We start from the raw sequence: 288,358 nt of genomic DNA on the forward strand, positions 1-288,358 counted from the left end.
AAAAACCTTGCACTTTACTCATTTTTTTCTTCAACACAACGTATGAGCGGCAGTGTATCTCTCTGTCCAGGGGCTCATTTGGAGGTTCTTATTAGGTTACTTACAGTGTGGAAACAGGCCCTTCGGCCCAACAAGTCCACACTGACCTTCCGAAGAGCAACCCACCCAGACCCATTTCCCTCTGACTAATGCACCTAACACTACGGGCAATTTATCATATACATATCTACACAGCAGACACGGGGAGAATGTGCAAACTCCATCCAGTTGTTTGCCTGAGGCGGGAATTGAACCCGGATCGCTGAAGCTGTGAGGTAGCAGTGCTAACCACTGTGCCACCGTGTCGTTCTCTTCATTTCGAATGATGATCGAGGGAATGCCAGATAGGTTTGTGTCGTTCAAGGAGTGTTCCTGCGTTTTCAACTTGTTAGCACAATGAAAATTCCAACATTAATCAATTCCAATCAGAAAATTCCAATTCTGATTACCGCGATACACAATTCCTAGTTCAAAAATACAGCTCCGAAAATGGGCAAATTAATACAGTCGGCAGAAGTGGCTGGAAATCTGAGTCTAGATCAGAGTGGTGCTGGAAAAGCACAGCAGGTCAGGCAGCATCCGAGGAGCAGGAGACTCAACGTTTCGGGCAAAAGCCCTTCATCAAGCTCCTCGGGTGCTGCCTGACTTGGTGTGTTTTTCCAGCACCACTCTCATCTTAAATGTAATGCGGTGCTGAGTCCCAAGAATGAGATGCCATTTGTTTAGCCGAGAACAAAAAAAACAGACACTTTCACAGAAGTGTTATCTTGAACAAAATTTAATCACGACATGATGAAAACAGGAAATGCTGGAACACAGCAGGGTCGCTAGTATCTATGGAGATGGACAGAGTTAGGTCTTTGTTGATCTGTTGCACCGTTAGTCTGTGGGAGCTGGTGGAGGAGACTGGTGTGATCACCAGGAACATATTTTCAAGAAGTGTTGTTTGCTGGAGGAACTTGGGCTGAGAGCTGATGAGTTAGGGACACGTCAGGCTGGAGGAGAGGCAACTGAACTGTGTTTCAGGAGACAATCACACCCCTTGGATTGATTCGTGTAAACCACATTTGGTCGCTGGTCAGGGACAGGAAGGTGTGACTGAGGCACAGAATTTAGCTATGGAGAGCCAGAGTCCTTGTCCAATAGACAGAAGGTTCTTGCTCTTAGTGTGGACTAGGACATCACAGCACCTTGGAGAACAGTGCAGTTCTATCAAGAGTGGGGGGGGGGGGGGGGAGGGTTGGGGAGAGAAATGTGGTAGGATAGGGGACAGTATAGTTAGGCTAACAGATATTGTTTCTGTAGCAAAGTTGGAAAATTCCAAAGGTTGTGTTGCCCACCTAGTGCCAAGGTCAGGGACATTTTTTTTTACAGATTAGACTTACAGTGTGGAAACAGGCCCTTCGGCCCAACAAGTCCACACCGACCCGCCGAAGCGCAACCCACCCATACCCCTACATTTACCCCTTACCTAACACTACGGGCAATTTAGCTTGGCCAATCCACCTGACCCGCACATCTTTGGACTGTGGGAGGAAACCGGGGAGAATGTGCAAACTCCACACAGTCAGTCGCCTGAGTCGGGAATTGAACCCAGGTCTACAGGCGCTGTGAGGCAGCAGTGCTAACCACTGTGCCACCGTGCCGCCCACGGGCTGGAGTGAAACCTGCAGTGGGAGGGGAAGGATATCATTGACATGGTCCATGTAGGTACCAATGACACAGGCAGGACTAGGAAAGAGATTCTGCTGAGGGATTACAAGCAGCTTGACGTTCAACTAAAAAAGTAGAACCACAAAGGCTTTAATCTCAAGATTATTCCCCGAGTCATGTGCAGATTAGTATAGAGTAAATAGCAAAAGAGAGGTAAATGCATGCCACCAAAATTGGTGTGGGTGAAATGGGTTCCCATTCATGGGGCACTGAACTCTTCCCATTCAAAGAGAAAGCTGTTCAACTGGGACGGGCTTCATTTGAGTCAAAACGTGTGGCGCTGGAAAAGCTCAGCTGGTCAGGCAGCATTGGAGGAGCAGGAGAGTCGACATTTCGATCATAAGCCCTTCATCAGGAAATGTCCCAAAACATTGACTCTCCTGCTCCTCCCATGCTGCCTGACTGACCGTGCTTTTCCAGCGCCACATGTTTTGACTCTGATCTCCAGCATCTGCAGTCCTAACTTTCTCTGGGCTTCACTTGAACCAGGCTGGAAACCAGAGTCTTGGCAAATTGTATAATTGTATTACTTTGAACTAAGTAGTGGAGAGGGGAGGGCTCAATTGAAGCAAGGTATTTTAAAAATCAAAAAGAAACGAGAGCAGGGATGCAGAGTAGTGAAAAGGTGAATGATAATTGAAGTATGACAGGGAAGGGCTTAAAAAATATGTGCAAACAAGTGCAGCAGAAATTAAAACTAGAAAAACTAATAATAAAATGTTGAAGGTTTAAGGCTTTTTGCCTGATTGTGCACAGTATTTGTAAAATGGATAAAGGAGTTGACAACACAGGGAGAAATATATGATAAGCTATTATGGAGATGTGGTTACACAGTGACCATGGCTGGCAACTCTATATTCAATGTTCTGAAAGAATACACGGCAAGGAAAAGATTCTGGGCCAGCTTTGTTAGTAAAGGAAGGTTTAGATTAGATTACTTACTGTGTGGAAACAGGCTCTTCGGCCCAATAAGTCCACACCGACCCACCGAAGCGCAACCCACCCATACCCCTAACCTAACACTGCAGGCAATTTAACATGGCCAATTCACCTAACCTGTATATTTTTGGACTGTGGGAGGAAACCAGAGCACCCGGAGGAAACCCACGCAGACACAGGGAGAACAGGCAAACTCCACATAGTCAATCGCCAGAGGCGGGAATTGAACCCAGGTCTCTGGTGCTGTGAGGCAACAGTGCTAACCACTGTGCTACCGTGCCGCCCACAAAGGTGTCAGTGTGATGGAGAGAAGTGACATACGTGCAACAGATTGTGATATAGAATACGTTTAGCTGGAATAGCAAGTTAGCATGCAGGTGCAGCAGGTCATTAAGAAAGTAGATGGAAATTTGGTCTTTCTTGCTTGTGGGTTGGAGTTTAAATAGGGAAGTATTGTTAAAATTCTGTAGGGTGTTGGCGAGGTTGCACCTGGAGTACACTGCGATATTCTGTCTAAGCTTCACAGCTGCTCCGAGGAGCTACGTACACCATTCAGCGTGCTGACATTGTTCCCAGCATCGACTTCAGCTTTCAGTTGTTGCTGCTACTTGAGATCTAAGCAGGAGAAAACAAAATTCGAGGGAGTGCAGAAATTGAGTAAAGTTTTGATTCCTGTATTTAAGAGAGTGTATCACCAGGCTGAATGGCTTGTCCTATCAAGAATGGCTAAACAGATTAGACTTCTATTCATTAGAGTTTAAAAGAATGAGGAGCGATAGGTGTTGAGAAATGGGCAGTCTCAAACGAGGGTACATTGTTACAAACTAAGTGAACGCTCCTTTAAAACTGGTGGAAAGGAATTTCTCTTCTGAGAGCAGTGAATGACTGGAATTCTCTATTCCAGTAAATTGTGGAGGTTAGGTCACTGAACGTATTTAGAGAGGAGGTGGATATATTTTTAAAATATTGGAGAGTTAAGGGCTATGATGAGCTGGCATGAGAAAGAAGTTGAGGCCTGGGGCAGATCAACCGTGATCTTATTGAATGGCTTGAGGGACTGAATGGTCTAATTCTATTTTTATGTCTTAGGTGCCAATGTTGTTTCATAAGAACGGAGCTATTAGGACAGGCAACCAAAAACATGGACAAAGAGGTAGATATAGTGGAGCATTAGAAAGAAAGAAAAGAGCTAAACAGGCAGCGAAGCAATGAGCTTTTGGGAGAATATTTCAGAACTTTTGACCTCTGTAATTGAAGGCAAGGCTGCCAATGGCAGAGCAATCAAAATTAGTTCCAAGATTTGGAAAATGCAGAGATTTAAGATAGTCATTGAGCTGATCAATCAGGCAATGGAGATAATGAAGAGCAAGACCATGGAGGGACTTTAAAACAAAGATGACGTTTTAATATTGAGACTTTACTAAACCAAGAGTCAACAAGTTCAAGATGAAAAGTGAATGGAACTTGCTGCATGTTAGGAGAGAGGCAGCAGAGTTTTGTATGAGCTCAAGTTCATGGAGGTTGGCTAATGGGAGTACGACTAAGTGAGCATTGAACTGGATGTCAAGAATTAATAAAGCCATGGATGAGATTGTAACAGCAAATGAACTGAAGCAGTGTTGCAGCTTGGCAATCTTATGGATGTGGACATAGCTGGTTTTGGTGATGGGACTGGCTATGTGATTAAAAGCTCATCACAATGTCGACCAGGAGAACAGATTGTGAGCAGTCTAGTCCCTCTTCAGATGACAGTGTAAGGAATGGGGTCTCATTAGCTAGAGAAACAAATTAATGGCATAGACTGAATACAGTGATTTCAGTCTTCTCAGTATTCTCTTGGAGAAAATTTCTGCGCATCTAATACTAATGAATAAACAAACAGCATGATAAATTGGAGATATTGTGGGAGTGGAGAGCAGACACGATAAAGTAGAGCTGTGTGCAATATATTTCAAATGTTGCCAAAGACGTAGAAGGTAAATGAGAGATGGATGATGATTGGGGATGTGGATGATCGGAGGACTGATTAGAGGGAATCCTTGGGAGATTCTACGGGTAACTGTGTGGGACTTGGCAGGTGGTGCTTTGTCTACAAATGGATAGGTAAGAATCAAACCAGGCAAGAGTGGCTGGCTGACATAGGAGAGGCATTGGAATAGGATTGTGATAAACAGTCTCAACACCTTTATACCTTAGAATCACTTGCTGTCTTAAATAATAAAATAAAGCAGTTCCCTATTACTTGGATGTTTTAAAGTGTTATCTTTTTAAAGTTGTAATATAGCATTTTCATCACAAAAGTTGTCTTCATCAGTTTTCTCACCACTTAATACTCGTGTCCTCGCTTTCAATAAAAATAGGGAAACATTTGAGACGCAATCTTTCTTGTAAAATGGCTGTTTAATGTTGTGATATTGATATGCCCCTCCCCTACATTATGTGCCAAAACACCACTCGGGCTTAAATTCCTTTTCCTATATCTTTTCCATTGCATTTTATTCATAGTCTTTTTGTACTAAAATTAATAAAAGAAACAACATGATGTTACAAATATATTTTTGGTCCAGTTCTGTGTTTTAAATGGACTGCAGCATGAGTTACAGTTATTGGCAAATACAAAAGCAAGATATTTTACAACAGAAATAGTAGCTGGTCAATACTTGACACAATGCATAAAATACAGATGAACATAAACAATGGTAACAACGCATATTTATGTAGTGCATTTAAAAATCCCAAAGCTGTTCACAAAAGCGTAACCAGATAAACATTGATACTAAGCCAAAGAAATAAACCAGTGACCAAAAGTTTGACCAAAGAGTTAGGTTGCATGGATACTCTCAAAGAAAGGTAAGACACTGAAATATTTAGATCAGGAATTCCAGAGTCCTTTTCATTAAAATAAAAGAACATGGATAAGAAAAATGCAATGGAAAAAAAATTGTCAGCTAGAACAGTGGTGTAGTAAAGGGAGTTGGAAATGCACAAATGTTGGTCTTACACTAATTATGGATTTACACTACAGTGTTAGTGTTTGTGCAAAGCATGAAACACTTTGTAGTATACTAAAGAAGCTTCAGTGCATGTAAAGCCTTACAAAATAGCTTAACTGAGCTTGTTATTTCTACTTGGAACTGGTTTGATGTTGTTTACAAATATATATATAGATGAGTTCCAGGCAACTGCAATGAGCATATTTTTAGAGTCTTTGGTTAGACCACTACTTTCTTTTAAACTAAATCTGAGCTTTCATGATAATTCCAGTCAGCTTATGGTATGTTAATTTGAACCATTGTTCCTCTACCGACTCTGAAAAATTATCCAGTTAGCAATTCCCCAGTCCTATGATTGTTGCCCTGCAGTACTGCAAATTTTCCACCTCAAGTATTTATTCAATTCCCTTTTGAAAGCTACTTTTGAATCTGCGTCTGTCACCCTTTCAAGCAGATCATAACAACTTGCGGTGTTGATAAAAAAAACTCCACCTTTGCCTCTTTTGCCAATTTTACCAATGAGCTCAGGTTATCAACCCTTACACTACAGAAACAGGTTCTTCTCACTTCTCAAAAAGCTTAATAATTTTGAACATCTTAAATTGTCACTTAATAGTGTCTGCTCGAAGCGAGCAACTCCAGCATTTCCAGTCTTTCCATTTAATTGAAGTGCCACATCTAGGGATTTACCATTCCTGCAAAATCTCCTCAGCACTCTCTTTATAAGGCATCCTGCCTCGTGTATGGTGCCCAGAGCTGGACACAAGATTCCTGCTGGGATTGATCCAGTCATTTTCAAGGCTCAGTATATAATATCCTTGCTTTTGTATTCTCTGCAGCTTGTTGCAGCCAAGAATCCTGTATACTTTTTTAAACAACCATCTCAACTTGTTTTTCAAAGATTTTCCACAAAGATTTTATCACAAGAGGCAGGATTTTGTGGTAAAATGAATCAAGCACATAAGGCCGCTCTGAAATCTCAGGACTTTTATAAAAATGTATTTATCTTGGGATAAGATTGAAGGGAAAGTGATGCGGCCGTCCTCTGCTATATGGTGTTGTCTGAGCAGAGCTAGCTATCTCGATGCTGGAAGATGAGTGGCAGAGAAGGGGGGATTTCCTTGGTCGTGTAGCCTACTATCTCATTCCTGCTCTTCTTATTCCACTTCTCCTCAAGTCCTATTCGCTTGGCCACATTTCCCACCCATTCCTTTGTGTGTTGCTCATTTTTGTGGTGCCTCCTGTGAAACATTCTAGAATAATTTTTTCCATCGTAAAGGTGCAATAGAAATTTAAGTTGTTGTTATCCTCCAGTTTAAACCAGAAGGCATTGTTTTATGCAGTCTGCTGGTTTATTTGAATGAAATGGTTCTGCGTTATAAAAGATTCTTTGAAGATAATCAAAAAGGCAGAGTTCATGAAATTTTCCACAATGTTTAAAATCTTCTACCCTGAATATCATGTAGACACTTTGAATTAAAGTTGAAAACCTTAACTGCTACATTGTCAACAATCAATAAGAGTCGAAAAGTGTGGTGCTGGAAAAGCACATCAGGTCAGGCAGCATCAGGAATGATGAAGGGCTTGTGCCCAAAACGTCGATTCTCCTGCTTCTCGGATACTGCCTGACCTGCAATGCGTTTCCAGCGCTACACTTTTCGACTCTGATCTCCAGTATCTACTGTCCTCACTTTCTAACAGTCGATGAGAGCCTTGTGAGTAGTTATTAGAAATCACACAGGAAGTGCCCACGTTTGTTCACTGTTCAGTGCCAAGCTAGTTTCTGTTGAGTCTGCATTAGGGTGCTATACCAGCATAAATCTGATTGCAAAACTCAATAGTACAGAAGGACCCTGCTTGTCTCGGGCACATGGATCACATAAAGTTACTATGCAGCAACACCAAGTGAAAAAGAAGATACTTGGGAAACTTTCGTTTTCAACAAGGGGAATGGAATATAAACATCAGGAAGTTTTACTGTATCTGTATGTGGCCTCAGTTAGACCATACCTCTGGTATGTGTACAGTTTTGATGATCTTATTTGAAAAGCAAAATGTTTTGGAAGGAGGTTAGAGAATGTTCACTCAATTAAACCACTCACTAATATGATTTGGAATATATTGCCATTCCTTCCTTGTTGCTGGATCAAAATCCCAGGCAATGTGGGTCTAGCTACTCTATGTGGGCTGCAGTGGTTCAAGAAGGTAACTTACCATCACCTTCTCAAGGCTAACTATGGATGGCAATTAATACTGGCCCAGCCAGCGATGCCCCCATTCTCTGAGTGAATTTTTTAAACTTACTCCTGAGATGATAAAAGGTGAAACAGGATAGCTCAATACCCAAGGAGTGGCCTGGAATCCTTCCTGTGCTAGTGAGCAGAGTTTGGAAAAATAAGTCAAGAATGTTTCCTGTCAAGTGAAAATTATCTTACACAGTGATGTGGTAAGCATAAACCTTCTTGTGGTGTGGTGGATGTCCCTAGTTCAAGTTCAGATGCGTGCCATAACATACTCGAACAAAAGATTCTGCACAATGGGGAAAGACTCTTTAAACCTTTAAAGTATATGAAGGTTTCATGGTGTTAAATCACATCTGTAGGATCAGAAACAAACACTTTTGATTTGTGTAGTCTTTGCCTGCATTCCTTTATCTATGTAAATCATCTCCCAGTTTATTTCACCTAAACACATCAGCATATCTTTCTATTTCTTTCTCCATCATGATTGTGTTCACCAGCTGAAATGCAATGGCTGAAATGCTGGTGGAAGTGGATGCAACAATAACATTCAAAGTAGAAATGGATAAATACTCGAAGGGAAAACTGGGAAATTCAGTAGCTCTACGAAAGATCGGGCAGACCACAATAGGCTGAATGGCCTTCTTTCATACTATATCATTTAACTAGGGTAAGGGGGTGTACCATTCTCTTAATACATGCAAGGATAACAGTAGTATTTTTAAAGTCTACTCTGTATCACGTTTTTAGATGTTTTAACAGGATTTTTGCAACGACCTACAATTTAATAGTCAGTTGATTTTGGTGTATACTTGCAGAAAACAATAGCAGCTCATTCCTTTGGTACTAAATCTCCTGATTTATAGAGTTTGTCTTTTGATTTGAGACAATGGGGTTGGTGTGTCTGACGCATGTACCCTCAGGTCTTTATGTTCCTATGCCTCATTAAACTGATACTATTTCTACAATGTCTCTTACCATTCTTCCTCCCCCCCAAAAAAGCTTCACAATTTGGTTTTACACTGCATTCGCAATGTTAAATTATATTGCAACAGTTTCCATCAGAGAAACGCAGAGTCAGTGGCATCACCACTAATTTACAATAATGTCTTGCATGGCTTTAAACACCTTCACAAGGACACTGAGATTATTTGATGATGCACCGTTGCATTCATGTTGGCTTTACAATATCCAATTCGGTTGTTAATGCCAAATTAACTGTATTATTGTGTAGTCAGCTTTGAGGTTGAGGCACTTTCCACATTTGAAGTTGCATATCCCTCATCATGTTGTAAAATACTCATAAAAACCACAGTTTAATTAGATTAGATTAGATTAGATTACTTACAGTGTGGATAGTTTTGTTACTCACGGTTCCAGTCAGTTTTGTTTTAAATTCATTCACGGGATGTGGTTATTGCTGGCTGGACCAGCTTTTGTTGCCCTGAGGAGAGGGGGGCAGCACGGTGGCTCAGTGGTTAGCACTGCTGCCTCACAGCACTCGGGACCCGGGTTCAATTCCAGCCTTGGGTGACTGTCTATGTGGAGTTTGCACATTCTCCCTGTATCTGTGTGGGTTTCCTCTGGGTGCTCCAGTTTCCTCCCACAGTCCAAAGATGTGCAGGTCAGGTGAATTGGCCATGTAAATTGCCCATAGTGTTACGTGCATTAGGCAGGGGTAAATACAGGGTAGGGGAATGGATCTGGGTGGGTTATTGTTTGGAGGGTGGGTGTGGACTTTTTGGGTCAAAGGGCCTGTTTCCATACTGTAATTAAAATCACACTGATGTTGGTCTGGGTCTGGAGTCACATGGGTCAGGTTGGTTTCTCTCCCTAAAGGACATTAATGAACTAGATTGGTTGCTCCTGACAATCAGCAACAATTTCACGGTCATCATTCGACTCTAACTTCCAGATTTTTATTGAATTCAGATTTCACTGTCTGTCATGGTGAGATTCAAACCCAAGTTTCTGGAACATTACCTGGGTATCTGAATTAATACACCAGCGATAATACCACTAGGCCATCATCACCCCACTAAGGCAAGAAAATACTTCAGTTTCAACAAATAATTACTTCGTAGTCGAGGGAGCGAATAGCGAAATCGGAGTGTATTAGAATAAATCAAGAAACCCATAGTTTTCTGTATTGTATGGGCAATAGTAAATAATTTTACAAATGTTAAGAAGGGTTTACAGCACTGAAAAGATTAGCTGAATGTTGAAAATTCTTGTATTCTACAGTTGTAATATAAGCAGTGTTTCTAACATATTTTGCCTTTCTTATTAGAATTCCTGTACCTTATTCCTGCTCTTATAAACCTGCACATGTCAGGAATGTCCCCCGGATGAATGGCTCCCATTTCACCTCCGAGTTGAGCAAAACCTGCACCCCGAAAGAAGATATCATGTTCATGAAGACCCACAAGACTGCTAGTAGCACTATTCTCAACATCCTCTTCCGCTTTGGGCAGAAACACCGCCTGAAATTTGCTTTTCCCAATGGCAGGAATGATTTTTATTACCCATCATACTTTGATAGGAGCCAGGTGAAGGATTACAGGCCAGGCATGTGTTTCAATATTGTCTGTAATCATATGCGATTTAACTTCGAAGAGGTCCACAAGCTACTCCCTGAAGACACTATTTATTTCACCATTCTCAGGAACCCTGCACATTTATTTGAGTCGTCTTTTCATTACTTTGGTAGCGTGATCCCATTTACCTGGAAAATAAGCGGAGAGGACAAACTAGCTGAATTCCTCAGGGAACCCAACCGATATTATGATCCAAGTGGTTTTAACTCCCATTACTTGAAAAATTTGCTATTTTTTGACTTTGGCTATGATAATAACTTGGATATCAATGACCCCAAAGTAAAGAAGCATATTAAAACTATTGATGAAAGATTCCATCTGGTGATGCTCCTCGAACATTTTGATGAATCACTTATTCTTTTGAAGGATGTGATGTGCTGGGACCTGGACGATATTTTATATTTCAAATTAAATGTACGAAAAGACTCCACTGTATCAAGAATGACTGGAGACTTATATGAGAAGGCAACAAACTGGAACAAAATTGATTCCATGTTGTACCAATACTTCAATGCTACTTTCTGGAAAAAAGTGGAAACATATGGGTTTGAACGCATGGAGCGTGATGTGGAAGAATTGCGCAGGCGCAATGATAACATGCAGTCAATCTGCATTGATGGTGGCCGCCCGGTGGATGCAAATGCCATTCAGGAGGCATCATTAAAGCCATGGCAACCACTTGGTGAACGCTCAATCATGGGCTACAACCTGAAAAAGAACATTAGCAGAAAGCACAAGAAGCTCTGCAGGAAAATGCTCACCCCTGAGCTACAATATCTGAGTGAATTGGGAGTTAACCTGTGGATAACAAAATTATGGTCCTATATCAGGGATTTGTTAAAATGGTAGTTGGCCAGCTTTGAAATGTGATGGGTTTCATATTCACAACCCTGTCATTATGGCAGCTACGGGCAATAGCAGAACTTAATTATTGCCACAGACTACTCGACCTTTGGCACTGCGTTGGTGCCATTCTCGATTGCCTGTTGTTACATGGCAATCATTCACATATGTAATATAGAGTTATCCTGGGGTATAGTTCAATGTTTTGCTTTGTTCTTCAAATTCCTGTTCATAAAATTGTCATTAACTTGGAACTATATGCCCTACAACACCATGTTCTTCAAAAAAATCTAATCCCAACTTCCAACTGCAATTATGATTTTTTTTGAAGGATCACATATGAAACAACTGTGAATTACAAGTAGGATCAGAGGAGTCAGGACCGTGACCAAGTGCTGAGGGATCTCTGATCAATGCCATCATGTGGCTTTGTGAACTATTCCTGAAAGGCAGCAATTGATTGCCTACTTGATGCTTGTCAAATAATATATGACCTACATTATGAATTTGTTATGCAGTATATTTACAAGGAAAGTCCTACTCACACTTAGAATGCAGAATGTACTTTTAAAATAAACCCCTCGTCTTAACTTGAAGAAAATCACACTTGCTTTTCAATATACTATTTCAAACACAACCATGTTTTTAAATAGTTTCTGTGCATGACCATACCAATGGCAATTCTGTCATTTCCAGGGTAGGAATCCTGTGCAATATTACAACAGTAAGATCATTTTTAGTCACTATGAAGTTCTCACAATTTGACTGAACAAAATGCAAGCTGATGAATGTATAGTCCTTTAAATAAAATTTGTTTTTAAATATATATCCCATTCAATTGTAAAACTCTAAGTAATAATACGTTATGCTGAATGTTATTTTTATGCAATTTGGTTTGATGGGAACATTCAGAATTGGCTGCATCTCATTATAATACAAAATGGTTGCTTCTTAACTTACATGCTGCACTGAGAGCAAGATGTACTTAAATTTTATGTAATCAAATCTTTCAAATTTTCTAAGTGTTTGGTAATGGATAAGTTGGCTTAATATTTGTCCTATGAGCCTGTTGACGGTAACACTCATTAATGTACGGCAGGAGGGACCTTATTACTAATTGTTTCCAGCCTGCTCATATACAAACATTTAGCAAAAAGGCAGAATTTACTTTAATTTTTGCTTTATCCTTATGATAAGTTATCAGTCTGAAAAACAACAACAACCTCCATTTCCGTATTGTGTCTTTAACCAGTAAGACATCCTAAGCACCACTCTTCATAGGAGCATACTCAGATGAAATTTTAGGCATATTAGCACAGGCCAGCTTTATGTAAAAGTGAATTTTCTAGCCAGCAGGAAAGAAATCAACAGGCATGATTAGAAATGAGTTAAGCACATTTTTACGGCAGCACATTGAGAGAGATCTTTGTGGCATATCTGGTACAGAATAAGATGCGTGATGACATAAAGAAAAGAGTAATTTAGCTATACATTTATTGAACAGGTTTAAATCATTAATCAAGTAATTTGAGCTCTCTGAGTGCTGTGAACATATATAGGCAGTTATTCCAACTATACTGAATTGCTTTCCATTTCTGTATTGACCACTCAGTTATTTGTCTTTTATTCAAAGACAAAGTTAGTACTTATTTGTATATAACAATTGTGGTGAAAATGAGAACACTGTTGAAATTAATATCATTAGTGATGTGACAGTTGATTTAAAGTCATTAAAAGCTTTCACACAATCAATGGACCTGATGAAAGCTTGACCTCAACCCGTATCTAATTATTCATTGTCATAAGCAGACCGCCCGAAAATGTCTCAAGTTCAGTTGTGGCTCCTGGACTGTGGATTGATTTAAGTGGATAATGGAGAGAATATTAAATTCATTTACTTGTCTTTTGGGCTGCCACTTGTGTGTCTCTGATCAGATTTTGTTACTCCCATTATATCAACAGATTTCCCTAATCTTGACGTAAGCAATCTTGCTCTTTTAATAGTGCAGTATTTAAACATTAAGACAAGTGGAACATAACAAGAAAAAGTAGAATTATGTAGATTTGGAGGCAAATCGTCAACATTTCCATATGATTGGGGAGCCAATATGGACTTTTTTATTTTGATACTGAAAATCATAAGTTGCATTTATCATTTTCATAAATAATATAGTACATTATCTTTGTAAAAATATAAATATATGGTGCTAATCAATGAAAACTACTATCTGTTCAAAAGTTAGATTATGTAAATATGTTCTACACTGGAATCTCATTTAATTAATACACGGAGAAGACGATATACTGTTGTAGTTGATGGCTGCAATGCAGTCTTAAAATGTAATGGCTGTACTGTACAGAGGTGATCCATAATTAAATATGTGTGACAAGGAAAAAAAATCCCTTCATATGATCACAGTGGATCACAAAAGCACTAAGTGCCTTTCTACAAATATATTACACACACATAATATACATACATGTTATATACAGCTACAATTGAATCACAAAATATTATAGTCATTTAAGGAGTTCAATGTGCTCTACGTGTATCACTACATTGCAGCTTTTGATACTAAAAATCATTTTCACAAAGACCTAACATTCAAGATTATGCTTTGTCCCACCTGATTTGTTTTGACAGAAGATACTGCAATTGAGAAACTTTTTTGACAGGATCCTTTAAGCAGTTAAAAATGCAGACACACAGTAGAACTGACTTGCAAGAAGCTAAGGATTGCATGTGATTGAGGGCCAAGAACAGTTGACAGTTGTATTGTGTTTGGATGGCTTATTTGTGTCAGTGATTCAATTTTTACTCACCTTTGCCTGATGTGGTGTTCAGTTCATCGAAATAGTAAATGTGTCCACTGTTTTTTTTTAAAATGTGTTACTACATAATTGAATATTTTAACATCAAATTTCACATTCTATTCTTTTGCTTTAAAATATTTCACTTAACATTGCAGTAGGATAACAAACTGCAAGCAAGTTTGCATTTGCAACTGTTTGGAGAATTTGAATTGGTGACTCACTCACTTTGCCAAGCAGATCTGAAATGTAGCTAATCTGCAGATCCCTACCAATGTCATAAAGAGAAAGGAAAAGAGGGGGTGGAGTTTTTGTCATGGCCTTAGCTAGCTTTTAAGTGTCCAACACTGCCACATATAAACCTTGACAAAGCTCTATTCAACACCCTGCAAACTTATTGCATCAATGGGCTTTTCAAACAACACATAATCAATTTAGTGATTTTTACAACAACAACAGAAATTGCTGGAAAAGCTCATAAGGTCTGACAGCATCTGTGGAGAGAAATCAGAGCTAATGTGCTATTCTTTAAGAACAGCTAGTATGCATTTCAAAAAAATTATTGATGCCTTCAAATGAATTTTTTGACTCATCATATTGTTTATTATCACAAATATTTAAATAGGGTTGAAATATCACAATAAAAACTGAAAGAAATGCAAATGCTGTAAGTCAGAAATAAGAACAGAAATTGCTGGAAAAGCTCAGCAAGTCTGGCAGCATCTATGGAGAGAAATCAGAGTTAATGTTTCAGGTTGAATGACCCTTCCTCAGACCTTTAACTAAAATGTTAACTCTGATTTCTCTCCACAGATGCTTCCAGACCTGCTGAGCTTTTCCAGCAATTTCTGTACTTATCTCTGATTTACAGCATCTGCATTTCTTTCAGTTTTTATTGTGATATTTACAACCCTATTTAAATATTTGTGATAATAAACAATATGATGCGTCAAAATTCATTTGAAGGCATTGATAATTTTTTGAAATGCATACTAGCTGTTCTTAAAGAATAGCACATTTTGTAATTTTACTTTTGTGCACTGACTGTATCTATGGTTTAACTTTAATGTAAATACTAAAAGGATCTTGATTCTGTGAATGCAATTATGATTAAAATGCGGAGCACTGTACATCTGCTACAACACAGAACTGTAGTATAATTGCACTATAGGCAATATTTGTTTGATTTGCAAAAAGGAACAATGCCTGAAGTCTGCTCACCCAAGCAAACTGGAACTAATTTCTAGGGTAGTGAACGTCTATTGTTGTGATTATTTTTTAAAAATGCAAGACAAAAATAAAGACTGTACTGGAAGGATACAGTCACAACAAAGCATAATTTACTGTTCTATATTGTATTTTCAAGATTTCTTAAACCCCAACAAGTTGGTCAGTACAGAAGCATTTCCCTTAGTTCTAACTACAAAAAGGTATGACTTGTACACCACATTTTACAAAAAATAGGGAAGGTCCTGTATTGTGAATGTGATGATGGAATGATAAGTGGACAATACTGATTTCATTTGACTTAAACATTTCATGAATGTAAATATCATTTCACACATGTGACAGTACAACCCACTATTTACCGAATTTGTTATGAGACATTAATTCTAATATCAAGCAACGATCTAACATATTGTTTCATAAAAGATTATTATAACTACACATTAGATGTGAACAATTGATTGTGCCACATTTCGTTTGCTTTAAGATTTTAATTTAAATTTAAATTTTGAAGTCTTGTTTACTAATGAACAAAGAAACAGCTTTTTGCTTGTATCCCTCCAGTGCCCAGCACTTCTAAGAACTGCTGTATGATTTCATGACATAGCATGTAAACAGTATTAATGTTTGTGAGCTGCTACTGTTTAAGCACTTTTTGTTTGCATGTTGATAACAGTCTAACTTATTCAATAAAAACAATATTTTCAACTCCAAGAGCTTTGTTAATTCTTTTATGGCGGTATACAATGTATGTTTCTGTTAAGTAATTCTACAGAATATCTTAATTCCTGGTAAAGGAACATTGTCCATTTTTCTGATCCCAATTCAATTACTATTCAAAGATTCACTAGTAAGTTTACTGGATATTGCAAAACACCACGTAATGATAGAAAGATCTCAGTATGAAACCCCAAGTAATTCACATCAAGATAGCAAAGACAATTTAATTAAGAAGTCAAACGTTGAAATATCAAGGATTGGAAGGTCAACCACAAAGCAATGATTTATGGTGCCATTGACTGGTTTTCACTGCACAATAGCAACATAGCTTTAAATCAAAAACAGACTGGTCTAAAGTGACTTCTGGAGGAGGTGGTAAGAGAGTGTCACACAAAAACACACAGCAGCTCATTTTGCATCTGAAAAATATGCAACTGGCAATCAAAAATTTAATGCATTTCATCCAATTGTATTGTGAGAGAGAGTGAAAGTCCAGCTTCAAGTCTCACCTGCTGTTGGAGGTGTGTCATAATATGCAAACAGGTCAATTAAAATTACTAAATATAATCAGATCTTAGCTCTTAATGCATCTGCAAAACATTTCAGGGCTCTTGCAGTGTAGTGGTAGTGTCCCTACCTTTGGGTCATTCCAGCTGAATTCAGATACCATCCACTCAAGAACACATTTGGACAGGTCAATTAAAAATATTTATCAGATATTAAGAGAGATCAAGCCAGGGGCGACTCCAAATTATTCCTGGTTGGAACCATCAGTGCAGCTACTTAAGTCATAACAGATTGAGACTTCTAAAAAATTCTGAAATGCTTCAGTTCATGCAGTTTAAGAATAGTATTCTTAAAATAATTTAGCTGCAAAAAGAAATGGCAATGTCAGGTCAAATCATTAGAGATTCCTTTGAGAAAAGCACATGACAGTCCTTACGTCCCTACATGCTAATTTCAGACAACAGGCCGTTTCTGTGTTGTAAACACTATACAGCTGCTCATTGCTCCAAGTTTGTCAGTAATTTTCTGCTTGTATTTTTAAGTGCTAATGTCGTGCATTGAAAACAGTGAAAGCAGCTGCTTGGAGTTGGGCAGGTTAGTGTAATGATTTAAAATGTTATTTAGCTATTCAGTATAGATAGGGTTCATTACCTACAGTCTCAAAGGTTGCAGTGCTATTGCAGGGTTAGTAGGATGACACCCTCAAACCCATCAGCTACCCTATCTCAAGATTTAAGGCAAATTACAGCAAACTCACAACACAGTTATTTATGTTCTGCAAGACAACAACACAACCTTATCTTGATTTGAAATATCTAAATTACTTTGGATATTTTAGATATAAAAGTGAATTTAGATTTAGCAAAATAAAAAGTTGCATTTAATTGCTTATTACTAAAATTGAAGAGTCTTGTAAAGTTTATTGTGGAAATAACATACTGTTTATTTATGTATTTTATACAAAAGAAACACAAAGTACAATATTTCCATAGCGGTTAAATTGAGTACAATCTGTTACATTTATCAATTCGGGGTAATCCTTGACTAAAAGTGAAGGATGCACCCTTGATGTTCCAGTTATTGAAATGGCAGGTGAGCCCAAAACGGAGAAACTATGAAATGCAAAAATCCATTTAGTGTTGCTTATCTGGAATTCAAAACTGGAATTTTTATTGTAGAATTTCTTGTGAGAATGCTACTGAGGCCATGAATTGGTGCTGTTGGCCATCAGACCATCAGAAATAGGAAGCTGTTCACCTCCTCAAGCCTATTCCACTTATCCATTGGATCATTGTTGATCCAACACTCCTCATGACCACATCCCTGTCCTTTCTCCATAAACTTTGATTCCCAGACTGATCAAGCATCAATTTATCTCAGCCTTAAATATATACAATGACTGTGCACTCAAAACTCTCTGTGGCAAGGAACTCCAAAGACTCTCAATCCTCTGAGAGAAGAAATTCTTCCTCACCGGTCTTAAACCAGCACTCCTTTACTCTGAAACTATGCTCTCTAGTCTTAGACTCTCCTCTGAAGGGAAACACCTTCTCAGCATTAACACTCTGGATTTGAATGAAGTCACCTCTCATTATCTATACTGTACATTAGTGAGTAGAGTTGCCAAACTGTTTCGCCTTTGCTCTTAAGGCAATTCCCCCCATACCAGGTGAATGTAGTGAACTATCTCCAATGAAATGATATTCTTCCTTAAATAAGGAAACCAAAACTGCTCACCATACTGCAGTCCTCAATATTGACTCCGGTCCCCATGAAGTCTCGTGACTTCAAGTTAAACATGAGCAAGGAAACCTCCTGCTGATGATCGTGTACTGTTCTCCCTCAGCTGATGAATTGGTACTCCTCCATAATCAACAGCACTTCAAGAAAGCACTGAGGATGGTAAGGGCACAAAATGTACTCTGGGTGGGGGATTTCAAAGTCCATCACCAAGAGTGCCTCAGCAGCAATGCCACTGATTGAGCTGAGCGAGTCCTAAAGGACGTAGCTGCTCGACTGGATCTGCAGCAGGTGCTGGGGAAACCAACAAAAGGGGAAAACATCTTTGACCTCATCCTTACCAATCTGTCAGCTGCAGATGCATCTTTTCATGACGGTATGGGTAAGAGGAACCATCGCAGTCCTTGTGGAGACAAAGTCCTCCCCATCACACTGAGAATACCTTCCATCATGTTGTGTGGCACTACAACCATGTTAACAGACTTTGATTTAACATCTCAGGTCTGGGCATCCATGACGTGCTGTGGGCCATCAACAGCAGCAGAATCTGTAACCTCGTGGCCTGGCACATTCCCCACTCAACCATTACCATCAAGCCAGGGGGTCAACCCTGGTTCAATGGAGAATGCAGAAGGGCATTGCCAGGAACAGCATCAAGCTTACCTGAAGATGAGGTGTCAACCTGGTGAAGCCACTGAACAGGACTACTTCCGTTCCAAACGCTTAACAGCAAGTGATAGACAGAACTAAGCAAACCCACAACCAATGAATCAGAGTTGGTTCTACAATCCTGCCATATCAAGTCACGAATGATGGTGGATGATTAGACAACTCACTGAATGCGGAGTTTCCACAAATATCCCCATCCTCAATGATGGAAGAGCCCAGTACATCAGTGCAACAGGGAAGGCTGTAGCTTTTGCAGCAATCTTCAACCAGGAAGTGCTGAATGGATGATCCATTTCATCCTCCTCCAGTGTCCCCAGCATTACAGATACCAGTCATCAGCCAATTTGATTCACGCCGTGTGATATCAAGACACAGTTGGAGATACTGGATACAACAAGGGCTATGGACCCTGGAAACATTCCGGCAATAGTACCAAAGACTTTGCTCCAGAGCTTCCCCCCTCATCACCCTTCCCCTCCCAACCCCCACTAGCCAAGCTGTCCCAGTACAGTTACAACACCTGGCATCTACCCAACAATGTTGCAAATTATCTTCCGCCTGGGAACCCTCCAACCACAAGGTATGAATTCAGATTTCTCCAGTTTCCTCATTTCCCCTCCCCCCCACCTTGTCTCAGTCGGTTCCCTCAACTCAGCACCGCCCTCCTAAACTGCAATCTTCTTCCTGACCTCTCCGCCCCCACCCCACTCCGGCCTATCACCCTCACCTTTACCTCCTTCCACCTATCCCACCTCCATCGCCCCTCTCCCAAGTCCCTCCTCCCTACCTTTTATCTTAGCCTGCTTGGCTACTCTCTCTCATTCCTGATGAAGGGCTTCTGCTCGAAACGTCGAATTCTCTATTCCTGAGATGCTGCCTGGCCTGCTGTGCTTTGACCAGCAACACCTTTTCAGCTGTGATCTCCAGCATCTGCAGACCTCATTTTTTACTCGAATTATCCAGGTATGTTCAGTACATAAAAAACCAAATACACCCCTTTCAGTCCACTCTTGATCATCAGTAAAGTGATGGAAAGTGTCATCAACAGTGCTACCAAGCTTCACGTATTCAACAACAACCTGCTTAGTGACACCCAGTTTGAGTTCTGCCAGGGCTACTCAGCTCCTGACTTCATTACAGCCTTGGTTCAAACATGGCCAAAAGAGCTGAATTCCAGAGATAGGGTGAGAGTGACAGCCCTTGACACTAAGTGTGCCATTAAGGAGCTGCATTGGAATCAATGGGTATCACGTGGTTAGAGTCATACCTGACACATAGGAAGGTTGTTGCAGTTGTTGGAGATCAGTCATTTCAGCTCCTCAGAGCAGTGTCCTAGGCCCAATCATCTTCAGCTGCTTCAGCAATGACCCTCCCTCTATCATAAGGTCAGAAGTGGGGTTGTTCACCGATGATTGCACAATGTTCAGCACCATTTGCAGACTCCTCAGGTCCAGAAGCAGTGCATGCTCAAATGCAACAAGATCTGGACAAAATGAAGGCTGGAGCTGATAAGTGGCAAGTAACATTTGCACCACACAAATGCCAGGCAATGACTATCATCAATAAGAGACAAGCTAACTACCACCCCTTGTTACCATCACTGAATCCCCTACTATCAACATCCTGCAGGTTATCATTAGCCAGAAATCAACCGCACTCACCACATAAAGACAGTGGCTACAAGAGCAGGTCAGAGGCAAGTAATACTGCGGCAAGTAGGTTAGGTGAATTGGTCATGCTAAATTGCCCATAGTCAGGGGTGGATATAGGAATGGGTCTGGTGGGTTACTCTTGGGAGGGTCGGTATGGACCTGTTGGGCCGAAGGGCTTGTTTCCATACTATAGGTAATCTAAAAAAAATCTAAAAAGTAACTCACCTCCAGACTCCCCAAAGCCTGTCCACCATCTACAAGGCATGAGACAGGATTGTGATGGAATACTCCCACTTGCCACAACAACATTCATGAAGCTTGACACCATCCAGGACATCACAGCCTGCTTGATTGGCACTACATTCATAAATATCCACTTCCAATGCTCAGGGGCAGCAGTGTATACTCTCGACAATTTGCTGAAATTCACCAGAGATCCTGAGACAGTACCTTCCGAACCCAGAACTACTTTCATCTAGGACAAGGACATCAGATATATGAGAACACCACCACCTTCAAATTCCCCTCCAAGGCACTCACCATCCTGACTTGGAAATATATTGCCGTTTCTTCATTGTCATTAGGTCAACCTCCTGAAATTCTCTCCCTATGGGTCAACCCACAGCAGGTGGACTGCAGTTGTTCAAGACGACAGCTCACCACCTCCTTGAGTGTTTGTTGGGGCTGCACTCATCCAATTTCTCAAGGCCAAGTGGGGATGAGCAATAATAATGCTGGCCAGCCAGCAACACCCACATCACCAGTGCAGTTGCGGTAAGATTTCCTGACTCTTATATTCTAACCCGCTTGAAATGAGGGGCAACATTCCATTAGCCTTCCTGAATACCTGCTGCTCCTGTGTGCCAGCTTTCAGTGTTTCATGCAACAGTCCCTTTGTATTGCAGCTTTCTGCAATTTTTCACCATTTAAATAATACTGTTTTTTTTTGTTCTGTCTTCTAAAATGAACTTCACAATTTCCCGCATTACAATTCATTTGCCAATTTTCTGCCCATTTAGTTAAACAACCAATATCACTTTGCAAACTGTTTGTGTCCCTCTTGCAAGTTGCCCAGTTTTATGTCATACACACATCTCTAGTCTCTTTCTCAGTCTTACTATGATGTAGAGGTACTGGTGTTGGACTGGTGGACCCAGGTCCATCATATGACACTAGGTTATAGTCCAACAGATTTATGTGAAATCACAAGCTTTCTAAATGCTGCTTCTTCATCAGGTGAAGTGACGAAAGAGCAGCGCTCTGAAAGCTTGTGATTTCAACAAACCTGTTGGACTATAACATGGTGTTGTATCACTTTTGACTCAGTCTTACTAGTTAACTGCTTGAGACATTTTGTGCACAGTTCACAGTTTATGAAAAGTAAGGTAAGACAGATATGGATTAAATTTGCATTAAGTAGGTAACCAGCTTACATTGACACAATTGCTGCCTGATGGCATTTTAAAGATTTGTAATTTTGTTCAGGTGACCTTTGTGCAGTAGGATTTTTTTATCTATTGGTAGACATGAAGCCTTCAATCTGTGAACAACACTGCTTGTGGGCACTCCATTAGATACACACAAATATACAGTCATTTAATATATTGTAGGTTTTCTTAGGGCATTTTATAATTCAAGCCTATTTTTGAGATTGGCATCTGTGAAGTGCATTATAAAATGGGAACTCTGGAACATTGCTAACATCTTCTATACACGTATACACAGAGGCACAGATTAATGACGTTAAAAAACAGCAATTCAAAACATTTCAGTAACTCGTTATCAAAAAGAAATAAAATCATATTGGTTTTGTAGATACCGCCTCTTGTAGTTATTTCTGCTTCAATTAAAATATATTTAATTCAGTGTGTATCACATCAACATATTCTAATGGTGTAAGTGCTGAAATGATGATGTTTAGACTTCTCCAACATGTTATGGACTTGGCCAGACCTTAATTTTGCAACTTGTTTCAGTAAACGTACAGTGAAAATTACCTGGATTATGTTAGCAAGGTTGACTACCAGGTTTAAAACAGACAAAAAAAATTATTCACAAAATTATACAATGAAACACAAAGAACAGAATAAAGAACCCCCACAGAACTCAGTCTATCCAAACTAGACTCAAGTATGCTGTTCCGAATATACACAACAGTCCAATAAGCAAATTCCCTTTAAAAACCAGTAGAAAACCAGTATTACCATACTTACAGGTTGGAGCTAGAAGGAGAGAGAGAGTTTCCACACAGCTCACTGTTGAACTCCTAACCAGTTCTGGACTGAACTAAACTGCTCAGCTGGAGAGCTGACCACGTCCCTTTCTTTATATAGGTCACTTCTAAAATATGACCACTTTGGTCTGAAGTCTCATCTGTTTGCACATAAACAAGAAAGCCCCACAATACCCTTTAATCTCTGTACCAAACCAGCCTGGTTTATTGCCCCTCTGAAAAAAAATCAAGGACAGAGTCTCCTTGAGCCAAGGAACGGCTTTTTTTAAAAAAAGGAACTAGCTTTGTGACAAACACCTTCCCAATTAACCAGTGAATTAACTTAGTGAATGCAAGTTGTCATAGAGGCTTACAGAATGGAAATAAGCCCTTTGGCCCAACTTGTCCATGTCATCCAGTTTTCACAATTAAACTATTTCCATTTGCCTATGTTTGGTCCATATACCTCCATACTCACCCCATCCATTTACCTTAAAAAATGTTTCTTAAATGACAAAACTGTACTTGCCTCCACCACTACCTCTGGCAGCCTATTCCAGACATTCACCAGCCAACTGTGTGAAAAAACTGCCCCTCTGGACCCTCTCACCTTAAACTTATTTTTAGTTTTAGACTCCTTACTATGGGGAAAAATCTGCTGGCTATTTGCCTTACCTACACCTCTCATGACTTTATAGACCTCTGTAAGGTCACCCCTCAGTCCCCTATGCTCCAGGGAAAAAGGTCCCAGCCTATCCAACCTCTCCTTATAACTTATTCTTTCCAATCCGGGTAGCATCCTAGCAAATCTTTTCTGCACTCTTTATAGCTTAATAATCTCATTTCAATACTAGTTTTGCCAGAAAAGCTTTCCCTAAGTTCACACTGGTTAGAGCTAAACTCTTCAGTAGTTAATGTGGGAAATGGAAAAGCTTTTCCAAGGCTACCATCTGAATTTGGAGTTATGGCACAGTTTTGGAACTCTGTTCTTGATAAAGAACAAAGAAAATTTACAGCCCAGGAACAGGCCCTTCGGCCCTTCAAGCCTGAGCTGATTCAAATGTACTGTCTAAACCTGTCGGTCAATTTCTAAGCATTTCTAACCTTCTGCTCCCCACCTACTCATGCATCTGTCCAGATGCATCTTAAATGAATCTATCATGCCACCTCTGCTGGCAATGCATTCCAAATGCCCACCACCCTCTGTGTGAAGTACTTGCCGTGTGTATCCCCCTTAAACTTTCCACCTCTCACCTTGAAAGCATGACCTCTGGTTATTGAATTCTTCACCCTGGGAAAAAGCTTGTTTCAATCCACCCTGTCTAAACCCTTCATGATTTTGTAAACCTCAATCAGGTCCCCCTCAATTTCCTTTTTTTCTAGTGAAAATAAACCTAACCTACTCAACCTCTTTTCATAGCTAGCACCTCGCATACCAGGCAACTTCCTCGTAAACCTTCTCTGCACTCTCTCCAAAGCGTCCACATCCTTTTGGTAATGTGACTAGAACTGTACACAATATTCTAAATGCGGCCGAACCAATGTCTTGTACAACTTTAACATGACTTGCCAGCTCTTATACTCAATACCCTGTCCGATGAAGGCAAGCATACTATATGCCTTCTTGACCACTCTACCCACCTGTGCAGCAACCTTTAGAGTACAATGGACCTGCACTCCCAGATCTCTCTGCCCATCAACTTTTCCCAAGGGTATTCCATTCATTGTATAATTCACTCTAGAATTAGACTTCCTAAATGCATCACCTCACATTTGTCTGGATTGAAAACCATCGCCACTTTTCTGCCCAACTCTCCAGTCTATTTATATTCTCCTGTATTCTCTGTCAGTCCCTTATGCTTTCTGCTACTCCATCAATCTTTGTGTCATCTGCAAACTTGCTGATGATACCAACAGTGCCATCTTCTAGATCATTTATGTATATTACAAACAACAGTAGTCCCAACACTAACCCCTGTGGAACATCACTGGTCACCTTTCTCCATTTCGAGAAATTCCCTTCAACTACAACTCTCTGTCTCCTGTTGTTCAACCAGTTCTTTATCCACTTAGCTAGAACACCCTGCACACCATGTGACTTCACTTTCTCCATTAGTCTACAATGGGAAATCTTACCAAACACTTTACAAAAGGTCAAGTATTTGACATCAACAGCCCTTCCTTCATCTAACAACTTGGTCACTTCCTTGAAGAACTCTATTAAGTTGGTAAGGCACGATCTCTCCCACACAAAACCATGTTGACTATCACTGAGGAGCTCATTCTTTTCTGAATATAAATAGATCCTATCTCTTAGTACCCTCTCCAGCAACTTCCCCACCACCAACGTCAGGCTCACTGGTCTGTAGTTACCCAGAATATCCCTACTACCCTTGTTGTACAAGGCGACAACATAAACTATCTTCCAGTCCTCCAGCACCTCACCTGTATTAAAGGATGCCACAAAGACATCTGTCAAGATATAAAATGACATTGAAAATGCTGACAAAATGTTCCATCTCCCAGCACAACAATTCTTCAACCTGAGGACTTCAATGATTCAAAGAAGATAAAGTAAACTTACAGGTTGCCAGATCTTTAGAGATTCCTTTGGGAACATTCATGCCCCCAGCTCTGTCATCTGTGCCCCGTGAGGCTGCTTATATTCTAAATTCAGACTCCTTGTGCTGAAGCACGTGTGTCTGGTAAAGACACAAGAGTTCACTTCTGTTTTCATCAGCTCATGTCTATTAAGTCCTAATAGCCAAAGGAGAGGAAAAATGAACAGAATCAGTCTCCTGTGGCTGATCACAGGTTCCGGAACAACATTTGATAGTCCCGCAACAGAATCAGATGGTCATGTTTGAACAGCAAACTGTAAACAATCCTAAAGGTGCAGTCAAATGCAAATGCAGTAAATGTCGAAAATGGAAATGTAGCCCAATGTGTTTGCGCTGGCAATTTGTACAAGTTAGTTAATTCATCCCACTCCACTCCAAAATCACAGTACCAATGCCAACCCTTTGAAATCCTATTAATCTGACAACCAGCCTCTTTTTCTGTAGGCCTGCTAATCTTTTTTTCAATGTATAACCACTTCCCTTTTAGACGTTATTATGGAATTTGTACCATCCCTTCTGGAGTTTAGAAGAACGAGAGGAGACCTAATTGAGAGAAAGTGCAGATGCTGGGGATCAGATCTAATTGAGGCATATACAGTGCTAGAGGGGATTGTCAAGGTCAATATAGAAAGGATGTTTCCTCATGTGGAAAAATCTAGAACGAGAGATCATAGTTACAGGATAAGAGGTAACAGATTTCACATAGAGATGATGAGGAATTACTTCCCTCAAATGGTTGTGAGTCTGTCGAATCCATTGTCCCAAAGTGCAGCGGATGCTGGGACATTGAGTAAATTTAAGGAAGTGATAGATTTTTAATTAATCATGGGTTGAAAGATTATGGAGAGTGGGCAAGAAAGTGGAGTTGAGTTTGAGGTGAGTCAAATGGTAGAGCATGCTCAAAGGACTGAATTGGCTGCTCCTGCTTCTAGTTCTTATGTTCTTTCATGATGTGGAGGTGCCAGTGTTGTACTGGGGTGGACAAGGTCAGAAGTCATATGACACCTGGCTATAGTCCAACAGATTTATTTGAAACCACAAGGTTTTGGAATGTTGCTGTTTAATCAGGTGAAGTCTGATTACATTCTTTCAGAAAGTGTGTTCTGGATAATAACATGAGAAACAAAATATGTTGCATCATAGAATAATCGATCAGGATCTGAAAATATGTACACGACACAGCTAGAGTAGGAAGGAAAACTCACATTTACAAGAAGTGAATGAGAAGTAGTCACAATCAGGTCAGGCAGCCATTACAGCTTGATTCTAAAATCTTCATGAGTCTTAAAATGCAACTACTTCCACACATCTTTGGCTTCTTCATAAACAGTAGAAAGTTAGTAACTCTGGATTTACAGATATTCATTTCTAGAATTTCATTACTGGTTGTATGTTAGATGTTACAGTGTATAATGGACAAAAAGCAAAAATCTATGTCATGAATCAATTGGGTTGCCTTTTTCATTGCATGCTTTAAACTCTCAAAGTTTCCATTCAACTACAAACTCTCATAACTGGAAACTGAATCTACATTTATATTACTTTGTTATTTGTCATACCATAAACTTTAATCGTGGCAATCTTAGCAAGTTTATTTTGGGGTTACTACACAGCTGCTCTCTGTGTGATACTGCTGCTGGAGCCAGTTTTGCCTAGTGCCTGACAAAGTGTCATATAAAAGCAGTTTGAGGCTGGAGTTATACATTTTCTATCTCTCTCTGGATACCAGGACCTGAAAATGCAAAGGTAAGCACGGACATCTGTGTTAATTGTGTGACTATGTTTAACAAGCTACTGCAGTGGTTTATCATTGCCTACTGCAGATGGTTGAACTGACAGTCTCCCATATTATGACACTGGATTAGAGTGGTGCTGGAAAAGCACAGCAGGTCAGGCAGCATCAGAGGAGCAGGAAAAATCGACATTTTGGGCAAAAGCCCTTCATCAGGAATAAAGGCAGGGAGCCTGCAAAGTGGAGAGATAAATGAGAGGGGGGTGGGGGTGGGGAGAAAGTAGCATAGAGTACAGTAAGTGAATGGGAGTGGGGATGGAGGTAATAAGTCAGAGAGGAGGGTAGAGTGGGTCGGTGGAAAGGAAGATATTCTGACACTGCCTACCTCTGGGGTAGGTTGGAATGATTCACAAGTTGATACTCAACCTGTTTGATCATGTTATGAATCCATCAAATCCCAGAGAGGGATTTGAACTCACAGCCTCTGCCTTGGAGGCAGAGGTGTTACTCAGCATGCCACATGACTTCCTGAGGGTACTGTAATCCTCAGGATGAAAACAATCTGGTGACTTTCTATAAAGAATCTCACACAGCAGCATCTTAATTATCTTGGTAATACTCCACCCTGTCTTACAGATTCTATTCAGATATAGAATCATGTAAGTCATAGAAGTCTACTGAACAGAAAAAAAAAGCCCTTCGACCCAACAAATCTGAACTTTCAAAACATACAACATTCCAGGTAGATATTTTCTTAATCAACCTGGTGAGAAATGTTATTCAATACCACTGCAGTAGTTGGGACTTGAACCCAAGCTTGCTGTTCCAGAGGTAGGAACACTACCATTACATGGCAAAAGTGAGGATTCCTGCTGACAGGCTTTTGCCTGAAATGTCGACCCTCCTGGCCCTCGGATGCTGCCTGACCTGCTGTGCTTTTCCAGCACCACACTCTTGACACTACCATGACATCCCGAGAGCTCTCTGTTCATTGGGGTCTCCTATATCACCAAAAGACATGTAATGACAAATGTCCACCCCTCAACTCAGGGACAATTAATGAAAAACCAAGTGGCCCAGTTAAACCAAACTGCATGCATGAACTAAATACAGATGTTGTTCTCAGTATCTGGTGCCCAGCAGTGAGTGCCCTTTGAGCACCAAGTGGGCACCAAATGCTCTTATTACCAGGTTCCCAGGCATACAGGATTCCATCTATTATGGCTGGGCACATTTCTGTAAATCTCACGTTGAACAGTCAGATGTTATTAATATAGAGAATGCTGGAGAAACGCAGAGTCTGTGGATAGAGAGAAGCAGAGGTAATGTTTCAAGTCCAATAGGACTCTTTTACATAACACTACTTTCTAGAATCAGTTTTGCTTCTTTCCTCTCAGGGTGTAATTTTAAAAAGAACGAAGGTGGCTCATCCCGTGTGTCTGTTTCCCGCTGAATCTGGACCAGCTGTTAATTGGACTGACTGTGATCTCGGGAATGTCAATGAGCTGCACGCAGTGGATCATTAAGCTTCTTATATATATGCTCTGGTCACCCCTGTGTAGTTAATAGCCTCAGCTTCTCCAAAACAAACATGTTTTCTCTCTGGGCTTTAGGGTTGTTCCTGGTGGCTACTGCGATGGGCCAGCAACAGCCAGGTCCTTTATGTTTCTGACTTGCAGCATCTATAGTTTGATATTCCTCTGTGTTTGTAATCCTGAAGTGGTGTTTCTCGTTGCTTCAGGTCTCACTTTTTCTCTGTGCATTTCAGATCTTCAACGTGGGATCGCTCACTTCTGCGGCAACTCGACCCTGACTGTGCATGTGTCGATGGATTTCTTCAGTCACTTGGATGCCACCGCTTTCCGTTTGGGGAGTTGTCCTCCTAGTGCCCGCTCTCTAGGGGAGCTCAGCTTCCAGTATGGGCTACAGGACTGTCGAGCTGGCAGACTGGTGGGTGACACTGTCCTGCCCCTCAACTGTTTGGTTATGTGCTGATTCAGCCCTGATTTGTCTTCTCTCTCTCTTAGGTGACTGACAAGGAGGTAGTTTACTGGAACTACTTGAAGTACGTGTCCAGTCCAGCCCCAGGAAAGCAGGAGTCACAGCCCAACACACGCCTGGAATGTCGTTATCCAGTGTAAGGATCTAACCCAGCCTGGAATTCTCCCTCGGCACAACGTTAAACCCGAATCCCATCACCTTCCCCTCCGATCCTCTTCCTCGATCGCAATGTTGAAGCTGTGAAGTGTTGTCTGTCGTTTTGACTCGCGTTATCCATAAACTTTCTAAATTCTGGATTGAGAACTAGTCCGACAATATTCAGACAAGACACTCAGATACTCTTCAGTGACTTTGTTGAAATTGCTGATTCTCCGTTAGTTGAGAGCTAGAGTCATGATGACGTTTTCCTGTGACCCTCTTTCCAGTTTGAAAGGAAGGTTGGGCCAAAGAGTGGAGTTCTTAAATATAAGGTCAATGGTGGGCCATACTGCTTTGAGAAACTGGCCAACTCGGGCCATTAGCATTGTCAGTGTAAACGTCAAAGGCTATTACAGAATAAGGAGCTGTCTCTTAGAAAGAAGCCTAAAAGAGGACTCCTCCTCTGACTTGAGGAAAGCATTGAACTGTATAAGATGTGGCAGGTCTAAGTGACCAAACCTGATTTCACTATCAAAGTGTAGTGAGCATTCACTTTTTTTAAACTATTTAAAGGCTGTTCACCTAGAGAATCTATAGTACATGGGAGAAAATGAACAAATTTTACCTGTGTCCTCATTAGTGGACGCAAACACTTTTTTTCTGACTCATCTGCATCAGGAGATGAAAGGCAGATGACAGGATGACTTTCACTCCAAGAATAGTGGACTGACCAGTGTTAGTCTAATTGACCATACTTGCAAATGATCTAATTACACTAGTGTTAATTTTTCAAAGCTCCCCAGATTTGGGCAACTTTTTTCAAATCAGCAAGTAGTGAATAAAGTAGTTCCAAGAGGGAAGGTGACAACCAGAGGTTGGCCAGTTTGTGGGGAAGTTGTCATAACATTGCAGTCTACTAGACCAATGTAGTATGGGGGTCTCATGTAAATGGTAGGTGTGGGGAAGCTTTCTTCCATAAAAAGGAAACTGTTTCACCAACTTCATTCCTTTTTTTCAGAATGATATCCTCTGCAAAGAACCTCAGGACACGTTAAAGTTACTGATGAAATTTCACATCAGATGCTATTGTGAAAGGTGTATGGTGACAGACTAACTCATCACATTGGAACATGGGACTGGGATATCATAGTAATTACAAACATGGCTCTGGGATGGACAGGACTGGTAGCTTAATGTTCCAGGATACAAATCCTATAGGAAGGGAGGTAACAGAGGGAGTGCCCTTCTTGACAATGGATAGCATTCCTGGAAATTAAATCCAGGGAAGTTATTTGGATGGAACTGAAATAAAAGAATGATCACCTTATTGAGATTCTATTATAGATTCCCCCTAATAGTCAGGGGGAAATTGAGAAACTTGTACAGTGATCTCTCCTAACTAAGAATAGTAGGGGACTTTAACTTTTCAAGTATAGACTGGGACTGCCATAGTGTTTAGATGGAGAGGAATTTATGTACAAGATTTTTTGATTCTGTATGTGGGACTCTCTTATAGAGAAGATGCAAAACTTTTCCTACACTTGAGGAAATAAGGCAGGTGACTGAGGTGTCAGCGGGGGAGCACTTTGGGACCAGTGCCCACTTTTCTCTTAAAAATGGGGATGGAAAAGATGCCAAACCTCATTCTAAATTGGCGGAAGGCTCATTTTGATGGTATTGGCAAGAACTTTCAAAAGCTGATTGGGTGCATATTTTAGGTAAAGGATAGCTGGAAAATGAGAAACCTTCAGAAGTGAGGAGTCCAGAGACAGTGCCTTTCTCTTGGGTTGAAAGAGGCTGGTAGGTGTAGAAATACTCCATTTCTTTAGTCAGGAGATTTCCTTAAAGGGAAATTTATCTCAGTATAGACAAGAGCAATCAAATGATACTTTAAAGGTTTTAGGAATATTCTTAAGAGGGAAATCCGAGCAGAGGTGAAATAACTTTGGCAAATAGGGTTAAGGAGAATCCAAAGGATTTTGACAAATCCATTTGAGGACAAAAGGGGTAACTAAGGGAGAATAGAACCCCCTCAAAGATCAGTAAGGTTGCCTTGTGTGAAACTGCAGAAGAGGAGGGAGATAATTGAGTATTTTGCATCCATCTTTACAACGGAAAATGAATAAATCTCCATATTAGAGGAGGAAGTGCTACATGTCTCCATGCAGAAGTGGATAAATGGCCAGGACCTGATCAGGTGTACCTGAACTCTGGGAAGCTAGGGAAGTAATTGGGGCCCTTTGCTGAGATACCTGTATCTTTGATAGTCACAGGTGAGCTGCTGGAAAACTGGAGTTTGGCCAATGTGGTGCCACTGTTTAAGAAAGCAAGGACCAGCCAGAACTATAGACCAGTGAGCCTGACAGTGGTAGGCAATTTGTTGGAGGAATCATTAAGGGCAGAATGTACATGTATTTGGAAAGGCAAGGACTGATTAGGGATAGTCAACATCACTTTTTGCATGTGGGAAATCATCTCAAACACCCTTCATTAAGGGTAGAGTGGCAGCCACGATCTGACTTCAGTCAGGCATTTGACAAGGTTCTCCATGGGAGACTGGTTAGATCTCATGGAATAGGGAGAACTAGCCATTTGGATACAACTGGTTCAAAGGTAGAAGACAGAAGATGCTGGTGAAGGGTTGTTTTCAGACTGGGGGCCTGTGACCAGTGGAGTGCCACAAGGATCGGTGCTGGGTCCTCTATTTTGTCATTACATAAATGACTTGTGAACCCAGGAGGTATAGTAAGCTTGTAGATGACTCAAATTGGTGTAGTAGACAGTGAAGAATGTTACCTCCGATTACAACAGGACCTTGATCAATCGGCCATGGGCTGAGTAGCAGATGAAGTTTAATTTGGATAAACATGTGCTACATTTTGGGAAAGCAAATCTTACTAAGACTGGACACAATGGTAAGGCCCTTGGGAGTGTTGCTGAACAAAGACCTTGAGTGCAGGTTCATTGTTCCTTAAGTGGAGTCATAAGTAGGATAGTGAAGGAGACATCTGGTATACTTCATAGGTCAGTATTGAGGATAAGACACTGGTTATTCCACTCTTGGAATAGTGTGCAAACCTGCTTTTCATATTGAAGGGTGTTGTGAAACATGAAAGGGTTCAGAAAAGACTTTCAAGCATGTTGCCAGGGTTGGAAGATTTGAGCTATAGGGAGGCTGAACAAGCTGGGGCTGTTTTCCCTAGAGTCAGTCTGAGGGGTTACCTTGTAGAGGTTTATAAAATCAGGAGCATGGATAGGATTAAATCTTTTTACCTGGGGTCAGCAGTCCAAAATTAGAGGGCCTAGGTTTAGGGTGAGAGGAAAGAGGAGACTGAGGGGCAACCTCTGATCAGGGTGATCCATTTATGGAATAAACTGAGGCTATTACAATTGCAACATCTAAAAGGTATATGAATAGGAAGGGTTGATGGGCAGGGTGTTGGCAAGTGGGACTAAATTAGGTTGGGATGTTTGGTTGGTGTCCCCAAGTTGGACTGAAGGATGTGTACTGTACATCTGTCTCCATAACACCAATATGGATAGGCTGTCCAGCAAATACACAAGAATAGTCTCTGGTGAAAAGTGACAGGTGAGGTTTGAGTTAGGGCTTTGACTTCTCTCCAACTGATGCTTGCCTTGAAGGGAGTAAAGGCAGATTGTGAAGCTTGCAGAACAAAATTAGTATCTTGAAGATGAAACCATAAAAGCAGACTTGTGCTACCTGGCACAGTCACTTGAATATGGCTGTTTCTTAATGCCATTCTCCTGCCTGCTTCCTGTAACTCCTATTTAGAACTAATCATCTTTAAGATCCAATGATTTGGACCCATAGCTGCCTATGGCAATGGGTTTAATGATCTGCCCCTATTGGCTAAAGATCATCCTTGTCCAAGACAGTAGATAAAATAGGGTCAGTGGGCAAATATGGAATAACAATGCAGGAGGATGTAGATGTTTAAGTTCCTATGTAAATTAGGAAGGAGTGAGGATTGGAGATCAGAGCTGAATGTTTTGCTGGAAAAGCACAGCAGGTCAGGCAGCATCCAAGGAGCAGGACAATTGACGTTTCAGGCACGAGCATGTCCTGAAGAAGGGCTCATGCCTGAAATGTTGATTCTCCTTGGATGCTGCCTGACCTGCACTTTTCCAGCAACACAATTTCTCATGTAAATTAGGAAGGCTGATAGAATGCTGCCTCAATACCAGAAGATGATGCCTTTGTTAACAAAGGTATTGCTGAGACCACTCTAAAACAGCACTGTTAGTCGACAAAATTTGGTTGAGATTTCAGACTTTGATGAAATGAATGCTTTGTCTTAAGGATTGCTTGGAGCTGGATTTGTTTGCACTGGATTCTAGACTGAGGGGTGTTTTGATTTTTCTAGTACTTAAGATCTTGAATGTTCTTGGTGGGTGGCCATGAAGAGGATACGCTTGAACTCTAGAGCTAAACTCTTTTTTTGAAAAGTGTCCTTTAGGACATGGAACTCTGATTTCAGCTATAGAAATGGGATTATTCTCCAGGTAGAGAAATTCTACCCTTTACTGAAGGTAGATTGGGATCTAGAATTCAACTCAAGATGAGTTTGAATATAGTGAATGGTAGGACATGCTTTATGTAAAGAGGCTTGCTTCCTCTGCAGCAGAGGCCTGCAATTCTACTAGTTAATGCTCTTCTTTCTTCTCTAGGGAAGAAGCACCTGTACCTTTAACAACATTTCCATTAACTGGTTTTCTGAGTGGAGACGGTAGACTGGTCTCTACCATGAAAATCATGACTGGTAAGATTTTACATGTAGTGAACAACAGTACAACACTTGCAGCACTATCATGTAGTCTTTCCAGTGAGACATCAATTTTCATCAGACTGTCCTCCATTAAATGGCAAATTGATCTATCATAGTTCACTGGCTAGCCTTTTGACTTATAACTACACTACCTTAAGGTATTGTTCAAATGAACTTAATCAGTTTTTAATCATGGTAAATGATTGCTTAGTTCTCCACATGGAATGGCTGACATTTTATCAATGCCATAACTGGATGATGCTTTAACTACCTAAAAGTGGTGTCTCCCAGAGCAGGGATGGAGTAAAACTTGCCATCCATCTATATATTTAAGCAGTAAACTGCTCCACAATTACTAATGAGATTATCATGTACCAATAGCTGCATGAGCTGTCTTGTGCTACCAGTGCAAATTGTCCAACTAATGTTTGCGAACAGTTATTAACCTTGTACATAATACTCATTATTTTCTTTATACATGTTGACAATATAATTTGATTTGATGTAAATGTTTATCCTATCCTTTAAGGATTTCAAATTAATCTTAGTCACTTGTCCTGCAAATCTTTATTTATAATCATACACTTCTATGCTATAACAAATCCAAGATTTGGAGATCCTCCAGCACCTAAATCTTCCACTAAATTGGCCCCCACAACCTGCCACCTTACTGTTTGATCTACTCAAGAGCACCATGCTGACAAGCTCCTTGATTCATTGAGCTGATGTTGGAAATCAAATCAAATCAAAGGCTTGTCTGCAATGTAACTCAACTTCAAAGTCTTGCAGGTAGAACATTAATGAGATCTAATGAGCACAGTCACTAGTGGTTCCATTGTAAACTTTAATGCTTTGTTTGAACTAGTTGCCTGAACTTCAATTATAGCCCAGAGGAAGCAGTTTGGTTTGTCAGCTCTTTACTAGGCAATCCAGCTGGTGGTCTGTTTTCCCTGTAACCATACAAGGATCCCCTTTTAGAATTCAATGTTTAAGTGCAATTAGTTGTCACTGCACTCGCATGTGCATTCCAAATCTGTTATATGCTAATCATGCACTCATCTAATTTACTCCTCACTATTTTAAATGGGTGTCTTCCAGTTTCCATTCCTCCAAGAGAAACTAAGTTCTCACGTCAATGTCCAGCTCCATTGAGCACACCCACCTTGAATTTCTCAAGGGAAAGCAACCCAATGCCAAAACAAGGCCACTAGAGGAACAACACCTAATATTCCACTTAGATCTTACTGCCCAATGGCCTTAGTATAGAATTCACTAGTTTAAATCTGCCCCACCTTTCCATGTCCAGCTTTCCCTCTTCTTCCTATCTCCTTGTCTAGACCTAACCATATCTTTCTGGCTCTGTTCCACTGACCAATCACAACTTACCTGCATCCACCTTTCACCATCCCAAGCCCCCCCCAGTCCTGATGGAGGGCCCTGACCAACTAAACTTTCCTGCTTCTGTTGCCTGACCTACAGTGCCTTTCCAGCTTCACTTTTTTGACTCTACCAATGGTCTATACATTGGTTCAAGGTATAAAATTCCATTCTAATATAGGCAATATCACTTAACTGTCCTACTAAACCTAGTTTTCTTCTGACTACAAAGTCAGTCTCTGAATGTAAGACATGTTGAAATAACTTCAACATCTGGTTCACCATCAGATGTACAGCATAAAACTAGACCCTCTAGTCTAACTCATCCATACTGAGATCCAAAAAACTTATCCCATTTGTCAGCACTTAACATCCCCTCCACCCTTCCAGATGCCTTTTAAACATTTGTAATTGTACTAGTCTCCACTTCCTCTAGAGCAGCTCATGCAACACCCATACATGAAGTTGTCCCCTCTTCAGGCTTCCCACATTCTGGAGTATGTGGCCATCATCTACCCAGCCACATGTTCAGACACTAACTGTCATTAGTGTTCTGGCTAACTTCCAATTCAGATTCCAGGTTAGACACTGCCAAATTCCCTTCTGGGAAAGTAGGTACTAGCTTTTCCCTTCAACTTACCATTGCCTTGGTTGGCTACAACACTTTCCTTACACCAGGGAAAGGGATCCTTTCAATTGATTGGATATTTGCTTTGGGATTCAAGCAGAACTTTGTTTACTAAAATATTGCAGAGGATGGTATAACTCAGTCACAGGAAGACAACTAGTGTGCAGTTATTTTGACTTTCTTCCCATGTTATGCTGTCCATCTATTGTAGATACCAAAGACCGAGTTGCTTAACCTAAAAAAATTTTTAGGTAGTTAAAACATAGCAAAACAGCAATGTTTTGAGGTTACAGACCTTAAGTTTTGTTTTTGGTTGTAACTCATCCTCTAGTCCAATTATTGAAGTCTCTGCTCCAATATTCAAGTATCAATATTCAACTAATCATTGATTTAATTGCCTTATTTGGGGAGAAACTTTCAATTTGAAACTTTGCTCTTTAACAGTGGCACAGCAAGTCATACTGTTTTAAAATATTTAAAATCCAAAACCTAGTAACAGACTAGACATCTTCACCTATAGTGGGGAATATAGGCAAATCCTGAGCCCCACCAAAAAGTGGAACTAAACATTCCTATACTCGTGCAATGGAAAATCCTCCCTTTTTCTTTTGGAGTTCATTTCCCAGTCTCATCAATGGGGTCTCCACTGACACTTTGCAAACATTAACAGTAAGATTTTATATTAATGCTGTTGGCTTTGAATGTTTCACTTTTGGCTGCACTGCTTGGGTCTGGCAAAATACTTCAGTGCAAACCCTGTTGCTACACCCTTCAGACAAAGATTCTTTCCACTGGTTTATCAAAGTGAGTAATCCTCCTCTGATCTTCCCAACAGATCTTTTTTAAAAAATTACCTTGTAAATTGAAGTACACTTTCCTTTAACTTAAGAACTAAGTCCATAAAATCTCTACCACAGGCATGATCAAACTCTCCACTCAAGTGTAGACCTTGTGCTGTTTTACTTTGCATCTATTTTCAGCACTTAGCCACACTTGAGGCTATACCAGTAATTAATAATACTACATTGTTCTCTTACTCTACCTGTTGTAAAGGCCAGGATGTTGGCATTTTAACTGTTTGTCTATCTTCAATTGTCCAATCCTAGTTTCTTCACTCCTGCACAGTGAAAATTGTGCCCTTGCATTATATTACCTTCCTACCAAAATCAAACACTCTATTGCTTAGCAACCTGGATATTAATTGGCATGAACATCCTCATAGTTCAAATATTTACAAACATTTTTGGTGAATTGAAATTAACTTATTTAAAATTCAATTTCCTAAATTAGGAAGAGCAGAGGTCCTAACACTAATCCCAGGGAAGTTACTGAATCCTCCTGAGACATATACATCACTCCATACTTCAGCAAATTCCTATCAATGTATCTTATTCTATATGCTAGCTAAAGTCTATACTTCAGGAAGCAACTTGTACAAATCATGTACATTAATAGCATTACCTGTCTATATTAGCTTACACTAAACTTGGTGAAATGCAACTTCCCTTTACTAATGTATTCACCTTTTTCTGTTGCAGATGATTGGAGTGCTGAGAGGCCAGATACTCTATTCTTCCTGGGAGCTTCTATTAACTTGGAAGCATCTGTCATGGCCACATATCATCAAGGCCTCCATCTCTATGTAGATGAATGTGTAGCTACTCCAACAAACTCTCTCGCTGAATCTCCAGTGAATTACACCATCATAAACAACTATGGGTACGAGACAAAGGCTAATGGTGATTTTTAGAAAAATTAACTTGTGTAGGTTAAAGTTTGTTTCCTTTTTTTAGATGTCTTGTTGATGGAAAAACTGGGAATTCCAAGTTCTTGCCCAGAATCAAAGAGTCACACCTTCGGTTTGTTGTGCAGGCATTTAAATTCTCCAATCTGGAGGGTACTGATGTAAGTCTGGGAATAAGTGAATTGTGGTTTTAATACTTTCATCTTAAACCCAACATGTACTTAACTTAATCAAGTGGTGAACAATTAATTGTATGGTCATGTGTCCCTTGTTCAAAACCAAAATGGTTTAACTGGACATTGATCATCTCCACATCAAATGAAATCAAGTGATCTCCACCAACTGATCCTTAACCAGTCATTTTATTTCCAATGTGACCACTTAGGTCAAGTGGATAGACTTGTTTAAAGTTCTCATTGTAGTTTTAGTTGCATTTTTAATTAAACCCATTCCCTTCCAGTGTAATTATTTGGAAACCTCATGGGTAATTTTAGCTTTTTAAAAGCTACCTTGAGTCATTCAAAGCATTGAATAATAAAATCCACTGACCATAGGCTGAAGTTGTAGTATCAGTTCTAGTTGTGGGAATGTTGTAAATAACACTTTCAACAACTCTCTTTTTACAGATCTATATACACTGTAAAGTTACAGTAAGGGACCCAACTTGGAATGTACATCAGTTGCACAAAGCATGTTCATTTGATCAGCAAACTAAAAGGTGGGTAGCAGAAGTTACTTGACTTCATGATTTGTTTGAAGATTTAAATGAACAAGTTTGATCATACTCTAGTAGAAAGATGGATCAAAAATGAAACTAGTTTCTAATCTCTTTACACTTCATGCTTTCCCCAACTCTAACCATCAGCACTCCCCACCCCACACATCCATACCATTCTACTTTAACATCAACTGTATCTTTTAGGGAGGCACAGTGGCAGTGGTTAGCACTGCTGCCTCACAGCACCAGGGACCTGGGTTCAATTCCCACCTCAGGCGACTGACTGGAGTTTGCACATTCTCCCCGTGTCTGCGTGGGTTTCCTCCAGGTGCTCCGGTTTCCTCCCACAGTCCAAAGATGTGCGGGTCAGGTGAATTGGCCATGCTAAATTGCCCATAGTGTTAGGTAAGGGGTATATGTTGGGGTATGGGTGGGTTGCGCTTCGGCAGGTCGGTGTGGACTTGTTGGGCCGAAGGGCCTGTTTCCACACTAAGTAATCTAATCTTAAATAGAAAGTTCTTAATACTGAAAGATGAAATTGGATCACCTGGTGAATTTGAATCCTAGCAGAGTGCTGAGCTTTTCATTCCTCTGAAAATACATGACTGCATCATGGGGTGCAATTCCATACTCATCATTTCAATGTACTGAATGATTTTTAGACCCATGAAGTGATGAGATGTTTTAATCTGTTCTTTAGATGGCAGCTTTTGGATGCCCCATTGCAAAGTTTCCAGTGTGACTGTTGCAACACAATCTGCCAAATGCGTCACAAAAGAGGTAAAGATTTTAAGTCTGATCTGGATAGATGCATAATATATTACAACTTGGTGTTTATTTTAATTTTTTTTTCAGAATTAAAAGCTGGTGTTGTCAGCTTGATTAAAGTTGGTCCAGTGAAAGTACACTAGTTGAGATCCAGAACTTCAGGTAAGATTTAATGGTAAATTTATCTCTACTTATAGGCTTTTTAACCATTCTCATTGTTTAATGAGACTTAGGCTGGATGTAAGGATCAAGACCAACACTGTACAAATGACAACCAATGTAATTAATTTGCATAACAAGTTTTAGCTTTAGCAGCATCTAAAGAGAAATCAGTTGCCCATTTTTGGGTCCAAACCCTGTAATCTTGCCTTTTCTATCTTGTGAAAACTACTAAAATATCGATCTAATCCTCCAATGTGTATTACATCTCTTTGTTTAGATGGACTACTAAATTCCTACCTAAACAATCTTTTACAGATGAAAGTTGTACTTCTGTCTACCCTACTATCAGCTTCTTGGGAGTCCTGTTTCTAAGTCTGTACAAATAAAGATTCAGCATACACATTCTCTGGAGAAGAGATTACTGAAGCCAATGGATGAGATTCCAAAATAAAACTACATTTTGCAAACTTGTGCATGGTTTCAAATATTGACTGTTTTATTTATGTAATAAAGCCCTAGACTACAGTAAATTTATTCAAAAATGCCATAATCACAGGCAAAGGATGATTTTTAAAAGCACTTATTAAAAATGACAGCCCTGTGAAGCACTGGTGACAACCTAAGTCTTCAGTTACGAGTGGAGCACGCAAAGTGCTGTTGTAGTAACAGCAAGTTTGAATCTATCATCTTGGTAGGGAAGGAAAAATCCAGGTGAACCATCAAGTCAAGGCTGACTTTTGCCTAGCCATTTTCCTAAGGGCATATCCTCATAGGCTGAGGGTTGACCTAAAACTAGGTAAGAAACCCTATTTTGCAAAGGGACAAGATGACTGGAGGTCAACTAAAGGGCATAGATTGTAGGTGCCTTAGGTAGGATTTAGATGAGACCATACAATGCCCACCTTGACAAATATCCATCTCTTAGGAATTTGCAAGCTTCTGTCTCTAATAGTGTGACCTGCAAGGCTACAAACCAGAATCTCTGGTCAGTCAGCAACTACAGAAGATGGTCCAATGGCCTCTTGGGAGTTCCATAACTCCCTGGTTCTCAATCAAAAATATAATTGCAGCTTCAATTGTTGCTAGCTTGAAGTAGAGTATGAAATCAACCATCTATTCATATACAGTTACTAGATTGAAAAGATTCAGTGAAGTAGTTAGGAGCTAGGAATTTTAAGTACATAATTTGGCAACTTTTTTAAACCAGTACTTTTACCCAACAACTCTCTCCCCAACTTGGACTACAGCTTTAAGATCTCCCATACTGAATCATGGCACTACTAAAAGCTTACCCCAAAGCATCTAAGTCAGAATTCGTTTTATTTGGGCAATAATAAATCCCTCCTAAATCAATATGAAGATCCATGTGCTTAATCCTTATTATAACTCTCACTTACTGCAATCCCATTAGTAACACATTCTAGTTAATGCAGTCTATTCTGCTAACATGGGATATGTTGGCAACCTTTTCTAACCTTTTGCTACCACTACCAGACTCTAGTTCCTGTATTTTCTGTTCTTACTTCAAATTCTTAATTATAGATTGTACTAATTGGCATCCACCCAACACTGGTTACCCTATGACCCTCATTGTCAGAGGGTTGTGGAGGTAAATCACTCTAAGACAGGTTTTTGGCTGGAGGATCAAATTTATCAAAACTAGTGCCTATAGTTTTTGTTTCCAAATATAGAGCATTATTTTTCAGGTTTGTCTCAATGCAGTATTTTTGTGCAGGTTTATTAACTCCACTAATTGGACCAATTCACTGAAATCACCCTTCAACAGTTTTAGGATCCCCCTTACCCAGGTTTAAAGCTCAACTCAGCTCCATGCGTTTGCCTTAGATGTGACCTATTAACATTAACTTTAACACAGAATCTGTCTAGTCATAGGCAGCAAAAACAATGCATTTTTAAAGACTGATTTAACTTAACTGGTAGATCTGCAGCTATTTCCATTCCTGCTGCCTCCACCATAACTATTTAATCAAAATAGCAGTCTACAGCTGGCTTCCTCCTTGAGTGAGTTCCAGGAATACCAGGGCAAGGAATCCACCATTTGGGAATATTTTGTAATTAATAATGGTAGTAATGTCCTGATCTGACATCGTACAGAATCTTTTGAAGACTAATTGTTTACAAAATGCAGTCAAGAGGTGCAACTACCGAGATGATCCTGAGTGTTTGTTTGAGTTAGTCTCCTAATTGAGAAAGATCTCAAGTGACTAAAGAAGGATCTGAACTGGGATCACTAGATATTTTTCAGTTCCCAACTTCTCTATCACCATCTGTCTCTCTACCCCAATTTTTAAATATTAAAAAACCTATTGCAGCTATGTTGTGAAATTTCAAATGGTTTGACTTTTGGTCATCTGATGGGAAGTCTGTGCATGTACATCAATCAGTCAGGGCGACAATGGCCAAGTGCTGTTGTTGCTAGACTGGTCCAGCCAGTGAGACCAAGGTTCATCACAGCACATGGTGGAATGTGAATTCAGAATCTGGAATTAAGTGTCATGAATATTAAACCGCTGACAAGTTTCAGAAAAACCCATCTGCTCCACTAATGTTATAGGAAAGGAAATTATTGGCCTACCCAAAGCAAAGTTAGCTCCAATGCCATCTGGAAAATTGGATGGGGAATAAGTACTGGCCCAGCCAGTAAAGCAGAGATCCTGTGATTTTCAAATGGGAACCTCTAAAACCAGCTTCAACCAACTGTCTGTCTCATGCTTGAGTGGAGGTCCTGGAGATCTGCTTTCTTTCTTGGAACTTGAAGTATTAGTTTCTTCTAAATTGGCAAATGTATTTTTCCTGGGCTTGTAATGACAGATATCATAACTTGTGATGATAGTGGTCTTTCCTGGACTTTATTGATTCCTAACACAAGGAGTCCTATTACTGACACCCCCTGCTGGCCATGCTGGAACTGACAACAAAAACTGTCAATCACCATCTGTGGAGGCAAAGGTGCATACCTGCCAAAAGAGGTCAGTGTACATTAATTGAAAATCATACCAGTTTATAATTACTTCTCAATATAACAAAAAGTACAAGCACTTAGGTTTGTCTCCTGGGCAAGTGTTCCTAAAATAACCAGTGACTGGTAGCGGAGAAAACCTGTTCCCAAAGCAAAATAGTGCAAATCAATGCTGGAAAGATTCAGTAGGTCATGTGACATCTGAGACCAAGTCAAGTTGTTTCAGGCTCATGACTTTCATCACAACTTCATTTCTCCTGTCTCCACAGATGCTGCTTAATATTTCTGGCACTTTTGATTTTTAACTGAAATCTCTCCTTTTAAATTCTGCCCCCGCCTCCCATTTCAAACCTCCCCTGCAATTGTAGAGGTTCACTAGAAAAAGTAAGATTTGGAATGTACAATGTTGACTTCCTGGAACTAGTTGTATTCCTACCAGACATGTGTCTCTATATTATGTTAACACTAACTGAATATTGTAGTTGTTCTCTTATTTTACTTGCAAAATTAGAAACAATCTCATCCTCAGGCAATGTGCAGAATAGAATGCATTTTCCTGATGGTGTCCATCCAGCCTTTCAGAGGGTGAAACACAGGGAGCCAAATTAAAATGTTCCATTGTTTTTATTTTACATTATGTATCCAGTTGGTGTTTTACCATTTGTCAAGCTACCTAACTTGTTTTGTTTAACCATAGTTGTTAATCAAAAATTGTTGTTTTCTTAAAGCTTGTTCTACTAAAAATAGATACACTTACATACTCCAATGTGAATTCCATCACTGAATTTTTTTACTGTTGTTAATGATTTATTGCAACTTTAGTTCTGTTACATGATTTGTGCTTTAGTGTAGCTGCAAAATTGACATGTAACACTTGACCCAAGTCTTTACTGAAACATCAGCTTTGTCATGAACTAAAGTTTCTCTGGGAATCTGTCAAAGTCTGCAAATTGAAGTATATTTCCTTGGGCCTGGCTATGTTCCTTCTAACTTTCAACCTAAGTTGAACAGTTTCAGATTAAGTGCCACCTAAACAGGATAAAGAATTTAGTTTTACAAAAGGCCTTGCTAAGGATAGAAGCAAGGATGCTTCCTTATCACAAGCAGGGAGACCTTTTTGGGTAAGAACAATGCTTTATGTATGTGCTACATAAGTAAACTGCATCTGATTGAGATCCAAGATGGCGGCAGTCTGAGTGGTCTGCTGTGCTGGACTCTGTGCCATACCCACAGGCAAGGTAGATCTTTACACCACCATCTCTTTCTCTTCCCCCCCCCCAACCCTCACCAACCACCCCACCCCCCAGGAGAAAAAAGTGCAATTTAAACGTGCTGACCATCTGGAGCTGCTGAAACTGCCAGTGACAGCTTTAATGCCAAAATGAAAACTAACAAAGGAATGGGGCCTAAAGGAGTACAGCAGGCAGGACACTCCCCTACTGCATCAGGGGTGCCTGCAGCCAGTGCTCAAACTCCTAGTGCGGCCCCTTTGGATCTAATGGGTCAGCAGCATTTACTCTTTGAGTTTGCCAAACTCTGAGAGAAGATTGAAGCAACAGTAGAACCACTATCTGCCATGCTGAAAAAGCATCAGCAGGAAATCCAACTGGATCAAGCAATGGAGGAGAGCACTGCGGCATCAGAGACCGTGGCGAGGGTCGCAGGAGGAAGGATCCGAACGCTGGAAGACCAGGTTTAGGTCCTTCAGGATCAAGTCGATGATCTGGAAAATAAAAAATAGGAGAAAAAGCTAACGGCTCGAGGGTCTTCCAGAACGCGAGGAAGGCAAGGACCTCGTCCGCTTTCTGGAGAAGTGGCTCCCGAAGTTCCTGGGCCTGGAGTTGGAGTCAGGCCTGATGCCTGTGGAGCGGGCCCACTGGCTTGCCACGCGCAGGTCCGGGTCAGAGCCATGCCCCTGCGCGGTTCTAGTGCAGCTCCTGTAATACAAAGAAAAGCAGTTAGTGATTGAAACAGCAAAAAAGACTGGGAAGAAATTCACAGGCTTTAATGTACAAAGGCTCAAAGATAATTTTTTTTAGGACTTCTCAGGAGACCTAATTAAGAGGGGAAGGGCATTTGATGAAGTCAAGAAAGAATTAAGGCACCTGAACATTCAATATTCCTTGAGGTACACAGCCATGTTGCATTTCACCCAGGGGGCGAATGGTATATAACTTTGACTCTGACTCTGCAGAAAAGGCACACTTTGAATTCCTTAAATTAATGGGAGGGGAGGGGGCATCGTTGCAGACAATGGTATGGGTTTTTTATTGCCCCTTTTCTCTTCTCTCTCTTGCCCCTTTTTTCTTGTGATTATTGGCTTTACATGTTCACCTTGATGTAAAACCGGTGTTAGTTTATAAATTACTGTATTGGGGTGACTATATCTGTGGTTAAAATGAGTGGAGGTTGTGGGGGGTGATGGGCATCCATTCATGCTCAGAATGTAAAAAACAGGTTTTCCTCATTTGTGAATTGCCTGGGGCTAGGGAATTGCCTCAGCTAGAGGGAGTTAAGATGGTAGCAAGGATAAGGAGAAATGCCCCCAATGGGGAAGGGGGAAGATCTCTGGTTATTTGGCAGTTATTTGGGTGTTTACTTCAGTTATATGTTGTAATTTTTTTTAGTTGTAGTTTTTATAGGAGATGTTTTTAGACTTCATAGAGTTAATGTCTTCGTCGCCCATCACACCTCTGATAAGCTTCCCCTTGGGAAACCACAGGCTGCCCTAGATGACCATGGCTAGTGATTTGTTCAGATGGTGCACCTGGAATAAAAAAGGGAGCCATTCCCCTATTAAAGAAAGGTTGAAGGAGCAGTGCTCTGAAAGCTAGTGCTTCCAATTAAACCAGTTGGACTATAACCTGGTGTTGTGTGATTTTTAACTAAAAGAAAGGAGTGTTGTCCAGCCTTGGGAAGGAAAGCGTGGACATGCCCTACTGCAAGAGACACATCTAAAACTGCAGCAAAGAGGTTATGACTGGGTATACTTCACCTCCTACAGCTCTAAGAGTAGAGGAGTGCCTATACTGGTAGGAAGGAACCTCCCTTTCCAAGTAACAGAGCAAATTAAGGATGAATGTGGACGGTTTATCATTCTTAAAGCTCTAATATATGGAGAAGAGCATGGTGTCTTAAATGTATATTGTCCCCCGGCATACCCTTTTAAATTTGTAATTGATGCAGTTGCTAAATTAATGAATCATGGGGTGTGCTGCACGATTATAGGAAAGGGTTTTAATTGCCTAATAGATCCAGAGAGTGACAGGGTGCCAGGAGGCCTGGCAGGTATGCTTGTGCAGTCTAACCAGTTGGTGGACATGCGTAAGGAGTTGGGACTAATGGATGTGTGGAGGCATCTCTATCCTAATGGAAGAGACTTTACTTTCTACTCCAACCCACACAAGTGCCATACGCGAATTGACATGTTTTTTATGCCAACTGATGGTTTGGACAGAACATTGGCGTGAAAAATTGAGAATATATCTGTCTCAGATCATGCGCCAGTGTATTTAGATGTAAAAATCAAGGGTAGTGGAATGGATGCACAGCACTGGCACATGGACCCATTTCTGTTAAGGGAGAGAAAATTTGTTGAGTACATCTGAAGAGAGTTCAGGGTACCAACTCAGGTATGGCCAGTAATCCGGCAATGCTTTATGAGCCCACTGAGGCATATTTACCTGACCATTTTGTATCTGTGACTAGAAGGAGGCAGAGGGAGGAGCAACAGCGGAGGCTGGAGGCCGGCTGCAGATGGCTGAGGAAGTTATTATAACAGGCCCTATTTGGTCAAGTTACTGCGGGTCACAGCCCTCCGAGTGGATGTCGACTCATTACACAGATCTGGCAAAAAAAAGGTCTCCTTTGCTAAACAAGGACTGTTCGAATTTGGAGATAAGCCAGGAAGATATCTGGCATATGTGGCTAGGAGGAAAAAAGCTTTCCAATCTATTTTGTCTGTTACAGAGAAGGCTGGCACGGTTACCCATGAGTTGAAGAAGATCAATGTTAGAGTTAGGGGATACTTCACAGAGCTATATCGGTGAGATAAAGGCGCCTTGGTGCAGCAAGAATGCAGTCCTTTTTTGAGAATCTAGACCTTCCCAGTGTACAGAGAAACCTCAATTATCCAAATGCAATGTGTGGGCACTGTATCGTTCAGATAATTGATTATTCGGTTAATCGATTCAATACCTCGCCCCTGAGGCTCAGAGTTTTCTGTTAAGTCTGCTCCCCGTTCAGCAGACAAGGCATCAATACATCACGCGTGAGCCCCCACCCTCAACTCCGTCCAACCATGCCCGCCCAAATCCATCCAACAGCTGCCCCAACCCAAGCCCCAACCCCATCCAACAACGCCAACAGAGCGCGCCCAACCCCATCCAATGCTGTCCCCACCCATCCCCAATCCCAATCCTGCCTGCCCCCAACCCCATCCAACATTGACCCCGCCCACCCTGAACCCCCGTCTGCCCCACCCGCTGTCCGATCCCCATCCGCGCAGCTGCACCGCCCCCCCCCCCACCAAAGCTCTGGCCCTGTCAGCACTCCCTCCACCTCCGGGGCGAACACCAACAGTAAGCCAGAATGAACACAAACAGTAAGACTGCTGCTGCCTTTGTGGGGTAATTCTCCAAATAGGACACGCGCACGCACACACGTGCACACACAACTTTTTAATAGGTTTCACCTTTGTCCTGTACAGGGCAATGTTTGAGAGAATATCTGGGGAAGGAGGTTTACGGTTCACCCCTATGTAGAACTCCAGGGACAGTGTGGGGTGAGGGAGGTGGGGGGGGGACAGGAGATTAGTCATCTGGAGATGGTGCCTGGGCTCCCATCGATGTCCAGGACTGTTCTCGGCAGCATTCCAGTGAGCTGAGATTGTGTCTTTTGTGTACAATGATTAAAAACAATCAGTGTTAGAGTAGATTATTTAGTGTGGAAACAGGCCCTTCAGCCCAATAAGTCCACACCGACCCACCAAAGCACAACCCACCCATACCCCTACATTTACCCCTTACCTAACACTAGGGGCAATTTAGTATGGCCAATTCACCTGACCCGCACATCTTTGGAGTGTGGGAGGAAACCGGAGCACCCGGAGGAAACCCACGCAGACACTGGAAGAACGTGCAAACTCCAAACAGTCAGTTGCCTGAGGCGGGAATTGAACCCAGGTCTCTGGTGCTGTGAGGCAGCAGTGCTAGCCACCGTGCCACCCAAAAATACATCTTTGATGTAATGTTTCTATCAGGACCTCGAGATCTCCTTCGGATAATCCGATACACTGTAAACACGGAACAGGCGCCCCTATTGAATGCACCTATTGAATGTACAGGAAGTGCAGAAAGCAATAAGGCATCTCCAGGATGGCAAGTCATGGAGCCAGATTTTCAAGTGATTTCTATAAGGAATTCATAAATGTGTTGGTGGAGCCACTTCTGGGGATGTACAAATATTCTTATACACAGGATTGTCTGCCACCCACTCTTAGGGAGGCGAATATCTCCCTCATTTTAAAGAAGGGGAAAGACCCAGAAGAACGTGCTTCATACAGACCCATTTCATAGAACATAGAAAAATACAGCGCAGTACAGGCCAAATCCTACCTAACCTACACTAGCCCAATAACTTCCATATGCCTATCCAATGCCTGCTTAAATTACCATAAAGAGGGAGAGTTCACCACTGCTACTGGCAGGGCATTCCATGAACTCACAACCCGCTGCGTAAAGAATCTACCCCTAACATCTGTCCTATACCTACCACCCCTTAATTTAAAGCTGTGTCCCCTAGTAACAGCTGACTCCATTAGCTTAAAGGTTCTCAGTGTCTACCCTATCTAAACCCCTAATCATCTTGTACACCTCTATCAAATCTCCCCTAAACCTTCTTTTCTCCAATGAGAACAGGCCCAAGTGCCTCAGCCTTTCCTCATACGTTGAATGTAGATTTTAAAATTCTATCCAAGATGCTGGCTCTCATGTTGGAAAAGGTATTGCCCTATATTACAAAAGGAGATCAGATGGGTTTTGTTAAGAGCCATAGCTCCTCCAACAATATCAGGAGGGTACTGAACATAGTGCAGGTATGCCAGCAAAAATTGATCCATGGTTTGGTGGTCTCCCTGGATGCAGAAAAGGCGTTTGATCGGATAGAATGGCTGTATCTGTTTAGGGTCCTAGACTGCTTTGGTCGGGGTGGGGGGAATCCTTTGCCAGATGGGTGGCAGTATTATGTAATTATCCTGAGGTGGCAGTCATTACAAATAGTGCGAAGTCAGATAACTTTACTATTGGGAGATGTAGTAGACAGGGGTGTCCTCTCTCACCGCTGTTAATCACCTTGGCAACTGAGCCATTATCTGAGGCAACAGGAGGAATGGGGGAGCATAAGATCACCCTATATATTGGCGATGTCCTTTTGTTCTTGGCCAATCCGGAGAAGTCTGTCCCTTGATTGATTCAAACAATTAATTTATTTGGTGGCTTCTCGGGCTATAGATGAACTTTACAAAATCAGAAGCCACGCTGGTGGAGGGGAATTAGTGGAGCTGCCTAACCTGAAGGATGGAATGCCATTCCTGTTTAGATGGTCGTCAAAAGGATTTTTTTGTATTTGGGAACTTTTATTACCTCTTCCTTCCACCAGCTGTATAAAGCTAACTATGTACAACTATTCGAGAGGATAAAACGGGATTTGCAGAGGTGGGAGGGGTTACCATTATCATGGTTGGGCTGAATAACCCTGATTAAGGTGAATGTTCTTCCTCTCCTGTTGTTATTCAGACCAGTTCTGTGGAGACTCAATGGTTGGCTAAGCCTTTATTGGGTGCCACAGGCGCCCTCTAATTAAATTCACTAAATTGCAGCTTTTGCAGGGTGAGGGAGGGGGGGATCTTCCGAAATACCAAATAAGCGCCCTGTTAGCGTAAGTTGGTGACTGGGTATGGGGGAGTTCTGAGTCAATTTGGCTTGATGTTGAAGCCTCGCAGTCGCAATGTCCTCTAATTAGTTTATTATTTATGGATAAGATGAAATCTGTGACCGAGCTGTGTAGGAATCCAATCATTTTAAATATGGTGGAAGCCTGTAGGATAATGAGGCAAGATGAGGGCAATTGGTTAAAGACCTCACCGTTTACCCCGTTGGTGGGAACCCAAGGATTTAAACCTGTGGGGCAATGGACTCCGGCTTTAAGTTATGGGAGAATAAGCGAGTCTCATGCCTGGGAGATTTGTTCTAGGGGGAGGTCTTGATGTTATTTTGTCAGTTAAGCCAGAAATATGGATTGTCTAATAGGGACCTTTTCTGGTAATCTCAGCTAAGGAATTATATACAGAGGAAGACCACACTCCTGGCTCAGTGTTACAAGTCAGACTTGGAGAAAAGAGTACTCCAGTGCATGAGTGCTCTTTCACTCAGTACTTTGTATCATTTACAGAAAGGTTGTGCCTTGGGGGACGTAGAAGGACTCCATAGGACGTGCAATCAAGAGCTTGGTGAAGGTATTTCATCGGAGGTACGGGAAGATATATGGGGATATGTAAGGAAAATTTCAGTATGTAGCAGAGCACAGGCCATGCAATTGAAGAGCTTTCACAGGGTTCATATGGCACCAAAGAGTCTAGCTAAGTTCAAGAGAGGAGCGTCACCAGGATGTCCCAAGTGTAAAGTTAATAGAGGCACTCTCACACACTGCTATTGGTCATGTTTAAGATCCAGAGTGCTATAGTAAGGGAGCCAAAGGACGTCCTGAGGATTGAACGGAACATGGATCCGATATTTCTTCTTCTGGGGTTGTCAAATTTGTCCTCTTGGGGGAACATGGGAAGAGACTATGTAACATTCTTACCTACTGTGTAAAAAAGAACATTCTAGTGAATTGGACATCAGAAAATCACCAGGTCTTGTGGGGTAGTGTAGGCTGGTTGTAGAGCATCTCTCCCAAAACTACCTCATAAATATGATGCACCACAAAACGGAACAGTTTTACAAGACGTGGCAGCCCTTTTTAAATTAGATTGATGCAGACTTATCAGCAATATTAATTAGGGCCATGGTATAGCTGTGGGAATCAGAATGGGTGTCTGTGGGGCCCTGGGAGGGGGAGATTGGGGAAGAAAGAATACTATAGCTGGTGCTCCCAAGGATGGCAGCCTCAGTGGAGGTGTGATGAGTGAAATAGAATAAAGTAGTGAGATATAATTTAATTTAATTTACTCAAATTTAGTTTAATTTATTTGTTTATAACTTACTTTAAGTAGATATGTTTGTTCTGGTAAAATAGTAGGTTGTTCATTACTAATAGTATCGCGATATGACTTTGTTGTACTGCCTCTACTTTTCTGTTTTTTGGCGTTATTTTTTTTTGTATATAGATATCTTGTAAAAGAGTTTAAAAAGATCTTAAATAAATATTTTTATTAAAAAACTGCATTTGATTAACATTGTAAATTGGCTACATTAAAATTAAGAGTGATTGGAGGTGATTTTTTGGATCATTTCAGAATTCAACTTTTTAAAACCGGTTTTCCTTTTCATACACTTAAATAAATGTACTCAAGTCACCCCCTGGTGGTTGATCAAGTTGTACCACAACTTTGGGGTATTTAACAATAAATAACATATGAACATCAAACAAAATAATCTTGTCCATGTAGAGTATACTAAGTTAGATCATTAAGATTGGTTGAAGAGGCTTTTTTGAGCTGTGCCTTAACTAGGAAGATGGAAATTCCAGAAGTTGTACTGAGGTAATTGATGACTCAATTAAAATTTTGTAGACTGGGGCCAGAGGAAATCTTAGAGCTTGTGTTTGTGATGCCCTTTGAAAACAAAGGTTTGCAGGGTTTGGATGACTCTCTCAATTTGAGGGCAGAACTTTAGAGACCAACCAGGAGTGAGTTTGGTCTAATCAACACACCGAGAAATAAAGGTTTCAACAAGTGAGCTATTGTGAAGGGAAAGTTGCATGATGCAATAGTGGTGGAAATAGATTTGTCTGATGACAGATGATGGAGAAATTTGATCTATGGATCAAATGACACCAATCTGATGAACAAACTGACTTAATAACTGATGGACAATGCAGGTGAGAGGCATTCCATGTGGTTGGGATTTGCATTTCAAGAAAAAGCAACAAATCTCTTGTACTATCTGAGACTAATCCCATAGCAGATCAGAAACATGGTTCACATGTGTCTGTTTTATTTTCCAATCAACCTGTTCAGATTTTTAAACTCTGCCAGTGCAGCTTGAACCCAGGCCTAGATATATGGATACTACCACTGTCACCATATTGTCACTGTTTGCAGAAACATCATTGTTTTTGACCTAAACAAGCAGCATATGTCTGTCACCAAGTCCCCTTGCTTTGACAATTTCACAAGAGTATTCATTGTCGTTTAGGCTTAAAAACTGATTAGTGTAGTTGTGAATTCCAGGGTTAGTACTGGGTGAGGATGTCCCAAAACAGGCTATTCAGTCCTCCATGTCTATCACTCCCCTGCAAGATCATCTCATAGTTCCCACTCCACCTATCCTCATAGTCCTGCAAATTCCAATTTTTCCATTTGAAAGCCATGATTGGATTTGTCTGCATTTGGCGATGCATTCCAAATCCCAAACTACTCCCTATGTGCAAAATTTTCCATTGGTGCAGTGGCTAGCGCTGCTGCCTCACAGCACCAAGGTCCCAGGTTTGATTCCAGCCTCGGATGACTATCTGTGTGAAGTTTGCACATTCTCCCCGTGACTGTGTGGGTTTCCTCCGGGTGCTCTGGTTTCCTCCCACCATCCAAAGATGTGCAGGTTATGGAAAAATAAAGAACATGAAAGCATGGGAAGGGTTAAAGCATAAAGACCACTGGCAATCTGTGTTCTGTGGAAGGCAGAATGAGATAACCATAGTGGAACATTCTTACACAAGGTTAGGGCTGAAAGGTCATTATGGTGAGATGAGGTAACACAAGTAACAAAGCAAGTTTCTCTGTTAAGTGTTATTATGACAGGATTGGGTCGATAAATATTGGGGGCATGACATTAAAATATCTAATTAGTAGTTAGTAGAGTCAGCTTGACACAGGAGACTATTGTAACAGATGGAATAGCTAAATATCTATCATGACAGGTTAGTCTGGAATTGAAGATCACTGTAGCAGGGTTAGCAAAGAAATCTAACCATGACATTAGAATAACATTAAGTAGAATGTACACTAAAGAGATAATGGGAACTAACATCACTGGTTTATTGTGTAGCTGGAGTGAGGTACTTTGATTAATATAGTTGGACATGCTGCTAAGCTAACAGAAACATGATAAAAAAAAATAAAAATCCACAGACCCTGAGGTTCATGAGCATTTGAGAATCTGCTTTCTCAGTGTCATGGTTTTTTGTTTTGCTAAATAAAATATCTACTTCTTGAAGAACTCACTGCGTCTCCTGGTGGTTCTCTATATTTTCTCCACAACAAATTTAGCGCTGCAAGCAGGGTCATGCGAAGACCCACCTGGACAGAGGGCGGCGGTAACAGGGCGCTTCTTGGTCCACCGGGGGCACTCCCGAGACTGACAGAATAAGGGTACCCGACAAAAAACAAGGTGAGCATTTTGCTGTGAATTCGGACAATATTCTGTTGGCTTCAAATGGTCCTTGGGGACTCAGAGGTGCAGGAACCTCCAAGAGGATCTCTCCGACCCAAGATCCAAAGGTGAGGGGTAAATTGCTGCTGAAAGAGACGTGGAGAATTGGTCAAGAAAACTGCGCAGTGGAGTAAGGGGTGAGTGAGAATAGAAAGTAGCAATTGTTGAGTAAAAAATCCATGTGATGTATATAAGACTCAATAAATAGAGCAGAAACATAAGACCCTATAGATAGGGCAGAAATATAAGACCCTATAGATAGATAGGGCAGAATAAATATGGGGAAATTGTTTTACTGAAGCGCTAATAGACCTGTTTAGAAAGCCGGCAGATTGATAGTGGATAATTAAAATTAAAATAGAAGATGAATAATCATAGTATTATAGCATTACTAGACTGTTAAATGTTTTAGATAAGGCCTGTGGGATAATCAGATTTTTGGAAATGAACAAAGGGTCTGTTTAAGTAAGGCTCTGGCTGAGAAAGATTGATTTACGGCCAAGTTTGTTTGTGTGTGTGTGTGTGTGTGTGTGTGTGTGTGTGTGTGTGTGTGTGTGTGTGTGTGTGTTTATAGTTTAACCATTGTGATCTGATTTGTATGCATAATTGTTTGTTGGTGGTTAAGTGTTTGTGTTTTGTTTCCCTGGAGCTCGAGATCCAGGGTATTTTGATTTTATTTTGCACTGTAAGAATTTAAGATAGTTTTTTTTTTGAGAGAGAAATTTCTCAAGAAACCGTTAGTGATTGATGCATTTTAAAGGTACAGTGTTAGATTGGTTTAGGTTGAATGAATGAGAATAGGTTGTTTGTATTAACTAGCTGCCATTGAGGACATTTAGATATTGATAGATTGGTAAGGGACAATTGCAAGTTATAAAGTTAGCAATTGCTTATTCTATTGAACAAGGTACTACCGGACTTGAATGGTATGAGGAAGTGATTTATGAGAGCAGAGATAATACATTAATTGGATTGAAATATATCATAAGATGGATAAAGGGACTGCAGTTGAGCTACTGAGTAAGAAATTTCCAGTGGCAAGAAATGATATTGTAAACATTTCTGAGAAATGGGAAAAAAGAACTAAGGATTTATTGACTAAATGACCAAAGGAAGGTACCTTTGATACACATATGTGCAATGAGATGGAAGGGTTAATTAAGAACTATAAGCTGAAAGATAAATCTAAAAATAGAAACCAAAAAAGGGATCAGGAGATGGAAATACTGAAACCTTTCAGGAAAGTGGGTGAGGAACTGAAAGTAGCTTGTCAGGCACCTGTGGTGACCAAGGAAGCTGCAAAAGAACAAGTTGAGCAGTTACGGGAAACAGGAAAGCAGGAATCAGCTCCCCCACCTCCCCATACCCAGATGTGGAGGAGTTGAATAGACCTCCTCCCAACTCGAATGAAGAGGCATTGAAGCAGTGTCCAGTAATAAAGGGAACAGTAGAAATAGAGGGACAGTTAGAATGGGATGGAAATGTGGAAGACAAAAATGAACTGAGGGAAAGAAGAGAAAGAGAGAAAAGGGACAGGCAGGGACAAATGGAAGCTATACAACGAGAGCAAAAAAAGCTGAAACATGAGATTAGTGTGCTTTTAGCAAACAAAAAGCAATTGAGGAATATTCATTGCGATACAAAAGAAGAGCTGAAGAGAAAAGCAGTGAAAGTGACGCAGAGCAAGCAGAAAGTGATGATGAGAGACAAGGAAAGAAAAAGGCCCCAGTATTTAAAGAATGGGAGGAATTAGAAATAGCATCGGACTCAGAGCCTGAGGGGGATTTATTGAGAAGTGGTGTCAGTAAAGGGAAAAAGGGCCAACAGGAAAGGATGCTCCTGCTGCTTATAAAAGAGGGGAGAAACCCACAATACGTTCCTTGGGGAATTCAGGATCTGGAAGGGCTGTAGAAAGCGCTGCCCAGTTTATATGAGGGAGCGGGAAAGTGGATCTGGGCTTTTGAAGATGAAACCACAGGACAATTGCTGGCTAGAGGAGACTTGAAGGCACTGTTGGTGAGGTTGGTAGGGCTCCCAAAGTTAAGGAAATAATGGTCCGAGCCCATTTGAAAAATGTGGCAGACAATCCAATGATTGATCTGTTTTGATCGAGTGAGACAGTGTATGGCAGGCCTTAAGAGACTGTTATCCACCCAAAATGGACTCCCAGGCTCTGTGAGGGCATCCACTGGGAGAAAGTGAAAACACGGCTGCTTATTTGGAAAAACAGTTAAAGAAATAGAGGCTGGAAACAGAACAAGACATAGAGATTAATCAGTTGCTGACCACAATGTTCTGAAATTCTATCATTGAGGCAATGCCCTCCCAAGTCAGGTCAAGACTAGAGGGGGTTGGGGGGGTCTGACATCATCAATTAGCCACCAGGAATTTAGAGATCATGTAGCTCATGCAGTTGAAAGGTTTCAAAAAGACAAAGAGAAACTGTCTGAACTGCAGGAGGAGATGCAAAGGAAGCTGGCGAAGTGCAGCTCAAAGAGCTTAAAAAGAAAGAAAAAGAGAAGGCTAAAAAGGTCTTACCAGTAAGAACCGGCACAGTAATCAACACTGACGTGAACCAAGTGCCGGCGCTAGGGGGGCCCTATCAGGTAGCCAGAAGGGGGGCCGGAAAGTTCCAGGCCAGCAATGGAGGTTTTTTGAGAAGCTTTCCCGCAGGTGACATATCCAGGGCAGGGCAGATTTAAACAACAGCCTCAACAGAACTGGGGTGCCCAAGGACAGGGACATAGGAATGGGGGACTAAGGTACATGATAAATAATTAGACTCAAGGGGGACAGAAATTATATGCTGGGGATGCCATAAACCAGGCCACATTAGGAGGAATTGCCCTTATTGGACGGGCCCTCTCTGCCCTACAGCGAGCCTGGATGGCAGGAATCCCCAGTGGCCACTTCCCAGATGCCTACATGCCCAGCGGGACCTGTTAACCCATATAGGATGTGCTAGCGATGCCCTGAGAACCTGGGTGGGAAGGGGCACTACCCTTTAGTAACATCAGAGGCTGATCAAGAACCAGTAATACAAGTTAACATAGAAGGGCAGCAGACACTGGTGGTGATAGATACTGGAGCTATGTACACTTGTGTACAGCCGCAGTATGCCTCTCACCTTCCCATGTCAAGTAAATTTATTAAAACTGTAGGGTTCTCAGGGAAATCACAGCTGATCCAATTTACAGCTCCAGTAAGATTAGAAATGGAAGGTAGGGAGATAGTTCTTCGAGTAAAAAATGAGGTCTGCAGATGCTGGAGATCACAGCTGCAAATGTGTTGCTGGTCAAAGCACAGCAGGTTAGGCAGCATCTCAGGAATAGAGAATTCGACGTTTCGAGCATAAGCCCTTCATCAGGAATAAGAGCTGATTATTCCTGATGAAGGGCTTATGCTCGAAACGTCGAATTCTCTATTCCTGAGATGCTGCCTAACCTGCTGTGCTTTGACCAGCAACACATTTGCAGCAGGGAGATAGTTCTGCCAACATTAGTGTCTAAAGAGACGCCAACTAACTTGTTAGGTAGGGATGCTTTACTACAGTTAGAGGTAAGATTGGAGTGCAGACAGCAGGGCTTGGTCATAGAAAAGGCCAATACACAATCAGTGATGCAAGAAGTTAAAGATGTTAATGTTTATTAGATAGGGGATATAGTAAGAGATATTCAAGACATTTGGGGAATGTGGGAAGCAGAAGTGTTGACGATGTTGACTAAAGCAAGACCACCTAAGTCTGAGCTGCACTGTGCAGTGATATTTGATGAGTCTCAGGATGAGGTGTTAGAGAGGCAGTGGCAGCAGGAAGTCACTGTTCTACAACATTTGAGAAGTGAAGCAATAGTGTTAGGGGAGCAGGGAGTGATCCTGCAAACAGAGAGAAATGCGTTCCTGGAAAAGTGGTATAGAGTACCAGGCACCGCACCACATGTAACGTTACTGGTAAATAAGGGATATCAATCTAAAGACTTAGGACCTATGGCCAGGCATGTAGAAACAGTTAGGGAATGGCATATGCTCACAACAGGGCTTTGGGAATCCAGGGATGGCAGCTACATGAAAATCCTAGCAAGCTGTACCTTGACAGGGAATCCGCAGGAAGTCAAGGTAACACTCCAGCGGAGCGTGCCAGTGGCAGTGGAGGAAGATGATCAATATGGTAATGAGTGATTGGAGGCACTACCAGTCATTTTGTGGTCACAGCCTGATACAGATGTGGGGAGAGTGAAATCAGCTAGCCCAGTGGAAATAAGGTTGAAACCAGGAGCTGGGACAGTAATAACATTTCTGATGAATGAAGTTATCCCAAGGTTTGGTATACCATCGGAGATCAGTTCAGACAGTAGGTCTGCCTTCATTCAGAAAGTAGGTAAGTTGGTGCTGCTGTCTTTGAGAATCTTGGGTGCGTGTATCATCCCCAGTCACGGGATATGGTGGAAAGGATTAATGGGACATTGAAAGCCAAATTAAACAAGATCTGCGCAAGCACCAATCTTAATTGGGTTGATGCACTGCTGCTGTCGCTAATGAGTTATTGCATGCAGACTAATCACGTGACCAATCTAACATCACATGAGATTCTCACAGGTAGACCTATGCCAGTGCCCAGTTGGAGAGGCCCATACAAAGGGCCTAGCTTGGAGCGGTTAAGCTTAGAACTTCAGCAATACATGCAGCAGCTAACTATGATACATGAGACTATCCACCTGCAGGAAACACAAAGGGAACCAACACCTGTTAATGAGGAAGGACCTATTAAAACCCGGGGATTGGGTGTATGCGTGGGTTTTTTTTGAAGACGCTGGAATGAGCCAAGGGACCTTTCATAGTGATGAAGGCATCACCTACTGCCATCCAAGTGGAAGGATGACACATATGGTACCACCTTAATCATTGTACTAAAGCTCTCCCACCAGCACAAACTAACTCTAACACTGAGGTAAATGGAGCTGAGGCCGAGAAACTTGGAGACAGGCAGGGCACACAGGAGGCTAGTACCCCTCAGCAGAGTTCTGAACAAGGTACAGGTAAAGTTCTTGGAGATACTAATCATTCTAGATATGGTTGTGATGGAGATGGGGAGCATAGTTCTCCTGGTAGCGGGGATAGGGAAGACATGGGGGATGCCGATGATACACCCTCTCTGATGCCAGGCCTGCATACTCAGACTTGGAGACTATTAATTTGGCAGACCTGGATTGGTAATGTCAGGGTCATTCTGGCTGGGAGGCAAAGACGTATTAGAAGTGGAGACCTTGCTGCCCTAACATGGCTACGCACCCGTGACAATCACTGGTATCAATGGGCAAATTTATACGGCCGTAATGAAGGCTAGATAGGACTGTTTCTTGTGTTCTAAGGCAACCCCCTCATACTACGTTGTCCCTATGCTCTATAACTCGAACACCTGTACTCGTTGGCATTTGCAGCACTCTAAGCGACCTCTTAATCCGGATGATTCATCAATTTAACACAATCCCATTACCCCTCTTGGTGCCTCCTACTTCAGGCCTCTGTGTTCTATCAGCAGGATGATGTGGGCAGGCAGCAACTCCAACGGTAGTGTGTCCACCAGTAAGACTAATTACACGTTCGCCGTGGTTACTTTCAAGGTACGGGAAGGGTTGAGTTTTGAAAGCTTTAAGCGAAATGGCTCCACACCAGTCGGCCATTTTAAGGGTCTTTGCGGGAATATGATTGAACTCGAGGTGAACACCACATTTGGGGCTGTTTTAAATTCTCAACGCGTCCCACTGGCAGATACTTGGTGGCTGTGTGGCAAGAAAGGAGGGTTGCTCCCGTGCTGCCCACTGATTGAAGTGACAGCTGTGCCCATGTAATGCTCCTACATGAGGTAGTTATATCACCACACGTGCAGCTTGGTGCTACGTCACAGTCAGCTTTGCGCCGAACTAAGCGACGGTATGTCCCTGATCTGACAATTCGATTGATAGCATAGGACAGTCAAGAGGTATTCCTAAAGAGTTTAAGGCCCGCAATGAGATTGCTGTGGGATGGGAAGCTCTCATCCCAGTTAGCAAGAATGCTGAATGGATTAATTACATTTATTACAACCAGCAGAGATTTATCAATTATACTGACAATGCCCTTGTGGCCTTGGGAGAACAATTGGATGCTACTACCAAAATGACATGGCAAAACAGACAGGCCTTAGATTGGATACTGGCAGAAAAAGGCAGGGTTTGTGTGAGGTTTGAGGAACATTGCTGTGCCTTTATACCTAACAACACTAGCCTTGGGGGATCTTTTACTAAAGCATGGAAAAACTAAAAAATCTAAAACAGGAGCTAAAAGACAATGTGGGGTTTGGTCATCAGGTTTTTGATTGGCTGAATAATATATTAGGATCTTAGGGAGCATGGTTTGTCAAAATTGGTCTTATTGTAGGTGTGGTTTTGCTTGTTGTTGCCTTCATTTTGTCATTGTGTTTTACCTTTTAGTCTTTTTTAGTTCACGTCACTACACGGTAATTTGTGGTCATTTCAGCTACCCCAGGAATTACTTACTCCTCTAATGGAACCCCACCGCTGTATTATTATGATCTGACAACTGCCACGGTGCAAGGGATATATCCACATGGAGACGTTGATGATACTTCTGAAGAATGTGCGGGTCTTAGATTGTGAGGGATGTTGGGTCTTTTTTCCTGTTCTGGTTATTGGAGGACAGGTTTTTGGCCCAAGGGACCCCAAGAATGGAGGAAGAACCCTTCAAGTCTCAGACTCTGAAAGTTATTTAGTCCGCATTGGGACCTATATTGTTCGTATTGGGCACAAGAGAGGCTGAGCTTTTGTCTTCTTTCTCTGGGTGAGACAAGTAGGTCTCAAAGGGGGTATATAGAAAATAAAGAACACGAAAGCATGGGAAGGGTTAAAGCATAAAGACCACTGGCAATCTGTGTTCTGTGGAAGGCAGAATGAGATAACCATAGTGGAACATTCTTACATCAATTAGCAGAGTAAGGTTAGGGCTGAAAGGTCACCATGGCGAGATGAGATAAAACAAGTAATAAAGCAAGTTTCTCTGTTAAGTGTTATTATGACAGGATTGGGACAATAAGTATTTGGGACATGACATTAAAATATCTAATTAATAGTTAGTAGAGTCAGCTTGAGACAGGAGACTATTGTAATAGATGGAATAGCTAAATATCTATCATGATAGGTTAGTCTGCAATGGAAGATCACTGTAGCAGAAGTAATAATAAATATCTAATCATGACATTAGGAAAATATTAAGTTGGGTCTGGAACGAAAGACCATTGTAGCAGAGTTAGCAATAAATATCTAACTGTGACATTAGAACAACATTAAATAGAATGTACAACTAAAGAGATAATGGGAATTAACATCACTGGACATTGAGGTTTGGGGGCATTCAAGAATCTGCTTTCTCAGTGTCACGGTTTTTTGTTTGCAAATAGAAGACCTCCTGGTGGTTCTCTATATTTTCTCCACAACACAGTCTCTGTCCTTCCTTTCTGAAATGTGGTGTCCAGAATTTTATTAGAGGTACAAATGTAGTTAAAGTAAAACTGCAATAGTACTTAAATCACTTTCAAAATAAACATTGTTCTCTCCTGCTGTTGCTTGCTGTTTGTCAGGTTTAAAAATTATTTTTTACATCTAGAAGGCTCTTCCATTTGGATCTTCATGTCTGTGCTGGCATGAAGTGAGCATCATTATCTACAGCTAATCTCCGTTTTGTTCCCCTCTCCCACCCACCTAGACTACCTTGCATGTTTTCTATCCAAATACTTGACCAATTTTTCCTTTTAAATGAATGTCTCAGTGGAGACTGTTACCTCCATTGACGAAAGTGGCATACTGGCTATGGGGTATTTGCAACATCAAAGAAAATTGACGTATTTTTCCTGTCTGTTTGATTTCCAGGAAGAGGTTTGTCTGTCAGTTGTAGCCAAGATTGAACAGGCATAACTTGGCCATTGCTGCAAGTCTCCTCTTGGGCTGATTTTTTTCTCTCTCCCTCATGTACGGTTCCAGTAGACTAAGTTTAGAATTCTGTGTAGCCTTTCAAAGGTGCAACCCAGTCAAGGAGTGACTTTCAACTATACAGCACAGTTGAGTTGCTTATCAATCATTTTGCTCTGAGACAAATTCTTTCGTATTGGTCACACTTTATTTTTTAAATGTAGAATTGACATTGTTGCCCAGTCATTTTGAGACCATTCAGTTATTGCTGCTCCAGGTTTTAGCTCTACTTTTTGTTGGGTCTCTGTTATCTGATGCCAACAAGGCTGAAGTTGACCCATGCTAAGTTGTTGGGTTTACTTTGATTCGCTGCCATGCTTTTGCTGATGGTGGTCTCAGAAATGAAGCCAACAATTCCAGGACATTAACCTTAAAACGATTGAACACTTTGAGAGAGGAACAGGAATTGCTTCGAAGGTTAATGAATCTGTGGATTTCTTCACCGCAGAGGGCTGTTGAGGCTCTATTTTTAAATACATTCTTAAGGCTGTGATAGATTACTTTATAAGGGAATTTGATTATGGGGGAAAGGTAGGAAAGTGGAGTTGAGTCACCTCATTACATCTACCTTGCCATTCAATGGGCTGAATGGCCTATATCTTGTAGTCCCATAAGTTAATATTCATTTTTCTCAACACTACTATGTACTTCAAGATACCTAAAGCATTGAAACATCAATCTGTGTCCAAATTCACAAATGTACATCTGCTTGATCATAAGACAGGGTATTCCAGTTCCTCTTTTACTGAAATGCTCATCACTTCCCCTCACTTCTACTACCCCACCCACCCAACACTGTAGTTAGTAACTTCAGTGCTAACGCCTGCAGCTATTACAAGGTATAAGTATTGAAAACATCAGCATAATGTGAACTCTTGCATGTGCTATGTCCACTGCAGCTTGTTTGCAACCATCTTCTGACAGGTCAAGTTGACTAATCTTTCAGTTGCCTTCCGATATCTTGAGGTTTTAAACTCTGATCAAATGACCAAAGTTTTGACTTTAAGCAGTGACATCCAGGAAATTGAAACTTTTTCTCTGCTCTTGGATTTTCAACTTTTTAAATCGTCTTAAAGTCTGTAAATAGAAGTGTCACCATCCACATTTCAAAAGCCTTTATTTTCTTCGACAGAGATGTACTTATTGTCTAGACTTAACAGGTACAGGAGAGTGGGTAAACTTTTTTGCTTGTAACTCATTCTTTATCTTCTCAAAATTAATTTTGGCGTTCTCTCTATTCTAATTTCTGCAACACATTTATTTTCAATTCCCATTTGTCTTGAATAGACATAATTCAAACACTTCTATTAGATTATTTACATTATATTACTAGATTCGGCCCAACAAGTCCACACTGACCTGCCGAAGCGCAACCCACCCAGGCCCATTCCCCTACGCTTATATTAGATATAGTGTGACACTTCTAGCTTCTAGTGTGACACTATCCAGTTTTTTAAATAGATATTTTTATTGAAAATGTAACATTTTTACAAGTTTGCAAAATAAAAAAAACCCAAGTATAATCATTGATATACAATTAAATCTTAAATAAATAATAATCAAAATTTAACAAAAGAAAAATACAGAGATAAAAAAAACAAAACTCAACTAACTACTAATCTAACCTACAACCAACCAGAGAGTATAATTAAGTCTCTTACATTATTCAACTAAGAGAAAGAAAAAACTGACGGATAACACAGAAATTGGATAGTGAGATACATGCTCGGAATGTATTAACATCAAATGTAACAAAACCCATATTCGTGTGGGATTCCTCTCCCAAAGGGCCCCGGACCAGCCAGGTTCACCATCTCAATTAAATAAAAGCCCTTGTTAGGATGACCGAAATATCTGTATTTACATAATTCAAGAAGGGCTGCCATATTTTATGGAATAATTCGGTCTTTCGGTGCACCATATTTGTAAGGAAGTCAAGGGGAATACATTCCATAATTAATCTGTGCCAATTTGAAAGTCCGGGGGGGGGGGGGGCCTCCGCCACCCAGTTCACCAAAATATTTTTCTTTGCACAGAAAGAGAGAATAGAAAATAATCTCTTCCCGTACATATCCAGGGAGGGTAAGTTCGAAAGGCCCAAAAGGAGAGATACAGGGTCCACTCTAATTTCCGTTCCTAAGATTTCTGTCAGAGCACTTGCTACTTTAGTCTAATATCTAAGGATCTTATGACAGGTCCATAGGCAATGTACAAGAGTGCCCACCTCTATTTTACATTTGGGACACATTGGAGATACTCCTGTCTTAAATTTTGCCAATCGATCCGGTGTTATACGGGACCTATAAAGTATCTTCAGCTGGATAGCCTGAGTTCTGTCGCAGATGGTGATTCGTTTGGTGTTTTCCCAAATGTCATTCCATGTTTCTATAGAGATTTCTAGTCCCAAATCTTGATCCCATGTTTTAAGCAGATTGGCCATATCTCCCGATACTTTAATATGTAATAAATGATAAATAGTACTGATGGAAGATACCCCCATTGGCCATAGCACTCTACATTCTCTATCTGATTTATAAAGACTATCTAATAACGTAGTCTTCTTCTGTATGTAATCTTGAATTTGGAAGTATCGAAAAAGGTCTTCATTAGGTAATCCGAATTTCTGACGCAGCTGTTCAAAAGACATCAGGACCCCTTCTTTAAACAGATCCCCTAAACATGAGATACCCCTGGATCTCCAGAGTTTGAAAGTGGCATCTGTAAACCCCAGTTGAAATCCCCATGCTCCCACTAACGGTGCATAGGGGGATGTTTTATGTGAGTTGCCCTCATTTTGCCGCATTATATTCCAAGCTTTAATTGTGTTTAGTATTATAGGGTTTTTACAGTGGTCGTAATGATTTTCCTCTTGTCTGAAAATAAAAGGTTAATAAGTGGGCATTTTACTTGAGAAGCCTCGATGTCCAGCCAGATTGACTGCGGGTCAGACAAGACCCAATCAGCTATGTCACTTAATAGGGAACTTAACTAATATTTTCTGAAATCTGGAAAATCCAGTCCTCCCTTGCCTGTGGAGGCTGTAGCTTCTTCAGCTTAATGAGGGGCCGTCTATGATTCCAAATAAAGGAACCCAACCAGCCATATAATTTATGTAGTGCCAGCCTCGGCAGCATCACCGGAAGCATTCTCATAGGGTATAGGAGACGGGGCAGGACATTCATTTTAATTAGTGCTATTCTACCCAGCCAGGAAATTGGAAGGTCTCCCCATCGCTGGAGGTCCTGCCTTATCCTTTCCAGTATATGCACAAAGTTAGCCTTGTATAACTGACCAGATACTGGGGCAATAAAAATGCCTTAGTATAAAAAAACCCTCCAGAAACCACTGAAAGGGAAAGTGGGATCCGTCCAATAAGTGGGATATACTAGCAAGACCATCCATTGGCATAGCCTCCGATTTTGAGAGATTAATTTTGTAACCTGAAAATACACTAAATGTATTAATAACTTGGATTAAGCGAGGCACGGACATCAAAGGATTACTGAGAGATAGAAGAACAACATCTGCATAAAGAGTAATTTTATGTTTATCTATACCAATCCTCGGGGTCGTTATATTAGGGTCAGCCCGTATAGCTTCTGCTAGTGGCTCAATTATTAGTGTAAATAGCAATGGCGAGAGAGGACATCCCTGACAGCAGCCCCTACCCACACTGAAGCTATCCGAGCCTAATCTATTGGTAATCACAACTGCTTTGGGATCACTATACAATGTTGAGACCCATTTGGTAAACACCTTTCCAATGCCAAACCTTTTCAATGTGTAAAACAAATATGACCATTCAACCCTGTCGAATGCCTTTTCCGCGTCTAATGAGACTATAACTCCTGGTATCTTTCCCTGATGGCAGGCTTGAATCACATTCAAAACCCTTCTAACATTATTGGATGATCTACGGCTCTTAAAAAACCCCGTCTGATCCTTCTTTATGATATGTGGCAATACCCTTTCTAGCCTCAATGCTAATGTTTTAGAGAGGATTTTAAAATCTACATTTAGCAAGGATATTGGTCTGTATGATGCACAATCTTCTGGGTCATTTCCTTTTTTAAGGATAAGAGAGATATTTGCCTCTTTCAGCGAAGGCGGGAGACAGCCCTGACAGTATGAATAGTTATACATATCCATAAGTGGACCAGCCAATATTCCTGTAAATTCTTTATCGGGCCAGGTGCCTTACTGCTCTGAAGTTGTCTGATTGCATCAAGTATTTCTTGGATTGTTAGGGGAACATTCAAGACTGATACCTATACCTGAGTTAGGTCCTGAAAGGTCAAGTTTTTAAAAAATGATTGCATCCTCCTAGTCCTGTCTTCACAATCCTGCGATTTATATAAATCAGAATAAAATTTTCTAAAGGTTACGTTAATCCTTTTATGATCATGAGTCAGAATACCCGTACTTTCCATGATAGACGTGATAGTTTGAGGGGCCTTCTTTTTCTTTGCAAGAAATGCTAAGTATCTACCAGATTTATCGCCAAATTCATATAACCTTTGTTTTGCAATAATATTTCCGTCTTAGCCATTTGGGTAAGCATGGTGTTTAGAGCTGTCCTAAGGGCCGTAATCCTTTGCAATTTGATAACAGAAAGTTTGTCAGCAAATGCTGTTTCAGCTGCTTTTAAGCGATCTTCGAGCTGACGCTGTTGTTCTCCCTTATTTGGAGATGCCAGTGTTGGACTGGGGTGTACAAAGTTAAAAATCACACAACACCAGGTTATAGTCCAACAGGTTTAATTGGAAGCACACTAGCTTTCAGAGCGATGCTCCTTCATCAGGTGGTAGTCACCTGATGAAGGAGCATCGTTCCGAAAGCTAGTGTGCTTCCAATTAAACCTGTTGGACTGTAACCTGGTGTTGTGTGATTTTTAATTTTTTCTGGGTCGCTGAGTAAGAGATGATCAAACCTCGCGTGTAAGCTTTGATGGTCTCCCACATCATTGATGGGTTGCTAGCCATACCTGAATTAATTTCTAAAAAAGTTTTAAATTCTTGAGAAATGTACTTTACAAATTTACTATCTTTCATCGGGAAGGGGTCCATACGCCAATGCCGGGGGGATGTCTCATTGTTCCTTGCCTTGATTTCCATATATACAGCAAGGTGATCAGAAATTGTTATACTGCCTATTTTACAGGATGATATGGAATTTTAAAAAATCAAGAGGGCAAAAACATATCAATTCTAGTTTGGCATTTATGTGGACTGGAGTAAAAAGAAAAATCTCTGCCCTGTGGATGAAAGCATCTCCATACATCTACTACTCCCAATTCTTTGTTCAGATCCATCAATTGTCTAGATCTGGGAGATACTCCTGCAGTACTCTTGGGAATCCTATCTATTTCTGGGTCCATAATACAATTAAAGTCTCCCCCTATAATTGTATGATGAGCACCAAGAGCCATCAATTTTGAGAAGGCTTCCGTAATAAATTTAAAAGGATGTGCCAGGGGGCAATACAAATTTAAAATCCCATATTCCTCTCCATTTATAAGGACCTTAATCAGAATATATCATCCAGATTCGTCTTTTATCTGATTTAGGATATTGAAAGGGAAATTCTTCCGAATAAGAATAACAACTCCCTTGCTTTTTGAGCTAAAAGAAGGAAAAAAAGGCCTGATCAAATCCACCCTGTCATAATTTCAAGTGTTCTTTATCCAATAAGTGTATCTCATGTAGGAGAGCTATATCAACCCTTTCTTTCTTGAGGTTTGATAATATTTTCTTCCTTTTGACTGGTGATTTACTCCCCTTGACATTCCAGGTGCACCACTTAACCAACTGATCAACCATGATCGTCCAGGCAAATCCGAGACCCTTCGGGAGGGGGAACCCTATCCAGAACATCCTGAGCATAGAGCATATAAAATTCACAAAAATAAAGGCTCTCTAATACACTTACAACACTATAATAAAAAACTATTTCTAAATTAAAAAAAACATATTTAAATGGAGATTTTCCCCCTTGTTCCCAGGTGGTATCACTTCCTTTCCAAAAGTCGATCGTATCCTCTTCCAACCAGTGCCCCACCCTTGACCCAGTCACTCCTCAATAGGATGAAGAAAATTCAAATATACTACAGAGCTAGAGTTAACAGTGAGCACCCTACCCCCACACCCCCCCCCCCCACACCAGCACCTGGATATATTTGGTAATGTTAATACCATGTATAAACATATATAACTATAAAATTACAACCTCAACAACTAATAATTAAATATATTAATACAAAATAACAAAGGAAAACAACCCGCTCCTAGAGACAGAGATAAAATAGGATAAGGTAACCATCTCCCCCCACCTACATTAACTAGACCCCCCAGCCTATATATATATATATATATATATATAGAATTAAAAAAGGGGGAGAAAATTGTTAAGTAGAGGACAAATAAATAAATCTATCCCCACCCCCCAAGATAATATTAAACAGTAAGGTAAAAAAAAGGATTAATACATTAAAAAAAAGGGGGGGAATGTAAACCAGAGTGGGGGGAAAGCAAACCAACATCAATTATCTCTTACAATTTATCTAAGAGAGTTCAAAACTTCCTCGGCCTTTTCCGGCAATCCGAAGTTATACACAGACCCTTCATGGATAAAGTGTAATGTCGCTGGGTAGCGCAAGGGGTACTGAATATTTAAGTCCCTTAAACACTTCTTTGTCTCATCAAACGCCTTCGTCTTTCGGACCAGAGCTGGGGAAAAGTCCTGGAATAACATGATCTTGGATCCTTTATAGATCATGGCTTGGGGATCTTTTCTATGATTTCTGGAGGCTTCTAAGAGTATCTGCCTCTCTCTATAACTCTGCAGCCGGAACAGAACCAGGCGGGGGCGCTGGTTTGAGCTGGGCCCGCGTATTGCAACCCGTTAGGCCCATTCCACCCTTACCTGGCCTGATCCAGCCTCTAGATTTAAAAACTGTGGAAGCCACTGTTCAAGGAACACTGTAAGCTGGCCTTCCTCTTCCCGTTCGGGAAGGCCCAGCAAACGAATATTTTTTCGAAGACCTCGATTCTCAAGGTTGTCAATGTGATTCTCTAAGGTCCGGACTTGCTGTTCGAGAGTCCGGACCCGATCCACGGCCGATTGTGCTATAGTTTTGGAGGTCGCGGCCTTTAGCTCCGCCCCGGCGCTCGATTTCCTGGATGTCTCGGCCGTGCTTTTGCAGCGCCGCCAAGAGTGAGTCCCATCGGCTTCGGGATTCTTCAATAAAAGCGTCAATCTTCGCTTCGAGTTTGGAGATTATTTCCACGAGGCTCACCACCGTAGGTAAGTCCCCCGGGGCGGCTGCGGACGCCTCTGCTGCAGCTGGAGAGGGTGGGGGAGGGGTTCCTGCTTGCTGAGAGCTGTGGGCTCCCTTCCTTTAGTCATTTTTACTGGTGATTAAATTGTTTAAATTCAATACTAAACAACTAATTACATTAAGTAAAAACTATTTTAAATGATTTGGTGAGTATGGTGGAGGCGGGTGACCCACTTTGCCCAAGTCTTGGGAGGAGCACTGTAGACTCAGACTCGCTGGGTCGCCGCCATCTTGGATCCCCCATCCAGTTTTTTTTAATGTATCCCTGGTTTTTGTTCACATGCAAACTATATGCTAAACCTCGAGATTTCACTGGACCTATGATATTTTACAGGTACTCTGCCTGTACACAAATGTGAGCACAACTGAACACGTGCAACAGTGTTTCCAAGCACGGTTCAAAGTGTACTGCAATGCAGCAGACTGGGTCCAAGTGAAGTGACTGTCTTTGATGCTCCATGGCTAACACAAACCACAGTAGCTTCAATGGATCAACATTAAGTCAGCGATGGTTCATCATTGATACATGTGGTTGGACTTATTCCAAGCTAATTATGGAATAAATTGGCTTCCTCCATAATGAAATCATTCCACTTCCTTTCTCTTGCTTTCTCCCTCCGTACCCACACAAATTTCAACGTTCACTCTTTGTCCTTCCTGCCAAATATCATTGGTCAGATAAAGAAATAGTTGGATCCCTGTTCAGTTGGTTTGCCAACATTATTCTAGAGCAAATTACTGAATATGCTACAGTGACAGTATGGTGAGTGTTTAATGCTTTTATTGCCAATTTTCTTTTGTCTCTGGTGCTTCAAATTACAAAGATGACTTTAGCCCATAAAGACTGATGGTACTTCATTTTCTTAGTCCTGATACTTTTTATTGTTGTTTTTAAAATAACTACTTCATTATTTTAAAATATGAAGCAGTCATTCACCCAACACCTCAAGTTCGATTTTATCACATTAGCCACTCATGATTCTTGCTCAGGTAAGATCTCAAGGGCACTTTTTACATTGCACCTCAACCAAGTGAGCATTATTCACTCAAGTCTAGGCTGTGAGGATCTTGCAAGTCCAATGACTTTTAGCTTGATACATCCCTGGGACACCCACTTCAATTATACAAGATTGGGTGCAAGATTCAGTGCTGTCATACAACATTATATTATATCCGAACGTCTTAGCTTTGCACAAGTGAGTTAATTCTATTTTAGTCTACACGTAGACAGTAGTGAATTTGTGCAGCTGAGATCTTCTAGTTATTTCAAGTTGACACCTCATTTAATGTCCTGGCACCTATTTCACAAAAATTCAGTGTTGCTCATATGATAGAGTAACTCACTAATAGAGTTCTCACTCATGATCCAAAGAATTGATTTTGGAAATCAGATGGAGTAACAAGGCTAGAAAGTAACAACGCAAGACCAAAGTCTAGAACTGTACAAGAAATACAAGAGGTAGTTTCTGTCCTGTATCCTGCTTGATTCTGACTGGCATTTCTTAGGGAATATTGCCACGAAACTGATGTAAATTGGGCAGATTTGTTGTTGTGTCCATTTTAGTTGAACTTTGAGAGAATTATCGGATTTATCTCTCGGACTCTCATATGCCCTTAAGTGACTAGAAGCTTAAAGTGACTGGAGTAGGATCTTTTAAAATTTATTTTTTTAATTTTCTAATTCCACTAAGATATTTCATTTCTTTGACACTATTGCCAGTGAGTCCCAAGGCAATAGGTGCAGCTTTATGACATATGAAAAAACACTATTATCTCAATACTACTCATTGACCAACTCAAGTGATAATACTGTTTTGAGAACTGTCTTTTTCATTTAGAATATTATGCAAATCCTTGTGTAATAGATATAATATAGTTTGGTATACTGTATCTCAATTAAATACTACTGATACTGAAACCACTTCACTAATAATCAGAGACCTACAGCACAAACCAACTCTTTGGTCCGACCAGTCCATTCTGAACATAATCCCAAACTAAACTAGTCCCACCTGCCTGAATAGGCTGGGCTAGTTTCCCTGGAGTGTTGGAAGAAGAGGGCTGACCTTACAGAGGTTTATAAAATTATGAGTGGCATGTATATGATAAGTAGACAAGTTCTTTTCCTAGGGTGGGCAAGTCCAAAACTAGAGGACATTGGTTTAAGGGGAGAGAAAGATTTAAAAGGGACGTGAGGGGCAAATTTTTCACGCAGAGGGTGTTCCGTGTATGGAATGAGCTCCCTGAGGAAGTAATGGAGGCTGGTACAATTACAACATTTAAAAGGTATCTGGATGGGTATATGAATAGGAAGGGTTTAGAGGTCTACAGGCAAATGGGAGTAGATTATTTTAGGATATCTGGTTGGCACGGTCGAGTTGTATTGAAGGGTCTGTTTCCATGCTGTACATCTCTATGACCTATCTCTTCTGGCATTCATGTACTTATCGAAGTGTCTTTTAAATGTTAGATCTATGCCTGCATCCACCACTTCCTCAGGAAGGTAATTTCAGATGTGAACCATCCTTGATGTAAAAAAGTGCCCCTCATCTTAAAAATATGTTCCCTGGTTTTGAAACCCCTCATCCTAGAGAAAAGATACCTACCAGTAACCCTATCTTTACACCTCATGATTTTATAAACTTCTATTATAGCTTCACCCCAATGGACTATTTTGTGCTCAACTGTTTTATAGGAGGCATGATATGGGTCTTACTTGTGCTGTGGCACAGATTGAGATCTAGTTTCTCTGAGAGAAAGGTTGATTATTACAGAGTAGACCTATCCAATTCTTATCTCCAGGCAACACCAGTGTTATGTTTCATTGGATTTTGGAGCTGCTGTGAAGGTAAAGGAGACAGAGGAGCACTTTCCTCAAGTTGTGTTTCTATACCCACAAAGCACAGGCAGTGTGTTCTAACCAATGAGTGCTTTACAATGTAGTTTTAAAATAGTGAAATATGATGGATATTTTTTCCATAAACTAAGTGTACAATTCAAGGTGGGTAACCATCCTTGGGTCACTTGACATCTCTACTCATTTAATTCAATGTAATAGTGATATTCAAAATCATTCTCTAACCACTCAATTCTTGAAGGATTCAGTGATTGTGTGTGTATAAAGATGTTTTCAATTTTCCTGCACAAAATCAATATTGTACAGCAATGTAATTACAAAGACAAAACAAGCATCTACTTTCCAGCATCTAAAGCCCATTGTCTTAAAAGTGGAGACTAGTTTTCCAGAGTTGGAGTACAGAGTTCATTGCTTTGCAATGTAATTTAAAGCTTTACAATGTACACAAATATTAAACTGGCTACAGTTCCAATTGCCTTTGGTTACGGTTTGTGTTTTTCTTCTGATTCATATAACTTTCTTAATGTAGAATCCAAAAGAAAGTCCACAGACCTGCAAAGCATAATGGGAATGGGTTAATGAACTGGCAAATGGCTTATGGAAGGAATCACATCAGCTCAACATTTAAAAACATTATCAGGCATGTTACTTTACCAGACATGCTTCCTTTATTCCTAACCCTTGCATGGTTCCATCTGTCATTCCAGCAAGTCACTGCTGCCTCTAGAAAGACTTACATCTATCTCCCTGCTGCTAATTTTCAACTTGCTTTCACCTAGCAAGAAAGCCTCATCATTGCATTTTAACCTGGAGCCAATCACATTCCATGATCAGATTTCATTTCACAAATTCATATGGCACATTTTGGTTATAAACAGCCACCTCTGAACTTTACAGAATAGGATCATAGAAAATAGGTGCAGGAGTGGGCCATTCAGTGCCTCGAGCCTGCACCACCAATCAATACGATCATGACTGATCATGTAAGGGCCACATCCAGCTCCATCTCAAATATGTCTAATGAACTAGCCCCAACAGGATTACAGGAGAAGGTGAGTTTCAAGAGGATAGCAAAGCTGGTTGGTACTAACTGCCCCACTGCCTAATTTCTACCAAGAGGTAGGATTAAAATTAACCTTGTGTATACAAAGTAGTTAAACAGTCAAATGATTTATGACAAGACCATGAGTGGCTTCCAAGAGGACTTGGGATTGAAACTCAACCTGTAAGCTGAGGCCCTATGGCTTAAGTCTTACTGGATCCAAAACAGAAAGAATCCGCTCATGACTTAGTAAACCTACCACTGTAGTACAAGTCTAGTTCTCAGCATTTGTACAGTGCAGCTACGGTGAGGAGGAGATCAGGGGGTCTCTGCTGTCTATATCCTGCTGCAAGGTTTGCCAAAATAGAAACGGCAAAGTGCAAGTGCTAAGATAACATTCAAGCTCAGTTCAATGGCAAGGGTAGCGGTTTCTAATATTAAACCGATTCCCTACCGGGTTTGGAAAACCAAGTCATCAATCCATTGATAAGGAGAGCTCCATTCATACTTAAAATTTCAATGCTCATCTAAATACAACTCTGTAATTACAACTGAACATTTATGAGAAATAGCAGTTTTGTGGAAACTTGTCTTTCTAAAATATGCAAAATTTATGAAATTTGACCACAAATCCTCTATCAAACAGTGTGTGTTTACCAACACTATCAATGTGAAGGCAATACCACTTGTGGCATTTGGTCTTTAAGAAACCATTTGTCAGACTCATAACAGAAACTTACAACTTTGTTCATTAACATGAACTACTGCATGTCCTCAGTGTTACTGAAAAATGGTCTCATTAACGCAAGGTTTGTGAAGGTTTGTAGCTCAGGTTGAGGTTTAGGGTGTAGGTTTGTTCGCTGAGCTGTAGGTTTGATATCCAGACTTTTCTTTACCTGGCTAGGTAACATCATCAGTGGCGACCTCCGAGTGAAGTGAAGCTGTTGTCTCCTGCTTTCTATTTATTTCCTTTTTTAGTACCTGTTTTCTTAAACATTCATGCAGGAAGTACAGTTGCTCGTGGGTGGAACTCTCTCGGAGAAAGCAGGAGACAACAGCTTTGCTTCACTTGGAGGTTACCACTGATGATGTTACCTAGCCAGGTAATGAAACGTCTGGATATCAAACCTACAGCTCAGTGAGCAAACCTACACCCCGGTCTCATTAACATCATTAACTAATTTCACTGGGATGACTGTTCAAATGAATCTACAACTTTGGGCTAAAGACAAAGCAAAATTTAACCATTTGGTGAACAGTGTAATTAGTTTTGTCCAATGTTAGAGATTCAATAAGCATTGTTAAAAAGTCTCCTCCTTTGAATGTGAGTTTTGCAAACCAAAAGCTACACACGGGAGCAAAATTACTTAGATGAGCCTTAAGCACCTTGCTTTCTGGATCATCACAATACTTCTCCAGTTTGACACCTCAAGCAGCTAATGCTTTGGTTTATGAGCAATTAATCCATGAACCACCAGTGTTTTTAAACCAGTTAGAAAGTCTGAAACACTTAACTGTTACCATCCAAGACAAAGGCTTACCGGTCAATGGGAGTTATAATGACTGGGATGGCAGACAGGCCAATAGCAGTTGTCGTCCACTTTCTCACAGGCAGTGGCCACCTTGTAGTTTTCCGAAGTAAGAAAAGGGAAGCTGCACACAATCGATTGATGGTGAATCCTGGAATTATAACTGAGGCCAATGCTTGCCAGATGAACGTATCCACCACAGCGACACCGACAGTCATTGTTTTTCCAGGTTTGTCTCCATGAGCCTAAGTGGGGGTGGTAGACTTATTGAAAAGAAACTTAAAATCTTAAATTTGCAGTTTTAAATTTTAAAAAAGTCTTACGTGCAGAACACACTCATATCTGATAATCTTAGAGGATTGGGAAGAGTGAGATTCAAAGGTACACCATACTTTGGTATATTGCAGAAGTTTAGAGTCACTCTTTGGTGTTGGAGTTTATCATCATCACTTACACTTATTACGTTTGTGCCTGTTTACGTCTTACCTATCTGTTTCTTTCCCTTGCCTCCACTCGTTCTCCCCTAGATAATGTACTCTACTCCTGCTATCACAGTGCAGTTTTCTTGTTGAGATGTGTATTAAATTACAGGCTGCTCAATGTGAGTGTACTGCTTATGGGTTGACTGTGGCCCAGATTACAATCCTCAGTCGAAGATAGCACAGCTGACTTAAGGAAACAGAGCTAAAGCTCTGTGACTCAATATAAAAACAAGTTATCATCAGGCTTGTCTCTGAACAACACATTGTACTGACGCCTATTATTGTACTTACTCTTCTTGCAGGGAGCAGCATTGCAAATGTACAGCATTAGTGATAACTCTGATACGGTGGTCATGAGGTTAACTTTTATGGAAGGGAACTTTCTATACACGGAGCATTCTTTAAATTAAATTCTCCTCGGCAGTTTTAAATATTCTTCACACATACTATCAAAATCTAAATGCATCCTAGGAATGTTGTTTTATGGGGACATCTTAACTATAATAAATACAGTTTGTGTTGTATCATGTTATTATGCATAAAACTGGGTTGAAGTGTGGGTTTGGTCAAGCTGGAGTGATAGGTAGTGGACATTGTGTAGGTGCAATAAATTTTAACTAAACTATAAATCAGCAAGAAAAACTACACTGGGATAGCAGTACATTATAGGGGAGAGCTAGTGTAGGGAAAGGAAAAAATAGGTATGTAATACACAGGCACAAAAAAAAAGGCAAAAGTAATAAATGATAACCTCCAACAGTAGAGCCTGACTCTAAACCTCTGCAGTACAAAGTTTTAGCCACTAAACTGACTTCTGGAATTGCAAGTTGAAAATAGAGTTGTCACTTATAGAATCATAGAATTCCCTACAGTGTGATAGCAGGTCATTTGGCTCATTGAGTTCACAATGACCCTCTGAAGAGCTTCCCACCCCCATTGCCAACAGTCTACCCTACATCTGTAACCCTCATTTCCTCATAGCTAACCCCCCTAGACTGCACATCCCTGGACACGATGGGCAACTTAGCGTGACCAATTCATCTGACTTGCAGATCTTTGGACTGTGGGAGGAAATTGGAGCACCTCCAAGCAGAATCCATAATCACCTTTTACTATTGTTCCAAAAAACATGTATTAAATGGATTTTATAAAAAGAAAATACACTTGTTAAGATCTCTAATAAGTCATTGATTGTTTTTCAAACTATTCAAATGCTAAGTCTAAAAAAAGTCTTATCCATTCATAAAACAGACTCCAGGATTTCACTATGAACAGTTTCTACAAAATAGTAAAATTAAATGATGGTTAACCTATCCTTTTTATACATATAATGGCAAGTATCTTGAACCATTTGGATTCTCCAAACTTTCCTTTCTCTAAGTGCAATCATTCAAGTACATGTATGGGGCAAGGATGGTAGAGGCAGGAATCATCAAGACATTTTAGATGAGCACTTGAAACATATAAGGCTTGGGTCAGGTGTGAGAAAATGCGATTCGAATAGATGACCAGCATGCATATCATGGGCTGAAGGGCCTTTTTCCATGCTGTTAAAATCTCTTTAGTTCTGGCCAAATAAAACAGAATAGTTTTCAGTAGAAGTATTTTGGTGGGAGAGAAACTGGAATGGAAAGACTATGATCTGAATTGTGATTCATCAGCAACTGTGGAGCCACATGCTGCATTATCAAGAATTAGCAGAGATGGGATAGGATAAACAGCTTCCTGTCCCATGACCATTCTCTGGTTCCATGAATCTCACCAGAAAGAAAAACTATTCAGGAATGATGAGGTCGATCATCCAACAGATGTTCTAATTTATGTGTAAATGCCTTTAACAGGGTCACCCACTGCAAAAGTCAGATCTAACCAGCTTCCTGGTCATTCTTTTCTCAGCATTGCAGCTTATATTGTATCAGAAGTGAAGTTTTAGCAAAGTTTACTTAATAAGTAGCATCTGATATACAACCTGACCTTCAACCAAATAAGAACGTGGAACAGTAGCCCCACACACACAGACGCACATTAGGAGCCTCACGTTTTGTCTCATTCTTAGATGGCCAAATAGTCCTCTAGCAGCAAGTATTGAAAGCTCTTCCAAACTATCCTAATTTAAGGTGTAACATTGATAGATGTATAGTGAGCAGAGCAAAATTACTTAATATGTTAAAATTTGTACTTACAACGGCTGCTTTCTTCCCCTTGTCAACTGCATCAGCTGTAACATATGCAGTTGATATGCCATAAGTAGCCCAGACCAGTCCTACAGGAACTAGTGCCCGGAAAGCTTCACCAACTTCATTAGCATATCCTGAACCACCAAAGAATTGAAATATCAGACAAGTTACTAAAAAAAAAGTAGTATGTTCAAAAAATTCAGTCTGCTCTCCTTTACACTTGCAGGTCTTTCACAAGGCCCCCCCTCTGCACAGCTAGTCCATCTGGCCTCCTGATCACTCTGGACCTGAGGTGATATAGTGACTAAAATAAAACAAACCATCGTGGATGCCTGAGATTTGAATCAAAAACAGAAATTGCTGGCAAAAGTCAACAGATGAAGAGAAACCAGGCTTGAAAACATTAACTCTGCTTTCTTTCCATAGATGCTGTCAGACCTGCTGAGTTTCTTCAGCTATTTCTGTTTTTGTTTGTGATAAGATCACTGTCATGGAGGATGTGCTGTCGAAGGATTTGGAAAGGTTCTAATTGCATGGGTTGACATGATCTTCAACGAAACGCTGATATCAATTGCGTTTTTCAACATTTTATTAAATTTAATATGCACATTATTGGTAGCATTATCAACTCACCAACATTTTATTGAAATAAGCTTTATTTCCTCCCATTGCAAAGGGATATTCTGGGGATGAAATAACAGCGATTTCAGCTGCATCCGTTTCATTTCTTTCATATTGTAGAATGCATTTCTTGAGCAAATATTGAAAAAAAGTTACACATTACGCTTTCAGTTACTTTAAAAAGTACTTTTGCATGCAATGTAGGCCCTTCATACAGGTCATTCAAGACCAGTATGCACGCCCTCGGAACCACAGATACTACCATTGTCTACAGAAGCCTATAGACCTCAGCTATTTCTCCCAGATAATGCAACCAGCCAGTACACATGGAAAAGCTACTGGTGGCATACAGCCGTACTCATTATTAGTTTCATAATGCAAACCATTGATGCTCAAGAAGAAAGTATATATTTACATAAAAGATTTGAAAGTTCTTTACAGTTGGATTTACTACTAACCCTAAGCCGCGGATATTCATTTTCTGAAGAAAAAACATCAGAAACTAGATTCTTGTTCAACATTAAAAAAATTAAAACGCTGCAACAAGTCAGGAAACTCTACAACATTGCTAAACAAATGATAAAAACTATGATTTTACATTCTGCAATTGACTCTGCTTTTTCTGATTGGAATCGAGGTTGCCCAGTGTCAGGATTACAACTCCTTTTCATGTTATCTATACTAACAGTGACTTGATTTGGGTATATAGATTTATACAGCATGGAAACAGGCCTTTTGGTCCAACTTGTCCACACTGACCAGTCATCCCAATATGACCTAGTCCCATTGCCAGCATTTGGCTCATATCCCTCTAAACCCTTCTCTGTGTAATACAACAAAGTTTGCAGATGATAAAAAAAACTTGACAATATAAAAGTATTGTGCATAATAGTAGCACACTTGAAACGACTTAAGGTAAAATTGACAACCTGGGCAGATAATAGATGGAATTTAATGTGGATAATTGTGTAATGATGAATTTCAAGAGAAATAACACAGAGAGCTGATATAATCCAAATTATACCATTCTGATTGAGATACAAAAGAAGCAGGACCTGAGGGAGCATATTCACAAATCTTTGAAGGTGACAGAGCAAGATGATAAGGCAGTCAGGAAAGCTTGTGAGATATTTGCTTTGTAAACAGAGGCACTGAACACAAAATCAAGAAAGCCATGTTAAACCTATACAAGTCTCTGGTTAGACTTCAACTGGGCTACTGTGAACAATTGTGGATACTACACTTGCGAATGAATGCTAAAATCTTGGACAGAATAATACCAAGCATAATACTAGGGATATGGGAGATCAGTTAAAGATTTGGTAAAGGGATCAGAGAAACTGAGATTGTTCTTACAGCACAGGTGTACTGTTAAGTATCTGGGGGTGCTAGATTTAAAATAATTGACAAAAGCCTCGAGTTTTATTGAGATCCAGAGTGCATTACCTGAAAGAGTGATGAAATCAGAGGTCATTGGAACTTTCAAAAGGCACTCAGACATGTATTTTAAAATTAATTTTCAGTGTTCCTGGGGGAAAAAAAACTTCAGTGTGGGACTAAGTTATACAGCTCGTTCAAGCAGTAATGAATAATTTCCTGACATCGATCTCAACTTGTCTTTCCTATGTGTCCCCTTGAAATATTCATGCAAATTGCTTAAGTGATTTTCTAGTGCTGGTTTTCTCCAATACATAATATCATCGTGGAGTATGTTATAAATATCTTTTAAGTCAACCTGTTCAACCGGTTAATGACACACCTTCTAGCCCAGAGTTAAGGACACTAATATTACACCACAGAGCCCATATACACTCTGTTCTATATACACTTTATCATCTCTTGGACATCTTTCAAACTCAGGCCTATGCTTTTAGGAATACCCACACGATGCTTATGTATGCATACACCCAGTACATACACATCTCCCTTGTATCTGGGTGATCACAGCTAGAAACAGTATTCATGATGTTGTCTGACAAGACTGTGGCTTCCTCTTGAGAACCTGATAGTATGGTTCAGCATTCTATTGATTTTGTTGATTACAGCTCCCCATTGGTTGGCCATGTTGAAAATCGATTTTTACCAGCTTGACTTTCAACTTTAATACAGTATATCCATTCCAATGTAATGCATCGGTTATATATGCTTCCTCTTTTCCTGCAGTACCTGATGTTGATTTGGATGAAGTTTTTAAGCTGCCACTTTCCAGCTGTTCACTTATTTTGTTCAACTCCTTTGGTTTTTTTTTGTGTCTTTCTGATTTCATTATCCTTCCTAGTTTTCTATGATTACTTGCACATATAACTAGTTTGCATTGGTTAGTCCTCCTAACAATTTCTGGGACATCCAGTTTGGTATCATCCCTAGTCAAACAAAATTTTTCCAACAAGTGGCAGCTGATTACTACCCACTGAACAATTTACAATCCATTTCTGAGAATTTACCTTTGAGCTTGACCAATAGCCTTGCTTGCAAATAGTTAATTTCACAAGGAAATTTCACCTTAGCCGTTATCTTTCGTTTTAAAGACCTTTGTTTTACAGCTTCTATACATCCAGGAGTTTTAATACATTGTAAGAGGTCTGCATATGCAACAATTTTTAACGTTTTATCTAAAGATCAGCACAATAAAACAACGTACATTTAAATGCACTTGTCAGATGATAAACCAGTCCAAGATGCTTTACAAGAGCATTATATAACAATATGAAATACAAGCCAAATCAGGAACATAGGAAAGTTATTGGCCATTCTGTCCATCAAACCTCCCCCACCAATCAGTATAATTATGGCTCATCGAACACTTTAGTGCCTTTTCCTGCCCCGAAACCCTAGTATGCCACTAATAATCAGAAATTTATAAATCTGTAACTTAAATATTCTCAAAGAATGAGCTTCTGCTGATCTCTGTGATAGGGATTTCCAAATGTTAACAACCCTCTGAATACAAAAAAATTCCTCTCAGCTCAGGTCTTACTTGCATCTACCCTGTCCACCTCTTTAAGTAGTTTGAAGGAAATAACTTCTATTCTTTAAGGTTCTAGAGAATACAGGTCCAGCTTGCCCAATCTCTCTTTCCAGACATTCCTGCCATCCTGCAACAAGTCTGATGAATCTTCATTACACTGTCTTTGGCAATATGTCCAGTTGGTGTGGATAAGTTGGACCACAAGGTCTGTTCCTGTGCCGTATGAATCTATAACTCGATCTTTCCTGAGATAAGGAGACTAAAGCTGCACACAGTATTCTTGATGTGGTCTAATCAAGATCCTATGTGATCAAAGTAAATCCTCATTATCCCTGTACTCAGATCTTCTTGCAAGGAAGACTAACATCCTATTTGCCTTCTTAATAGCTTGCTGCACCTTCCTTTAGTGACTTAAAGGAAAGAAGGGGAGGTGAAAAGTTTAGAAGGAAAATTCCACAGCTCAAACTAGGAACCAAAGAGACAACCATACTAGAGGAGCGATAACAATCAGATATATGCTCATGGGGTTGGTGTGAAGTTGTAGAAGTTCCAAAAATGCCATCAGTTGATGTGTGAATATAGGAGAAAGTGAGGACTGCAGATGCTGGAGATCAGAGCTGAAAATGTGTTGCTGGAAAAGCACAGCAGGTCAGGCAGCATCCAAGGAGCAGGAGAATCGACGTTTTGGGCATGAATTCCTGAAGAAGGGCTCATGCCCGAAACGTCGATTCTCCTGCTCCTTGGATGCTGCCTGGCCTGCTGCGATGTGTGAATATAGTCAGAATTCTGACTCAGTGGTTAATGTATGTCATAATGAAATGATGTAAAATTGCTTGGAATTGCAGTATGACTTCACTTCACTGTAGACCTTTGCATTCAATCCATTCCCTGCATTTTCAGCGATAATGCTAGACTGAAGCCACTTTGCACCAATGTTATACCCAAGGTGTGAATCTGCTGCAAACTGAAACAGAAATTACTACAGAAACGCAGCATCCTTGAAGAGTAATCAGCATTAACATTGAGCCTGGTGATCCTTCTTCAGAACAAATAAATAAGTATGAATCTGTTGTGACATTTTGTTTTGATTCTTAACTTTTAAAGGTATCTAAACTCTCTCAATCAGGGCCTAAACTCTCACTCTTGGGAGATGGGAATATATTGAACAACAAAGAACTGTCCTGCCCACCACAATCGTGTTTGCTAAATAAGGGATTGTCCAGATTTCCTTCTATTTGAGAACACTGTTAAAAGCTGTGAAAAAAAAGTTTTGGTTATGCAGACGAGTACACATAGATCTGGTGGGGAACGCCCCAGCGGTAAGGAGCTAGTGAATCTGACTCCCTCTACATATACTTCACACCAGCATGAATGATAACGGGGGGGAAGAGAGCTCTGTTAGGCTGTTTCAAAATACAGTGATTTAGAGGAGCCGGTGTTGGTATGGGATGTACAAAGTTAAAAAATCAGACTACAACAGGTTGTAGTCCAACTGGTTTATTTGGAAGCACTAGCTTTCGAGGCGCTGCTCTTCTATAAAGTGGTTTCTTAGCCTATCATTTTACGGTTGTTACTCTTGTAATCACATGCTCTAGCCATGTTTGTCTAATGGACCCCTGATTTTCGGCTGAGACGTGAGTGTCTAGCTCTAGTAACCTTCAGTTCCGCCTGATGGGTGGGGGTTCATATTGCCGTGCATTGGATAGTTTCAAAGAACTCGAAACTAGTATTGGAGCAGTTTGTAAAATGACTTCTCTCTGAGTCAGCAAGTATGTCAGAGTGAAATGTGAGCAGCCGCCCTGACAGAGCGAGGCGTGGAATTTACACTAACTTTGTTCAAGGTTATTTATTGTCCCATGTTGAGAACTAAAACCACTCGGAGCGTGGATTATACTTGCAATTTTCAAAACGCGTGGATTTGCTGCATGTTTTAGTCGCGGATGTCGAGATAAAATCCCGGAACTGGAATGGGACCGGGCTGAAAGCACAGCCTGGAGTTTCTCTCCTTCCGTCCCCCCGAAACACTTAAGGGGCAACTTCCTGACTGATTCTTACCCAGAAAACGGACCCAAGTATCCCGATAGATGTCGACCTTGTCCTGCTCCCCAGCCTTGCTCATTGCGCTCCCGATCCTGATGTTAGCTGCGCCGCAGCTGTTGATACATTCACCAAAAATGTAACCAATCCCGTGTCACTGTCAGTCTTCCAGACTAAGCTGCAAACATCCGCCTCTGACACAAACAGCAGAGGTGGGGAGATGCTCCAGAAAGATGCTGAATCTGCCTTGACAACACTGTTTGTTAAAAGGGTTAATTTTAAACATGCTTCCTTCCCTCCAGTCTCCAGACCCACCCTTTTCTGTGAAGATGGATAGGAATTGACCAACCACACGTCAGCTTTCAGAAACAGATCCTCCCATTTATCCTGCAGTATTAAAGTGCGCCATAACTAAGGCTGTAAATACTTATAACATTCCAACGCATATTTAATAACTTTCAAAAGCACGCATTCTGTTAGCCCTCGGCAATTGCAAAGTAACTGCCATAATTGCGCCTGAGGGCAATCTACACAGCATCCTGTACTACAGTAAACACCCTCCTGGATGACCTTCATCTCAGCCACGTTCTTCGATCATGCAGTACTTACAAATTATTTGGAAAAGTAACATGTCAAGGGATAGTCTGATGGTGGATCTAGCGAGATATTTCTAATTGCTTCAAATGGCTTAATTAGTCTCTTACCCACGTTTTCATTTTCCTCTTGAAGCCTGCCATGATATTAATCTTCGCTGGTAGCGGGTTAGATTGGAGACTTGTCCCTTGGCTACTACAACTACAGTACTCTCAGCTCGCTACTGCCTGGACCAGTACTTATTGCCCATCCTTAAAGCTCTTCAGAAGGTGATGGTGAGCTGCCTTCTTGAATCAATCCAGATGGCATAGGGACAGTGCTGTTAGGAATTTCCGGATTTTGATCAGAAAATCAGCAGTCGTAGAGATGTACAGTACAGAAACAGACCCTTCAGTCCAACTTGTCCATGCTGACCAGATATCCTAACCCAACCTAGTCCCACCCAGACCAATCCCTCCAAGTTCATATACCCTCCAGATGTCTTTTAAATGTTGCAATTGTACTAGCCTCCACCACTTCCTCTGGCAGTCCATTCCACATATTCATTGTCCTCTGCATGAGAACGTTGCCCCATTGGTCTCTTTTATATTTTTCCCCTCTCCCCCTAAACCTATGCCATCTAGTTCTGGACCCCCCCCCCACCCCAGGGAAAAGAACTTGTCTATTTACCCTATCCACACCCCTTATGATTTTATAATCCTCTATAAGGTTCACCCTCTGCCTCCGATGCTCCAGGGAAACCAGCTCCAGCCTATTCAACCTCTCCCTGTAGGTCAAATCCTCCAATCCTGGCAACATCCTTATAAATCTTTTCTGAACCCTTTCAACTTTCACAACATCTTTCCAATAGGAAGGAGCCCAGAATTGCACATCATATTCCAACAGTAGCCTAACCAATATCCTGTACAGCTGCAACATGACCTCCCAACTCCAGTACTCAGTACTCTGACCAACAAAGGAAAGCATACCAAATGCCTTCTTCACTAACCTATCTACCTGCGACTCCACTTTCAAGGAGCTATGAACTCCAAGGTCTCTTTGTTCAGCAACACTCCCTAGGACTTTATCATTAAGTGTATAAGTCCTGCTAAGATTTGCTTTCCCAAAATGCAGCACCTCGCATTTATCTAAAATAAACTCCATCTGCCATTCCTCAGCCTATTGGCCCATCTGATCAAAATACCATTGTAATCCGAAGTAACCTTCTTCACTTCTACACCTCCAACTTTGGTGTCATCTGCAAACTTATTAACAATACCTCTTATGCTCACATCCAAATCATTTATGTAAATGACGAAAATTAGTGGACCCTGCACCGATCCTTGTGGCACTTCACTGGTCACGGGCCCCCCCAGTCTGACAAACAACCCTTCACCACCATCCTCTGTCTTCTACTTTAGAGCTAGTTCTGAATCCAAATGGCAAGTTCTCCCTGTATTCTGTGAGATCTAACCTTGCTAATCAGTCTCCCCTGGGGAATCTTGTCGAACGCCTTACTGAAGTCCATATAGATCACACCTACCGCTCTGCCCTCATCAATCCTCTTTGTTACTTCTTCCAAAAAACTCAATCAAGTTTGTGAGACATGATTTCCCATGCACAAAGCCATGTTGACTATCCAAATACATGTACATCCTGTCCCTCAGGATTCTCTCTAACAACTTGCCCACCACCGACAGCAGGCTCACTGGTCTATAGTAGCCTGGCTTGTCCTTACCTATCTTTCTTAAACAATGGCACATTAGCCAACCTCCAGTCTTCTGGCACCTCACCTGTGACTATCAATGATACAAATATCTCAGTAAGCAGTCCTGAAGAGAATGCATTTTCATCCCTTTTCTTTTTTGGAGAGAAGCACATGGCTTCCTGTGGTGACACTGAATGAATAGGAAATATATCATGTGAAAGCGTGTGCCCTAATTTTCCTACTTTTCCTGTCCACAATTGTCGCTAAGATATCCCTAGACACTGCTAGTCTAGCTGACACTTATGCAAACATTAATTTTAAATAATTATGTGGGTCTCAAAACAACGTATAATCTGGGTAGTGATTTCAGTTACAATGTACCCGTGTGAACGAAACATTACCAAACACTCTGAGAACACCAGCTTAGCATGAAATACATCATTTTATTGTTCCCCACAAAATACACAATTGTTTTTAACAAATCCAAATGCAAAATTATTTGAGAAGAAAAGGAACATTCAGTGCTTTTTTACTGACATAAGTTTTTATAGATCAGTACTGACTTTTGTGATTGTATGACCCCTCGCAAGGAGCTAGGGAGTTCACAGGGAGTGTCAAAGAAGGATCAATATTTTAGTTTTGACTCTCAAACCTGTGTTCTTTGTGAGGTTGGCTCCCCACTGGTGGTTGGCAGATCACAATCACCAATTAAATGGATATTTAAGAAGTTAAATGTAGTATCCACCATGTTTTTTAATCACTTACAGAAAAATGGACACTGTAAAACTGTTGTATAATTTTCTGTGGCAATCGGAGAGTTAATCCCATTTCCAGTATGTTGCACAGTGTCTTAAATAAAATTGCCTCAAAAGGGTTTTAATAATTTATTCACTTTACCATAATATTTTGGCTTTGTTTTAGGTTGAAGAGTTGCTGCTGATTTGCAGCTTGATCGATTCTAGAAACAAATACTTTTTTGTTCTTTCTGTCCTGATACACAGCAACTCTACTGATTTCTGAAAATATAACTAAAGTTCTGAGGAGTCTGGTGATCACTACCTCCACTAATTTTAGCAGTTATGCAAAGCACTGTGTCAATTCAACAACTGTTTGCAACTTCTGAATTACATAATGCAGTTGAAAGCATTTGGTACTGATTCTCCATAGCTTCAGAGTCTTTTAATCACAACTCTTCCAGTATGAGGAAATGGATCAACCAAATTACTTTCAGCTCTAATCAGAATCTCCCAAAAAAAAACTTCAAAATATCCAATAGCCAAAGTGCAGGAAGGACCATCAAGGCTATTCGCTTTAAGTTTGTAGGAGGTTGTGGGTGGAAGATCTCAGATTTAAGTAATTGAGCAAAAAGAAGAAACTAATCAAGTTCAATCTATGCTGATCATTCTAAAATGCAAAAATGTTTAAAGTATTCTGGAAAAAAAGTTTCACATATTTTGAATACAACCAATTAAAAGTAGGACAGAACAAAAACAGAGGATTTGATTAGCTGAACTGAGAAAAGCCAGAAACAAACCTAACATAGGAAATAATTTATTTATATTTTGACTAAAACCTATTTAGAAGCATTACAAAAACATTTAATCATTTCCTATTTAATACGGAAGGCTTAGATTACAAAAATAATCTTGAAAGGATTAAATTTCATCTCAAGAGACAGGAGCCAGTAGTTGAATAGCATTTCCTATTTCTACATTCTCATTTTGGTAATCAGATATAAACTGGATGTACGATTTACTCTGAACAATTGCACAGTATTTTTCTGTAAACAGCAGTGCAGACATCACAGATGTAAAAGCTTTCTGCGGCTGTCACACTGTAAAATTCACATTCAAACAGAAATCAGCAGCTCAGAAATTCTATAATTATATAAATTATAGAAATTCTATAATTCTAAACATTATAAAATCATATCCTGTTATCTTCAATTTTATCTTTGCAAATGACAAGAAAGTTTTCTTTTATCCAAAATGAGACCTGCAAAAATACTTAAGAAGACATCTTCATTCCTTCAAGCAACATGATGGCTAAAGTATGATTAACATTAACAGTTACCAATAATATTATCCAGTGCATATTATAAATAACATATGTAAAGATCTGGATACAATGCTTGAGTACAAACTCAGATTTCTGGATCTTTAATAAACCACTCTTGCTATGTGTGATTTTACAGGTACAAATGTTACATCACTTCTCATGATTAGTTAATGTTTATCAATTACTGATCAATCAACAAAGTAGAGCTGGAAGAGATTGACGTTTGCTCTAAACCAAAGTTAAAAATCACACAACACCAACATTTTGCTCAAAAAACTGCATGAATCCATGTAAGATTCTGTAAATCCCTTTTTTGGATTAGAATCAGTCTGAACATTGGGGCACAGACAGCCTCACACAGGACACCTCACAACTTCAATGGATTATCCTTGCCAGCATGGCCCCTGTTGTTAAAGTGTAAAGTTGAGAACGTAACTTTAAGAAAGTTCTGGAATTTACATATGAAAGAACTGAAACCAACATGCCCAATTTAAAAGATGAGAAATTTAAAAAACAATCCAGGTCTTTTCCAATATATAATTTCAGTTACATCACACTGTAAACTTTTGCTATAAATTCTGTGTCCTACTATCTTATACTCCACAACCACCTGAAGAAGGAGCAGCGCTCCGAAAGCTAGTGCTTCCAAATAAACCTGTTAGTGTTGTGTGATTTTTAACTTTTTACACCCCAGTCCAACACCAGCACCTCCAAATCATCTCTAAACCAAAAGTGATTTAAAACCTCTCTTCTCTAGATAAATACATATTCAATTATAAGTTAAATAATGTAAGTCGAGATATACAAACATCACAGAGATTTATTATAATCTGCAGCAAGTTTTGCAAAGAAACTGTAAAATTAATGGCACCTAAAATAGCAATTGTACTGGAATTAAAACATTAGTGAATAATGGAACCCTGCCATGGTGTGTGTTCAATGATTTCCAACTGTATTCATGCAATGTGGTGACTGAACTAACCTATGCTAAGGTTACAGCACTGCTTTTCCAATAGTATCTTCATTAATTTAAACTTGGTTCTATAAATTGAAAATTGTGCAGAAGCAAACTTTTGTTTCAAGTTAAAATATAACTATCAATAAAATACTGATAAAAACAATAAAAAAATTTCAATCTTTGCAGGGAACACTTAACAATAATTTGGACTTGTGATGTGCATCATTTTCTGATCAGCAAAAATGGCTGACTATAAATCTGCCCAAATTTCCAAAACATGGCTACTGACAAGAAGGTGGTCAAGGTGAAAATGTCATAAACTGGGACGGAATTTGATAACTTCAGATAGCATTTCTGCTCAGTTTTTGCTCCACCTCCCATAGCATTGTGAACATCTGCTGGGGGCAGTACCATGGGTATAATTAATCCTCCAGCAACTTGCTCAGACAGTTCTTCTTCAATCATGAACATAGTTAGGAGGATGATCAAGTTAAACAATTGAAAACACTGCAGTTGAACCTAACCAATTATACCACCTTTCAGCATCAGATTTACCAAATCAAAATTCCTTATTGAATTGTGACCTCTACCAAGCATATGTGATGCACGGGAACACTATAACTTGTAATTTCCCCTCTAAGCCAACCACAATGCTGACTTGGAACTTGGTGTTCATCATTGTCACTGAGTCCAAATCCTTCAACTACCTTCCTAACAAAACTGTACCCCTTCAGGGACTATAGCAGTTCAAGAAAGGTGGTTCATGAGAACCTTCTCAGGAGATCAACTGAAAATAAGCCATAGATGCAGCCCTCGCAGGAGTCCTATGTCCTCTAAATAAAAAAAAACTGTAAACAAAATTTAAGAATCCTTCTAGTCAGTGCAATCAGCCATTGGGAGTGAATCTAATTTTAAAAATATATAGAGCTTTATGAGGATTCAAGATGGCAAATCAACATATTAATCTGGCCTGTTCTTAGGTGAAGACACAGATCATTGGTGTGTTTTTCAACCTGTTCAAATCATACAATTAAGCTAAGTAACAAAGCTATGGTGCGTTATACACCATAGTGATGAACAGAAGCAGTGGGGCTGCAGGTTCAAAGATTGTACACCTGATCCTTACTGATTACTTACTGGTTGTTTGAACTCAGTTATTCAACTTGAGCAAACATTCAGAATTCTTAGCTGTCTCATTCAAGGATGAGAGATTTAGCAGATATTTTGATAGTGCAAAAGAAAATGTGGTATCCCTTAAAGCACCAATCAAGCTCCACTATCAGGAAATTACTAAAGGCACTTCTGCTACACTGTACAACTTCATTTATCCTAACTCAGCAGATGGAGGCAGAGAAAACTTGGAAAATCATTACTTATCAAGGAAGAAAGGGAAAACTCACCCTTTCATGATTTTTAAAAAGGGAAGACTGCTTGATGTCTAAATTACATCACAATATGGAATATTGATGTAAATGACTCCATGAGAACAGGAGAGAAATTCTTGCCTCAAATTTTTAATTACTGGATTTAATGTAAATATATTCAAATTATGTTTTATTCTGGAGTTCCTTCAGTATTGTACAGGTCAAGAATACATACTAAATAGATTCTAGAATAACACTTTAGAGATCTGTGGTGCAAATCTTGCCACTGCTTAGATTTTCTGACCCAGCAAGCTGTGATAGAGGCTGAGGATAAAAATGTGAAGATTTTATGGAACCAGGATAATTCCCATTCAAGTGAGTTTTTGCACATTCTGATTATTCAACACTTGAAGACTACAATTCAAGTTTTTTCAGAATTTAACTCTCTGAAACAAGAAGGGATGACTGATATCTGGCATCATCCTTTTTGGTATTTGTTGGTTCTTGAACAAAAAAGTGAGTTTATTTTGTGTTGTCAGTTTTACCAATGTGGAGGATAAATTAAAGCAAGGTAGCTATTGCCTTTCTTGACCTGAACACTGACAGCGATACAGGACTGTCACAGAAGATATTAAAATAGGTCCGAGAATGGGAGAGTAAATGAACTGTTGAGAATTATTTTCTTAATTCAGAATTGACATGAACAGCAAAGGTACATTTAGACATAGCAACTAGAAATTCGTAAACATCAGTTGGAAACAATCAGCTGTAATGTTATCATTGATTACAATTATATGTCACAAGATTGAATAATTGTTAACTTGACTTAAGTTAAAGCTCAGCATTTTATTATAACTTAATTAGAATCATTCTGAGATGAGGGCTGTATCACAGATGTGCCCTTTAGTCCGATGCAAATAGATCACTGGACAGTACAGCAGCCAAATACACTATACATACATAAGATCAATGTAGTTGTTTTGTATAAATGAAAATTTCAGTGCTGACTATTAGATGGGAAAGTCTTTTAAGAAAAGGGCGTGTGTTTGTGTGTGTGTGTGTCATTCACTCTGGTAAAAAGCATCATGCTTAAGAGGCACTCTGTTTATCCCAATTTTCACTGATACATGTTAATCTATTTGGTTACTCAACATAGGTCCATATCGCACAAAATGCACACACCATTAACTAGCTCTGCTGAATCTACAATCAGCAGTCATTAACACATGCCAATGCATTTACTGCATTCACTGCAGAGAATTTGAATTCACCTCATTGTAAAGTTGCCTTACAGATTCCCCTCTAGTCACAAGGGTTGTTATATTTTACTGACATCCATTTCTTTTATCTTCTTTCCAAGATCATCCATCTGAGCTTCTGATCCCTTGTCTGGCAGCAACACTTCTACTGAGTAGCTAACCTTCTTTGAATGAATGATGCTGTACGTGTTGTCAAATCTTAGAACATCTGGTGAAAACAGAGTAAAAAATGGCAATCACGTAAATATACCAAAACTAACTCTCCAATTTATGAACTGACCAAGATAAACTAGTGATGTCTCTGCATAATGTGCAACCAACATACAACATATACAGCTTACACAGCTTAGAAAACAAGCAATGGGAAGATGTATTGGTGAAAAGGATGAATTGTGTTTTAACAAAATTATGAGCAGTCCATATACATTAGTACATAATATGAATAGTCATGAAGGTTGTGTCAATAGCTGTGTTTGGAGAGGGTGGGTTTTGTAGGAGCATTCATATCCAGCTCAGTTCATTCTCACTGTTTAGTCACTGTAGATTTCTTTCATTGTGGGTAGCTGCCATGTAAAGCCATGGTTTTAGGTAAATAGGATAAACCTCACTTCATCAGTACCATCTCTAGAGATCTGTGAGGATCAGTTGTGAAACACTGCACATTCTGAAAATAGGGAAATCTTTGCTCATTATTTATGGTGAACTATAGGGCATAGTACAAGTTCAATACTTATGTAAAATATGGTAACATAGATCAAAGGTGAGAACACAAAGCTGGAATTTGGGAAAAATTGGAAGATGGATGAGCTCATAGTCAATGAAATAAGCTTTGAAGTTATTTTTGACTGGTTCTTCATTTCCAAAAACCAATCAAAATAGTTAAGTCTTTTTTGTCCTCACAGCACGTTGAAGTGTGATTCACAATGATAAGTTCAGAAATGCACCAAGGTAACTACAGAGAAGGAAAGCCATTCAGTCCACCTTAATTCATCTTTCCAACTGAATGCTAACACTCTCTCATTCCACAGTTAAAAAGAAGTAACAAGTGCAAGTTTCAATTTATGGTTTAGTTTTGTTCAGATTTGATTACATTCCCTACAGTGTGGAAACAGGCCCTTCGGCCCAACCAGTCCACACTGACTGTCCGAAGAGTAACCCACCCAGACCCATTTCCCTCTGACTAATGCACCTAACTCTATGGGCAATTTAGCATGGCCAATTCACCTCACCTGCACCTGGATTAGATTAGATTACTTACAGTGTGGAAACAGGTCCTTTGGCCCAGCAAGTTCACACCGACCCGCCGAAGCGTATACCACCCAGACCCATACTCCTACATTTACCCCTTCACCTAACACTACGGGCACCCGGAGGAAACCCACGCAGACACGGGGAGAATGTGCAAACTCCACACAGAGAGTCGCCTGAGGCGGGAAATGAACCCGGATCTCTGGCGCTGTGAGGCAGCAGTGCTAACCACTGTGCCACCGTGCCGCCCATGCAAACTCCACACAGAGAGTCGCCCAAGACTGGAATTGAACTTGGGACCCTGGTCCTGTGAGGTAGCAATGCTAACCACTGAGCCACTGTGCCATGCTTACTAGATTCCTTACAGTGTGGAAACAGGCCCTTTGGCCCAACCAGTCCACACCGACCCTCTGAAGAGTAACCCACCGAGACCCAAACATTGTAACTAAGAATGCTCAGATACCACAGCTGGATTACTAAAGATGCAGTGCATCCTGTAATGATAAGATTACAGGTTTGCATCAGAATTCATTTTTCACATTAACTAGGAGCAAAAACATGTAATTCAGTCTTTGCTCAGCTTTCGAAGTGAAGTGGTTCTCCATAAAGGAAAATCAAAAGACAAAAGTTTATCATTAGATTTTAAAGAATACCGCAAATTCTTGGGGATTCAAGGAGGCAGGTGAGAATTGTTTGGTTTAAATCTGCAGAACTGTGCAAGGTCAGACTCTTCACAAATCCAAATGAAACCAGCAACCTTATAGCGGAATGTATAATCTGTACGGGAATGTCATGGGGAGATTTACTTTCATGTTGGATTTGAGAACATCTCCCAGTAGAATGATTGTTTGAGGAAGACTGAAAATATCCAGCAAGATGGCCATAGCTTCAAACAATGCAAGCCCTTGTCAAGGATAATATTTAATTTAGGATCAAAGCTGTAGGGAGGGAGCTAGAAAGAGGAAAATAAAACAACACCTAATTATTATAAATGCAATCATAAATACGTGTTAAATAATTTAACCACAATTCTGAGCAGACAATGGACAGCTAATAATCAATTGAAACCCCTGTTAAGATGCTAAAAATAATGAAAGGTGCTGTGCTAAAGCCCCATCCCTGGATGTCAGTAGTAGATGCTTTTTGGACAGGAAATTAAATGTGAAAATCTCAGGTACAGTGATGGATATTGTACAGGACGAGTTTGTACATGGGTCCAGTTTCTGCTGTTTCAGTTACCCGTGGGTTACCGCGGCCTGAACATGTTAGAGGGAATGTTCCAGAACCAGAGACCAGCAGGCTGCGGGAATATCCGTTTCCCATTTAAATGAACGGGTTCGCACCTATCCACAGTTTTTGGCCTCCATGGTAGATCTTGGAACATTTCCCCCACGGTTATGGGGGAGAGGAATCACTGTATTTTCTCTTTGAAGACATTTCTTTTTTTATTTTCAGACATAGGTAGCTTTTTAACAAATCTTGTGCTATTTCACTGAAAATCTGAAGTGAACAAATGATCAAAATATACAATTAGGAATAACAAATTGTTTGAATATCAGCACAATTCTTCTAAGCTCACGTTCTACATTTCTTTTCTTGTTTGGTACAGATACAGATATAGATGAATAGTTTGCTGACATTGCTGCTGAGTGCAGATTGATATGTGAAGGAATAAGGGCTAAAACATATGGGATGGAAACAAAAACTTAACATCAACGTTATCTACTGGTAAAGTCTAAAAGCAAGCTGCATTTTTCTAAAGCTAAAAATGACCAGGCATAATATGGTTAACTTTGTTCACAGCAAGAGGAATCGCTAAAGAATACATACACCTCAAAGCCACTACCCTGGGGATCTTTATGGGAACAATTAGCACAGCAGTACACCTCTAGTACAGATTAGTAAAACCATAATCTGCTAAAGGAACACTAACCCCTAAATCTGATTACTTTACTGGGTACAATATGAGAACTGAACAAACACACCACAATAACTGTTAACCAGTCCTAAGTTTTTACGACAGCTTTCAAAAAATTATTGGAAATTGAATGAGCAACTCAAATATAACTGGAAGGCCTTCGCACACAATTTGGGATGATAATTAAGATAATTGGGATTTCTATTATTGATCAATTAAGCATCTTTCACACCATATTTTAATTATATGACACCAAAATAAAATAAATATCTTAACATAACCTAAGTAATTAATTGTTTTAGAGGAGAGACAGTGGTATCAGTCACCTCCATTTCAGACACAGACAGAACCTGATGGGTCTCACACTCTCAGGGATCATGGCAATGTCTTTAATGCTTGGTGGATATACTCGCTTTCTTTTAAAGTCTTCTATTTGTATTAAGTCGAGGTTGAAGGTTGAATTCTCTTCAAAAAATTAGAAAGCTATCTTTTCAAGATTTTATTTAGCTTTGCTATTTGTATTTTTCACATTCAAGCAAAATTACATGTTTTCTTATTATATTAAATTTATGTGGTCTTTTATAATTTAAATGATCTCATAGAATTCTGTCAAACAATCAGAAAACTCAACTCTTAATCCCTTTGGAGGGGACTGTTTTCTGAGGAGTTTCACCCAGACATGTACGATATCCAGGTAAATTATAGTTTAGCTAAATAAAAATGTATTTTACATTATTGAGCAGGACTTCTCCCTTTGGATAAGAATTTAATTGGACTATGCAGACCCAAATTTTGTATCTTGGAGTCTTTGATAGAAATTTCAGGAAATTAATTGAAAAATACTCTTGATTCTAAAAGCTCCAAGTGAGCAATTACGATTACAACAAAAACACAACAGATTAAAAAAAAGGCCAACCGCATTTTGGATCTTATCAATATGGGCATAGAACCCAAAAGTAAAGTAAGTAAAGATGTTATCATAAATTTACACAAGACATTGTCCAAGACACAGTTGCAGAACTGTATGTAGCAATGGGAAGCCTGTTTTGGAAAAAAACAACACAGCTCAGCTTCAACTGGCTGATGTCAGCAAATAGAAACTACATCTGTCTAGAGAAACTTGAGATGCTGAGAGTATTTCCATTGTTGAAGAGAAAGCCAGTGGGAGTTTTTGTGTGGCTTTTAACATTAAAGAGTTATTACAGCACAGAAGGTGACCATTCAGTCCCATGCATCATTCATGCAACACACCTAGTCCCATTTCTCCACTTTTCCCATTTCCCTGCAATTTCTTTCGAGTTTTGGTTGGATTACCTTCAGTTGGAGAGTCAGTGTCAAGGGATCATTAAAATTCTCAAAATACCTTGGTACATGTTGATGAGAAGCCACAACAGAAAAATAATTCATTAATTTAGAAATTTCAGGGAGACCTATTCCATCACCAGAAGTGCATATTGAAGTGCTATTTTAGATTACTTCCCTACAGACACTTGTTATGTTCCCCCACTGCAGTTCTGATTACTGAATAAAACATGAGTAATTGATACTATCTTTGTGCATATGACCTGAATACTCTTATTCCACAGAATTCGTCTGCATGTTTGTTGACAGATGATAAGAAAGCAAGTGTACACATGTTTTTGACTATTGTAAGAGCTTTATTTCTTTGGTTACCTAAGGAGTAGACTTTTGTTGAGAAAGGTATATTGTGCAAGGTGTTTCAGCTAAGCATGTACCTGGTGTATGTTGCTGCATGGTCACTACTGTAGCCAGTCAGCATTTTCTACTGATATGATTCTTCCAATTTGATCACACAATTTTCTGACCAGCTCTATTTTGTTCAAAGAATCTAATAATGAATGTCAAGGGTCAATCTTGAACCAACTCTGTGCTCCAGCTACATCACCAATTGCCTCTTGTTATACAATATCCTCCTCCCTATTGCAGTTATATATTCTTCTATAAATAAAATGCTTTTATAATACAACACAACTTCTCAACATTCCTATAAATTTTCAACTGCACTTTGATCCATTGCTATTATCCAGTCAAATTTCAGTTTAAAATCGAAATTCTCAATGCAAACTTATCCAGTAATTTATTTTCAATACTGTTTGTATTGGTATTAATCCTGTCAAGAAATTCCATGTCTATTCTCTGTGGTTAACACTATTAAAATGCCTTAATTACTGTAATCAAAATCCAGTCAATTATTACAATTGTTTCAACTAACATGCATATGTGGGCACACACATATACACACAAAGACACACAAATACGGACTGGACTTGAAAAACCTGAGCTCGGTAGAGAAAAGAATTCATGTAAATATCAAAAAGATAATTATATTTTTGGGAATAGTTGAAGAACAAATAAAAAAAATAGATTGAATGGTTAAATGTTAAGTAAACACTTCAAATGCTGGCAGGTGGGACTAGATTGGGTTGGGATATCTGGTTGGCATGGACGGGTTGGACCGAAGGGTCTGTTTCCATGCTGTACATCTCTATGACTCTATGTTGAAAGTTAAGAGTAATGTGTGGAATAATTGTAAATTCATAGTGATTGTTAAGAAGAGGTTTCAGGAAAGGAAGAACAAACTTATTTTAATTTTAAGGAATTTTTATATTGCAATCAGCAAAGAGTATCATAGATATTTAACAGGACCAATTTTAACTCCGCTTACTTGGGCCAAAACCGATCTTATTGCCAGTAGGGATGCTTTGGTGCCAGCAAGCTACTTCCTAAGCGTAGTGAATTTCAATCTCCTCTATCACTCAACCTCATTCCTTCCTGTTTCAGCTGGGCTGAATGCAGATGAAGCCCAGGATTTAAAATTGTCTAACCCAATGTTACCAATGTCAAGGAGGTTTTGCCTTCAGTCTCTGTTACTACTCCCAGTTAGAATTGGAGCACAAATATCTGGAGGCCAGAGTTTTCAGTAGTCCATAAGATATAGGAGCAGAATTAGGCCATTCAGCCCATTGAGTCTCTCTGTTATTCGACCTTGGTGGTTATGTTTCTCAACCTCATTCTCCTGCCTCCTTCCCAAAACCCCGATCTCTTTACTAATCAAGAACATATCTGTCTCTGTCTTAAATACACTCAAGGATTTGGCTACCACAGACCTCTGCAGCAATCAGTTCCACAGAGTCACCACTCTCTGGCTGAAGACATTCCTCCTCATCTCAGTTCTAGTGGGTCATCTCTTCACTCTGGGGCTGTGCTCCTAAGTCGTAGTCTTTTCTACTAGTGGAAATATCTTATCCATGCCCATTCTATCCAGCCCTCGCAGTATCCTGTAAGTTTCAGTCAGAGCCCTCCTTATCCTTCTAAACTGCATTGAGTACAGACCCAGAGTCCTCAACTGCTTCTCGTATGATAAGACTTTCATCCCTGGGATCATTCTTGGAAATCTTCTCTGCACCCCCTCCAATGCCAGCATATCCTCCCCTAGATATGGGGCCCAAAACTGCTCATAATATTCCAAATGCAGTCTGATGAGAGCCTTGTACAGCTGAGGCAGTATATCTCTGCTCTTGTTTCCTAGCCCTCTTAAAATGAATGCCAACAGTGCCTTTTCCTATCTGGCCACCAACTGAATCTCCATATCAACGTTTCTATTCTTCATACCAAAATGTATAACCTCACACTTTGCCACATTGTTTTCCATCTGCCACTGCTTTGTCCACTCGTCTAGTATATCCAAGTCCTTTGGCAGCCTCTCTGCTTCTTCAACGCTACCTGTCCCTCCACCTATCTTTGTGTCACCTGTAAACTTAGAAACAATGCCCTCAGTTCCTTCATCAAGATTGTTAATGTATAATATGAATAGTTGTTACCTCCTCAAAGAGTTCAAACAGATTTGTCAGGAATAACTTCCCCTTGACGAAGCCATTTTGACTCTGTCCTGTTTTGTCATGCACTCCCAAGTAGCCCACAATTTCATCCTGAATAATGGACTCTCAAATCTTACCATCGACAGAGGCCAGGCTAACCAGCCTAGTTTCCTATCTCTGCCTCCCTCCTTTCTTAAACAGGGGTGTTATGTTAGCCATTTTCCAGTCTGTTGGGACCTTCCCTAAATCCAGCAATTCCTGAAAAATTACCACCAATGTCTCCACAATATGCTTGGCTATCACCTTCAGAACTCTGGGGTGTAGTCCGTCTGATCTAGGTGATTCTTCCATCTTCAAATCTTTAAGCTCCTCCAGCATCTTCTCCTGTGATGGCCCTACAATAACCCCTTCCCCCAACTTTCTTGAAGTTCTGGTTTGCTGCTGGTGTTTCCATTGTAAAAACTGATGCAAAGTACTTATTCAGTTCCTCAGCCATTTCTTTGCTCCCCATCATTACTTCTCCAGCCTCATTTTCCGTTGGTCCAATGCCCACCCGCCTCTTTCTTATCTTTGAGATATCTGAAAAAAAATTGTTGCAATCTCCTTTTATATTACTAGCCAGCTTACTCTCGTATTCCAACTTCTCCTCACTTATTGCTTTTTTAGTTGTACTCCACTGTTTTTTAAAAGTTTCTCCCTTCTCTTCCTATAATCTTCATCACATTGTATGTTTCTTTCTTTTGCTTTTATGCTGTTCCTGAACATCTCAAAGACCGTTGCACAAATTCCTTTTCTTGAGGTCAGCTCCCAACCTGATTTTCCCAGTCCACCTGCATATTGAAGTCCCACCATGATTATTGTAATAGTGTTTTTCTTACATGCCTTTTCTACTCCCAGATTAATTTTCTTCCCTGCTTCTTGACACTGCTAGGAGGCCCATCCACAACTTACAACATGATCTTTTCTCCACTGCGGTTCTTCAACTCTACCCACATAGATTCTATGCTTACCGACTCAATATCATTCCTTGCTATTGTTTTAAATTCATTTCTTACTAACAAAGCAACTCCACCCCTTCCTGTTCTTTCAATATAATGTGCATCCTTGGATATTTAGTTTCCAGCTCTGAATTCCTTGTAGCCACATCTGTCTGATACCCACAACATCATACCTGCCAATTTCAATCAGCACTACAAATTCATTTATCTTGTTTTGTATACTGCATGCGTTTAAGTACAAACCCTTAGTCCTGTGTTGATTGCCCTCCGTTTTCATAGTTGACCCCTTGTCTGCTGGCTCACGTTGGATTCATAGAATCTTACAGTGCAGAGAGGTCTTTCGGCCTATTGAGTCTTCACCGACATGTAAAGAAACACCTGACCTTCAATGTAATCCCATTTAACAGCACTTGGCCCTTCGCCTTCAATGTTGCAATGTGCCAAATGCTCATCTAGGTGTTTTTTAAAAGATGTGAGGTAATTCGCTTCTACCACCCTCCCAAGCTACACATTCCACAATCACCAACCTCTGGGTAAAAAGTTTTTCCTCACTTTCCCCCAAACCTCCAGCCCCTAACCTTGAATCTGTGCCCCCTCATGACTGATCCTTCAAATAAGGGGAACTGGTCCTTACCCACTCTGTCCATGCCCCTCATAATTAGATTAGATTACTTACAGTGTGGAAACAGGCCCTTCAGCCCAACAAGTCCACACCGACCCGCCGAAGCGCAACCCACCCATACCCCTACATTTACCCCTTACCTAACACTACGGACAATTTAGCATGGCCAATTCACCTGACCCGCACATCTTTGGACTGTGGGAGGAAACCGGAGCACCCGGAGGAAACCCACGCAGACACGGGGAGAACGTGCAAACTCCACACAGTCAGTCGCCTGAGTCGGGAATTGAACCCGGGTCTCAGGCGCTGTGAGGCAGCAGTGCTAACCACTGTATCCCATGTGCATTTGCCTTCTTGATAATCTTGTACACCTCAATCAGATTGTCCCTCAGCCTTCTCTGCTCCAACGAAAACAACCCAAAACCTAACCAACCTTTCCTCATAACTTAAATTTTCCATCCCAGGCAGCATCGTGCTGAATCTCTTCTATACTCTCACCAGTTCAAGGACATCCTTCACATAATGTGGCGACCAGAGCTGCACACACTACTCAGCTGTGGTCTCACCAAAGTTCTATACAACTCCAACATGAATTCACTGCTTTTGTAATCTGTACCTCGATTGATAAAGGCAAGTGTTCCATTTGCCTTTTTCATCACCCTACTAATATGCCCTTCCACCTTCAGAGACCGAGACAAACACTCTAAGGTCCCATTGATCCCCAGAACATCCTAGTGTTATCTCATTCATTGAATACTTCCTTGTCAAATTACACCTTCTAAAATGTATCACCTCGCACTTTTCAGGGTTAAATTCCATCTGCCACTTATATGCCCATCCCTTTTATATTTTCTTGTAGCTCAAGACACTCAACCTTACAGTTAACCTTTTGTGACATCCACAAACTTATTAATCCAACCCTCCACACAGTCATCTATGTTATTTTTATAAATAATTAATAATATGGACTCAGCATAAGTTCCTGGTATATCACTGGTCACTGGTTTCCAGACACTATAGCAGCCTTTTGACATCACCCTCTGTCTCCTACAACTGAGCCAATTTTGAATCCACTTAATCAAATTACCCTGTATCCCATGTGCATTTGCCTTCTTGATAAGTCTCGTATATGGGACCTTGTCAAAAGCTTTGCTGAAATCCACAGAAACTACATCAACTGCACTTCCCTCATCTACACCTGATTAGCTCCTCAAAAAAGTTCAATTAAATTTGTTCAGCACGACATCCCTCTGATGAAGCGATGCTGACTATCTCTGATCAAGCCTTGCCTTTCCAAGTGGAGGTAGATACTCTCCTTCAGAATTTTCTCCAACAGTTTCCCTACCACTGATGTGAGACTCACTGGTCTGTAGTTGTCTGGCTTATTTCTACAAACCTTCTTAAGTATTGAACCACACTGGCTGTTTTCCAGTTCTCTGGCACCTCCTCTGTGGCCAAATAAGAATTAAAAATTTGAACTAGTACCTGCGTAATCTCCTCACTTGCTTGCCACAGCAGTCTGAGACACAATTTGTCCAGACCTGGAGATTTGTTCACTTTTAAGCCTGCCAACTCCTCCAATATCTTATCCTTCCCTGTGACAATTTGCTCAAGCAATCTCTCCCCCTGGGTTCCGTACTTTCACCCAATATCTCTGAGGTGAAGAGCCTGACGGAAACTTTAACCTGTGCTGAGCCCTCTCCTTGCTTTAACTCTTCCCATAATTTTCCATGCAACTGAATCCAAACACCCCCACCCACACCCCCGTGACTACTTAGTTTAAAACCCTATCGACATCCTTTGTTATGTGATTTGCAAGGACTCTGGTCTCAGCATGACTCAGGCAAAGCCCAGCTCATCAGTGATAGTAAGGGATGTAATACTTTACCTCAGTTTAGTGACAAGTATACTGTGCTACTAAATTGTCTACATTACAGTAATTGATACTGTCCGTCTACAGCGGAATGCAAGTATAAATAAAGAAATCATTACAGGACCAGAAAACCATGATTAAATCCACAGATGATCTACGACAGTTATGAAGAGTTAGGGATCATTAGGAGAAACTAAGTAGGTATAGAGACATAAATGATAGATGACTGTACATAATCACAAGCCAGCAAATATACCTGGATATTATAGATTCATACATCTTAACCCTAAGATTATTGGTTAATTTTATAGCACCAGAAATATTACCTGACAATAGATTAGATTAGACTTACAGTGTGGAAACAGGCCCTTCGGCCCAACAAGTCCACACCGACCCGCCGAAGCGCAACCCACCCATACCCCTACATTTACCCCTTACCTAACACTACGGGCAATTTAGCTTGGCCGATTCACCTGACCCGCACATCTTTGTGACTGTGGGAGGAAACCGGACCACCCGGAGGAAACCCACGCAGACACGGGGAGAACGTGCAAACTCCACACAGTCAGTCGCCTGAGTCGGGAATTGAACCCGGGTCTACAGGCGCTGTGAGGCAGCAGTGCTAACCACTGTGCCACCGTGCCGCCCACAAATACTGAAATTATAAGTTTAACAAAAGTAGCTAATTGACATACAGACTCCAGGTTCCTGGCAGGTAAGTGTTCCATCCTCAGGTACCAGGTGACTATTGTATCTTTGGGTAGGAACCACTTCGACCATTTCGCCAGCCTTTTGTCTTTCTCCAGTTTTTGTCTTCAGGTACACACCAAACCCAATGTCTGCACTCTCAGTCATAAACTGCCACCTGGAAGTAAAGATCCAAATTCAGAAATGTAGAAACTCAGAATTATCTTACACTTAAAATTGTCATCACCATGCATAAATCCCTTTGTGGATTCAAACCTCCATATCTCTGTATCTTCATCAACTCTACAGTCCTTCAAATACTGCTCTTCTCTAATATTTATTTTATTTATTTCTTGGATGTGGGCATCACTGTGATGGGTCAGCCTGTGTAGCTGATCCCTAGTTGCCCTAGAGAAGCTGGTGGTGAGCTGCCTAGTTGAACCGTTGCAGTCCATGTGCTGTAGGTAGACCCACAGTGCTGTTGGGGATGGAATTCCAGGATCTTGAGCTAATCACACTATAGGAAAAGAGTGAAAAGTGATATATTACCAATTAGTCCCCCAACTCATTTTGTCTAGCAACGGCAGCTGTACCATTCAGTCCCAAAGCTTGAGGATTCATTTTCTAAACCTCTCCACTTCTGCACCACGCTGTCCACTACATAGACCCTCTTGATCTATTACGCTTTAATCGGCCACCTTATTAGTCCTTCTTTGGCTAAGTATGATTGCAATTCTAGGAAATTTAGAGGGGGTTAATTTAGAACGGAAATGAGGAGACATTTCTTTAGCCAGAAAGTGGTGGCTCTGTGGAATTCATTGTCATGGAGTGCAGTGGGAGACCAGGACATTATATGTCTTCAAGGCAGAGACTGATAAATTCTTAATCGCGCATGGAATTAATGGAAAGGGGGAGAGTACAGTTAAAAGTGGCTTTGAAATGCCCATCAGCCATGTTTGAGTAGCGGAGTGGGCACGATTGGCTGAATAGCTTTACATCGAGTCCTATTTCTTATGGTCTTAAATGTTTATACAGTCACTTCTACACTAAAGCTGCTGATAAATACATCAACAACTTGTATCTATTCGGTGAACTTGACATAATGAAATGTCCCATTGTGCTTTGTAGAAGCTTTATATGGCATGACCCTGAGTCATGTGAGGAAATAATAAGTTGTGACCAAAAGGTTCTGTTAATAGGTAGACTTTAAGGAAACTCAAACAGGAGGAAAGTGAGCTGGAAATGCAGAGCGTATCTTGGAGCTTGGCACTTGGGCAACTGAAGGTATGACCACAAATAGTAGAGCAATTGTATTTGGAAATACACAAGCGGCCAGGATTTGAGGACTGAGTCGAGAGTGCGGTGCTGGAAAAGTACAGCTGGTCAGCCAGCATCCGAGGAGCAGAAGAATCAACATTTCGGGCATAAGCCCTTCATCAGGAATGTGGCTTGTAGGTCGGGGCTGAGAGATAAATGGGAGGGTGTAGTTTGGGGGGAGGTAGTTGGGAAAGCAATAGGTGGATGAAGGTGAGAGAGAAGGTGATAGGTCAGAGGGGGCTGTGATGAATGGGTCAAGTTGGAGGCTTGGAACTGCGATAATGTGGGGCGAGGGGAACTGAGGAAGCTGTTGAAATCCACATTGATTCCGTGTGGTTGCAGGGTCTCAAAGCAGAATATGAGCGTTCCTCCTCCAGGCACGGATGGCAACCACATGGTGACTCAACCCTTGTAACTGGGAGCTCAATACTCTTTGAGCAGAGTTGCCAAGACATTTATGAAGAAAAATTGAATAACAATTCCAAGTGATTTTCTTTGTTGGACTGATTTTAAGATATTCACCAGTCACTTTGCCAAAAATAGACTGAGAAGTGACTGTATAAACACTTCCCAGAATTTCAATCATTCAGAAGTGGACACTCAGTCAAAAAAAGGAGATAATAGGGAGGGTCAGGACGGTCTTAACAGTGGACAGGGTGGTATAAAAGGTGATGAATCTGTGAACTCATTGACACAGAAGACCCTGGAGGCCAAGTCATTGAGTGCATTTAAGACAGATAAGTCCTTGATTAGTTAGGGGTTCAAGCATTATGGGGAGAAGGCAGGAGAATGATGTTGAGAAACATATCAGCCATGATCAAATGGTAGAGCAGACTCAACGGACCAAATGGCCTAAATTTGCTCCTCTATCTTATGGTTTTATGATTTCATAATACGTTGCAAAATGCATATATTTTGAAAATGGTAAAAGTTTCTTACCCCAAGATTCTAGCAGAAGTAATGTATTAATTTCGGCCTCACCTTAAAACACAGCCGGGGAATAGCATCTCATATTCAGACTGAAAAGATGAGCCCCTGTTGACAGTGACCATGTTTTCATATTGTTGCTTAATGGACTCAAGGATGTAATATGACTTTGGTACATCACCACCAAAGTTTATCTAAAAAGAGGAACAAGAGTTTTTAATAGGAAGGCATCCCTAAGATTCAGAATACATTTTCCTATTTCATAACATGCTTACAAGGGAACAGGTATTGTTGCTAAGTTGAGTTCTGTCCAGTTGTCATTGTATTACTCAGTAGCTATCCACATCCAGTGGCAAACATAGTTAAGTACTTTACTGAGGCAATAGTCTATATTTTGCAGTCAACAGTGATGGGAATGTAATCTGTCCACAAAAATCTAACAATCTCTGCAGTATGGATTTCAACGCATTCAATGTTAATTATAACCTGGCAACATGTCAAGTGACTATCTTTATGTATGGCAACAGTGATGTCATCAAGCAGAGTATACAGCAAATCACACTGAAGAATTCTCACAGGCAGCAAGCCAGAGATAAAATATCCCGATTACCCTTCCATTTTACAGAGAGCAAAATAAGGATTGCACATATGTATCAGAATCAGAATATCATGAATAAACTTTGAAAAGTATAACTTTTATTAAAAATATGGAAATTCTTATAATGGAAAAGGTTGACACTCAGATATAAAATTAATTTTCAAGGGCCAGAAGCATTTATATCTTAGCACTACATTAAAATATTTTAATAAACAAGATGTAACTTAGAACATAGAACTTTATCACAGGTTCTTAGTAGTGATATGACAATGTAAAAGGGATGTTCTCATCATTTCAGTGATTTCCAGAGGATTGGCATTTGTGGTGACTTCAGTGTGGTAGGAAATCACTGACAACAGTCACCACATGTTGACATTTAATGGCATTTTTGCTGATAACATATTGTGCTGTCAGTTTAAGAGTTGCAGAGTTGAAAAATGCCAATTGCCTCACCATCAATTGCAGCTCCACATTTCTGGCACTTCTACTCCAGCTCAATTTAGGGGACAAGGTGAATATTCTTTTTAATATGCCAAGTAGGAACAGTTCCTCATTAATTTGACCAAAACAACTAACAAATCAAAAAAAAGAAATTTATATTTAAATAGTGTTCTTAATGGAGCAAAATGTCCCAGGCATGTCACAGGAGCATTATAAGATAATAGATGGCATGTGGCCAGAAAACGGGAGTATGGGCATCTTGGAGTGTCATGGGGTTAGAGAAAGTTATAGGGAGAGCAAAATCCTGGAGGGATTAGAAAAGTACAGATGAGAATTCCTTGACTGGATATCAATGTAGATTAGTGAATACAGGCATGAGAGGAGATTGGATTTACTATGAGTTAAGTCATTGGCAGAAGGTTTTGGGGGTGATCTGAAGTTTACAGAAGGTAGAATGTGGGAGGAAAAGGGTTTAGGAGGAGATGATAGCCTGGAGGCATTATTAGTGGACTAGTGACCCAAATACTATGTTCGAAATTCTAGTCCGAATCTCCTCATGGCAAAAGGTGAAATCTGAAATACATTCTTAAAAAATTTGAATTAACAATTCTAATTATGACAATTAAACCATTATCGACTATTGTGAAAACTCACCTAGTTCACTGATGCCTTTTAGGGAAGGACATCTTAACTTGGTCTGGCCTACAAGTGACTCCAGACTCACAGCAATGTGGTTGACTCTTAACTGATCTCTGAAACAGCTTAGCAAATCACTCAGCTTTATCTATGGGCAACTAGGGATGGGTAATAAATGGTGGCCTAGCCACTGACATCTACATCCCATGAACGAATACAAAATAGTCAAATCTAGAAGTAACAAAAAAACATTTGACTTCACAAGTGAACTTTGCGGTCATGTAGAATAAAAGCATTATGATCAGAATTACTTGCCAGAAAATACCAAGCAGCAATTAAAAGTAATAACTTTTAAGACAGTGTTTGCTGACACCCCAAGAGGTTTATATTGCACATTTGTCAGAAGGCACTCATGTTTGTCATTTTTTTAAAGGTATGGGGGAAAGACACAAAAAGCTGCACAGGCCTGATGGGTCAAATGGCCATTTAATGCTGTATGTTCTGTGAATCCGGATACCTGTTATCAACATTATTTACTGATATTAGAGAGGATCAGTTGGGTCTAAAATGTAATCACTCTGTTCAAACACTGAAGGCTGGATTCAATTTTAATTTGATCTAGAGTCACAACTTTCAAGAATAGCGCTGGCAGGAAAGTGAGAGACAGTTATAAAAGACTTTTATTTCTTTGTTTTTTAAAAAAATAATTTCTGGTTTTCTGTTTTTAGACTCTTCCCACTTTGTATTTACCTAGTTAAGAGATCTGGCTGCAGTTTTCTGATCATTTTGCTCATACTAATGTCTTTATAAATATTGCTCTCAAAGGAAATTTGGCTCATTGATGGGAATCTATTCCATAGATCAGTGTGTTTGGACCTCCCATAACACTCACAGTTCATGTGGCAGCCTCATACCACTACTTGCCCCATTCTGACACAGGCAGCATCTACATTCACGATAATATTGGTCACTACTTAGTGAAAAACATGGGGAAGCACACTGAAAACCTATACTAGAAAGTTGAATATCTTCACTAGAGTATGTTTTGGGACTGAAATAATATGTACTCCAACAATAGGAATATGATAAGGAAAAACAATTTTTTGAACATGGTAGGTGATACCCAGATCTGACAATTTCTTTGGAAATGCTAGATACAGTCTGAAATTAAAATGCAAATTATTCAAATGTGTCCTTAATGGGCCATGTATTTTAACGAAGGCAAATTTATTATTATGTTAGGTTCTAGAAGGATGTAGTGATGGTAACACATCTCACAATCTTTTCATTTTTATAGAGTCTACAATAACTGCAACATAAATAGTGACATTTACCTTGTTCAGGCACTTTGGGTTCCCGTCTGGATCTGTGAGAGTTCCACCATAATAAACAGGGAGTTGTTCTGCATTAATATATTGCAAAAGCACCTCCTTCCAATTACCTGCAAATCAACAAGATAATCAGCTAAAGCCAAACGTAAGTACTTGTAACGGATCTGCACAGGGAGAATTAGATTTTTCTTCTTATTAAAATAATAAGAGTCTAACAGTACATTCACATAGCTATATGTGATTAGAACCCAGAGCTGAACTTCAGGTTTTGACCACTGCTGTTGATTCACTTTATTTTATCTGCTACCAATTTGTCCAGGGGACAGTAGTGCACATATGTACATACTATTGTGGGAAGAGCTCATTTCCCATAATTAACTATTGACACATTCCAAAAGCAGGAAGATGAAGGCTCCTACTTTTTAAGTATCAAAGTAGATTATGAGGGTCTTATTGGTGCAGTGATAGTGTCCCTACCTCTGAACCCAACATTGTGGGATTAAGTCCCACCTGTCCCAAGGGTATGTTGTAACTTGTGTGAACAGGTTATTATAAATAAATAAATGCAAGTTGTGTAAAATTATAAATTGCCTAGGGAGCTCCAATGGCTCATGAGCATCTTGTAAAAGCAGATCTGATGCTAAACCAAATTCACATCCCATACAACCCTACAAAATTACCACTTCTAGAATCTCATTTTACAGCCACGTCAAGTCCAGCTCATTTTGTCACAGGTTGGGGCTGTCATATGAATTATTGAGGTTGGTTGCCTATTAATCAACTGGATACAGCTTCAAACAAATATTAGCCTTAATAGGAGAAAGCTTATGCCCGTCAAGAGCTCATAAAATTCAGCTGTTCTTGCACAATCCACCCTAACAATGTTGAAATCGCATGACCTGGAATGACTGCATCACATGATAGCACTGTCATATGTGTATTCTGTCTCAGTACATTCTGAGGGACTCATGCAGGCTACAATTTAGGAGCACAGGTAGACCATTCGATCCATCAAACTTGCTCTGCCATTCAATAAAATCACAATGAATGGTTTGCATTTCAAATTCCATATTACCACCCACACCCAATAATCTTTAATTCTCCTGCCAAATAAAAATATTCAATGACCTCATCGTTACTGTCTTCTGAGGTACAGAGTTCTAATGTTACACAATTGTCAAAGAGAAAAAAATGCCTCTTCATCACTTTCCTGAAAATGTGCATCCTAATTTTAAAACAACACCACTCAGTTCTGCAAAGACCTACAAGAGAAACTGTCCTTTTCATGTCTACTTTGTCAAGAACACTCAATCTTATACATTTCCATCAATTCACCCTTCACTCTTCTTATCTCCAGTCAAGTGAGAGACAAGCTCAAATTAGATAACCTGGTCATTCCAATTATCAATCTAGTAAACCTCCTCTGAACCATCAATGCATTTACAATTTTCTTTAAACAAGGACACTAACACTGCACACAGTGGCAGTGTTCAAGATGAGGTATCAGTAGCAAGCTTTACATAACTGAAACAGGTAATCCTTATTATTAATTTCAATTCCTTTTGAAATAAAGCACAGCGTTCCATTCACCTTCTTGATTATGTACTGCACTTTCACATTAACCTGATGAAACTCAGGCAACAGAAACCTAAATCACTATGCACCCAGGAATTCTGCAGTTGTTCTCCAATTAGTGATACTCTGCTTTTTTATTCTTCCCATCAAAGTGAATGACCTTACGTTTTCCCACATAATACTCTGTCTGCCAGGTTTTTGCCTATCCACTCAATTTATCTGTATCTGTCTGCAACTTCCTTAGATATTCTTCAAAACATACCTTCTGGCCTATCTATGTTATCTGTGAATTTAGCTACCATCTAAATCATTGATGTTAATTATAAATGCTGACGTCCCTGCACCTTGGGATTACACTCACACATCCTTCTAATTGAAGACCTATCTATGCACAAATATTTTTTTGCCAGCCACCCTCTAACCACGATAAGATGTCACCTATTACTATGAGCTTCTATTTTCTATATAAACCTTTGATGTGGTACCTTACCAAATGCCTTCTAGAATTTCAAGGAAAGCCTATCTATATGCTACTTTTATCCATAGCACATATTACTCCTTCAAAGAATTTTAATAAATTGGATAAACTTGATCTCCTTTCGACAAACCTTTCCCAATCACCTTGAGTTTCCCAACTGTGATGCTATTATATCATTAGCAATCAATTCTAACATGTTCCCTGTGATAGGTGTTAAGCTAACTGGCCTATAGTTTCCTGTTTTCTGGCTCCCTTTTCAGGCCTATAGAACCCTTCCTGAATCCAAGGAATTTTGGAGAATTAACAGAAATGCATGTAATATCCCATTAGAAATTCCTTTAGGACCTTAGGGTCAAATCCATGTGGTTTTAGAGATTTGTCAGCCGTCAGCTCCCAGTTTGCTTAGAGCTACTTCTCTCACAAATGTGATTTTGCGAAGTTCTTTTTTCCCTTCTAGCAGCTGAGTTAAAGCCACAAATGGAATGGTTTTATATCCTCTGTAGCAAAGAAAAATATTTCATCTGCCATTTTCTTATTATCTATTATTAACTTCCCATTTTCACTCTCTAGAGGATCAACACTCATTTTAAAATGCCTGTATAAACATTTTTCCATCCTACCCAGCTTCTCTCATATTCTTATTTCTTTCTCCTGATTAACATTTTAGTCATTCTCTGCCATTCTTTATATGCTGACTAATGATTTGATCTGCCAAACACCTTTGTGTAGTTTTATGCTTTTTTCCCAAGTTTGATGCTTTTTCTAATTTCTTTAGTTAACCATGGATGGTAGGTCTTCCTTCTAGATTTTTAAATTTAAAACCAGATGGTTTTACTGTGCTGATGAATCGCTGTAGTATGATACAATTTTACAGGACAGAAGGACACCATTCGACCCATCTTGTCTCTTCTATATCCTGAATGTACGACCCAACTAGTCCCGTTCTCTAGCCCTATCTCCACAACCCTCTAAATTCATCACTTTAAATACATTTCCAGCTCTCTTGAAACCTCCTATGGAATCTGCTTCCACCCCTTTCCCAGAAGGTGCATTCCAAATCCTAACCTCTATTTGAGTAAATAAGTTTCTCCTCAACTCACTCCTAGCTCTCTTACTAACAATCTTGAAATTGTGATCCATTGTTACTGACATACCAACTAGTGGGAACAAAATATCCCTCTGTACCCTATCAAAATCGTTCATTAAGGTAATCTTAATCTTCTCTGCTCTCAGGAGAATAAGCCCAATTTTTTCTAATTTCTCCTTGCACCTGAAATCCTTCATTGCTGGTATCATTCTAATAAATCTCCTTTGAACTCTCTCCAGGGCTTTAACACCCTTCCTTAAATAAGGTGCCCAGAACTGAACACAATACTACAAATGTGGTCTGACCAATGATTTGTACCGGTATAGCATCACTTTATTGCCTTTATACTCTATGCTGTCAGTTTTAAACCTAAAGATCCTAGAAGCCTTCATAACAACTATTTCACCTTGCCTGGCCACTTTCAGAAAATCATGCACGCAAAGCCCAAGTTCCCTCTGCACCTGTACTCCCCTCAAAGCTGTACCATTGAGCTTGCATTGTCTCTCTCTGTGTTTCTTCTACCAAAATGCATTACCACATTATTTTTCTGATTAAATTCATCTGCCAAGTGTCTGCACATTTGACTAATTTGTCAATGTCTCTCTGAAGTTGTTCAGCATCATTCTCACAATTCACTCTTCTTTCTAGTTTAGTAAGATCAACAAATTTCGAGATTGTACCCTCAACACCCAGATCCAAATGGTTTATATAAATCAGAAAATGCAAGGCTCCCAAAACCAATCTGTGGGGTACATCACTTTCAAATGATCTCCAATTTTAACAAATGCCCATCTATACCTACCCTCTGTTTCGTATCTTTTAGCCAACTTCTACTCCACGCTGCCAAGGACCCATCAATCACAACCATTTCTAATTTGCCAACAAACTGTCACTGGTTTGTCAACAGGTGCTGTGTCATTTCTGAAAGTCCAAATATACAACATGTACATAATACCCTCAGCCACTGCCTATGTCACCTCATCAAGGAACTCAATCAAATTTGTCAGACATGATCCGTCCTTGACAAAGCCATGTTGACTGTCTAGCACTAACCTATTTTTCTCTAAGTATGTATTTACCTTACCTCATATTATGGCCTCTATCTTATCCATATAATAGAATATAAATATACACGTTCTTAATTACACAATTCATTTTAGAATACATTTATATTTTAAGCCTCAGTTATCGATGTCTTGTGAGAAAAAGACAGTAATGTGTCTGACAATCATACATTACAATCAATCTAGTAAAACTGCTAGATATATGATTAGCCAGTGCTTCAACCATAATGACTACCTACATAAAGCACATTTTCTGTTGCTTAACTTATAATTATAAACAAAACTATTTTCTTACTTAATTCAATGTGGCAATCCCTTGGTAATATACCTAAGCACTCATTTTCACATTATGCAGCAACCCATCCTGCTTGCAACAAAACCCATAAGCATCCAGGCTTGGATTGACAAATGGCAAAGAATATCTGTCCCACATAAGTGTCAAGCAATAGTCATCTTCAGTAAGAATGTAACCATTTCCCTTTTAGTTTCAGTGACATTGCTCTCATCAAAGCTCTCCAAACGTTGAGAATCATTACAGACCTGAAAGTTAACTGGACCAGCCACTTAAATCCTATGGTTACCCAAGTAAGCCAGAAGCTGGGAATTCTGCGATGCATGAATACCTCCTGACTCCCCAAAGCTTGTGCACCATCCATAAGGAATAAGACAGGAGTGTGTTGGAATATTCCCCACTTGCCTGGATGAGTGCAGCATCAACAACAGTCAAGAAATTCAACATCTTGGACACAGCAGCCTCCTTGACCACCTGCCTATTCACACATTCGATGTATACTCTCTACATCACAGGTGGACAGTGACATCACTGTCTATGTATCATATACAAAGTGCACTGCAACATTTCATCAACCCTCTTTCAACACCACCTTCCAAATCCACAACCTCCACCACTTAGAAGGACAAGGGCAGCAGATGCATGGAAACACTATCACTTGCAAGATCCAGTTCAAATCACAGTTGAAAATATATTGCCATTCATAGAGTCATAGAGATGTACAGCATAGAAACAGACCCTTCAGTCCAGTTTATCCATGCTGACCATACACCTTAAATAAATCTGGTCCCATTTGCCAGCATTTGGCCCCTATTTCTTCAAATCCTTCCTATTCATATACCCATCCAGATTTGGTGATTGTACCAGTTTCCACCACTTCTTCTGGCAGCTCATTCCATACAAGCACCACCCTTTGCATGAAAAAAATTGCCTCTCAGGCTCCTTTTAAATCTTTCCCCTCTCACCTTAAGCCTATGCCTTCTAGTTTTGGCCTCCGCCATCCTAGGGAAAATGCCCTGTCCATGCCCCTCATAATTCTATAAAACTTTTATAAGGTCAACACTCAGCCTCCAACACTCCAGGGAAAATAGCTCCAGCCTATTCAGCCTCTCCCTATTGCTCAAACGCTCCAACCCTGGCAACATCCTTGTAAATCTTTTTTGAACCCTTTCAAGTCTCACAACATTTTTCCTATCTGGACAAAATGATAGAGTTAACTCCTGAACAGCTTTATGATTATGCCTACACTTCCTCAACCGCAGTAATTCAGGCAGGTGGCTTTTCAACACCTTCTCAAAGATAATTAGTGGTAGACAAAAGAATAATGACCTTGGTCAACTAAGCCCATCCCGAAGCTCAGTTTAAAACTCGCATGTAAACAAAATTATGAACTGAGAAGGTACTTCTTGACCCAGAGTGTTGTTAATCTATGGAATTCCTTGCCCTGGGAAGTAGTTGATGCTACTTTAGTAATAGTTTTTAAAGCTAAGGTAGATAATTTTTTTGAAAAATAAAGAAATTAAGGATATAGTGAAAACACAGGTAAGTGGAGCTGAGTCATTCTCATTGTGCATATCACAACAAAAACAGATCTTTTAATCTGACAGAAACAGTGCTCTCTCTGCAGTCTGCTGTTTTTTAAATTCAAAATAGAACAGAAAGGTCAGCTATGCATCAAGTTATAATAACTGCTGAGAAGGAACTTACTTCTTAATACGTGTATTTTCTTCCGTGTGTCTTCACTGAGAAAATGTTTTATGAGGTTGTAGGCCACAGGAAAAATCTTTGGTGCTGTAATATTGACAGATAAATTAGAAACCAAAGAACTGGTGCTTTGAGAAACCCACTTATGATCCTCAAAGACACACATGAGAAACAGAAGATGAAACTAGTACAACATTTTATTGCCCTCCTCTCCTGAACACACTGATTGTTTTCATTCACAATTTTGGGCATCACTATTAAGCTATACATTATTGCCCATCTCTAGCTGTCTTTGAGAAAAGAGGAAGGAAGCAAACATCTACGACACAACTTAATGACTAGTTAGACTATCACTCGAACTGTTAAGAGTCAACCTGTGGATCTGCAGTTAAATTCCAAGCCAAACTGGATTAGGATGGCCAGATTTCTTGAGTGAAAATATTTTGAGCTAGTTGGGTTTTTACCACAACCTAATGATTTTTATTGCCATTTTACTATTGTACACTACTTTTAATTGGTCCCATGAATGCCAACTGCCCTCTGCATGTTTCCAAAGTGGCCTTTTCCCATGTGAGCACAGATCCTAGCCCCAATTTTGAATCAGGTCATCCAGTGACAACTAAGAAGGCCTGGGATTAAAGTTGATTTTGGCAACATCTTGCACCATCCTAGAACAGTTTGAGGCAAGTGACATTTCAACAATCGCTTTCTTGTCCTTGAAATGCATGAATAGTTCTGTGTCCTGTGTACAGATGAAAATACCCAGCCTCTGATATGCTAATTTTCAAAGTGCTTGCCAGATAATTGATGTCTCAGTCAAACTGAAGGGTGGGAATTCATACACACATACTGACTAAAAAAGTTCACTAGCCTCTGGTTGTAGATATCCAAAAATGCATGAAGCTTGGGCATGAGGGCTGGGTTTCACTGTATTTATAAGTAACTGTTTCAATTAATACTGACTGAGGTAGGATTTTTTGAAAGCCTTTTCGAAGGTATTTTCAGATGCTGTAATCTGTTAGAGCTTAAAAAGCCACCAGCAGTGTTTATAAACGAACTGTCAACCTATACTGAGTACCTCATGAGTTTTCTACTAAATTTCTCTTTCAAAAATTAATCTCAGTGCTGAAGGACAGTGGGATTGGCATTACTGTGGATTGGTAATATCATTCTGATTTCAATAATTTATCCACGCCTAATGTAAGCAAGCACATCATGACAAAATGTACATTCATATGATGCCTTTCACATCTTCTAAAACAAACCAGAACCTATAAAATAGTTTAGATGTGTGATTACTGTTGTTTTGTAGCCAATTTACACATGGCTAGGCTCCTTAAATGACAAGAAAAAGTTGTTACAGTTGAGAAATGAACGTCAGTCAAAACATTTTGAGAATACCTACCCCACTCCCAAAAGGACTTTAAAATTAATCTAAACTGATAAAATTGCCTGGTTAAATCTCCCAACATTGGAGAGTTCTCTCAGTACTGTAATAATATTAGCTTAAATTATATGTTTACATTCTTGGAGCCTTGCAATATCTTAGTATATTAAAGATAGCACATAATTGTAAGTTGTTGTGGGGAGCCCAGAGATATTACAACTGAGTCTGCCTGACGTTCAATGACGAACCATGGATTTTCCAAGGAACACCCATATTTCACTAATGGCATTGGCTAAATAACAGAGTATTTTCATATGTCCCACAGACAATTAATCATTCTCCATATATTTACAATTGGGTATTAACCAAAGATTCCTACCTTTGATAACAAACAATGTCTTTAAACCCTCAGGGTAGTTATCCTCAAACATGGTAAGCACCTGGTTAAGCAATGACATTTAAGATGGTGGATAAGTTTCAGTCAATGTTTGAAAGGTTAGAAGTCCAGCCCATTCACTATTGCCTCTTATTCTGCATTAGACTTATCTTACTAGGAATTAATTATATGTTGCTTTTATTATACTAGCAGTGATTATATGGTCAGCCACTTATTTCAACATGGGAGAGAGGTGAAACATAAAACTGCCTGCTGGTGTAGATTTCCACACTAAAGGCCATTGATGGCACAGCGTCTTAATAAAAACAGAATCAAATTCAAACAGTAGATATTGAAAATAAAATCAAACTTAAATAGTTTGTTTGTAATCTCAGTTCAAGATTCAGATGATAATTACAGATCAACAGAATCTATTAAATCTACTTAATTAGATTACAACTATTTGTTCTTTATTCTCATGGGATGTGGGCATCACTGGCAAGGCTAGAATTTAGGAACGTAGGATCAGGAGTAGGTCATCCAGCCACTTGAGCCTGTTTCACCATTCATTGAGATCATGGATGATCTATGGCCTAACTCCACGTACCTTCCTTTAAACCATATTCCTTAACACCTTTACTTAACAAAAAAATTATCTATTTCAGATCTAAAATTAACAACTGATCCTGCATCCATGGCCTTTGTGGACAGGAGTTCCAAATATCTATAATGCTTTTTTGTATAGAAGCGCTTTCTACATCTCTCCTGAACAACCTGATCCCAATTGCCAGACTATACCCTCTAGTTCTAGAATCCCCAACCATTAAAAATAGTTTATCTTTATCTACCCTGTCTTTTTCTGTAAGACTTCGTTCAAATCACCGCTAAACCTTATAAATTCAAGAGAAACAAGCCTAACTTGTGTAATCTCTCCTCATAACGTAATCCTTGAAATCCAGGTATCATCTATTGCCCATCCCTAATTGCCCTAATGCTAAATGGTTTGGTAAGCCATTTCAGAGGGCAGTTTCCTGTCTGTCGGTCTAAAGTCACAGGTAGGCCAGATCAGATAAGGATAGCAAACTTCCTTCCCTAAAATGGAAGGACATTAGTAAACCACATGAGATTTTATGAAAAAAAATCAATGTTACTTGTCATGGTGACCATTATTGACTTTCCAGATTCACTAATTGAATTCAACTGTCACTTGTTGTCTTGGTGTGATTTGAATCCATGTGCCCAGACACTGATTTAGTTTACTGGTCTGGTGGCAATACCACTATGTCATCATTTCCCCTTTTAACAATCATTTCTGCCTATCTCAATATATGTAAGTTTATGGAGCCCACTATGGGATTACTGCTTATAATCACAAAACTCCTAATTCCATTGGGCAGGATTTTCCCCTGGGCTTGGAGACCCTGATGTCAGGGATACATGGGTTTTTTTTAGATTAGATTACTTACAGTGAGGAACACATCCACTAAAATTTGTCAGGCAAGGAGCAATCTTTAGCACATGCAGCCCCTTCTCTCAGGAATGGAGCTCTTGACTCCAATGACTTCCAATTCCCCACTCCCATCACAGACTTCCACCAGGAAGCTTCCTCCATTAAAATGGTCGCCTCCATGAGGGGCTACTCTACAACCATCTAAAATAGCAGCAACTCCTCTGCAAACCCACCTAATTAGGACCTCAAATTGGTTAATGTGCTCCCTTCCTCCACAATACAGGCAACCAATCTGCACTCACTTCCCAACCTTGGGAAACCTCCCCAGCAACAGGAATGTGCATCCACTTCCCACTATTTTCCTGGTACCCTTCCTATGGAAGTCATTGGAGTCAAGAGCTCCATTCCTGAGAGAAGGGGCTGCATGTGCTAAAGATTGCTCCTTGCCTGACAAATTTTAGTGGATGTGTTCTAATCCAATGTATGTTTCTGTTTACACAGTGTGTATGCCTACCACCACGGACCTTTGAAAATTCTGTCCATTATGGTTTATAATAACAAATGACCCGAAACCTATCACTAAATGAACATCCTGTCATCACTCTGCAGTAACTTTATCAGTAACTAACATTGTTTATAAGAGATTGTGAAAATCCTGAACCCAGTCTGCCTTACCTCTCCATACAGTTCAACTGCAGGTTTCCATAAATGTTTCAGTCCTAGATTCTCACAATCATAGATCATTGTGATTGCCTCAATGTGTTTATTATGCTGTAAACAGAGAAATATTTAGATACAGTCAACCAAGTCATTTTATTCCGTCCTATGATTTCTTCAGGTGCAAAAGCTAAAAGCATAATTTGAATTCAGAACCATTTTTTAAAACATTTTTCAGTTTAGCATCAGCCCTTAAATGAAAAAACAATTTCTAATGTCATTGAGTTTTCAACATATCTCACACATCAAGATCACAATCTGATATGCATTAAACTGACACTGAGGAAGCCAGTGCAGCAGATCAGAAAAAAACTGCAGGCCTATACACACTGAGCAAAAGGTTACACAGTCTCTTGACAAAGAGTTGTTTCCTGATCCTTTTTTTGTCTTTCTTTTCGTTTTTCACAATATCAGCATGCATCATGTTTTAATGTACACCAACAAACTGTGTATCTGCAATGCTGACTGTGTTCTGTACATTGTGTAAATGTAGGTTTGCTGAAATTACAGAAAACCAGAAATAACCATTAAACCAGAAAACACCAGAGGTCATCATTAGATTTTGCTGTTAGTATTCAGTGTTGTTGCTAACCTGCTCAACTGCAAAGTGATTGATGAGAAAAACAACTAAGAGGTAGGAGCAGAGTTCCCATAAATCTGTCCCATTATTCAATAAGTTCATAGTTGACCTTTAACCTCAATTCCATTTATCTGCTGTACAACTATATTCCTTGCTTCCCTAATTGCTCAAAAATCATCAAACTCTGTCTTGAATAAACTCAACAACTAAACATTCACAACCCTCAGTGGGGTGGAGGGTAGACAATTTCAAAGATTCACCAATCCTCTGAGTGAATAAATCTCCCATCACCTCAGTCCTAAACCACGTAGTTCTAAACACTCCAGCAAGTGGACAGTCTCTCTCAGCATCTCCACTCACAAACTCCTTGATAATATGTGCAATTCAATGAGATCAACTCATATTCTTCTAAACTCCAGAAACTCTAGGCTCATTGAATAAGATTCTGAAGAGAATAAAAAATTGCAGCACTTAGGAGAAAGGGCAGGAGAGAGGGAATACCAGTCACTCTTGTAGAATCCAGCACAGACATAGCCAACTGAATGGCCTCCCTTTGAACTGTAAATGTTCTATGATTCTATTCTACAGGTTTTATATGTTAATGTGTAGGACAAACATTTTCCAGTCTGAACTCCAGAACAAACACTGAATTAAAATTACTGCCAGATATCATTAGATTTGCACACAATTGCACTAAACACACAAAACTGTCTCACTTGCCTACTCACCTACCACCCCACCAACCTCCGCACTCACCTACCACCCCACCAACCTCCGCACTCACCTACCACCCCACCAACTTCCGCACTCACCTACCACCCCACCAACCTCCGCACTCACCTACCACCCCACCAACCTCCGCATACAACGTATCATTCGCCGCCATTTCCGCCACCTCCAAACGAACCCCACCACCAAGGATATATTTCCCTCCCCTCCCCTATCAGCGTTCCGCAAGGTCCACTCCCTTCGTGACTCCCTCGTCAGATCCACACCCCCCACCAACCCAACCTCCACCCCCGGCACCTTCCCCTGCAACCGCAGGAAATGTAAAACTTGCGCCCACACCTCCACACTCACTTCCCTCCAAGGCCCCAAGGGATCCTTCCATATCCGCCACAAGTTCACCTGTACCTCCACACACATCATCTATTGCATCCGCTGCACCCGATGTGGCCTCCTCGATATTGGGGAGACAGGCCGCTTACTTGCGGAACGCTTCAGAGAACACCTCCGGGCCGCCCGAACCAACCAACCCAATCACCCCGTGGCTCAACACTTTAACTCTCCCTCCCACTCCACCGAGGACATGCAGGTCCTTGGACTCCTCCACTGGCAGAACACAACTACACGACGGCTGGAGGAGGAGCGCCTCATCTTCCGCCTGGGAACCCTCCAACCACAAGGTATGAATTCAGATTTCTCCAGTTTCCTCATTTCCCCTCCCCCCACCTTGTCTGTCGGTTCCCTCAACTCAGCACCGCCCTCCTAACCTGCAATCCTCTTCCTGACCTCTCCGCCCCCACCCCACTCCGGCCTATCACCCTCACCTTGACCTCCTTCCACCTATCCCACCTCCATCGCCCCTCCCCCTAGTCCCTCCTCCCTACCTTTTATCTTAGCCTGCTTGGCTCTCTCTCTCTTATTCCTGATGAAGGGCTTATGCTCGAAACGTCGAATTCTCTATTCCTGAGATGCTGCCTGGCCTGCTGTGCTTTGACCAGCAACACATTTGCAGCTGTGATCTCCAGCATCTGCAGACCTCATTTTTTACTTACAATTAAATTAACAGTAAAACTGATGGCATGTTCCTTTACAGGGTTGACTTTAAAACTGCAATCTATAATTAAGTTGCAATGAACTAACGGCAGAAAGGTTTGTGCCTCAGTCCCTATAAGTCAAATCTTGATTTTGTTAATCAAGTAGTGAAAGAGGTCGAATTGAAGTTTGACGATTCCCAGAAACAGACACACACAGAAATCAATGAAAAGGTGTCCCCAATCTGCACTTATTAGCTCCTTTGGCAGGTGATAACTTGCCATTGAAGGGAGTCAACAAACAGGTTGTTTGTCAGTTCTGTCAGACAGAGACTGCAGCAGTGTGTGACCAAGAGCAGGAAATAAAATCATCATTGATGTACCAACAGTAATGCCTATGTTTTGGGCCACAGCATCAGATCTTTCTGATGTGACTGACGAGCAAGTTACATTTGAATAAAGGTGTTTTTGGTCCTAACTTCAGCAGGAACTTGTCTGTCAACCCAAAAGTTATGATGTGGAGGTGCCAATGTTAGAGTGGGATGGACAACTTAAAAATCACACAACACCAGGTTATAGTCCAACAGTTTATTTGGAAGTGAGGAGCAATGTGTGCTGGTAGCTTACTGCATTCGTGCATCTACACCTCATGCAAAAAAATGGAATTTCTATCCTGAACTATTTGCGAATTGTTAGCACCTGCGACCATGCAATAGATCGTGTCTCTCTCTTTAAGGAACTGGCAATTATTTTCCAAAAATTGTATTTATGTTCTTTCCACGGTTTTGCATGAAGCAAATTCCAGTTGTGGTTGGAACAGACAACTGTTGTACATCATCAGTCATAGGATCATAATTACCAAATTAGTCTACACAAGTCCCTGGATCTTGTTCTGCCATTGAACTCAATCATGGATGACCTGCATCTTAACAATATTTACCCATCTTGGTTCCATAGCCCACAAAATCCTTGATCAACAAAATCTATTGGTGTCAGTGTTCATATTTTCAATCCACGCAGCCTCAACTGTTATGAGGTGTTGAACACATTTAAAAACTATGCCTATAACAGCAAGTCAAAGGCTGGGTCTTCTGTGCAATTAGCAGTGTGAACCATCTATAAAATCCACTGCAGAAACTCATCCCGATTCCTTTGACAGAACCTTCGAAAGCCACAATCTCTCTCACTCAGAACAAGGCTGCTTGGGAACACCACCATCTGCAGATTTCTCTTGAGGTTACACTCTATCTGGACTTGGAGTTATATCGCCACTCCTTCAGACACTGGATCAAAATGCTGTTCCCTCCCTAACAGCATTGTGGGTGTACCTATAATACACAGGCTGCAGCAGTTCAAGAAATCAGTAATCATTGCCCAAAGGCAATTAGGGAACGGCCACGAATGCTATCCTTGTAGTTACATTCAGATCCCATGATGAATTAGAAAACATTCCAGATTTCCAGTGCTCTTTGTAGATATTTCCAAACCAACCTCTTCAGAGATGCTATTCACAACTGCAAAGCTTGAACCTGGGCCTTCTGGCTCAGAGATAGGGACACTACCATTTCACTACAAGCACCCTCCTCACTTCATCAGGTAAGACTGTAAGATTGTAAGAAATAGGAACAGGAGCATGCAGTTTGGCTCCTTGAGCCTCCTCTCATTCAACTGGATCATCCAATATTCTTCACATCCACTGCACTGCATTTTCCCCATAACCCTTGACTCCCCTATTGATCAAGAATCCATCCATGTCAACCTTAAATACAGATCTCTGCCCCCACAGCTCTCTGCGGCAAAGAAGTCCAAAGACTCAGAACTCTCTGACCAAAGAAATTCTCCCTGTTCTCAGTCTTAAATTTGCATCCCTTTATTCTGAGACTGTGCTTCTGGTCCTAGACTTTCCCATGAGGGGAAACATCTCTCAGCAATTACCCTGACAAACATCTTAAGAATCCTTTATGTTTCAATGAGATCACTTCAGTAAGGCATTGCAAAGGTTCCTCATGGTAGGCTGGTTAGCAAGATTAGATCACATTGGGTACAGGGAGAACTAGCCGTTTGGATATAGAACTCGGTAGAAGGTAGAAGACAGAGGGTGGTAGTGGAGGGTTGCTTTTCAGACTGGAGGCATGTAATCAGTGGTGTGCCACAAGGATTGGAGCTGGGTCCACTGCTTTCTGTCATTTATATAAAATAATTTGGATGTGAACATAGGAGGTATGGTTAGTAAGTTTGCAGATAACACTAAAATTGGAGATGTAGTGGACAGTGAAGGTTAGCTCAGAGTACAACGGGATCTTGAGCAGATGAGCCAATGGAGGAAGGAGTGGCAGATGGAGTTTAATTTAGATAAATGTGAGGTGCTGCATTTTGGAAAGGCAAATCAGAGCAGGACTTATACACTTAGTGATAAAGTCCTGTGGAGTATTTCTGAACAAGAGACCTTGGTGTGCAGGTTCACAGCTCCTTGAAAATGGAGTCACAGGTAGATAGAAGAGTGAATAAGGCATTTAGTGTGCCTGCCTTTTTTGGTCAGTGCATTGAGTATAGGAGTTGGGAGGTCATGTTGCGGCTGTACAGGACATTAGCTTGGCCACTTTTGGAGTATTGCATGCAATTCTGGTCTCTCTGCTATAGGAAGGATGTTGTGAAACTTGAAAGGGTTCAGAAAAGATTTATAAGGATGTTGCTAGGTTTGGAGGGTTTGAGCTATAGGGAGAGGTTCAAAAGGTAGGGCTATTTTCCCTGGAGCATCAGAGATTGAGGGGTGACCTTATAAAATCAAGAGGGGCATGGATAGGGTAAATACGCAAGGTCTTTTACCCAGGGTTCGGAAGTCCAAAACTAGAGGGCACAGATTTAAGAGGAGAGGGGAAAGATATAAAAGGGACCTTAGGGGCAACTTTTTCCTGCAGAGGATGATGCGTGTATGGAATGAGACGCCAAGGAAGTAGTGGAGGCTGGCACGATTACAACATTTAAAAGGCATCTGAATGGCTATATGAATAGGAAGAGTTTAGAGGGATATGGGCCATTTGCTGGAAAATGGGACTAGATTTATATAGGATATCAGGGTGGCATGGACGAGTTAGACCTAAAAGTCTGTTTCCATGCTCTACATCTCTATGACTCTGTGACATCTCTCATTCTTCTAAAATCCAGTGAGTGAAGTCTCAACTTGTTTAGCCTTTGCTCATGAGACAATCTCTCCATACCACGATCGTCCTAGTTAATCTTTTCTGAACTGCTTCCAATTAAATTATATGTATCCTTAAGCAAGGAGACTAAAACTATTTAATGTACTCCAGATGTGGTCTCACCAGCACGTTGTACAGTTACAACAAGACTTCCTTACTCTTATTTTGGGGGCTTTGGAATATAAGGGCCAATGTTCCATTAGCCTTCCTGATTATCTGCTGAACCTGTGTGTTAGCTTTCTGTGCTTCATGTACAAGTACCAAATCCCTTTTTGTTGCAGCTTTCTGCAAGTGGTATTCCCAAAGTGGTCTTCCATCCAAGTATTAACTGGGCCAGAGTCTTATTACACTATGCAAAATTATACGTTCCTGTTCCAGACTCCCATCAGTGAAAAGGCTTTTGTTTACTTTATCAGAGCATTTAATCATAAGCATCTCAATTAATCACTCTTTGGTCTCTTATACTCAAAAACATACAAGCCAAATCTTTGCAATTTATTTTCATAAGTAAACCTTCCTGGCATTAATTCCTTTGAATCTTTCCTTCAGAAACAAGTTCTCAGGTACAAATCTAGAAACCCTTTTCATTGCAATAGTTAAAAAGGAAGCATCAAAAAGATTGACACATTTCAAATTTTAACCCTAATAACACTATACTTGTAAAAGGTACCATTGTAGACATGGATAGAAGATTGGCTAACTAACAGGAAATAGAGAATAGCTATAAATAGGCAATTTTACTGTAGGCAAGATATGAAAAGTGGTGTACCAAAGGCATCAGTGCTAGATCCTTAACTATTTATAATTGATATAAATCACTTAGATAAAGGTATGGCTGCTATTTATGTTAATGACACATGTTAAAGATAGATAGATAGATAGTTGTGGAGAGGACTTAGCTACACGGGGACACAGATATATTAGTAGAGTGAATGAAGATCTGGCAGGTGGAGTATAATATGAGTAAATGTGAAATAGTCCATTTTGGCATAAGAATAAAAGGCAGATTATCTAAATGGTAAGAGATTGTAGAGCTCTGAGATGTATAGGAATCTGGTTGCCCTAGTGCATGGATCAGAAAAGTCTAGTATGCAGGTACCTAAAGTACTTTGGAAAGCTAATAGAATGTTATCAAATTAAAACAAAGGATTGAAGATTATGCTTCAGTTATACAGGGCATTGGTGAGAACATATCTGAATTGCTATATCCAGTATTGATCTCCTTAGTTCAGCAAGGATGCAAATGTTTGGAAAAGGTTTAAAGAAAGTTTACTAACTAATATCTGAAATGGGTGGGTTGTCTTATGGAAAAGAAGTCACTAGTATCCCAGAGGACTACAGGCTGCTCACACATTAGAGAGAAACCACTGGCCAGTGAAGTAAACCTGAGGGTTACCAAGCTTCAGGAGACAGGTGAGATTCAGAAGAGGCTTTCATAGTTACTTCACCAATACAGGAATGGAACACTCAATTTTGGTGTCACTCTGCAATACAAACCCGGCAATTGAGTTAACCAACTTCGTTTACTTTTACGAGAGATAGCTGGATAGGCAAAGGTTGTATTCAATGGTCTTTAAAAGATTAAGAGGTGACTTGATAGAAACATATGAAATCCTGAGTGGTCTTGACAGGGTTGATGTAAAAAGAATGTCTCCTCTTGTGGGAGAACGAGGTCACAGTTTAAAAATTAGGGGTCATCCATTTAAAACAGAGATAAAGAGAATATTTTTTCTCACAAAAGATTGTATGTCTTTGGAAACCTCTTCTTCAAAAGGCATTGGAAGCAAAGAGAGAGTTGATAGATCTTTGATAAACAATAGAGTGAAAGGTTGTTGAGTGTTGGGAGGATGATGGAGTAATCAGATTGCCATGATGTTACTGAATGATGGAGAAAGGTCAAAACTAAATCTGCTCCTTATTAATATGTTTCAATAATTTGTTATCAGATCCCAAGAGTTGGCAAGAAAAAAACTTGATGTTCTGAGTTAAACAGCCAAAAGATTTACAACTCAAAGACTGCTCATCCATTTTAAAGTTCCTCCTAGCTCCTTACCTTTTTAGACTGTTTAACACACTCTTCCCGCAGCAGCTCGCAGTCTCGGATTTTTGTCTTCAAAAAGTCCTGCTTAGATGCCGAATGCATCAAACCTTTTGGATCCAAAGGGCCAATCACGTCATACCAAATGGGGCTGCCTTCTTTGTCATAGCCGCACATTCCTCCAGCGAAGTAACGAGTAATGACCTGGCACAGGACAGAGTTCAGTTTCCAGCATCAACATTCTCTCGAAACACTTCAGCTAATTTCCCAGCATGCTTTTAATTTCCTTTACCTGTCTGAAGATTTCCCATAGCACAGAAGAGAGAAGGTGTATTCCAAAAATGGGTATCAGTACTTGTAAATAGGGATTATATTGATCTTGGCTGGATTGGTCATGACATTTTTAGCTCTCTCTTTTATTTTAAGAAAAAAAGAGGAATAGATTTCCCTGTACAAGGCATTGGGCTATAACAAGCATTTCATTAACATGAAGTCGCTATAACATCATCGACGAATTGGGGGCACTCTTTCCAAAGCGCAAGGTTTTAAAGCATGTATTGGTTATAATGCGATTCCGGCCCCATTAGTTTAAATGGTGCTGCTATTACACAATTTTTTAATAACGCGGGATTGCACGAGAATGGAACTACTGAATTATACCAGAACTGACTGTATTTGGGCTTCTCCCTGATATACAAAATAGATCTGGGCAATTAATGGGATTTGTTCAAATTTGGCTATGAATTATTGTCATGACCAACAAGGATATGATGTTCCTCGCTTTTACCACTAACTTCAGTCGATGTAGACTTTTCAAAACTGACTTTTAGAAGTTGATAAAGTTGCTAAGTTGGCAGCATAGAGTTAGGTTAGCTTTGACATTTCTGAAAAGACAACAATGAAGCGCTTCATATCTCTGCAAAGGTCTTAACAGGTAGGGTGATTTGATTAGTCAGTCACACTGGAGACAAAACCATTTGTGGAATTTAGAGGCTTGTTGACCATGGAATGTCTTGCAAGCTCTGCCCTTAACCAAGGGGGGTACAGAGAAACCAGTTTTCACAAGCAGGTATGAACAGCAACCAGTAAAGCCTGTTTAACAGTGTCAAACCAGGCAGTGCAATGCGGACTAATTCATTTTCACTGCGACAGAAACTCAGCCATAAACTTGTCTTGAAACCCAGAGATTTCCAAATTTTGTTCCTCACCAAGAAAACTACAAGACAGAACCCAGGTAGGTCTGCAACATGTGCACCTTAAAGTATTATACAACCAAACCATTTGCTTCTTGTTATTCTGTTGATAATCTAGCTGCATGCTTTGTTTCAACAATCCAACTGTATTTGTGCATGCATGCGTATCTTTGCTTCTGATTTAAAATAACCTGGATGCCTGCTGCTTGTCTTACTACTCAAAATGACAAAACTCAAAAATGTTAAAACAACCACTGTAAATATATCTTGTTGCAGAAAACTGAGAGGTGAGGGTATGGAGGAATAGTTAGTCCCGTCCATAACACTGCATTTAAGCTAAATAAACTGCAACAGCATCGCAATAATATGTACAATCTTTTGAAAGTAATGAAAAACCTGCCCTGCAGCAAATTGCCTCTTCAGTGATGCCAGAGCTTTTACAATTCCATTCTCCTTGAAGACCATTAATCACTACTTCTTGGCATCAGTTCTGAAGTGAACTTTTGCCAATTGTTACCTAAGTCCCCTTCTCCTTATGTCATGATTTGGAGATGCCCGTGTTGGACTGGGGTGTACAAAGTTAAAAACCACACAACACCAGGTTATAGTCCAACAGGTTTAATTAGAAGCACTAGCTTTCAGATCGCTGCTCCTTCATCCACAACCACCTGATGAAGGAGCAGTGCTCCGAAAGCTAGTGCTTTCAATTAAACCTTTTGGACTATAACATGGTATTGTTTGATTTTTAACTTTGTCCTTAGGTCTCAGTTTAGCTTGAAATATTCTTCACATTAAAAACTTTTTCAAATGTATTTATCTACTTCCATAAGTTCTCTTCTGAAAAGTTCTAATCTCTCCTCATATTCAATCCTCTGAAAATAAGGGCGGGTCTTGGACCCCGGCATCAAGGTCGGACAAAGGTCAGAAGTCTGTACTATGCAAGGAACAACTACTCAGCATTCATTTCCCCTGGACTGGTCAATTGGCAGTGTGTGACAGACTCACTGTTGAACTCAGGATGTTGGTCAGGTTGTTGAACGAGAAGGAGTAATCAGAGATTGCCCAGCAATGGAGGAGCAATAGCTTGTAGTTCAGGTATTGGAGGTGGGGGGATTGTTTCGATTATGAGGTACTTTCTCTCCCTCATTTTATGCTTTTAAATTAAAAATGTCTTTATTATCACATTAATAGACATACATCAGCTTATAGTTGTTGAATCATCTTCTTTCAACTTATTTTATAGTTACATGTATCTATAATTCATAATATTCATTTTCTGTTTGGTCTTTGTATTATTCATTTTCTTTTCTCTTTGACTGTTTTCTTCATCAAATATCACTGCTTAATTTGGGAGTACAAGGCACAATTTTGAAATGTGCCGATGACCTGAAACTTGTAAATGTTGGAAAACAGTGGCAATGCTAGAAACAGACTTCAGAGCAATACAGGTGAACCAAACAGTTTAATAATGCATGTGGGATACTAGGTTTTATGAATAGTTGCATACAGTACAAAAGCCAGGAAGTTATGCTAAACCTATAGCACCCAACTGAAATATTATGTTCAATTTTGGGCACCAAACTCTATGAAGGGCGAGAATGCTTCGGAAAAGGCGCAGAACAGAATGTGTCTCGGGTTGAAAAATTACTGTTAATAATTGGAAAGACCGTAGAAGGCAGAGTTCTCCTTGCACCAGAAGGGCAAAAAGGAAATCTGATGGAGGTATTTAAAATCATCAAGAGTTTAGATAGTATAAATAAAGAGAAACAGTTTCCAGCGGCAAAAGATTTGATTACAAAAGGGCAAAGAGTTAAGGTGAACAGCTAAGAATCCAGGGGTGACATGAGGGAAAATGTTCTGCACAATAAGTAGTTTGGATATGGAGTACACTACCTGGTAGGATGGTAGATATAGATTCTATAGTAACCTTGAAAAGAAACTGTATGAATGAATTTTAAAGATCTTGTGCAAGTTAAGATTGGGGAGTATGTGCAAGACTAGGGAGGAAGACTAAATAGGTTTCTCTTCTACAGAGTAGGTGTACTCCCAATGAACCAAATGATCTTCTCTCTGCAGCTAGTATTCTGTGATTCATAACTGTATAATTATTATCAGGTTTCTTCACATACATTTTTCTCTGACTAAGTGGCTTGGTTCAGCGAGGAAGGCGGGCTTTTATAGAACATTTTATAATGTCACCTCATTATTACGTTTCTTCCTTTTTTCTAAGTGTCCTGTTGCTTTTTGATTTTTTTCTGTAGGATCTGGTACCCTCAAAGTAGAGGTCCCCGGTTCCCAGAACAGTCTGGCCCCTTCCAGAAAAAAATGACCCATTAAGAAAGAGAGAGAGAGACCTATTATTCTGGAACAGCGTTCCATCTCTGGGAGTAGTATTCTGGAAGAAAGGAAGGAGATTGTTGGGGGAAGCAAGTGAGCTTCAAATATTCTCAGTGTCAGTGATATGCTCATGTTTATAAAATTAGATTGAGTCATAGAACTGTACAGCATAGAAACAGACTGTTCGGTCCAACTCATCCATGCTGACCAGATGTCCCAAATTAACCATTCCTATTTGCCAGCATATGGCCCACATCCCTCTGAACCATTCCTATTCATGTGCCCATCCAGATGCCTATTAAATGTTGTAATTATCCAACTTCCACCACTTCCTCTGGCAGTCATTCCATACACGCACCACCCTCTGTGTGAAAAAGTTGCCCTTTAAGTCCTTTTATATCTCTACCTTCTCACCTTAAACCTATGCCCTCTAGTTTTGGACTCCCCTAGCATGGGAAATAGACTTTGGCTATTCAGCCTATCCATTCCCCTCAGGGTTTTATAAACCTCTATAATGTCACCCCTCAGCCTCCAACATTCTGGGGAAAATAGCCCCAGCCTATTCAGCCTTTGATGCTCTGGGGAAATACCCCCAGCCTATTCAGCCTCTCCTTCTAGCTCGAACCCTCCAACCCCAGCAACATCCTTGTAAATCTTATCTGCATCCTTTTAAGTTTAAAAGCATCTTTCCTATAGCAGGGAGACCAGAATTGAATGCAGTCCAAAAGTGGATTAATCAGTGCTCTGTACATAATGTCCCAATTCCCATACTATACAAGTGACATACCTGACTGCTTTAGCAAAATAAAAAGCTGGAACTGCACTTCATCTGCAACAGTTGAAATAATTGGATTGCTCACTACATTAACTGTGTCCTGTCTAATTGCAGTATTTTATTCTATTGAAGATAACTCGCATCAATTCAGATATTTGGTCATAATTGATTCTCTTGGAAACGTGTATGGCATCTAAACAGAGGCAGGTAAAGGCAATTAGATAACATGCAGTATTAATTAAAATGCTGAGTACAAAGTTCAGGGTTCATTAGGTTAAAATCAGCGACAAAGTTTTATTTTCAAAGCTGGATAAAGTTATTGTCTTACCTCAGGGGGTTCCCAGTTACTTGTGATTGTGTCAACTTTCATCTGTTTCCTCAACTCGACATGCTAAAATCAATGCAGAAGAGATATGACCTTCCCCTTCAATGCAGCATTATGCCAACTCATTGAACATATTTATTTCATTGATACCATGGGCTGAATTTAATGTTGACGATGGGATTCATGTTCATTGGTTGGAGAGCCAGTGGGAAACCTGGAAATGTTTCCGTGAAGGCGGCCTGACCAAATTAAGTCCCAGCCTCGGGTCACCTTTCGAACTTAGAACCCTAGTCATGGAAATCCCACTCCAAGATTGGCATCCTGGTCTGAGGACCAACAGGAACCCATTCGGAATACTGTTAATGGAAACGGGTAATATTTATGGGTCTTCATCAAGATGCATTGTGGGATCTCTAGACATAGTTGAGTGGGACTGGATGGGGATGATGAGTGGCAGTGTAATCAGAGGAAAGGGCAACAGGCCACCTCTAGTCTCCCGTCTTTCACAACGATAGGCTCCTCCACTGGGCACTAAGTCTCTAACAATGAACTCCCACACCCAGCAGTGCACTGGTGAACCTGACAGAAATTTCCTGGGGGCTTTCGGCAACCAAGGGAAATCAGTGTGACTCTGATTTAATTTCTGAGCCACCAATAAATTCCCCACAGTAAATAGTCTGCCACAAGTATTCAGTACATTGTGGCAGAATAAATAAAATATGTTCTGAAAAGGGTGAGGCTGTTTTTATCTCATTCGCTCTTTGTTGCTTAAAGTCAGCATTTATTGCTCATTTTTAATTTCCCTTGTGAAAGTGTTGGTGAGCTCCTCTCTTGAACCATTACAGCCTATGTGAAGTAGGTCTATCCACAGTGCTGTCAGGGTTCCAGCTCTTTATCCATTCATGCTGAAATAGGATGGTGTATGACCTCGAGTGGAACTTGCAGATGGTACTTAAGATGGTGGATGGCATGCCAGTCAAGTGCTTTGTCCTGCATTGAGTTTTGTAAGCTGCACTCATTCAGGAAAGTTGTTGGCATTCTATCACATACCTGCCTGACCTGTGGCATGTACATGCAGAGAGACTTTAGGAGGACAGGAGGTGAGTTACCACAGAATTCCCAACTTCTGACTTGTTCTTGTAGCTGTAGCATTTATATGGATGTTACAGTTAAGTTTCTGATCAATAGTAACACCATGCAGTATGTGGTACAGAACACAGTATTACTGAAAAACATCTGAAATATCCTGCAAGATAGTGACACTTGCATGACCATCAAAATATATTGCAATATTTAGAGGAATGGGCAACAGGGCACCCACCAGTCATCCGTGTTTCACGATGAATCAGTGAATCACCTAAATAACCAAATATTTTGAGCACACTGATCTTGCAAAGGCATTAGGTAGAACTCCAATGTGAAGGATGTCACTGCATTACAACTTAATTAAACAGAATATAAATCAAGCTAATGTTGTTACTTTAGGTACAACTAGGATCAGACATGCTTCTGAAATTCCTTGATTAGCAAGTTAATGATTTTGGCCATGTCATTCAGAAAAGTTTCAATGAAAAAGAGAGATGGAAATTTTAAGCAACCAATGAACTCTCAATCCCAGAACTTGAAACAAGGGCAGAAGCTTCAAAGCGACACTTGCCAGACTACTCTGTCTCATCCAGGGAATGAAGTGTGGGGAATTTTGTTTTAGAAAGAGGTAGTTTATATTGAAGATGAAACGGTTACTCATATTCAGTACAATGTTTAATAGCAGTTTCTCCTACCTTGCGAATCATAAATTCCGCTTTCTGAAGGTTGAAACTCCTGGCTGCAAATAAGGAGAGTTTTCTTTATTCTTTATTCTCCTCATGGAACATAATTTACAATCAAGGATATGGATAAGATGAAGCTACATTGAGCAAAAAATAATATTAAGTGATGAAAGCTGTTTCTGACTTATGGTTCCCAGAAAGCTAAGACAATCACACTTGAAGAGACAAATATTGAAACAGGGGTTTCTTTCTCAAATCCCATCATGTGCAGTGCAATGATAAATTATTAGCTCAGTATATAGTGCTTAGCAATTGGTTTGGCATTCTGGATTTTATTTTTACATGTTTAACAATTCACTTCCTAATACTTTTCATACAATATAACAACACCTTACATGCAGCATGTAAAAATAGTACAATAACAACAAGATAGAAGACAGAAGAGGAAACTTTATGTTTCCTGTCACTAAAACCTCAGTCACAACCAATTAGCACTGCTATCTTTCACAGACTCAACTTCTTGCTGAGGGAGTTCACTCAATCATTCTCTAACTTTGCTCATTCTTACTTCTATTTCCTTTCTTCAAATTTACAGCAGGATTCTCCCTCACCTGTAGTGACAACAGAGATGCATCATGAAATACCCAAGATAGAAACGAAGTTTTCATTCACATATTTTACAGATTTTAGAACAGCCACTGTAGCAGAATATGTTCAACTGACTTCCTGCACGCTAAACATTTGTTCTCGTGAAAAGTGTGTTTCTGTGAAGATTGTTAATAGTGTGTTGTGCACCGTTCCCTCTAACAACACTGTGCATTCATGCATGTGATTGCATTTCCTTAGTATACAGAATATAGTACGGTACAGGAACAGGCCCATCAGCCCACGACATTGTGCCAAACATGGTTCCAAAGTAAACTAATCCCTTCTGGCTGCCCATGGTCCATTTCCCTCCATTCCTTGCTTACTCAAAAGCTTATCTAAAAGTCCTTTAAATGCCCCTATAATATCTGTCTCCACCACTACCCCTGGCAGCACATTATGGTCACCTATCAACTATGCATAAAAATCTTGCCCATCACATCTCCTCTGAAGTTTCTCCCTTTTAATTTAAATGCATGCCCTCGAGCATTAGACATTTCAACTCTGGGAAATAAAACTCTGACTGTCAACTTATCTATGTCTCTCGTAATTTTATAAACTATCAGATGTCCCCTCAGCTTCCGCTGCTCCAGAAAAAACAACCATAGTTTGTCCAGCCTCTCCTTATAGCTGTAACCTATTTCACATGTAAAAGTATCTGTGTTTTTAGCTGTCCCAAACTGTCCAAAGGGATGTGTATGCATTAAATAAGCAGAGAATGGTTCCATTGTAAACCTGGGCTTCTGTGTCTACAACTTTGCCTGGTGAATGATTTCAAAACTGCAACTCCCCTTGCCTATTTAAGTAATCCAACTGATGTTTGACAAGTGTATTGCAAAGTATCAGGAAGTTGTAATGTAGACAATGATTTTTAGACAAGCAGCTGGGGGCTGGGGGACAAGCTGGGGGGGGGGAGATAGTATGACCTATCTATTTCCTTGCATCAAATTTAGAGCAGGATTCTCCCTCACCTGTAGTAACAAAAGAGTTGCATCATGAAATACTCAATTTCCAGCCTGCCTGCCCATTCAGCTACAGTACTTACATGGCTGGTCCAGTTCAGTTTCTGGTCAATGGTAGCCCTCAAGGATATTGATAGGGAGGTTAATGATGTTAATGCCATTGAATGAGAGACAGATGCTTTCTGGTTGGAAACGGACAGTGCTGGGTACTTACATGGTGTGAATGTACCTTGCCATTAACCAGTTGAGGCCTGAATGTTGCCCTGGTCTTGTTACAGATGGACACAGGCTGCTTTAGCATCTGTGAAATTGCAAAGCTGAACATTGTGCAATCATCAATGAACATACTAATTTTTGACCTTTCATGTTCAAGTTCTGGATTAGGACTTGAAGTCACAACTTTCTGAAGTAGAAGAAAGAAGGCTACCAGGTGAATCATGGCTGACAGCTGAGAACCACTCTGGTGGCCATGGTGGCAACACAAGGATAGCAGACAACACTTTTCGATGTCAGCTAATTTATTCATGAAGGTGGCAAGCATATTGGAGACCAACTAAATGGGACTTTGCTTAATTGTGTAGGATAGATTTCATATGGTGCTAGGATGTTCCTAGGGTTGATCGATTTGAGCAATAGGGATTGGTTGAATAGGCTGGGCTGTATTCCCTGGAGTGTTGGGGGCTGAGGGGTGACCTCATAGAGGTTTATAAAACCATGAGGGGCATGGATAGGATAAATAGACAGTCTTTTCCCTGGGGAGGGGGAAGTCCAGAACTAGAGAAGATAGGTTTAGGGTGAGAGGGGAAAGATATAAAAGAGACCTAAAGGGGTGGTACTTGTATGAATGAACTGCCAAAGGAAGTGGTAGAGTCTAGTACAATTGCAACACTTAAAAGGCATCTGAATGAGTATATGAATAGAAAGGGTTTGGAATGATATGGGCTGGGTGCTAGCAAGTGGGACTAGATTAGGTTGGGATGTCTGGTCAGCATGGACAAGTCAGACCAAAGGGTCTGTTTCTGTGTGGTACATCTCTATGAATCCATGATTCTAGTCTGTTTGAAAGGAATTGCATTACCTTTTGTTTATTGTTTTCCTATAAGGTATTGAATGTTGTCTAACAGGTTTTCTGGTAGAATCCTGAGGCTAATGTTTATTTGTGATTATATTTATATTAGCCCTGTAATTGAAATGAGTTTCTTTCATATGAGCTACTTAGAATTGCTTAGTATTGCAGTTGTTCATGGTTCTATAACTGTTCAGGGTACAGTACCTTGCTCCCTCAACCCAGGCAACGTGACCAAAGATGAATGGAATCATATAATGGTGACAACACAGAAGGAGGCCATTCAGCCTATACTGTCCATGTCAGTGCCTTGTAAGAACTCTGACAAAAGGTCACTGGTCTCGAAACGTTAACTCTGTGCCTTTTCTCTACAGATGCTGTCAGGCCTGCTGTGTTTCTTTCGCACTCTGTTTTTTTCACTGTAAGAGCTACTCAGCTGGTCCCATTAACTTGCCTTCTCCTCCTTTCTTTCATTTCTTTTGGTGCTTATCCAATTCCCTTTTGAAAGCGACAATTGAAACTGCCTCAACCACACTCTTCAGTATTTCATTCCAGATCCAAACCACTCGCTGTGCAAATTAAATGTTTTCTTCGTGTTGCCTTTGATCCTTTTGCCAACAGTCTGAAATCAATGTTGTCTGGGTCTCAAGCCTTCTGCCAATGGGCACAATTTTGTTTACTTTGTCCAGACCTCTCATGTTAATAACATCCCAATTAAATCAACGCCCATACTTCTCTGTTATCAGAAATATTGCCTCTCTGTTTACATGCCTCCAGTCTTGCTTTCCCTGGAGCAATTCTCCGATGTCTTTTCTGTACCCTTCACATCTCTAAACCCTTCACATTCTTCTTAAAGTGCAATGGAGTTAATCACAAAACTTACAAGACTCTTGTAGTCAGAATATTGATCTGGCTGGTCCAGCTCCATTTTCACTTCAACCAAAACCTAAAACTATTCTTGTCTTTGTGATCTCCTTTCGCCCCGACAACAACCCATACTCCTATAATATCCCATAACCTTCACACACCTTCCTATCTCTGTAACCGCCTCTGGACCCTTCAGCTATCCTGGACTTTGCACTTGCTGCCATCCCTGAATTCCTTTCTAATGTTTCAATAAGCCCAATGAAATGGTAGCTTTAAATAGCATGAACCAGGTCAGATGGTGTAGTCATTTTGGAGATGTGGCTGCAGTGTGACAATGACTCAGAACTGGATATATCAAAGGGGTTTACCATTTATACAGGAAGGATAAAAAGTCTAACACAGTGAAGTGCAGTGTGTATAAAGGATGGGATCAGTATTATTGTGATGCTAATCAATTCACACACTGCTCCTCCATGCTTTCTTCCCTCATTCCTGCATATTGATCCCATCAGATATTGGTAACCCTTGAAAACTTCAGAAAATAACACAGTATAGAGGAAATCACTCTGCACACTGTTCACATTGGACAAGATGTCATGTTATTTTTGAAGCCCTAGTTCTGTCTCCCCAGAGACGGTAGGGCTTTAGGTGCAGATCCCAGCACCTTTTTAAAACGGTTTGAGTGTTTCTGCCTCTACTGCGCTTCCGGTGTGACTCCCAGATCTCGACCATACTCTGGGTGAAATAACAACCTTCCTCAGCAATTTGCTAATATTTCAACCAACTGCATTTAATATTCACCACTGATAACATAATTTTACAACAGGAGCAAGATGTCCTCTCCCTTTCTGCCCAGGCCCCTGACAATATGTGCACCCCAATCAAATCTCCTCTCAGCATCCTCTGTTCCTATCTTTCCTCAGAACTGCACTTCAACTGTCACAGGGTAACGGATTCCTCTGTACCCTCTCCAATCCAATTCCATCCTTCCATGTGATGGGGTGACCAGAACTGCACATAGAGATTATAAAGGTTCATCATTTGTCATTGTATTCCATTTATAAAGTTCAAGAATGCGTATGCCTTATTAACTACTTTCTCAACCTGAAGAAATCAGACTCAGACCCAGTTAGTTTGATCCCGATCTGTTCAATATTTTAATGAATAACTTGGCAGATGACATCCAAGATTGTTTCACTGTTGCCACCACTCTCAACAGAGTGCTTAGTAAGTGTCGGCTGTGGCTTTTTGGTATCACTCTCACCTCTGAGTCAAAAGATTGTTGATTTGAGTTTCAATGTGGGACCTCTGCACAGAAAACAAAGCTGACCATCCAGTGTTGTACTGATGGAATGTTGCACTGTCGGAGGTATCTTTCAAATCTTAAACAATGAGCTCTTCAGTGGATCGAAGTGGACTCATTTTGAAGAAGAGAATGGGAGTTTCTGATGTCCTTTCTAATATCTATCCCTCAAACAACATTCCACAAACAAATTAGCTGGTCATTATCATATTTCTGTTTATGAGAGCTTGTTGTGGGTAACTTAGCTATTTTGTTTCCTATATTTCAATAGTTCAAAAGCACATCATTGCCTGTAAAGTGCTTTGAGATGTCTGATGGCTACCAAGCTGCTATATAAACACAAGACTATTTTCACGTCATCTGAAAATAATACAGCAGCTGAAACACATCAGTTATATTGTGATTGAATTAAACTAATGGCCCATAAGTGGGTCAGTAATGCTGGCACTTGATAGGCCAATAATCATCACCACAGGTGGTGAGGATGGCACAAAGGAAAGTTGGAATTGATGTAATTAGAAAATTCAAGCTTGCTTGTTTCAGAAACAATATGATGTCAGCAAGGCTTGATCTTCTCAGCAAAAGCAAGCTGTGGAGAAAATCCATCTGCGAGATGGTGTCTACTTTGTGACACAATGTGGGCATTGAGGAATTTCTCATGGAAAGAGACACAGACACCACTGACACTGAATGGGTTTATTCAGAAACTGTGAACACCTTCCACACAGTGCTGGATTGAGCTAAACTGCATAATGTTCTGGAAAATTGTCGTCAACATCCGTCATATTACATCCATCATATTAGCATGCTAACAAAAATATGGGGACAATGTCAAGCAGCACTGACACAAGTGGCAGTCCACATCAGTCCCATCCCGTTAAACAGCAACATAAAAAATATGCAGGAATAGCAACTGGTCCTTACTAACAAGACAAAAGAGAAGGACAAAACAAGGAAGGACATGTGTGTCCACTATAAGAACTAAGTAGATATCCAATTAAGAGCATAGTATAGTAAAACACCTGCTTAGGTTTGAGGAAGGCACTAAAAAAAAATCTGGATGGTAGTGCACACACCACTGGACATAACCCATGGGCAATAAAGAAGAGGAGCATACTCCAACAGAAGGACAGGTTTATGCTTTTTCTCTGGTGCCATGTTCTACAACATCAGAATAATGGCTCTCCACCTTTCATGGTAATTGTTGGCATCTAACATCTTGGTGTTGTTCTAAAACTTTATACCTGAACTGTTTTTTCAGCTGTCAGAGCATTTTCTCCTAGTCTCCTTCAACTCTGCTGACCTCCATTTTACCTGATTCTACCAAATCTTCCAGTTTCTTGCTCTCAAGTAAATGCCTAAGGAACTGCAGCATATTTACTAAAGAACATTGCTGAAAAAGACACATGTTGTCATATTTTTAGCAACACTCAAGTTCTGAGCAATCAAATGACTATTTAATAAATACAATAAACCCAATGTTTAGCTCAAATACAATTATTTGATCAAAATATGGAGTGTGGTTAGCCCGTGTGACATCTTACACTAGTGTACACTAGCAAAGGATTCCTGTTCCAAAAACAACTGTGGAATGGGTCTGATTACTTTACTGAAATTCCTACCAGAGAGTGTGAATCAATGGAAATTGTATTTCTCAATCCACTCCATTTAGAACCTTTGGATCCAGCATGTTATATGGCAAATAGTGTCAGATGAAGTAATTTTGTATAAACCTTCTTTGCTCTAAATTTCTGTCCAGATTTCTCACCTTCCCTTTAACAGGAGATAGGAGCAACCTCTAGAAGAACTATATTTAAGGTAGTTTGTACATTTCTCAAGGCATTCTAATAATACTGCGCTGTAATGTTCTATGTTCTATGTAATATTCTGTTGTTCAAAACATGCTCACAGGGAAATTCAAGACTCTTAGTTCCAGAGCTATTCCACAGGAAAGTGATGTTCTCTCTTTAATGTAAGTGGATTTTGGCAGAATTAAAGGAATACAGTTTCCTGAGTCAAATAAAAATACAAAATTACTTTTGGCAGGAAGCTCAGATTTGTCATAAAAACTACTCAACTGGAGTGCCAACTTAAATAAGGCTAATCGATGGCCTGGAACTCACTAACATAGCTAGCTAAAAGGACTGTCTTCCATTACTCAAAATTAAGATTATTCTTGTTAAGAAGCTTAGAGGATACACACTAGCTTGATGATTCAAAGGAGTTTAATCATGAAATTAATAACAATGGAAATAAATGAAAAAAGGAATTATTTAATATAAAATAAAACAAACAATTAAATGAAACTTCAAAAGGTCATTCAATAACTATGAACAATTTTGGAGCACTGGATGCACAGAATGATAGGGTAAACTAGCTGCCATTTTAATGGGTGTTCCTTTTATTCAGCATCTGAGTAGAATATTAACCATACTCAAAATCAATAGGATAGGTTCCTTTTTGGATTGGTTGTTTCTTTCTTTCTTCCCTCTATCTCTATATCCTGTAATTGCAAACTTAACAGGCTAAACACATTCTCACTGTAAGCTGGAAGAACGGGTAAAACACTAAGAGAGACATCTAAAAGGGGGAGATAAATCAAAATAATGATTTTGTGTAATGTGGCCAATGCATTTACCTCTCTTTCTATATTTCATTTTAATATCTCCCTTTAGAATTCAACTTCCCTGTTGGAGATTTTCTTCCAAAGTGCCTTACACCATATAAGGTAAATCTTTCAAAAGGAAGTTACTCCATAACTCCCAATCTGTTCCATTCTTGACCCTAGCTGAGGTTCGAAATCAAATGCCTAACTGTTAGTGAATGGTTAGATCACAGGCTCTACTAATTAGCTTTGAAACTGAAAGGAAGATCAAACAGTATAGAAATCTAAAGCTAAAATGTGGCTCGAGGTAAACCAATCTTATTCCGTTGGCACATGGGAAGAGGAGGAATATGGCAGAAGGATGAAGAGACTCATAGGGCCTGATCTTCCACTCCCTAGGGAGCTGAGAATAATGGCGAGTGTGATGACTTTATCGATCAAGAGACTAAAATCAGGTTCCCCCAGTCAAGATAAACTTTCACAATTGAGTTCCCCCTCAATCACCTAAAAGAAGCCTATCTCCATTTATTTGCATATTAATTTCCCTAATCACTAGAATTAACATAAAGATAGCACTTTAGCGCAGAAATCAAGATTGGAACACATGCAGATAAGAGAGAGTGAGCCAAGCATGTGAAAAGGGAGGTGGGACTAAATGTCCCTGTGGGGCACAGTACTGTACAGAATCAAAGAAGCAGAATGTGCCAGCAGCATGTATGGCAAATGCATTGCATGTGCTTGACAAGCACAGCAATGTTCGAGAGGTAAAAGGGGCCATTACTTCTTGGGGTGAGGGTGGACTCTAACCAGTCAGTCAGGAGTATTGCCACTATCAATCCAGTGATTTGGCCATTTGTAGTAGAGAGGGTTAGCCATGCTCTGTCAGGCAGTTGGTCCAACTCATCTTCAGGGATCAGCTTCATTGCAGTCTAGGGATTGGGCCCTGGTCAGTCCTGAAAGTCAGGAAAAGTCACTCCTGAACTTTCTGATTGATCAGTTGGGATTGGCTTGCAAATTAAGTCTGGGGCATGGAATATGTCAGTAGAGTCAGATCACACATAATCTGGAAGGCTTTTAGGGTCAGTCCATGAGGCAGCTCATGGAGACCGGCCTAATTGTATTGCTAGTTAAGGGAACATTCACAGTTATAGGGGCAACTGAATTTCATAGGGTGGAATCTATAAGATCTATAAGTGACTGGAGTAAGGAGGGTCAAGGCAAGCTATGGTCATTCTAGTGCCAAATGGTATACCCTGACTGGTGTATATGATGCTACCTAAGATGCTCACTGCTATACATTAACTCCAAAGTGTAAAATCTTGGCCATAGCATCAAAAGTTTAGACAATAACTGCTCACTATCTAATTTACAAAAATTACACATAATAGTGAATCAAATGCTAAGCAAAAAGATTGTCAATGACTTGATAATTTTGGACTTCTGTAAATATATTCTTTTCAAATTACTGTGTTAGTTTGCAAATGCTATGAGTAGAAACAAATATTTGCATATTCTTGTGATAGATTCACAAGAACATAAGTCACACAATTGAATTTATGCAGATGTATCCTTCAATCAGAAGTTAGTGTATATTGCTGACAGAGCAACATAGGAAGCATTTTGTTATTGAGAGTTTATGATCAGAGATCTTTTTTCTCTTGGTAAGTGAGATATGAATCGAATAAGGGAAGTTAGAAATGCCTATCAGTTCTATCAGTGCTCACCCTAACCAACAGATGATGCCAACTCATTGATTATTCATCCCCGACTCACCAAACAATTAACGATGCTGACTCCCAGTGAAGAGATCAAGTTTGGGAAAATCTAGGAATTTCCATTCCAATTTTTAACTGCTAAAATTCTGTCTTAACCACCACAATCCCTTTGAGAGAGGCAACTGACTGTAACTGAGCATGACACGTATAAGAAGTACATATCACACATGAGACTTTCGACTTGGACACAAGTGCTGGGATCAGGGCAGATGGGAAACACAAATCATATTTACCCTGCAGTGTGGAAACAGGCCATTTGGCACGTCGAGTCCACACCAACCGTCCAAAGAGCATCCCACCTAGACTCAATCCCCTGTCCCCGTACCCCTGCATTTTTATCATGGCTAACCCACCTTATCTGCACATCCCTGGACACTATGGAATGCCAGATGTATTGCATATGAAAAATGTTCTTATTCAATTTTGTTATCCAAATTTTTCAATTTTGTTAGGTTACTTTCAGAAATGAAATTGCATAAACCTGTCCTTTTTTTTGGCAAGTCAATAGCAACTAGCTTTCAGAAGTACAGTACTTCTAAGCTGGCATGTCCTCTGCCTCTAATGTCCAGCAGAAATGGAAATTATTTCAAACTCACAATGAAAATCCAGTGAGCTATTGGTGAAGTCTTAAGGGTTGTATTCTTTTAACTGTGCAATGTTTTGAATTGCACTGTTAAGCAATGGGTCTATAGATAGCCATTTTGATATATAAAAATCCACACAACAAGATTTGCAGAACTATTTAAGAAAGAAAAAAACATGCTTTTATTTAGCATCTTTCACAACCTCAGGAAAACCCAAAGCATCCTATATTAGATTAGACTTACAGTGTAGAAACAGGCCCTTCGGCCCAACAAGTCCACACCGACCCGCATCCCACCCATACCCCTACATTTACCCCTTACCTAACACTACGGGCAATTTAGCTTGGCCAATTCACCTGACCCGCACATCTTTGTGACTGTGGGAGGAAACCGGAGCACCCGGAGGAAACCCACGCAGACACGGGGAGAACGTGCAAACTCCACACAGTCAGTCGCCTGAGTCGGGAATTGAACCCGGGTCTACAGGCGCTGTGAGGCAGCAGTGCTAACCACTGTGCCACCGTGCCGCCCACTATCTGAGATTACCCTGTAAACCTTTGATACTGTCTTCAGTGGCCTTACTGTTTAAGTGAAATGTCAGAATAATAGAGGTTAATAAAGGGTATTATATTTTCAAGAAAAAAAAGCAAAAATTTACTTAGCATTGTTATATATCTATAAGTGCTTCTACTTCAATATATGCAATCATTTTTCCAGTATTAACTGGGGACTACTCTGTGAGATAAAGTGAAACTCCACCACATGCCACATAATTATATTCAAAGAACACATGTTGAAATTCCAAACCTTTATTTGCTGGAGCTGTAGAATGTTGTATATTCTTCAACTACAGACTTATATTCTGGAAACATGACTTAGATCATGTGTTTATACTCAGCTTTTGTAATGCTTTTTACGATAGTTTAGGAAAAGTCTGAATGTTAATGACATTGACGCAATTTGCAAAATCACTGCATGAAAACAGGAATGCAGAGTAAGCAGATCTCCTATCATTGTACAGTATTGTAAACAGCTCAGTAAAACCCACACAAATGATTCAGTGGGTCCAACCACAACGGTTTAAACAATTCCAAAAGAATTTTCTACACAGTCCACAATGCTAATGAAAACCTCACAGTGAATCAGACCAATTGTCAAAGAAACACAGTTCATGAAGTTTAAGGTCAAACCACCAAAGTTGCTGAAACATTAGCAATGAACAAATATTTGAGTAAGTTTGCTTAAAATGGAATAAAATGGATGGGCTAGAAAGGGGAGGACTCATTTAGATTTCTGAGCATCAATATAACAAAGCAGTGTTTTCAGATCTCTAGAATTTCAGATTGCAAACCAAGGATCTCTGCTGCTTAACAAGCACTTGGCCTTCACTTTAATTCTGTCATTCAATTTGTGTGGCTACAGATTATTGTTCGTTCTGAGCATTACTTAGTTCTTTTAGGTTACCCATCCGCCAACATAGGAGACAATATCCTCATGGTTTACTTCTGTCTATTGATTTGATGTTCTTGAACTCCTTGACAACTAAAAGGTGAAAAGTTGAAAAGAAAAGAAGGTAGCTGGTAAAAGGTGAAAAATGAAAGAAAATGGGAATTGAGAAGAAATGAACAGAACTAGAGATTTCTAGGTAACTGTATGTCAAAGTACCTCTGAGCCATCGTAGGAGAAAGTGGTCATCCTGAGCAGGAAGGCTAGGCAGGATATCTTGGATATTCTCTCGGAACTGCAGCAGACAGAAAAAAATGTATTCTGATTTCACGTACACAGTTGAAAGTCCATCAGCTTCTAAATGCCACTTTGCTATGCAGTACATAGTCTGGCACACCTAGACTTTAAAACTACAGAACAAAGCACTTATACTGCCTTGTCAGCATTTGACTCTTCCTTATTTTAAAATAAGGCTATGGATTTCAGGAGCCATCATCAAATGCTTGATATACATGTCATAAAGAGCTCTGTGTAATAAACACACCCACTCCTGTTTGGCAGCCTCCACAAGTGCTGAAAATCAGTGCTTTATTGTGTGGACTGTATACTAACTTGTGTGAAATACTGGATTTACCAAATAGCCAACATTCAAATATATGGGTGAGCAGTTTGAAAACTACATAAATCAATAGTGAATGTTTTTGAGTATTTAAAATGACTAAAACATTATTGGAGTCTTAAGCTAATTAGAATAAACAAACTAATTTGATGCAAGGAAAGGACACTGAAAACGACAGCAAATTTGTTTGAAGATTAATTTTACTTTGGTGTAAATTTGTCACTCTGAATACAAACTACAAATCAACAAAATAATCTTTGCTAAACATAGATAATCAGGACATTCATTATATATGTAGGGTGTGTTTTTAAAGTGTCCAACTTTACCTTGAGCTCAATGACGTTTGTTCCAGTGCATTAGTTACATGCAGCATTTCCTTATAGGTCATTAGGTGTATGTGCATGTTAAAAATTTTGAATTTATATTAAACTTCTAATATTTCTAATTGCAATACAAAACATCATCTTCAGGATATTGATAGTGGGGGAGCTAATAACAGATAATAAGGAAATAGTGGATGAAACTAACAAATATTTTGCTACAATTTTCATGCGAGAGGATACAAAACACATTCCAGTAATAACAGTAAGTCAGGAGGTGGAAGGGCAAGAGAAATTTGGTGCAACTATAATCAAGAGGAAAGTAATACAGAGCAAATTGATGGATCTGCAGGCTGACATATCTCAGGGTCTTGATGAATTTCGAAAGGGTCTTAAAAGAGATGGCTAATGAGATAATTAATATGTTGATGTTACTTTTTCCAATATTCGCTAGATTCTAAGAATGTTCAAGTAGATTGGAAAGTAGCAAATGTATTGCTTTATTTAAGAAAATAGGCTAGCAGAAAATAGGTAACTATAGGTCAGTTAGCTTGATGTCTATTGTGGGCAAAAAATGTTAGAATTGATCATTCAGGTTATAGCTGGGCACTTAAAAATACCCAAAGTAATCAGGACCGATCCGCATGGATTCCTCAAAGAGAAGGCATCTATAGACCAGTGAGCCTGACATCAGTGGTTGTTGTTGGAGAGAAGTTATTGGAAGGAATCCTGAGGGACAGGATGTACGTGTATTTGGATAGGCAAGGACTGATTAGGGATAGTCAGCATGGCTTTGTGCATGGGAAATCATGTCTCACGAATTTGATTGAGTTTTTTTGAAGAAGTGACGAAGAGGGCAGAGCGGTGGACGTGATGTATATGGACTTCAGTAAGGCATTCAACAAGGTTTCTCATGGTAGACTGGTTAGATCACATGGAATACAGCAAGAACTAGCCACTTGGATACAGAACTGGGTAGAAGGTAGAAGACAGAGGGTGGTGGTGTAGGGTTGCTTTTCAGGCTGGAGACCAGTGACCAGTGGAGTGCCACAAGGACTGGTGGCTGGGTTCACTACTTTTTGTCATTTATATAAATGGTTTTGACATGCAGATAGGAAGTGTAATTAGTGAGTTTGCAGATGACATCAAAATTGGAGGTGTAGTGGACAGTGAAGAAGGTTACCTCGGAGTACAACTGGATCTTGAGCAGATGAGCCAATGGAGGAAGGAGTGGCAGATGGAGTTTAATTTAGATAAATGTGAGATGCTGCATTTTGGAAAGGCAAATCAGGACAGAACTTATACATTTAATGGTAAGATCCTGGGGAGTATTGCTGAACAAAGAGACCTTGGAGTGCAGGTTCATAGTTCCTTGAAAGTGGAGCCACAGGCAGACAAGGTAGTGAATAAGGCATTTGACACACTTGCTTTTACTGGTCAGTGTAAGAGTTGATATGTCATGTTACAAACATAAAGGACATTGGTTAGGCCACTTTTAGAATACTGCGTTCAATTCTGATCTCCCTGCCATAGGAAGGATGTTGTGAAACTTGAAAATATTCAAAAAATATTTGCAAGGATGTTGCTGGGATTGGAGGGTTTGAGAAATAGGGCCAGAGGCTGAATAGGCCAGGGCTGTTTTGGAAAGCGTTTAGTATGCTTTCCTTTATTGGTCAAAACATTCATGTTGTGGCTGTACAGGACATTAGTTTGGCCACCTTTGAAATATTGCGTATAATTCTGATCTCCCTTCTATAGGAAGGATGTTGTGAAACTTGAAAGGGTTCAGAAAAGATTTATAAGGATATTGCTACGTTTAGAGGGTTTGAACAATAGGGTGAGGCTGAATAGGCTGGGGCTGTTTTCCCTGGAGCGTTGGAGGCTGAGGGGTGACCTTATAAATGTTTATGAAATCATGAGGCATGGGTAAGATAAATAGACAAGGTGTTTTCTCTGGGGTGGGTGAGTCCAGAACTAGAGGGCAAAGGTTTAGGGTGAGTAGGGAAAGGTTTAAAAGGGACCTAGGGGACAACGTTTTCATGGAAAGGGTGGTGTGTGTATGGAATGAGCTGCCAGAGGAAGTGGTGGAGGCTGTTACAATTACAACATTTAAAAGGCAACTGGATGGGTATATAAATAGGTAAGGTTTACAGGCATATGGGCCAAGTGCTGGCAAATGGGACTAGATTAATTTAGGATATCTGATCGGCGTGGACGAATTGGACCAAAGGGTCTGTTTCCGTGCTGCACAGCGCTCTAACTCTAAGTCATGTTTAACCAATTTATTTATTCTTTGACGAAGTAGCATGTATTGTGGATAAAGGGAGGGCCTGTAGAGATACAGTACTTGTATTTTGAGGAGGCATTTGACAGGGAGCCACATAGAAGGTTATTATGTAAAGCAGAAGTTCAAAAGGTATGAGGGCAACACATTAGCATGAATAAATAGCTGACTGACAGAAAACTGATCTTTTCTGATTAGCAGAATATGATGAATGGAGTCCCACAGTGGTCTGTACTGAGCCTCAGTTTTTTGTAATTTATAGCTATGGTTTGACTCAAGGGAGTGAACATATGGGAGCTATATATGCAGGATGCAAAGATAAGTAGGTAAGTATGTTGTGAAGAGGACATTAAGGGAGTGCAGATGGATACAGATAGGTTGAATGAGTCGGCAAAAATCTGACAGATGGATTATCAAGTGCGAGAGTTCATTTTGGTAAATAGAATAAAGGAGAATATGATTTAAATGGAGAACGATTGCAGAATTCTAAAGTTGAGAGGGACCTGGGTGATCCAATGCATGAGCTACGAAAGGTTAGGATGCAGCCACAGAAAATAATTAAGAGGTCTTATGGAATGCAGAGTTCAATAAAAAAGTTAGCATGTTATTATTCAGTCATTGTTGAGACCACATCTTGAATTTTCTGTGTGGCTTTGTTCTCCCTTTTTAAATAAGGGTATAATTGTACTGGAAATGATTCAAAGGGGATTTATTACATTGATAGCTGGAATATTCTGTCGTGTGTGGAAAGATTGTATAGACTGGGCCTTTTTCAGTAAAACTTAGAAGAATGAGGGTGATTTGAATCAACTTTATCCGATCCTGAATGGTCTTGACAAAGTTGACATGGAAAGGATGTTTCCTCTTAAGTGTGAGGGCAGAATTAAGGGGCATTGTTTAAAATGTTAGCAGGTACACCTTTAGGACAGAGGATAAGGAGTTTTCTTTTCTCTCAAACAGTTGTGTGACTTTGGAACTCAGAAGATGGTGGAGGTGGGTTCATTGAATATTTTTAAGGCAGCGGTAGATAGGTTCTTGTTAGGCAGGAAAATCAAAGGTTAATGGGGATAGAAGTGAATGTGAAATTCAAAACACAAACAAATCGGCCATCACCTTATTGAATGAAAGAGCAGGCTCAAGGGTCCAAATTGCCTACTTCTATTCTTAAGATAAATTTTCCGATGTATACAGAACTTTACAAAAAAAAGTTGTTTCACTGGTAACACTACAATATTCATTGGTGTTGGCTGTTGCGCTCCTCCATTCTCAAGTGACAAACATATGCCACAATTTGCAGGAAAAATAATTATAATAGACAGTGATGTTTAGGAGCAGAGTAAGCAGTGACTAATGTTTATCACCTTCGGTGTTTTGCCAGTTGCAGAACCATAAGATCATAAGAAATAGTAATGTTTTGGCCATTTGGCCCCTCGATTCAGTAGGATCATGGCTGCTCTGAGATACCTCATATACATTTTCTTACAGTCTCCCCATAATCCTTTGTCCTCCTATTGATCAAGAATTTATCTATCTCAACCTTGAATATACACAAGGGCCCTGTACCCACATCTCTCTGTGGCAGGGAGTTACAAAGACTCAGAACCTTCTGAGAGAAGAAATTTCTCCTCATCTCATTTTTAAATTGATGCCCCTTTATTCTGAGACTATGCTCTTTGGCCCTAGCTTCTCCCATAAGGGGAAACATTCTCCCGGTATTTACACTGTCAAACCACTTCAGAATCCTATATGTTTCAACGAGATCATCCCTCATTCTCTAAATGCCAATGAGTAGAGTTTAGCCTTTGCTCATATGACAATCCCTTCATATTGAGGATCGTTCTGGTGAACCTTCTCTAAACTGCCTCCAATGTGATAACATCTTTCCTTAAATAATGAAACCAAAACTGCCTGGAGTATCCAGATGTGGTCTCACCAGCACCTTATACAGTCGCAGTAAGTCTTCCCTACTCTTATATTCCAACTCCCTTGAAATAAGGGCCAGCACTGTATTAGCCACTTCGATTACCTGCTGCATCTGTGTGCTAGCTTCCTCTATTTTGTGCACAAGTGCCCCCAACTTCCTTTCTGCAGTTTTTTTTCCATTTAAATAGTACTGCTCTTTTGTTCTCCCTATCAAAATGAACAACTTCACATTTTCTCACATAACACTCTGTTTGCCAACTTATTGCCCACTTACTTAACCTAACAAAATCTCTTGGTAAACTGCTTGTATCCTTCTTGCAATTTGCCTTTCTTACTCTGTAAATGTGGCTGCAATCCATTCACTTCCTTCCACCGGGTCATTAATTTATATTGAAAACAGCTGCAATCCCAGCACTGATTCCTGACACCATTGTTACAGGTTGCCAACCTAAAAAAGAACCCATTATCCTCACTTGCTGATTTAAGCCCATTAGCAATTTTCTACCCATGGCAATATAACTACCTGCAACTCCATGGGCTCTTATCTTATGGCTTAAACTTTTGCGAGGTATATTGGAGGTCCAAACAGAATAAACAGAAAACAGAATACTAGTTGAGACTTCTTTGAAAAACTCCAATAAATTAATGAGACATGATTTCCATTTCAGGAAGTCATGCCGACTCTGCTCAATCAGATGATGATGTTCCAAATGTTCTGCCATTACTTCCTTAATAATTGATTCCAACGTTTTTCTCATAATAGATGTTAGGCTAAACAGCCTATAGTTGCTTGCTTTTTACCTCCCTCCCTTTCAATTGGCAGTTTTCCAATTATCCGTTACTTCTCCGGAATTCAAGATTTTCGAAAATTTATCTCTGTAGCTACTTCTTTTAGGATTCTAACATGTAAGCCATCAGGGCCAGAGGATTTATCTGCCTTTAGCCCCATTGGTCTAATACTACTTCTCTAATGATGGCAATTCCTCTCCCGCACCACCATATTCTTTTGTATTAAAGAGATGGTCAAAGTATCTTCCACCATAAAGACTGATGTGAAAAATCTGTGTAACTCTTCTGCCATTTCTTTGTTCCCATAACTATCTCCCCGATTTATTTCCTAAGAACATCGATGATAATCATTGAATAAAACCAAAAGAAATTCAGAATATGGCACATTTAATCTAAACAGTATCATTACTCTGTCAGCTGTAAATAAATTTTGTTACTGTGTCTGAATTGCTGGACTATAAAACTGTAGAATGCATGGAGAACAAGAAATGGTTAAAACCTAACCTTACTACTTTTCTATTCAAGTGTGGGAAAATATTGTAAGTTAAGGTGACCCAAATAGATTAATTTATGCCCTATTACTAAAGAATTGTGATTAATATATTAAATCCTTGCACAGAATGGACCTGCATTTGAAATGAAGAAAGCTGTGCCAATACTGGGACCTCGACTGGATTTTGATAAGTAAACTTTCCAACATAAAACCTATGTTTGCACTCCCTCTTACATTACTTTCTCTCTCTATATATAAGTTGAGAATCTACACACAGCTGGACTGTCCTGAACCGAGTATCAAGTGCAAACATCCTTCCAGTAAAATGGCAGGTGCGCTTTGGAAAATACAATACTTATATTGGGGAATCAGCGAATTGATTAACTTGCAAGTAATCTTCATTGAACTAAATATATCTGACTTGTGCTTCTATGGGTGTAGGAATCTGCAATTGGGATATCTTTCCATCACACTAAAGACCCTTTATCCGTCAATGATTCTATTCACATATTCAAGCTTCTCGCAGGAGAACCCAGTGTCTAGACTTGGGATGAGGTTAGTACTTTAGTCCATCAATTAATCAAAGAAGCAATCAGGTTGGTGGCATTTTAACAGCTCACCCTGACTCTACCAAGCATCAAATCATATCAAACATTATCTCTGAGTTGGAAATAATCTCTGTTTTAATTTTGTATAGATTTGGATTACATTGCTATGGTATGTATACTATGTGCTCTGCTTGCATTTCAACTGATCTGTTGTATTTTAGGAATTCAAACATATGTGTGCCTCTAATTATTTTTAACTCAAAATTGCAAACTAAACAGCTGATTAATCCTTCAGGACATTCCTAAGTCATCAGTGGTATTTTGGCTATTAGTGACGAGGAGAGTTGAAGCAGGATCAATCTAGCAAATTAGAGATAGATACAAAAGCAACGTAATGCTACAAATGCTGGAAATCTGAAATAAGAAAATACTGGAAAATCTCAGCAGCCCTGGAAGCTCCTACATTGTGAAAAGCAGTGTTGTCATTTCAGGTTGATGGACTTTTTGTTAGAACTCGAAAAGGTTAGAGATGTGATAGGTTTTCAGCAAGTGAAGAGGCAGTAAAAGAAAGGAGAGAAATGAGCTAAAGAGAACATATTTTGATAGAGTAGAAAGCAACACAGGTAAAATGAAAAAGGGGTAATGGTGTAAGACAAAGAAGGTGAGAATGGGCAAGAAACATGACAGGTCTTGAGGAAGCATAAATGGCAATAGCAGAATCATCAACAACAGCTGATGAAGTCCAAAACCAAAAATCAATCAGGATGGGGTGGATTTCAGAGATTTTAATCTGGAATTGCTGAACTAAATGCTCAGTCCAGATTGCTGGAAGTGTATAATCATACTAGCAGACTAGTCAGAGGTGTTGCTTGAATCAGTCATCTAATATGAGTTTGATCTCCAGAACAGGGGTAACTGCACTGTGAGCAACATGCAAACTGACAGGACTATGGGTTTTAACTTGTATTTCAAAGGGATCTTTGATATGGGAGGAAGTATAAGGGCAGGTATTGCATCTCTGATTGGGTAATCCTTTTCTTAGAATAGGCTAACAACAGTATCTAATGTAAAGTGACTGTCCTTCCATTCTGCTTCCGGTTTGGACTCCACATGATTTTCCCAGTTTCTTCAGCTCCATCACATCTATTCTGAGACTGTCAAGCTTCACACCAAGGCTTCCACTATGTCCATTCTGATGAAATGACATTGACCTGAAATGTTTACTTTTTCTCACAGATACTTTCAGACCTGATGAGCAGTTCTAGCAATTTCAGTTTTTCAACATCTGCAGTATTTTACTTCTGCTTTTAATAGGTTTTGTTTTCCTTAATCATCATTGTGGGTAGGGCCTTCAAACATGTTGGGTCCAATTTCTACACATAGTTTCACCTCTTCTCCTCTCTCTGCAAATGACGATTCCCTTTGTCCTTTCCTTCTATCCCACAAGTTTCTCCATGCAATTGACTATCCACCATCCTTTCCATTCACTCTGGCATGATGCCATCAACAAACACATCTTAACCTCCCTATTCCTCCCTCAACATCAATCCAAAAAAATGTTGCTTCCATAATACCTCAATCCACTCTTCAGTCACCCACAACACTTCTTCCCTTCCAACAGCACCTTACCATAAAAGTTCACCTCCCATTTTACCTCATCTCTCCTCACCATTCAAGGTGTTATACACTCATTGTAAGTGAAATGGCAACGTACTTCTATATCCTTCCATTTAATATGCTATATTTATTGCTTACGAATTGGTCACCTCTGCAGCAGGGAGACCAAATTCAGCTTGGATAACTATTTCAAGGAATACCTCTGTTAGGTCTGTAAGCATGAGTAGGTACTTTACAGCCTTCTGGAATTATATATTCAGTTAAACAACTTCAGACCTCTGTCCTTTTGTTTTTTGATTTTTAGACATCAGCTATTGCTGATGATTCTGTTAATGCCATTTATACCTGTACTAGACCGATACTTTCCTACTTTCCTTGTCCTATTACTACACCTTTTGCCTTGTAACATCATTCTTTTTGCTATTTAATCTTAGACTCTATCACAGATCTTCTCTTTTTGTTCTTTTCCCTCACCTCCTCCTCTTGCTAGCTTCTTCACTTGCTGAAAACCATTTACATCCCTAACTTTTCCAGTTCTTGTTAAAGGCCATCAACCAGAAATGTAAACTCTGTTCCCCTCTCCATAGGTGCTGAGTATTTCTGATCTCTTAAATTGGACGTTGACTTTGATTTTATAATTGAAGTGGAACTTTGAAAATGGAATAGTTAGTGTTTTGTCAAGGTTCACTAGGGAGTAGTGCAGAGGGTCCCTGGAAGTTCTGGTGTAAGAACAAATACTAGGTCACTCACCACCATTTCCTGAAATATATATGGCATGCACCATAAATATGAGTCTATTATGATGCGTGTTTCCAGAAAATTTTGGCCCTCTGTAATTGGCCTCACAAAATCATAGATGTTTACAGCACAGGAGATCATTAATTTGTGTTGGTTAACAAAGTTCTGACTACACTCTTCATAGCTTTCCTTTCAATAGCTTTCTCTAAGCTTTTCCCAATGCACATTCGAAAGCTACCTGAGCAACCTTTATAATAAAGAGGCAAGTGGTGCAATGAGGGTAATTATTCCTCTCATTATTCCACTTGCCCTGTACAAAGGTGTGCGATTTTCCATTTGATGCCTTCACACAATGATATAACCAAGAATTGCTAACAGCAGCAGCAACAGGTTGAGGGGTGACGTTATAGAGGTTTATAAAATCACGAAGTGTATAAGTCAGGTGAATGGCAGGCATCTTTTCCCTACCGTTGGGAATTTCAAGACTAGGGGGCATATTTTTAAGGTGAGCAAAGAAAGACTTAAAAAAAGACACGAGAAGCTTTTTATTTATGTGGTGCACATATAGAATAAACCACGAGAGGAAGTGGTGGATGTTGGGTACAATTACAACCTTTAAAAGATTAATACATAAATAAGAAATATTTGGAGGGATATGGGCCAAGCACAACCAGGTGGGACTGGTTTAGTTTGGAATTATGGTTGGCATGGACTGGTTGGACCCAAGGGTCTGTTTCCATACTCTATACAGATTCTAAGAACAAAATGTTCCATTTTCAATTACTGCAGTCACATCAATCCAATTTGTGACAGCTCATGTTTCACTTATTTCCATATGGTGTACAATAAAGTCACAACACATTCTCAGAACAAAATGTCATCTGAGCTGGTATTTCCTAATCACAACATTGACAGTGCCCCATGTGAAAAGCTGCAGTTGAAAGTTGTGGCCCCCGAGCTCCACTGATGCCTTCAACTTAGTCTCATTCTTAGGTCTATTTGTCCCTGTCCATTGCAATAAAAACATCATCTCAATAAAAACGAAAACAGAAGTTGCTAGAAGCGGTCAAGTGTTCTGAGGAAGGGTCACCAAACCCGAAACGTTAACCTTGATTTCTCTCCACAGCCAGAGGATGTGGTGGAGGCTGGTACAATTGCAACATTTAAGAGGCATTTGGATGGGTATATGAATAGGAAGGGTTTGGAGGGATATGGGCCAGGTGCTGACAGATGGGACTAGATTGGGTTGGGATATCTGGTCGGCATGGGTTAGACCAAAGGATCTGGTAAATGCTGTACATCTCTATGACTCTAGATGCTGCCAGACCTGCTGAGCTTTTCCAGCAATTTATGCTTATTGTTTCTGAGTTACAGCACCCGCAATTCTTTCAGCTGTTGTCAAGGGCAATTTGTGTGCAAACATTGCACCCCCAGTTTCTGAGATGACCTGCAATAAACTTTCCTCCTTCCCCTTTTCACATTTCCAATATTTTACTTGAACACAAAGACATTTTTTATCTGTGCAACTCGCTACTACTGATCTAAGAAATCTTTTTAATCCTGGAACTTCCGCGCTTCAAGCCGTTTCCAGAACCGACTCCCACTTACTGCCTGGCCAGGCCTATTGTGCAAAGTCGAGATTAATGTTTGCACAGCAGGGATCTTCCTAACTAACCATAGAGGAATGAACCGCCAATGATCATGGTCGAAATAAGCAGACCAGCCCTCACCAAGTGTTAAGAAGATCTGTTACTAGGACATCCAGGAATTATATTAAAAAAACTCCTGTGCTCCTGAACAGTTTGCTATTGATTCCTCGTCCAGTCGCAGCACCCTACCTTCTCCCTTACCTTGGTGAGAGTTTCTGCCTGTTTAGGGCTCAGGTCGCCGACTCTTCCGCTCATTGCAGCTTCTGTCGCTCATCTGACAACTGGCTTCTGGTTAATATTGCTTCGCTCCGCCTCGCCCCCTGACGCATGGTAAAGCCTCCGCTCTACCATCCCTCCCTCTGCTGGTCTAACATATATACAGTACATTACAATGCATCCACGTACGTATCCATCTCATTTATAGGGAAAACGGGCTTTGTTTCAAACCATGAGCTGTGTGCCACGTCATTTGAAAGAATTAGATTTTAAAATTACAATTGTACCTTCTGGTGGTAAAACAAAGCTTCCATTTTAAACAATCTTCTCTATTTCAAAAAGTATCGGTGCGTACTGAAGAGTAGCCATTTAATTTGGATACAGGGTCTTCCCAGATATATGCTGACAATACTCAGGTCTACCTCTCATCATTCTGCCCAATGCTTTCATTACAGCTGTCCTATCTGCATCAAACAAAAACAGAAATTGCTGGAGAAACTCAGCAAGTCAGGCAGAATCTGTGGAGAAAACAGTTAATGTTTGGAATCCAGTGACCTTCTTCAGAATAGCAGTCCTATCACTATTAGCAAGTTTTGAGAAGATTTGTAGCTCAGATTGAGGTTCTGGATGTAGGTTTGCTCGCTGAAGGCTTCATCCAGACGCTCACTGAAGATGTTACCTAGTATGGTGATGAAATGTCTGAAAATGAACGTCCACCTCAGCGAGCAAACCTACATCCAGTCCTATCACTATGTTTACCCAATACCAGTCTTGGATGGAGAGCAATTTCAAATAGCTAAACTTCGGAAAGACTAAAACCATTGTCTTCAGCAAATGCCATAAACTCAGTATCTTTGTCATCAATGCCATTCCTCTTCTAGTTTCAGGATGATCTGGACTGCTAACAGTCTCAATATTTTATTCACTCATAAACCAGGGATCTACATTTAAAATGCTCTCCAACACATGAGCTGATTATTTTCACCTCCACCTCCATTAAACTGCCAGCCTCTACGTCACTTCAGTCCAGCATCTTATTCCCATTTAAAATATCATCCTTGCCTTTTTCACTCTAGGTTCAACTATTCAAGTGCTCTCCTGTGTCAGCTTCCCATATTTTTTACCCTCTTATAAAGTATAGGTAACCAATGTTCCTGTACTGTCCCATTCATCCACTTCCTAAAAGGTAACTGTACAAAATGAATTTCCAAAAAAAACCAAAAACAAAATGTTAGAAAAGTTCAGCATCTATGGAGAGAAATCAGAATTAACGTTTCAGGTCGAGTGATCCTTCCTCAGAACTTAGGATTCTGATGAAGGGTCACTCAACCCAAAACATTAACTTTGATTTCTTTCCATTAATGCTGCCAGACCTTTTCCAGTAATTCTGTTTTTGTTTCTGATTTATTCCATTTTCAAAAATATAATTTTGCTCCACCCATTAATAAATAATCCACAAAAAAACTTGTTTCCCGTGTGCTTCATCTCCATCTGCATCATGTACCTATATACCATATTCCAGCAAACTGAGGTCCTGTGATCCTATATCTTTCCCAGTACCCCTTTTGATACAAAGCATACAAATGCAGACAACTTTTAGGGCTGATCCAGTCTTTGCTGTGTAACATTCTCAGAAGTTTGTATTTAAGCTCCACTCCATGGGTTACAACAGGCAATTCAAGTTAGCACTTCAGTGAGGGAACAGAGTTGCAATGTCAGAGCTTCACCATCTTTTGGGTGCAAAGTCACACCAAGGATTTAAGTACTCTCTCAGGTGGATCTAAAAGATCACATGCACTAAAGAGGAACAAGGCAAATTTTTCCTACTGTCCTGGTCAATATCCAATATACCTTCAACCAACTTTACAACCCAAATTTTGTTGTCATTTATCTCATTGGTGTTGGTAGGATTTTGTTGTATGCCAATTGGCTGCAATGGTTCCCTAGAGTACCATTCTTACTCTTAACAGTAGGCCATTGGCTGTAAAGTGTTTAAAGGAAACTTTAGATTATGAAAGATATTATATTGAAAAAAAATATTTCTATTTAATTGCAGATGAAGATTTAATACAGTTGATGATACAGCACAATTGGTTGTCAACTTACAGGAATAATGAATGGTTGCTCTATTATTGAAAATGTCTTTCTTAATTATCTTCATAAATCAAAATTAAAATCTATCAGGCTGTAAACATAATCCACTTTCATTGAAACCTGTTTATAAATCAACATAATCAATACTTGTTCACCACTGAAAAATTAAATAACCACACTGATGAATCCTGAGTGAAACATTAAAAGTGCTGATAACCAAGATTTTTAGCAATACTACTTCACTGTAATTAAAAAAAATTGAAAATATTATTTAGTATTGCTCCTTGTCAACAGCTCTGCAGATTTAATTTCCCTGGAGTTTTGAAAATTTTCCAATATCACCTGCTTTGATATAAACATTAAACAACAGCAATCTTTAGAACTGAAGGTATATGTGGCATGATTAAAAACATAAAAAAAAAGTTTCTTACATCAGTTGTGGTAAATGAATGGTCAGATGAAACAGCATGAAGCTTTTGAGTTTTAGCATCTGTACTTTGGAATTGTAAGATGTGCATTCATGGCCACAATTCTCACCATAGTAAAAGGGAGATGTACCAAGAGAAATCAAAAGATGTATCAGCCTCTATTTTCTATCAGTCTGTCCTGATAAACCAATATTGTTCAACAGATTTTGATGCTCCCAAATGTGTGGAAATTAGGTCGCCATATTTTCTAGATGATATGAAATATACATAATCAAATGTGCAATATTTGGGGATTTGAACCATCAGTAATCAATACATTCACTGCTAAAGTCAAGTGAATAGATTGAAAACGGCTTTACAATGTAACAGATCCACAATGCAAACTATTGTATAATTTCTCAAAAGGGTGGTGACAGTCTGTTACTGAGCTGAAAGAAAAATAGGAAGTGCTTGAGAAAATCAGCAGATCTGGCAGCATCTCTGCACAGGGAAACAGAGTTAAAGCTTCAATTCTTCTTTCAACTCAACAGAAGTATGCTGTTTCAGACAGTGTGCTCTAGTTTATTTCAGAAAATAGAAATTTCAAAAGTGAACTGCCTCTAGTTTTTATCAGAACTGAGATATTACAAAGTTGGGGGAGTGAAAATAATCTAGGAGAAAATGAGGACTGCAGATGCTGGAGATCAGAGCTGAAAATGTGTTGCTGGAAACCGACCGACTCCCACAGCTACCTATACTACACCTCCTCCCACCCTGCCCCCTGTAAAAATGCCATCCCATATTCCCAATTCCTTCGTCTCCGCCGCATCTGCTCCCAGGAGGACCAGTTCCAATACCGTACAACCCAGATGGCCTCCTTCTTCAAAGACCACAATTTCCCCCCAGACATAAATCGACGATGCCCTCCACCACATCTCCTCTGCCCTTGAACCCCGCCCCTCCAATCGCTACCAGGACAGAACCCCACTGGTCCAAACCTACCACCCCACAACCTCCATATTCTTCGTATCATCCATCGTCATTTCCGCCACCTCCAAACGGACCCCAACACCAGAGATATTTCCCTCCCCTCCCCTATCAGCGTTCCGCAAAGACCACTCCCTCCGTGACTCCCTCGTCAGGCCCACACCCCCCACCAACCCAACATTCACTCCCAGCACCTTCCCCCGCAACCGCAAGAAATGCAAAACTTGCACCCACACCTCCCCCCTTACTTCCCTTCAAGGCCCCAAGGGATCCTTCTATATCCACCACAAATTCACCTGCACCTCCACACACATCATTTACTGCCTCCGCTGCACCCGATGTGGCCTCCTCGATATTGGGGAGACAGGCCGCCTACTTGCGGACATTTCAGAGAACACCTCTGGGACACCCGGACCAGCCAACCCAACCACCTCATGGCTCAACACTTCAACTCCCATTCCACCAAGGACATGCAGGTCCTTGGACTCCTCCATCGCCAGACCATAGCAACACAACGGCTGGAGGAAGAGCGCCTCATCTTCCGCCTAGGAACCCTCCAACCACAAGGGATGAACTCAGATTTCTCCAGTTTCCTCATTTCCCCTCCCCCCACCTTGTCTCAGTCAAATCCCTCGAACTCAGCACCGCCTTCCTAACCTGCAATCTTCTTCCTGACCTCTCCGCCCCCACCTCTACTCCGGCCTATCACCCTCACCTTGACCTTTTTCCACCTATCACAATTCCAACGCCCCTCCTCCCTACCTTTTATCTTAGTCTGCTGCACACACTTTCCTCATTCCTGAAGGAAGGGCTCATGCCTGAAACGTCGACTCTCCTGCTCCTTGGATGCTGCCTGACCTGCTGCACTTTTTCAGCAACACATTTTCAGGAGTGAAAATAATCTCTACTTATTGGCTTCTGCATTCTGATCTTTGCCTAACTTACATTCTGTTACCTGTATTACCAAAAAAATTGCCCAGACATTTAATAGACAATTTGCTTTATTTCCTTTGCACCAAAAGCTTCTCATTCCTTTCAATTAGTAATTTCAACGGGTCTATTCATAACATGGCTGAACATATTTGCATCATGCTGTAACACCAAAGTTTTTTCCTTTCAATCCTCATTTAGAACCATACACCTTGTTTTATTAAAACTGTCAACCATTAGCTGAACTCAACAAATTCTTCAAGTGGCAATCCCCAAGTCATTAGTTTCCTAAATGAATTTCAAGACTGCTATCCCTCAGAAGACTGGCTTTGCTTTCACTGTGCTCCCACTATTCTAAATTATCATCATTTAGAGGAACCCAATGAGAACAGGAAGAGAGAAGGCAACAAGCTAGGGACTAATTTCATTAATTGAGTAATTTATCCATAGAATCCCTACAGTGTAGAAATAGGCCTAGCAAGTCCACACCGGTTCTCCGAAGACCATCCCACTCAGACTTACCCCATACCCTATCCCTGCAACCCTGCACCTCCCATGACTAATCCACCTAACCTACACATCCCCTGACACATGGGAATTTTACCATGCCCAATCCACCTAACCTGCACATCGTTGGACTGTGGGATGAAAGCTGAGCACCAGAGAAAACCCACCCAGATGCAGGGAGAATGTGCAAAATCCACACAATCACCTGAGGTTGAAATTAAACTCTGGCATTGTGAGGCAGCAGCGCTATCTACTGCACCACCATGCCACCCTCATAATTGGCCTTCATGCTTCAAGCCGGTCGGAACTCAACCACAGAAGTACATTCTGATAAAAATAAATCATATCTGATTGATATAGAACTTTGAACATAGAACATTACACTGCAGTATAGGCCCTTTGGCTCTCAATGTTGCACCGACCTGTGAAATTAATCTGATGCCCACCTAACCTACCCCATTCCATTATTATCCATATGCATGTGCAATGCCCATTTAAATGCCCTTAATGTCGGTGAGTCTACTATTGTTGCAGGCAGGCCGTTCCACACACCTACTACTCTGAGTGAAGAAACTACCCCCAATATCTGCCCTAATCACCCCTCAATTTAAAGCTATGCCCCCTCATGTTAGCCTTCACCATCCGAGGAAAAAGGCTCTCACTGTCCACTCTCTCTAACCTCTGATTATCTTATATGTCTCAATTAAGTCACCTCTCAACCTTCGTCTCTCCAACAAAAACGTTCTCAGTTCCCTCAGCCTTTCCTTGTAAGGCCTTCCTTCCATTCCAGGCAACATATTAGTAAATCTCCTCTGAACCCTTTCCAAAGCTTCCATATCCTTCATATAATGCGATGACCAGAATTGCATGCAATACTCTAGGTGCGACCTTACCAGTGTCTTGTATAGCTGAAGCATAATCTCAAGGCTCTGAAACTCAATCATCCCACCAATAAACACCAACACACCATATGCCTTCTTAACAACCCTATCAACCTGAGTCAAGAGTGTGGTGCTTGAAAAGCACAGCAGGTCAGGCAGCATCTGAGGAGCAGGACAATCGACATTTTGGGCAAAAACCCTTTTGCCCGAAATGTCAATTTTCCTGCTCCTCAGATGCTGCTTGATCTGCTGTGCTTTTCCAGCACCACACTCTTGCCTCTAATCTCCAGCATCTGCAGTACTCACTTTCGCCTATCAACCTGGGTGGCAGCTTTCAGGGATTTATGCTCCTGGACACTGAGAACTCTCTGTTCATCTACAATGCCAGAGTACTAGCCCAGTACTCTGCATTCCTGTTACTTCTTCCAAAGTGAACTACCTCACACTTCTCCGCATTAAACTCCATTTGCCACTTCTCAGCCTAGATCTTATCAACGTCTCTCTGTAACCTACAACATCCTTCGGCACTATCCACAACTCTGCCTACCTTAGTGTAATCCGCAAATTTACTAACCCATCCTTGTACACTGACATCCAGATCATTTATAAAAACGACAAACAGCAGTGGCCCCAAAACAGATCCTTGTGGCACACCACGAGTAACTGAGTTCCAGGATGAACATTTCCCATCAACCACTACCCTCTGTCTTCTTTCAGCTAGCCAATCCTGATCCAAACCACTAAATCACCTTCAATCCCGAAACTCCGTATTTTGTGCAATAGCCTACTGTGTGGAACCTTATCAAACGCCTTACTGAAGTCAAACTGCTAAACCTTCATCCACCGAAGAACTCAATAAGGTGAGTTAGGCATGACCTACCCTTCACAAAACGGTGCTGAATATCCCTAATCAAATTATTCCTTTCCAGATGATTATAAATCTTATCTTTTATAACCTTTTCCAACACATTACCCACAACCGAAGTAAGGCTCACTGACCTATAATTACCAGGGTTGTCCCCATTCCCCTTCCTAAACAAGGGAATATTTGCTATCCTCCAATGTTCTGGCACTATTCCTATCAAGAATGATAACAGAAAGATCGAAACCAGAGGCTCTGCAATCTCCTCCCTGGCTTCCCAGAGAATCCAAGGATAAATCCCATCCAGCCCAGGGGTCTTATCTATTTTCAGATCTTCCAAAATTGCTAAAACTTCCTCTTTGCCAACCATAATCCCACCTAATCTTGTAGACTGTATCTCAGTATTCTCACTAACATTGCCCTTTTCCAATATGAATACTGGCAAAAAGTATTTATTAAGTGCTTCCCCATGTCCTCAGATTCCACACACAACTTTCCACTACTATCTTAGATTGGCCCTAATTTTACTCGTCATTCTTTTATTCCTGATATATCTATAGAAGGCCTTAGGATTTTCCTTGATCCTATCTGACAACAACTTCTCATGTCCCCTCCTGGCTCTTTGTAGTCCTCTCTGTGGATCTTTTCTGGCTAATTTAGAATTCTCAAGCCACCTAACTGAGCCTTCATGCTTCATCCTCACATAAGCCTTCTTCTTCCTATTGACAAGAGCTTTAGATTCTTTAGTAAACCATGGCTCCCTCTCTCAACAACTACCTCCCTGCCTGATAGGTATATACTTATCAAGGACCCGCAGTAGCTGTTCCTTGAATAAGCTCCTAATTTCAAGTGTGTCCATCCCCTGCAGTTTCCTTCCCCATCCTAAGCACCCTTAATATTGTCTAATTGCACCATAATTGCCTTTTCCCCAGTTGTACCTCTTTCCCTGCAGTTTATACCTATCCCTGTCCAGTGCTATTGTAAACATAACCTAATCATGGTCACTATCACCAAAGTGCTCATCTACCTCCAAACCTAACACCTGGCCAGGTTCATTCCCCAGTACCAAATCTCCCCTTGTTGGCCTGTCTACATACTGTGTCAGAAAACGCTCTTGCACACATTGAACAAAAATCTAAACTACCTGAACTATAGTATTCCCAGTCAATGTTGGGGAAGTTAAAGTCCCCCCATATGCATTCCTGACTAAAGCAAGAGGTTTGATTTTTCCTTGCTCAGTTAAGGATTGGCAACTATTGGTAGTCTAGCAAGTGACACTCACATTTCGTATCTACAGCTGCATCTTTAATAGTGTATTTGCATCAATTCACTACATACAGTGAGAGACATTTTTATTGGGCAGCACTACAGCAGGATAGATATGGCAGCTAGCAAATGGTGAATTGTGTCTCAAGATCTTTTTAAAAAGTAAGATTCAGAAATTTAAAAAGTGAGCAATGTTATAAATTTAGAAGAAGGCAATCTTTGGGATAAAGAAGATATGGAGCTGAAAACTTAAACTGAATAAAATGCTGAAACTATGAAGAATCCTGCTCAGTTTGAGACAAGGTGAGAACAATTAGTGGTGTGCAATCTGTAGGAGGAATTGAAGATGAAGGCTTCAATATTTTCAATTATTGGTTGGAGGAAGTTGTGACTCACCTGAGGTTGGATGTTGAAAAGCAATCTGATAACACAGACGTTTGGAAAGGAATATTATTTAAATGTGGTACTATAAATGGCTTGGATTGGAAAATTTTCACAATGTGACAAGTAACCTTTATTCATGAAATGGTGCAGTAGATACAAGTTGATACATTATATTGACAATAAAATAATATTTCAATTCACACAATTCCTGATCACATCAAAATACATTTCTTCCAAATGTCTGAGAAAGGCTAATTGTTTATATTTTTTCCAATTATATAATGTTTTGTTGCAGAATATTGTGTAAAATAAATTATTTTCACAGAGCAATTACCAATAAATAACAAATGAAAAGATCTAATTTGAGAGCAGTTGCCTGTAGTTTCAGAAACTTCCATTAATCAGATTACCTGTCTAAGTTGAAGCTGATCTGTTAATGTTTTGCATTAAGTAAATGCAAACTACTGTGAGGAAAGGAGAAACAGGCAGATTTTTTAAAAAGTTAAACTTTATTAGTGGTACCACTGAAACATTCATTTTGTGATCTAAAATTAAATGAAGCCAAATTATTATACAATTTTAATACTAAAATAACATAGGCAAACAAATAACTTGAGAATTTTTAAATACATTTTTAAATGCAAAAGCGTAACTGATAAATTTTTTTTTAAATATAAGTACTGTCGGGTATCCCATTTAATGGGAACAAATTGGAATAGGTTTCCTGCATTGGATTATGTTTATACCAGTTGTAGGCTTATCTGGAATCAACTCATTAAAAAAAAAGCCAACAATGTCGATGATCAATACAAAGTTACACAGACAATTCTAAACGAACATTCTGGTAATTTGATCACTCTTTATCATTAACAGTTACGCTAAGGCTGTTTTTTATTTGTTTGTACTTGGACTTGCAAAACTCAGAGCTGCAGCCAATTCAACCAAAATGTATTAACCGCAACAAACACAGAATTTTCTGAAAAAGCTCAGCATATGGGCAGAGAAATCAGAGTTAACGTTTCGGCTTTTACTAGATGAGTTGGTAATTACTATCCAGCCAAGAAGAACAGCAGGAATTTGTTAGAACAAAGGTGGTTTCCAGATGTCATGTCCCAGAGAGCAGTCAAGTTACTCTCTCACTTTAAACATAGCGACTTCAATTATTCCGTCGTTTTATGCATGTCAATTTTCTATGTTAAAAAAAATCGCCGTGTTCAACTTATGTTCTGTTGATATTATTTCTTCCTCAGAAAGATATAGATGAAAACACATTTAGGTGAAAGGTATTCGAGTAACTACACATTCAAAGCACAAACACTCTCCTGTAAATGTGCAAACTTGCCTGGGGCATCTTCACATCCGATCAGGAAAATCAAACGGGACGGAACCGTATTCATCGGATGCAGCGCCAAGGTTTGACAAAAAATATTAAAATGGGACAACAATTTTTCAAAGCGCCTTTCTCACTTTACAAACGCCGCCCATAACAAGCCGCTCCCGACGACCAGGCCGAACCAGGTTACCGTGGTAACGGGAGTGGATGACCCAGTGACCCGGAAGGAGACCCCACTGATGGACAGACGCTGGGGGGCGGGGGAAGGAGGTCGGGCCGAAGATGGCGGCGGGAGCGGTTTGTTGGAAGCGTCTCGGCTTTTACTCGCTGTTGGCCGGCTATTTCTTCCGCTGGTGCGCGGTGGCAGCCGAGAAGGTGGCGTCGGTGGATGTTTTCCTGATGGATTCTCGAACGGGTTGGTCCGCGGAGTTCGGCTTCAAGTCGGGCAGCAGCTATCGCCTGCAGGGCACCGTGTTGGCGCTTGGTAGCGGGTCTGACAGTCCCGGCCAAGGTAACCAGGGGCTGCGCGCCTTTCCAAAACATAACCAGGACAGCTTAGAAGGAAGCTTAATATTAGTAAGTGCTGCTTTGCGTCCGTCTATGGATGCATAAAACACTTATCTTCAATGCGTTAATTTTTCTGCACAGTCTACACCGAAGGAACCCCCTCCCCCGTGAATTTCCACCAAGATATTTAAATACAAAATAACCTGTGGGATAATGAGATGTATTTACAACAAGTGATATTATGGTGTTTACCTGTTTTCATTCGATCCGCTTTTCAAAATGCATCCCTTCCGAATGTCTGAGAAATGCTAATTGTTTACATTTGTTCCAATTATAGTGTTTTGTTGCAAAATATTACGTCACTTTAGTCGTGTAATCAGCGGTAGTTGTAATTGATTTTTTTTAAGCAGAATGATTTATTAACAGTTCAAATTTCTTTTAACTCACATGAATAGTTATTTAATCGTTTGGCCCAATATTATCAGATAGTGGTGATTATAAATGTGTTTCAAGTATTGATGGAAGAAATTGGCCAGTTCAGTGTTGTAGTAAAAAATGAGGTCTGCAGATGCTGGAGATCACACAGTTCAGTGTTGTACCTTTTTTGTATGGACTTTCATCCAAAATGGGCCAATTTTGTCTTTAATAGCTAGTAACTGAATCGTGCTTTAATATTAAGACCTTTGTCCCAGTTTCCAAGTAGACTTCTTAACTGGAAGTTTTTTTTTGTTTTAATAGTTGAAAATATGTCAAAGCAAGATTTCCCATTCATGATTTTTACTGTAGCAAAATACCTCCAGCATTGTTGTCTTAACTAATGTTATTTTTGTAGGCAGTCAAAACTTCAAAACCACAAACCAAACATCTTTTTTTAAATAAAACCAAAAGCAAACCACTACTACACTTACTGATCTTTGTTATCCATTCAATTTTATTTATGTTCCAACTGCCGTCCCAAAAAGTGTTTTTATTTTACGGAAGCTTTAATTTGCTTTATCAGGAACAAGGTAAAGATATGTCATGGTGCTCTCAAATTCACTCTAGTTTCTCTACAGTGTTCTCGCTGTTCTCTGAAATACAAAATTTCATCTGGATCCTTTCATTAGCTTTTGGATAAAATCCCAAACTTATATATACAACCTCACAACTGTGAATTTTTCAGCTCAAGATTTTGCAACATTCTTGATTGGGAATCTAAACATGTGGAGCACCCCTGGTTCATCATGTTTTTTTTCCCTCTGAGCTTGTTTACTGCTGTTGGTCTCTCAAATGATCTTTGGCTTCTGACATTTCCTTTCTCTCTGTTTCATCCAAAATGAAAGCCTTTGCTGCTTTTTGTTAAGGAACATTTTAGATATTTCTTCAAGCAAACTTTCAATTTAATTCTCTTCTATAAATCCAGCTTTTGTATTTGCCCTCAGATGCACTCGGGATTGCATACCAGACGCAACTTTTTTCTTACAGCATGTAGTTTTTTTTTCCAAGTTGGCTTTGCTGACTTTTCCTAATCCATATATTTTATTTGGTTCTTGACCTTTCCATCATCAGAAGCAGTTCTATCCGTTCTGTGTAGATCCAACAATTTTGAACATTCCTATCAAATCTTATTACAACCTTGCGTCTTATGTATGGCATGGATTTCCAGAACATATATATAAGATGATATATATCATCTTATGTCACATTTATATTGAAAAACTTGATTGTCAACATATCAATGAAAAATCTCCTTTAAAGATGTAAATATTTAACTGTCCAAAAAAAGAATGGATGTTACTCAAATGGTTCCTGATAACGTTTTCATCCATTTTAGTTGCTTATTACCTGCAAGTTCTAGGAAGCTATTGTCTGATATTCAATTAAAAACCTTAACTTTACCACTACATCTTAGTGTGTTTGCAGAATGTGAACAATATTTTTTCAGTTCTGCTGTAACTAAGCATTCAGCATTATTGTCGATTACATGTGTCATATTATAGATGGTTAATTGGGTAATGTGTGGTTTTCTGTTGATCTGATAGATGCACCTGATAATCAATTCACATATTATTTGAAATAAATATACAATCAAATTACAAGGTAGTAATTAAAAGTCCTCTGGTAGAATGGTTAAGTTGCAAAATAACTCCTATTTCCTCAAAGTGTGTGAGCACAGAATTCTAAAAATGTTTCCTGTAAATGCACGCAAGGACTGATGTTTTAACTTTGTGCTTTTAAAATGTTTGTATTGTATGTAACAGTTTAGTGAGGCACGGTTAAAATTAGGTGACGAGAATTTATGCTTACTGATTATTCTTAAGGTTAAAGATGAACAGTTGGACATCCAGCCAGACACTGGAGAGAAATGGATTGGTGTTGTACCTGTTGATGAAGAGCAAGTTGAAGGAAAAGGGAACAACAAGCAGGAATCATTTGCTGCAGCTGTTGTTAGTAAGGCAAGTAATATAAAATGATTTTAACATTTGAAAAATTACATTGATCTAAAATTCACAGTTTACTAAACTGGAGCCATTCATGTAGTATTGTTGGGTTTGCTTCTGTAGGCATTAATCCTACATCCCTTTTATCTCCACTGCTAATCTCTCTAACCAGCGCTCAAGTAAATGCTATGCTGTCACCTTCCCTGTTAAGATTATCTTTCACTTCTCTTTGTGTTTCAAATCACCTTTGAATAACACTACTTATTTCAGAGATATTAACTGTATCAGTGCACAAGCATATGAATTAGGAGGAGGACGGGGCCATTTGGCTTTGCTTCATCAAGGTGGGGGCTGATCTAATTGTTGCCTCAGCTCAAGATTCCTGCCTACCTTTGATTCCCTCACCAAGAATCTTTTCTATCTCTGCCTCAAAAACATTCAATATATCTGACTCCACCGCTCTGTAATGAAGAGAGTTTGACAGACTGAAGGTTATGTAATTAGACTCAATATAAATATATCTTTCGAGGTAATACAAGCTGTCTTTAATTATGTGCATTTTATTAAAATATTCGGTAAAAACTCTTTTGAAGCATCTATGTAATCTTGGAGTGAAACCTAATCTGCATTAATGAATCCCCTCCTGTTTATACTGATATTCACCTGTATTAATGTCTGTATTAATTTATACAATAATGTTCTGTTTAGTTATGTTGCTGATGATTCGAGGTATTTTAAGTCATGCATGCAGATTTGGTTAGCATGGCTACAAATTTAATTGAACAGTACTATTGCAATTTTATAAGCAAACACCATGATTTCAGGTGAAACTAAATGGATTTAAAACTGTTAACATGAGTCTGCTGGTGTAAGACTTATTTTTAGTTGTTGTGGTTTTGTTTGCCGAGCTGGGAATTTGTGTTGCAGACGTTTCGTCCCCTGTCTAGGTGACATCCTCAGTGCTTGGGAGCCTCCTGTGAAGCGCTTCTGTGATGTTTCTTCCGGCACTTATAGTGGTTTGAATCTGCCGCTTCCGGTTGTCAGTTCCAGCTGTCCATTGCAGTGGTCGGTATATTGGGTCCAGGTCGATGTGCTTATTGATTGAATCTGTGGATGAGTGCCATGCCTCTAGGAATTCCCTGGCTCTTCTCTGTTTGGCTTGTCCTATAACAGTAGTATTGTCCCAGTCGAATTCATGTTGCTTGTCATCTGCGTGTGTGGCTACTAAGGATAGCTGGTCGTGTCATTTTGTGGCTAGTTGGTGTTCATGGATGCGGATCATTAGCTGTCTTCCTGTTTGTCCTTTGTAGTGTTTTGTGCAGTCCTTGCATGGGATTTTGTACACTACATTTGTTTTGCTCATGCTGGGTATCAGGTCCTTTGTCCTGGTGAGTTGTTGTCTGAGAGTGGCTGTTGGTTTGTGTGCTGTTATGAGTCCTAGTGGCCGTAGTAGTCTGGCTGTCAGTTCGGAAATGCTCTTGCTGTATGGTAGTGTGGCTAGTCCTTTGGGTTGCAGTATGTCCTCATTCTGTTGTCTTTCCCTTAGGCATCTGTTGATGAAATTGCGGGGGTATCCGTTTTTGGCAAATACATTGTAGAGGTGTTCTTCTTTCTCTTTTTGCAGTTCTGGTGTGCTGCAGTGTGTTGTGGCCTTTTGAATAGTGTCTTGATGCAACTTCTTTTGTGTGGGTTGAGGTGGTTGCTTTCATAGTTCAGGACTTGGTCTGTGTGTGTGGCATTCCTGTATACCTTTGTGGTGAATTCTCTGTTCGGTGTTCTCTGTACCATCACGTCTAGAAATGGGAGTTGGTTATCCTTTTATTCCTCGCTAGTGAATCGGATTCCTTTGAGTGTGGCGTTGATGATCCGGTGTGTGTTCTCTATTTCTGTGTCATCCACATATCTGACCCAGAATTTGGGTTGAATTTGCAGTAAAACTGTTTGTCCTAATTTTGCATTACCGCTTCTGCTAGGAGTCCAGAGATGGGTGAACCCATGGGTGTGTCGTTGATTTGTTCATATGTTTGGTTGTTGAATGTGAAGTGAATGCTGAATTGAATGTATTGTATGTTACTGAACAATAGGATTGAGCCTATTGTTCAGAAATAATAGAACCAGGGATCGATTGATATTTTGTAAGTAAATTATATCCTTTTATTTTGTAAATAAAGACTGGCAAAAGTCACAGAAAATTGTGAAATCTAATTTCTAACAGACTTCATGAGGATAGCCAGAATATGTTAAGACAGTCTGCAGTTTATGCTTCACAGTAAGTTTGAAATCTATCCTCATAAATTCAGTTAGTAAATTAGAAGCCATAGTTTTCTACTGTGACTTTTATCAGTCGTTTCTTTTTCAAATAAAGAATATAATGCAATTACAAAATTTCAGTAGATCCCTGGTTCTATTATTTCTGAATGGTAGGCTTACCAACAAGATTGCTATTTGATGTCCAAATAAAAGATACTTTACTTTTACAGATGAAAAGAGCACTGGTTCTGGGAGCTTCTGCCTTTTTGATTCTGGTTTTAAATCAGAATGCCTTCACTGAGGTAATTCAAATGCAAGCATCTGTTTTACTCCCATATGGAATAATATATATCACAATCAGAATCTATTCAGAATGATTTAAATATTTGTGCTGAGTCTTTTTTAAGTTTATTGTTATTTAAGTTTCAAATTTCAAACCATATGAGGACTTCTGATAAAAGCTTTCAACTATTAATTTCGTACAAGCCATTCTGTTGTTAAGATTGTCAGTGGTGGAAATATTTCTTTCTAATCTGTTGGTAATTGTGAAATATGAATTGTTTTACCATATACACATTTTCTCCTTCTGAGAAATATTTATTTTTAGTTGTTTTTTTCTAAGCATTTTATAGTTTACCAATAAATCTTTATTGTACTGAAAGGCTTACTATTCGTATTGTTTTCAAAGATGGACATTTCTCAAGTGCTTTCAAAACCTGTCGTCATAATGCAGAGCTCTGAAAATGTAACCAAGCTTCTGGGAGCCCTATTAAGGTAAGAGAGCATATAATTGCGTTTATTTTTATTTCATGTATTGTAGACTTTGGAAAACATTATGTAATACTTAGATTTTATTTCACATATTTTCTATCTATTTTAACTCTAAACCATGAACTCTCTGTAGGACTTCACTTTTTTTAATTGTTCACCAATTGAAAATAGTGTACATCTTACCCTTTATTTTTGTACTGCAGCTCATCTTGTAAAATTAGCGAATGCTGTTCTTTTTATGGTGTACTTATTGACACTGCAACTGCAATAGACATGATGATTGCCCATCTGGTTGCAGTGCGTGTGACTTCATTCCATGTGATACCATAGAAAAGAATATTGTATTAAAGAATAGGAGCTATTAACAGCTTTGATTTTTCAAATACTTACAAATCAATTTGTTTAAAATCCTGAGATCAGAATATTCACATTGCCCACTGTCAACACTTGTCCATTTCCTGGCTTTAGTTTTAGACAAAATTCATTATGTCAACTGTATAGACATCTTCTGGATTAGTGGTGCTTGAAGAGCACAGCAGCATCCAAAGTGCAGTGAAATCCACATTTCGGACAATAGCCCTTCATCAGGCTCACTGCCTTTATTCCTAATGAAGGGCTTTTGCCCGAAACATCAATTTCGCTGCACTTTGGATGCTGCCTGAACTGCTGTGCTCTTCCAGCACCACTAATTCAGAATCTGGTTTCCAGCATCTGCAGTCATTGTTTTTACCCTGTATAGACATCTTATTACAGTGTAGTGGCAGAAGATGCACTTTCTTTCTTAACAGAATTAACAATGAATTTGAGAATTCTAAGTTTCTTCTTATTATAATGTTGATATTTTCCATGCTTTCTCTTGCACTATGGATTTGCTATACACTTACCATCTCAGGCTTTGAGGGTGCTCCATTAGTGCCGAAGCCTTGTTAAGTCCATCTGGGAGGTGAGTGAGACTAGCTGAGGTATTGTTGGGTTTTTTTTGAGGGTGTGCTTCCAGGGTATCTCCCTGGAAATTGCCTTGTGAAGACTGAAGAGTCTCTTCCTATCAAGGAGCAAAGCACTGCAGCATCATAAAGACTTGAAACTTTGCCAGTTTTCGTTTTAAGAATCTTTACATAGTAAAATTATGGGAACTAAATAATGTGCCAAAGCTTTTCGACATGAGGTAAAGTATGCTGGTGTTTATTTGCCTTCCCCGCAGGGAATTATTCAGTTAATGGATTTTTGAAATGTACTTAAATTCCTAAAACCCAATACACTGTATTCGAATCTAAAGCTATATAATTATAAAGTAAAATTCATAAAAGAATAGAAATAATTTATATTTGTACAACATCTTATCAGATCTCTTTTGAATGTTCAAAGTGTTTCATGCTGAATTTGTTTGAAATATCTAGATAAATGCTTTGTGTTTTAAAGTTGAAAGTACACTATTCTCTGCAATTCTGCACTTTGCTCCATTAACGAATTGCACTGATGATGGATTAGGCCTAACAGTGGCTTTTGTGTTACCACTATTCTTTCATGATGCAGCAGGTATCTTAAAAGATGAAAAGGAAGATTTATAGTGCATACATACTGTTGCTTGATTACAATCTCTTCAAATTTTCCTTAGATTGAAAACCTTGGGCAGGACTTTTCATTGAACTTCTTTTCAATTGCAGTGGTCTTCGTGCATCGGCCAAAATAACCTTTAAAAGCATAATTCAAGACAATCTGGTATGTCAAATTTTGTTTTAGTTTTAGATGTTGGAAGCCTTCAGTGTAATTTCTGTGTTATAAAACATATGCACGAGCTTGTGGCCATCCAAATGACCAGTAAAATCTAATGGGTCACACCACAACTTGTAGTTTGTAAAGTATCCAGAATTCATGGTCGGAATTTTACAGTCAGTACAATGTCAAAGATGTCTTAAATGTGGACAAAGTAGTAAGCATCTCAGTTTGAGCAGCAACACCAAGGATATTGACTCACTGACATTTGTATTCAAGTTTTTAAAAGATAGTTTTATTTTCTTGCATTTGTATAGATAGTTCTCTTTCTGTTCTGAATGTGTTGATTCTTAATCATTGGATATTTTGTGTGATATTTGACACTGACCTTAGGAAAGCTATACAGCCCCAGGGGTATCGTAATGGAGTCTTGTCCTTTGTTTCTCTATAATCCATCTATGCAAATTTTCATAGTGCTTTCTATAAAATAAAGAATAACAATCCTAGCCAATTGTCTCCTGTCTAACCCAGGGTTACGAAGGTAAATTGATATACTGTCCTGCTTGAGACCAGCTAACTCAGCAGAACCAGAGTTTGAACTTAATGTTAGCCAAGTGTTTAACTATTGTGACTAAACTTGTTAAACCATAAAATGAGCTACTTGCATGTGGAAGTTACAGGTAAAATGAAATCAATGATAATTTCACCACCTAGGTCTTTTGGTAATCTATTTATAAAGTGTTTTCAAAAAATAAATAGCATCAATTAGGAGACCATCAAAATAGTGTTAATACAGTGTTGTGATGACATATCATTAGCATTCTGGTATTTACAGTTTGGTGTTTGAAATTGTTTTGGTCAAATAAACAGAACCTTTCCATTGCAAGGTAGAGAAAATTGGATGGTGCAGTATTGTAGACTTCTCGCATGTACTCTGAGCTTCATTACCATTGGTAGAAGAAGCCTGTAATCAAGTGGTTTTGTCTGTTTACTTCACTGATTTGATAGATATCATATCATGCAATTAGATCTAAAAAGCATATGGCAGACATTGTAAGTGAAATTAAAAACTTTAATACATTTTTGTTTTAAACATTCCCAGTGTGGATGTTATGATCTGGGAGGGTGTAGCAGGAATTTGAGAGCTGTGAATTAGGATTTTATGTTTATTGTTAATATGTCTTCCTTCTGCTTTGGAACTACTGAAAACAATAATAAACTATTCTGGTTGTTGTTTAGCAAAGTGAAAAGTGAAGGGTTAACAATTCCAATAGAGGCAAGTAGATCCTAAGACTGGCTGATCATAGGTAGTAGCATGTCCATTTGGGTTTTTGCAGCAGGCAAGATACTGATCATGTCCAATCAGCAAAGTCCTTGCAAAAGTAAAGCACACTATCCAACATCAGATGTGATTCCACAAAAGGATATGTGTGCTAAATAATCCTGCTAAGAATTTTTTTTGTTTGTTCTCTTATATTTGTTCATGGGATGTGGGTGTTGTTGGTCAGGCCAGCATTTAGTATCCATCCCTAACTGCACAGGGGGCAAGAGTCAACCACATTTTTTTGGGTTTGGAGTCACATGTAAGCAACACTAGGTAAGGATGGCAGCTCCTTTCTCTGAAGGATATTAATGAACCAGATGCATTTTCCTGGCAATGGTTTCATAATCATTCATAATCATTTCATAATTTGTGGAATTCAAATTCCACAATCTGTGATGGAGGGATTCGAACCTGGTGCCCAGAACATGTCTCTGGATTAATAGTCTAATGAAAATACCATTTAATTAAGTTTACTAGCAAATTAATATTGTCAATCAGGCTTGCAGTATATCATACATGAATGAGCTGAAAATGTTATGTTCATACCCAGGGCTCTGTTTTTGCAGACAGAGCATGTACACACATTGCACCAGTTTCAACTTAGCAAAAATACAACAACCATTCTCTGGTTCATTGATCAAGGTATTAACCTGAACAATCAAAGTCAACTAACCTGGTCTAAATTTAAACAAAGCTGTTAGCTGTCAGTTGCCATCTATTTGGTGCATTCTCCATGTCATGACATCGGAGTCCACATGTCAACTTATCAGCTGTATATAATGTTGCTTATAAGATGTTGCTTCCCAAATGTATTGATATTCTTGCAAATGTCCTGATGAGTGCAAACCTAAAGGTGCTTATTTTAGCAGTATTCAGGTTCTATATTATTGAACAACTCCTTGGATCCAAATAATGAAAAGTAGCATTGTTCTCCACATTTCTCAATAAGCACTGCTTGAAACCTTGCAAAATCAACAGTGTTATTTTTTTTGACATTAGGGAGTAACATTAACACTATGGTCAACCTGTGGACGTTCACGAGGTGGTCTGTACGGAGAATGGCAAGGTGTGATTTGTACAGGAGAGAACAGCTCACAAGTTCAGGTATGTCATTGTAATTAAAACCCTTTCAGTTCCACTCCGAGTTTTCATCTTCTCATGCAATCCTTTCCCTTTTACTCAAAGGAAGGGAAAGTCAGAGGGTATGTTGGCCTGTGATCCTATCCACAAGTGGCAATTAGCTTAGATTAAGTATTGGTAGAAGTTAGAAATCTAGTTATTATAAATGTCAGCATACAAGCTGACCTTTGAAACCTCTCAAAATTCCTCCAAAAATGAGAGTTGACCTTTATATGCCAAGTATAAAATTGAACTTCTGGTTTGGCTGTGGTGGCGATGGTCTTTGTTGCATACCATGCAGTGTTTGCTGTGTGTGGATGTATCATAATATCCTAAACAAGGTTGCATTGCAACCCAGTTATACATTATCAGTCAATGAAACATATATTGGTGGGGTAAAAATGGAGGTTGACTACTAATGCAAGTATAGTATGTTGATTTTGAGGTGGGTGATGTATACATTAAGTATATCCAAACAATATAATAATAAAATCAAAATTCAATGGATTCTGAAACCAAAACAAAATACTGAAGAAACTCAGTTGATCCGACAGCATCTGAGGAGAGAGAAGCAGTTATGTTTTGAGTCCGATATGACTCCTCTTCAGAATTAAAATGAGCTAGAAAATAGTGAATTTTGCACTTTTAGCAGGAGGGGAGGAGGAGTAAGTGGAACAGATTGAAGGTGCCCAGAGCAAAAGGGAGTGCTTGTGAGCCTGAAGAATCATTTTATTGGATTTGAAACATGTTAACTTTGTATCTCACTCCACAGATGTTGCCAGACCTGCTGTGTTTCTCTAACACTTCCTGTATTTATTATAAAAGCATGTTTTTTAGGGTCTAAAAGGGCTAATTTTATGCACTGTCAATTTTTTTTCCTCTGCCAGCTACAGCACCAATGCACAATCTTGGTTAACAGTATGTTCAGTCAGAAAACCTAAAGATTTTGCAGTTAATAACTCGAAAGTTTGAATGAGAAACAAAAGTGAAGAATCCTTTGCAACAGAATGAAGAAAATTGGATCCTCACAAAAAGACCCCCTTTCAAATAAGCGGCTTTAGAGATTCTGTTCAGACAATGGCTGTATTAAACTGTAACGTACTAAATGTGGGCCTCTACAGTCACAACAGATGCTCTTCTACCAATAAAGATTGAAGCAAGACTTCCCAAGTGCAGATCCATGGTCTCATGAGACTAACGGATGCCACCATTAAGTTGTCTAGTTATAGCTTGAGAAATATATAGGTTGATGTGTTGATCCTTTCAGGATCTGAGGGCACCCTAAAGCTTTCAACAGCCATAGGAAGAACTTGTTGAACTGTTGTCACAATTGTAATATCGGAAACTCAACAGGTGATTTGCAGTTGATAAGCTCCACTAAACAGCAATGTGATTGCATTACAGCCTTGGTTCATACATGGGCAAGAAAGCTGAACTCCAGAGATAAGGTGAGATTGACAGCCCTTGTTATCAAGGCTGATTCGATCGAGTGTATCATCAAGGAGCCCGAGCAAAACTAGAATCAATGGGTATCAGGGATCAAACTCTTCATTGGTTGGAGTCATACCTGGCACATAGGAGGATGGTTGCAGTTATTGGAGGTCAGTCATCTCAGCTGCAGGAGTTCCTCAGAGTAGTGTCCTTGGCCCAACCATCTTCAGCTGCTTTAACAATGACCTTCCCTCCTTTATAAGATCAGAAGTGGGGTTGTTCACCAATGATTGCACAGACTTCAGCATCATTCATGACTCCTCAGATACTGAAACAGTCTGTGTTCAAATGCAACAAGATCTGGACAATATCCAGACTTGGGCTGACAGGTGGAAAGTAATATTTGTGCCACACAAATGCAAGGCTATGACCAAGACCAATAAGAGACAATCTAACCACCATCCCTTGACATTCAATGGTGTTACCATCACTAAATCTCCACTTTCAACATCCTGGGGTTACCATTGACCAGAAACTCAGCTGGACTTGTCACATAAACACAGTGGCTACAAGATCAGGTCAGAGGTTAGGAATACTGTGATGGGTAACACACTACCTGACTCCTCAAAGCTTGTTCATCTCTGCAAGGCAAAAGTCAGGGATATGATGGAATGCTCCCCAATTGCCCAGACAGGTACAGCTTGAACAACACTCAAGAAACTTAATGCCATCTATGACAAAGCAGTCTGCTTGATTGGCTCTATATCCACAAGCATCCACTCCCTTCCTCTCCGACACTCGTAGCAGTAGTGTGTTCTATCTACAAGATGCTTTGCAGAAATTCACAAAAGATCCTCAGATGGCACTTTTTCAAACCCACAACCATTTCCATCTAGAAAGACCAGGACAGCAGATACATGGGAACATCACCTTCAAGTTCCCCTCCAAGCTTCTAACCATCCTGAGTTGAAAATATATCGCAGTTCCTTCACTGTGGCTGGGTCACAATCCTGGAATTCCTTTCCTATTGGTTTGTAGGTTAAATCACAGCAGGTAGATTGCAGCAGTTCAAGAAGGCAGCTCACCAACACCTTCTCGAGAGCAACTAGGGATGGGCAATAAATGCTGGCCAACCAGCAATGCCCCATCCCACAAATGAATTAAAAATACTGACCAGATAATCAATCTTCGATGTTGATCTGAGGGATAACTATTGCCCAGGATACTGTTCTTTGAAGAAGTACTCTGGGAACTTGTAGAATCATAGAGGTTACAGCACAAAAGACCATTCGGCCTATGGAGTCTGAGCTGGATAAAAACACACATCTAACTATATTCTAATCTCATCTTCCAGAACTATGGCCTTGAATCCCTTAGCATCACAAGTACATGTTCAGATACATCTTAAACATTACGACAGTTTGTGTGTCTACCACCCTGAAGGGCAGTAAATTCCAGTTATCTACCACCCTCTTGGTGAAAGCACTTCTTCCTCATGTCCCTTCTAAACTGCCTGCCCATTACCTTAAATCTATCCCCTGGTCATTTTCCTCCACTGAAGGGAAAGTTCCTCCCTCATCATTTTATACAGTGCCATCATTTTATGCATCTCAATTATATCCCCCGTCAGTCTCCTCTGCTCTAAGGGGAAACAACCCCAGTCTAGCCAATCTCTCTTCATAACTAAAACTCTCCAGCCCAGGCAATAACCTTGTAAATCCCCTCTGCACCCTCTCCAGTGCAATCATATCCCCCCCCTATAATTGGATTCCAGAACCGCACACGGCACTCTAGTTATGACTTAACTAATGTTTTATACAATTCCAGTATAACCTCCTTGTTCTTAAACTCTCAAGCTCAACTAATAAAGGCAAGTATCCCATAAACTGCCTTAACCATTTAATCTACCTGGCCCACTTCCTACAGGTCTGGTGGACATGCACACCAAGGTGTCTCTGAAGCTCTGTGCTTGCCAGAGTACTTCCTTTCATTCTCTATTTTCTTTCCTTGATTGTCCTGCACAAGTGCATCACCTCACAGTTTCCATATTGAATTCCATTTGCCTCTGCATAGCCCGTTTGACTAGCCTATCTGCATCCTCCTGTTATCTAAGGCTATCCTTCTCATTGTTTACCACCCGATCAATTTTCATATCATATGTAAATTTATTGGTCACCCTTCCTTCATTCAAGACTAAGTCTTTAGTATATACACCAGAAGCAGCAAGGCCCCAAACAGTTATTGTTATGGAACTCCATTGGACACAGGCTTCCAGTCCCAAACAGCCCTGTAATGACCTGGAAGTGAGATGGCTGACATCCAGTAACCACAGCCATAGGTATGATTTCAACTAGTGGAAAGTTTTCCTGCCAATTCCTACCAACCAATTTTGCTAGAGCTCTTTGTTGCAACATTCAGGTCAAATGCTGCCTTAACAAAGGCAACTGTTCACATTTTAATTCCAGAATTCAGCAACTTTGTTTGTATTTGGTCAAAGGTTGTAACAAGGTTTGGAATAAAGCTTTGACAGAACCCAAAGTGAGCAAGTCTGGTGAACAGGAGCCATTAACAGCATTGTTGATGGCACCTCACATCACTGATGATTTTAAAATGGTAAATGGCCTGATTTTCTGGCTTTGTTTCCAGAACATACCAGGCCAACTTTCTATGTTTGGGTGAATGTCCATGTTGTAGCTGTTTATCCTTCAGTGTCACACTCCCTCATGTCTGCTTATACCTTTGAAATTTCAATGAATTCCATTGTCTTTTACAGAAATATCTGCAGCAGTTGTGGAACACTATTCTATTAGTTGGTTTAATCTTATGTACTGGAGTCATTGTGCAGGCTCAGTGGCAATATAGACACCATGAACCAAGTACGGAAGAGATGGAGGTTAGTATGCTTGTCTGTCTAAGCAGTGTAGATTATAATGTTTAAGAAAACTTAGAAGTGATTTGTGTAGCGTAATTTTATTACATTTTGCTTTAGAGATCTAGAAGAAGATTCTTCAGGCCACTGCATCCACAACGGTCAAAACTGACCATTTCACATTTCTAATCCCATTTTCCAATACTTGGTCCATTGCTTTATATGCCTTTGCATGTCCAAATACTTCATAAGTGTAATGAGAGTTTCTGCCTCTACCAGTCTTAGAGGCAATTAAGTTCCAGATTCTCACCATCCTCTGAGGGAAAATGTTTTTCCTCACATCCCCTCTAAATCTTGCGCTCCTTACTTTGAGTCTGTGGTCCTTGGTAATTGATCCCCACATTAAGGGAAAAAGTCTCATCCTGTCTACCCTATTTATGCTCCTCATAATTTTATACATCTCGGTCTTATTCCCCTCTCAATCTCTATTAGTTTTTGTTACATTGCTGAGTCACAGGAAATGAAACTTTGTATCAAAACTTTAGAAATTGAGATTTTGAACTATTTAATACTTCAGAATTTTAATTATATTATTATAATGTTATTGAAATCTGATTTATAAACTAATTAAATGACTTAACATTATTTTAAGTCATTAACATTGATTCCCATCATTCTTTTGTTTTGCTTTCAGATGGGTTTGAAGCAACAAATCCTAAAGCAATTGTCAGCGCTGAAGACCCGAAAGTATTATCCAAATAAAAGATGGAAAACACAGTTGCAAGAACTTGAGAGCTGTGCAGTGTGTTTGGAAGAGTTCCATAAAAATCAGGTGTATTTCAGTTTGTGATTTGAGCAAAGAAACAAAGGAGAGAGTGACACCAGTAACTGATATTTATTTGACTGCTCTTTTGTTGCCTTTTTTGTTTTTGTGTGAATTAGTTTCTTACTGCAAAATGCATTCATAGGCTTTTTCAGCCACAGTGACCTCAAATACAGCGACCTGAATAAAAGCATGAGGCTGTGGTTCAGTGGTAGCAATCTTATTTGCGAGTCAGTTGTAGTTTAACCCCCAGTCTAAAACTTAAGTACATAATGAAAGGTTCATACCTACAGTACTCCAATAGAACTGCATTATCAACAGTGTTTTTTTTGGAATTAAATTTTAAATAATCATAATATCCCTTTGTCTTTTGAAATTAAAAGTGCTTGTTATACTCTTCGTGCATTTTCTGTTTGTATTTTATATTCAGTTTTTCCTTTATACTTCCTTAGTCTCTATAATTTGGCTACTAAGTACAGTAAGTAGATGAACTATTGTAAGAGCTAATGTTACTAACTAAGTCATTTTGCTGTTCTGCATGTTCTTATGGGTTATTTAATAATAAATTGTATATACGTCATTTGATTTAAATTGTTCTTGATTAATAAGACATCATACATACATAGAGTATACAATTGAGTTTTAAAGACTTTTGATGACCAGGTTAATTTCAGATCAGACTAAATCTTATTTATTGATGCCTTCATGAACTGGTTCATCCTTTGGTTAGTTGATTACAAAAATTTCAAATCAGTGTTTTCTTTCTTTTTAAAAACTGTTTGAGCCCATGAAGCTACCAGTATTAAAAATTAGATGATGGAAACTGAAAATTGATTTCTTTCACCACCACCATACCAAGATGAAAGTATTTTACCTGGAACATTGGTTCGAGTTATTTTGGTTAATGGAGAAAATGCTTTGAAAGTATTTTAAGATTTTAATATTACTACTTTTTATAGTGTCTACGAGTGCTGCCATGTCTACACGAGTTTCACAGGGATTGTGTTGATCCCTGGCTCCTACTTCAACAGACATGCCCACTATGTAAACGGCATGTCCTAGGTAAGAGTTTGCAGTTAATATTGTACGTAAAGAGAACTTTTGGCCAATCAAGTCTGTGCTTGCTCTCTAGGGCTAGACAATAGCCCCGTTTCCTCACCCAATTACTCATGACATTGCATTTCTATGTACAGAAAAATAGAACCATTATTAAAATGATTTTAATAAGGACATTTGAAGTGACTGTGTAAAATTAATGTAATGTTTTAATACAGTTTTGAAGGACAACTTCTGATACGTTCAGTTAACCTTGACATTTCTGGGATAATTCTTCACTGGTGATCATGCCCTGTTAGTGTGCGGGTTGAATGAGGTACAGCAGGTCTGCTGTGAAGCCTTGATTGTCACATACAGTCAGTTCTGCCATAAAGTGTAATTCTGTTCTCGTGCCATCCTGTATTATAAGAAAATCGCATAATAGCAGCACCATTTAAACTAATGGAGCCAGAATCACATGATAACCAGTACTTTTAAAGTTTGCGCTTTAGAAACCGTGTTTCCAATTTGTCAATCATGCTATAGCGAAATCACATTAATGAAACATGCATTATAGCAGAATAACCTGTAAGTGGTAGGATGCAGGAAGAATGGCTGCACATCACACAGGAAAGAGCTGATGTAGATCTGTGCACTAATGGGAAAGTAAAAATATTTATTGTCTTGTATCTGTTTTTCTTTTTTTAAAAATAGGTGATCTGTGTGAGAACAGCTGAATGTATTCTCTCGTGGATGGAAAACAGGAGACTTCTGCGGCCCGATTTTATGTACACCTTGAAACTTTTTATATTGCACTTTATTCGTTACATTCTGAATAACCAGTTCAATTTGTGGTAATCAAGTGAACATTGACTATAACATCCACAATAAGATATATCCTGTTACTGTGTTGGAATGTTTGGTTTATTGACTCTCACAAACAAGATGTGAAGTATACCACATATAGATCTGTGATGCAACGGTCACTTGTTTCTGGAATGCTCATGTATAATGAGACAATTAGATGGACTATTCAAGTTAGTGGTTAAGCCTTGAAGGTTAGCCATTTTCTTCATTATGTTCATGCTGCAATAACAGTTCTTTTCCCCTTTTTTATTTATTGATTATATTTATTCTCCTGAAATTTTACATATGCCTATTGTGAAAATGCTGGTAGTTATTTTGTCTTTATTAACACTTCCAACTTATAAATCAGAGGAGAGATGCAAAGTCTTTGTTTCTTCACAGTTGAATTGTATTTGGGCATTAAAATCTTTTCAAGTTTTTGGCAAACTGTACTGTGCTTGGGAATCAGTTCATGGTTTGGCTGCTGTATATTCTGAACAGTTGAGTCTAAATGAACCAATTTATTATCTCTGAGTATCTATTGCCATTTGGATTCTTGTGAAAATTATTGAGAAGGTTATAAATCTTAGCAACCCCAGAAACTTTTCCACTTAATCAGAAAAGCCTTTTTAGCTCTGATTTTCCTCTCTCATATTTGGAACTAATAAGCATCTGATCATGTTCCATCAGTGTGTTTTAACATTATTGATATGAGAATTGGCTGCATCACTATTGGCAAATGCAGGCAATAGTCTCCCTGTAGTTTTTCCAACAATTAAGGAGGTGATATTTGAGGTTTTAGAATGATCTGCATCTCCCTAAATGTTTCCCAGAAGGGTTTAAACTGTCATTATTTAGTGCTGATTTGGATGCACCGGTGGTAGACTGGGGTGTACAAAGTTTAAAAAAATCACACAACACCAGGTTATAGTCGAACAGGTTTATTTGGAAGCACTAGCTTTCAACCATCAGGTGGGTGATGAAGGAGCAGTGTTATGTGATTTTTAACATTATTTAGTGTATATGTTTTGACCAGAAATTATTAATAATCCAATTATTAAAGTCTGCATTTTGCATTATAACATGTCCTTCCATTGTGAGGAGAAGCTTTGAACAAGATGACAGTAGTAACAAAATACTAGAACTTTTTGCTTATTCCATGAAAATACTTGAATTTAGAAATGTTCCAACGCCTTGGAGTGCTATCTCCCAGTGTGTTGCAAATTGTTGTTCTTGCCTTTCTATTCCTTAATTCTAGCAATACACATCTTTTGAACTCTCGATGTTTTCAATATTTTGAACATTAGATTTATAACAGATCAGGAAGAGTACTTTGTTTTGGGGTAGTTCCAAACATTCTGGCACAAGATCAGAGGAGATTATCTGGACTAACTCATAATATTCATATGCCAGAGTAATTTAAGTTGTTTACATGATTTTTTAAATGAAACTGAGAACATTGACAGATTGTGGTTTAAGTGTTTAAAATGCCAATAGACATGATTAATGTGGGTAGAAGATATGAAAATAGAATTACCATGTGAATTGATACTAGAAAGTTTGCTATCCACAGAAGAACAGTAAAAGTCTAACAAAAACATTAATCATTTGAGTTTCTGTTGATAATTCTATAAAACTAAAAGGATAAAGATCAATGCAAATGATTAGTGCTAACACTTAAGGTGAAGCTATTTACTCTATTCCTATTTGATTATCCTTCCCTTTGAAAACATTTTATTTCTTCCTCTTCAAAAACTAATCCAGTTCATTTTTAGATAAATTCATTATGTCTGCAGTCAACAGAATTTGACTTTCTAACTTTTGCATGTAATTAAATATAGTTGCTGTGATAGTCTGGAGTCTTAGCTTCTGATTTTATTGTGCAAATCAACAGAGTTAATATTTCATGAGTTATCCTTTTTAAAGCATTTCAAACTTTAATAAACCTTCCGGATTTTCATTGACTTTTGTTTTAGTTGAAAATATATTTTTGTACATTTCTTCATGGCTGTTTTATTTGTTTCTGGTATTGTTCTAGAGTATTTGCTGCAACCTTTTCATGTTGCTGATATTCTTTCAATAAGAGATGCCAAAACTACACATTATTCCCAAGTATAATCCAAAATCAGGTTTTTCTACTTGCATTTACAGTCATTGGCATTTATATATAAAATCTAATAGTTGCAGTTTGACCTTTAACAATCTATCTATATCCCTCATGACTTTATAAACTTCTTTTAAGGTCACCCAAGAGCCACCTATACTCCAGTGAAAAAAGTTCCAGGCTATCCAATCTCTCTTTATAATTCAAACCCTCCATACCTGGTAACATCCTGGTAAATCTCTTCTGAATCCCCTCAATAAAGTCGATCTGAAAATACCAGGTATTCAATGTATGTGGAACAGCTAATATTTTTCTACATGGATCAGTGACTAAACCTTTTGGTGGATCAGATATATAAAACCTATATTTGGATGTATGCTGGAATGTATTGTATTAAATAATTAAGAGTAATTATTTTTCATTTCCCTGAAAAATTAAGCCCAGAGAATAGAAGTGCAAGTTGGTAATAATTAAATAACCAGCTAAAATCATGCTGTTTTTCTGCAAAGAGCAATGGTTCAAGGCTGCTAGGTTTGTCAGCTGGGTTTTCCCTTCCTGTTGGGTTACAAGCATGCAAAATTATCTGTGGAGTCAAGTAGGAATAATCCTAGACCTTATTCTCAGACCTACCCCTCCAGACATCATTAATGAACAAGGCTGACTGGATAATCAAAAGCAGTGCCTAGCTTGTTTCATTGTTTAGTATTCTAGTTTTACTGGGCTTAATATTATGGAGTTAATTTCGCCTCAAAGATGGCTCACATATCCTTTCTGACATTGACATAAAGTAACAAGTCAGTAGCTAACTAATAAATGCATTATGTATTAGTGTAATATATTTATTTATTAGAATTTCTTCCATTACAAATGCCAGAACTTGATTTTTTAAATCGTTATTTTATTCTTCACTCTGTTTAGCTACAACATTGTATGTAATTTATTTTGCAGTGCATTATGATTAATTTTATTTATTATGTAAACTGTAGACAAGGGCTTTACGTGAATCAGGAAACAGTCACCATTTTCTTTGGTACCATTTGCTTCAATAGTGAGTTTACAAAATGTGACTGGCATGTTACAGAGAGCTATTTTGTAAACTTAACTATTTATGTAGATGTTTTTGAAAAAAAAAGGAACTTCATTTTGAAAAGCACAAATACATGTTATAAATTTGGAGAGGGGGAAAATTTGCTGGGAGAAAGATTTTTGTGGTTAACTATTGCAAAATCTTTCTGAAACAAAGTAGTTGAATGGACTTCTTAATGCATAACTGATATTTATTTGTAGTATATATCCCAGTAGTCATAAATAAAAGCCTGTGCCTGAATAAAAAGTGGCTGTCTTCATTGTACTACATAGTGTTGTTTTATTCACAACAATGTATACAGAGTTAATAATCGCCTTGATAAAACATTCTAGTTTCACTCAGTTACTCTGTCATTATAAGTAGTAAACAGGAAATCTTGCCCCTAAATGATCAACAACTTCCACTGAGCTCCATCAAAAGAAGCTGCATGACATTTTTTCCCACATTTTTCTTCCTCTGTCACCAATTTTAGATATTTAGTTTCATTCTGGCTACTACTTAACTGGTTCAAATTCTCTGGCAAATACAAAATCCAAAGTAATTTTCAGTGAACTCCCATTTTCCATCCCTCTTCTGTATGCTGTCTGATTCAAATCATGGACCTCGATGGGCACCATATCTGTAGGGCAATGTTAAAGCTGGATTTTGTCGTGTGATACATTCCTACATATTTTCATACTAAAAGCAGTCTTGTCTCAACGTGACATAATCCAGCTCTTACTGTGTAGTATAATAGTCATATCTTATTAATGGAAGACAAATGATTAAATCTGTCACACAAGTGAAATCTTTCTCTTTTGTTTATTTATACATTGTAAAACATTTTTTGTAGCAGAGACATTTATACATCCCTGCTGTCTTCCCGTGCTTGAAGCAAGTGCCAGTTTTGTGTAGGTAGGTTTAAGTAGTTGCGCTTCTTTCTCTGTCTCAGTAAGAACAAGATAATGAAAAAAATGCAGAAAGCATGTTACATGTACTCATCAGTTTATTGATAACTCCTCCATGAGTCTTGTCATATGAATGAAAGGCGTCTTGGCAATGGAACAGGCTAATTTGGGATGTTGGCAGTCAAAGGGTAATTCTAATGTTAAATACTTAAGTACTGAAGCTGATGAAGTGCATGTCATCTCATCCAAAACACTAAAGTCAGCAAGTTTGAGATGTGGAGATTGTGGGTTTAGAGAATGTTGTGCATAAAAGTAATGAGTAAGAAAAGATGAGCTAGTTCAAACCTTCCACACACATGGACTGAAAGCTAGCATAGATCAGCAAGGTCAGTAGCAAGGGATAAGCAGGAGTTTGTACAGATTGATGGAGACTTAGAATTGCGTGCACATTATGGAAATGGCAATCAGGAGAATATTGAAATGGCTGAGGCAGTCTGAGCAGCAGGTGGGGTGGATGGGAGTGGAAACCAGTAATCATTATGGAGATTTGCAGTCTTTGAGATAATATGGGACTGAAATCTCACATCTGGAATGAATGTGATGCTGATCCTGTAAATATTCTTGTGTTCACTGTTGATTACTTAGGTATTGTCTTTGTTTCACTTTTGTAGACCACATATTATTGTTCATCTGTTATTCAAAAGAAAACCATTGGAAACTGCTGGAAATGTATTCATCAGCCAATGAATGAGGATTTTCATTTTGTTTTAAACATTCTGCTGTTTGATTCCTGAAGTCCAGAAAATTGTGACAGAGATGTGAACCATTTTGAGAGCTCTAGTCAATGATTTGAGTATAGAAATGGTCAGATACTGGTTTTGAATGTAAAAATGTATTCAAGAATGTCTTTTCAACAAAGGTGTGGGTGGACATTTTAAAAGAAGAGTAAATGCATTCAAAATGAGCATATAAGGGAGAAAGGAAGAAATAATGGTGATGGAGTTACATCAAGTGGATGGGGGAGAGAGGGGTCTCCTCAGGAGCATAAATACTAACATGAAACTGTTGGTTCAAATTACTTGTTTCTATGTTGGAATCACTTTTCATATATTGTAGCAACATTATGCAAAGTGCACTAAAATAATTATTTTCTTCCTCACATTTTGTGGACAGCACGGTGGTACAGTGGTTAGCACTGTTGCCTCACAGCGCCAGAGACCCGGGTTCAACTCCCACCTCGGGCGACTGACACTGGAGTTTGCACGTTCTCCCTGTGTCTGCGTGGGTTTCCTCCAGGTGCTCCGGTTTCCTCCCAAAGTCCAAAGATGTGCAGGTTAGGTGAATTGGCCATGCTAAATTGCCAGGAGTGTTAGTTAAGGGGCAAATGTAGGGGTAGGGGTATGGGTGGGTTTCGCTTCGGCGGGTTGGTGTGGACTTGTTTCCACACTAAGTAATCTAATCTAATCTAATCTCGGCTACAGTGAACTAAACTTTCGTGTCTGTAATTTTGCTAATAGTGTAACAGTCATGTGTAATATTTTAAATAGCAATACATATAACTTGTCTCTGAAAACATGGTGTCCACTACTTCTGAAGCTTGTAGCTAGAATTTCTGCAGTGTTAAACCAGAGTTATGACAGAATAACCACATGGAAATGTTATCTTTTTGGATTCCAATGAATAGCATAATTGATATCTTAAAGATGTGTATTGCTGATTTTTTTAAAAATAAAACATTTAATCAACTTCACTCAAGCATGTTACAACACACTTCCAGAGCAAGTTAGACTTGAACCCATACCTTGTTGACAACAGGTAAGGACACTGTACCAGAGTCTATTTATTGATATATTGGATCAATGACACATCATTCAATATTATTTACACATTAAATAGATGATTATTTCAGACATGATTAGTTAACAATGCAACTCTACTCTTTATTTTAATTGACCAAACAAAATCCCACATTTACCATTTCCCACTGATTAACAAAGATTAAACATTGAGTCATATTGATTTAAGTACATACTTATAAATTGGAACAAGATCAGTGTAATTTAAAAATCATTGTTGAACCTTTCATTTACAAAGCATAGATTCTCATTTTAATTGGGTTTGACGGAAATGTTTGACTAAAGTGATATATTTATAAAAATATTTTTCTTGTACCAAAACTTTAGAATTTTAATTGATAAATTTGCAGGATGGTTACAGGCAGTATTTGAAATTGTTAATTTACTTGAATATACTCCAATACTTTTAAATCATGTACTGGTACAAATGTATCTTTTCAGTAAGAGCCTTCTGTTTGTACTACATGATGCTGATGCTGGCCAACCCAGGATGACATTAACAGAAATTGTGACTACAAAAACTGATTCCTGTTTCAAACAAAACTGCTCAATTTAGCTTGTTAGTCAATTATGTTATAACTTATGAGTACTTTCATAGACCAATTGACAAAATTATCCTATTGCCACATCCATAGAATTAGTAAAAATTCCTAAGCTACATAGTGTCATACTGAACACTACATAATAATTTGATGTTGACTGCAAGTTCCTGTGCTATGCAGATACTTCTTGTTAACTAATGTCAGTACAGGACAAATGTGTGGCTTCTCCTTTTTTAATCTTTCTGGTTTGTTACTGCACCAAAATTAGGTGTTGAGGGGCACAGGATGAAGTGTTTAAAACACAAGCAGTCGATTACAATATATGGAAGAATCATTTCCTGTTTTTATTTTGTTTTGTGATTCTCATTTTCAGTTGAAACAATGACATTATCAACTGCCTTCGGGGTAATTTCTCCCCAACCCCACTTAATTTCAGTGCTTTGTTGGAAAGTGATTCCTTGTGTCCTGAACTTGTGACAGAGGATGTAATAATTAACAAGTTGCTAAGTTTGTTAAAATGAAACATAGTATTGTGGTGCTTCACAGACCACACCCTCTGCAGTATAGAACCATGTAACATAATCTTAATGCAATTTTCTATAGTTCTTCCTCGTGCTATCAGAAATAGCTTTCATACCCGGTAATGCCCCAGCCCTTTTCAATCTTGCATAAACACCAATGGCAGATGTTTCTCGTGAGTGAAAGCTATTGGTTACAGGTTCTTTTATTTGCTCAGTACAGGGGCTTGTCCCCTTCGGCTCGCTCCATGGCCTCTGGTTAGACTTGGGTCTCATATTTGTGCTCAAGCTACTTGTAGTTTTCACCATCCCTCTGTAAAGTTGACATACAAAAGATTCAGTTTGGTTATTTCTGGAATAGTGTAGAAAATCATTAAATCAAGGAAACAGATTGAAAGTTTGAGTTTTAAAACTCAATGTTTCAGAACTAACATTATAATACTGAAACAAGAACAAAAGCTGGGAAAACTCAGTGAGTGAGGCTGTGTCATTGGGAGAAAGTGAATGTTTCAGATCCATGACCTATTATCAGAACTCGATGTGACATATTAATTTTATTTGTCTGACCTGCTAATTTTTCAGCCTTTTTTTGCTGTTCTTCTTTAAAAGCCATTGACCAGAACTTCAACAGAACTAGCATAGAAGTACTGTGGCTAGAAGAGCAACTCCGAAGCTACAGATTTTGCATGTTCAACTGACCACTTGACTCTCCAAGCCTGTCCACGAAGACCGGTGGATTATGATGGATCATAATCCATTTGCCTGGATGACAGCAGCTCCAACAACACTCAAAGCTTGACACCATCCAGGACAAAACAGTTTGCTTGATCGGCACCAAACCCACAACCATTCAGTACCTCTACCACTAACATTCAGGAGCGGTCTGCCGTCTAGACAATGTACTGCAGAAGGACAAGGATAGCAGATACATGGGAACGCCACCACCTGCGAATTTTCACTCCACTCGCCACATCCTATGATCCACACTGTGCAATGAACCTTACTCGCGTCCCTCCCTTCTGATTGTATCCCAGCTCATAACCCTCCTTATTGTATATTTACTAACCCTAATGATTTTCTGCTGACTAATGCTGAACATACTATACTCAAGGGTCATAGTTTTATCGTTCTGTGCCCCTGCCTCAATGAATTTTGGGCCCAACATTACATTGAATTCTTTGTCGCCTTCGCCCGTGCAAATTTTTGTCCAAGCATCCTCGTCCCATTCCCACAGACCACTTCACCTGCCACCATCGTCTCCTTCAAGCCTTTTACCAGCTTTTGACGTGTTCATTGCAAAACGTCAATGTGACATCAGTAGCCTTAGTTTTTCGGCCCCCCTCACCAATTCAAAGCTATCTGTGCCTGAACTGACTGTACTCATGCCCTCAGATTCAACCCTGATTTTGTAATCAAGCCTGCTGCCAAGGGTGGTGCTGTTTTTGTATGCCATGCTAATCTCTACATTGCAGAGGTTGAGCATCAGCTCTTGGACACCACCTTTGATTTCTGTACATCAAACTACTGTGACCATGGTAGTGGCAAGTAATCTCATCTCAGCTGGGGATCTCCCCAACCTCCATCCTCCAAGTTCATAGTCCCCCAACCCCTTACAGCCTGTTTCTAGTTTCTTTCAAAAAGCCACAAGCAGGACTGCCTGGGCAGACCCATTTTTTTTTCTGCCAGTTCGTACCCCATGGAAATTCTCTTCCTACCTTGACTTTTCTTTCCCCCCCTAGTCCTTTCCCACTTGCATCTACAATTTTTCTGACACTTTGCCAATTATGGAATTCACAGTTTTCAGGCACCATCCTGATTCCTGATGGAGGGCTTATGCCCGAAATGTCAATTTCCTGTTTTTCGGATGCTGCCTGACTTGCTATGCTTTTCCAGCATGATACTCTCGACAACCACCTCCATCTTCACTATGGATGTGCAAAACCTTTACATATCCATCCCCAGTCAGAATGGTTGTAGGGCTCTCCACTTCTTCCTAGAAAAAAAGCTTAAACCATTCCCATTCTCCAGTGGTTGTCCAAACTCGACTGCACCTTGAACAACGTCTGTAAGTCCTCTTGTTTCTTCAAATCAAAGTTGTGGCCGTGCTTGCTCTTTATAGGTACATGGAACATTCCTTATTTCAATTCCACTTGGGTCCCTCCCAACAACACTCTTTCTAGTACGTCAATGACACCATCAGTGTTGCTGTCTTCTCTCATTCAGAATTAGAAATATTTATCAATTTCACTTCCAATTTCCACCCTACTGTCACCTTTATCTTTGACTCATCCTTTCCTCGACATCTGTGTTTCCATTTCTCTGGTTGGGCTGACTACCAATATTCATTATAAACACAACTCCCAATGTTACCTGAACTATGCATTTTCTTGCCCTGCTTCCTGTGTCTCTTCCATTCTCCCAGTTTCTCTGTCTCTGTCCCATCTGTTTTGATGATGGCATCTTCTGCAGAAGAATGTCTCAAATGTCCACCTTATTCCTGAACTTTCTGCTACCGTGGTTAACAGGGCCCTCAGTCGTGTCTCACCCATTTCCTGCAGATCTGCCCTCACTCTTCCTCCTCCTTTCCTCCCATAACACCAATAGGGTCTCCCTGGTTCTCACTTTCCACCCAATCAGCATCGGCAGCCAATAAATCATTTCCACCATCTCCAGCAGAATGCCACCACCAGACACACATTCCCCTTCCCTCCTATTACAGAGGGCATTCCCTCTGGAACACTCTGGTCCACTCTTCCTCCACTCCCAGAGTTTCCCCACATCTTCCCATGCAATCTGCCTATTTACCTCCTCTCTCCTCACTATCCAGGAGAAATCATGCTTTACCTGCACTTCACTCAATCTAGTCTATTATATTTGCTGCTCCTAATGTTGTCATGTCTCTACTGGAGAGATAAAACATACTGGGCAATTCTTCTGCAGAACACCAATGTTCTGCCTGTAAAAATGACCCTGAGTTTCCAGTTGCCTTCTTGAACAAACCATCATGTTCTCAAGTTATCATTTCTGTCTCAGGTGTGCTGCAGCAAAGTTCAGCGCAAGCTGAAAGAACAGTATCTTACTTTCCACCTGGGGACCCTGCAGCCTTCAGGACTCTTATCGCGTCGGAACCAAAACGTTAACTGTGATTTGTCTTCACAGATGCTGCCAGACCTGCTCAGCTTTTCCAGCAATTTCTGTTTTTGTTACTTGTTAATATCCTCCCCAATTGTTAACACAAATCCACTGTACTAAGGAAGTGTAAAATTCATTACTGATTTGCATGACCAGACAATATAGGTGTGTGTTTTGTTGTGTAAATGGTCATGGTTGTTTGTGAAGGTATGATTATTTGTTCTACTTTTTTAGTTTTCATATACAAAATATGCAGATCTAATAGTATTACAACTTGAGCTAGAGATTAATTAAGTAATATTGTGAGTTAAGTCCCAGTCCAAATTGATACACATGAATCCATCTTCTTTCCCTAATACTACCATCCCCTCCCAAAACAAAACTGGATAGTTTAGACATTGGTCTCTTACGCTGTATCATGCCCGTTCCTTCCTACACTGCCATCAGATTTTGATCCATCTTCCGACAGCCCTGAGTATGACCAAAGTTTTGTCTGAGGAATGATCTAAAACAGAAAAGATGTGTGAATTCACAGCAAAAAAACCTGTATGCTGTTTAACCTCTGTTGTACATATTATGTCACATGCATTAGAAATGTTAGCAATATTCTACTACATCATTATTTCCACTTGTAATGAAGATTGACAGTGAACAGCACCACCTCAAAACAAGTCTTTACTAAAATTAAGTTATGCTGATTGTTGAGTACTTACAGCTGTAGTACTTAATGTTATTGATTTTTGCAAAGAAAGTGAGAGAAGCCTCTAAGGATTGACCCATTTCATTTTGACTAAACCTCACCTTTAAAGCTCCTTGTTGGGTAGTTTCCTGCAACTTTGTGAGGGTGCTTCTCAGTCGAGAATTCTCTTCTTCCAGAATACTGATGCGCAAGCTGTTTGCTTGTAACTGTTTTTCCATGTCCTGTACAACATCGCCTGTACCTATGAGAAACAAAACACTTCAGAAAAAGTGCACACACTCCAAGGGGCAAATGAAACTTATACCAAAGATAACTTGTAAGATGAATCTATCGGAACTGATGAAGAGTCCTGTCTGAAACATTGACTCTCCTAATCTTCTGATGCTGCTTGACCTGCTGTGCTTTTTCTTGCTCCACATTGTATTGACAGATGAATCTATATGTCTCCTTTTCTTCTGCTTTCCAATATTTACTCTTTTGAAGGCAAGAGCTCCTATAGGTAGCAGTCATTTTTCTGTATCTTGTCCAATTGCATTCTTTAATATTTTAAGTCTGATTCTTTGCTCAACCATATCTATGTAAACTCAGTAAAGATTAGGTGTGTGAACCTGGGCCATGAAACATTTAAGTTGTAGCATCCTACCTGCCCAAATCACCTAATTTAGGAGATCCGGGTTTGAAACTTCATAACCTGTATTCTCTTTGAGATTGAGACAAGGGGAAATGCATCATGTATTTTAAGAAAATCCATCAGTTTTATTCTGTTCTTTGGTGTGATTAGCATAACCCTGGCATGCAGTGCCCCCTTCTAGATTATCTTGAAGATAAACTTTCCCCTTGGACTGCCATAGTCCATATGATGATAATCCTCAACAGATTGCTGTTAAACATGGAATGCCAAGAGCTTTGCCCAGTGGCAATAAGGATTGACTATACTTAGGAAGATACATGACTTGAAGTTGATTGTGTTCCTATGTGTATGCTGCCTTTGCTTTTTTGGCTTATAGTTGTGTGATGTTACTTTTTATGATACAAATGGCTTATGTCCTAATTGTTTATCAGCCACCAATATTCTGGCGAACCCAAAGACTTGCAAAAACATTTCCTATGTAAATCAAAAAGGATTATCTGAACCATGCAAGATGAATATGCTTCTCATATTTCTGTAAATGATTGTTTTGTGTTGCTAATTCAAATAGAATAATTTTAGATTGATTGATTCAAAATGTCAAAGAAATAGAAATTTCTTACTTTCACACAGTGTTTCAGATGGCATGTTTAAGTCAGGAAAGGCAACCAGAAGCCTACGCTGTTCCTTATATTCTTGAACTTGACTCTCTAGTTGGGACAGATTTTGTTTTATTTCAGTCATGGAATTTTCCAGACCATGTTTTTCTCGCTGTAACTCTTTTCTTAGTTGCTGTAATAATAAAGAAAAAGAGAAAAATAAAGTTAGCTTTAATATTTTCCTGCTTAAGTACAATTTAAAAATTATGAGGAGTAGACATGCAGACAAATAAATTCTAGATAGTGAAAGGTTATCATTGATAAGCAGGAAGGAATGTGGAAATTGGTAATGCTCTTATTGAATAGTGGATCTTAACGGTCTAAATAGCCTCCACCTGTTCCTAATTCACATGTTCATATTCTCTCTAACAGCTATACATGAACGCATTTTATTTATGACCTTAAATTGAACATAAAGCATACTTCTACTTTCATTTATTTTGATGATATGTCATGAAAGTAGCTTATTCTCTTTCCTAATTCTTTGATACCTTCTATTCTTCAAGGATATCACCTTAGCAAATCACATCATCCCTCCTTTAAAATCCTTTATATACCGCTCCCATCACCTCACTGCTCTTACTGAGATACCCTCCTTTCTTCTGTGAGTGGTAAATTTCATCCATCTTGGGTCCCATTGTTTCCTCCCATGGCTCCAGTACAGATCCTTATGAGCATCACTTTTAGCAGTGTGCTATTGTGAGCAATCCCTTTATGCTTACTGTCTGTCTCTTACCTCCCAACCAATTATAAATCTAAGTCTCAAGGCTATTTCCATTTATATACACTTTTTTGTTTTTGCTAAAAATCTGTGGTGCAAAGCCATCTAAAAATTCTTCATCAAACTCAACATTTTCATCAAGCTTTTATGGTGCAATGGGACATTGTTTTATGTTAAAGGTTGTAATTGCTACTGTTTGAAGCTGGCATGGGTAGAAGAAAGTATAGCTTTACTCTGTCAATTTTCTCAGTTTAATTCTCCTATAGCATTGTGACACAATGCATTGAACTGCAGGATTCAATATTATGGGTATGTAAGATTATCTTCATAAATCTTAAGCCATCCCACTGTAGACAGTAATCAATTCAAATCCAAATAATCCTTTGGTAGTACAGAACCTGACTATAATTAGATATGAAGGCCATTTGTCCCAAAGTCCAGCAGATCATATCCAACAGCATAGCTCTTGGGCTGTATGCAACAAGCAAGGTATTGACCCTACTCAACTAGAAGCTGCAAATAAAATTCACAAAAACATGTCCAATGTTGGACATGATTCCACAATTGGATAACATTTGCTACATAGTCCAGAGTGTGAGAAGAATAATGATGACTAGTTAAGGAATTATCAGTAAATCAGCACTTTCTTTCAGTATAATGTCTCCAAAGTCAGTATTTAGAATTACCTGAAGGACGTTCAATAGTGTTAAAAATCTCCTCAAATTAAGGGCACCTACCTGTTGCTTTTGGAGTTGCTGCTGCAGGTTATTTTTCTCCATGTTAACTGTCTTCAATTGCTCTTCCAGACTGCATGTCCTAGCCTCAGTCTCAGCTAATCTAGTATTCAGTTCTTCACGTTCTTCATCCAGATGATCGACACGTTGTAGTAGAACTTTAATCTTAGCTTTCAGAGACTTGATTAATTAATGAAAACACAACTGAAGGACTGACTTTCAGTAAAATCTGAAACATAGCTTCTTTTCAGCAAGCAATGTATTGTAATGATTACCATGTGGATACATTCTGGCTTTTCATTATAATAAATTCTGAAATATCCTATAAATAATCTCCTGCTTTCACAAGGATACCACATTCTTATATCATAACTGTAACTGCGCTGTAAAGTAATTTGAGATGTCCACAAGTTGTGAAAAGATGTGAAAAAAAATTCCCATTTCCTGGAAAACTGAAATGAAGTTATCAAAATGGACTTATTGATATGGACAAAATGGAAGCTCGCAGGTTTTTAAATAAATGATAAGGAGAGATTACAAAAACTAAGGTTCCATTCCCTGGAATTAGAAGCTAAAATGCTGGGTCAATTATTTGAGATTTTCATGATATTAAAGCGGAGCAGCAAGGGTGGATAAAAAGATAACTTTGCTGCGAGGGAATCTAGGACCAGACGGCATAATATAGAAAATTGAGCAAGACCTTTCAGGAATGAAGTTAGAAGACACGGGTACATACAAATTATGGTAGAAGTTTGTAATACTCTTCAGCAAATAGCATAGAGACATTTGGAAACAAAGAATATAACAGGAGTAGGCTAAACAACCCCCTCGAGCCTGCTCTACCATTCATTATGATCATAGCTGAATATCGAGCTTAATACCCTCATCACAACCTCCCCCCATTTCCCTTGACCCCTTTAGCCTCATAACTATATCTACCTTTTTCTTGAAAACACAATGTTTTGGCTTCAACTACTTTCTATGGTAGTGAATCCTACAGGCTCACCACTCTCTGGGTGAAGAAATTTCTCCTCATTTCAGTCCAAACAGGTCTATCCTTTTATCCATAAATTATGACCCCTGGTTCTGACCCCACCATTAGGAATATCTGTCCCGTATCTAACCTGTTTACTGTTCGTATTTTATAGGTTTCTATGAGATCCCCCTCCAGCATCTAAACTCCAATGAATACAATCCTAACTGATTAAATCTCTCTTCATACATCAGCCCTGCCATCACAGGAATTAATCTGGTAAAGCTTTGCTGCACTCCCTCCACAGCAACAACATTCTTTCTCAGCTAAGGAGACCAAAACTGTAAACGATATTGCAGATGTGGCATCACCAATGCTTTGTATAATTGCAGTAAGACATCCTTGTTCCTGCACTCAAATCCTCTTGCTATGAAGGCCAACATACAGTTTGCCTTCTTTTCTGCCTGCTGCACTTGCATGCTTACTTTCAGCAACTCGTACACAAGGACACCAAGATAGTGTTGAACATTCCCCTCTCTCAATTTACAGCATTCAAAAAATTTGAGGCTCTAGGTGGCATTATTGAAGGACAAGTGGGAAGTTTCCAAAGAAAGTGGAAATGATACAAGAGGTAACAAGAGGGAATATGGATATTATTGGAATGATCAGCTCTTTGGAAAGCAGAGAAGATTGAGTAAAGTATATTTGGTGGTAAGACCATGTTTGTGAGAATGGAAATGTTAAGATAGGAGATAGAGTCAAAAATGGTGGTTTAAAGGGTAAAACCAGAGGGAAAAACTAGTAACATTTGCAAATGAATATACTGGTTGTACTCTAATACCTCTAATTTGAAATAATGCTGATGAATTGGACCTCATTTACCAGTTTTTCCCTTCTGAGAGAAATTGGTTAAAATTTACAAACTCTGCTGTGGAAAGCAAGATTATGATGGCAATTGGTAAGAGAGTGGGAATAAGATGGAGATTTTACAGGAAATGATGTGAAACAATAATCCAGCTGGTTGTGAAAATAAGTGGGTTTGGTGGATATCTATAGAAAGTTAATTGCTAAAAGTGGACACAGATCAAAAATGCAGTAAGAAAAAAAATCAGGTGAAATTTGGAAACAGAATAATGATATAATATAAACAAAATCCTCATTTAGCTTTGCAAGGACTGGAGCTTTGTAACATGATATATAATATACTTGTGGTAAAAAGTGAGGTCTGCAGATGCTGGAGATCAGAGCTGAAAATGTGTTGCTGGTTAAAGCACAGCAGGTCAGGCAGCATCCAAGGAACAGGAAATTCGACGTTTCGGGCCAGAGCCCTTCATCAGGAATGAGGAGAGTGTGCCAGGCAGGCTAAGATAAAAGGTAGGGAGGAGGGACTTGGGGGAGGGGTGATGGAGATATCATAGGTGGAAGGAGGTCAAGGTGAGGGTGATAGGCTGGAGTGGGGTGGGAGCGGAGAGGTCAGGAAGAAGATAGCAGGTTAGGAGGGCGGTGCTGAGTTCGAGGGAACCAACTGAAACAAGGTGGGGGGAGGGGAAATGAGGAAACTGGAGAAATCTAGGTTCATCCCTTGTGGTTGGAGGGTTCCCAGGCTCTTCCTCCAACCGTCGTGTTGTTATGTTCTGCCGATGGAGGAGTCCAAGGACCTGCATGTCCTCGGTGGAGTGGAAGGGAGAGTTAAAGTGTTGAGCCACGGGGTGGTTGGGTTAGTTGGTCCGGGCGTCCCAGAGGTGTTCCCTGAAGCATTCCGCAAGTAGGCGGCCCGTCTCCCCAATATAGAGGAGGCCACATCGGGTGCAGCGGATGCAATAGATGATGTGTGTGGAGGTGCAGGTGAATTTGTGGCGGATATGGAAGGATCCCTTGGGGCCTTGGAGAAAAGTAAGGGAGGAGGTGTGGGCGCAAGTTTTACATTTCCTGCGGTTGCAGGGGAAGGTGCCGGGAGTGGAGGTTGGGTTGGTGGGGGGTGTGGACCTGACGAGGGAGTCACGAAGGGAGTGGTCTTTTCGGAACGCTGATAGGGGAGGTGAGGGAAATATATCCCTGGTGGTGGGGTCAGTTTGGAGGTGGCGGAAATAACAGCGGATGATACGCTGTATACGGAGGTTGGTGGGGTGGTAGGTGAGAACCAGTGGGGTTCTGTCTTGGTGGCAGTTGGAGGGGCAGGGCTCAAGGGCAGAGGAGCGGGAAGTGGAGGAAATGCGGTGGAGGGCATCGTCGATCACGTCTGGGGGGAATCTGCGGTCCTTGAAGAAGGAGGCCATCTGGGCTGTACGGTATTGGCACTGGTCCTCCTGGGAGCAGATGCGGCGGAGACGAAGGAATTGGGAATATGGGATGGTGTTTTTACAGGGGGCAGGGTGGGAGGAGGTGTAGTCCAGGTAGCTGTGGGAGTCAGTCGGTTTATAGTAGATGTCTGTGTTGAGTCGGTCGCCCGAGATAGAAATGGAAAGGTCTAGGAAGGGGAGGGAGGAGTCTGAGACAGTCCAGGTGAATTTGAGGTCGGGATGGAAGGTGTTGGTAAAGTTCAACCTCCTCGTGGGAGCACGAGGCAGCGCCGATACAGTCATCGATGTAGCGGAGGAAAAGGTGGGGGGTGGTGCCAGTGTAGTTGCGGAAGATGGACTGTTCCACATATCCTACGAAGAGACAGGCATAGCTGGGGCCCATGCGGGTGCCCATGGCAACTCCTTTAGTTTGGAGGAAGTGGGAGGATTGGAAAGAGAAGTTATTCAGGGTGAGGACCAGTTCAGTCAGTCGAAGGAGGGTGTCAGTGGAAGGGTACTGGTTGGTGCGGCGGGAAAGGAAGAAGCGGAGGACTTTGAGTCCTTCGTGATGGGGGATGGAGGTGTACAGGGACTGGATGTCCATCGTGAAGATAAGGCGTTGGGGACCGGGGAAGCGAAAATCATGGAGGAGGTGGAGGGCGTGGATGGCGTCCCGAACGTAGGTGGGGAGTTCTTGGACTAAAGGGGACAGAACCGTGTCGAGGTACGCGGAGATGAGTTCGGTGGGGCAGGAGCAGGCTGAGACATTTTCAGCATATAATATACTTGCCTTTCTCTGCCAGATTTAGAGTTTTTACAGCATTGAAAGATGCCTTTCAGCCCATTGTGTCCATGCTGGTCATCAAACATCCATCCATTCTAATCTCATTTTGCAGCACTTAGTCTGTAGTCCTGAAGTTCCTGCTTCCACTGTCCCTTCAGACAGAGAATTCAAAATACCCACAACTCTTTGAATGAAAAATGTTGTCCTCAAATCCCCTTAAAACCTCTTACTTCTTACCTAAAAACGATGCCTCCTGGTTATTGACTCTTCTACAAAGAGGAAACATTTCTCACCATTTACCTTGCCTATGCCCCTCAGAACTTGGTACACCTCAATCAGACCCTCTCTCCGTCTTCTTTGCTCTAAAGAAAATAATTCCAGTCTATCGACACTGTCTTCATAGCTGAATTGCTTCAGCCCAGGCAACATCCTGGTGAATCTTATTTACACTCCCTGTAATGCAATCATGTCCTTCCCAAAATGTGGTGACCAGAACTACATTCGGTATTCCAGTTTTGACCTAAACAACATTACATATAATGCCATTATAATCTCCTTGCTCTTGGATTCAGTGCATTGACTAATAAAGAATATGTTTTCTTAACCACCTTATCTAACTGTCCTGCTGCTTGCAAGGATCTGTAGACATGGACACCAAGATCCCTCTGATCTTCTGTCTACAGTCCTACCATTCAACGTGAACTCTCTTGTCTCATTAGTCCTCCAAAAATGCATCAACTGACATTTTTCTGGATTAAACTGCATTTGTTAATTTTTTCAGCCGATCTGACCAGCTTGTCTATCATCCTGTAGTCTAAGGCTTTCCTCCTCACTATTTATCACACCATCAATTTTCATACCAACTGCAAATTTACTGATCCTACCTCCTATATTCATGTCTCAATCATGAATATAAACCGCGAGTGACTCAGTACTGCATCCTGTGGTACATCGCTGGACATTGGTCTTGAGTCACAGAAACACCTTTTGACCATCACTTTACTTCCTGCCCCTAACTAATTTTAGGTCTTATTTAGCAAACTGCCCTGGATTCCACAGACTCTTAGCTTCTTAACCAGTCTGCCATGCAAGATCTCATCAAAAGCCTTATTAAAGTCCATGCAAACTGTATCGTGGACTACCCTCACCTACACACCTTGTCATTTCCTTAAAAAAATTCAATTAAACTCAGTAGTCACGATCTCCCCATTACAAAGCACATTGACCATCCTTAATTAATCTTTGCCTCTCCAAGTGGAGATTAATTGTGTCCCTCAGAGTACTTTTCAATAGTTTCCCTATTATAGATGTTAAACACAGAGGCCTGTAGTTTTCTAATTTATCTCTACTGCCCTTCTGGAATACTGGAATCATATTAGCTGTCTTCCAGTGCTCTCACCCCCCCACCTGTGGCCAAAATGGAATTGTCATCCGATCCTTTTCAACCTCTTTCCCCATTGACACAAACCAGCTTTTGATTCAGTATTACTGACGTGAGGAAATTGAGCTGGAATACATATTTAATATGGGATCAAATATGTACATGTTTTTAAAGTTTGGTGTATTTTATACATTGCGATTTGCTGGGTACATTACCTCTTCATGTCTCAGCATGCTGTTAATTTTCACTTTTTCTTTGTCTAGTTCACTACTAATAATTTTGAGATGCTGTGTTGTGCTGTCCAGTTGACTAGTTAAAGTTTTAACTTGCTCTTCAAGAGTCAGCACCACAGTTTTGTCTGTCATCTTGGTTCTCATTTCTTCCAGCAGCATCTTCTTAGACTGCTCTGTCCAGAAATTGCAACAGAATTACAATTCCAAATAAATTCCTATAATCTTGCAATTTTATACTGTTCTTTTGAATTTTTGGAGTTCAGTGTCTATGAGCAGGTTTGTGACACCGACATTACCAAACCTGGCTTCCAAATCTAAAGCAGTATCATGGACTTACAATAAACTAGGTCTAAGAGTTTGCCAGATTTTGCAGTGTAACTGCCGGGAGCTGGTTCACAAATGCCATTTCACAAATGAAAGAATCCAAACTAAAAAAAACATTATATTCAATATTAGTGAGATTGGCCTGAAGCAATGTGCTGGTCTGTGTAAAAGTCATCCTGACAACTTGCCAGCTGTTTTAGGAGTATGGATGTGTGTTGTTTTTAAAAATTTATTTATAGGCATTGGACAGTGCTGGGCAGTCCAGCATTTGTTTTCAATACCGATACAATTAAGTAGGCAATTTGTTAGCCCATTTTGGAGGGAAATTAAAAGTCAACTTCATTGTTGTGGCTCTGAAGTCACCTACAGACCAGACAAGGTAAGGACAGCAGATTTTCTTTCTTAGGTGGCATTAGTGAACTAGCTGGGTTTTTACAACTTTTTTTTAGTTTTATGACCAGCATTAATAACACAGGCTTTTTATTAACCAAATTGTTAAGCTGTAACATTGAGATTTGAAATTGTATCTCTGAATCATTAGTCTAATCATATAATCACTTTGTTACTATAGCCAGGATCAGGAATGTGCATATGACTCTCATCATTACTGATAATCTTCCATCAAGTCAAGGATTATTCTTCCTTATGGATGTCAGCATTGGCTTTGGTTTCACAGATAGCTTCAGAATCCTATACAAACTTTACTGGCTCTTTCAGTGAGGCTATCTGTTATTAGTTTGTACAAATGATGGAGTTTGTTGGCTCAAATAGTCAGCCTCTTGTTTTATCTCTGACTGCATTCTCTATCAGTGATTGTTCTTGTTGATTAGAAAGTCTTCACACCATTTTTGATGATGAACCACCATTTTGATCATGATTGGGCATGTTTCCTGGGTTAATTGAGCAGAACCTCATGTAGACTTTTGTATTATACTTGAAATTCTTTTTTATTCTTTGGTCCCAGTGCTGATGGATTCCCTGCTGAACTCTGAGTACAGAACCTTGAGTAAGCAGTAATATATTGGTAATTCTGATGGCATGTTCCATCCATCTGAATTTTTAAGAGATTATCATGGCCTCTAGACTTGCCATATCTTCTTCTTGGAAGCTGCTTGGTCTTCTATCATTCCAGTTATTGTGCATTACTCATCCAAAACAACAATGATGATGTTATTGGGCCTTGATATGGTATCTTCACAATCAAGAGAAGCAGGAGAACCATTGTCTGGCACACTTAAAGTTATGGGAGGTGCAACATCACAATTCTTAAAAATGTGAGTGTGTAATTTGCTGCAAGCTGAGCTAAAACATTGGATTTAGTCGTGTACCTCTTATCAATGTCAGAATTTGGGGATAGGTAGCTTACAAGATATGGGAAATAAGGCACATTTTCCAATACTTCATCATGAATCTCAATTGAAGGCAATGGATTTGACAAATTTGGTGTGAGATAAGTGGGGGACTTTCTGGATGTTCAAGATAAGTAAGCTTTGAAAGACTTTGCTGAAGAAGTCAATTATTTGTTGTGGTTTATTTTCAGGACAAGCACTAACTTGTGCGTCATCGGTATTTTGGATGTCCCTACATTTCAGGGACAGCAGCTGTTCAAGACAGCAGCTTGCTACCATCTTGTCAAGGTGGTCAATGAGTACAGGCTTAGCCAACAACATCCACATGCGAAGCAAAAAAAAACATGAAAAATCAGCATACTTTAGTTCTATTACAGCAGTAGTTGTTGTTTTGGTTTTAGTTGATTGAGGTTAAAGAACTTATCATCATGCAATTAATTATTCCCACACCTAGAGGACAGCCTGTCAGAATTAAGTTGTGGCATTTCTGCAAAAACAAAATGAGAATAGTATTGGTGCAAGAACAAACCCCAGTTTAATGTTTTTGACAGGTAAGGAATCTGTGGTGAACTTTCTGATTCTTAGCAATAACTACATAGTGGAAGTCAATTACATTTATGAATCTAGTTATGCATCCATATCACTGTACAACATTCTAAAAAATAGATTCAAAGGCTGTTTTGAGATCCAAGAAAACCATGTATAAAGAGATATCCTGAAGCTGATGCATTATGAAGTTCTTGTCAAAGGTTCCTCCAGTCTAAGTGACAGTGGGACTCCAGAAGGATTGCAATTGGTGAGAGGAAATTAAGAAGTAATTTATCTAGGACATTGTCAACAGTTGAGAGCAATTCTGTGCCTTTGTAGTCTCCAGTGTTCAACTTATCTCCTTTCTTGAAGATTATGATCATCATGGCATCTCTAAGGTCACTTGGAATTTCTACATTATTCCACAGCTTTACAGATAAGTTTACTAATGGTCAAACAAGGAGAAAGTGAGGACTGCAGATGCTGGAGATCAGAGCTGATAAATGTGTTGCTGTAAAAGCGCAGCAGGTCAGGCAGCATCCAAGGAGCAGGAGAATCGACGTTTCAGGCATAAGCCCTTCTTCAGGAATCTTCAGAATTTCTGAAAAAGGGCTTATGCCTGAAATGTCGATTCTCCTGCTCCTTGGATGTTGCCTGATCTGCTGCGCTTTTCCAGCAAGACAGTTTTCAGCTAATGGTCAAACAAGTATACTCTTGAAATATCGAAGCTTGGTGACACTGCAGTTTTCCAAGTGCCCCAAAATGTTTTTTTTTCAGTAATTTATATTCTGCACAATTCTGATTAACTGCATTAGTTAATTTGGTAAAAATTTATGTTCTCCTGATTAACTTTTAGGTACTTGCTATTTGGTTTAAAGCTGCAGGGTAAAGCTATAATGTCGGGTTGAAGATTTGTAGCTCGGGTGTCCGTTGTTGTGGTTCTGTTCGCCGAGCTGGAAGTTTTTGCTGCAAACGTTTCGTTCCCTGGCTAGGGAACATCATCAGTGCTATTGGAGCCTCCTGTGAAGCGCTGCTTTGATGTTTCTTCCGGTATTTATAGTGGTTTGTTCTCGCCGCAAGAACAAACCACTATAAATACCGGAAGAAACATCAAAGCAGCGCTTCACAGGAGGCTCCAATAGCACTGATGATGTTCCCTAGCCAGGGAACGAAACGTTTGCAGCAAAAACTTCCAGCTCGGCGAACAGAACCACAACAGTATAGCTATAATGTAAAGCTTTCCATTTATTTAGTTTTAAATATCAGGTTTCTTTCCAATTATTGTGTAAGAAATCCAGGAGCTCTCCTGGAACATGATTTCACAATGTTGTAATTATTAATATTTGATGAGGGAGATGTATTGAAGCATATTGAAAGTGGTGGTGCTCTGACCTTACTAGACATAAAAGCCCCTACTGACATTTGTAGACATGTTGCCAGCTGCATGATATTAAAAAAAGCTGGTAACCAGATGGAGGGAAAAACCCATTAAGAAGAGCCCGAGGGACTGCCAACAAGTTGAAAGTCAATGGGGAAAGCTTGGCTGTGCTCAAAGCAGCACTGATGGAATTAATGAGCACACATAATCCTGGCACCTACAGAAACTCTGAAAGATCCAAGTACAAGATGAAAATTCTTCAAATCTGACTTGCATCTCATTTTAAAACATAAGGAAGTGGATGGTTTCATAATTTCTAGTCTCCTCTGCTTCCCCTTACAAGCATGTAACCAGCAACAAAACCACAACTCAATCCCAAAGAGGTGAAAGAAACACCAAGAAGTATATTGCAGACTTACCAAGATCTCGTATTAGTACATGCTGTCCTTTGACTTCCTCCTTCAGGACTGATAGTTTCTCCTCTAATGCAGTACTTCCTAAAACAGAACTACAGAATTAACATCAGGATAGCTCACAGCTTTTCACACCTCAGCTCTGTCCCATTGGATGTAATTGCTAGATTTTCAGAGTCTTGGAGATTCCATTGCTTATCCAAACTGGTTCAGAGAACCAAGATCTAAAATTCCACCCTGATTTCTGACAGATCCTATTTTTAGGGGAGGGGGGGGGGGGAGCCTAAAAGGGGGCAAACCAAAAATCAGCAAGGCCATTAGAACTCTTGCTTAGTTCAAACAGATCCAATGTTTTGCTGTTGCAAAGGCCATGTCATGCCTTTTATTATTTTAGAACAGATGTAAATGCTTGTAAAAGGCTGATAATGCTTATGAAACCTCCAAATTATTTAAATGGGCAGTCTTTTAAATCTTGGAAATAAAATAACTTTGCTTATGTCTGCAAGATGAATAAAATCTCTGCTTGGAATTTCAACAGATAAATGTTGACATACATAATCCAAGTGCTATCATTATGTACCTGACTGCTTCCACAACTTGAAATGATTACAGTGGAATGCTGTACTTTCACTATTAACAGCTTGCAGTAGTCATAAGAGATAAGCTGTTTTGATATGAGGTCATGAATAAATATTTTTGTGTTTTCAAGGAATTACATACCATGTATTAAATGGAGTCTTACAAATGACTGTAATAAGTGCATAGAACTACAATTTATTTCATATTAGTATGGTTCTGGAGGTTCACTAATAGTGGCTTTTGGGTGAGTTGGCATAGTGTGCAAAGTATATTGGGTAGAGGCACAGGTTGGCATGCTTGGGTCATGGAGAATAGGCTATGAGGGGGTGAGCACTTGGGAGATGATATTTAACAACACAGCTCTAAACCAACTGTTCCAAAGAACTTGGGTGGGTCTTCTAATCAGCCCTCTTTGGCATAAAGCAGCCTCTATGGCTGTATCTGATCAGTGACTGGGAGAGGCAGGCCCAAATGCAGCATGGATTTGCCCACCATCACCCTCCCAGAACAAACATCCCACCATTCAGAATATTTTTGACTCACGTGGGGAGCAGAAGTACAGACTGATGAATGACAGAAATGGGAAGTATTCAGTTATTTCAGGATGAGAGTGAAGATTTTGATTAAATGAACTCAAGCATAACTGAAAATATATTTAAAAATATAATAGAAAAACAAAACACTGCAGCTGCTGGAAATTAGAAATAAAAACAGTGAAATGCTCCAAATATTTAGCTGGTTAAGTTGCATATGTTGAAAGAGAAACTGAGTGTTTCATCAGAACTGGTTAAAAAGTGGAATGTAATGGAGTTTAAGCAAGTACAGTAGACAGAGAAAAGAGATGAGGAATAAAGAAAAAAAGTCAAGATCTGTGAAAATGTGGAAGATGTATGTGATTGAAGAAAACAATGGGCTTTAAGTCATGGGAACTTGACCAATCGTCAATAACCAATGAAGGTATATCCTTGGCATAAATGCAAAATGATACCTACATCATTGAAACATACTTTGTCTCCCTGTAAGCATGCAATATCAAATTCATATTACCTCTCCTAAGCATCTCTTTGTCATCTTCAAGTTTTCTTATTCTCTCAGAATTATCTCTGTTTATCTCCTTCACTTGTTTGTCAAATTCTTTTATTTTCAAATGTTGTTGTTCTTTTTCCTTTTCGAGTTCTTTGTTAAAATTATCAATTGTCTTTTTCATTTGGCTTTGTTGCTCGGCTGCAGTCTGCAGCTCGGTTTTTAGTGGATTAATGCTGTTCAGGAGTTCAGTGAGATGTTTATTTATTCGGGCCAGGTCTTTGCTCTGTTCAGAAGCCCAATAGGCTACATCAGTTGCTGTCATCATTCCATCACCCAAGGTTTCCTTCACTACTTCCTGAAACCGGCTCAGAGCTGAAGGGATATTCTGGCTTTGACAAATGGCGATAATAGAATTGCTGACCATTTTAAGGGTTGATTGTGTACGGGCACAGGCATCACATGGCACTAGAGCTGATTCTACTGTCTGTGAACCAATGTTCCGAGTATCTGTAGCTACACTAGGAGAGCTTCTTTGTGCTTCACCTAATCCAGCATTTACAGGTGTAAGAGAGACTTGTGACAGTGTCATCCCAGTGAACTTGCTGTTTTGAGGGAGTGACGGCGAGTTACAAGTTTCAGATGTACAATTCTTCAATCTTTCGATCTCTGCCTTGGAATTCATCAGGTCGCTTTGCAGTTTGGAAAGATTCATTGCCATCAAATTTTTCTATTAAAATAGGAACATAATTCAATATTTTAAACAATCTGTTCTGTTGGGTGCAATACCTTTTATTCAAATTAAATTGCAGCAAATGCGTTAAAGAATTTTTGTCAAAAGGCAGCTGATTAGATTACCTACAGTGTGGAAACAGGCCCTTCGGCCCAACAGGTCTACACTAACCCTCTGAAGAGTAACCCACCCAGATCCATTTCCCTCTCACTAATGCACCAGCACTGTGGCCAATTCACCTGACCTGCACATCTTTGTGACTGCGGGAGGAAACCGGAGCAAACCCGTGCAGACACGGGGAGAATATGCAAACTTCACACAGACAGTCGCCCAAGGCTGGAATTGAACCTAGGACCCTGATGCTGTGAGACAGCAGTGCTAACCACTGTGTCACCCATGCATGATTATTTGTAGCAATGCTTCTGTAAGAAACAAAGCAAGACTTCTTTTTACTTCACACTATAGTTTTTAAGTTGCTAATAGTGAATTGTGAATGGACTAATAAATCATAGAGAGTCTTCCTGAAAATTTTCCTATGAAGTCTGTAAAATAATCCCACTTTGGGAATTCCTCTTGCATTGTTATTGATAGCTGGTGCTTGTTTAACATTTGCAGTGTCCAGGAAACATTCAAGCAACTGAAACTCTTCCCTGAGTAGCGGTTGCCATTAGATAGCTGTTAAGTATACATATAGAAGATACATATAGGAATTAATAAATGGGTACATAAGAAACATAACACAATAATTATGGGTGAGTTGAATTTCACATGGTTTAGGAGAATCAGATGTGCAAAGGTGGCCTGGAAAATTATTTATTTTCTTTTGGGGTGGGGGGACGACAATTTCTTAGAGGAGTACATTCTAGAGCCAACCAGAAAGTTGGCAGTTCCAGGCATGTAATAAGAAATTATTAATAATTAACCTCATTGTAAAGGAGCTCGAGGTGACAGTGATCATAACATTACCGAATTTCATGTTCTGTTTGAAAGGGTCCACAATTAATATTTTAAACTTCCATGGGGAGGCGATGACCTAATCATACTGTTACTGGATTAGTAAAAGACCAAGGCAGGTTGTGGAATTGAAATTCAATAAAAATCTAGAATTAAAAACAAATGATGACAATGAAACATTGTCAATTAATGTAAAAACCCATTTGGTTCACCCATATCCTGTAGGGAAGGAAATGCTTGCTGGTCAGACCTACATGTAACCCCAGACCCACAGCAATGTTAGTTGACTCGTAACTGCCCTCTGATGTAGCCTAGCAAGCCATTCAGTTGAATGCAAGGTTTGTGAAGGTTTGTAGCTCAGGTTTAGGTTTAGGGTGTAGGTTTGCTCACTGAGCTGTAGGTTTGATATCCAGACGTTTCATTACCTGGCTAGGTAATATCATCAGTGGCGACCTCCAAGTGAAGTGAAGCTGTTGTCTTCTGCTTTCTATTTATAGGTTTGTCCTGGATGGAGTTCCCTGGGTTTATGATGATGTCATTTCCTGTTCGTTTTCTGAGGGGTTGATAGATGGTATCTAGATCTATGTTTGTTTATGGCATTGTGGTTGGAGTGCCAGGACTCTAGGAATTCTCTGGCATCTTTTTGCTGAGCCTGTCCCAGGATAGATGTGTTGTCCCAGTCAAAATGGTGTTTTTTTTCCTCCGTGTGTAGGGCTGTGAGGGAGAGAGGATCATGTCTTTTTGTGGCTAGCTGGTGTTCGTGTATCTTGTTTGCTAACTTTCTTCCTGTTTATCCTACGTAGTGTTTGTGACAGTCCTTGCATGGAATTTTGTAGACAACGTTGGTTTTGTCCATGGGTTGTACTGGGTCTTTAAAGTTTGTTAGATTTTGTCTGAGAGTGTTGGTAGGTTTGTGTGCTACTAGGATTCTGAGGGGTCTTAGTAGTCTGGCTGTCATTTCTGAAACTTCTTTGATGTATGGTAAGGTGGTTAGGGTTTCTGGCTGTGTTTGGTCTGCTTGTCGTGGTTTGTTCTTGAGGAATCTGCGCACTGTATTTTTTGAGTATCCGTTCTTCTTGAATACGTTGTACAGGTGGTTCTTCTTTGTTTTCTGAAGTTCGTCTGTGCTGCAGTATGAGGTGGCTCGTTGGAATAGTGTTCTGATACAGCTTTGTTTGTGTGTTGGGGTAATTGCTGGTGTAGTTAAGTATTTGGTCAGTGTTTGTTGGTTTTCTGTATACGCAGGTTTGTAGTTCCCCGTTGTCCATTCTTTCGATTGTGACATCCAGGAATGCGAGTTTGTTGTCAGTTTCTTCCTCCTTGGTGAACTTTATGCCTGTGCGGATGTGGTTGATGATGTTAAATGTCTCTTCTATCTTGTTTCGTTTTGTGATGACAAAGGTGTCATCTACGTAGTGGACCCAGATTTTTGGTTTGATGTTTGGTAGGGCTGTTTGTTCTAGTCTTTGCATTACTGCTTCTGCTATGAATCCTGATAGTAGAGATCCCATGGGTGTGCCGTTGGTTTGTTTGTAGATTATGTTGTTGAAGATGAATTGGGTGGTGAGGCACAGGTCCACTAGCTTCATGATGTTTTCGTGACAAACTTAAAAGACCCAGTACAACCCATGGGCAAAACCAAAGTGGACTACTAAATTCCATGCAAGGACTGCCACAAACACTACGTAGGACAAACAGGAAGAAAGTTAGTCACCAGGATACATGAACACCAGCTAGCCAGAAAAAGCCACGACCCTCTCTCCCTCGTAGCCCGATACACAGAGGAAGAAAAAAAAACACCATTTTGACTGGGACAACACATCTATCCTGGGAAAAGCTAAGCAAAGACATGCCAGAGAATTCCTAGAGGCCTGGCACTCCAACCACAATGCCACAAACAAACACACGGATTTGGATACCAGCTATCAACCCCTCAGAAAACGAACAGGAAATTACATCACCACAAACCCCAGGAAATCCATCCAGGACAAACATATGAAGAGAAATCAGGAGACAACAGCTTCGCTTCACTTGGAGGTCGCCACTGATGATGTTCTAGCAGAAAGTGAGGACTGCAGATGCTGGAGATCAGAACTGAAAATATATTGCTGGAAAAGCGCAGCAGGTCAGGCAGCATCCAAGGAGCAGGAGAATCGATGTTTTGGGCATAAGCCTGAAGAAGGGCTCATTCCTGAAACGTCGATTCTCCTGCTCCTTGGATGCTGCCTGACCTGCGGCGCTTTTCCAGCAACACATTTTCAGCCACTGATGACGTTACCTAGCCAGGTGACGAAATGTCTGGATGTCAAACATACAGCTCAGCGAGCAAACCTACACCCTAAAATTCAGTTGAATCAATGCTAGAAAGTCTCAAAAAAAGGAATGAATCTGAATAGGCCACCTGGCATTAGCCATGGCATCAGAAACTTCAATGGTAAACACAGCCCCTGTCAATCCTGCTGAGTCCTCCTTACTAACACCTAGGGGCTAGTGCCAAAAGTGGACCAGCTATCTCTTGGGCTAGTCAAGGCACAGCTGATGTAGTCATATTCACAGAATCCTAATTTACATACAACCCAGAGAATACCACCACCATCCGTGGATATGTCCTGCCCCACTGAAATGACAGACCCAATTGAGATGCTGCACATATATAAAGACTGCATCTTTTTATTTTTATTTGTTGTAGCATAGTCCTGTTCACAGTTCAGTCCATAATCAAAAATAAAGGACTCAGGAAAGAATTGCTGTACTTCTAAAAAGCAAATTATGAAAATCACTGGGTCACATTTGCACTGTTGCTTTGCAAACAGTGGGGGTACATTTTTAAGAGGAGATAACACAGTATAGGGGTGCATGCGAAGTGAGCTTTGGCCAGCAACAGGTTGCTGATTGGTTTACGGAATTGTGATGAATTGTGAGTGTCAGACAACATCAAGCTGATGATAATCTTTTGTGTGGCTCAGGGGCATCTGAACAGCTTTTGGGTGTGAACAATTACAATACTGTTTATAAAAGGTGGTAAAGACAAGCCAGAGAACTATAGACCAGTGAGCCTGATATCGGTGTAGGGCAAGTTGTTGGAGGGAATCCTGAGGTTCAGGATGTACATATATTTGGAAAGGCAAGGACTGATTAGGGGTAGTCAACATGGCTTTGTGCGCGGAAAATCATGTTTCACAAACTTGATTGAGTTTTTTGAGGAAGTAACAAAGAGGATTGATGAGAGCTGAGAGATAGATATGATCTATATTGACTTCAGTAAGGCGTTCGACAAGGTCCCATGGGAGACTGATTAGTGAGTTTAGATCTCACGGAATACAGGGAGAACTAGCCATTTGGTAACAGATCTGGCTCAAAGGTAGAAGACAGAGAGTGGTGGAGGGTTGTTTTTCAGACTTGAGGCCTGTGACCAGTGGAGTACCACAAGGATTGGTGCTGGGTCCTCTACTTTTTGTCATTTACATAAATGATTTGGATGCAAGCATAAGAGGTACAGTTAATAAGTTTGCAGATGACACCAAAATTGGAGGTGTAGTGGACAGTGAAGAGGGTTACCTCAGATTACAACAGGATCTTGACCAGATGGGTCAATGGGCTGAGAAGTGGCAGATAGAGTTTAGTTCAGATAAATGCGAGGTGCTGCATTTTGGGAAAGCAAAGCTTAGCAGGACTAATACACTTAATAGTAAGGTCCTCGGGAATGTTGCTGAACAAAAAGACCTTGGAGCGCAGGTTTGTAGCTCCTTGAAAGTGGAGTCACAGGTAGATAGGATAGTGAAGAAGGCGTTTAGTATGCTTTCCTTTATTGGTCAGAGTATTGAGTACAGGAGTTGGCAGGTCATGTTGCAGCTGTACAGGACATTGGTTAGGCCACTGTTGGAACATTGCCTGCAATTCTGGTCTCCTTCCTATCGGAAAGATGTTGTGAAACTTGACAGGGTTCAGAAAAGATTTACAAGGATGTTGCCAGGGTTGGAGGATTTGAGCTACAGGGAGAGACTGAACAGGCTGGGGCTGTTTTCCCTGGAGCATCAGAGGCTGAGGGGTGACCTTACAAAATTATGTGGGGCATGGATAGGGTAAATAGGCAAAGTCATTTCCTTGGGGTTGGGGGTTCCAGAACTAGACCTAAAGGGGCAACTTTTTCACACAGAGGGTGGTACGTGTATGGAATGAGCTGCCAGCGGAAGTGGTGGAGGCTGGTACAATTGCAACATTTAAAAGGCATTTGGATGGGTATAAGAATAGGAAGGGTTTGGAGGGATATGGGCCAGATTTTGGCAGGAGGGACTAGTCTGCGTTGGGATATCTGGTTGGCATGGATGGTTTGGACCGAAGGGTCTGTTTCTATGCTGTACATAGAGTCATAGAGATGTACAGCATGAAAACAGACCCTTTGGTCCAACCTGTCCATGCCAACCAGATATCCCAACGCAATCTAGTCCCACCTGCCAGCACCCGGCCCATATCCCTCCAAACCCTGCCTATTCATATACCCATCCAAATGCTTCTTAAATGTTGCAATTGTACCAGCCTCCACCACATTCTCTGGCAGCTCATTCCATACATATACCACCCTCTGCGTGAAAAAGTTGCCCCTTAGATCTCTTTTATATCTTTCCCTTCTCACCCTAAACCTATGCCCTCTAGTTCTGGATTCCCTGGCCCCAGGGAAAAGTCTTTGCCTATTTATCCTATCTATGCCCCTCATAATTTTGTATACCTCTATAAGGTCACCCCTCAGCCTTCGACGCTCCAGGGAAAACAGGCCCAGCCTGTTCAGCCTCTCCCTGTAGCTCAGATCCTCCAACCCTGGCAACATCCTTGTAAATCTTTTTTGAACTTTTTCAAGTTTCACAACATCTTTCTGATAAGTCTTTAGATATCTGATAGGGAAAGTATGTCTCTCTCTTCAGTGAAGATACCTGAAGCTAAAGAAAATAAGTTGTTTTCTCCTAGTAGTTGATATAATCTGTTACTTCTAACCAATAAATCAGAGTCTTTATAACTTGTGAACTCTTTGCCTCCTTGAAAATGTGAAAGAATCTGAAGCAAAAGCTCAGAAAACTGAAGGACTTAGGACACAAAATAAATTCCTCCATCAAACCTGACAACTGGTGACATTGAGCTATCTCCCCAATATCCTCCCCACTCCATCCATAACACCAATTTATTTGAATGTGCATCTGGAAGATCGAAGTAAAATTCAAGAGTACGTAGGTTACATCTTTTTTAGATTTGAGGATGATAAAACATTATAATCTTTTAAAAGGATGGTCATCCCAAGAAAAAGAGCTGAAATGAGACATTTCATTAGCAATAAGGCACCATTATTGTTGAGCAAGTGCTCAATTAAAAAATGCACAGCTGAAACCAGATTTGACAAAAAAAAATATATTTGGGAAAGCAGTGAATTTAAACTTTACTCAATCTGGGCAATGCTACGTACCACTAAGGAAACCGGACATTTTCATCGAGACATACGGGCAGTATTATTGACTTCAGGTGACAAGTCTGGCTGACAGGAAGTTAATTATTTGATGTTCCATAGATAATGTCGAGAATGAAAGGGGATGAATATGTCACAAGATGTTGTGGTTCTGTTCACCGAGCTGGGAATTTGAGTTATAGAGGTTTCGTCCCCTGTGTAGGTGACATCCTCAGTGCTTGGGAGCCTCCTGTGAAGGGCTTCTGCGCTGTTTCCTCCAGCATTTATAGTGGTTTGAATCTGCCGCTTCCGGTTGTCAGTTCCAGCTGTCCGTTGCAGTGGTCGGTATATTGGGTCCAGGTCAAAGTGCTTATTGATTGAATCTGTGGATGAGTGCCATGCCTCTAGGAATTCCCTGGCTGTTCCCTGACAGAGAACAGCTAGGGAATTCTTAGAGGCATGGTACTCATCCACAGATTCAATCAATAAGCATATCGACTTGGACCCAATATACCGACCACTGCAACGGACAGCTGGAACTGACAACCGGAAGCGGCAGATTCAAACCACTATAAATGCCGGAGGAAACATCACAGAAGCCCTTCACAGGAGGCTTCCAAGCAATGAGGATGTCACCTAGACAGGGGACGAAACGTCTGCAACATCAAATTCCCAGCTCGGCGAACAGAACCACAACAACAAGCACCCGAGCTACAAATCTTCTCACAAACTTTGAATATCTTAAGTGTGCTCTCTTGAGATAACGGAGAAGTCAGGAGTGTTGCAGGCTGGATAAGACAGAGATTTAAATTAGTTGTATTTATTCTTTTAAAGTTTTGTATAAATAATCTTCTTTGCTATTCCTGATCTCAGAAGTTAGAGAGATTTCAGAATTTAGAATGACTGAGGGTGATAATCTTTGAGAGACTCAGCAAGACATCACAGTTTGGATTTCTGACTTTGCACGCTTGTGACAGTGCTTCTGACTTTAAGCATCTCAGACTCTGAAAGTGGAAATTGCCCCATGACAACCTGGCATAGTCAGCAAGATCTACTGATGAATTCAAATGAAAAAATATCCCCACAGACAGCAAACATTGTGAGCATTGTTTATTTTATATCACCCATGGCTCTTGCTCACTGGTGAGACTTCCTCGTAAACTAGGGGATCATGGAAACTTAAACGGAGTTAGAATGATTGAAAGTCTATAAGCAAAGAATTAAAACAAACTAGGGGGAAACAAAAAGTTCAGCAAACAACATTGTACACAGAATCACTGACAAGCAGGCTGGGAGAGAAAACTTAGCTGATGCTCCTCAGTGGTGAAATCCCTCATGAGGCATCTCTTTAGTCAGCGCTAATAACGGATTGGCCACGGAGGACTATTTAGCAGCTGTTCCCAAAGGTGAAGAACCTTGTGGATACAGTCAAGCACCTCAGGAAGACAGCAGAATGGTGAACAAGCTACTGAGGAGACATCATTCAAAAGACACAAATTTTGATTTGAGATCAACACACTCCATACTACTATAAACTACACTTGGAATTTGAGAAGGAACAGTCTTCAATTGTAGTTAAATATATGTGGAATTATTTTCAATTGAAACAGGAAGCTATAATAGCATTTGCAATATTCTAAATTGCAATTGATAGTTTGACATAGAAGATTGCATTAGTAGAAAAAGCTGTATTAGAAATTGTAGGAGTCTCCAATGGACACTCTCAGTGTGTTCCTGATAGACTTTCTAAAGAGGTTCTAAAAGGAACAGTGATGTTAGAAACAGTCCAGAATAGGTTAGCCCACAGTGTGCACCTGTGTTTACAACTGGACAAACAAAATCAAGAACTACAAGGAATGTAAATAGCTGCAAAGGAGAAGTGATGACTGACAGGAAAGTGCTGCTGTCCCTAATAAAGTGCAAGTTATGTCTCAAAAGTGGCAAATACCAGAAGACATTACCACATCCAGTTACAAGTCTTCTACTGGCTTGAAAATGTAATTACCTGGTGTTTATGGACCTAAACGCATTGGACTTGGGTTGAGGTTAGCTCATGTTATATTTAGTGATCTGACAATTAGATTCAGTCTTCTGAGAGTGATAAGTAGCAAAGCTCAACAGACTGTAGTAGACAAGTGCTGAGATCCAGATTATGCTACCACTGGTCAAGCCAGATCCTAGAATGAAATCTGAGTTAATGGATCATTTTTTATTTTAAATTTAATGTGGTAGGTTTTTACTGAGACGTAAGCACACAAGGCTGCAGATATGGTTTTAGAAAGACATTGAAGATTTATTACTCAAGTTTATTACACAAAATAATTAAAGTAACATAAAACAAACTGAGCTACCTACATGTACCATTCTGAAACATTTCAAACCAGATGGCAAAACAAAATCCCATTTACTCCTCAACACTATCACCTCACAGTTAGGCAAAATTCCAGATAAATTCCTTCCCTTTCAAATTTATAGGTTTGATTTAACTGCTTCTTCTCAGTTCCAGTCCTGTGAGCTGTGAAACCTTTTCTCTGAATATTCACACAACTGAGAGCTAAACCTTTTCAGTCTTCTAATAGTCTGCAAGGTTCCAACCAAACATTCCTGGTCTGGAAATTTCATTTTACTCCCTCAACTGTTGTGAACAAATCTCCTTTTATTAAGACATTTTATACTTGCTTTTGATTTCAATCAGATCTCCTTCAAACAACATCCAAAAGTTTGAGGATGTTTTTCTTTTAAATCTTACTTGTCCTAGCTTCTGCTAAGCAAAATACCCATGTTGTGTCTCTGCGATTATAAGCCCACATAATAGAAACAAACACTGTAGGAGGCATTAACACCATTAACATTGTAGAAGGCAGAAACTAGTTAATTTTTAATTTGACCAACATCGCATGCCACTGGTTTAAAATCCAAGCGCTTTAAATGTCTTATTTATCACCCTATCTATAGGTCATGCAATCTTCAAAAAGTTTTGGATCTAAACCCCTTGGTGTCTCTGTTCTACAACATTACCCAAAGCCCTACTTTTAATTGTATAAGTCCTGCCCTTGTTTGTTTTACCAAAATGCAAAACCTCGCATTTATCCAAATAAAATTGCCACCCTTCAGCCCATAGACCCCATTGATCAAGATCTCCCTGTAACCTTAAATAATTTTCTTCACTGTACCACCAATTTTGGTGTCATTCGCAAATTTATTAACTAACCATGCCTTCTATATTTTAATCTAAATCATTAATATAAATGACAAACAAAAGTGGACCCAGTATCGATCCCTGTGGAAGACCACTGGTCACAAACTTTCAGTCCAAAAACTAATCCTCCACCATCACATTCTGTCTCTTGCTGTTAGCCAATTTTGTATCCAATTGGCAAGCTCACCCTGAATCCCAAGTGATCTAATTTTACTAATCAGCCTACCATGTAGAAGCTTGTCAAAGGCTTTATTAATGCCCAAGTAAACAGTGTCAACTGCTCTGCCCTTATCAATCTTCTTGGTTACTTCCTGAAAAAACTCAATCAATTTTCTTAGCCAGAATATCCCTCACACAAAACCACACTGACTATCCTTAGTCATTCCTTGCCTCTCCAAAGGTATTTAAATTCTACCTTTCAGAATCACTTCCAACAACTTACCCACCACCTAAGTCAGACTCACAGATATATTGTTCCCAGGCTACTCATTACATCCTTTATTAAACAAAGGCACAACATTAGCCACTTTCCAGTTCTCCAGCACCTCACCCATTGTTATGGATTATACAAATATTTCTACAAGGGGCCCCACAATTTCCTCTCTAACTACCTACAACATCCTGGGATACACTAGATCAGGTTCTACAAATTTATCCACCTTTATATTTTCTAAGACCGCCAGCACTTCCTCTTCTGTTATGTGATCAGTTTTCAAAATATCAATATTTATTTCTGAGTTCTCTAGCCTCCATTTTGTTCTCCAGTGTAAAAACCGTTGTGAAATATTCATTTAATATCTCTCCCCTCTCCTGAGGTTCAACACAAAGATTACCTCTTTGATCTTTAGGGGGCTCTATTATGCCCCTAGTTGTTGTCTTGCTCTTAAGCTATAAACTCTAGATTAGCCTTAGTCTTGGCAGGTAAGACTATCTCCTATCCACTCTTTGCCTTCCTGATCTCCCTCTTAAGCAGCCTAAGTTACAAGTAGCTTTGGGCATACACAGTGCATCATAAAAACGCTTTGCAAATGGTTTGGAGAATATAGTCTGAAACAATTGATAAAATATATCTAAAGTTGCCTTCTGTGCTCAGTGCTCACCACAGGAAATAACATCACCACAGGAAATAACATCACCAACCCAAAGAAACCCAAACATATAAATGGAAAGCAGGAATTTTCAGCATTGCTTTGCCTGAGGCCCACTGAAAATGTTACCTAGTAGGGTAATGAAACATTTGGAAATGAACCTTGCAGCACAGTGAGCAAACCTACATCCAAAACCTCAACCTGAGCTACAAATCTTCTCAAAACTAGGAAAGAATACTAATTCCATTTTCATTGCCCACATCAAGATACACACAAGCAGAAAGTTTTTATTAAGGCTGAGATTTTGAAAGGAATTCAGAGAGCTTTGTGAAATCACATTCGATCATTTCTGGTGTTCTATTTCTTGTGATCGGTTTCTTTGAAAAAGAGAGGAGAGTAAAAAGAAAAGTTATAGAATGCAATGGGAAAATAACATCATATTAGATGGGAATCAAACAATATCAGCCAATTCCTTGCCAATGACGAAATATACTGCAAATGTTCAGATACTAGAAAGGTAATAGAAGGTTACAAAGTACTTGCTGCATTACATAGAGTCATAGAGATATACAGCATGGAAACAGACCCTTTGGTCCAACCTGACCACTCCGACCAGATATCCCAACCCAATGTAGTCCCACCTGCCAGCACCCAGCCCATATGCCTCTAAACCCTTCCTATTCATATACCCATCCAAATGCTTCTTAAATGTTGCAATTATACCAGCCTCCACCACATCCTCTGGCAGCTCATTCCATACATGTACCACCCTCTGCGTGAAAAAGTTGCCTCTTAGGTCGTTTTTATATCTTTCCCCTATCACCCTAAACATATGCCCTCTACTTCTGGACTCCCCAAAGGGAAAAGACTTTGTCTATTTATCCTATAAGGTCACCCCTCAGCCTCCGACGCTCCAGAGAAAACAGCCCCAGCCTGTTCAACCTCTCCCTGTAACTCAGATCCTCCAACCCTGGCAATATCCTTGTAAATCTTTTATGAACCCTTTCAAGTTTCACAACATCTTTCCAATAGGAAGAACACCAGAATTGCAGGCAATGTTCCAACAGTGGCCTAACCAATGTCCTGTACAGCTGCAACATGACCTCCAACCCCTATAATCAATACTCTGACCAATAAAGGAAAGCATACCAAATGCCTTCTTCACTATCCTATCTATCTGTGACTCCACTTTCAAGGAGCTATGAACGTGCACTCCAAGGTCTCTTTGTTCAGCAACACTCCCTAGGACCTTACCATTAAGTGTATAAGTCCTGCTAAGTTTTGCTTTCCCACCTCGCATTTATCTGAATTAAACTCCATCTGCCACTTCTCAGCCCATTGGCCCATCTGGTCAAGATTCTCTTGTAATCTGAGGTTACCATCTTCGCTGTCCACTACACCTCCAATTTTGGTGTCATCTGCAAACTTACTAACTATACCTCTTATGCTCGCATCCACATCATTTATGTAAATGACAAAAAGTAGAGGGCCCAGCACCGATCCTTGTGGTACTCCACTGGTCACAGGCCTCCAGTCTGAAAAACAACCCTCCACCACCACCCTCTGTCTTCTCATTTTCAGCCAGTTCTGTATCCAAATGGCTAGTTCTCCCTTTATTCCATGAGATCTAACCATGAAATGGTGCTCACTGATTTGAAAAAAAGTTAATATTAGGATTAGAACAGGATTTAAGATTCACAGTCAGGCTTCTCAGGCTTTTAGATATATTGGGTTGAAAATAAGGTTGAGAGAGGCAGCTGTTATCTAGCTTCAATAATTCGACTTACAAGTATGTTAACCCTATCACAGACAATTTTGCGGCAAGTCCTCGTGAAAAGACACAGCTGATTTCAAAGCTGAAATGGACCATCTGCAAAGTCTAATTAGACAACTGAATTGACTGGACACACACAAATCAGTTGTAAGATTTGATATCTGAGAACTCAAGTACTATAATGACAAGGTCAAAGAACTTGCACCAGTAAATGAAATATTTTTAAAAAAGAAGAAACATGAACTGAAATTTTCATCTTTTGATGAGTATATAAAAATAATTGGTTTTATTGATACCTCTTGTAAAGGTGTGTTTTCAAGTTGAAGTAGTTTCAAGATGTGTGTTATTGGAAAAAAGGAAATGTTGCACCTTGGCTTGGGAACCAAGAAAATGGGACTGACAGAAAGTGCTCTGCTGCTGAAATGGTTGCATTTTTTAAGGCAGTTGACATGGCATTCTTATCATGGATATTAAAAAAAAACTATTATATTAAGTAGAGGCTAATGGAAACATACCTACCAAACGTTGCCGTTCTTAGAATAATGGCACTTTACAAAATGTGTGAAGGAGAACAGATTGGCCCAGAAATTCTGATCCATGTCATAATCCATTATTGAAACCCGACCAGATCACAAAATACCCACGTCTCTTTTAATGACTTTTGGTCAGGAGATTCCTGGATAAGGGCCTCCTATTTAGAAATTTATCCAGGAATCACTGAATCGAACAGTGGAGAGAATCAGTGTGGAAACAACACCCCCTTTTACAACACTAAGTGCAGTATTTAGAAGTTGCCCAGTAGACACTTTGAAAGCTATCGTGAAAGGGCAAGTTTGTAAGGCAAAAGAGGTGCATCTATTGCACCCAGTGAGGTCTCCTCTACATAGGGGAGACAGGACGCCTTCTTGCGGATCATTTCAAAGAACATCTCCGGGACAACGCAACCACCAACCCCACCACCTCGTGGCTCCCACTCCCACTCCATCAAGAACATTCAGGTCCTGGGCCACCTCCACCACCAAACCATTGCCACCCGACGCCTGGAGGAGAAACGCCTCATATTCCGCCTTTGGACCCTGCAACCACAAGGGATAAATGTGGATTTCAACAGCTTCCTCATTTCCCCTCCCCCCACATTATCCCAGTCCCAAGCCTCAACTTGGCACCACCGTCCAGACCCGTCCATCACTATCCCCCCAACCTATCACCTTCTCCCTTACCTTTGTCCACCTATTGTTTTCCCAGGACCTCCCCCCAACCCCACCCCACCTCTCATTTATCTCTCAGCCCTGACCCACAAGCCTAATTCCTGAAGAACATCTTATGCCTAAAAAGTCAATTCTCCTGCTCCTCGGATGCTGCCTGACCTGTTGCGCTTTTCCAGCACCACACTCTTGACTCTGTCTCCAGCATTTGCAGTCCTCAGTTTCTCCTAAATGAGGAGTATAGCTTGAGTAGGTGAGAAATGACAGGATTGAGGAGTTAGTGTGCCAGGAAGGTGAAGTATTTGTATGTTAAGTGGGTGTGGTGGGTTGGTTGCCAAGAATGCAGATGAGTACTTAGGGCGTATAAGGGAGAGTCCGGGTGGGAGATGTCAAGTCGATGGGGGTTATTGTGTTGGAACTAGGAGTGTGAATCAGGTTGGATCAGTAGGGTTGGATCTCAGGAGAGGTGACAATTGTTGGAAATGGTGGGGCATATAGGGATCAGGGCGAGTAAAGTTGGGGGTGCTATGGAGAGCTGAAAATGTGTTGCTGGAAAGGCGCAGCAGGTGCTATGGAGAGTCAGGGATTCAGTTTAAGAGTTACAGAAGGTTTTTAAACTTCTAACATTTCCTGACTAACTATTACATTTAGGAGTTTTCTCAGAGGGTTCCAGATGCAGGATTGTGCCTACTGGACTTTTCAATTTTCCATGCAATTTATTCAGAGACTGAACACATTCAGAGTCAATGTTTATGCTGGACTGAGGAGTGCGAATAAAGTAGTGTGGAAGACAGACCAGTTCCTACCTCCTACATTACTAGATGAATATTGACCAGATTAACACTTGTAACTATTTTGATCAATATTTATTTCTTAACCAAAATCACATACAGAAACTGGCTGTTGTATTTTGCTATATTGCAACAGTGACTATCATAAAATTTCATTGGTGCTTTCCAATGTCCTGAGGTTGTGAAAGGTGCTGCATAAATGCAAGTCTTTATTCTTTTACACCCCAACTTATTAATAAAATCAGAAATTTCCTACACCCAGACTGATAAATGGGAGGCAGTTGGGAGTTTCTGCAAGCATTTCTAACATTAAACCATCTCTTTTCAGAATTGTGCCCATTTTTAAATATATTTGTTATGGTTTTTATTTTTGTTTCATAAATTATTCAAACAAAGAAGGACACTACAAAGAAGTTATGTATAACTTTAAGAAATCTGAGCAATCGGGTTGGTATGTTTTGTGGTAATTCCAGTTTGCTAGATCTGGAAAGATTGATTAATTTAGTCTGCCAGTTTTTTAAACCTTGCTTATTGTTGACTGATAACTTTATACTTTGTCCACTGAATGTCCACCTTTAATTCTGATATGAAGGGCAAGAGAATAATAATTTAACATGTTTCAAAAAGTCAGATTGCAAAGCATTTGAATTACAATTTCTTTTCGTTACTCCCTGTTTAACTTTCAGTATTATGATTTCAGGCAAGGAATTAAAAGCAGAGGAGTTTTACAAATATTGTGAAAATGAACACTAAACAAAATTGAAGAAATCCAACCTGTTGGTGGAGGTTCCCCAGTTTGAGCATGCTGTTCCAGTATTTCTTCACTACCAAGCCAACAGACATGGATGGACCTACTGACTTAGAGGAAGGAATACACTGTTCCTTTGTAAGAAGATCAACATAGTGTGTGAAACTCTGCAGCAATAGCACCAACCTACAGAAATAAATACAAGGTATACTTAGAATAGTGATCATATTAACTTTTTAGTTCTACTCCAATTTAATATCTTAAGTATACAAGGTTTTAATTTAAAATTATGTTTTTTGTAAATAGGAGAGAATTTATTACAATGTATTCAATCCATTGTATAAACCAATACTTGGAAAAAAGATAAATATAACGCGTCATTTTGTAGTGCCAGTTTTACACTGCAGTGTAGTTTTATATTTGGTTAATCATTCAGCATAGATGATGTCACATTGTTATCCTATCAATTAAATTAAGCATACCATTATATGTTTTCCCAATTTCATTTTTTTGTACAGTTGCTAAGGTTCCCTTGGTATTTGTTTGTATATTTACAACTGTCTGCAGCAGATAAGGTAGGTGTTAGAATAATTTTACGTGAATTATGCAAGATGCGATTTACAAGGGAGCTAGAAATGCTATTTCTGACACACAGATCTTGTCCATACAACGCCACACAGAAAACACAACTTTGGAGGCAAGTCTGTTGTACTGAAGTAAATTCCAACTATTTATAGAAGAAAATGTTCTTATTGTATGTGCTCAATTTCAATACTAAATGAATGGTTTTCGAGTGCTTAAAATTCTACCCTATCTGTTGTAATTAATTATCCTTTGAGGGGTCCCATTGCAAACACAATAAAAATGGCATGATTTCAAATGAGCCCAAGAGCTGTTTGGCCAACGGACCTCAGGAAATCATGTTACAAGTGAGAAAGTGTACAACCACAACTTGTCGTTGGATATTCATTCACATCTGGTGTGATTCTGGGTTCAGGCTTTAACATTACACTTTATCCACTATTTCAATGGGGATGCTCTGTAATGCAGTGGTGATGTTCCCAAGCAGGCAGTTCAAGGTTTTACTTTTTTTTTTCAATTTCTTTTATTTAACCTATTTTCTAATCAACCTGTTCAGGAATGTTATTACACACCTCTGGAACAAGTGGGGCTGGAACCCAGGCCTCCTAGTTCAGAGGTATGGATACTACCACAAGAGCCCTTCACAGGTTTTTAATGGGTAAATGCAACGTTTTATTCACGTGGTGATCCCTTGGTCTGAAATGTCGACATCCTCAGACCTACTTCTCTGATATTATTGATTGAGCCACATCCTATACATAGGGAAATTCTTGAACACAGCAATAGATTTCCATACAAGTCACATCAGGTTCACTTAAACATATTATATTCATGATGAATTTTTTTTGCTTTTATGCGTTTTTGTAACACAAATGTGCTTCAAATATTCATTTTTCAAGGTACAAAAGGCAAAATAATGTAAATGCTGGAAAATGGAGATTTATACACAAAATGCTGAAAATACTCAGAAAGTTAGTTGAGAGAGAAACAAAGTGAATGTTGCGTCTTTGTAATAAAACAAAGAACTGCAGATGCTGGAACTCTGTGGAGAGTAAACAGAGTTAACATTTTCGTGCCCAGTGAAACACCAGTTTCATCTTTAATTTTGGGATCCACCTAGAATCACAACAATCTCCATAACGTACAATGTTCCTCAAACAGTTGTTTTCGCTGAGTCCAACCTTAGTGCCATGTAGTGTAATATTCGTACTCTCAAACTTTCTCTGTCCATCAGCACTGCCTCACACTGTCTCAGAGCTGTGCTGGCCTCCCAGTTTAATTTTCCAGTTTGTTCGGAGTTCTAACAAGAAACTTTTTCTCTCCCTGTCAGACCTCAAGGAACACAACCTGGAACAACTTTGAGATACCCACATTGCTCTGGAACATCACTCTCCTCCTTTTCTCCAGGACTCCATGCTTTCTCCTGATCCCACCACTTGTTGGGTATTTACTATTCCTTCCAGTCTTTGAAACTGATCTTTCTTTACACGGCAAAGGTCTTAGTTTTATCCTTTTACACCCTACCTCAATGAATTTCAGGAACGATGATGTCACCTTTGTGCCCATTTCTTTTGACAAGAGTACTCTTTCAATCTCACAAACGCCTTCACCTACCTCCAAAAGTCTCCTTCCACTTGGACCTCTCCCTCTGGCCTTTTACCTGCACTCTGTTCATCAAGAACTATCAATGTAACATCAGTCACCTTAATTTTTCTGCCCCTCTCACCCATTCAAGCCTACCTCCCTCTGAACTGACTGCACTACATGCTCTTGGATCCAATCTTGACTTTGTCATCAAGCCTGCCAACAAGAGTGGTGCTGTTGTTATGTGGCACACTGACTTCTACATGTGGAAGCTGAGCACCAACTCATGGACACCTCTTCCTATCTACCCTAGCCCGTAACCCCATCATCAAACATCAGGACATGTGTCCACAACTATCACCAACCACATCTCTTCTGGTGATCTCCTCACAACAGCCTCGGAGCTCATCATCCCTCAACTCCATTCAGCCCACTTCTCCAAATTTACCTTCCAGGTGAAGGAGCAGAGTTCTATCCACAGAAAATGACTCCAAATTTCCAGTTGCCTGCCACTTCAACACACTATTGTGTTCCTTTGCCAACATTTTTGTTGTAGTCCTGCTGCAATGTTCCAGCAAGCCTCAGCACAAGTGCAAAGAACAACACGCTCAAAGAACAACACATCATTTTCCACTTTTGGATCCTGCAGCCTCTAGGACTCAACATTGAATTCAATTATTTTACAGTCTCATTCCATTCTTCCATGTTTTCATTATCTCTTATTCAGCTTTGCTTCTGTCCTGGCCTGCTGTCTATTATCTCCTTGTTTACCTACTCCTCATATCTCTCACTCTTGCGCTAGGCTCTGTCCCAAAATTCTGTTTATCTCTTTCCCCCCACCCCCAATTCGGCTTCAGTATAAATACCAGTTTTTCCTAAACCAACAGGTTATGATGAAGGGTCACCAGACTCAAAATGTTCATTGTGCCTTCTTCTCATTGATGCTGCCAGACCTGCTGAATTTTTCCAGCAATTTCTGTTTTTGTTTCAACTGTGTGTCTTTTTGTCAGAGTTGGACCATGTTGCACATTTGACGTGTTAAGCAGACACAAAGGCAGAAGAGAGGGGAAAGGGAGAAAGGGACAAAAGGAAAGGTCCATGACAGGGTGGATGGTGAAATGACAAAAGGGCTGATGACAGAATGAGGTGGGAACGGGTCCAGTAAAGAAACAAAAGATGGGTCAAGGGAAGATGCAAATGATGACAATTTAATGTAAGATTGAGATCCAAGATACTGTAAATAGGGTTGTTCCTGCATGGTTAAAATATTCCAACGTTGTGCAAGTGCAAATTGCATTCACTGTTACCTCACCAGTCTGTGGAAGCTGCATTTAGAGTGTTGGCTTTTGGTGTACATTTGGGGAAAACCTTTTGTTAACTTATGCCTGTAGTCTTGTACATTTCCAGAATTATTATATTCAATTAATTCAATACAACACAGGAACAGGCCCTTCGGCCCACCAAGCCTGTGTCGATTCCTAGTCTTATTTCAACCCACTACTTACCACCCATATATGGTTTCTATCCCTGTGTTCAGCTCACATTCATGTGCCTATCAAGATACACTTTAATTGTTGCTAATGTATCTGCTTCCACTGTCTTCCAATGACAGTGTGTTCCAGGCATACAACACCCTCTGTTGGAAAAGTTTTCCCTGCACTTGTCCTCTAAACTTGCCCCTCTCACTTTGAACCTTTGCCCTCATGTAGTTAACCTTTTCACCCTGGGAAAAACCCTCTGACTTAATTGACCTGTGCCATTGTCAGCTGCTTGCTCAGTTGCTCAAAAACGGATCTTTCAAAATGCAACAATGCCATCTGGTGGTCAATAAGTACAGCAAAAGATTTATTCGTAAACTTGCAATTTTATACATTTTAACTGCAGAAAGGGTACCAGAACATTTCATAGAGGGAAATATATACAGAAATCACAAGCAGGAGATTTTGGAGAGCGAATTGAAAATGAGATTAATAGTATTGTTGTGGTATTCCTCCTTAAGTCCCCTCACATAACATTTTCTAGTACATCAAAGACTGTACTGGTTTTGTATCTTGCTCTCATCTGGGACTGGAAGTGTTGATCAATCTTGCTTCCAATTTCCATCTTCTTCTCATCTTTACTTGGTCTATTTCTGGGAGAAAATGAGGACTGCAGATGCTGGAGATCAGAATCAAAAAGTGTGGCGCTGGAAAAGCACAGCAAATCAGGCAGCAGGGGAGGAGCAGGAGAATCAATGTGTTGGGGATAAGCCCTTGATCAGGAAAGGTAATTCCTGATGAAGGGCCTATACCTGAAACATTGATTGTCCTGCTCCTTGGATGTTGCCTGACTTGCTGTGCTTTTCCAGCGCCACACTTTTTGATTCTGATCTCCAGCATCTGCAGTCCTCACTTTCTCCCAGAAATAGACCAAGTAAAGATGAGAAGAAGGTGGAAATTGGAAGCAAAATACCTTATCCCCATCCCATAACACCATCATATGCAAATTACAGGAGTGTAACACTTGTCCTTTTAGCTTCTCCCTCCTGAATCACTCCACCCAGGTGAAGCAGCAATTACTTGTATTTCCTTCAATCTAGCCTGCTGTATTAGCTACTCAAGATGTTGTTTCTGCTGCACAGATGTGCCCAAATGGAGACTGGGTAACCATTTTGAGTAACATCTCTGTTCAGTCCACCAGTTAACTTGACCTTCCAATCACTTGCCACTCAATATGTCATCTTACTCTGATGCTCACACCTCTGTACTAAGTATTCTGAAGTGTTCCAGTGAATAGCACTTCATTTCTGTTTAGGCATTTTACAGCCTTCTGCACTCAATATAATTTCAACAACTTTAAACCATGAACTCTGTCCTCCATTTTGATAATTCCAAAATCCATCTACCTGCATTTCAGTGTCTATATCTTCTTTCTATGTTTATATTTTCAATCAGATCTGACCTACGTTCTGGTATTAACATCCACTTCAGATGTATGCTTTGCCCTTTCTCTACAACCATTACTACTGCCTTTGATTTTGGTTCTATGACCTCCATTCTCCCTTACCCTCAAACCTTTCCTTGACCTTCCCTTCTGTTCCACTGCCTCTTGCCACATTCTTCAACAGTTGAAAACTCAATTTTCCACATGTCTTTAGTTTTGAAGAGAGATATTAGACTTGTAACAATTACACTGTCTCTCTCTCTCTCCTCAGGTGCTACCAGACCTGCCAAGTGCTTCCAGCATTTTCTATTTCAGATCTCCAGCATCTGCATTATTTTGCAGAATCAAAAACATAGCTTTCACAATCTTGAATGTAGAGCTGGAGGAGATTGCAGTGATAGGATAACTATAAGGTAACTGAGGAATTTAAATCTGATGTCAGGAAAGACAGCAAAGGAATCAGGCATTATAGATGAGCAGGCCTTCATGGGTGATGTAGTGTACGCAGTAGAGGTTGGAATGAGCTACAGTTTTACAAAGGAATGAATTCGGGAAGAAGACATGATGTACATTGGAGAAATTGATTCCAGAAGTGGCTAAAAAGTATGAATAGTGAATGAAAATTGGACAGAGGTTGGTGATGCTACAGAGCTGGAAATTAACAATCTAGTTGATTAGAACTTCAGCTTGTGGTTAATTTTGACAACTAGGTTGTAACTTATCTGATACAATTTAAAGGAGCAATCAGAAAGAAGATGAAATTGTATGCCTCAAGTCTTATTAAGGATCAATTGGAAGAAGTACTGAATCATTGTCAGACAAGCAACACTGAATGGCTTATGAAGTCAAGAGTGATGAAGGAGAAGAACTGGGTGTCATCAACATAAATTTGCTAACAGTTATTATGTAGAGGTACCAGAATTGGACTGGGGTGGACAAAGTCAGAAGTCACAGGACACCAGGTTATAGTACATTAAGTTTATTTGAAATCACCAGCTTTCGGAGCACTGCTCCTTCGTCAGGTGGAATTGGGATAGTGTGTAAATGAGGAAGAGGATTATGAATCTAATAGGCCAAGTCGGGGCAAGAGAAGATCAGAAGGGTGGGACTTTAAGGTAGAAGAGGAGGATAGAGAATGGAATGTTGGATTAAGCTGACTGCCATCAAGTCAAAAAAGATGATCACAGTTACACTGGAGAAATAGAATACTGCAGGTGCGAAAACTCTGAAATTGAAACAGAAAATTCTGAAAAAAAAAAGTCAGATCAGGTAGCATTTGGGGAGAAAACAGTTAACTTTTACATAAGAGTTGAAAAGTGTGGCACTGGCCAAGCAAGTCAGACAGCATCTGAGGAACAGGAGGGTCAATGTTTCATGCAAAAGCCCTTCATCAGAAGTGTGGCGGGGTGGGGGTGCTGAGAGATAAATAGAAAGGTGGAGTTTGGGGTGGGGGGAAGGTAGCTGGGCATGCGATAGGTAGATGCAGATGGTGGGGGGGTGATAGTGATAGTTGGGAGGGGAGGGTGGAGCGGATAGCTGGGAAGGACAATGAACAGGTGGGACAGTTCAAGACAGCGGTGTCAGCTTTTACTTAACCCAGTTTCTGTATCTGCAGCTGCTACTAGTTCTGCTTAGCTTTACTCAGAATTTTCTGTTTTTTATTCAAGTTATGATAGATATTCTTTGATCCAATTGGTAAAATTGTAATAAGTGCACAAAATGAATTTGTTGCTTCACAAATAGGTACAGCAATCTACTTACTTCAGAATATCGTTTTAAGTTAGTTGCAGATGTTTTAAACAGTGAAAATACTTTTAAGGTTCTTTTGAACACATTAACCAACAAATACTTAAATCTTTGCTGCTTATTAGCAAGCCTTCAGGAAATACAAACATAAATAACAATGTTTGCCAGTTTTCCCATTCTCTTAACACAAGTACTGCATGGGCCACACTGTCTCAAATGATATTGGCTAATTTGACATAGAATATGGATCAAAGTGGAACTTTCCTTGTCCCTGTGGCTTATCAACTATCTACTGTTTGCCCTAACAATTGAGCCATTGAGGGAGCTGTGACTAGAAATATGCTCCATAGCATTTCAAAATTATGTTTGAACAAATGTCAAGAGTCAACCACTATGTACACATCATTAGAAATATTTACAGCTTGGAGAGTTGTTATAAACACAACTAATTATACCATAAAGCACAATTCCCAATAGAACTCTACTGAATCAAAATATACTCTTGACTTTTTCAGGATACCATTTAACTGACTTATCTCTACCAATAAACTAAGGATACATTTGTTTAAACTTGGATTGTTTTTGCTAGAGTGTCAGAGGGTGAGGGGTAACATGATAGAAGTATGTAAAATGATGAGAGGCATTGATAGAGTGGATAGTCAGAGTTTATTTTCCAAGATGGAAATATTAAATACCAGCTAAGGTGAGAGTGGGAAAATTTAAAGAAGATGTGCAAAGCAAGTTTTTTTTACACACAGAGGGCAGTGGGTTCCTGGATTGAGCTGCCAGGGGAGCTGGTAGAACCAGGTACGATAGCAACATTTCGGAGACATTTGGACAGACACATGAACAGGCAGGGAATAGAGGGATATGGAGCATGTGCAAGCAGATGGGATTAGTTTAGAATGGCCTCCTGGTTGACATGATGGGCCTAAGGGCCTGTTTCTGTGCTGTACTGTTCTATGTTCTATATTGTAGAACATGAACTCTGGGATTCTGAAGATAAATATTACAAGCATGAAAATGACAAATGTCACACTCACATTTTTAAATACCATTTAATTTATGATATAAATACATTTATTGTAACCACTAAATAATTTTAACCAGTATTATTGACTATACCAGCTCTCAATAATGCTTCTCCTAATATGTGTGTGACCATAAAGTGTGCGTAATTACTAAAGTTGGGAGGCACATATGTAACAGTTATTTAACAAAGGTTTGTGCATGTCACAGCTGGATCACACACGTTCTTGTTCCACTGAATGAAAAAGCAATCTACCTATTGCCTGAATTGGACTCAACAAAGAAGCCTGGCAAAACCAGGTCATGGGACCCAACACAAATGTGGAAACCTTTTGCAAAAACAGATTAAAAGAAAGGTACACATGCAGATAAACTCCACCTGTATTTGTAACACAAGATCAGAAACTTACTCTAGTTATTGTTACTTCATTGCCCCAATGAGTTTTACTTACTCGTGGAGTGGAGGCATTATTGGCTATGTATCCTACCTTTGTTGGCAGAGATAAGTCAGTTAAAAAGTATTATTGCCCTAAAGAAGATGGTGGTGAGCTGTCTTCTTGAACTGCTACCCATTTGATAGCACTTTAAAACATTAAACTTAAGAGAGTATACCTTTTTCTCATCAAAATGACAAATGGGAAACAGTCTGAGAGTTACATAGGGACAGCAATTTGAATAGGTTTTCAGGATAACATTCAATTTACAATTTTTTTGTGATCTCGGATTTGATGCCATTTTATTCCACGAACAAGCATCACGAAGTTAATTCATTTTGACAGTGCTGATTTTGTGGTTATCATGTTTGCGTCATGTCAACCTATAAAATTACCAGTAAAATTAAAGCAAAGTGCTGCAAATCTGAAATAAAACAATGTGCCAGTAATACTCAGCAGGTCTGGCAGCATCTGTGGAAAGAGAAACAGAGTTAACATTTTGGGCTCCAAATGTCTATTCCATTATCTATTTCTGGTCACAAAGGTACAAAGAAGACACTTCAATAAAAGCAAAATGTAGGAAATCTGAAACAACAAAGAAAGTATTGAAGCAACACAGCAGGCAGGTCTGGCAGCATCTGTGAATAAACAGAGTTAATGTTTCAAGTTCAATGTGACTCCTCCTCAGAACAAATACTTCAATGTTGGAGGAAGTTATAAGAATTGCCACAAAGATCATGCCTACTTAGAGGCTGAATTATGAGAAAAGACTGCATAAGACTTTTCAACCTTGAAAGATGGAAATGAAGAAGGTATCGTATAAAGTGGGCAGCATGGTGGTTCGGTGGTTAGCACTGCTGCCTCACAGCATCAGGGACCCAGATTCAATTCCAGCCTCGGGCAACTGTCTGTGTGGAGTTTGCACATTCTCCCTGTGTCTGCTCGGGTTTCTGCCGGGTGCTCTGGTTTTCTCGCACAGTCCAAAGACATGCAGTTAGATGGAGGCCATGGTAAATTGCTCCATAGTGTCCATGAATGTGCAGGCTAGGTGAGTTAGCCATGATAAATGCAGGGATAGGGTGGGATGCTTTCAGAGGGTTGTTGAGGCTTGATGGACCCTGTGGGAATTCTATGATTCTAAAGGGTGTGTAAGATAGTAAATTATCTGAAAAAAATGTAAATCTGCAAAAAGAAATGCTTTGAACAAATTATATAGATTAGCATTAGCAGTTATGGATTCAAATTAGTAGAAAATGTGAAGTCTCAGACTTTATAGAATCCCTATAGTATGGAAACAGGCCATTTGGTCTATTGATTCCACAATATTGGTAACCTTGCATTTACCATGGTTAACCTACCTAGCCTGCCCATCCCTGGACACAATGGTCAATTTAGTAGAGCCAATCTACCTGCACATCTTTGGACTTGTTTGCCTAGAATTTAAAGTTATGAATTCATAGATTGGGCCTTCAGTGAGTAATAGGGGTGAAAACTCCAGAAATCCTTTTTAAAATAGTTGCTCTGAAGGATTAAGTGTCGGGCCTTTCCAGCTAAGTGGCCTTCCTGATCTGATATGTTAGCTATGTAGAGAGGCTGGATAGGCTTGAATTGTTTTCTTTAGTGCAGAGATAGCAGAGAGGAAACCTGATTGAGTTTTATGAGATGATGAGACGCATGGACAATGTATTGATTGTAATGGAATTCCCTGATTAGGGCTGTTAATCTGGGACAATCATAGAGCCCTGGCTGACAAGTTAAAAAAAACAGGAGTGTTAGACAGTCTGATCACTCTGAGAACTGACTCTGAGGGAGCTAGATGAGTATCAAGGACTTTCCACATATCAATAAAGGGTGACGGGATACCAGTCTCTCTAGAATTATTTTAGATAGGTTTTTTTTCATTTGTGGGACATGGGCATCGCTGACTGGGTCAGCATTTATTATTTAGCTACCCTTGAGAAAGTGGCAGTGAGCTGCCTTCTCAAACCACTGTAGCCCGTGTGTTGTAGGTAGCCTCGCAATGCCTTTAAGGAGAGAGTTCCAAGATTTTGACGCAGCAATAGTGAGGGAACCGCGATACGTTTCCAAATCAGGATGTAAGTGGCTTGGAGTTGACCTTGCAGGTGGTGGTGTACCCAGGTATTTGCTACTTTTCTCCTTCTAGATGGTAGTGGTCATGGGTTTGAAAGGTGCTGTCTCAGGATGTTTGATGAATTTCTGCTGTGCATCTTGTATATAGTAACAGTAGTGTGTACTGTGCATCAGTGGTGGAGGGAGGGATGCTTGTGAATGTGGTGTCAATCAAGTTGGCTGCATTGACCTCGATGGTGTCAAGCTTCTTGAATGTTGTTGTAGCTGTACTCATCTAGGCAAGTGGGGAATATTCCATTACACTCCTGCTTGTGACTTGTAGATGGTGGACAGGCTTTAGGGAGTCAAGTAAGTTACTCACTGCAGTATTCTTTGTATCTGACCTCTTTGTGTAGTCACCACGTTCATGTGGTGAATCCATTCAATTTCTGGTCAATGGTAACTCCAAGGATGTTGATCGTGGTGGATTCAGTGATGATAACACCATTGAATTTCAAGAGGTAGTGGTTAGACTGTCTTTTATTAGAATTGGCCATTGCCTGGCATTTGTGTGGGGTGAATATTATTTACCACTTGTCAGCGCAAGATTAGATACTGTCCAGACCTTGTTGCATTTGAACATGCGCTGCTCCAGTATTTGAGGAGTCATGCATGGTACTAAACATTGTTTGCTGACAGTTGCACATCCCCACCTTCCGAAGAAGGGGAGTTCATTGATGAAACAGCTGAAGATGGTTGGGCCTAGGTCATTACGCTGAGATGTCCTGGATGCTGAAATTTCTGACTGCTAACAAACACAACTATCTTCCTATGTGCCAGGTGTGACTCCAGCAAGTGCAGAGTTTGCCTTCTGATACATGGATTCCAGTTTTGCTAGGGCTCCTTGATGCTACAGTCTGTCAAATGCAGCCTTGATATCAACTGCTGTCATTCTCACCTACCCATAGCTGGATAGGAAGCAGTTGCATCTCTTAGGCGAAGGATCAACAATGAGGGGACGTAATTTTCAAGTAAATGATAAGTGGTTTAGAGGGAATTTCTTTCAGCCGGAGGGTGATAGGAATCTGGAATTCACTGCCTCGGAAGTCAGTAGACATGACAAACCTCACAATCTTTTAAAAACTATATGATTGAGCATTTGAAATGTTGTAACATTCAAGACTATGGGCCAAGTACTCGCAAGTGGGATTAGTTAGGTAGGTCAGTGCACACTTGATGGGCCTCTTCTGTGCTCTATGACTCTATGATATGTATCCTGTGATGTCTTGTCAAGCCATATGCTTTGTTTTAATTTAACAAGGTCAGAAGAAATGCCCGAGACCTAATGGGACCAGGAGGCCCAAGTTCAAATCCAACCTGTTCCAGAGATGTGTCAGTAAAAGTGTGGTCTTGGACTCTGTATATGAATACAGTTATTGTCTACTGTATAACAATGTTTACTAAAACACTAAACACTATCCTCAGAAAGTGGTCCTCTGACATGTGGGATTAGTCCTGAGTCCCTTCTCTGTTTGGATGTTTCTCTCCCACCTTTCTGACCAGAACTAAGCACAATCTTCAATGTAAGGTACAAGTGGAGTATGTTAGGCAAACTTTTAGTTCCATATTTACAATATATTAATTTGGCAGCGTTATTCAGTATTTTGTTTGCTTTCTTGGTTGCTGCTCTGCAAATGACTGGATATTGTAAATTGTTGACTCTCATATCACTGTTAGATCTTAATTATTCTTTCTCCCAGCTAGCCAATATGTATTTTTAAAGAAAGTGTAGCACAGCATCTAGTCAGTCTAATGCTAACTTTTCAATCTCATATTTCATCTTTTTTGTGCCAAACCCACCAAGAATTTCCCATCAGTTCCCTTCTTCCTTTTTTAAAATTAATTTCTTGTCCACTTCCTGAAGAAGGACTTATGCCCGAAACGTCGAATCTCCTGTTCCTTGGATGCTGCCTGACCTGCTGCGCTTTTCCAGCAACACATTTTCAGCTCTGATCTCCAGCATCTGCAGACCTCACTTTCTCCTCCACCTTCAAGATTTCCCTAAGATACTCAGCCCTTTAAGCTGATGTAGCACTATTCCACTCATAGTTCCATAAAGAACTGTTCAATTGGATTTCTGAAAGGATGGTACTACTCAGTATCACAGGACTTTACACTGTCCGTTTTGGATATGTCACAAAGTTTCAAGTGGAAGGATTGCTTCTAGATGAACAGATCTGGACAAACAAACTATTTTGTTTAATCATTCTCTTGAAAATAGTCATTTCATTATTCAAAGTTTTCAGATCACTAAATAACATTTGATGACATTTAATTAAATGTCACAAAATTTATCCCTGGAAGTTAAATCTCTCAACACTGTTTTAATGCAGCGTAAGATCAGCAACAGCCTGTGAACAGAGATAGTATAACTATAAAAGAAACAGACAATCTTGGTTCAGTACTTCCAAAATACTTGAGTGATTTTCAAAAACATTCTTCAGAGAAAAAAACAAATCAACACCTTAAAAAGAAAACCATTACTGAAAACAGCGGCAACAGGACAATGCAAATAAGTGTAGATCTTGGGCGTATTCTCATTGAGTATTACCTCAATTAATGAAAAATAAGACACTTCTATTAGGTAAAATTGAGGCACAAAAATAAGTTGTTAAATTGTTTAAAAGGAAGTAAACATTTGTTGACATTCTGTGTGCATGAGGCACTACCACTGTGTGTAATGGTTGTTTACAGCATGAATTCTACTGAGCATTGTTGGTATTTTCTGGAGAAAAGCCAAAGAACAACTTGTCCCTTACCTGTCAATGACCAATTCAAATAGCACAATATGAGAATGTTGCGTGTATTCTGGATCATCTTCTACATAATCAAAACGGTTCAATAAAGTAACAAGATCCAAATCACATGATGTTTTATCTGGAAACTTCCACGATGGATAGCGAACTGCGCCAACACGTGAAAATACTTCTATGATTATCCCTTGTACGTCTGTGACATCCTTGCGCAAGCCATCCAAACAGTTTTGATTTCCTAAAAGTAGTGTCATTTTAAAGGTCTTGAAATCAGAATATGAAATGCATCTTCTTGTGCAAATTGAAACTACTAATTCAATATAACGTAAATGCCACCACAATAACTTAATAGCTCCACAAGGGCAGTTTATCTACAAGAAATAGAAAATAATTAGATTAAGAAAGTTGATTCAACAGTTTTAAACAAATATCTCTTTAAGTCCTAATTTAGAGTAAATGTAGTATTGTTTACAAGTCTTGAGAAGACACGCACGAGACTTCCTAAAAGTATGGCATTTCAATCGGAACTCTATCAACAAACACATTGACTTGGACCCAATTTACCACCCCCGAGAAAAAGAACAGGAAATGACATCACCACAGGAAATGACATCGCCAACCCAAAGAAACCCAAACATATAAATAGAAAACAGGAATCACCAGCGATGCTTCATCCGGAGGCTCACTGAAGATTTTACATAGTATGGTGATGAAACGTCCGACCACGAACCTTACAGCTCAGCCAGCAAACCTACAGCCAGAGTATAGTTTACTTTGTCCTAACCTTATATGATATCTGCTATTAGATTAAAAATATTTTTAACAGGACATGATGCACAGAATGATCTGAAAATTGTATTCAACCAATAGTCCATATACATAGCAGTGATATTTAATACGTTGGCAGTTGCTGCTGAGATAATTGACAAAATTTTACGTGAACCACAGTGATAATCAATGTTCATAGTTTGTTAATAGTCCTAGATTACTCGTACCGCACATGAGAAGACAAATATCTGCACAATTGCCATTAGTACTAATACTATTTCTATTTCATAAATGGAAGAATTAGGCATGGAATTCAATTTAACGGTATTTTTAAACATTACTTCCCAAAGTTAGTAGATGTTTTGCTAACAATAGGATTTAATAAAACTAATGGCAAAGGAAAATGCAAGTACCTCCAACCTAGCTTTATATGCAAAAATTGCAACCATTCTCACTGTTTTCTGTCTATAAAACTATAGTAGAATGTCATATTGGAATAACCACAATTCTCTAGCCTCAATTAAGAACAAACTAACTACTGGATAGAAACAAATCATCTGGCAATTTCTGCATCTTGTGTCAGCACTTAAAAAGATCCTTCTTTACATTTTTTTTTCTGGGGGAATTCAGCGGGAAGGAAGGATGAGAAAATAAATTAAATAAGGTTGTTGTTCATAATTCATAGTCTGACAAGTTGAAGTGGTTGTTTGGGGCTGACAAAGGGGAGAAAGGACTACATTTGGTAGCAGTGTCCTCTATAGTTAAAAAAAACTGCTGACACAAGGAAAGAGTCAGTTGGACAAAGAATCAACAGTTGCAACAAGGAGTTGGCATGTTCGCGGGCCTTCTTGAGATTCTACTACTAGGGGGCACAGATTTAAAGCAAGGGGTGGACGTTTAAAGGAGATGTGTGAGGCAAGGTTTTTTTTAAACACAGAGGGTGGTGGGTGCCTAGAATGCACTACCATGGTAAGTGGTTGAAGCAGCTATGTTTAAGAGGTATTTAAATGGACACATGAACGGGCAGGAAATAGAGGGATATGGGCAGGGAATAGAGGGATACAGGCAGATGAGAACAGTTCAGAATAGCATCATAGCTGGCATAGAGATGTTGAGCCAAAGAGCCTGTTTCTGTGTGGTACTGTTCGAAGTTCTGTCTTCTGGTGTCAAGAAAGCTGGACCAAAAACAGTATCGTTGTGGTTCTGTTCACCGAGCTGGGAATTTGTGTTGCAGATGTTTCGTCCCCTGTCTAGGTGACATCCTCAGTGCTTGGAAGCCTCCTGTGAAGCGCCTCTGTGATGTTTCCTCTGGCATTTTAAAGTGGTTTGTCTCCGCTGCTTCCAGTTGTCAGTTCCAGCTGTCCGCTGCAGTGGCTGGATTATTGGGTCCAGGTCAATGTGTTTGTTGATAGAATCTGTGGATGAGTGCCATGTCTCTAGGAATTCCCTGGCTGTTCTCTGTTTGGCTTGTCCTATAATAGGAGAAAGTGAGGACTGCAGATGCTGGAGATTAGAGCTGAAAATGTGTTGCTGGAAAAGCGCAGCAGGTCAGGCAGCATCCAAGGAGCAGGAGAATCAACGTTTCGGGCATGAGCCCTTCTTCCTGAAGAAGGGCTCATGCCCAAAACGTCGATTCTCCTGCTCCTTGGATGCACCTGACCTGCTGCGCTTTTCCAGCAACACATTTTCAGCTCTTGTCCTATAATAGTAGTGTTGTCCCAGTCGAACTTATGTTGCTTGTCACCTGCGTGTGTGGCTACTAAGGATAGCTGGTTGTGTCATTTCGTAGCTAGTTGGTGTTCATGGATACGGATCTTCCGGTTTGTCCTATGTAGTGCATTGTGCAGTCCTTGCATGGGATTTTGTACACAACGATGGTTTTGCTCATGTTGGGTATCGGGTCCTTTGTCCTGGTGAGTTGTCTGAGAGTGGCTGTTGGTTTGTGTGCTGTTATGAATCCTAGTGGTCACAGTACTCTGGCTGTCAGTTCAGAAATGTTCTTGATGTATGGTAACGTGGCTAGTCCTTTGTGTTGTGACATGTCCTCATTCCATTGTCTTTCCCTTAGGCATCTGTTGATGAAATTGCGGGGGTATCCGTTTTTGGCGAATACATTGTAGAGGTGTTCTTCTTCCTCTTTTTGTACCTCTGGTGTGCTGCAGTGTGTTGTGGCCCTTTTGAACAGTGTCTTGATGCAACTTCTTTTGTATGTGTTGGGGTGGTTGCTTTCGTAGTTCAGGACTTGGTCTGTGTGTGTGGCTTTCCTGTATACCTTTGTGGTGAATTCTCTGTTCGGTGTTCTCTGTACCATCATGTCTAGGAATGGGAGTTGGTTGTCCTTTTCTTCCTCTTCAGTAAATCGGATTCTTGTGATTGTGGCGTTGATGATCCGGTGTGTGTTTTCTATTTCTGTGTTTTTAATGATTACAAAGATGTCATCCACATATCTGACCCAGAGTTTGGATTGAATTTGCGGTAAGGCTGTTTGTTCTAATCTTTGCATTACAGCTTCTGCTTTGAGTCCAGAGATGGGTGAGCCCATGAGTGTGCCGTTGATTTGTTCATATATTTGGTTGTTGAATGTGAAGTGTGTTGTGAGGCACAGGTCCAGTAGTTTGAGTATGCAGTCTTTGTTGATAGGTTCACCGTCCTGTTGTCTGTTCTGTATGTCCAGCAGGTTGGCTATTGTTTCTCTGTCAATCGAGGTGAACAGTGCTGTTACATCGAATGAGACCATGGTTTCTTCCTTGTCTATGTGTATATTTCTGATGATGTCCAAGAATTCCTGTGTTGATTGTATAGAGTGTCTGGATCCGCTGATCAGGTGTTTCAGTTTCTGCCGTAGTTCTTTAGCCAGTTTGTGTGATGTGTCCCTTGTCGTGATACGATGGGTCTGAGTGGGATGTCTGATTTGTGCACTTTAGGTAGTCCATAGAATCTGGGGGTGGTGTTGCTTTCAGGTTTCATTCTCTGTTGGTCAAACCTGGTTATCTGTCCGTTTTTTTGCAGGTTCCTCAGTGTGTTGTTTATCCTATTGGTGAGCTGTGGGGTGGGGTCAAACTCTCTCTGTTGGTAGGTATTGGTATCTGCAAGTAGTTGTTGCGCTTTCTGGATGTACTCTGCTTTGTCCAGGATGACTGTCATTCTGTCTGTGTCTGCTGGTAGTATGATTATGTTCTTATCATTTCTTAGTGTTTTTAATGCTTCCCTCTCCTTGGTTTTGAGGTTGTGTGTTTGTCTTTTCCTTATTATCAGGGGTACGATATTTTGTCTCACTGTTTGTTGTGTCTCTTCTGTCAGTCCATTGTATCTGAGTGTGCATTCTAGTGCTGCTAGGAAGTCTGCTGTTTTGGCATCCCTGTTGTTATGGTTGAGTCCCTTGGCCAGTATTGTTCCTTCCATATCTGTGAGCTGTCTTTGGGAGAGGTTTCTAACCCAGTTATGTGTTGTGGTGTCCTCTCTGTTGTGTGTTAGTTTGGCCATTTTTTCTTTTAGTGCCGTTTTTTTGCGGTGTGGTGGTCCTGTTCTGTCCTATGGTGACAGCCTGTTCTATGGTCCGGGTCCATTCCTGATTGGTGGTTTTTCAAATTAACAATTTTTGGCGTGCAATTTCTTGTCTGTATTTGTGTAGTCTGTTGTGTTCGTCTGTAATCATTACCTGGATCATCCTGAATCCGTTCTGTCTGGCTGTGTCTCTGGCTTTTGGGTTGTTGACTGGGGGTCTGTATCTGACACATGGTGGAAGGATTCGATTCTTTTGGCATTCGCGCAGGAACCGGAGTCGTTCGTATGTGGCGCTTAGGCAGTTGGCACAGGATTCCCATTTCCTGGATTGTCTTAGCATCTCTCGCCTGGAAGTGTTCAAAGTTTGTGAGAAGATTTGTAGCTCGGGTGCTCGTTGTTGTGGTTCTGTTCGCCAAGCTGGGAATTTGTGTTGGAGAAGTTTCGTCCCCTGTATAGGTGACATCCTCAGTGCTTGGGAGCCTCCTGTGAAGCGCTTCTGTGATATTCTATCAACAAACACATCGACCTGGACCCAATATACTGACCACTGCAGCGGACAGCTGGAAGTGACAACCGGAAGCGGCAGAGACAAACCGCTATAAATGCCAGAGGAAACATCACAGAAGCGCTTCACAGGAGGCTTCCAAGCACTGAGGATGTCACCTAGACAGGGGACGAAATGTCTACAACACAAATTCCCAGCTCGGTGAACAAAACCACAACAACGAGCACCCATGCTACAAATCTTCTCACAAACTTTGAAAAACAATATCTCCCAAGTCAATTTGCCCAGCATCAAGGCTCTAATCAATTAAAACTAGATCTATGGGGTAAGACATGTTGTTCGTAAGCCTAACACCAGACTCCTGAAGCAACTGTTTTATCAGAAGTCAGTTATAAAAACATAGAAACAGCCATTCAGCCCTTTGAACCTGATCCACCATTCAAATGAGACATGGTCGATCTGTGGCCTAAATCCATATACCTAGCTTTGGCCAATATCCTTTAATACCTTTGGTTAACAAAAGTATCTCAGACTTAAAATTGGCAATCAATTTATCATCAACGACTATTTGGAGAAGAGAGTTCCAAACTACTATCACCCTTCATGACATCTCTCTTGAATAGGGTTACCCTAATTTTTAGAATCGCCAATCAGAGAATTATCTACCCTGTCACAAAAGGAAGATTGTGGAAATGCTTTGGGCTGTCCTTAAAACACCTTTGAAGAAGTCAAACATCCCCATAAACCTGGCTTGTGTAGAGACCGAAATAAAGAAGACTCATTTGCAAAGTCACTGATCACATGCAGAAACCTCAGTGGGACTGTGCAGACATTAAATCAAAGCTTCGGGTAAAAACCTCAATCATCCAAACAATTCCCCAGCCAGTCATTCAAACAGCACCAGCTTTGCCTCACATGTGATAGATCCTGCAGATGGGTGCATTGGACTACTTGGACATTTCAGAACCCATGGTACCAGAATGGAAGCAAGTCATCATCAGTTCCAAGGGACTGCTCGAAAAGGAACAGCATCGCAAGGGAGGTTGGGGAGAAGCACTTTGATGAGGTAGGGGTGCGGGTGAAGAAGGGAAAAGCACTTCAGAAGATTGGAGGGAACCTGAAGCAGGAGGTGGGTGGAGGGTGAATGGGGAGAAGGGAGGGAAAAACACCCTCAGAGGACAAAGAGTACGAGATGGGAAGCACCCCCAGCAGATGTGTGTATCGCAGAAGATGGGGAGTCACACGGCTTCATCTGCTTTCCAAACCCTCACAGCACCCCTGATCCCACTGAATCTAAATTATAAAGTTCTTTTTCCCCATATTGGATAAACAATGAACTATTCAATTATTAGCACGAGGGCCACAAGCCCAAGGTAAACCAAGGGAATGACAAATGCTGTAAATCAGAAACAAAAACAGAAACCAGGGTCACCTGGGGACCTTGCAGTCCACTAGACTCAATTCTGGATAAGTGGTGCTGGAAGAGCACAGCAGTTCAGGCAGCATTCAACGAGCAGCGAAATCGACGTTTCGGGCAAAAGCCCCTCATCAAGAATAGATGAAGGGCTTTTGCCCGAAACGTCGATTTCGCTGCTTGTTGGATGCTGCCTGAACTGCTGTGCTCTTCCAGCACCACTGATCCAGAATCTGGTTTCCAGCATCTGCAGTCATTGTTTTTACCCCACTGGACTCAATGTCGAGTTCAATAATTTTAGGGCTTCAACTCCCCCATGCCCTCGTCCTCTACGACACACACCAGGCCTTTTCAAATCGCATAGTCTGTCATTACACAGTACCTATTGTTAGCCACTAACAGTCTGCGTTAACAGCTATCACCCTCCCAGCCAGATCGTTATCTACTTCTTTGTGTGTCTAATTGTTCTTCTCTATCTTTGGGCTCTATCCCCACCTATGGTTTACTCTTTATCCCCTCTCCCCACCCTATCTTCTTCATTGGTAAACCGACATTGTCCTAGCTACCATCAGTTCTGAGGAAGGGTCACCACACCCGAAACTTTAACTCTGACTTCTCTGCACAGAAGCTGCCGGATCGGCTGAGCTTTTCCAGCAACTTCTGTTTCTGCATATTCGGGCGAGAAGTGGCACACGAGTAATGTCACTGGACAAGTCATTTTAGGAATGAAGGTCTACATTAAAGTTTTCCCGACGCCAAAGATATGTCTGAAGAGGTTGATCAAACTCCATCACTGAGCCTGTACCTACCTGCGACCGACCGTTGGCTCCTCTCCGGCTGTTGACAACGTGCTGTCATGGACGCACGCAACGTAACCATAACGTACTCACGCGTTTACGTGCCTGATCGTCATAAGACGTAAGGACTGTACCAGGCAAACTGGGGATCAGAACAGCAAAAACAAGACTTTACAGTTTAAACATAACAAAAGCAACATTATAACAAAAGTGATGTATAATTAAAAGGTGATAACCAGTGGAGACTGAATTAAGTGTGTGAAGAACTTTACATAAGATACCAAACACTCATCCCACCTCCCCCCGTATGAGGAGGTGGATGGTGCAGGCCGTAGCCGCCATCTTGTTCAGACCGAGTTTGTTCACGGAGCGGCGACGGTGGGGGATTGAGAGTCCCTGTCCTGCTCGGTGTTGACGCCATGCCGGCCGGACCTGTGCAGGCGTTGCCGCCGCCACCTCAGACCGAAAATAACCAGGTGGGTTTTAAAACGGCAAGAGGTTTTGAGAAAAAAAAACTTTGGCACCGTCTGTCGTTGTGATGCGGGTACCACCCCACCCCCAAAACAAGCTGAGGCCTCCAGCCCACAGGCTCTGGGCCTGGAGCTCGCAGTCAACGTCGCATCTTGGCCTTGCATCCCGGATTCTGGGACGTGGTTATTTTCCTGTCTCCGGTCTGTATTATCTATTGGTTATGGAAGCTGGGTCCTGGAATAATCTCTCGGGCACACGATTAAATAATCCACACATCGGCGGAATGTTAGTCTGATTTGTCACGGAGATGATAATGTCTGCGTTTACCATGAATTAAAATCAGGCCCATTGTCCGACTGCAATCCGGATGGTTACATGATACTTCTAAAATTCCCCTCGTCCAGTTCACACACGTTTGTAAACAGTTGGTGATGGTGAAATATGATACTTTGAAACGCAAAAATAAATAGTGCAGAGCATTGTAACACAATTTATTTTAGAAGACTGTAGTGTTCCAATCATTACTGAGTACTGTTGAGATTATGGCATTGTTGTTAAAATTAATCCAGATAAGAAGCAACTGCTCGTTTAGTTGGAGAAAATGAAGCTGAACAAAAGCGCCACCTCCTGCTCCAGCGAGGAGGTTGAGCAATGCATCAACTTCACCAACACATTCCACCCTGACCTTAAATTTACCCGGACCATCTCTGACCATCTCCATTAATAATAACTGACTTGACACTGACAGTTTTTACAAACCCACCGACTCCCACAGCTACCTGGATTACACCTCTTCCCACCCTACCTCTTGCAAAAATGCCATCCCGTATTCCCAATTCCTCCGTATCTGCTCCCAGGAGGACCAGTTCCACCACAGAACATACCAGATGGCCTCCTTCTTTAGAGACTGCAATTTCCCTTCCCACGTGGTTAAAGATGTCCTCCAATGCATCTCGTCCACATTCCGCCCTCAGACCCCACCCCTCCAACCATAACAAGGACAGGACACTCCTGGTGCTCACCTTCCACCCTACCAACCTTTGCATAAACCAAATCATCCGCCGACGTTTCTGCCATCTCCAAAAAAGACCCCACTACCAAGGATATATTTCCCTCCCCACCCTTTTCCGCCTTCCGCAAAGACCATTCCCTCCGTGACTACCTGGTCAGGTCCACGCTCCCCCTACAACCTACCCTCCCATCCTGGCACCTTCCCCTGCCACTGCAGGAACTGTAAAACCTGCACCCTTACCTCCTCCCTCACCTCCATCCAAGGCCCTAAAGGAGACTTCCACATCCATCAAAGTTTTACCTGCACATCCACTAATATCATTTATTGTATCCGTTGCTCCCGATGCGGTCTCCATTGGGGAGACCGGAAGCCTCCTAGCAGAGCACTTTAGGAACATCTCCAGGACACCTGCACCAATCAACCACACCGCCCTGTGGCCCAACATCTCAGCTCCCCCTCCCACTCTGCTGAGGACATGGAGGTCCTAGGCCTCCTTCACCACCGCTCCCTCACCATTAGACATCTGGAGGGAGAACGCCTCATCTTCCGCCTCAAAACACTTCAAGCACAGGGCATCAAAGTGGACTTCAACTGTTTCCTCATTTCCCCTTCTCTCTCCTCCCCCCCCCCCCCCGTTCCAAACTTCCAGCTCAGCACTGTCCCCATGACTTGTCCTACCTGCCTATCTTCTTTTCCACCTATCCACTCCACCCTCCTCCCTGACCTATCACCTTCATCCCCTCCTCCACTCACCTATTGTACTCCATGCTAGTTTCTCCCCACCCCCTCCCTCCTCTAGCTTATCTCTCCACACTTCAGGCTCTCTGACTTTATTCCTGATGAAAGGTTTTTGCCCGAAACATCGATTTTGTTGCTCCTCGGATGCTGCCTGAATTGCTGTGTGCTCTTCCAGCACCACTAATCCAAAATCTGGTTTCCAGCATCTGCAGTCATTGTTTTTACCTTTTACAAAGTACAGTACCCTACTGCGCACTTAGATTGTATTGCATTTATATATTCCAGACTTCATAGGGTCCAAATGTGCTCTATCCCAATATAAAATTAAGTAATTAATTAGCATGGATTTTTAATGTAAGGAACTAACAAGAAAGCTTTCATTTGCCCGTTATAGCTTACATCTAAAAACCAAAAAAGAATGTTTATATTTCAAACCTGAAAAATTTAGGCAAAATATGGTAAGTAATATTGTTTGGTGTGTAGAGGGGTGATGGCAACTTATGATGAGTTAAATCAGTCTACGATCACAAAGCACTGAAATACAATTTGCTGCTTGCCCAGTTAGGCATCTGAACAAATAGAGTATTGACTTGAACCATTTCTTCAGCTGTCTGGGAAGAATTCCATGCCCTATTGACAGCTCTAATCCATCAATGGGACAGGTTAGCAGGCCTAGTTATCTGTAGTGCTTGGGAGTACTGAACAGTTGCCTGGTTGTAGTTTTTGACGTTTTGGGCAAGAGACCTTCATTAAGAATGAGGCTTGTGAGACAAAGGGCCTGGAGAGATAAATGCTATCCTAACATAACATGAGCATTTTGTTTTCAAAGATTAATGTGTTTTGGGGGTTAATTGGAACAAAAATAGCATTTCCACAATCTGATTCTCAGTCATCTGCAGACACAAAGTCAGGTTTTAAAAATCATTAAGGTGATTAAGAATTTAGTGGCAATTATTTTATTTTGTTTTAAAGGTGCCAGAAGAAACAAAAGATGAATCTGCAGCATCCAAACCCATTGTTGGTATTATTTATCCTCCTCCTGAAGTTAGGAACATTGTTGACAAGACTGCAAGTTTTGTCGCAAGGTGAGTGCCAAGTTCAGACAGCTACATGTTGTATTTGCTGTGTTACAATGATTCTTTGAGCTTAAAATTGAAAATTATTTTGCATTGATTAGAAATGGCCCTGAATTTGAAGCTCGAATCCGACAAAATGAGATAAACAACTCCAAGTTTAACTTCTTGAATCCAAATGATCCTTACCATGCATATTACCGACACAAAGTTAATGAGTTCAAGGAGGGGAAAGGCCAAGAACCTTCAGCTGCTATACCAAAGGTTATGCAGCAGCAGCAGCAGCAGCAACAACAACAGCTGCCACAAAAGGTGAGTAATTTTGTTGACAGTAATGATAACTTGTAATTATATACATACTTCTAACAGAAATGTCTTGAGACATTTCACAGGAGCATTAGCACATGAAATTTGACAGTTAACCCTAAAATTAGATATCAGGAAAGCTAATCACCAACTTGATCATTGAGATGGATTTTAGAGAGCATTTTAAAGGATAAGAGAACATTAAAGACAGTGGATTAGAGAGGGAATTGCACAATTTAAAGCAGTAGCAGCTGAAAGCACAGCTACTGAAGGTGGAGTGATTAAGATTGGGGAAAGGGGGATAGAATTGAAGACACAGCTTTTGGAGAGTTGTAATGCTGTTGGAATGCTCTGGAATGGGGAGGGGTGATGCTATGAAGTTACAGTGAAAACTTTAAATGAAAACTGAAAATGCTTTAATTACTCAGAGGCTCTTGCAGTATCTATGGAGAGACAAGAAAGATTTAATATTTCAGCTCTGTGACTTTTCATAATCAAAATCTAGTGGTTCAATGGAGAGTGCAGGAGGGCATGCTGAAAGCAGCAGCAGCAGGCATACCTGAAAATGAGGTAAAGCTACCAAGCAGCAAGTATAGATGGAGTTTTGTGATTCTGCAACCAATAGATTAGATCTAAGCTCTGAAATCCTGCCACATCCTGTTATGAATGGTAGTGGTCAATTAAACAACATACTGGAGGAGGAAGCTCCACAAATATCCCCATCCTCAATTATGAAAGAGCCCAGCACGTCAGCACAGAAGATAAGGCTGAAGCATTCATGGAAATCTTTGGCTAGAAGTGCCAAGTGGATGATCCATCTCTGCCTCGTCCAGCCATCACAGATGCGAATCTTCAGCCAATTTGATTCACTCGACATGATATCAAGAAAACAATTAGAAGCTGTGGATACTGCAAAGACTTGGGCCCGGACAACATTCCAGCAATACTATGGAAGATTTGTACTCCAGAGCCTCCCACTGCCCAAGCCAAGCTTTTCCAATACAGTGCAGCACTGGTATCTTATCTGACAATGTGGAAAATTGTCCAGGTATGTCCTGTACACAAAACGCATGGCAAATTCAACCCAGCAATTACCACTCATTACTACTCTTCATCAGTAAAGTGATGACCTGTATAATCAACAGTGTTATCCAGCAGCATCTGCTGAGCAATAACCTACTCTCAGACATCCAGTTTGGATTCCACCAGGGCTAATCAGCTCCTGATCTCATAACAGCCTTGGTTCAAACATGGTCAAAAGAGTTAATTCCACAGATGAAGTGAGAGTAACAGCCCTTGACATCAAGGCTGCATTTGACTGTGTGGCATCAGGGAGCCCTAGCAAAACTAGAATAAATGGGAATCTGGGGCAAACTCTTTGCCAGGTTGGAGTCACACCTGGCACATAGAAAAACTGTTGTGATTGTTGGAGTTCAGTCATCTTGACTCACTAAGTTCCTCCTTCAGCTGCTTCAACAATGACCTTTCCTCCATCATAAGGTGGGGATGTTTGCAGGTGATTGCATAATGTTCAACACCATTCATAACTCCGATAACTGAAGCAGTCCATATTCAAGTGCAACAAGATCTGAGAAGCATCCAGTATTGTGCTGACAAATGGTAAGTAATTTTCATGCTTTCCTGATGAAGAGCTTATGCTCAAAACGTCGGCTCTCCTGCTCCTTGGATGCTGCCTGACTGGCTGTGCTTTTCTAGGACTATACTTTTTGATTCTGATCTTCAGCGTCTGCGGTCCACACTTTCTCCCATGCCACATAAATGCCAGGCAATGACCATTTCAAATAGGCAATCTCAACTACTGTTCTTGACATTCAATGGTGTTACCATCAACAGAACATCTACTATCAACATCCTTCGCTTACAATTGACCAGAAATTAAATTGGACTCTCCATATGAACAGTGGTCCAAGGGCAGGTCAGAGACATGAAATACTACAGTGAGTAACTCCCAAGACTCCCCAAAGCCTGTCTACCATCTGCAAGGCTCTCGTCAAGAGTGTGATGGAATATTTCCCACTTGACTGGATGAGTGCAGTTCTAACAACAATTCACAATATCAATGAGAAAGCAGCCAACTTGGTGGACACCACATCCACTACCTCTACCACCACCATTCAATAGCAGTACTGTTTACTATCTACAAGATACATGCAGAAATTCATCAAAGATCCTTAGACAGCACTTTCTAAACCAACTACCACTGCCATCTAGGAGGACCAGGGTAGCAGATACATGGACACACCACCACCTGCAAGTTCCTCACCAAGCCACTCACCATCCTGACCTGGAAACCTATCGCTATTCCTTCAGTGTTGCTGCATCAAAACCTTGGAATTTCCTCTCTAATGGTGTAATGGGTCTACCTACAGCACATGTGTTGCAGCAGTTGAAGGCAGCTCATGACTACCACCTTGAGGGCAACTGGGGACAGGTAAAAACGCTAGCCAGCCAGTGATTACCCATGTCCAATGAATGAATGAATAAATAAACAAAAAAAAATTGAGGCATAGACAGATTTGGAGGTACGACAAATTAACCAGGACAGCAATAATCAATGAATTGGGCATGGTAGATCAAGGACATGGGCAGTGTGATTTTAGATGAGCTCCAATGTAGTGAAAAATGAGAGACCAACTAAGAGAGCATGGACTGATTAATTCAAGAGGGAGCAGGTAAGGATGCTGGTTAGGCAGGAAATAAACTGTGACGGGAGTGGAGGTGGGCACTATTATGTACAGTTGGTAGTTTGGGTTATGGGCCCGGAGCTTGTCTGTGGATTAGATGCAATGTCACTGTTGTGAATGATCTGGCCCCACGGAAAGGGATAGACGCAATAACTAGATAAGAGTCTGTGGTAGGGTTTGAAGACACTAGCTCTAATCTTTCCAATATTTAGTTGAAGGAAATTTCTCCTTGTCCAGCATTGGGTGTTAGACAAGGGATTGGACAATTTACAGACTGTGGAGGGATCAAAAGTGGAAATGTGCCTAAATGTTTTATTTAATATAGGCAAAAGTTCACAAACAACATTTATTATGTTATCACGCAAACTTTTTAATAATGTGTTTTCTTTCCTTTTTAAGTGCAACATTGATGAATAAATACATGTTTTTAGTATCTCTATTGAAGTAAACAAAAGTTCTTTTAAATTTTATATGTGAAATTATAAATTCTTTCCTGTCTATGTGAATAGGTGCAAGCACAAGTAATTCAGGAAACAATTGTCCCAAAGGAACCCCCATCTGAATTTGAGTTCATCGCTGATCCCCCGTCAATCTCGGCCTTTGATTTGGATGTTGTGAAACTAACCGCTCAATTTGTTGCAAGAAACGGCCGGCAGTTTTTGACTCAGCTGATGCAGAAAGAACAACGTAACTATCAATTTGACTTCTTGCGACCACAGCACAGTCTGTTCAACTATTTCACCAAACTTGTGGAGCAGTACACAAAGGTATTTGAAGACCAAGGATAGAATCCATCCTGTATAAGTGCATAATTGTTGAGTACTGTGGATCAAGCCAAAGTAATGTTCTTGCATATTGAAAGTGTATTGTGAGGTAGTTGATGTGTTGCTTTTAGTTTCCAAAACGTTCCATTAGGAAAAAATGGAAAAAAAATGAATGTAACTCCAATCAATGTTTGAGGCAGAAAGCAGGAAACAGCAGGCCAATTAGTCTAACATCTGTCACAGGGGAATTGTTAGACAGTATTGTTGTTTCAGAGCACATTAGGAAAAAAGATTTTAAAAGGGAGGTCAACTTGGTTTGTGAAAGATAAGTCATGTTTTACCAATTTATCTGATTTCTCTGAAACTAATGTATTCTAGATAAAGACGTACTGTACATAGAATGCATTTGATAAGCTCGAAGGTTACTGTGGAAGTTAAAACTTCATGGTGTAGTAATATTGCAGTTCGTATAAATTAGCATGAATAAAAGATTGTCTAGCTCTCAGGAAATAGAATAGGTAACAATGGGTCATTTTCTGGTTGGCAAAATGTGTCTCAGACATCAGTGTTAGATTTATGTAAATGATTTGAATGGAAGGACCAAAGGTTTGGGTGCTAAATTTGCTGTTGATACAAGCATAGTTAGGAAAATAAGTTGTGGAAAAAGACAGCAGGAGGCTACAAAGGGCTACAAGTACGCGATTAGTCAAAGATTTGGAAAATGGAGTACAATATGAGCAATGTGAAATTGTCAAATTGACATGAAGAATAAAATATATTTTCTGAATGGTGAGAGATTGCAGAGGGATTTGAATGTCCTGTGAACAAATCATAAAGTACAACAAATAATTAGGAACAGAGCAAGTAATTAGGAATGGTAATAGAATGCTCTTGTTTGTTAAGAGACTGATTGATTGATTCAACATAAGTAAAGAAGTTGAGCTTTAGTTGTGTAGGGCATTGGTGAGAGCACATTAGGTATATTGTATGCATGATTGGTCTCTTTATGTGAAGAAAGATGTATATACAGAGAGCAGTTCAGAGAATGTTTATTAGATTAATACAGGTTGTTCTGCTATAATTCACATTTCGTTATTGCGCTTTCACTTTAACACTATTGACAAATTGAGGGTATCGTTTCTAAAGTGCAAACTTTTAAAATGTGTGTTGGCTGTACAGAGGAAACTTGATTATCCGAATAATCAAGGGGGGGGTGGTTTTGCATGGGTTTGGGGCCGTGGAATCGCATGCTGTGTGCTGCTGTAGTCTCCTGAATAGGGAGTCATGGAAAGAGTCAGAGGAAAGGCATTCAATCGATTAACCAAAGGGTTTTTACAAATACGTTAAGGACAAAAGGGTAACTAGGGTGAGAATAGGGCCCCTCAAAGATCAGCAAGGCGGCCTTTGTGTGGAGCCACAAAAAATGGGGGAGAATCTAAATGAGTACTTTGCATCAGTATTTACTGTGGAAAAGGATATGGAAGATATAGACTGTAGGGAAATAGATGGTGACATCTTGCAAAATGTCCAGATTAGAGGAGGAAGTGCTGGATATCTCGAAATGGGTAAAGGTGGATAAATCCCCAGGACCTGATCAGGTGTACCCGAGAACTCTGGGAAGCTAGAGAAGTGATTGTTGAGTCTCTTGCTGAGATATTGTATCAACAGGTGAGGTGCCGGAAGACTGGAGGTTGGCAAACGTGGTGCCGCTGTTTAAGAAAGGCGGTAAGGACAAGCCAGGGAACTATAGACCAGTGAGCCTGACCTCAGTGGTGGGCAAGTTGTTGGAGGGAATCCTGAGGGACAGGATGTACATGTATTTGGAAAGGCAAGGACTGATTAGGGATAGTCAACATGTCTTTGTGCGTGGAAAATCATGTCTCACAAACTTGATTGACTTTTTGAAGAAGTAACAAAGAAGATTGATGAGGGCAGAGCAGTAGATGTGATCTATATGGACTTCTCGAAGGCCTTCGACAAGGTTCCCCATGGGAGACTGATTAGCAAGGTTAGATCTCACGGAATACAGAGAGAACTAGCCATTTGGATACAGAACTGGCTCAAAGGTAGAAGACAGAGGGTGGTGGTAGAGGGTTGTTTTTCAAACTGGAGACCTGTGACCAGTGGAATGCCACAAGGATCGGGTCTCTACTTTTTGTCATTTGCATAAATGATTTGGATGTGAGCATAAGTACAGTTAGTAAGTTTGCAGATGACATCAAAATTGGAGGTGTAGTGGACAGCGAAGAGTTGTGGGCGGCACGGTGGCACAGTGGTTAGCACTGCTGCCTCACAGCGCCTGAAGACCCGGGTTCAATTCCCGCCTCAGGCGACTGACTGTGTGGAGTTTGCACGTTCTCCCCGTGTCAGCGTGGGTTTCCTCCGGGTGCTCCGGTTTCCTCCCACAGTCCAAAGATGTGCGGGTCAGGTGAATTGGCCATGCTAAATTGCCCGTAGTGTTAGGTAAGGGGTAAATGTGGGGGTATGGGTGGGTTTCGCTTTGGCGGGTCGGTGTGGACTTGTTGGGCCGAAGGGCCTGTTTCCACACTGTAAATCTAATCTAATCTAATCTAAGGGTTACCTCAGATTACAAGAGAATCTTGATCAGATGGGCCAGTGGGCTAAGAAGTGGCATATGGAGTTTAATTCGGATAAATACGAGGTGCTGCATTTTGGGAAAGCAAATCTTAGCAGGACTTATACACTTAATGGTAAGGTCCTAGGGAGTGTTGCTGAACAAAGAGACCTTGGAGTGCAGGTTCATAGCTCCTTGAAAGTGGAGTCACAGGTAGATAGGATAGTGAAGAAGGTGTTTGGCATGCTTTCCTTTATTGGTCAGAGTATTGAGTACAGGGGTTGGGAGGTCATGTTGCGGCTGTACAGGATATTGGTTAGGTCACTGTTGGAATATCGTGTGCATTTCTGGTCTCCTTCCTATTAGAAAGATGTTGTGAAACTTGAAAGGGTTCAGAAAAGATTTACAAGGATGTTGCCAGGATTGGAGAATTTGAGCTGTAGAAAGAGGCTGAACAGGCTGGGGCTGTTTTCACTGGAGCGCCGGAGGGTGAGGGATGACCTTATAGAGGTTTACAAAGTTGCGAGGGACATGGATAGGGTAAATAGGCAGTCTTTTCCCGGGGGAGTCCAGAACTAGAGTGCATAGGTTTAGGGTGAGAGGGGAAAGATATAAAAGAGACCTAAGGGGCAACCTTTTCACACACACAGTGGTATGTTTATGGAATGAGCTGCCAGAGGAGGTGATGGAGGCTGGCACAACTGCAACATTTAAGAGCATTTGGATGGGTATATGAATAGGAAGGGTTTGGAGGGATATGGGCCGGGTGCTGGCAGGTGGGACTAGATTGGGTTGGGATAACTGGTCGGCAAGGGCGGGGTTGGACCGAAGGATCTGTTTCCATGCTGTTCATCTCTGATTGTATGCCTCTGTAACCGAATAATCGATTATCCGAACGAAGTAGTGCCCACACATCATGTTCGGATAATCAAGGTTCCCTGTACATCATCAGCAGTTTCAGCGCTGCTTCTAAAGTGTGATCTTTCTACAATGCAGGTTGCACAAGAACGCAACCATCGCATTATAGAGGAACTACCTGTAACTGGAATACTTACATGGCTATGTTGGGCAGGTTAGGTTTGAATTTGCTGGAATTTTAGATGAGTAAGAGGCAACATTATTGAAGCAGTTAGGATCCTGAGGGTTCTCTACAGTGTGAATTTAGAGAGCATGTTTCCTCAGGGAGAATCAAGAACTAGGAGTCATTGCTTAAACTAAAGGGTCAACTATTTAAGGTAGAGATGAAGATTTTATCTCTCGCGAGCTGCATCTTTGTAGCTAATCTTCAAAAAGTGGTGAAAGCAGACTCTTTGAATACTTTTAAGACAGAGGTGGATGCATTCTTGAAGTGGTTAAGAAAGGGGTTAAAGGTTAATGGGGGTAGGTGGAAAATTAAAGTTGCAATCAAAGCAGCTCTGAGTCAAATAACCTCCTGCTCCTAATTTGTGCACACATGATAGCATTGACCCTTAGGCCTCTGATGATGCAGCAGTAATGCCCCTATCTCTGAGTCAGGAGGCCGAGGTTCAAGTCACACTTGCTCTAGAGATGTATAATAACATCTCTGAACACGTTGATTAGAATAAAATATCTAGGATTAACTGTTTAAAGTTCAGTGCTGTAAGTTGAGCATGGGGCATCTACGTGTCTACAATTGTGCAGTAGTGCTTACTTAGGGAAGCGAAGTTTTCAGATGAGGATGATGTCAAATATTTATAATGGTCATTGAATGCATTTGGACTGTAATCCAATTCTTTCTTGTCCTCTTACTATTATTAATATTTATGTTGATCAGGGAAATCTATTGCATCTCAAATAATAATAAACTATCCTGTTTCTATTTTATGATCCTGATAAAGAATACCTTTAGAAAGTGATATGAATTTCCCAGTGATTGACTCAGAGCATCTTGGGAGAAGAGCTCAGATTTTAAGACTTCTATTGTAACACAAACACTAAAGTCAATGTTGACTGAACATTACTTAGGGAAAAAAATAGTTGTCCACTATCAGTAACACAACAGAGCCACTGTATGTTATCAACAAATATGTAACCTTGTAGATTCTAGTCCTCCTGGGATTTCAGCAGGCTTTCATCTCCCCACCACACCAGAACATGTTAGTCAGTCCTTTTTTAAGGTCACTTCACTCAATCTTCTGAGTATGTTTGAATAAAGTCCAGCTACAAAACCCATTTCAGTGACTTTTTAGTTTTTTATTCCCTTTCCCTCCTTCCAGGTTCAAGACCAATTATTTTTTGTGTGCAGGAGTTACAATGTACACCTTACTTTCAATATGCTTTAACTTGGGCTCCTATCCCTGTGGCAGCCAGGCAGATTTCATTCAAAGGCACATTCTCCCTCTCCAAACTCCTTTACTTTCTCTTAAATTAAAAGAGACTGTTTAAAACCCAACCGTCTATGTAGTCTTCTGTTTGAAAGAATTTTAATATTTTAGATGTCTACATTAAATTTAATAACTTAAAGGGAAGTCTCCCAGCTTCACTGTTTCAGATTTATTTTCTAGATGGTGAGTGCATCAGTGAATGTGTACAAGTGGCATGCAAAGTTCTAATTCTATACATTTGCATTGTTATTGGAAAATATCTGTAAACCACAAGATTCTGCTTTGTTAGTATAAAATGAAAGATTTTATAATGTATACAAATTGACTTGGCTTTTAGAACGCTACGTGATTAGTAACCCCATCACTTTTAGTTTAGTAACTTTTTTAAAATACATTTTCAGCGTGCAAACCCAGCTTTGAGATTCAGATGGGATATATGAGATTTATCACCACCAGTACAATCCTGATTCTTAAAGATCTTTTGCGACAGTACCATAGGAATTTAATTATCTAGCTTTTTTTCCTAAATGTCTGACAACATTTTATTAGAAGCACTACAGTAGGGAAAATTTGTAGAGTCTGTGAAATTATTAAGGCATCTGTATATTTTTGAAGATTTTGAAAAGATTTTTTAAGAGTTTGCATGAATTGTAAAGGAATCAGTTGTAATTTTCTTGGATAATAAACACTAGTCCATATGACCTGGTGAACCTTGACCTGAGAGTAACATAAGACCATAAGACACAGGAATGGAAGTAAGGCCATTCGGCCCATCGAGTCCACTCTGCCATTCAATCATGGCTGATGGGCATTTCAACTCCACTTACGCGCATTCTCCCCGTAGCCCTTAATTCCTTGTCACATCAAGAATTTAGCAATCTCTGCCTTGAAGACATTTAGCGTCCCGGCCTCCACTGCGCTCTGCGGCAATGAATACCACAGGCCCACCACTCTCTGGCTGAAGAAATGTCTCTGCATTTCTGTTCTGAATTGACCCCCTCTAATTCTAAGGCTGTGTCCATGGGTCCTAGTCTCCTCGCCTAACGGAAACAATTTCCTAGCGTGCACCCTTTCCAAGCCATGTATTATCTTGTAAGTTTCTATTAAATCTCCCCTTAATCTTCTAAACTCCAATAAATACAATCTCAGGATCCTCAGCTGTTCCTCATATGTTAGACCTCCCATTCTAGGGATCATCCGTGTGATTCTCCGCTGGACACGCTCCAGTGCCAATATGTCCTTCCTGAGGTGTGGGGACCAAAACTGGACACAGTACTCCAAATGGGGCCTAACCAGACCTTTATAAAGTCTCAGTAGCACAACAGTGCTTTTATATTCCAACCCTCTTGAGATAAATGACAACGTTGCATTCGCTTTCTTAATCACGGACTCAACCTGCATGTTTTCCTTTAGAGAATCCTCAACTAGCACTCCCAGATCCCTTTGTACTTTGGCTTTATGAATTTTCGCACCGTTTAGAAAGTAGTCCATGCTTGTATTCTTTTTTCCAAAGTGCAGACCTCACATTTTGCTCACATTGAATTCCATCAGCCATTTCCTGGACCACTCTCCCAAACTGTCTAGATCCTTCTGCAGCCTCCCCACTTGCTCAGTACTACCTGCCTGTCCACCTAACTTTGTATCATCGGCAAACTTTGCTAGAATGCCCCCAGTCCCTTCATCCAGATCATTAATATATAATGTGAACAGCTGCGGCCCCAACACTGAACCCTGCGGGACACCACTTGTCACCAGCTGCCATTCCGAAAAAGAACCTTTTATCCCAACTCTCTGCTTTCTGTCAGACAGCCAATCCTCAATCCATACCAGTAGCTCACCTCGAACACCATGGGCCCTCACCTTGTTCAGCAGCCTCCCGTGTGGCATCTTATTAAAGGCCTGTTGGAAGTCTAGATAGACCACATCCACTGGGTTTCCCTGGTCTAACCTACTTGTCACCTCTTCAAAGAATTCCAACAGGTTTGTCAGGCACGACCTCCCCTTACTAAATCCATGTTGACTTGTTCTAATCCGACTCTGCTCTTCCAAGAATTTAGAAACCTCATCCTTAATGATGGATTCTAGAATTTTATCAACAACCGAGGTTAGGTTAATTGGCCTATAAGTTTCCATCGTTTGTCTTGATGCCTTCTTGAACAAGGGGGTTACAACAGCGATCTTCCAATCATCCGGGACTTTCCCTGACTCCAGTGACTTTTGAAAGATCTCACCCAATGCCTCCGCTATTTCCTCAGCCACCCCTCTCAGAACGCTAGGATGTATCACATCGGGGCCAGGAGATTTATCAATTTTAAGACCTTTTAACTTTTCTAGCACTTTCTCTTTTGTAATGGCAACCATACTCAACTCAGCCCCCTGACTCCCTTTAATTGTTTGGATATTCCTCATATCTTCCACTGTGAAGAGTGATGCAAAGTAGTTAAGTTCTCCTGCTATTTCCTTATCTCCCATCACTAGGCTTCCAGCATCAGTTTGAAGTGGCCCAATGTCTACTTTTGTCTGTCGTTTGTTTCTTATGTATTGAAGGAAACTTTTACTATCATTTCTAATATTACTGGCTAGCCTACCTTCATATTTGATCCTCTCCTTCCTTATTTTTCTCTTTGTTATCCTCTGTTTGTTTTTGTAGCCTTCCCAATCTTCTGATTTCCCACTGCTCTTGGCCACTTTATAGGATCTCTTTTTCTTTAATACAATTCCTGATTTCCTTTGTCAGCCATGGCTGTCTAATCCCTCCCCGGATAATCTTTCTTTTCTTAGGGATGAACCTCTGTAATTTTTGCTCTACTGTCTTCCTCGCGAGGCTCTGCTTCCAGTCTATTTTCGTCAGTTCCTCTCTCATGCCCTCATAATTACCTTTATTTAATTGTAACACCATTACATCCAATTTTGCCTTCTCTCTTTCAAACGGCAGATTGAACTCTACCATATTATGATCACTGCTTCCTAAGTGTTCCCTTACTTTAAGATCTTTTATAAAATCTGGTTCATTACAAAACACTAGGTCCAGAATAACCTGCTCCCTTGTGGGCTCCATTACAAGCTGTTCCAAAAAGCCATCCTGTAAGCTTTTTTAATATCCGCAGGATTAAAGAAGGAAGCAGTAATCCTAGTGGCAGAAAGTACTTTGACAGGAAAGGAGAAAAGTCCTCTTTGATGTCCTGAGAGCTTGTGAAAACAAGAAGTGACAAAGCCATGAACCTGAGATATTAGTTGGTTCATTAAAAGGGAACTCTGAAAAATTACACCATTTGTCCTATTTTGATAGTGAGAAGGTTTGAAGAAAAATAATTTGATGATAATTGTACCTGTCAAACCTCAAAGGTGAATTCTGTTGTCAAATAGGTGTCCTAACCTAGCCTGTGCAACTAAAAAGCAGCAATTGTGGAATGGATGTGATATATAGTGCTGCATTCAAGCAAGGATGTGACCATGTTTGTGATTGTCAGCAATATCTTTGACTGTTTAAAATGACATTTACTTTTCAGTTTGAAGTATCATTTGCATGCTAATTTGTTTTAAAGTGCAAGGTAGAAAAAGTGGAATCTCGTTGATAATTGCTTTGTTTTAGAGTTCATTGTTATTTGGCAAATTACTTTGGTTTATGGTTCCCATAAGGGAGCTGTAATATATTAGGGACAATTATTCTTTGAGGTCATTTGAGGCAAAAAAAATATAATTTGAGCAAAGTAGTGTGGCAAAGGATATAGTCTTCACAAACCTAAGATGATTTAAACCAAAGCATGCTGGCTAAAACATCAGAGGGAGAAGTGTTATGTTGAAAGATTGTAAGTAGAAGTTTGGAAGATTTAACATTTTGTGTAATATATTTTATAATGAAGTTGTTTCAGGGTACATAAGCAACTTACAAAGCTTAGTTCAATTTTTAATCTTTTTTATATTAGTAATTTTAAAAATCTAGAGTGTGCTTTTTTTGGAATTACATAGGGCAGTACTGGAATAGTGTGCTGGGAAAAGTAGATTGCGATATATGCTATAATTGCAGGATTATCAGGTGAGTATTGATTTGAACTTGCCCCTTTCATAAGGAGTAAAACTTATTTATTTTCTTCTTAGATCTTAATACCTCCAAAGGGATTGCTTCAGAAATTGAAGAAAGAAGCAGAAAATCCTAAAGAAGTTTTAGATCAGGTGAGACAATACAGATGACCATAATAGACAAAAAGTCATGAACCCCATTAATTGCATACATAATTGAAACTTGTAATTAATATTTGTTTTGAATAAAGTGTATACAAAAGGCTGCAACAACTTTAGCACTATTTGGGGTAATTAATAGTCCTTTATTGCATTGCAAATCATTCCTAAATGCTGTGGTGTTTTTATCCATTAACCCTGCACTCCTGAGGAGCACCTAAAAATTAAATCTTGCTTTTTACATTATCCACAAAAAAGTTTTGGTCAAATCATCCAAGATGTGGAACATAAGAACAGGTGTACAGCATTCAACTCCTTAAACATGTTCCACGGTTCACATAGCTCAAGTCTGATCAGAATCCTAATCCCATCTAACTGCATTGATTCCATTTCACTTGATTTAGTGTTATGGACTAGGTGAGACCAATCAAAACATTCTTAAGCAGGCTGCCCAGAACATCAGTTTGCAATTTGTTTTGGTAAGTGTACAGTGAAAATTACCCGGAGGAAGTTAGCTAGGTTGACTACTAGATTTTAAAACAGACAAAAATGTATTCACAAAATCACACAATGAAAGACAAAGAACAGAATAACGATGATTATAAAATTATTATCAATGTATATGATTGTCTCATATGCATTGCTGGTAAAATAAACACTGATATGTAATACCAACACAAAGCATAACGTCTCTTTTCCCACTGTTGAATATTTTTGTTGGTGAATGTTCAACTTCCTGGAAAAATACCCAATGGGTCTTTCTATTCCCTCCTCATCTTCCTGCAGGAGGACTGCAGCAACACCCACATCACCGATAGCCACTTTGAAAGGCTTCATGTAATCTGGTGTGGCTAATACTGGGGCAATGGGTAACATGGCTTTTAGGCTGTCAAATGGCTTTTGACAGTCTGCTGTCCACTGAAATGTCTTGCCTTTTTTTTAACAATTTGGTGAGTGGAGCAGCCACATTGCTAAAGTTCAGCACCAACTTTTGGTAAAAGTAGTACTTTTTTTTGTAGACAATGTAGGAAGTTCCCTAATTACTTTCATTTTCACATCCCATGGGGCTTTTTGTCCATGTCCGATAATGGCCCAGGAAGGTGACTTGGGCTTTGGCAAATTCACTTTTAGCTTGGTTTACCACCAAACTTGCCTCTGAAATCAATCAAATAAGTCCGATAAACGCTGTACATGTTCCTTCCATGAATGACTAAAAATCACAATGTCATCAGTAAACACCACACAGTTGGGTAATACGCCAATGACCTTATTAGTCAGTCTCTGAAAAGTGGCTGGACGTTTCTCATACCAATTGGCATGGCTTTGAACAGATATAGACCATTTGGCATTACAAAAGCCGAAATTGCCTTTCCTCTCTCTGACAGAGTACTTGCCAGTAGGGTCTGAGCAAGTCCAACTTAGAAATGTAAGTTGCTTGTCCCACTTTTTCAACACAGTCTTCCAAGCATGGAATTGGATATGCATCAGTCTTTGTAATGGCGTTGACTTTGTGATAGTCCGCATATAACCATTGGGTACCATCTGGCTTTGGAACTATGATTATGGGTGAACTCCAGTCACTTTGATTATGCCATCTTGGAGCGTGCGCTCTATCTCTTTCTGAACCTGTGCCAACTTTAGAAGGTTATGCCTATAATGATGTTGCTTAATCAGAACAGCATCTCCTATATCTACATCTTGCACAATTAGGTTAGTACATGCCAGTTCATTTCTGCATATCTCCCCATGTGATGATGATAACTCTTTCAAGTTATTTCAATTTTCTTGTAAAAGATAACTCAGTAATTTATCCCAATTTTTGACAACTTCCTATTGTCCAGTTTGATTTTGAGGAATGTCCAATTCAGAATCTTCTGAACTCTGTTCTTCCTCCTGTACTGTAATCATTAACACCTTCTCCTCTTGCTTTCCTTCCCTATCAAAATACCTTTTGAGCATAATCATATGGCACACTCTGAGATTTCTTCCTGTCAGGAGTCCTTATCAAATAGTTCACCTCACTCAATTTCTTCTCAATTTGATACGGTCCACTAAACCTTGCTTTTAAAGGCTCACCTGGAAGTTACACCAATACCTTCTCCCCAATTGCAAAATTACAAATTTGTGATTTCTTATCCGCTTGTTGTTTCATGGTATGCAGTGATACTTTTAAATGCTGTCTAGCCAACTCTCCAGCTCTATTTGATCATTCTCTAAAATTTAACACATAATCCAAATGAGTAGTCTCTGAATTCTAACTTTCTGTACCCTACTGGCAAAACAATGTGACGAATCTCTGCCCATTTCTCATCAGCTTGAATCTGTGATGGTCTCCATTTCCTCATTTTAAGACCTCATTTGTTAAGTAATAACATACAGGGATGTATTCACTTTCCTTCTCTGTAAATGCCTTTTGATATAACTGTTTTAATTTCTAATCTTTCTGCTGTAATTCGATAAGCTTACCAGAGCTAAAGATACTTACAAGTTTACCTATTTGCTGCTTCTCTATTCCACTTATCTGATCAAAAAAGGTTTCGGAGAAAATTATATCAATTTCCTTATCTGTGCCCTTTGATTGCTCCTGTTTCAACTTGTGCCTTTATGATCTTGTGACCACACAATCAGGGAAAATGCCTGGATACACATCCTTCATGTTTTCAGTTGCCTGCATCTCCACCAGCTTTTCAACTCGAGTAGGTAGCACGCCTATCGGTGATTAAGCTATATCATTCGCAAGGACAGATTGTATTCTTGGAACTGAGAGTTTGCCCAGTACTCCTACCACAAATTCCCCACTCTTCTCTAGACTCTCTAACCTCACTTTACATAATTTAGCACTTCTTGTCTCACCATGAATTCCTGTTACCAGTACCTTTTCTGGCAGTAGTCCCTCAGAAGTACATATCTCCTCATCCTTCAGCATTACAGACTGAGAGGATCCTGTGTCCCTTAACACTGTAACCTCTTTACCTGCTACTCCTGGCCTGTATGAATAAACTTTACCCTTGCATGTATTTTTTTGAGCAGCTCTGGCACCTCTCCTAAATCAACCTCTGATCATCTTGTACACTCTGAGGCAGTTGTCTGACTTCCCTCGTGCTTTTTGTTACTTGTCCAACAAAACTTCCAGACTTTTTTCTGGTTTTCCTACATCTTGCTTTCTCCTAACCCACCAACATTGTGATTTCATGTGGCCCACTTTATTACAATGAAAATACTGGAGCTTTTCAACTTTTGTCCCCCTCAAGACAATAGACAATAGGTGCAGGAGTAGGCCATTCTGCCCTTCGAGCCAGCACCACCATTCATTATGATCATGGCTGATCATCCTCAATCAGTAACCTGTTCCTGCCTTATCCCCATAACCTTTGATTCCATTATTCTTAAGAGCTCTATCCAACTCTCTCTTAAAAGTATCCAGATTCTTGGCCTCCACAGCCTTCTGGGGCAGAGCATTCCAAACACCCACCACTCTCTGGGTGAAGAAGTTTTTCCTCAACTCTCTTCTAAGTGGCCTACCCCATATTTTTAAACTTGTGTTCTCTGGTTCGGGACTCACCCATCAGCGGAAACCTGCTTCCTGCCTCCAGAGTGTCTAATCCTTTAATAATCTTATATGTCTCAATCAGATCCCCTCTCAGCCTTCTAAACTCAAGCGTATACAAGCCCAGTCGCTCCAATCTTTCAGTGTAAGGTAGTCCCACCATTCCGGGAATTGACCTCGTGAACCTACGCTGCACTCACTCAATAGCCAGAATGTCTTTCCTCAAATTTGGAGACCAAAACTGCGCACAATAATCTAAGTGTGGTCTCACCAGGGCCCTGTACAGCCAGAGAAGGACCTCTTTTCTTCTATACTCAATTCCTCTTGTTATGAAGGCCAGCATGCTATTAGCTTTCTTCACTGCCTGCTGTACTTGCATGCTTGCTTTCATTGACTGATGTACAAGAACACCTAGATCTTGTTGTACTGCCCCTTTATCTAACTTGACTCCATTTAGGTAGTAATCTGCTTTCCTGTTCTTGCCACCAAAGTGGATAACCACACATTTATCCACATTAAACTGCATCTGCCATGCATCTGTCTACTCATCTAGCCTGTCCAGGTCACCCTGTATTCTCCTCACATTTCACCCTGCCACTCAGCTTTGTGTCATCAGCAAATTTGCTAATCTTATGTTTAATACCTTCATCTATGTTATTAATGTACATTGTAAAAAGCTGCGGTCCCAGCACTGATCCCTGCGGCACACCACTGGTCACCGCCTGCCATTCCGAAAGGGAGCCATTTATCGCTACTCTTTGTTTCCTGTCAGCCAACCAATTTTCAATCCATGTCAGTATTTTGCCTCTAATACCATGTGCCCTAATTTTGCTCACTAACCTCCTATGTGGGACTTTATCAAAGGCTTTCTGAAAGTCTAGGTATACTACATCCACTGGATCTCCCTCGTCCATCTTCAGAACTATATCCTCAAAAAATTCCAGAAGATTAGTCAAGCATGATTTCCCCTTCATAAATCCATGCTGACTCTGACCTATCCTGTTACTGCTATCCAGATGTGTCGTAATTTCGTCCTTTATAATTGACTCCAGCATTTTTCCCACCACTGAGGTCAGACTAACTGGTCTATTATTCTCTCTTTTCTCTCTCCCTCTTTTTTCTTAAAAAGTGGGACAACGTTATCCACCCTCCAATCAGCAGGAACTGATCCTGAATCTATAGAACATTGGAAAATGATCACCAATGCATCCACGATTTCTAGAGCCACCTCCTTCAATACCCTGGGATGCAGACTATCAGATCCTGGGGACTTATCAGCTTTCAGACCTAGCAGTCTCTCTAACACCATTTCCTGCCTAATATAAATTCCCTTCAATTCAGGTCTTTCAGCCACTATTACATCTGGGAGATTGCTCATGTCTTCCTCAGTGAAGACAGATCTGAAGTACCAGTTCAACTCTTCTGCCATTTCTTTGTTCCCCGGAATAAACTCACCCGTTTCTATCTTCAAGGGCCCAATTTTAGTCTTAACCGTTTTTTTCTTTTCACATAACTAAAAAAGTCTTTACTATCCTCCTTTATATTTTTGGCCAGTTTGCATTCGTACCTTATTTTTTCTTTGCGTATTTCCTTTGCGTTATCCTCTGTTGTTCTTTAAAAGCTTTCCAGTCCTCCGATTTCCCACTCATCTTTGCTATGTTATACATTTTCCCTTTTGTCTTTATATGGTCCTTAACTTCCCTAGTCAGCCACGGCCACCCCTGCCTCCCCTTAGGATCTTTCTTCCTTTTTGGAATGAAGTGATCCTGCATCTTCTGCATTATACCCAGAAATACTTGCCATTGTTGTTCCACTGCCATCCCTGCTAGGGTATTGCACCATTGAACTTTGGCAAGCTCCTCCCTCATAGCTCCATAGTTCCCCTTATTCAACTGTAATATTGTCACTTCTGATCCTACCCTCTCCCTTTCAAACTGATGATTAAAGCTTATTATATTGTGGTCGCTACTTCCTAATGGTTCCTTTACTTCGGGGTCTCTGATCAAATCCGATTTGTTACACAACACCAGATCCAGAATTGCTTTCTCCCTGGTAGGCTTGTGGTAGAGTAGGGGTTTTTTTACCCTGATAAGGTTTCTTTTTTTACCTACAGTAAATTATCCTCAGGATTTTCGCTGAGATCTACCTTTCCCTTTCCTCGTGATGATTTCTCTTTGCCCCAATTTCTATCCCTCGTGGACTGAAATTGATTCTGGAAGTCAAACTGTGTTTTATGGACCAGATCATAATCATCAGCTACTTCAGCTGCTAACCTTGCTGTTTTAACTCTCTGCTCTTCCACATGATTTCACACTACTTCCTCGCTAAGGTTACCTTCAGCCTGTATTTCCAGCCTTTCAGCTGACTTTTTAAGTGTCTGTTTTTGAAGTTCAAAAGCTCTCTCTTTTTCTCTCTGTTCTGCTGCTCTCTTTTTCCTTCTCTTATGCTTTCAATTGTAACTCAAACTGTTTCATTTCTGTTGCCCTTTCTTTATCTCTTCCCCCTAACTCAAGCTGCTTCATTTGCTATTGAATTCTTGCCATCTCCAAAGACTCTGGTTTTTCCAGCACGTTTAAATACTGAGCTACCACTGTAATTATCTCTCCTTTCCTCGCAAAAGCAGGTCGTTCCAATCCCACCTGGTCTGCTAATTCCTGCAGCTTGGTCTTATTCACCTTTTTCAAACCTTCCAAAGTCACCGCATCCACATCCAGAAAACGTTTGGCAACTGAATGAGCCATTACTATCCCAAACTTTGTCCACCCAAACAAACCAACACCCGAAATGCACTAACACCTACCACTGGCTGTTTAAAATCCCAGACGAGCCCCCAGTCTGTTGTGGACTAGGCCAGACCACTCAAAACTTTCTTAAACAGGCAGTCCAGACCATAACTTTGCGATTTGCTTTGGTAAGTGTACAGTGAAAATTGCCCAGAGTAAGTTAGCTAGGTTGACTACTAGATTTTAAAATAGGCAAAATTTTATTCACAAAATTACGCAATGAAACATAAAGAACCCCTACAGAACTCAGTCTATCCAAACTAGACTTAATTATGCTGTTCCGAAGGGAGACCAGTCCCAATAAGCAAACCTCCTGAGAAACCAGTATAAATTAATAGAACAGATGCTTACAGGTTTAAGTTAGAAGGACAGAGAGAGAGTGTGAGTTTGTTTCCACACAGCTCACTGTTGAACTCCCAAGTAGTTCTGAACTGAACTGAACTGGTCACTACAGAGCTGACCACTTTGGCCTGAAGTCTCATTTGTTTACATATAAACAGAAAGGCTTCTTATTACCCTTTAATCTCTGTAGCAAACCAGATTAATAAGTCACCGAGAGCGGATTTTTACCCTTCTGAAGAAAGCCAAGGACATAGGATCCTTGAGAAAAGGAACAGCTTTTATAAAAAAGAAAGCAGCTTTGTGACATTAGCATCAAATATCTTTTGGAAGAGAGTTCTAGATTTACACCATTATGCCACCTAACTTTATTATTTGAAAACTGAATTTGCAGCTCTCTCAGGTGCATTTGAAATATGACCCTCTGCTCAATCATGAGACCATTTTCCCATGCATGTTAATCGTGCCCTCGACACCACTCCATCTTTCCTCTCTTCCCTCTGCCTCACATTTGATGATGTGAATTTAGTTCAAATTGAAATTTTCATTTTCAGGAGGGTAGAAGAGTAGGAAGTCTCTTATGCTTAAAAGGAATGTCAATCACTGTATCGACATGTAAATAATTTTGATTGTGTGAAATAGGTGAGGTACCGAGTTGAATGGGCCAAATTTCAGGAGCGTGAGAGGAGGAAAGAAGAAGAAGAACGGGAAAGGGAGAGAGTAGCCTATGCCCAGATTGACTGGCATGACTTTGTGGTGGTGGAAACAGTTGATTTCCAGCCCAATGAACAAGGTAATGTAACCATACAATAGCATGAAATGTTGACTTGGGTTTAAATGTTGAAGTGGTCATTCCAAGATTAATCTGATTACAGTTTTTACAATATTCTTTCCTTTGAATGTTTCCTAGCTTGCACTTGCAATTACAGTAAGTTAATTTGAAATGTTACTGAAAAATAACGTGGATAATCTTGGAAGACTTTAATTCTTCTCTGTACTACCAAGCACCACCATAGAATCCTGGTCTCCAATCTTTTTGAACCCTGCCTCAGCAGTATGAAACGGTCATGGAAAAATGGAAACAATCTGTTCAGCTATTTTTCTTCACTTTCCCTACTTATCTAAACCTAACCTACCGTCAATTGCTGACCTATCCTAGCGTGAATTCAACTCTTCAATTTCTTTGTATTATTTTCCATGCTCTCGCTAAGCTCAGCTCATTTATTAGACTCAGACACTCCTCACTTGATACCATTCCTAAGGAACGTCTACTTCTTATGCTAGTTGACATTGTAAATAGTTCTGATCTCATTTTTTCCTCACCCTAGAAACTTGCATATGTTTTTGCCCTTTAGATCTGTGCTCATTTCAGTCTCAAAATTGTTGGCATCAATGCAAACTGATTTTCTCCCCTCTGGTTTGAAAAGATCTTAATCACAAATGTGTAATGATAGTCTCTGAGATTGGGATGCATTATAATTTCTTAACCTGTCTATTCTTCAACATGATCAATCTCCAACTTCTCCATTGTGAAGTGTGATGTAACTGCCCTTATTTGTTCCCACTTTTAACCTAAGGAGTTGTAAACACACTGTTTATAGGAGTAAGTAATATTTTTAGGAAACTTGCACTTTCAATTCCAAAGATCATCAGAGATCCATCCTAAGTTCTTTTCCTCTGTTGCGTGTTACCTTGGCTGATATCCTCGGCGTGGATCAGCTTGCACTTGCACGTTATTAATGCCCATCTGAATGGTCCAGTCATTTTCTCTTGGCTTCTGTCTTCATGCTGTTAGGTTATTTCTTTTTCAACACCAGTCTTGGATGAACAATGCTGTCTTGCAGGAAAAAATCAAAACCATCCTCTTCAATCCTGGCACAAACTGTGTTTACTTAACAGTAACTCCACCCTTAGTTCTGCTTAAAGTTTATAGTTGGATTATTCACACTGTTCCATTGGACTTCAAGTTGAAATGTTGACCTCTACTCCTTTTCCCATCACAAAGTCAGTCCACCAGCTTTTAAGTTGCATAACATCAATTGCCATCACTCCTATTTCAATTCATCCACCACTGAAGTATTCATTTGAGCTGCTTTCCCAATGATGTTCTAAGCAGCCTCTGATATACCAACTTCAGCCCATTCAAATCCATACTCCCCCTGTTATCAATCCCACAACAAATCCTGTTTATTCATTGTTCCTGTCCATGTTGTTTCCAGTTCCACAGAACCATATACTTAGTGTATATTGTGTTAAATTTTCTTACTGGCTTATGTTTCCTATCTCTAACTACTTTCAGCAGTACTATTGAAACTGTGATTTTGGCCTCTTGAGCAACCATCCCTTTAACACACTGATTTTGGATATATCTTTAGCCAATCGGATCCTATGCAGTGTAAATCCCCCTCCAGACGTTTTCATTTTCCAACTTCAAGGCCTTCCTCAAAATCCATCTCTTTAAACAAAGTTTTGGTCCTAATCTGTTCTTTGAAAAATCTGATGCTTCTTCCTCTGCCTCTTTAGTCCTAGGGATGATTTCTACTCTATTATATGAATGCAAGTAACTTATAGGCAACACCAATCATTCATACAGCAAACTTTGTTTTAACCGGCACCTTATGAATCAGCACTGTCAGCATGTCAGCAAATTTTATATACTTGAGTTACTGGACGGGTCCTGTTTTATCACAATATCCAAGTAGTCAGCTGAGACTGAGTGAGAAGGCTGTCTACTGCTAAGTTTTATTTAAGACAAAGTTATTTTTATGCTGTAAGTAAGGTATAACTGTGATGTGTACAGCCCCTGCATTACATTTTGTTACTTAGTGTCTTTTTACATTGACTATGTAGACCTCATGATCAACCAGATTATTTGATCAACTGGGACACTGCTGGTCTCATAAGTGCTGCTTAATAAAAAGTTTACTGTATTATATTGCTTTTATCGATGTGTTTTAGCTTGACCTTAAAGCTGTATTTTATTTGTTGTCTGTCATAATTGTGGGCCTGTGAATCAAAGGTTGTAGGTTTAAGATTTTATTTTTAAATTCCCTACAGTAGACACAGGCCCTTTGACCCAACAAGTCCAAACTGAACCTCCGAAGAGTAACCCACCCAGACCCATTTCCTTCTGACTAATGAGTAGTTCATACACTGTGGGCAATTTAGTATGGCCAACTCACCTGACCTGCACATCTTTGTACTGTGGGAAGAAACCGGAGCACCCGGAGGAAACCCACGCAGATATGGGGAGAATGTGCAAACTCCACACAGACAGTTGTCGGACGCTAGAATTGAACCTGGGATCCTGGTGCTGTGAGGCAGCAGTGCTAACCACTGAGCCACCGTGCCGCCTGTTCTATGTGCACACATAATATAGCATTATATCAAATAAAGTATTGAATGAGTGCTATGATATTGTTATTCAGTAATATTAAATTGAGACCTCAACTACCTGTTCTAGTGACAAAGGCAGTTATTGAAGATCATAAGTCTTTTTTAAAAAAAGAGTTTTGATGTGTATTGTTAACTAGAGTTCTTGCCAAGTATAAAGTAGCAGCCAAACTTGTCTAGCTAACAATATTTCTTTGATTATGTTTAGATAATTTAATTTTGATTTCTTTTTTCTTCAACCAGAAGAAGTTATACTGTAATAGGATGTTATTCTTCTGTTGGGCCAGAAGTGGGGAAAATAGATATGTGCAAGCAATGAAATTCATCAGTTGCTTATCCTTTCAAATTATAGGGCACTTCCCTCCACCAACTACCCCAGAAGAACTTGGAGCTCGTATTTTGATGCAAGAGAGATATGAGAAGTTCGGGGAGAGTGAGGAGGTTGAAATGGAGGTGGAATCTGATGATGAAGCTGAAGAAACTGAGGATAAGCCAGAAGAGACTCCATCACAGTTGGATCAAGATACACAAGTACAGGATATGGACGAGGTATGATATAAAGTAATCCTGATGTAAAGATAGTTTTTGAGTATTTAATAGTTTATCCTCATGTTATCCTTGTAATTGCTGTCAATTTTGCTGAATTCTTCCAGCATCACTAACAACTATTGTAAGCCTAATGATACATTATGAAGACTTCTCAGATAATTACTATAATGACAATTTGGTTTAATTTGGTGTAAAAATGTCTTTGAATTGTGCATTAAGTAATAGTGGTAATATAGAGGAACCTCGATTATCCAGACAAGATGGGCGGGCACTATTTCGTTCTGATAATTGATTATTCCGTAAAATGATTTCCTCTGGGGCTCGGAGTTTTCTGTGAAGTGTGATTCCCATTCAGGTGACTAGGCAGCAGCACACTGCGTGTGAGCCCCCAATCCCGTCCATTCCCCATCCACTCCCACCCATCCGTACCTCCCGCACTCCCGCCCCACCGCGGTGGTAGGGAAGGAGGGCCGCCTGACTGTACACCAACAGACAGACTGCTGCTGTCTTTGTGGGGTAAGTCTCCAAATAGTGCACGTGCGCAATCACAACTTTTTTACTGCAACATTTTGACAGGTTCTACCTCTGTCTTGTACAAGACAATGTTGGAGAGATTATCTGAGGAAGGGGGAGGTTTAGGGTGCACCCCTGTATAGAACTCTAGGGAAAGTGTGGGGGGGAGAGAGAGGGCAGGAGGTCAGTCGTTTGGAGACGGTGCCTGGACTGTCCCAGCAGCATTTCAGTGAGCCGAGTTCGTTTTTTTAATCACTGTACCTGTAAAACAAAAGAATCGATCAGGGTTGAAACAACTCTTTAACTTAATGTTTCTATATGGGCCTTGAGATCCCCTTCGGATGATCTGAAATTCAGGTAATAGATAATCGACGTTCCTGTATATTCAGTTCTGCTGTACATTCAAGTTATTAGCAAGTCATATGAGATGTTCAGATGTCTGTCTCTTTCATGACCAGTGAATCAACCAGTGTCAGCAGATAGCCTGTTAATGTGACATGGGCTTTATTTTGAAATTAGTTTGTTTTTATGAAAACTTAGAGTTAATGCTGAATTTTACTTGCAACAGACTTTGAAAATGTTACAGTTTTAGGCATTTGATATCTATAATGTCACTATGAACTTCTGTTCCTTTTTAAAGACATGCGTAATAACAACATAAATCGTAGTATATTTCGAAAAGACTGACTTGATTTTCATGTTTCCAACTATAACTAACTTTTGATAAGATGCCAAGTAAATATTAAAATGAATTGTTCATTCATTATCATCCTTTCAGTTTTAAGGCTTTGATTACATAGAGTCACAGAGATGTACAGCATGGAAACAGACCCTTCGGTCCAACTTGGATTCGTGGTGCTGGAAGAGCACAGCAGTTCAGGCCAACCTGTCTATGCTGACCAGATATCCCAACCCAATCTAGTCCCACCTGCCAGCACCCTGCCCATATCCCTACAAATCCTTCCTATTCATATACCCATCCAAATGCCTCTTAAATGTTGCAATTGTACCAGCCTCCACCACATCCTCTGGCATCTCATTCAATACACATACCACCCTCTGTGTGAGAAAGTTGCCCCTTGGGTCTCTTTTATATCTTTCCCCTCTCACCCTATGGGAGACTGATTAGCAAGGTTAGATCTCATGGAATACAGGGAGAACTAGCCATTTGGATACAGAACTGGCACAAAGGTAGAAGACAAAGGATGGTGGTGGAGGGTTGTTTTTCAGACTGGAGGCCTGTGACCAATGGAGTGCCACAAGGATCGGTGCTGGGTACTCTACTTTTTGTCATTTACATAAATGATTTGAATGTGAGCATAAGAGATGCAGTTAGTAAGTTTGCAGGTGACACCAAAATTGGAGGTGTAGTGGACAGCGAAGAAGGTTACCTCAGATTACAAAAGGATCTGGACCAGATGGGACAATGGGTTGAGAAGTGGCAGATGGAGTTTAATTCAGATAAATGTGACGTGCTGCATTTTGGGAAAGCAAATCTTAGCACGACTTATACACTTAATGGTAAGGTCCTAGGGAGTGTTGCTGAACAAAGAGTCGCAGGTAGATAGGATAGTGAAGAAGGCATTTGGTCTGCTTTCCTTTATTGGTCAGAGTATTGAGTACAGGAGTTGGGAGGTCATGTTGCGGCTGTACAGGATATTGGTTAGGCCACTGTTGGAATATCGCGTGCAATTCTGGTCTCCTTCCTATCGGAAAGATGTTGTGAAACTTGAAATGGTTCAGAAAACATTTACAAGGATGTTACAGGGTTGGAGAATTTGAGCTACAGGGAGAGGCTGAACAGGCTAGGGCTGTTTTCCTTATCTGAATGTTTCTAAGCAAAACCAATCCACCTGAAATACTCTTACGGTATAGGTTTGGAAAACCAGCTGATCCAAATCTAGAATGTTGTGGGGTTTTGTTTGACTTGGGTTTTTATTTCCAGTGCAACTGGAAGCTGTAACTTTTTTTCTTAGAACAAAATACAAAACCATTGGGGAAAATGTCAATGTTATAACAGCAGAGGGACAAGAGTGGGCCATTCAGTCCCTTGACCCTGTTCCACCACTCAAGATCATGGTTGATCTGTGGCCTAACTCCATATCCCTACCTTTAGCCCATATCACCTATAATATTTACTTAACAAACATTTAAATATAACAACCGATCAAGTATCCGCTGTCAAGTGTGGAAGAAACCCCTGCCACCCTTTGCAATCAGAAGTGCTTCTAACATCTCTCCTGAACGGTCTAGCCATAATTCTCAGACTATTACTCCACTAATTCTCAGCTTCCCAACCAGTGAGTAGCTACCCATTAATCCTATTTTTTGTTGCCTGCCATTCAACCAATTTCCTAGCCACGTCAGTAATTTGCCCACAATTCCATTGGCTTCTACCTTAGTTAACAAGTCTTTTATGTGAGACTACAAATGCCTTCTGGAAGTTCACATAAACGACATCTTGTCCAGTCCACTACTTTAGTCACCTCTTCAAAAAAAAATTCAGTAAGATTTGTTAGGCATAACATATCTGTTATGAATCCATGCTGGCCGTCCCTGATTTCCTAAAGAATTTCAAGGTATTCCGTTACCTTGATTATAGACTCAACAATTTTCCCACCATAGATATTGGGCTCAAAAACACAAATGGCTGGTAAAGATCAGCCGTGCTGACAGCATCCTTGGAGAGAAATCAGAGTTGACGTTTTGGGTCCAGTAACCCTTCTTCAGACCCTGAAGGGTCACTAGACCTGAAACATTAACTCTAATTTCTCGTCACAGATGCTGCCAGACCTGCTGAGATTTTCCAGCAATTTCTGTTTTTGTTTCTGATTTTTAGCATCTGCAGTTCTTTTGACTTTTTGTATAGATGTTAGGCTAATTTGTCCTCCCTGGTTTTCCTCTTCTGTTCTTAAAATAAAACGGAATGATATGTGCAATTCCCCAATCCAAGGGGATGATTCTTATGTCAGAAGAACTACGAAAGATTATATGAGGGCGTCTACAATGTGCTCCCTTGCTTCCGTTAACACCCTTGAATGGAAACAGTCAGGTCTTTAGGGATTTTTTCTCTCTTTAGTTCTGTTGATTTCTTAATTGTCAATGTTTTACTTGATTTAATTTTATTCAGTCCCTGTTTTTGATCCGCAATTAATTTCCTTGGGGCTTCCAGCAAGCAAGCTATCTTTTCTACTGTAAATGCCGAGGCAAAGTCATAACTCAACTTCTGCCGTTTCCTCCATTGTCATTGACAGTATCCCAGCTTTCAGTCTTTAGTGGGTCAACATGGCTGCTGACTGCCCACTTTCCCATTATGCGACTATAAAACGTTTTCTTATTGATTTTGTTTCATAATCCCTTTTAATAACTCTTACAAGGTGCTTTATTGCCCTTTGTTGGTGTTCGTATTTCCCATTTGGGAAGATCTGTGCTGTTGGTTCACATTTTGTAAACCCATTCGTTTAGTTATATGTTGTCCCTTAGCTCTTTGGTTGTCCATGGTTATTTTTCTGAGATATGAATTTTTCCCTTTTGTGGTATATACTGATTTTATCTGAAAATGTGTTGCTGGAAAAGCGCAGCAGGTCAGGCAGCATCCAAGGAACAGGAGATTCGACGTTTCGGGCATAAGCCCTTCTTCAGGATTTTATATGTTTTGTTAAATGTTTCTTTGAACTTTCTCCATTATTCTTCAGTTGTTTTGCCCATATTCCCAGTTTGCTGTGGATACTCTCTAACTCATCTTGTTAAAACTGGCCTCAGTTAAATCATTTAATTTATTCCTTACACTCTATGCATTTTTATATCTAGAACTCTTATTTTGACTATGCACTGAAACCTGATGCTTTATTCAACTGTTTATTATTTCTCTTTTCCAGTTTAATCAATACCCTTCTTATACTTTTACCATTACCTGCTATAAGTAGGATTCCTACCTGTTTATTCTCTCATGTTACTTGATTTTGAAACTGTATTGACTTCCCACAAGCCTTCCAAACTATTCACTAGTTTGAAGTCTTTGTGACCAACCTATATTTAGCTTTTCGGTAAGGACATTGGTCCCAAGTGGTGCCCCTCCCAACGGTACAGTTCTTTCCTGTCCCAGTTCTGATGCTAGTACCCCAAGAAATTGAATCCCTCTTTCCCACCTCACTTCTCTAGCCATTTCCTTAGTTCCCTCATTTTCTTATCTCTGTGCCAATGTGCATGTGGTTCAGGTAATAATCCAGATATTATAACTCTGGAGGTCCTTTTCTTTAATTTTGTTCCTAATTCCTGATATTATCCAAATAGGATCTCTTATCTATGTTGTTAATCGCAACATGGGTCACAGCACCTGGATCCTCCCCTTCTCACTCCAGTATCCTTTCAAGCTGGTTCAAAATGGCCCTCACCTTGGCAAAAAGCATGCAACACACCATGTGGGACTGTCAGTCCTGCTTTCAAAGGATGCTATCTGTGTGTACTATATGTACTTGGTATGCTATTTGGTGTACTACAGAGTGTGACTGCCTCCTGCGTGTAACTCTTTCCCCCTTGCTGATGATTCGCAGTATCTTACGCTCAAACTTGAGCTCATCAACTCTGAGCCAGTATTACTTGGACATGCAAACACTTGCTATACGTATGCTCACTATGAACCACAGTAGGTTCCATGAATCCCCACATCCTACAAATACTTCACATTGCCTGGCCCCTGCATCTCTAAATTATTTAATTAGCTTTTAATTTGTAATTTTAAATTTCCTATTGGTCTTTAGTTTTTAATCTGTAAAGTATGTCTCCAATTTACCTTCAATCAGAAAGCAACTTGGAACAAATATTCAAATTAGCCAAATTACCAACCTTATCCTGTGATGTCACTTTTCACTGTTTCTGATCCCCAAGTCTCCTCCCCTGCAGGCTGCTCTCTCTCTCTGTTGGCTCCCAGGTAAATATGTGGGACTAGGGACTTGGCATTGATTTTTATTTCCTTCTCATGTCCTGCAGGCTCTTTTTCTCCTTTAGTGTCAAATTCCCTTAGACCTTCTTTTGTTTTAAAGAGTAGGAGAAAAGGGTACCTAATTCTGTTTCACCAAATAGTTTATTTTAAATGCAATGTACAATTCGACTAATTTAGACTTGTGTGATGATTTCTCTTAGGGATCGGATGAAGAAGATGAAAGTCAGAAAGCTGCCCCACCACCACCTGATAATCCAATGCCTCCACCGCTTCCTCCTACTCCAGACCAGGTTATCATTCGGAAGGACTATGATCCCAAAGGTCAGTTTGCAAAAAGTGCTTTTAATGGGGCTCTTCATTGATCTCAAAGACAATGATTTATATTAATTAGGTTGCACTGTTAGTCTGGAAGAAGTTAATGGAATCAAGCATGTAGACAGAATGTATTTCCCTGACAAAATGAACAATTTTCTTGAATTAGTTTGTAAAATTATAAATAACTTGCTCACTTTATTTTTCTTGATCCTGGTGATACCTTTATATTGTGACTATTCTTCATAAATTTTCTCTCAAAGTTGTACTGTTTCCTTGTTCATTTCATCTATCTAGCATAAAATTAAAGTAGAAAAATTGAGGAATTGATGATCATTGCAGTATTATCATACATCGTAAGAATTCTGAAATCTCAAAAACCATGCCTGAAGAGTATTTTATGGAATACTTAGTTGGGAGTATGCCACAACCAGAGCACCCCTAAAGTGAAAAGCTTGCCAGAGCAGGATTGATTCCATTATTTTCTCCTTCTGCTTTTTTTTTTGATACATTTGTTGACAGGATGTCAGCAACTTGCTCTTTTGGCCATTATTGTATTTACTTACGATGAGATGAATGCAGTTTATTTTAGTACGTTTAACACCTTGAAAGTTTTGACAAGTTACTCCTGACACTGTCAGATCTGAGCTAAAAAATTGGAGGGAAGATAATGTGGGAGCAGAATCTTAAGACGTTGATGCCTAGGGCCATGTGGAGGCCAAATTTGCAGCATTCACCTGGACTCTTGTGACATCGTATTAATGTCTCTACCTCTGAACTAGAATATCCAGGTTCAAGCCCTAACTTCATCAGACATATGTCTCTGATTGTGGCATGGGCCACTGCAGCCTCCTGCTACATTCTCAATGGTAAACTTGGCAAGTTTGAGGAGAGGAATGAATTTAATCAAAGCACACTTTGTGTGCTGTTTTTCTATAAAAAAAAGTTAGGAATCCAAAGCCATTAGCTTATGGAAAATAAACTGCTATTGCCATAGCCAATAAAACTCACTTGGATTTTTCCATACGTATAAGTACAAAACGGACATCATGCTGGTTCATTTTTTTGTAAACTGCAAATTCATCGACATTTATTTTCAGAGAAGGAGATCAAAGAGTTGGTGTGTGTTGATGAAGAACTTCCAGCTGTTCAGTTCTGAAGTTCTTCCAATGATGGAGCAAATTATTATTCACAGTGCAACATCAAATCCTGGTTTCCACTGTTTAGCTTGGTGTACTTGCCATCCTCCTCCTCAGTCATAGTGACATTATCTTCACTTCCACTCATCCCTGTTCTAGATATCTTTTAATCACTCTAATCAGACATGTTATGATGCATGTCTGGGACAGGTGGGACTTGAACCTGGATCTTCTCGCCCAGAGGTAGGGATACTGCCACTGCCCACAAGAGCCTAGTTGAATGCTGCAGTTTAGCAGCAGCAGCAGCATCTTCTGATGCAATTCCCACCTTATTTCCTGCCAAACATTAGCACTGCCTCCAGTTCCTACCTGCTGCCACAAAGTTGCTCCAAATATTTAAAGGCCAGTATATTCCTCAAACCTGTAATCCTAACCCTCACACCGGAAAAGATTAATTTTATATGAATTAATAGCACACGTGTCAACTTGTTTTAGGAAACATTTGGCATTTGCAGTCAAGATCCATTATAGGGTTTGACAATATAAACCAATACAATTGCTGACTAGCTACAAATGGAACCACCTTGCATGCCCTCATGACAGCCGAATATATTTCATATAACTGTTAACAAATATCAATCACCATTCAGTAACTAAGAAAACACTTTCACAAAGATAAAAAAGGACTTGGACTCTCTTCCTCCAACAACATTCTCCAACAAGCAATGATTAAATTTCAGAAATGCGCACTTTGCAAATTATTGACCAAGTGTGCAAAATTAGTGTCTGTTACGTTCTTTTACTGATTAGAAATATAGTAAATTACATCAGGGTCCCTAATTATGTATGTGAATAGTGCTAACATATTGGCCCACACTAATTAAGATGGCACTTTTACTGCATTGCTTTAACATCTAACTAAAATCTCATGAATCTCTCCCACGTTGGAAGAGAAGAATGAACTCTTCCAATGTCCCAACCAATACATATTTAAATCATCTGAAAGACTAGCCATTTTTCTCAATGCTCTTCGTGGGAGTTGCCATATAAAAAAATTACATTTGTTCTTAAAATTTAGGCAAGACTAGATTTCTTACCAATTCCTTCATGTTATGATTGCGTTTCAAGTTGGATATCTGTGTTGTTTGGGTGTGAAGTTAGATGTAGATGAGAGCATGTAGGACTGATGAGGTTCCGTTTCCTAAGGAACAGCAGTGACAGAATTTTCAGAGTAAATAAGTGTTTAAAAAAAGTGAATATTTATATAAGACGTCATGTTTATTTAACTTTATGTATTTAGTTCACGTCTAGTGTTTGTTGTACACTTAACAAGTTGTCATTTGGTTTATTTAGAAAGTACTAGTGTGTAAGACTAGTTTCATTTGTTTTAACTTAAATTGTAAAGCTCCAAATTCCGAGCTTCTGTACCAGATTGATTTTTGTAGTATTATACACTCCTTACTGTTTATTGTGTTGGATAAATCAACTGCACAATGTGGTATAACGTTAATAGTGATTTTTTAAAAAATGTATGTTGTTTAATGACTTGTCATAGTTTCAGGCATCATTTGTACTGTATAGATTAAAAGCTAAATAGAATGACACTGGACCACAATTTTGTTTTGACCTCTACTTTATCTGGGAGGTTGCAGCATCTGTGCTTCACTTTTGAAATTTAAAGAAACAAATCTACTTAATATCTTGTGATTTTTTTTGACTTTGATTTGTGTGCCTACATATCTGTTTTTTTACTCAATTGCTGAGAAGTTTCATCCTAAAAAATGAATATACATATTTATATTCCTTTAGCTTCAAAACCAGTGGCTGGTACACCTGCACCTGATGAATATCTCATCTCTCCAATCACTGGGGAAAAGATTCCTGCCAGCAAAATGCAAGAGCACATGCGTATTGGGCTGCTGGATCCTCGCTGGTTGGAGCAACGTGAACGTTCTATCAGAGAAAAGCAGAGTGAAGATGAAGTATATGCCCCAGGCAAGTGTTACTTGTGATACTGAGGAAACTGGGAAGCGGTACAAGGATTGCTCAGTTAATTAGGGATGACATCAGCATATTAGAGTGAAATCGCCTTTGGTTTGGACATCAGAATGGAGAATCGGTTTGGGAAGAGATGAAAAAGTAGTAAAGATAAGAATTCACTGTGGGACTGGTTTATAGGACCCCTACAGCTACCACGCTGTACGATAGGAAATACAGAAAGAAATAATGGGGGCTTCCGAGAAAGGTATGGCAATATTAGTGGATGCTTCTAATTTATACATAGATTGGATGAATCCGGTTGGCAAGAGTAATGGGATGGTGAGCTCTTCAAGTTTTCTGGACAGTTGTTTAGAGCACTATGTCCTAGAATCAATCAAACAGCACACTGTACTAGATCTGGTAATGTACAAAATGGGATTAATTAATTGGCTCACTTAGCCTGAGGAAGAGAAGAATGGATTGAACTACTGTGGATAATTTTGAGGCATGTAGATAGAGCTGGCTAAAGTGATCTACAAAACTAGGATAAGGCGGGGAGATAGTAACAGGAATTTAAGAATACTGAGGAAAAATACATTCCAGCAAGAAATAAACATTCTAATGAAACATGTACCAATCCTAAATTAAGTAAGTTTAAAAGTTGCATCCAAGTAAAAGAAAAAGTATAAAGTTTGGCAAAGTGAGTGGCTGATCAGAAGACTGGACAGAATAGAAATATTAGCAAAGAGTAACTAGAAGATTAAAAAGAGGAACTTAGAGTACGAGGCAAGGGCAGCTGTGATCGTATTGAGTGGTGGTGAAGGCGAGAGGAGTCAAGTGGCCTCCTCTGGCTGCTAACTTGTATGTCTATTTACTTGTGTATATGTAGAGTCATAGAGGTATACACCATGCAAAACAGACCCTTCAGTTCACCTTGTCTATGCTGACTAGATATCCTAAATCAATCTAGTCCCATTTGCCAGCAGTTAGCCCATGTCCCCCTCAACCCTTCCTATTCATGTACCCATTCAGATGCCTTGTAAATGTTGTAATTGTACCAACCTCCACCACTTCATCTGGCAGCTCATTCCATACAGACACCGCCCTCTTTGTGAAAAGATTGCCCCATATGTCCCTTTTAAATCTTTCCCCTCTCATCTTTAACTTCTGCCCTGTAGTTTTGGATGACTCTAGCTTGGAAAAAAGTCCTTGGCTATTCATCCTATCAAGCCACTCATGATTTTATAAACTTCTGTGTCACTTCTCAGCCTCTGCTCCAGGGAAAACAGCCCCAACCTATTCAACCTCTCCCTGTAGCTCAAACTCTTCAATTTTGGCAACATTCTTGTAAATCTTTTCTGAACCATTTCAAGTTACACAACATCCTTCCTATAGCAATATTCCAAAAGTGGCCTAACCAAGGTCCTGTACAGCCGCAACATGACCTCCCAACTCCTATACTGTATATACTGTTCAATAAAGGCAAGTGTACCAAACGCGTTCATTATCCTGTCTACCTGCAACTCCACTTTCAAAGAATTATGAACCTGCACTCCAAGGTCTCTTTTGTTCATCAACATTACCTCCACCTCCTCCTCCTCCTCCTCCTCCCCACCATCCACCTCCTGGCCCCCTGCCAAGGTCCAGACTATGAAATGTAGAAGTCCTGCCCTGAATTGCCTGTCGAAATTGCTGCAGCTCATATTTATACATCTGCCACTCCTTGGCCCATCTGATCCATGTCCCATTGTACTCTGAGGTAACCTCCTTCACTCTTCACTACACCTCCAATTTTAATGTCATCTGCAGACTTACTAGGCATACCTCCTATGTTCATATCCAAATCATTTTTATAGAAATGACAAAAAGCAGTGGACCCAGCTCCAATCCTTGTGGCACACAGCTCACAGGCATCCAGTCTGTAAAGCATCCTCCACCAGCCCCCTCTGTCTCCCATCTATGTTCTTGTGTTGTGTTTTGTTTCTTAGTTTTGACTGCATTTGTTCCATGTAATTCCTTTCCCTAATGTGCACGAAGAGCCTACTTATTACCATCTGTTTATATAATTTTAAAAATAAAAAAGAATTATCAGTTCATTTAAATATCTGGAAATTTTCTCGTGGCATAAATCCAATTTTCCCTTTTGATCTTACACAGTTTGCAAACTACTCTGCATCTGCTAATGCCAATTTGTAACTGGTAGAAGCATGGAAGACCACCTTGTTAATGCTTTTGTCCTTTCCTCAGGTGTACCACCTCACAACATCACTACTTGAACTCAGAATTCATATGCCAAACATTTAATGTTTCACTTGATCCTGTTAAATATGTGTGTCTTATCTTAGCAACCTAGAATACTCTAGCTGTTTATTGCTCATTGTTAATGTGTTTCTTGTTTTAAAATGGTCAATTAAAGACAGGTTAGAAACAAAGGTTGTGCACCCTAATGTGATGTTAAATTTTGTTCCACTGACTAATTGATGAGGAATGCTGCCTGCTCTGCTCTGCAGACCAACGTTTTCTGGTCATCTATAAAACAAGAACTTGCAGTGAAACATTCTGCAAATTTTGAGAGTTTCTTACTTTGATATTTATTTTTCATAAAGATTTTGATCTTTTGATATGATTTGTTTTCTCCAACAGGTCTGGATATTGAAAGTAGTTTGAAGCAGCTGGCTGAGCGACGTACTGACATCTTTGGTGTAGAAGAAACAGCCATTGGTAAGAAGATTGGTGAAGAAGAAATCCAGAAACCAGAAGAGAAGGTACAAACATCTATTATTGTGAAAATCTCTAATAATTTACATATTGTTCAAATGATACTTGGATTCTTTAAAAAAAATCTGCATCAATTCATGGGATGCAAGCATCACTAGCTAGGCCAGTATTTGAGAAGATGGTGATTAGCTGCCGCCTTGAACTGCAGCAAGTCATTTGCTGTAGGTAGACCCATAATGACATTAAGGAGGGAGTTTCAGAATTCAGGAGTGGCAATATATTTCCAAGTTAGGAGTGTGAGTGGTTTGGAGGGGATTTTGCAGGTGGTCATGTTCCCATGCATCTGCTACCTTTGTCTTTCTAAATGGGAATGATTTTGGATTTGGAAAGTGCTGTCTAACTGACCTCGGTGAAAATTCTGCAGTGCATCTCGTAGATTGTACGTGCTGCTGCTACTAATGAGTGTCAATAGTGGAGGGAGTCATATGGTGTCAAGCATCTTGAGTGCTGTTGGAGCTGTACACATCTAGGCAAATTGGGAGTGTTTCATCATACTCTTGACTTATAGATGATGGACAAGCTATGCGGAGGGAGGAGTTGAATTACCATAGAAATCCCAACCTCTGAACTGCACATATAGTCACCGTATTCCTAAGGCTAGTCCAATTCACTTTCTGGTCAGTGGTAATCCCAGGCTGTTGACCATGAGGAACTTGAGGGTAATGCCATTGAATGTCAAGGATCTCCTGATACTCCTTATTATTGAAATTTCACAGCTGTAGCCGTAATCTTTCCCTTGTATATAAATACCTAGCAAATGAATATAGTATGTATGAATTCATTCACCAGCTATTCTCTCCCACTTATTCAGTAAAAATTGCTTACGAATGAGTACATTGTGATTAAATGTATTTTCTAAATTTTAGTAAGTCCATTTATATTTAAAGAAAAGCTTGTAAAAGAAATTAAACTATGGAAACTAACATGATAGCACAACACAACGTGCTGAAGATTGAATAAGCAGATTATACCTATCAGGGAAAGCATTTGGAAATAAAATAATAATTGTCTATTGCAACAGTTGAAGTAGATGGTAAATTTTTTTCATACAGATTAATTCAGAAATTGAAGGCATAGTTACTCTGAAATAATTATTTGATATTGCAGAGAAGCTGTTCATTAATTATAATCGTAAAATAATAAACAAGCTAATAAGAAATGTCTACCTACATTTTCTTTTTGGCAAAGGTTACTTGGGACGGTCATTCTGGCAGTATGGCACGAACACAACAAGCTGCACAAGCCAACATCACACTGCAAGAGCAAATCGAAGCCATCCACAAGGCCAAGGGATTGGTTCCGGAAGATGACACAAAAGAGAAGATTGGACCCAGCAAACCTGCTGATTTACCTCCACAACCCCCACCACCTTCATCTGGATCAAATTCTTCTATGAATGCTCCACCAATCACATCAATGCCTCGACCACCTTCTGTAAGTTCTAACAATTCTCTTGAAAATGGTTACAAGCATTTCATTTTCAGGGTTGGATGGAATAGTAATGTAGACAAAAATCTAGATCTTAGTAATGTGCCAATTAAAAGCCTACAGTTGAAACATATTTGCTACAGGTCTGTTATCTTACAATTTACTCTAATTTTCAGTAGTAAATAAGTGGATCTGTACCATCTTCCACCTCGGTTGAGGCTTCAAATACATTCGTTCGATTTCTATTTTTGAAACATGTTTCCAGTCCAATATATGCAGTACTTAGAAATGAGCCATGTAATACAATGTAACAACATTACTGATTTCCCTCTTCCAGCATCAGCAGAAGAAATAATCAAGAATGAGCTAATCAAATAATTGTCTGAATTCATTTGTATTTTCAAACTTTAATCGTAAAATATCCAGAAGACTATCCAGACAAATAGAAAATGTTCAACAATGCTTTTGAAAATCTTATCCAGTCATTCTTAACTGAAAAATAGAATGTGATAGTTTATATTTTGATTTGTAATGCTTCAGTAACACTTGGAAGTTGCTCTGACAAAACTTTGCACAGTATAGTTGATCTTACATGACATCATGCATGGAAAAGTTGAGATCAAGCTGAAATGGATTGGAAAACAGGGTAATAGGATCAGATCCTGTTTTGAATTTTTAAAATTGTTATGGCACTAATATAAAATTAACAAAATATTTTATTGTTAACTAGTGAAATAGAAGTGCCTCACTGCCATTACTGGGACAATGTGATTGTAGCAAGAGTAGTTTACAAAGGCAGTATTTGTTCTAAGTACAGTCATAGAAATTGAGATGAGAAGTTAAATTGTGTTGGGAGTTTGGTTCTGTGTGCAGGAAAAATGTGATGATTTGCATTTAGAGACATGGTACAATTAAACTCTTTTTTAAAATCATTTAGATGCCTCCCCCAGTGCGGAATGTCATGTCATCAATGCCGGTTCTCCCCAGGCCACCAATGTCTCCTGTTATCAGATTAGCACCTGGACCTGTTATAACAGCTCCCATGCCACCTATGATCCCTGGACCTCGAATCAACGTTGTGCCAATGCCTCCATCGGCACCACCAGTTTTAACTCCACGCCCACCACCAATGGTGGTACCAGCAAGTAAAATTATTTAAAATATTTTACAGTTTTACACTCCAGATCGATTTTGTGAATATGAATCCAAATATTTTGTTGTTTGTTTCTCATTCAAAGTTTCCAACTAATACTTACACATGTCCACATAGGAACTTCTTGGCATTAGTAATATAGTTGACTGACATTGGAACAGTATCTTCATTGCATCTCTGAAATTTATGGAATGGAACAGAAGAGACGCTATTTTTGGTCTTGAGCAGCAACAAAAAGGAATATTAACCAATAAATAGGTTTTCATTTTATTCAGAAATCCTAGCAATCTGTCGTAAGATGTCAGCTATGGGGCAGTTGTTGACACACTCATCTCTTGAGAATTAGAAGCCCCATTGCTGAATCTGAATCAAATTATCCAGACTGATGTTGGGGAAGGGAGTTCTTCATTTTTGGAGGTGCTGCCCTTTTGATGGTGGGATAGATTTGGAATTCATCTACTCCCTCAGGCAGGCATGAAAGATCCCATGGTAACTTTTGAGAAGATTAGCTGGGGAACTATCCTGATGATGTCAACATTTTCTGTCCTGGCCAATACTTCCTGAAACAAAGTATCTGATTGCCATTGCCACTTGTAGGCTTGCCATGTATAAACATGCTGTCATGTTTCTGACGCTACAGCAGTGACTGCACAGTCAGTTAGTACCTTTTGAAGTAAAATTCCTCCGCACATCCTGAGGTTTTTAAAGGTAATATACTACAGGATAATTGTTCCTTCTAATGTTTCTTCAGAAAGTTAGGGAATGCATTGTTTTGAGATTGGGGTTATTACACCATGTAATAAGTGCTAAAATGTATTTTTCTGTCCCTCTCAGGTGACATTGCTCATATTCATGAAATTGATGCTTTGATAAATTAATGGTATTGCTATAACTAGTTAGAGACAATGCACTATCTGAGTTTTGCCTTGCAGTTGGCTAGATTTCATGATTACATAGAGCACATTGTATTTTACAAAATGCTTATTTAAATTTTGTTTCAATTTATTAAAAAACGTATGTTTCAAAAAAAGGACATTGAAGTTGTAAAGTGATTCCTTTGTTTCTGTTACAACCAGCATTTGTACCTGCACCTCCAGTGGTTCCTGCCCCAATTCCTTCTTCACTTCCTCGTCCTCCACCCCCACTGGATGATGAGCCAGCAACCAAAAAGATGAAAAGTGAGGAAAATCTTATCCCAGAGGAAGAGTTTCTACGAAGAAACAAGGTATATTGTACTTTTTAAAAACCAAATTAAATAATGTTTGCTTCATATTTAAGGACATGTTGAGACATATTTTTTTGCTAAATGAGCTATCAAATACTTTGTTTGCATTGTTTTATCCAACCAGCTAACAACAAAATGTTATTTGAATTCTCAGCAAATTTGAACCTTTTTTGCAGCTCTCTAATAGGGTTTCCTGCATTAGGGAATGACATGCAGCCTAAATATATTTATGAATCCATAAACAATATTAAGAAGTTTAGCCATAGTTACTTTTTAATCAAGACATTTTTAATTTTATAAAAGACATCTTCAGATCTTACATCATATCTGACTGCATGTACTGAAACTGGCCTGTTATGTTGGTCTCTTATGCTCACCTCTCGTGTCATGTTGTACTTCAAATATTTGCTCAGTTTTCTATTACAAGATGTCATTATATGTACTTCTAATACTTTTTTGCTAAAGCATTCCATGCTTTTAACAACACTGCATGGATAAACTTCTTCAAACCTCTTCTGATAACTGAGAATGGTCATCATTTTAACAACATAGGCGCAGTGGTTAGCACTGCTGCCTCAGCGCCAGGTGCTCGGGTTTGATTCCAGCCTTGGGTGGCTGTCTGTGATGAGTTTGCACATTCTTCCAGTGTCTGTGTGGGTTTCCTCCAGGTGCTCTGGTTTCTTCCCATGATCCAAAGATATGCAGGTTAGGTGAATTGGCCATGCTAAATTTCCCACAGTGTTCAGGGATGTATAGGTTAGGTGCATTAGTCAGGGATCATGTAGAGCAATAGGGTAGGGGAATGGGTCTGGTTGGGTTACTCTTTGGGGGATCGATGTGGATTTGTTGGGCCAAATGGCTTGTTTCCACACTATAGGGATTCCTAAACAAAAAAAACTTCGTTAAATCACCTTTCTGTTGCAGTTCAAATGATCAGTAGTATCTCAAATCACACTCTTCCTAACTGTAATTTGCCATCCCTACCTTAATTTTACATTGTGCACATTCTGTGGGTTTCACGGCATTTGTGTTGGGGAAACTGCACTCTATACTTGCTGTGGCCTAACCAGAGTTTTGAACAAATTGATCATTTTCATTTACTTAGTAGTCTACTTATCTAATTAGAATGCTGTTGGTTTTGAGGTTTCTCTAGTTACACTTGTTTTTTCGCCATTTAGGTACTATAACATTGCACTTTTTCTTTCAACATTTATTCCAATATTTACAAACTTCCTTTCCACAGTTTATTTTTATTTTTGGTACTTGCTTTCGGTTTATTGTATTACATTTAAGATTAACAATTTCTCAAAATAATATAAAACGTGCATTACATGTATATTTTTGGTGCTGCTTTTAACTAGATGTGCAATGCTTTTGCTTGTATTTCAGAAAGTAAGTTAGAGACCTCACACCAGGTTATAGTCCAAAAGGTTTATTTGGAAGTACAAGCTTTCGGAGCGCTGCTGCTTTGCCAGGTAGCTAGTGACTAGCTTGTACTTCCAAATAAACCTTTTGGACTATAATCTGGTGTTGTGATTTTTAACTTTGTCCGCTGTGGTCCAATACCAGTACCTCTACATCATGCCTTTAGAAAGTAATGCACTTCAACAGAGTGTAAACAATTTTATTTTAATAAAGCAACTTTGCACATTCAAATGTGATCAATTATTTTGCTTTCAGGGTCCAGTTACCGTCAAGATACAGGTCCCCAACATGCAAGATAAATCGGAATGGAAACTGAATGGCCAGATCCTTGTTTTCACCCTTCCTCTAACAGATCAGGTATGGGTAAACTATGAAATTGTAACATATGAATGATTAACAATATGGATTCAGTATAGTAAGATAATATATTAAAAATGCTTTGGAAAGGGAAAGGAAAATGCTTGATGTTTCAAAGCTATCACTGCCACATGCAGTTTCCCTGTCATTCATGTGGTCCAGTTACATGGTATTTACAGTTCATAATTGGATCATTTGATCCAATAAATCTAATCTGTTGGCATTTATGCTCCACATGAACATCCTCCCATCTTACTTCACTTAACCCTATGGATACGTCCTTCTGATCCTTTCTGTTTGTCATACCTATCCATCTGCCATAGAGTCAAAAGGCATGAAAGCAGACCCTTTGGTCTAACCAGTCTATACTGTAAGTAATTCCAAGCTAAACTAGTCCCATTGTCTGCTCCTCGCTCATATCCCTCCAGACCTTTCCTGTTCACTTATCTAAGTGTCTTTTAAACATTGTAACTGTGCCTGTATCCACCACTTTGTCAGGAAGTTCATTCCGCAAATGAATCACCCTCTGTATATAAAAAAAAAGTCCTCTCGTTTTAAAAACCCCCATTCTAGGGATAAATCACCTACATTAACCCCTCATGACTTTCTAAACGGATGTAATGTCACCTCTCAACCTCTTATGCTCCAGTGTAAAAAGGTCTCAACTTATTTAGCCTTTCTTTATAACTCAAACCTTCCATATCCAGCAACATCCTGGTAAGCCTCTTCTGAACCCTCTCTAGCTTAATAATATCCATCCTATTAACAAGCTTTGAATGCTTTTTTGTTAAACTCCTCAACTCGTATTTTGTACTTCAACTATTTAGTAGCAAATTCCACATTCTAAATATTCTGTACAAACAGATTTCTTCTGTATTCCTTACTGGATTGCTTAGACCATTCAAAAATTGGCTTCATCAGTCCTTTACATGAGCTTTGATATTGTTTTTTTTAACTTGTTTTAAAGTATTATTAAGACTGATCCACAAATTGTTTCTTTTAGGTATCTGTTGTCAAGGTCAAAATCCATGAGGCTACAGGAATGCCAGCTGGTAAACAGAAGCTTCAATATGAGGTATGTAAGAAATGTACAAAATCTAGCAGTAATCGAGAGAAAATGTTTCTAGTAAGTACATGCTTTGGTTTCTACTGTTACTTCTGGAGACATTTTGCCTTTTTGTATAACGTTTAAAATTTGGTAACTTGTGACCATCAGGTAGTAACTTATTCTATCTATTAGGGGTCGGTTAGCTTAGTTCACTGGACAGCTGGTTTGTGATGCATAGTATGAGAGTTCAATTCCTGCCATGAAGGACTCTACTTCTCAACCTCTCCCTTTGCCTGAAGCAAAGTGACCCTTGGGTTAAACTGCCATCAGTTAACTCAAATGAGAGAACAGCCCTATTGTCCATTTGGACTATGGCGACTTTACCTTTTGTAAAAAGAAATGTATATGTACGACATATTCAAGAGGAAGGAAGTAATCTCTCTATTCTGTTGACTTAGTGTACAATATTGCCCAAGCTTCATTGCATTTCAGTGGATCACATTTTTTTTGTGAACTTACCCTAAAAAGTGATTAGTAGTTTGAAATGGTTTTACTGTTGTTGCCTCCCATTTGAATTGCTGGAGAGTTTATATGTTTTCCTGAAATACAGCTAGTAGTAACTAGTAACACAGTACAGCTGAATGTCATATAAATTGTGTTGAAATAAACAAAGTTCTGTTTTTTTTTAAAACTCATTGCAGTCTCTCTCTTTTTAATTTTAGGGCATCTTCATTAAAGATTCAAACTCTCTGGCCTACTACAACGTAACTAGTGGTTCAGTCATCCACCTTGCCTTCAAAGAACGAGGAGGTCGAAAGAAGTAGCATCTGGCTGCAATTAAAACTATCTTTTTACATCTGAAGGATTGTGAATTTAACTATGCGTTCTTAAGGTTCAAAACATTATAAACTAACTTTTTGAACATGGAGTTCAGACTCGCAGTATCTTTTACTTAGAATGCAACTGTGTGAGTTATATTAGAAAAGCTTCTGTGTCCAAGTTAAAGGACATTTTTCAATAAAAAGTACAAGTTCTGTTTCTTTTATTGCTTGTAATTCATTCACTTTGATAGACTTCTGTAAAAAGTCTGTAAAAAAAAAAGAGATCAAACAAAATTTGGTGTTCTGAGGAACTGCATTCACAAAACCTATGTTGGTTAAATTATCTTTCCAGCTCCGTATGTGGTTATTTCATTAGCTTTCTATTTAATAATTTTAATAAAATTGTCAATTTTTGTGTCTTTGGACTTTAATTTTAAATGTTTTCTTTACTTTGAGATGCATCTTTAATTCATCCATTTAAAATTCTAAAATCAGTCAGTGGTAAAATCCAATTGCTATTTATATTATTCCAGACTCTCTTTGTCACTACTCTATCTGCAACATTATTCCACATATTGTTCACTCTATACAAGTAAGAATTTCTTGATATTAATCTTAAAATTTACTTTTTAACTAGTTTGACTTTCTCCCCCCATTTCTCTCCAGTTTAAAGTAATATTCTGAATTAATTTCAATACCATTAACAAACTTAGAAACATACTTCAACTAAGTTTTCCTTGTTTATTACTGAGGCAAGAGGAGTACGTTGTTGGCCCAGCTGTACTAGTCATAATATACAACAAAACATTTTGTCCAATTTACTGAGATGGCCAATTAATTATGTTCTCTCTTTAAGGTCTTAAATGATCTATCAACCAAGTTTTAAGAAATGCAAAATTATTGGTTAATAAAGCAAAACTTTGCAAATGAATTTGCAAAACTGATTAACACATACATTCTGTAATATGGAAGTATAAATGTTTATCTTTCTAAATAACCCAAAACATACACGCACATATACCAGGCAAGGGGTAAGAAAACAGATTTCTCTACAGGGATTGGCTTTCAGGAGAGAAAAAAACAATTTAGCCAAGAAGAGGAAAAAGAACATGTATGATTTTGTTTAAAATCTAGTAGCCTGGTACTCCTAGACAGCTCATCAAACTGGCGGTTGTCTTCAAAGTCTTGGTAGACATAGCTTGATCAGGAAATATAGCAGTATTGAGAAGTTCCTTTAAACAATCCATCAATCTTCCAGAAGAACAAACAGTTATCGCCAGAGCCTGGGATGTAGGGATACATCAGGGCCCAATAACCAGGGTTCTGGGCGCACTTGTGCTTGGGTGGGCCCAGATAATGAGAAGTACTGCACTCTTGATTTCTTTCACCTTGAACTGTTAACGAGGATTCTTTATCCATAAATATGAAAGATCAGCTGGACAGCCTGTTCCTCACAGGCTTATACCCCAGCTGAAAACTATAAGACAAACACTGCTGAAACAGCCCCTAGCAGAAAATCCCCAGTAATAAAACAGCTATCACATGATTCCTAATGCGATGTAAAATGAATGGTAATATACATTTCAATACAATTTATTTTAGAGTTTGGATTTT

General features: G+C 39.9%; 6 protein-coding genes across 7 annotated transcripts in view; 3 read left to right on the top strand and 3 right to left on the bottom strand.

Moving 5' to 3' along the window:
- The window catches only part of gal3st1a (galactose-3-O-sulfotransferase 1a), an 11,780-nt gene extending 348 nt beyond the window's left edge, over positions 1-11,432 (top strand). Inside the window, exon 2 of the mRNA XM_060843966.1 lies at positions 10,215-11,432. Within this exon, the coding sequence (XP_060699949.1) occupies positions 10,215-11,370 (1,156 nt within the window). The 3' untranslated portion in view covers positions 11,371-11,432. The remainder of the gene's footprint in view (positions 1-10,214) is intronic.
- A 57,893-nt stretch (positions 11,433-69,325) lies between these two features.
- mtfp1 (mitochondrial fission process 1) lies at positions 69,326-82,579 on the bottom strand. Its single transcript, XM_060843967.1, has 4 exons — positions 82,293-82,579; positions 76,655-76,782; positions 74,002-74,234; positions 69,326-71,970 (listed from the first exon to the last, which is right to left on the bottom strand). Exons 1-4 carry the CDS (start codon positions 82,354-82,356, stop codon positions 71,901-71,903), a joined length of 495 nt encoding a protein of 164 aa, XP_060699950.1. The 5' UTR covers positions 82,357-82,579; the 3' UTR covers positions 69,326-71,900.
- Positions 82,580-84,978: 2,399 nt separating this feature from the next.
- On the bottom strand, positions 84,979-153,232 carry LOC132827111 (SEC14-like protein 2). Of its 2 annotated transcripts, XM_060843600.1 has the most exons (12): positions 153,168-153,232; positions 142,206-142,281; positions 130,746-130,789; positions 128,968-129,030; positions 124,350-124,538; positions 116,718-116,813; positions 114,596-114,656; positions 112,833-112,916; positions 106,633-106,739; positions 103,678-103,817; positions 101,388-101,557; positions 84,979-90,402 (listed from the first exon to the last, which is right to left on the bottom strand). In XM_060843600.1, exons 1-12 carry the CDS (start codon positions 153,219-153,221, stop codon positions 90,254-90,256), a joined length of 1,233 nt encoding a protein of 410 aa, XP_060699583.1. In that variant the 5' UTR covers positions 153,222-153,232; the 3' UTR covers positions 84,979-90,253. The 2 variants fall into 2 exon arrangements, with proteins under 2 accessions (XP_060699583.1, XP_060699584.1); XM_060843601.1 differs by lacking the exon at positions 142,206-142,281 and having other exon boundaries at positions 153,168-153,222.
- Positions 153,233-163,099: 9,867 nt separating this feature from the next.
- On the top strand, positions 163,100-181,656 carry rnf215 (ring finger protein 215). Its single transcript, XM_060843968.1, has 10 exons — positions 163,100-163,409; positions 165,641-165,775; positions 168,241-168,312; positions 168,699-168,784; positions 170,446-170,500; positions 172,818-172,922; positions 177,142-177,261; positions 177,932-178,069; positions 179,020-179,122; positions 179,810-181,656. The coding sequence occupies exons 1-10, from the start codon at positions 163,116-163,118 to the stop codon at positions 179,830-179,832; spliced, it is 1,131 nt and encodes a 376-aa protein (XP_060699951.1). The 5' UTR covers positions 163,100-163,115; the 3' UTR covers positions 179,833-181,656.
- Positions 181,657-233,858: 52,202 nt separating this feature from the next.
- Positions 233,859-240,879, bottom strand: ccdc157 (coiled-coil domain containing 157). The gene is made up of 2 exons (XM_060843969.1): positions 240,857-240,879; positions 233,859-234,227 (listed from the first exon to the last, which is right to left on the bottom strand). Exon 2 carries the CDS (start codon positions 234,108-234,110, stop codon positions 233,859-233,861), a length of 252 nt encoding a protein of 83 aa, XP_060699952.1. The 5' UTR covers positions 234,111-234,227; positions 240,857-240,879.
- A 298-nt stretch (positions 240,880-241,177) lies between these two features.
- sf3a1 (splicing factor 3a, subunit 1) lies at positions 241,178-287,175 on the top strand. Its single transcript, XM_060843602.1, has 16 exons — positions 241,178-241,320; positions 244,038-244,150; positions 244,243-244,450; positions 247,659-247,916; positions 256,932-257,006; positions 264,324-264,474; positions 267,427-267,623; positions 273,279-273,399; positions 276,339-276,524; positions 279,153-279,274; positions 280,476-280,721; positions 281,653-281,860; positions 282,945-283,093; positions 284,774-284,875; positions 285,879-285,950; positions 286,646-287,175. Exons 1-16 carry the CDS (start codon positions 241,264-241,266, stop codon positions 286,745-286,747), a joined length of 2,367 nt encoding a protein of 788 aa, XP_060699585.1. The 5' UTR covers positions 241,178-241,263; the 3' UTR covers positions 286,748-287,175.
- Positions 287,176-288,358: the final 1,183 nt, after the last annotated feature.

The sequence above is a fragment of the Hemiscyllium ocellatum genome, chromosome 24 (genome assembly GCF_020745735.1).
Source record: "Hemiscyllium ocellatum isolate sHemOce1 chromosome 24, sHemOce1.pat.X.cur, whole genome shotgun sequence".
NCBI classification, from domain to species: Eukaryota; Metazoa; Chordata; class Chondrichthyes; order Orectolobiformes; family Hemiscylliidae; genus Hemiscyllium; species Hemiscyllium ocellatum.

Excerpts from the sequence above, each read along its gene's own strand:
- ccdc157 (XM_060843969.1), bottom strand. The coding sequence starts at position 234,110 with ATGACACTACTTTTAGGAAATCAAAACTGTTTGGATGGCTTGCGCAAG.
- LOC132827111 (XM_060843600.1), bottom strand. The coding sequence starts at position 153,221 with ATGAGCGGAAGAGTCGGCGACCTGAGCCCTAAACAGGCAGAAACTCTC. Across the intron at positions 129,031-130,745 it reads CGGAATTTATGATTCGCAAG|CATGTCGAGTTGAGGAAACA; the intron begins GTAGGAGAAACT and ends CATTGATTTTAG. Across the intron at positions 116,814-124,349 it reads GTGTTAAACAGTCTAAAAAG|CATAATAAACACATTGAGGC; the intron begins GTAAGGAGCTAG and ends CTCTGTTTACAG.
- rnf215 (XM_060843968.1), top strand. The coding sequence starts at position 163,116 with ATGGCGGCGGGAGCGGTTTGTTGGAAGCGTCTCGGCTTTTACTCGCTG. Across the intron at positions 165,776-168,240 it reads CTGCAGCTGTTGTTAGTAAG|ATGAAAAGAGCACTGGTTCT; the intron begins GCAAGTAATATA and ends TTACTTTTACAG. Across the intron at positions 170,501-172,817 it reads GCATAATTCAAGACAATCTG|GGAGTAACATTAACACTATG; the intron begins GTATGTCAAATT and ends TTTTGACATTAG.
- sf3a1 (XM_060843602.1), top strand. The coding sequence starts at position 241,264 with ATGCCGGCCGGACCTGTGCAGGCGTTGCCGCCGCCACCTCAGACCGAA. Across the intron at positions 244,151-244,242 it reads ACTGCAAGTTTTGTCGCAAG|AAATGGCCCTGAATTTGAAG; the intron begins GTGAGTGCCAAG and ends TGCATTGATTAG. Across the intron at positions 257,007-264,323 it reads CTAAAGAAGTTTTAGATCAG|GTGAGGTACCGAGTTGAATG; the intron begins GTGAGACAATAC and ends TGTGTGAAATAG.
- mtfp1 (XM_060843967.1), bottom strand. The coding sequence starts at position 82,356 with ATGAGCAAGGCTGGGGAGCAGGACAAGGTCGACATCTATCGGGATACT. Across the intron at positions 76,783-82,292 it reads TACTTGGGTCCGTTTTCTGG|GATATGCTAATGAAGTTGGT; the intron begins GTAAGAATCAGT and ends TTGGTGGTTCAG. Across the intron at positions 74,235-76,654 it reads AGGGGAAGAAAGCAGCCGTT|GCTCATGGAGACAAACCTGG; the intron begins GTAAGTACAAAT and ends ACCCCCACTTAG.